Raw genomic sequence first — 288,358 nt, forward strand, 5'->3', positions numbered from 1 at the left:
CATCAGTGTGTCATCAGTGTTTGCTCCATGTGTGTTATCAGTGTGTCAGTTTTCATCATCAGTGTGTCATCTGTGTTTGGTCCTTGTGTGTTATCAGTGTGTCAGTTTTTATCATCAGTGTGTCATCAGTGCTTGGACCATGTGCGTTATCAGTGTGTCAGTTTTCATCATCAGTGTGTCATCAGTGCTTGGTCCATGTGCGTTATCAGTGTGTCAGTTTTTACTATCAGGGTGTCATCAGTGTGTCATCAGTGCTTGGTCCATGTGCGTTATCAGTGTGTCAGTTTTCATCATCAGTGTGTCATCAGTGTTTGCTCCATGTGTGTTATCAGTGTGTCAGTTTTTACTATCAGGGTGTCATCAGTGTTTGCTCCTTGTGTGTTATCAGTGTATCAGTTTTCATCATCAGTGTGTCATCAGTGTTTGCTCCTTGTGTGTTATCAGTGTGTCAGTTTTTACTATCAGTGTGTCATCAGTGTTTGGTCCATGTGTGTTATCAGTGTGTCAGTTTTCATCATCAGTGTGTCAGTTTTCATCATCAGTGTGTCATCAGTGTTTGCTCCATGTGTGTTATCAGTGTGTCAGTTTTTACTATCAGGGTGTCATCAGTGTTTGCTCCTTGTGTGTTATCAGTGTATCAGTTTTCATCATCAGTGTGTCATCAGTGTTTGCTCCTTGTGTGTTATCAGTGTGTCAGTTTTTACTATCAGTGTGTCATCAGTGTTTGGTCCATGTGCGTTATCAGTGTGTCAGTTTTCATCATCAGTGTGTCATCAGTGTTTGCTCCATGTGTGTTATCAGTGTGTCAGTTTTCATCATCAGTGTGTCATCATTGTTTGCTCCTTGTGTGTTATCAGTGTGTCAGTTTTTACTATCAGGGTGTCATCAGTGTTTGCTCCTTGTGTGTTATCAGTGTATCAGTTTTCATCATCAGTGTGTCATCAGTGTTTGCTCCTTGTGTGTTATCAGTGTGTCAGTTTTTACGATCAGTGTGTCATCAGTGTTTGGTCCATGTGTGTTATCAGTGTGTCAGTTTTCATCATCAGTGTGTCAGTTTTCATCATCAGTGTGTCATCATTGTTTGCTCCTTGTGTGTTATCAGTGTGTCAGTTTTTACTATCAGGGTGTCATCAGTGTTTGCTCCTTGTGTGTTATCAGTGTATCAGTTTTCATCATCAGTGTGTCATCAGTGTTTGCTCCTTGTGTGTTATCAGTGTGTCAGTTTTTACTACCAGTGTGTCATCAGTGTTTGCTCCTTGTGTGTTATCAGTGTGTCAGTTTTCATCATCAGTGTGTCATCAGTGTTTGCTCCATGTGTGTTATCAGTGTGTCAGTTTTCATCATCAGTGTGTCATCTGTGTTTGGTCCATGTGCGTTATCAGTGTGTCAGTTTTCATCATCAGTGTGTCATCAGTGTGTGGTCCTTGTGTGTTATCAGTGTGTCAGTTTTCATCATCAGTGTGTCATCAGTGTTTGCTCCATGTGTGTTATCAGTGTGTCAGTTTTCATCATCAGTGTGTCATCAGTGCTTGGTCCATGTGCGTTATCAGTGTGTCAGTTTTCATCATCAGTGTGTCATCAGTGTGTGGTCCTTGTGTGTTATCAGTGTGTCAGTTTTCATCATCAGTGTGTGGTCCTTGTGTGTTATCAGTGTGTCAGTTTTCATCATCAGTGTGTCATCAGTGTGTGGTCCTTGTGTGTTATCAGTGTGTCAGTTTTCATCATCAGTGTGTCATCAGTGTGTGGTCCTTGTGTGTTATCAGTGTGTCAGTTTTTACCAGCAGTGTGTCATCAGTGCTTGGTCCATGTGCGTTATCAGTGTGTCAGTTTTCATCATCAGTGTGTCATCAGTGCTTGGTCCATGTGCGTTATCAGTGTGTCAGTTTTCATCATCAGTGTGTCATCAGTGTTTGGTCCATGTGTGTTATCAGTGTGTCAGTTTTCATCATCAGTGTGTCATCAGTGCTTGGTCCATGTGCGTTATCAGTGTGTCAGTTTTCATCATCAGTGTGTCATCAGTGTTTGGTCCATGTGTGTTATCAGTGTGTCAGTTTTTATCATGAGTGTGTCATCAGTGTTTGCTCCATGTGTGTTATCAGTGTGTCAGTTTTCATCATCAGTGTGTCATCATTGTTTGCTCCTTGTGTGTTATCAGTGTGTCAGTTTTTACTATCAGTGTGTCATCAGTGTTTGGTCCATGTGTGTTATCAGTGTGTCAGTTTTTACTATCAGGGTGTCATCAGTGTTTGCTCCTTGTGTGTTATCAGTGTATCAGTTTTCATCATCAGTGTGTCATCAGTGTTTGCTCCTTGTGTGTTATCAGTGTGTCAGTTTTTACTACCAGTGTGTCATCAGTGTTTGCTCCTTGTGTGTTATCAGTGTGTCAGTTTTCATCATCAGTGTGTCATCAGTGTTTGCTCCATGTGTGTTATCAGTGTGTCAGTTTTCATCATCAGTGTGTCATCTGTGTTTGGTCCTTGTGTGTTATCAGTGTGTCAGTTTTTATCATCAGTGTGTCATCAGTGCTTGGTCCATGTGCGTTATCAGTGTGTCAGTTTTCATCATCAGTGTGTCATCAGTGCTTGGTCCATGTGCGTTATCAGTGTGTCAGTTTTCATCATCAGTGTGTCATCAGTGTTTGGTCCTTGTGTGTTATCAGTGTGTCAGTTTTTACCAGCAGTGTGTCATCAGTGCTTGGTCCATGTGCGTTATCAGTGTGTCAGTTTTCATCATCAGTGTGTCATCAGTGTTTGCTCCATGTGTGTTATCAGTGTGTCAGTTTTCATCATCAGTGTGTCATCAGTGTTTGCTCCATGTGTGTTATCAGTGTGTCAGTTTTTACTATCAGGGTGTCATCAGTGTTTGCTCCTTGTGTGTTATCAGTGTATCAGTTTTCATCATCAGTGTGTCATCAGTGTTTGCTCCTTGTGTGTTATCAGTGTATCAGTTTTTACTATCAGTGTGTCATCAGTGTTTGGTCCATGTGTGTTATCAGTGTGTCAGTTTTCATCATCAGTGTGTCAGTTTTCATCATCAGTGTGTCATCAGTGTTTGCTCCATGTGTGTTATCAGTGTGTCAGTTTTCATCATCAGTGTGTCATCATTGTTTGCTCCTTGTGTGTTATCAGTGTGTCAGTTTTTACTATCAGTGTGTCATCAGTGTTTGGTCCATGTGTGTTATCAGTGTGTCAGTTTTTACTACCAGTGTGTCATCAGTGTTTGCTCCTTGTGTGTTATCAGTGTGTCAGTTTTCATCATCAGTGTGTCATCAGTGTTTGCTCCATGTGTGTTATCAGTGTGTCAGTTTTCATCATCAGTGTGTCATCTGTGTTTGGTCCTTGTGTGTTATCAGTGTGTCAGTTTTTATCATCAGTGTGTCATCAGTGCTTGGTCCATGTGCGTTATCAGTGTGTCAGTTTTCATCATCAGTGTGTCATCAGTGTTTGGTCCTTGTGTGTTATCAGTGTGTCAGTTTTTACCAGCAGTGTGTCATCAGTGCTTGGTCCATGTGCGTTATCAGTGTGTCAGTTTTCATCATCAGTGTGTCATCAGTGTTTGCTCCATGTGTGTTATCAGTGTGTCAGTTTTCATCATCAGTGTGTCATCAGTGTTTGCTCCATGTGTGTTATCAGTGTGTCAGTTTTTACTATCAGGGTGTCATCAGTGTTTGCTCCTTGTGTGTTATCAGTGTATCAGTTTTCATCATCAGTGTGTCATCAGTGTTTGCTCCTTGTGTGTTATCAGTGTATCAGTTTTTACTATCAGTGTGTCATCAGTGTTTGGTCCATGTGTGTTATCAGTGTGTCAGTTTTCATCATCAGTGTGTCAGTTTTCATCATCAGTGTGTCATCAGTGTTTGCTCCATGTGTGTTATCAGTGTGTCAGTTTTTACTATCAGGGTGTCATCAGTGTTTGCTCCTTGTGTGTTATCAGTGTATCAGTTTTCATCATCAGTGTGTCATCAGTGTTTGCTCCTTGTGTGTTATCAGTGTGTCAGTTTTTACTATCAGTGTGTCATCAGTGTTTGCTCCATGTGTGTTATCAGTGTGTCAGTTTTTACTATCAGGGTGTCATCAGTGTTTGCTCCTTGTGTGTTATCAGTGTATCAGTTTTCATCATCAGTGTGTCATCAGTGTTTGCTCCTTGTGTGTTATCAGTGTATCAGTTTTTACTATCAGTGTGTCATCAGTGTTTGGTCCATGTGTGTTATCAGTGTGTCAGTTTTCATCATCAGTGTGTCAGTTTTCATCATCAGTGTGTCATCAGTGTTTGCTCCATGTGTGTTATCAGTGTGTCAGTTTTTACTATCAGGGTGTCATCAGTGTTTGCTCCTTGTGTGTTATCAGTGTATCAGTTTTCATCATCAGTGTGTCATCAGTGTTTGCTCCTTGTGTGTTATCAGTGTGTCAGTTTTTACTATCAGTGTGTCATCAGTGTTTGGTCCATGTGCGTTATCAGTGTGTCAGTTTTCATCATCAGTGTGTCATCAGTGTTTGCTCCATGTGTGTTATCAGTGTGTCAGTTTTCATCATCAGTGTGTCATCATTGTTTGCTCCTTGTGTGTTATCAGTGTGTCAGTTTTTACTATCAGGGTGTCATCAGTGTTTGCTCCTTGTGTGTTATCAGTGTATCAGTTTTCATCATCAGTGTGTCATCAGTGTTTGCTCCTTGTGTGTTATCAGTGTGTCAGTTTTTACTATCAGTGTGTCATCAGTGTTTGGTCCATGTGTGTTATCAGTGTGTCAGTTTTTACTATCAGGGTGTCATCAGTGTTTGCTCCTTGTGTGTTATCAGTGTATCAGTTTTCATCATCAGTGTGTCATCAGTGTTTGCTCCTTGTGTGTTATCAGTGTGTCAGTTTTTACTATCAGTGTGTCATCAGTGTTTGGTCCATGTGTGTTATCAGTGTGTCAGTTTTCATCATCAGTGTGTCAGTTTTCATCATCAGTGTGTCATCATTGTTTGCTCCTTGTGTGTTATCAGTGTGTCAGTTTTTACTATCAGGGTGTCATCAGTGTTTGCTCCTTGTGTGTTATCAGTGTATCAGTTTTCATCATCAGTGTGTCATCAGTGTTTGCTCCTTGTGTGTTATCAGTGTGTCAGTTTTTACTACCAGTGTGTCATCAGTGTTTGCTCCTTGTGTGTTATCAGTGTGTCAGTTTTCATCATCAGTGTGTCATCAGTGTTTGCTCCATGTGTGTTATCAGTGTGTCAGTTTTCATCATCAGTGTGTCATCTGTGTTTGGTCCTTGTGTGTTATCAGTGTGTCAGTTTTTATCATCAGTGTGTCATCAGTGCTTGGTCCATGTGCGTTATCAGTGTGTCAGTTTTCATCATCAGTGTGTCATCAGTGCTTGGTCCATGTGCGTTATCAGTGTGTCAGTTTTCATCATCAGTGTGTCATCAGTGTTTGCTCCATGTGTGTTATCAGTGTGTCAGTTTTTACTATCAGGGTGTCATCAGTGTTTGCTCCTTGTGTGTTATCAGTGTATCAGTTTTCATCATCAGTGTGTCATCAGTGCTTGGTCCATGTGCGTTATCAGTGTGTCAGTTTTCATCATCAGTGTGTCATCAGTGCTTGGTCCATGTGCGTTATCAGTGTGTCAGTTTTCATCATCAGTGTGTCATCAGTGTTTGCTCCATGTGTGTTATCAGTGTGTCAGTTTTCATCATCAGTGTGTCATCTGTGTTTGGTCCTTGTGTGTTATCAGTGTGTCAGTTTTTATCATCAGTGTGTCATCAGTGCTTGGTCCATGTGCGTTATCAGTGTGTCAGTTTTCATCATCAGTGTGTCATCAGTGCTTGGTCCATGTGCGTTATCAGTGTGTCAGTTTTCATCATCAGTGTGTCATCAGTGTTTGCTCCATGTGTGTTATCAGTGTGTCAGTTTTTACTATCAGGGTGTCATCAGTGTTTGCTCCTTGTGTGTTATCAGTGTATCAGTTTTCATCATCAGTGTGTCATCAGTGTTTGCTCCTTGTGTGTTATCAGTGTGTCAGTTTTTACTATCAGTGTGTCATCAGTGTTTGGTCCATGTGTGTTATCAGTGTGTCAGTTTTCATCATCAGTGTGTCAGTTTTCATCATCAGTGTGTCATCAGTGTTTGCTCCATGTGTGTTATCAGTGTGTCAGTTTTTACTATCAGGGTGTCATCAGTGTTTGCTCCTTGTGTGTTATCAGTGTATCAGTTTTCATCATCAGTGTGTCATCAGTGTTTGCTCCTTGTGTGTTATCAGTGTGTCAGTTTTTACTATCAGTGTGTCATCAGTGTTTGGTCCATGTGCGTTATCAGTGTGTCAGTTTTCATCATCAGTGTGTCATCAGTGTTTGCTCCATGTGTGTTATCAGTGTGTCAGTTTTCATCATCAGTGTGTCATCATTGTTTGCTCCTTGTGTGTTATCAGTGTGTCAGTTTTTACTATCAGGGTGTCATCAGTGTTTGCTCCTTGTGTGTTATCAGTGTATCAGTTTTCATCATCAGTGTGTCATCAGTGTTTGCTCCTTGTGTGTTATCAGTGTGTCAGTTTTTACTATCAGTGTGTAATCAGTGTTTGGTCCATGTGTGTTATCAGTGTGTCAGTTTTCATCATCAGTGTGTCAGTTTTCATCATCAGTGTGTCATCATTGTTTGCTCCTTGTGTGTTATCAGTGTGTCAGTTTTTACTATCAGGGTGTCATCAGTGTTTGCTCCTTGTGTGTTATCAGTGTATCAGTTTTCATCATCAGTGTGTCATCAGTGTTTGCTCCTTGTGTGTTATCAGTGTGTCAGTTTTTACTACCAGTGTGTCATCAGTGTTTGCTCCTTGTGTGTTATCAGTGTGTCAGTTTTCATCATCAGTGTGTCATCAGTGTTTGCTCCATGTGTGTTATCAGTGTGTCAGTTTTCATCATCAGTGTGTCATCTGTGTTTGGTCCTTGTGTGTTATCAGTGTGTCAGTTTTTATCATCAGTGTGTCATCAGTGCTTGGTCCATGTGCGTTATCAGTGTGTCAGTTTTCATCATCAGTGTGTCATCAGTGCTTGGTCCATGTGCGTTATCAGTGTGTCAGTTTTCATCATCAGTGTGTCATCAGTGTTTGGTCCTTGTGTGTTATCAGTGTGTCAGTTTTTACCAGCAGTGTGTCATCAGTGCTTGGTCCATGTGCGTTATCAGTGTGTCAGTTTTCATCATCAGTGTGTCATCATTGTTTGCTCCTTGTGTGTTATCAGTGTGTCAGTTTTTACTATCAGGGTGTCATCAGTGTTTGCTCCTTGTGTGTTATCAGTGTATCAGTTTTCATCATCAGTGTGTCATCAGTGTTTGCTCCTTGTGTGTTATCAGTGTGTCAGTTTTTACTATCAGTGTGTCATCAGTGTTTGGTCCATGTGTGTTATCAGTGTGTCAGTTTTTACTACCAGTGTGTCATCAGTGTTTTCTCCTTGTGTGTTATCAGTGTGTCAGTTTTCATCATCAGTGTGTCATCAGTGTTTGCCCCATGTGTGTTATCAGTGTGTCAGTTTTTACTATCAGTGTGTCATCAGTGTTTGCTCCATATGTGTTATCAGTGTGTCAGTTTTTATCATGAGTGTGTCATCAGTGCTTGGTCCATGTGTGTTATCAGTGTGTCAGTTTTTATCATCAGTGTGTCATCAGTGTTTGGTCCATGTGTGTTATCAGTGTGTCAGTTTTTACTATCAGTGTGTCATCAGTGTTTGGTCCATGTGTGTTATCAGTGTGTCAGTTTTTACTATCAGTATGTCATCAGCGTTTGCTCCTTGTGTGTTATCAGTGTGTCAGTTTTTACTATCAGTGTGTCATCAGTGTTTGGTCCATGTGTGTTATCAGTGTGTCAGTTTTTACTATCAGTGTGTCATCAGTGTTTGGTCCATGTGTGTTATCAGTGTGTCAGTTTTTACTATCAGTATGTCATCAGCGTTTGCTCCTTGTGTGTTATCAGTGTGTCAGTTTTCATCATCAGTGTGTCATCAGTGTTTGCTCCTTGTGTGTTATCAGTGTGTCAGTTTTCATCATCAGTGTGTCATCAGTGTTTGCTCCTTGTGTGTTATCAGTGTATCAGTTTTCATCATCAGTGTGTCATCAGTGTTTGCTCCTTGTGTGTTATCAGTGTGTCAGTTTTTACTATCAGTGTGTCATCAGTGTTTGGTCCATGTGTGTTATCAGTGTGTCAGTTTTTACTACCAGTGTGTCATCAGTGTTTGCTCCTTGTGTGTTATCAGTGTATCAGTTTTCATCATCAGTGTGTCATCAGTGTTTGCTCCATGTGTGTTATCAGTGTGTCAGTTTTTACTATCAGTGTGTCATCAGTGTTTGGTCCATGTGTGTTATCAGTGTGTCAGTTTTTACTATCAGTATGTCATCAGCGTTTGCTCCTTGTGTGTTATCAGTGTGTCAGTTTTCATCATCAGTGTGTCATCAGTGTTTGCTCCTTGTGTGTTATCAGTGTGTCAGTTTTCATCATCAGTGTGTCATCAGTGTTTGCTCCTTGTGTGTTATCAGTGTATCAGTTTTCATCATCAGTGTGTCATCAGTGTTTGCTCCTTGTGTGTTATCAGTGTGTCAGTTTTTACTATCAGTGTGTCATCAGTGTTTGGTCCATGTGTGTTATCAGTGTGTCAGTTTTTACTACCAGTGTGTCATCAGTGTTTGCTCCTTGTGTGTTATCAGTGTATCAGTTTTCATCATCAGTGTGTCATCAGTGTTTGCTCCATGTGTGTTATCAGTGTGTCAGTTTTTACTATCAGTGTGTCATCAGTGTTTGGTCCATGTGTGTTATCAGTGTGTCAGTTTTTACTACCAGTGTGTCATCAGTGTTTGCTCCTTGTGTGTTATCAGTGTATCAGTTTTCATCATCAGTGTGTCATCAGTGTTTGCTCCATGTGTGTTATCAGTGTGTCAGTTTTTATCATCAGTGTGTCATCAGTTCTTGGTCCATGTGTGTTATCAGTGTGTCAGTTTTTATCATCAGTGTGTCATCAGTGTTTGGTCCATGTGTGTTATCAGTGTGTCAGTTTTTATCATCAGTGTGTCATCAGTGCTTGGTCCATGTGTGTTATCAGTGTGTCAGTTTTTATCATCAGTGTGTCATCAGTGTTTGCTCCATGTGTGTTATCAGTGTGTCAGTTTTTATCATGAGTGTGTCATCAGTGCTTGGTCCATGTGTGTTATCAGTGTGTCAGTTTTTATCATCAGTGTGTCATCTGTGTTTGGTCCATGTGTGTTATCAGTGTGTCAGTTTTTATCATCAGTGTGTCATCAGTGTTTGGTCCATGTGTGTTATCAGTGTGTCAGTTTTTACTATCAGTGTGTCATCAGTGTTTGGTCCGTGTGTTATCAGTGTATCAGTTTTCATCATCAGTGTGTCATCAGTGTTTGCTCCATGTGTGTTATCAGTGTGTCAGTTTTTACTATCAGTGTGTCATCAGTGTTTGCTCCATGTGTGTTATCAGTGTGTCAGTTTTTATCATGAGTGTGTCATCAGTGCTTGGTCCATGTGTGTTATCAGTGTGTCAGTTTTTATCATCAGTGTGTCATCAGTGTTTGGTCCATGTGTGTTATCAGTGTGTCAGTTATTACTATCAGTGTGTCATCAGCGTTTGCTCCTTGTGTGTTATCAGTGTATCAGTTTTCATCATCAGTGTGTCATCAGTGTTTGCTCCTTGTGTGTTATCAGTGTATCAGTTTTCATCATCAGTGTGTCATCAGTGCTTGGTCCATGTGTGTTATCAGTGTGTCAGTTTTTATCATCAGTGTGTCATCAGTGTTTGGTCCATGTGTGTTATCAGTGTGTCAGTTTTTACTATCAGTGTGTCATCAGTGTTTGGTCCATGTGTGTTATCAGTGTGTCAGTTTTTATCATCAGTGTGTCATCAGTGTTTGGTCCATGTGTGTTATCAGTGTGTCAGTTTTTAGTATCAGTGTGTCATCAGTGTTTGCTCCTTGTGTGTTATCAGTGTATCAGTTTTCATCATCAGTGTGTCATCAGTGTTTACTCCTTGTGTGTTATCAGTGTATCAGTTTTCATCATCAGTGTGTCATCAGTGCTTGGTCCATGTGTGTTATCAGTGTGTCAGTTTTTACTATCAGTGTGTCATCAGTGTTTGGTCCATGAGTGTTATCAGTGCGTCCGTTTTTACCATCAATGTGTCATCTGTGTTTGGTCCATGTGTGTTATCAGTGTGTCAGTTTTTACTATCAGTGTGTCATCAGTGTTTGGTCCATGAGTGTTATCAGTGCGTCCGTTTTTACCATCAGTGTGTCACTATTTTCACAGATGGATAAAGAATAGTGATGAGTGAACGTGCTCGGATAAGGTGTTATCTGAGCATGCCCGGGTGCTAACTGAGTGTCTTCAACGTGCTTGAATAATATGTTAGATCCTCGAGGCTGCATGTCTCTCAGCTGATCGACAGCTGCAACACATGCAGGAATTGCCTAACAAACAGGCAATCCCTGCATGTGTTCCAGCTGTCAAAGAGCCACGAGACATGCAGCCGCAGGGACACGAACATATTATTCGAGCACACCGATGATCGTTAACCATGATTAAGGCTCTCATGAGCTGAAACACATAGGTCTTCATTCACGCTAGCTGGAGCCGCTTATGTTTTATACTGAGGTTTCTACAATAAATTCTGGATTTAATTCTACGCACATGCTACCACGCTGGATTTCTTTCTGACCCTTTCTACATAGCTGGATCCCGGGCTTCTCCGTGCGTGTTCTCAGCAGGATCGATGCTGCAACTTTGTGGTGAGCTGACTCTCCTTTCCCTTCTCCGAAATTGATAGATTATAATGGGTACTTGTTGTATCTCAAAAAAAAAAGGAAACAATACATATGCCTGACTGTGGCCTTAGTAATGCCAAAATGACTTCACCATAGATACGAATGGTAACCTGATAGTAACCAGAAGTTAATTTATTAAAACAGCGCACTGGCACTTCAACATGATGCTGATGCAGGTCACTACTTTGATAGGAGCTTATGGATCCTTGCTCTAAAATCCTCCATCTTATAGGCTGCAGGTTGTTGCTTGTCAGCAGCTTACAACACGCCAGATATGTTTAACCCTTTTACAACCTTGGACAAATCCATACTTCCAGGTCGCCTGATACTTAACAACCTTGTACATATGGATACATCATATCTTTAATGCAGCACCACTACTGCAATCGAGGTGATCGTATTGAAATTCCACTGCCATCTTACCACAGGCTACATGCAGTCATCGTCACGGGGGATGGTGATGACCTACGCAACTATGATTGCTGTGATTGGCTGTTCAAATCTGAACAGCCAATCACAGTGTTTCTTAGTGTTTCAGGCAATCAGATGATTCTAAGGATGATCATGAGAAAAGCCAGGAATCAGCTCAGAACTACATGGAAGGACCTGGTCAATGACTTCAAGGGAGGTAGAACCACAATCTCAAACATTACCATTAATAACACACTATGCCGTCATGGATTAAAATCCTACAAGGCACACAAGGCCTCCCTGCTCATGCCAGCAAATGTCCAGGCCCTTTTCAAGTTCAGCAATGACCATCTGGATGATCCAGAGGAGGCATGGGAGAAGGGCATGTGGTCAGATGAGAGCAAAATAGAACTTTCTGGTATCAACTCCATTTGCCATGATTGGAGGAAGAAGGAGGATGAGTTCAACCCCAAGAACACATTCCCTACCATGAAGCATGGTGGGGAAAAAAAAAATCATACTTTGGGGGTGCTTTTTTGCAAAGGGGACAGGATGACTGCACTGTATTAAAGGAAGGGAGGATGGATAGTCATGTATCGCAAGATTTTGGCCAACATTCTCCTTCCTTCAGTAAGAGCATTGAAAATGGGTCATGGTTGGATCTTCCAGCGTGAGAATGACCCAAAACACACAGCCAAGGCAACTATGGAGTGGCTCCGTAAGAAGCATTTCAAGGTCCTCGAGTGGCCCTGCCAGTCTCCACACCTGAATAGAACATCTTTGGAGGATCTGAAGATCGTTATTGCCCACTGACATCCCCGAAACCTGAAAGATCTGGACAAGAAGAACTGTATGGAGGAGTGGGCCAAAATCTGCACTGCTGCAGTGTGTGTTAACTTGGTCAAGAACTGCAGGAAACATCTGACCTCTGTAATTGCAAACAAAGGTTTCTGTACCAAATATTAAGTTCTGTTTTTATATTGTATCAAATACTTATTTCATTCAATACAATGCAAACTTATCATGTAAACATTTTCTGGATTTTTTTTTAAGATTCTGTCTCTCACAGTTGAAGTGTACCTACGATAAAAATCACACACCTCTCCATTCTTTGTAGGTGGGAAAACTTGCAAAATTGTCAGTGTATCAAATACTCATTTTCCCCAATGCACCTATACTGCAATTAATTTTACTTGCATTTTTATGTTTGTGGCTTTTGTTCTAAATTGTAGAATGCACTATTTATGGCATTCTTCACTTTGTACCATTTTTCTCCCATAGATTTGTATCGTTTGTTTTCCCTCTGTTACAAAAAATTATTTATGTACAGTAAATTGTGTTTTCAGTGGCATTTTTGCTGTGTAAAATCTTGTAATCAAATGATTTATTAATCATATGACGTATAATGTTAAAAGTGTAATCATAGAATCATAGAATCGTAGAGTTGGAAAGGACCTCCTGGGCCATCTGTTCCAAGCCCCTGCTCAAAGCAGGATTCGCTAAATCATCCCAGACAGATGTCTGTCCAGCCTCTGTTTGAAGACTTCCATTGAAGGAGAACTCACCACTTCTCGTGGCAGCTTGTTCCACTCATTGATCACTCTAACTGTCAAAAAGTTTTTTCTAATATCTAATCTGTGTCTCCTCCCATTCAGTTTCATCCCATAATAAAAAATTGCAAATGAAAATGAAGCTAGTAAAATTCATTAATACAAAAAAAGGAAAACAATAAAAACCTGATAAATAAATACAAAGAAAAACACAAAAAAAGCAAAGTGTTACGTGTAAAGTTGCAATCTGTTTTACATAATATTATATTGTGAAGAATGGCTTGTTTTAATTCCAGTTACAGTTTGGAGACGGTACATAAGAGCACATGCTGTTTCTTTTCCTATAGAGTACAAAATAACTATCGCATCAAGAAAACCTAAAACCACACGGTAGGCATCTACAAAGTCTATTGGATTTTGTAATTTATTATTTATGTCGCTAGCATTTTAATTTTTGTTCTTGATCCCCATCACAATCCAAGAGAGAGAATATAAAAACAAGGTTTCGACTCAGCTAAACTTTATTTCAAAAATACTTAAAAAAGGAAAAGTGATAACAGTAAAGAAAAACAGATTATAACATCCACTCTATCCTTTAGGGAAAACATTTTTAAAGCACCACTCCAGCATTTTTTAAGCCCTAGAGTGGTATAACTAATCTAGTCTCTTTGACCCTAGTATTCGGCTTACCAGACGACTTCTCCTGCTCTTCCCAGTGCTGCTCAGATCAAGATCTGCCATCTTATGATCACAACTTCTGACTGACCTGAAGTCAAACACAACAGTCACCAGCTCGCAATGTAAGTCTCTAAGCACCTTGTTCTGGCTCTCATAGACTTAGACTGGGTTGTGACTTCAGGATCACCTAAAGAACACTGGAGCGATCCAGTCTCCCATCCAGCCACCAGCTACCACTGACCTGCATGCTGGACCAGAGTCCCATGACTCGATCCGCTCATTTCTAGTCAAAACATTCCCGGATACAGTGGGACAGCCTACTGACTGTCCTTCACGGTCACCACCCCGCAGACATCTCCTTCCGCCAGGGTAGAAAGAAGTGGCAAATGGGTGTTGCTTGTGGTGTGGCTAGGAGCATAGTCAAAATTTTCTGTAGTGCACTGCCGCATGATTTCTCCAGATTTATGTTCTTTTAAAGTTGGCAAGTATGGGACATCAGTTGAACTCTATACTGCAATACTATGGCATTGCAATATATAGTATTATCAATCAAACAAGGAGGCTGAAAAATAGACTCAAAAGTAAAAAAAAAAATGTAAAAAGATAATAAAACAAAATTTAAAATCAACCCTCCCACGTAAAAAAAAATACACTGCTCAAAAAAATAAAGGGAGCACTTAAACAACAAAATATAACTCCAAGTAAATCAAACTGTAAAATCAAACTGTCCACTTAGGAAGCAACACTGATTGACAATCAATTTCACATGCTGTTGTGCAAATGGAATAGACAACAGATGGAAATTATTGGCAATTATCAAGACACACTCTATAAAGGAGTGGTTCTGCAGGTGGGGACCACAGACCACATCTCAGTACCAATGCTTTCTGGCTGATGTTTTGTTCACTTTTGAATGCTGGTTGTGCTTTCACACTCGTGGTAGCATGAGACGGACTGTACAACCCACACAAGTAGCTCAGGTAGTGCAGCTCATCCAGAATGGCACATCAATGTGAGCTGTGGCAAGAAGGTTTGCTGTGTCTGTCAGCATAGTGTCCAGAGGCTGGAGGCGCTACCAGGAGATAGGCCAGTACACCAGGAGATGTGGAGGGGGCCATATGAGGGCAAAAACCCAGCACCAGGACCGCTACCTCTGCCTTTGTGCAAGGAGGAACATTAGGAGCACCTCCAGCAGGCCACAAATGTGCATGTGTCTGCACAAACAGTTAGAAACCGACTACATGTGGATAGTCCGAGTGCCCGACGTCCACAGATAGGGGTTGTGCTCACAGACCAACACAATGCAGGACGCTTGGCATTTGCCACAGAACACCAGGATTGGCAAATTCACCACTGGCACCCTGTACTCTTCACAGATGAAAGGAGGTTCACACTGAGCACATGTGACAGACGTGACAGAGTCTGGAGACGCGGTGGAGAGCTATCTTCTGCCTGCAACATCACTGAGCATGACCGGTTTGGCAGTGGGTTAGTAATGGTGTGGGGTGGCATTTCTTTGGAGGGCAGCACAGCCCTCCATGTGCTTGCCAGAGGTAGCCTGACTGCCATTAGGTACTGAGATGAGATCCTCAGACCCCTTGTGAGACCACATGCTGATGCGGTTTGCCCTGGGTTCCTCCTTATGCAGGAAAATGCCAGACCTCATGTGGCTGGAGTGTGTCAGCAGTTCCTGCAAGATGAAGGCATTGAAGTTATGGACTGGCCCGCCCGTTCCCCAGACCTGAATCTGATTGAACACATCTGGGACATCATGTCTCGCTCCATCCACCGTCACATTGCACCACAGATTGTCCAGGAGTTGGCGGATGCTTTAGTTCAGGTCTGGGAGGAGATCCCTCATGACAATATCCACAGATTCATCAGGATCACGCCCAGGTGTCATAGGGAGGTCAAACAGGCACGTGAAGGACACACACACTACTGAACATCATTTCCTTGTCATGAGGCATTTCCACTGAAGTTGGATCAGCGTGTAATTTGATTTTCCACTTTGATTTTGAGCATCTTTCCAAATCCAGACCTCCATGGGATTTTAATTTTGATTTACATTGATCATTTTTATGTTTTCTTGTTCTCAATGCATGCCACTATGTAATGAATAAAGATTTGCAGCTGTGATATTTCATTCAATAATATCTACGATGTGGAATCTTAGTGTTCCCTTTATTTTTTTGAGCAGTGTATACATACAGCTCTGGCAAAAATTAAGAGACCACTTCCAAATGTTCAGCTTGTCTGATTTTTCTCTTTAGGCCGGAGTCACACTGGCGAGGAATACGGGAGAGTGAGAGGAGCTAAAAGCACGCATTAGACACGGACAAATGATTCTCTATGGGGTCACTCGCACCAGCCGTATATTTCTCCTCAGTATCCTACGCTCCGTGCCAATCGCAGCATGCTGCGATTGTCAGCTTACTACGCCCGTAGCACGCCAATGCAAGTCTATGGGTGCGCAAAAAATACGCATTACACACGGAACACACGTGTGACCTGCGAGCAATACGCAGGTCTTTTGGCTGGTGAACAGGAAATGGGCCAATCCATCATCAGGAAGCCTAGACATGCAAATGAGCTCAAAAAGCGCTCCAGACATCCAGGAAGTCAGCCTCCACGGAGTACAGCAGCAGCATGGCGTCCACATATATTAATGTAGAGATGCTAATTGTGCTGGTGCAGGAGCGTCCAGAAATATGGGACCCACGCGACGCAAACTATGCGAACCGCACAAGAAAGGAGGCGTCATGGAGGCGCATCTGTCGCCAGATGTACCATGACTTTGGTGACAGACCACGTGATGAGCAGCATAAAATTCGTAAGTGCAACCATAAAAATATAATTAACGTTAGCGCGCACTATAAAATGAATCTACAATCAGCCCCCCCCCTTCCTGTGCATGTACTTTTATTAGCCTCATGAGGCCGTTACATTAGGATGTGACACATGGCTTCACACAGCCATAATTAGGGGTTAGGCCACAAGCTCCTCATCCTCCTAGCCACTAAAATTAGTTTCAGGGGAGCTAATGAGACCCTGGGTATCGGCACAATTACATATGCCACCATGGGTAGAACGCACACCCATAAGGCCCCATGCCTAGACCACTGTTTGAAAATGTGACCTCTCAAATATCTGATTTTGACAATCTTTCCTGTCACATTGCAGTGGAAGATGTGATGAAACGGTGGAGAAGCATCCGGGACCAGTACCGCCGGGAACGCCAGCAGCGGTCCAGGAGTGGGGATGCTGGCCATGTCAAGCGCAAATATATCTACTATGACCGGCTGAACTTCCTCGCCCCAATTCTGGCTCTGAGACCGTAAGTACATACCTCACACCACATGACACAAAAACATTACACAAATACTTTACAGGGACAAAAATATTGATGTATTTTTGCCTCTGTTCTATTTCATAACAGAACTCAATCCAACCTTACGGATCGAGGAACGGCCTCAGAGGCAGAGCCCATTATAGATCCTGTAGGGGATGAGGTGGCTGGCCCATCTTCTCCCCCTACAAGAAGGATGGCTGAAGAGGAGGCATCACCAGAACACACAATGGCTGCCCTACACAACACACCACCAGGACGGTCTGCAGCTGCAACCTCACCCATCCTGGAAGAGATGGGCAACTTGAGCAGCAGCCCAACTGCCCAGATCAGGCCCTCCCCACAGGCTGCTCTAGCATCACGGCGAATAAGAAGAAGGCGCCAGGTCACCATTCAAGAGAGCAGGACCAATGTGGACACTGGGGTGCTGAATTACTTGTCCAGAGTCACTACAGATGATGGTAAGGAGGCCTAGGCACGTAGCCTCACCCTTTATCTCCGTGCTCTTACCCGTGAGGTCAGGCTCCGTATTAGGGGGTGTATTCAGATCCTGCTTGATGCAAGCACCCCCCCAATACCCCATATGAGGTGTTTGAATTTCTGGAGAGGTGGCAGCTCTCACCAAGAAATTTAATGCGCATGAGACCATCCACACAGATGCTTGCTCAAGCAGGGTCTGAGCAGCCCCTAATACGTGGGCCAACACCTCAACCCCTTCCTCCCCCTACCCATCCTTCTATTCCGCAGCCCCAAATGTCTTCATCAAGCCAACCCCACCAATATGGCCACTTGTACCCACCCAGTGTTGGAGACTGGTCCCAACCTGGTTGGGGACGATCTGGCTATCTTGGTGGGTATGAGCCACGGGCCTACCAGAGCCAACAAGAAGCCCCTCACCATCATCATTATTACTCTGGCCAGTATCACCAACAGGCCCAGGAGGCTGGACAACAACAGCATCATGGGCAACAGTATGGCCCCACACAGGGCGATGTTGGCCACAATGTCCAGCAGCACCCACAGGCTGTTCCTCCCCGTTCCCCTTCCCCTACATATGAGGATTTATGAATCAAAAGTTTGGAGATGTCCAGTAACAGGTAACTGGTGCTTCTAATCTAGACAAAAAAACAGGTGTTCTCCTTCACCAACATTTAGAACATAATTTAACACTCACATTTTTAAACAATGTTTTCCAAACATATGAAACAATCCATCATGACAGGCAACGCTACCTCACGCCTTTCACACAGATATTACATGTGTGTATAAAAGAGAAGATTTAAATGCGCTATACTGTTACCTGAAAGGATGAAAATACACTAATCACTTGCTAATGCATAGGAAAGGCGTGCTTGCCTTTAGTTAAGTAGTCAACTTTGTTATTAGCATTCTCTAGTAAACCAATTTGAGGCGACCAGCATTCACAATATCACGCTCTCTCTATGTCTTAACAAGTGAGTTTTGTATTTTCATCCTTTCCAGTATAGCATGCTTAAATATTGTCTGTTCTACAGACAGGTAATATCTGTGTGAAAGATGTGAGGTAGCCTTGCCTGTCATGATGGAAGCTTTCTATGATTGGAAAACATTATGAGGAAATGTGAGTGTTATCTTATTGACTTTATTTAGGTGATGGAGCTCACCCTTTGTTGCCTAATCAAGGTTAATGTAGGCATGCAGCAATGTTGTTATTGCATAATGTTTGTTGCAGTTTTTTTCTGTAATGTTAATGTTACACCAAGTTAAAGAAGGCCCAAAGGGTCATTTTGGCCATTGCCAAATTTGTGTTATGGCAAAATTATGTTTGCCTTTAAGCAAAACCCAAAAAAATCTGTGTGATTTCTCACTATCCCTCACAACATACTAACAGACACCAACCAATGCAAAGAAACACTCATAGAATCATAAAAAGGCTTGAGTAATATATATTTAGACACACTTTGAAAAAAAAAAATTATAACATAGACACAGCATTCTCTTGCCAAGAAGTTGCCCCCTCAGGTGAGATAAAGTAATTCGTGAATATATCACGCACTTTGAGGCCAGAGAGCGGTCTACGTTGAGGGATGATAGGTGGTCTCACCCTGCGCACATTGTCCGGCCTACGCACAACACCATCAGAGGAGGAACAATCATGTATCCTGGTGAAGTTATGCAGAAGAACACAGGCTTTCACAACTTCATTCACATTTTGCTCACTCAACTGAATGGCAGACTGGAGTACCCGCCATTTGGCACAAAGAATCCCAAAGGAACACTCCACCAGTCACCTAGCACGTGATAGGCGCAAGTTAAAAATTCTGCGCCTGTGGTCAAGGTTGCGCCGGGGATATGGCCTCATGACATTACGTGATAACTGAAAGGCCTCATTTGCCACAAGGACATAAGGGACTGATTGTTCGGGGGAGCCTGGTAGCTGGCGTGGTGGTGGTAGATCCAACTGGTTGGTGCGTAGCCGCCGACCCATTATGGAAGTATTGAAGACTCTAGAGTCTCCCGTCCTTCCATAGGCCCCAATGTCAACAATTATAAACTTGTATTGAGGGTCTACCAGAGCCAACAATACAACAGAAAAGTATTGCTTATAATTGAAGAATTGGGAGCCTGAGTTCGGCGGCTTACGCACCCTGATATGTTTGCCATCCAGGGCCCCAATACAATTTGGAAACTGGCAGTACTCCTCAAAGTCCCTTGAAATCCTTAACCAGTCTTCCATCCTGGGCTCGGGTAGGACCACCTGATGGAGTCTTGTCCAGATTTCTGCACATGTAGACCTCACTATGCCTGAAATGGTTGACTTTCCAATGAGAAACTCATGGTGGAGGGCGGCATAAGACAGGCCAGTGGACAGGAAGCTGTAGAACAACAGAAATAGTACAGGTTAGAATGGGTAAAGTAAAAAAAAATCAGTTACATGCCGACCAAACTTGGTAGGGAATGAGAGAGAACAACACACACATATTTGGTGGCACAATGACTAAGTGATATGCAGTACATATTAGATGTAACATTCTGCTGTGTCAGGTGAAACATATTTTGAGTAAGATGAGGGTATTAAACTTTGTCCAAGAAGGCCAAAAAACATAAATTAACACACACATTATGAACATAGAGAATGTGGTCGTGGAGTACATACCGTATTGTGAGTAGAAGTCGCTCCTCTGCAGATATGGCTTTGCGCATCATAGTGTCCTGAAAGGTGATCCCAGGGCGCACTGTCTCCAAGAGGCGATCAAATGTGGAAATGCTCATTTGACAGTACTGGTAAAATTTGTCCGGATGCTCCCGCAGAGACGAATAGAGGCGGTGAAAATGACCTCTTGCGAGTCGTTGCCTCAAAAGTGGATGTACCCACATGCGTCTCCTCCTCCGCGGATCCACTATCACAGGATATGGTTGGCCAAAGCGCTGTGACAAAAGCCAGGTAAAGAGAACCTGCTCGGTTGTATTGAATGTCAGACCCTCGGCCATGCTGCACAAAGAACACCAACACACCTCGTGAAAGCAAGGTGAGAAATGTACAGAATGTAGGCAGCCACCTGTTTCTGAGTGTCTAAATAGGGTGCAGGCTAATGATTTAAATTGTTTGCAGGCCTCAAAACCGTTAAATGTCCATTTTGCAAGGCTGCGAGAAAATCTCGCCATACGGATTGAATACGGATTACATACGGATACACACATGCGCAAAATACGCGACCTCACCTTGCTTACGGATGACCTACGGACCACTATTTAGTGGTCATTGATCCATATTACGCATGTAAAATACTGACCGTATTTTGCGCAGGTTAGTGTGACTCCAGCCTTAGGCTGGAGTCACACACAACGATAAAAAAATCCGTCCGATTTTGACGGACTGAAATCACACAAAGGGGAAGAGTCTTGAGGAGATCATTTGCATATTCCCAGTGCCTTCTGGGATAAGTGAAGAGTCTATCGGCGCGCAAATTTTGGCTCATCTTTCATCGTTTTTAAGAAATCTCAAGATGGAAGAGGCCAGGAGCCATTTGGTGAGCTGCATTTCTTGCTACATGTTCACAGATTTACCAGTGGAAAAGCCAAACTTCACATGCCACAAATGCAAGCTTGTGTCCCTGTTGGAGGAAAAGTTGCAAAATCTCGAAGAGAGGTTAGCTACGTTGAAGATCATTAAGGAAGGTGAAGAGTTCTTAGACAGAGCAGAATTATCTCTTCATGTTACAGAAAGAGAAGAAATTCGAAGTGCACCTGAAGAAACAGAGGAATGGAGACATGTGACCCAGAGAAGCAGGAGGATCAGGAGGCAGTCAGCACCCATACTGCTCAGGAACCAGTACCAGGCTCTCACGCAGGAAAACGATGAAGAAATACATCAGGATAAGACTTTGCCAACAAACAACAACCTTGTACGCCTTCAGAGTCCTCCTGGATGGAGAAAGAAAAATGTTGTGAAAAAGAAACGGAGAGTGGTGGTCATGGGGGATTCCCTGTTGAGAGGAACAGAGGCCGCTATCTGCAGGCCGGATATAACTTCAAGAGAAATGTGCTGTCTTCCAGGTGCAAAAATTAAAGATGTGTCTGACAGGATATCAGGACTCTTCAGACCTACAGATGACTACCCATTCCTGCTACTACATGTGGGGACAAATGACACCGCAAGAAACGACCTGGAAACCATCTGCAGAGACTTTGAAGACTTAGGCAAGAAAGTGAAAGAACTGGGAGCGCAGGTGGTCTTCTCTTCCATCCTCCCAGTGGATGGCCATGGAACAAGGAGGTGGAATAAGATTCTGCAGGTGAACAACTGGCTACGTCGATGGTGCCGTCAGCAACGATTTGGATTTCTGGATCACGGAGTGAACTACTTATACGATGGACTACTTGCTAGAGATGGGGTGCACCTTACGAAGACTGGAAAGCATGTATTTGGAAGTCGCCTTGCTACACTTGTAAGGAGAGCTTTAAACTAGAACAACATGGGAAGGGAAGCAAAAGACCAGAAAAAGCCATACACCTGACAAATGGTATTGAGAACTCTGCTATTAGAAGTGGAAAGGAAGAACAAAGACGAAAGAATCTAATTAATAAAAATATTGGAGAAAGAGAAACCAATCACAAACTAAAATGTTTCTATACTAATGCACAAAGCATGGGCAACAAACAAGGAGAATTGGAACTACTAACACAGGAAAAGAAATATGATGTCATTGGAATCACTGAAACTTGGTGGGACAATACACATGATTGGAATACAAGACTAGAAGGATACAACTTATTTGCAAGAAACAGACTTGATAAACGAGGAGGGGGTGTCGCATTGTATGTTAGAAACAAGTATATCTGCACAGAGATTGAAGCTTCAGAGACTGGGAGTTCTGTGGAAACTGTTTGGGTAAGAATACAAGGACATAACAATGGAAAGGACACCATTGTAGGCATTTACTACAGGCCGCCTGTGCAAGCTGAAGATATGGATGAACTCTTTATGCATCAAATGGCCAAGTTCTCCAAAAAATATGACATAGTTATCATGGGAGATTTCAACTATCCAGACATTTGTTGGGAATCTCTCTCAGGCAAAACTAACAGGTCAAGGAAATTCTTATCCTCTCTTGCTGACAACTTTATCTTCCAAAAGGTAAGGGAGAAAACAAGGGGAACTGCTACCTTGGATCTAATCCTTATAAACAGGGAGGAAATGGTTGAGGAGGTAAAAGTGGCTGGGACCCTAGGAGGTAGCGACCATGCTATTTTAGAATTTTGGATAACTAGAGGCGGAAGACCTGTGAAGACTCAGACGTCAAGGTTAGATTTCAGAAAGGCAGATTTTAAGGGATTCAGAAAGAGAATTGGAGGGATCCAATGGCTGGATATCCTAAAAGACAAAAATGTCCAGGAGGGATGGGAAATCTTGAAAAATGAAATTCTCAAAGCACAGTTGTTAACAATTCCGAAAAGAGGGAAGAATAGGAAGCATTTAAGGAAACCAGGATGGATGAACACAGAACTTAAGCACATGCTAAAAAGGAAGAAAAAAATGTTTATAAAATGGAAAGAGGGAGGCATATCTAAAGAAGAATATAATGCTGTCTGCAGAACCTGCAGGGCACAAATCAGATTATCTAAAGCTGAAAATGAATTGAGGCTTGCAAGAGATGTCAAAAGCAATAATAAAGGATTTTGGGGATATGTCAAAAGTAAAAGAAAAGTAAAAGATGCTATAGGATTTTTACAGGATGAAAATGATGAAATGGTAAGACAGGATGTTGAGAAGGCTGAACTTTTAAATTCCTATTTTGCATCTGTTTTCTCTCAGAAAGGAAATGTAACATCAACTGTTCTTCACTGTCCTATTAAGGGAATAGAAGAATCCAGGATATCTATAAACAGAAAGATAGTGAGGAAACACTTAGCTAACCTAAATGAATTCAAGTCTCCAGGTCCAGATGAATTACACCCCAGAGTACTGAAGGAGATAGCAGAAGAAATTTTTGAACCCCTCTCCATAATCTTTGAAAATTCTTGGAGAACAGGAGAAGTGCCAGAAGACTGGAGAAGAGCAAATGTTGTTCCTATCTTCAAAAAGGGGAAGAAGGTGGACCCAGGCAACTATAGGCCGGTGAGTCTGACTTCTATACCAGGAAAGATCTTTGAACAAATTATTAAACAACATGTATGTCAATACCTGGATAAGAATGAAGTGATTAAACAGAGTCAGCATGGGTTTGTAACTAATAAGTCATGTCAGACTAACTTAATTTCCTTCTATGACGGTATCACTGATTGGGTGGATCAAGGAAATGCTGTAGATATAGTATATCTTGACTTCAGCAAAGCATTTGACAAAGTCTCTCATACAATTCTTATTGAAAAAATGACTAAGTATGGAATGGACAAGGCAACTGTTAGGTGGATTCATAACTGGCTTAGTGATCGGACCCAAAGAGTGGTCGTAAATGGCTGCACATCCAGTTGGAAGAATGTCTCAAGTGGGGTACCACAGGGCTCTGTCCTGGGCCCTGTATTGTTCAACATCTTTATCAATGATTTAGATGAAGGAATTGAGGGTAAACTGATTAAATTTGCTGATGACACAAAGCTAGGAGGGATAGCTAATACTAGAGAAGAGAGAGAGAGGATTCAAAAAGATTTAAATAAACTGGAGAAGTGGGCAGCAACTAACAGAATGGTTTTTAACAGGGAGAAATGCAAAGTACTACATCTGGGCAATAAAAATGAAAAAAGCATATATAGAATGGGAGGAATAGGGCTAAGTGACAGCACATGTGAAAAAGACTTGGGTATACTAATAGATCACAGACTGAATATGAGTCAACAGTGTGATGCAGCAGCAAAAAAGGCAAATGCAATTCTAGGATGTATTAACAGAAGCATACAGTCTAGATCACGTGAAGTCATTATTTCCCTCTACTCCTCTTTGGTCAGACCTCATCTGGAATATTGTGTCCAGTTTTGGGCACCACATTTTAAAAAAGACATCAACAAACTGGAGCAAGTTCAGAAAAGAGCGACCAGAATGGTGACCGGTCTGCAAATCCTGTCTTATGAGGAAAGGTTGCAGGATTTGGGAATGTTTAGTTTGCAAAAGAGAAGACTGAGAGGAGACTTAATAGCTGTCTACAAATATCTAAAGGGCTGTCACATTGTAGAAGGATCAACTTTATTCTCATTTGCACAAGGAAAGACTAGAAGCAATGGGATGAAACTGAATGGGAGGAGACACAGATTAGATATTAGAAAAAACTTTTTGACAGTTAGAGTGATCAATGAGTGGAACAGGCTGCCACGAGAAGTGGTGAGTTCTCCTTCAATGGAAGTCTTCAAACAGAGGCTGGACAGACATCTGACTGGGATGATTTAGCGAATCCTGCTTTGAGCAGGGGGTTGGACCAGATGGCCCAGGAGGTCCCTTCCAACTCTACGATTCTATGACCAGTGATCCATCTGTCATCCGAATTTTCTGCGATGATGCGATTTTATTTGCATCTAAGCATCCGTTTGACATCCGTCTGCCGATATTTTCTCGCAGGCTTGCAAAACAGACATATAATGGCGTTCAATGACATTTTAAAACCAAAAGGAAAGAATAGCTATATACACACACACACATATATATATATATATATATATATATATATATATATATATATATATATATATATATATATATACACACACACACACACACATATACACACACATACATGTCATTGAGACACACACCTATATATATTTATAATTCATACAGTTCTTCATTGTAGAATAGCCGCTAATTCAATTGCCGGCTTTAGTAAAATCATTCCCCAACCCGACATGAAATGACACATGGTTTACAGACATAAAAAAAAACATAAAATGAAATGGTTTACTATGTCCCTGACTAATAATTAGATGAGGGTTTGTGTGCAAAATTTGGGACGTCTAGGTGTTATTTTAAGGGGTTAATTCGTTGTAAAAAAATGCGTGGGCTCCTGCGGTAAAATCGCAACCAGAGAGGTAAAGCAGGTGAGGGCAGATTTTTTTAGCCTTGAGAGGGACCATTGTTTTCACCCCCCCCAGGCTACAAAAATCTGCCCCCAGACACCCCAGATAAGGCACATCTATTAGATGTGCCTATTCTGGCACTTAACCTCTCTATTCCCATTGCCCTGTAGCAGTGGCAAATGGGTTAATAACAAAGGGTTAATGTCACCATTCGACTGTAAGGTGACATTAAGCCGATTAATAATGGAGAGGTGTCAATAAGACACCGATCCATTATTAACCCTAGACTATGAAAGTGTTAAAAAACCACACACAGACATTAATTAGAAAGTATTTTAATGAAAGAAAGACAACTACCGTATATACTCGAGTATAAGTCGATCCGAGTATAAGTCGACCCCCCTAATTTTGCCACAAAAAACTGGGAGAACTTATTGACTCGAGTATAAGTCTACGGTGGGAAATGCTCCATAGATTATTCCCCCATATGGTGTCCTCAGAAGAAGCTAAATAGATTATTCCCCCATATGCTGCCCCCACAAGAAGCTCCATAGATTGTTCCCTCATATGCTGCCCCCACAAGAAGCTTCATAGATTGTTCCCTCATATGCTGCCCCCATTCTGCTGCTGCATGTAAAAATAAAAAAAATGACATACTCACCTGTCCGTCGCTGGGTGTCAGATACTCACCTGTCCTGCGTCCATGGCTGCTCACCGCTATCTGCCACGTCATCAGTCAGTGACGTTCAGACTGCAGGGGGCGCGGCGCGCACTAACCACGTCACCGCACCCTCTGCTGTCTGAAGTCACTGACCGATGACAGACAGCAGCAAGCAGCCATGGACGCAGGACAGGTGAGTATCACTATACTTACCCGTCCTGACGCTGTGTCTTGAGCCCCCAGCTTCTCCGCGCTCTCTCTTCCTGCCTTCAGCGGTCAGGTGGTACCGCTCATTAAAACTCATGAATATGCGCATATTCATGAGTTTTAATGAGCGGCACCACGTGACCGCTGAAGGCAGGAAGAGAGAGCGCAGAGAAGCTGGGGGCTCAAGACACAGCGTCAGGACGGGTAAGTATGACCTGACACATCCGCCCCCTCCGACCCCCTTTGTATATGACTCGAATATAAGACGAGAGGGGGACTTTCAGCCCAATTTTTTGGGCTGAAAATCTCGACTTATATTCGAGTATATACGGTAGGTTTTGACAAATTTTTATTCCTCTGGTAATCCAAAATAAAACCATGACCTGCAACAAAAATAACATAAAAAAGCACTGAGGCCTGTTTCACACTTGCTTTTTTTTGCAGCGCGTTTTTCCCGCAAAAAAACGCATTGAAAAAACGCATACAAAAGCATACAACTGCTGCGTTTTTTTCAAGCATTTTTATGAGCATGCATGAAAAAAACGCAGCGTTTTTATGTGTTTGTATGCGTTTTTAGTGCGTTTTTACCGCGTTTGCGTTTTTTTCCAACATTAGGTGGCCCCTCACACTAACCCAAACCATGACTTTACTAACCCTAACCCTGACCCTAACCCTAACCCTGACCCTAACCCTGACCCTAACCCTGACCCTTAACCAAACCATACTTAACCCTAACCCTGACCCTAACCCTAACCTTGACCCTAACCCTAACCCTGACCCTAACCCTTAACCAAACCATACTTAACCCTAACCCTGACCCTAACCCTAACCCTGACCCTAACCTTAAACCCCCTTAACTAACCCTAACTCTAACCCAAACCCCTAAATTCCATGGTTAACAAAAAAAAACGCATGTGCAAAAAAACGCATACATAAGCATGCCAATTCGCACATATGCGCACCCATAGACTTATATTGGGTGTCTTGCTGTAAAAAAACGCATTGCGCGCGCATGCGTTTTTTTGAGGCAAATCGGACGCACAAAAAATGCAACAGGTTGCATTTTGTGCGCCCGAGCGCATACCGCAAAAAAACGCATGCGCGGTAAAACGCGTACAAACGCATGTGTATGCGCACATAAGCGCATCCCATGCAAAGTATAGGAAAAAAAAACGCATGCGCTATTTAGCGCTAAATTACCGCGAAAAAAAACGCAAATGTGAAACCAGCCTGACTGGGTGGATCTGGGAAATGCTGTAGATATACTATATCTTGACTTCAGCAAAGCATTTGACAAAGTATCTCACACAATCCTTATTGAAAACATGACTAAGGCTGTGTGCCCACTATGCGTTTTGTTAAGCGTTTCCGCAGCGTTTGAGCCGGATCAGACGCTGCAGAAACGCTTAAAAGATGCATCAAATTAATTAGCATGCGTTTTTGGCTTTTTGTGCCAATGCATGCGTTTTTAACCGCTCAGGAATCGCTTAGCGGCTAAAAACGCAGCATGCTCATTAATTCCCGCATTGCTGAGCATTTTTAGCCATCCCCAATGATCCCAGAAATCGCGTGTCAAAAAACACGTCAAAAACGCGTCAAAAATAGCGCGGAAAAAGACGCGCGTTTTCTGGGAAGGGGATCCTTTTCCTGAGCGTTTAAAAACGCTAGCGTGGGCACATAGCCTAAGTATGGAATGGACAAGGCAACTGTTAGGTGGATTCATAACAGGTTTAATGATCGGACCCAAAGAATAGTCGCAAATGGCTGCACATCCAGTTGGAAGAATCTCAAGTGGGGTACCACAGGGTTCTGTCTTGGGCCCTGTATTGTTCAACATCTTTATCAATGATTTAGATGAAGGAATTGAGGGTAAACTGATTAAATTTGCTGATGACACAAAGCTAGGAGAGATAGCTAATACTATTGAAGTACGAGAGAGGATTCAAAAAGATATAAGTAAACTGGAGCTGTGGGCAGCAACTAACAGAATGGTTTTTAACAGGGAAAAATGCAAAGTACTACACCTGGGCAATAAAAATGAAAAAAGCATATATAGAATGGGAGGAATAGAGCTAAGCAACAGCACATGTGAAAAAGACTTGGGTATACTAATAGATCACAGACCGAACATGAGCCAACAATGTGATGCAGCAGCAAAAAAGCCAAATACAATTCTAGGATGTATTAACAGAAGCATACAGTCTAGATCACGTGAAGTCATTATTGCCCTCTACTCCTCTTTGGTCAGACTTCATCTGGAATACTGTGTCCAGTATTGGGGACTACATTTAAAAAAAGACATCAACAAGCTGGAGCAAGTTGAGAGAAGAGCGGCCAGAATGGTGTCTGGTCTGCAAACAATGTCCTATGAGGTATGGTTGCAGGATTTGGGAATGTTTAGTTTGCAAAAGAGAAGACTGAGAGGAGACTTAATAGCTGTCTACAAATATCTCAAGGGTTGTCACACTGTAGAAGGATCATCTTTATTCTCATTTGCACAAGGAAAGACTAGAAGCAATGGAATGAAACTGAATGGGAGGAGACACAGAATAGATATTAGAAAAAATTTCTTGACAGTTAGGGTCATCAATGTGTGGAACAGAAAGCCACGAGAGGTGGCGAGTTCTCCTTCAATAGAAGTCTTCAAACAGAGGGTGTACAGACATCTGTCTGGGATGATTTAGTGAATCTTGCTTTGAGTCAGGGGGTTGGACCAGATGGCCCAGGATGTCCCTTCCAACTCTACGATTCTACTTATATATGATTATTAGATTGCCCCTCAGTCATCTTTTTTCTAGACTAAATAATCCTAATTTTGCTAATCTCTCTGGGTATTGTAGTTCCCCCATCCCCTTTATTAGTTTAGTTGCCCTCCTTTGTGCTTGTCTAGTTCCATTATATCCTTCCTGAGCACTGGTGCCCAAAACTGTAAACAGTACTCCATGTGTGGTCTAACCAGGGATTTGTACAGAGGCAGTATAATGCTCTCATCATGTGTATCCAGACCTCTTTTAATGCACCCCATGATCCTGTTTGCATTTGCAGCTGCTGCCTGGCTGCTCCAGGCAAGTTTATCATTAACTAGGATCCCCTAGTCCTTCTCCACGTCAGATTTACCCAGTGGTTTCCCATTCAGTGTATAATGGTGATATTTGATTCCTTCTTCCAATGTGTATAACCTTAGATTTATCATTTTAAACTGCATCTGCCACCTTTCTGCCCAAATTTCCAATTTATCCAGATCATATATCATACATATAGAATATAGGATATATAAGAAAACAAGTCTAACTGCAATCATTTTCTGGGAGAAATACTTCAGTTTCTGTAACAGTTTCAATGGTGCCAACACTTTTGGCAATGACTGTAGGTGCAATGCTGCGTTATATTTTGGCAGTATAAACACAAACACTAAATATACAATAAGCTATGTTTCGTGTAGATCTGGACACCTTACTCATAATCCCAGGGTCTACTCCACAATACCACAATATGTATTTCCTGTGGGCTTCTTCAGGGGTAGAACTCTGGAAAATTTATCTGGATGATGACGTCAAGGCTTTTCTAAGAAAACAAAAAAAAAAAATCCTAAAAGTCAAACTCAACTCTTTAGTGAGCCTTGCAATATAACTTGTGATGAAAGCCAAACCAGTTTCAATTTGCAGACACAATGTTTCAGTAGTTTGCCCCTCATCAGTGAAAAGTATGAGATATGATTTGGCTAGGTGAAAAGCTCTGGACTGGGGTCAAAAGGGTAACATTTCTCCTTGTGTAGAGTGACAAGTAGAGATGAGCAAATTTGTCAATACTAGATGTGTGCCCAATGCTATCGCATCGGGAGGGCAGTAACATCATCATGGGGGCAGCTTAGTAGCGCTGGGGGTGGTGGCCCACCCACTTCCGTGCAGTCACAACCGACAGGAAAGATGGTGTTTGCGGCCTGTGCTGGACATGGTGTGTGGCGCCACCAGAGGTTGCCCGCACCCAATCTACAGCACATGCCTCAAGCTGCGGTCTTTCCTGCCAGCTGTGACTGCACGGAGGTGGGTGGGCAGGCAGCGGCAGGATCCGGCGCATGTAGTCAGGCAGTGGGTCCTGGCGGGGGTCCGGCGGCGGCATGGCTCTCATTACCCCCCCTCATTTCACCCTCTTGTTACACCCCTCTCACAGCCGGCAGGAAAGACGGTGTTTTGCAGCCTGTGCTGGAGATGGTGTTTGGCGCCACCAATGGGTGGCCGCACCCAATCTCCAGCACAGGCCTCAAGCTGCTGTCTTTCCTGCCGGCTGACTGCAAGGAGGGTGGGCAGGCAGCTGCGGGATCCGGCGCGTGTTGTCAGGCGGTGGGTCCTGGCAGGGGTCCGGCGGAGGCATCCCTCTCATTACTCCCCCCTCATTACACCCTCTCATTACAACCCCTTCATTACACCCCTCTCGTTATACCCCCTCGTTACACCCCTTTCACAGCCTCGTGATCTGAGCGGCAGCTGGGATCCCAGCGGCGGTTGGGATTGCAGAAGTGGCCTGGATCCGAGCGGCAGCTGGAATCCCAGCGGTGTTCGGGATCGCAGTGGTGGCCTGGATCCAAGCGGCATCACTTGGGTGTTCCAAAATGGCAGTCGGCGTACTTCCGGTGCAGCGCGGTGGATTGTGGGATTCGGGGACATCCAGAAGTAAGTGGATGACGGACAATTTAAGTCAAAATATATATATATATATATATATATATATATAGACGTGAAAATCCCTACACTTCATATAACCTTTCAAAACCTTCCTTAGGCCCAATGCAGATTAACTAAGCCCAGATAATTTTGTTTAAACAAACAATATAAGGAAAATTCTACGTTTCCGGCTTAATTCATTATATAGAGATGTGTTTGACTGATTGAAGAGATATTCGTGGAATATTAACTATATATTGCTTGCATATAATCCAATGCAATGTGTATTTCCCTTAAACAGCAAACAGAGGAAATGCTAGGTTCTAAGCAATAAATACAGCTCTAACAGGTAAAAAAAATGTAGAAGTGCAAGAAAGGTTCAGAACTCACGTACTAATAAATACATTTTCAAGAAGACAGCTGGAGACAACACATTGTAGATAAATCAAATTAACTTTTAATGCACCCCTGCCATAAACTATATGGTCCTACGTAATTTACAAGCGGAAATCCCTCACAATAAAAATGTACTTTAAATATTAGCTGGAGACAGTGCTACATCTCTGTTACAGATCAGAGAGATAATAAAATCCTAACACATGTAATAATAAAAACCCAGAGTATTCATTTACACTTCCTCCAGGCAATAATCACTATACATTGAGGACTGCTTTGCTGATCTTGTGTAATGCAATCAACAGTAGAAGCAAAGTAGAAATGATGTCTCAGTAAGGAGAATGTCAACATGATATATACAGTCCATTAGTGGGAACATTTTGTAGCATTTTCCCAATGGAGTAACAGTAAAGGCATCTCAAAACAGATCTATTCCCCCCCATCATACCTTACTGAAACTGGAGCTCATGTACTATGTAACCTTATGGACCTATGACAGGGGTGGGCAAATAATTTTCCAAAGGGACCACATGAGAGACCATGACTGTTGTGGAGGACAGAACCAATAGTATGAAATTAATTCTTCTCAATATTAATATTAACATATTTATATGAACATCCTAAATAGGCACTGTAAGCGGTTTATACCTTGTGAGAAATAGGAAAACCCAAGGTGGCTATACAAAGAAGTAAGAGGGGCAATTAATAGTAAAAATAAAGCATTTAAACTACTAAAGCAGGATGGCACCGTTGAAGCTCTAAAAAACTATAAAGGAGAAAAATTCTTTATCTATAAAAATAATTAAAGCTGCCAAAAAGGAAACAGAGAAGCATATTGCTAAGGAGAGTAAGACTAATCCCAAGCTGTTCCTCAACTATATCAATAGTAAAAGAATCATAAGTGAAAGCGTAGGCCCACTTAAAAATTGTGAGGAAAGAATGGTTGTAGATGATGAGAAAAAAGCTAATATATTAAACACCTTCTTCTCCACGGTATTCATGGTGGAAAATGAAATGCCGAGAGACAAAGAAAACCCTATATTAAGGTTCACCAGTCTAACCCAATTAGAGGTGCAAATCCGGCTATATAAGATTAAAATAGATAAATCTTCGGGTCCAGATAGCATACACCCACGAGTACTAAGAGAACTAAGTAATGTAATAGACAAAGCATTATTTCTTATACCGGGTGAGTCATAAAGGACGGACGTTTTTAAACTAATCATAAAATCGTTAAATATTTATTAAATATAAATGTATTCACAGATTTGGTTACGTATACTAATAGCATTTGACAAATTCAAGTGTGGAAAACAACATCTGCCATGTGGTGGCCATTATCAGTGATGCATTTCCAAAGGCGTTCTTGGAAGTTGGCATCAACACGTTCCAACACAACTCTGTCGATTTGGGCAACTTCCACTCGAATAGCTTCCTTCAGTTCTTGTAATGATCAAGGCTTAAGCTTGTATACACGTGATTTGAGGTGACCCCATAAGTAATAATCGCACATGGACAGGTCTGGGGACCTAGGAGGCCAATTAATATCGCCAAACCTGGAAATGATGCGACCTGGGAAGAGAGGGCGAAGAACGTTCATTGTTCCTCCGGCTGTGTGGGCCGTTGCCCCATCTTATTGAAACCACACACTAGAGATGGGGATATGTTGCCGTCGTAACTCAGGAACAAAGAAGTTATTTATCATGGCGATATAACGTTGTGAGTTCACGGTAACAGTATTGCCATCATCGCCTTCGAAAAAGTACGGACCGATCACGCCATATTTGCCCATAGCGCACCACACCGTTACCTTAGGGCTGTGCAGCGGTCGTTCATGTAATTCTTTCGGATTTTCATAGGCCCAATAACGGCAGTTCTGCTGATTAACCATGCCATTGACATGGAAATGAGCTTCATCACTCATGAATAAAATAAGGTTGTCGTTTTGCTCAAAAATTGCTTCCATCTCATGTGCGAACTTCAGTCGCGCTGCGTAATCCCCGCGCTCCAACTGTTGCACAATGGCCAATTTGTAGGGGTGGAAATGCAGGTCTAAATGCAAAATACGCCTTACTGTACGATTACTGAGGGCAAGTTCTAAAGAATGTTTCCGAGCAGATCGCCTCGGACTACGCAGCATGGCTTGCCTGACGCGTTCCACATTTTCAGGGGTACGTGCCGTTCGTGGAGCCCCCGGTGGTCGTTTGTTCATTAGTGTACCTCGTGTACGGAGTGCTTCAACCCAACGTAGGATAGTGTTACGAGCGGGAACAGCTTGATTTCTGTGAATATTGAAATGACGCCGAAACTCACGCTGAACGGCTGTGATACACTCATTATTCTTGACAAAACTGTCGTACGCAAAAACGCGATGTTCTATCGTCCACGGCACCATAGCTTAAACTGAAACTAAAATAAAAACAATGCTTTCACCTCACAAACATAACCCCGCCTCCCGCACATCTCTACCTCCACCTGGTGGTGAGTTATAGCCACTTCAAATACATCCGTCCTTTATATTTAACGATTTTATGATTAGTTTAAAAACGTCCGTCCTTTATGACTCACCCGGTATTTAGAGACTCTATAGCGACGGGGTCTGTTCCACAGGACTGGCGCATAGCAAATGTGGTACCAATATTCAAAAAGGTTCTCTAAAAGTGAACCTGGAAATTATAGGCCAGTAAGTCTAACCTCTATTGTTGGTAAAATATATGAAGGGTTTCTGGGGGATGTTATTCTGGATTATCTCAATGAGAATAACTGTTTAACTCCATATCAGCATGGGTTTATGAGGAATGGCTCCTGTCCATCCAATCTAATCAGTTTTTATGAAGAGGTAAGCTATAGTCTGGACCAAGGTGAGTCACTGGGCGCGGTATATCTTGATTTTTCCAACGCGTTTGATACTGTGCCACACAAGAGGTTGGTACACAAAATGAGAATGCTGGGTCTGGGGGAAAATGTGTGTAAATGGGTAACTGGCTTAGTGATAGAAAGCAGAGGGTGGTTATAAAAGGTATATTCTCTCACTGGGTCGCTGTGACCAGTGGGGTACCGCAGGGGTCGGTGTTGGGATCTATTCTCTTCAACATATTTATTAACGATCTGGTAGAAGGTTTACACAGTAAAATATCAATATTTGCAGATGATACAAAACTATGTAAAGCAGTCAATACAAGAGAAGATAGTATTCTGCTACAGATGGATCTGGATACATTGGAAACTTGGGCTGAAAGGTGGCAGATGCGGTTTAACAATGATAAATGTAAGGTTATACACATGGGAAGAAGGAATCAATATCACCATAAGGGGAGAGACACACTGGCGAATTTTTCGTCCGAGAATCGGATCGTAAAACTTGCCCTGGCCGGCACCTCTCCTAACCCGAGCATGACAGCGTAATGGATTATTATGCAGCTGTCAAGTTCAGGTCAGGAGAGGTGCCAGCCAGGGCAAGTTTTACAATCCGATTCTCGGACGAAAAAATCGTCAGTGTGTCTCTGCCCTTACACACTGAATGGGAAACCACTGGGTAAATCTGACATGGAGGACTTGAGGATCCTAGGTAATGAAACTTACCTGGAGCAGCCAGTGCTAGGCTGCCAAGGCAAACAGGATCATGGGGTGCATTAAGAGGTCTGGATACACATGATGAATTATACTGCCTCTGTACAAATCCCTGGTTAGACCGCACATGGAGTACTGTGTACAGTTTTGGGCACCGGTGCCCAGGAAGGATATAATGGAACTGGAGGGAGTACAAAGGAGGGCAACAAAATTAATAAAAAGGGGATGGGGGAACTACAATACCCAGAGAGATTAATAGAATTAGGATTATTTAGTCTAGAAAAAAAGACAACTGAGGGGCGATCTAATAACCATGTGTAAGTATATAAGGGAACAATACAAATCTCTCAGGATCTGTTTATACCAAGGAATGTGTCGGTCACAAGGGGGAATTCTCTGGGTCTGGAGGAGAGAAGGTTTTTCCATCAACATAGAAGAGGATTCTTTACTGTTAGGGCAGTGAGAATCTGGAATTCCTTGCTGAAGGAAGTGGTGATGGTGAACTCAGTTGAGGGGTCAGAGCTTTCACAAAATGAATTTGCAAGAGAAAATATGAACCAATTCACCGTATTCTCTTGCTATTATCATAAAATCATCAACTTTTATTTAGTAAATATTTAAAATTAAAACAAATCAAAATAACATTGCATTATACCAAAACCAAGTGATGATCACCATAGGAAGGTGCCTATCCCTACACTGGCCTGTTTGTCCCTACCTGACAGCAGAGGTTGGAGCCCTAGGACCTGCGCAATGGCCCCCCAACTCCTCGACGGCTCTCCCTATAGTGGCAGGGATGTGAAAATGGTGTTAAATTGGTAGGTGAGAAAGTAAGGTGGTCTCGTTATGGTTTGGAAAAAATATAAGTTTTTTTTTAATGTCTGAAAATCTATCTATAATCTCTTATTCAGACATATATCTTGTGATGTCATAAATATGTCTTCTCTTATTCTTGTCTATGTAAAATTGATGATTTCTTGAAGGCTGAAAATACAGTTAGGTTCATATATATTTGGACAGAGACAACATTTTTCTAATTTTGGTTCTAGACACTACCACAATGAATTTTAAGCAAAACAATTCAGATGCAGTTTAAGTTCAGACTTTCAGCTTTCATTTGAGGGTATCCATATTAAAATTGGATGAAGGGTTTAGGAATTTCAGCTCCTTAACATGTGCCACCCTATTTTTAAAGGCACCAAAAGTAATTGGACAATTGACTCCAAGGCTATTTCATGGATAGGTGTGGGCAATACCTTCATTATGTCATTCTCAATTAAGCAGATAAAAGGCATGGAGTTGATTTGAGGTGTGGTGCTTGCATTTGGATGGTTTTGCTGTGAAGGAAACATGCCGTCAAAGGAGCTCTCCATGCAGGTGAAACAAGCCATCCTTAGCTGCAAAAACAAAAAAAAACCCATCCGAGAAATTGCTACATTAGGAGTGGCAAAATCTACAGTTTGGTACATCCTGAGAAAGAAAGCAAGCACTGGTGAACTCATCAATGCAAAAAGACCTGGGCACCCACGAAAGACAACAGTGGTGGATGATCACAGAATAATCTCCATGGTGAAGAGAAACCCCTTCACAACAGCCAACCAAGTGAACAACACTCTCCAGGAGGTAGGCGTATCAATATCCAAATCTACCATAAAGAGAAGACTGCATGAAAGTAAATACAGAGGGTTCACTGCATGATGCAAGCCACTCATAAGCAGCAAGAATCAAAAGGCTAGACTGGACTTTGCTAAAAAAACACCTAAAAAAAGCCAGAAAAGTTCTGGAAGAACATTCTTTGGACAGATGAAACCAAGATCAACCTCTACCAGATTGATGGAAAGAGAAAAGTATGGAGAAGAAGTGGTACTGCTCATGATCCAATGCATACCACATCATCTGTAAAACATGGTGGAGGCAGTGTGATGGCTTGGGCATGCATGGCTGCCAGTGGCACTGGGTCACTAGTGTTTATTGATGATGTGACACAGGACAGAAGAAGCCGAATGAATTCTGAGGTATTCAGAGCCATACTGTGTGCTCAGATCCAGCCAAATGCAGCCAAACTGATTGGTCGTCGTTTCATACTACAGATGGACAATGACCCAAAACATAAAGCCAAAGCAACCCAGGAGTTTATTAAAGCAAAGAAGTGGAATATTCTTGAATGGCCAAGACAGTCACCTGATCTCCAACCCAATTGAGCATGCATTTCACTTGTTAAAGACTAAACTTCAGACAGAAAGGCCCTCAAACAAACAGCAACTGAAAACCACCGCAGTGAAGGCCTGGCAGAGCATCAAAAAGGAGGAAACACAGCGTCTGGTGATGTCCATGAGTTCAAGACTTCAGGCAGTCATTGCCAACAAAGGGTTTTCAACCAAGTACTAGAAATGAACATTTTATTTACAATTATTTAATCTGTCCAATTACTTTTGGTCCCTTTAAAAAACAGGGTAGCACATGTTAAGGAGCTGAAACTCCTAAACCCTTAATCCAATTTTAATGTGGATACCCTCAAATGAAAGCTGAAAGTCTGAACTTCAACTGCATCTGAATTGTTTTATTTAAAATTCATTGTGGTAATGTCTAGAACCAAAATTAGAAAAATGTTCTCTGTCCAAATATATATGGACCTAACTGTATATCCAAGTTCCTTTCTTAGTCTGAGATATACCTTGTGATGTCTTAATTATTTCTTCTTATTGTCATCTAGTTGAGACTAATTATTTTTGTGAGTGATATACCCCCTGGGACCATAAATTAGGGGTTAAATCACTCTAGATTGGCTTCATAGATGTATCTCAAGATTTGTAGATGTGTAAAATAGTAAGATAGAATGTAGAAAAGACTATGTATTTATGATCTCTTATAGCTCTAAATAGGTCCACGGTATTTAGTGTGAATTTTTGTTCTATGATACTTCTATCACACTAAAAAGTTGTTTTTTACCAATCAAAATATAAAGGGGATGGGGGAACTACAATACCCAGAGAGATTAATAGAATTAGGATTATTTAGTCTAGAAAAAAAAGACAACTGAGGGGCGATCTAATAACCATGTATAAGTATATAAAGGAACAATACAAATCTCTCAGGATCTGTTTATACCAAGGAATGTGACGGTCACAAGGGGGCATTCTCTGCGTCTGGAGGAGAGAAGGTTTTTCCACCAACATTGAAGAGGATTCTTCACCGTTAAGGCAGTGAGAATCTGGAATTCCTTACCTGAGGTGGTGATGGTGAACTCATTCGAGGGGTTCAAGAGAGGCCTGGATGTTATGAATTGGTCACCGAGGAGGAGAGCGCAATAGGCTATGCCACCAGAACACCAGAGAGGTTGGTCGCTCAGCGGATTGCAGACCTCTGATTTTAACAACACAACTAGCAGTAGCCGTGGAGCATTCCTACGTTGCCCTAGACGCTTCGTCACAGCCGGAGGACTAACTAAGCCTAAAGACAGAAAGGTGAAATCTAAACTGCCCCGGAGCAGATCCCTAAAGGAATAGACAGCCCCCAAACATATATTGTTGGTGAGATAAGATGAAGCACAAACACAGACAGAAAATAGATTGAGCAAATGATGGGGCCCACACTGACTAGATAGGACAGGACAGAAAAGGCACTGTCTGCAATCCGCAAAAACCCTAACAATGCCAACACGACCAATGTACAAAAATACCGAGGTTTGCACAAACTTCGCCCCCACTATATCAGCACTCAGGTGTGAACTGGCGGCTAGCAACAGGCTAATACAGCAGGGGACTGAGCAAACAAACACAAGATACAAAAATACAGGGCAGGAGCCAGCAGCCCCTGGGGGAGCAAGCTGACCCCTGACAGCAAGGCAAAATCAGATGCAAAGGGTTTAGCAAATGACACTTAGCTGAAAAATGCAGGATCAGGCAGGAGACAGAAATCCTCAATAAGCAAAGAAAGGAGTATCACCGGCAGCCACTGAGAGAAGTCTGCTCGCTTATGTAGTCCCAGTCACTACCCCCACTCCTCCAATTATCTTCTGCAGCTGTTGGGTTAACATAATGTTGACCAGTTCCACCACCAGCAGTATCCACCAGAGGGAGCCTTACCTCAAAGTCGGATTAAGAGAGTTCACAACACCTGGATGTCTTCCTTGAGTGTAACAATATTGTATCTTGCATTTATTATGTTCTTTAGAAGGACATAGATCTGGGGATTTATTCTGACGGAATATAGGCTGAACTGGATGGACAAATGTATTTTTTCGCCCTAACTATGTTACTATGTAATCCATCATTTGCCTTATCCGCTGAAGTCTGGGCATGTTGCATTATCTCAACGATTTTTTATTTGTTGGAAGGAAGGGATTTGACGATTGCAGTAAGTTACTGGATACATTTTCAAATTTGATGAATTATTTCAGCGTTCCGTTAGCTGAAGAGAAAACAGTCCACCCATGTCATAGTTTCAATTTTTTGGGTATCACAATTGATACAGTTTCAATGGAGTTTCGCTTACAGACTCAAAAGTTGCTGAAGATAGTTGGCTTGATAAAATTATCCATGTTAGTCAAGAAGGTTTTACTAAAAGACTCCAAGTCTTTAATAGGAATGTTAGTATTTGCAGCTCGGGTAATGCCGATGGGCAGAATGTTTGCTATGAGACTATTTTTCAACAAAAGGTTTAGTGTCCCTATACTCTAAATATTCACCTTACTAAGCCTCTGAAGGAGGCCTTGAGAATTTGGCATGAGTTTTTATCTAACTTTAACGGTCATTCTCTGTGGCAGATTTCACTTAAGCAGAGGCACTAGGCCTTTTTACTGATGCAGTGGATAGTAAAGGTTTTGGAACTTTTGGGAACGGTCACTGGTGGGCAGAATTTTGGGAACAATCTTGGATCGATGCTGGATTAACAAGGAATTTAGTGCTACTTGAATTGTTTCCAGTTGTAGTTTCTTTAGTGATTTGGGGAGATTTCTTTAAAAATAAGAGAATTATTTTAAATATTGATAATAAAGGTGTTTATGCTGTAAATTGTTTGTCATCAAAGAGTATAGCAGTAGTAAATCTATTAAGGTTTTGGTTGTGTTGCTTCAAAGCAAACATATGGTTAAAAGCTAGGCATTTGCCCAGATCACGCAATTTAATTGCCAATTCTCTTTCATGTTGTCAGAAGGACAGTTTCTGGACTTTGGCTCCGACGGTGGACAAGAAAGGTTTAGATTACCCCAAGCATCTATTGAATTTAATATGGAACTAGAGTCCCGGCATCTTCAACAATCAGTAGCAGCCAAGACATGGGAGAGTTATTGTAGCGATTGGAATTGATGGAGCCAGTTTGGCAAGGATAGTAATATCTTGTGCAATAATCATGACCCAGATGTTGCCCTCTCCTTTTTGGGTAGTCTTTAATAAAAATCTATTGGTAAGTTACATTTCAAGGTGATTAGCCAGAATTTCGGGTTTTTTTTTTTTTTTTTTTTTTAGAAATATTGCAATGTGAGACCAATTGTTAGCTGGTTTCAAGAGATAAGGTTACTTAGGACAACAGAAGGCCAGTCGGTTTTTAATTTTTTAAACATTTGATTGAGTCTTGCCCAGCGGTTTGTTCGCCATCATAGGAAAGTCACCTTTTTAAGGCTGTATTCCACAGCCTTTTTTTTGCAGCCCTTAGTGTGGTTTACGGCAACTAATAAATCTTCTGTTGCCATTTTGGAATATTCTAATGTGTTCAGGTTTGAATCAGTTCATATTCATCTTAAAAGATAAGCTTTCGAGAGGTTCATGCATTAGAGTTAAGTTTTGCCCGATATTTTTAAGCAAAGCAATTTATGAGGCTTAGGCTGTTGTCTTAAAGGTCATTCTTCATTCACTCGGATTTTTCACCACTCACGGAGGTTCCAGTTTTCTTCAGTCTTATGTAGATCTTTACATTTTCTCGGTTTGGGCGCTTTAAAAATTTCATCCCATTCATTTCATATTGGGGCAGCAACAGAGGCCACCAGCTTAGGTCTGGATGATTCAGTCATAAAAAGATTGGTTAGATGGTCATCTGATATTCAAAATTTATATAAGGCCTGACCTAATTGTTTAGTAATTTATGTTTTTAAAAAAGTTCGGAAGTTGGTAGTTTTGATAGTCAGCCATTCTTTTGTCTTCTGGGCCCATAAGAGAGCTGCTTCCAGATCTTACGGCATCAATTTGTTGTTTAATGAGGATCAGGTCGCTTTGTTTTGGATAGGAGTTAGATGTTTGAGATGGAGCCAATTACAAAATCGAATTCTTAAACAAGCCGGCTTTGTTGGTGCCGGATGTTCTAGTTATTCATCTGGGAGGTATGTCAGAAACTCAAGTCTGTTGGAGGTTTATCGTAAAGACATGTTGACCTGGAGGGTTTTTCTTCTGGATTATACAGATCTGATTTAGTTCATCTATCAGATATTGGGACTAGATATTTTTAAATACAGAATTTGGTGGAGAAGGTTTTGGGAGGCCTAACCAGCTGAAGCCAATTTCTACTTGTGGGTGGTGGCCCAGCTAATGCTGGGTGGGCATTTTGGTTTTTAGAAGTTTTAATATGTTATTTACTGGTACTGAATGTTAATGAAGTAATTAATAATATTCTATGGTAACCCAAAATAAACACTGTGGCCTTTTACTGCCAAATTCTGCATTGTGTGCTAGTCATTATTCCATTGGTTTGGTGGGTTGGCATCTACGTTCAAGTTTTTCTCCCTAAGTATAATTCTTTTTATTGCAAAAATTGTTTTGATTGTAACAAACCTCATGTATTTTAAAGTACAGAGGTCAAAAGTTGTTGGTGTCTGACCAAGGGAATATCCTCAAAGGATGAATACTTACATCAACAATTTGTAGAAAGATTTTAATAACAAATATCTTTCAAGTAAACCACGGTGCAAAGAAACACGCACTTAAAAACGCTTCCAGTCATATCCATAAAATAACACCATAAAATATCAGAAATATATAAAAAAAAGTATGTATAAAAATACAGTTTACAGCACATACAAAACCACCAAAAAGCAAACATCTGCAAATCCTATCTTTACAAAAACACAAAACAATTTAGGATTATATACAACTAGAAGGTGCATTGGCATGGGGGCTCAGATTTTAGGCCCTCAGCTTTAATAAACACAGTAACTTGATTCATGCTGGATAACAGTGTAACTGCCATAAATTAAATAAGATAGTTCACATTTTCGCTGGAAATGCCCCTTGAGGGCATATATTAATCTAAAGTGTCTTAAACGCTCTCTTTAATAGTTCAATATCTTTTCTTTTATTTGAGCTAGCTCTTCGACATTCATAGGCTTCATGCTGTACAGGTATATAGCTATCCAGTAGTCCCAAGCCCTGCCCAGCAGGACTCGTGAGCAGTCTTGTCCAAGATGGTTTCAACTTTCCATTGTATCCAATGAAGGCAATGCTACCTATAGAAAACACAAGTATTATAGGTTATAAATGGTATACTTTGCAAAAAAAAAAAAAAAGTCCCATGATATGTATTTCTTATGTTGTCTTGAGGAATGCAAAGCTCCCCAGTCTCCTGCTTGTCTGGAGATGGTACACATGACTGTGGTTGCTGGCCCAAAAGGTGCACTCTCCAATGTTGCTAGAAGACCGCTTTGCTCCTGCAGTATCAGAAGAGGCAGGGAGACCAAGTGTGCCGGAAGAATAGGCTGGATCCAACCAGTTTCAATGTCTATAGCAAAAAGCTTATAAGAGCTATGCCAATTGCCTAGGCCATCAGCCACTGCTGATACGTAACTGGCCACCACTGCAGTCTAGGAAGCAAGCAGTAAATTATAGCATTAAAAATCCTATTATTCTTGAGGATGTTGTTTTAAAATGTAAAGTGTTTCTAAGAACAAACTACTTTGCAATCTACAAGGACAATTCTCAAGTTCTTGAAAGGGTAAAACTGCAAAGTATCTTGTTGCACTACTTAAAGGGAATCGGTCAGCAGGTTTTGCTATATAATATGAGACCACCATAATATAGGAGCAGAGTCACTGATAGCAGAGAACACATATACCCTGATTGGTAGAGGTGGGATAAAATTACGTTAGTCTATCAGAACCCTTGAGGCTGCATAGCTTCGGTATCTTTTCTTCCTGTTCCTTAGTCACCTACACCCACCCCAAATACTTCAAGCCAATTCTAAATTAAGCCTAAGTTTCATTACCTAAGATTGGCTTTCAGAAATGCAACATTATGGATGCACAGATGGCAAGTCTCACTATTCTAAACACTAGTAAAGTTAAAAAAAAAAATAAAATAAAAGGGATGGACAATGCACAATGACAAAAACTTGCTTTATGTTCTCTGCAGCCACTCAATGGCCTCATTGATGAAATCTGCATGTACAGCAATTAACTGCTGAGGTCAGTGATTGGCTGCAGTGGTTGTATGAATATTAGATCACTGCAGTGAACCACTGGGGCAGTGGGCAATTTTTTTTTACCCAAATGTTGTAAACTCTTTGGTAACCCAACAACGTATAGATCTTAATATTGCTTTAAGTTAACTTTTAAGTGGGATATTAAATCATGTAAAATCTACCATACATACCAGGGCTGTGGAGTCGGAGCCCATTTTGGTGGAGTCGGAGTCATGGAAATTGAAGAGTTGGAGGTTTGACTTACCGACTCCACAGCCCTGGTACATACATGTCTACTGCATGCTCGATAGCCATCTGATGATTCTGGTCATTGCAATGCACATGCACGCTTATAGGAAACGACTTCTCAAAAGATGCAACCACACAGCATTTTCATCTGCACTTACCTTTGTTCTGAAGAAATGCTGGTTTGGCTGTTCCGAGAGTGTATAACTGTTGTGCAATGTTACCATAATCCACTATATAGCCACGTGATGCAATGGCAACTATTGATCTAATTAAGAAAATATCAAATTTAAATATAAAGACCATAATATTCACACAAAGTTTACCAAGTTAACCCTTTAAAGACCTAGCTATTTTTTCTTTCTTTCCTCCCTTTCCATGAGGGCTTGTTTTATGCCCAACGAGTTGTAAATATGTGAGTAAAATGGTTGATGTCCTTCATAATTTACCGAAAAATGGGAAACAAATTCTAAGTGGGATGAAAATCCAAGAAGCAGTGGTGTCATTGTGTGATTTTGTTTAAATACGGTATTTATTTTGCAGTAAAATGACAATGACAACAAGTCTCCAAATCAGTACTATTGTAATTCTCCCACTGTTGTACAAGGTGCTCAAAACCACATTCAAAAAGTTTATTAACCCAAAGTGGAAGGAAAAAAAAATGAACGTGTGCGAGTGTTTCGTTTTAACTTTTTTCTTCACATACAGTTGTAGCCAAAAGTATTGACACCCTTGCAATTCTGTCAGATAATACTCAGTTTCTTCCTGAAAATGATTGCAAACACAAATTCTTTGGTATTATTATCTTCATTTAATTTGTGTTAAATGAAAAAATACAAGAGAGAATGAAGCAAAAAGCAAAACATTGATCATTTCACACAAAACTCCAAAAATGGGCCAGACAGAAGTACTGGCACCCTCAGCCTAATACTTGGTTGCACAACCTTTAGCCAAAATAACTGCGACCAACCGCTTCCGGTAACCATCAATGAGTTTCTTACAATGCTCTGCTGGAATTTTAGACCATTCTTCTTTGGCAAACTGCTCCAGGTCCCTGATATTAGAAGGGTGCCTTCTCCAAACTGCCATTTTTAGATCTCTCCACAGGTGTTCTATGGGATTCAGGTCTGGACTCATTGCTGGCCACCTTAGAAGTCTCCAGTGCTTTCTCTCAAACCATTTTCTAGTGCTTTTGGAAGTTTTTTTTGGGTCATTGTCCTGCTGGAAGACCCATGACCTCTGAGGGAGACCCAGCTTTCTCACACTGGGCCCTACATTATGCTGCAAAGTTTGTTGGTAGTCTTTAGACTTCATAATGCCATGCACACGGTCAAGCAGTCCAGTGCCTGAAGCAGCAAAGCAACCCCAAAACATCAGGGAACCTCCGCCATGTTTGACTGTAGGGACCGTGTTCTTTTCTATGAATGCCTCTTTTTTTCTCCTGTAAACTCTATGTTGATGCTTTTGCCCAAAAAGCTCTACTTTTGTCTCATCTGACCAGAGAACATTCTTCCAAAACGTTTTAGGCTTTTTCAGGTAAGTTTTGGCAAACTCCAGCCTGGCTTTTTTATGTCTCGGGGTAAGAAGTGGGGTCTTCCTGGGTCTCCTACCATACAGTCCCTTTTCATTCAGACACAGACGGATAGTACGGGTTGACACTGTTGCACCCGCAGACTGCAGGGCAGCTTGAACTTGTTTGGATGTTAGTCGAGGTTCTTTATCCAACATCCGCACAATCTTGCGTTGAAATCTCTTGTCAATTTTTCTTTTCCGTCCACATCTAGGGAGGTTAGCCACAGTGCCATGGGCTTTAAACTTCTTGATGACACTGCGCATGGTAGACACAGGAACATTCAGGTCTTTGGAGATGGACTTATAGCCTTGAGATTGCTCATGCTTCCTCACAATTTGGTTTCTCAAGTCCTCAGACAGTTCTTTGGTCTGCTTTCTTTTCTCCATGCTCAATGTGGTACACACAAGGACACAGGACAGAGGTTGAGTCAACTTTAATCCATGTCAACTGGCTGCAAGTGTGATTTAGTTATTGCCAACACCTGTTAGGTGCCACTGGTAAGTTACAGGTGCTGTTAATTACACAAATTAGAGAAGCATCACATGATTTTTCCAACAGCACCGATCTTAGACTGGACATCAGTGTTTCAGGCAATTTCATTGCCCAAAACACTGAAAATGCTGTGATTGGCTGTTCAATTCTGAACAGCCAATAACAGCGACCGGAGTTGCGGGAGACTTCACCCATCCCGGGCCAAATACTCCATGTGCCCTGCAGTGAGAAACAGCTGGCACCTTGATGCGATCACCATGCGATTAGTCACGTGATCGCACAAATTACATATATACTGCATTGGTCAGGGATTGCAGGGGCTGTCCAGGACTAAGGTTTTTTGGCTCAGTAACTACCTGCCTTTCTATGCGGCACCAGCTCAAAGCGGTCACTGACCGCTCCCGACTGAGCATCAGCTGCTCCATATGAACGGAGCAGCTCTTCTTCTTGACTGCTCTGTCGACAAGGTATGACTGCAGTCTTGCCGATTGACAGCCCGCTTCCCACAGTCAGGCAGCAGGGAGCCAGCTGTCAATCAGCATAACATTGGTATTCATGCCCAGTCAACTGAACACACTGGAAAGAAGTTGCTGTGTCAACGTGACATCAAAGATTCGCCAGCAGAAGAGGTTTGTGACTGCTCTAGTGCCAGCAACAGCAAAACAGGCAGATAGTTACCAACTACCTCCTATTAGTTCTTAGGCCCATAGAAAAAAAAAAAAACTACTCCTGGATAACCCTTTATGTTAAACTCTCAGATACATTTGGAGGCTAATAAAAACAGACAAAAATAAAAAAAAAAAAACACAACAAAGGGTAACCCCAATTTTGTGTTTCACTTTTTCTAATCTCTCCGCTAAAATTCTGTGGCATCATGCACTATACTTCGTGTAATAACATAATAACAGCATTACGCGCCTCTATGACTCTAACACAATCATATGATGGAAATACTGAGCCCTGTTCTTCACATGGTTTGAGCATTTTCACTTTATATAGACAGATGCTTAACAAAAATAAGGGAATGAAGGAACTGTAAAAGCAGTGCTCTTGGTTACCCTACATTAGACAGCAAGTTTCCAAGAAAGTAAGCATTAGACTAGAAGAAATACATATATACCTTTTGGGCATTTTATTTTCCAAGTAATTTTCCAGTCCCTCAAAATCTTCTTGTGGAAAGTACAAGTCTTCTTTTACTGCTCCAGTGCAAGCATCAATGACAACAACGAATAAACCAACTTTTTGGAAGGAATACTTGGTGCCATTAACCTGAAAAACACATGAAGGCCACAATTAGATTGCCAACCATAATAGGAATGAAATCCCTTTTCACTCACATCCTCTCATGCAAACCTAAGATGACATTTCTTCTAATAAAGACCCTTTAACTTAATCTTAACGCTGACCTTTCTAGACTCTTCAGAGAGATTAAATTCACTGACTGCTGCAGGAGCCTAACATCGAGAAATCCCTGGACAGAATGACAGCCAAACATTAAAGTCAATAAACAGCAGGTCAACTAATATTTTACTTTCTACGCTTACAGGACAATGTTCTTTTCAGTGCAGAACGCTACCATTTTTTTACTACCATCCATTCTCAAAATTATATTTATTTTATAATCTCTAGGAACAGTCTAAGACAACAGTGAAAACATAACGGCAAACTTTTTAAAAGATGGGCAATAACTGGGTGATCACTGGAGGTCCGACCCCTGGGACTACCACCGATCCAGACAATGAGTGGAGCAGAGGTCGAGCAAGGGCACCTCAGCTGTATATTCTATGGGACTGCCAGAAATAACCAAGCACCTTTCTCCGCTTGGTCTGACAGTCCCATAGACCATAAGATGGAGTGGCAGTCAAGTGTGCAAACCTCCGATATATTCAAGAAGGTGGTCTACATGGCCCCTTTCTCAAGATCGTTGAACCCTAGGGATCAGCACCTCTGGATAGGTGATCATTTATTACTCCTTATTTTTGGAATACCCCCTTCTTTAAAAGTAGTTTTACAGCTCCAAAATATACATAGATCTGCTAAAATACTAAATTAGAAAACATACTAAAATTTAATTAGTCCAGGAGCTTCCATTGTCAGATAGCTGCCCTTTCCCAGTCCTGTACTAAATCACTTTAGAGGGCTTCCTGTCTCAATCCATAGCCAGAGCGGTAAGTGAAAGCAGCAGGCCGACTGATTGTTCAATAGCTAAGCCAGCCTCCTTTGTTTATGTGTCAGCCGAAAGAAGGGGGTGGCATAGCAAAGAGAATAAGCAGTAAGCCAGCCCCTTTCACATACCAACACAGGAAACCCTGTCCTGTGCACACGAGTATAGGAGTGGAAGTGAAGATTTCCTAGGTATCCAAATTATGGGGTAACCTACTTGACTAACAGTAAGCTCTGTAACCTACAAATCGAAGCATTTATGTAGGTTCTTTGGATGGAAAAACGTATTCAGGCTTCGTGTGGGTTATAAGTGTTTTGGGTTCTGCTGAGGCTTCTAACAATTATTTGCCATAATAAAAGTTTGTTCTCCTTCAACAGATATGGGCAGATGTGAACAGAGCCTAAAGGGAAGCGGTCAAAGTAAACAATCTGTCCAACCTATAGGCAGGAAGAGGTGAGAAGATTTAGAAAATCTTTTCACAGTGACCTATAAATGACTTCAAATAGGTTTAGAAGTCCAGTGACTGGTTGTACTGACTGTCAATCATGAGAGGAGACCACCCACTGGACTCAGACCCAGAGTGTGCAGCACCTAGAACATTGGTAGCTTTACAATTAACAGCACGTCCAACACTACATGTTAGAAAGAGCAAAAGGTTTAACCAGACAGGATCGTTACTTAGTCGAGGATGGGGAGAAAAATGTACTTTAATAGAATTTCTAAAAGATTATTATAGTAGTATGGCATTTTTCCTGATTATATCCATGAATCTGCTACAGAAAGCCACACAGCAAGTATACTCCTTTTAGAGAGGGAAAGAAATACCGGCCATTTTACTTCAGAATGGTTCATTTAATAGCCTACGTGGATTCCTACCGAAATAAAAGACATAGCAGCTCCTTGTTGGATTTCTTCCTTACTAAGTGACTGAATTTCCACAGGGAGGTAGACGTTATGAGGATCACTGGTAAAGACAACCTGCAATCAGAACATGAAATATACCAAAATCAATCATAAAATTCCTATCTTATACAGAGAAATACAAACCGATCACTAATTGAAGTTCACTAATAAAGTGAACAAATATATATTTTAGTTTTTTTTTTTGCAAAGTAGCTCCCTTTAGGAGGAAGAAATGGCAAATTGGATAAAGGGTAGCTACCTCCAGCACTAAATAATCAGCATGCTCTACCACCAGGGAGCACTGACTGGTCTAGAAGTCTACATATGCCAGCATGTGGCCTCCACAAACCATACTCTCCTAGATTTTATTTAATATTTTTACTTAAAAGGGGGGGTTATCCTACAAACCAAACACAGTTTAAAAATCAATAGATATTGGAATAGTAAGTTTTACAATTGGATACATGCATTACCATTATATTCATTTTTAAATATAATTATTTATATTCTTGGGCTGAGACTCTTATTTGATTTATTACGCTTGCTTATATCATATTCCTTTACAGGTCTCGTCATCGCTGTCTCCATTGAGGCTCACAATGTAATTTCCCTATCAGCAGGTCTTTAGAGTGTGGTTGGAAACCAGAGAACCCAAAGAAAATCCACACAAACACAGGAATAACACACTCCTTTCACATGTTGCTCTTGGTGAGATTTGAACCTAGGACCACAGTGCTACAAAGCAACGGTTATGTGCCTCTGCTATGTGCTGTTTAATGGCTGTGACCATGCAGGAGCACGGATCTGCACATTCCTCCCCTGGCCAGGAGTTGTGGTAACTAAAGAGTACACTGAAAGAATCAGCTGCAATCCCATGCTGTCCTGTCTGTAAAGTAAATAATTTCCCTGCCTGTTTTATCACAGGAGCAACTGTTTCTGCCACATCTTCAGCCTTCTGAGCACATCATAATTCAGAACACAAGTTCAGCAGCAGTCAGAGCTCTTCCTTCCATCATTGATATGATTTATGCTGATCTCAGGGGACTAGAGACATGGCAGAAACGCTCACTCATTTGATAAAACAGGTAGGTAAAATGCTTTGTTTTATTTCCCAGAAAGCAGCCACTGCTATGTTGTCTGTATAATCAGACCATGTTCCTGCACGGTCAGACACAGCCATTACACAGTACACAGCAGGGACATATTTATAAGATTCTCTCAGCACAGGAACATTTTTCTTTAACCACATCTAATTATGGAACTGATTAATACTCCAAATATCTATTAAAATGCATTTTGTTCATGGGAAAACTCCTTTAAATGTAACTGCCATTAGTCTAGCTATATACTGGTTGAACAGTAGGCCAATTACATAACCAGCAGCTTCAGAGCAGACCTAGGGATTCAATACACTTAGCAGATCGGATCCCTCAAACATCTACAAAAAAAAAAAAAATGTCACGTTCTAGTTGAGAAGACTCTGTGCTTTCTTTGAGACCAGAGAAGGATTTTGCTAGAAACTTAACATTTTGGACTGTTGGGGCCTACCTTTTGCACAAGGATAGTTACCATTTACTTTTAATATTTCCAAGACATGCATTTCTTGGAAAACATCTGGAGGTCAACCTTGTGAATTTGAAGGCTGCAGCAGAACATTTTAATGAGGTTTTTTAGTGGGTTATTGGACAAGCATTACTGAGAAACTCTGCTCATAAAACACAAAACGTGGGGTGCAGCTATTTCACTAGTGAACCCATTCATTCTTGTGAAATTAGTGAATGATGCCCATTCTTCTGTAGCACAGTAGACAGACATTTCTGCCCTAGACTGCTGAATATAGCTTTTGGTCTTTTTTTTTTTTTTTCTCTTACCTTCATGCTTTCGTTAAGCGAATTAAAGCTTTCCGGTCGGTGAGCTTTCAGTTGGGCTTCATGCACATGGCCTTGTACAGTACCAAAATAGGACATCCATAGGTGCATTTCCCATTCCTGCAACTTCATAAAGCTCCAACTGAATGTGAACTTACCAACTTGAAAAGGCTGTACAGTAGGCAAGATAACAGATTATATATATAGGCTTGTGGGAAAAGATCCAGTATAATTTGTATTTTATTCATTGAACTCTCTGCTCATTCCAGGCTTAGCAGTCAAGAGGGTGGTCATAATCCGTGAAGAACAATCTTCCCTCCCCACTAGCCATCAGTCACTGATAAGGTCCACCTTCTTGACTGCTAAGCTCAGAATGAGCAGGGTTTTCAATTAATTAAATACAAGTTGTAGTGAAGCTTTTCCCAAAAAAACCTATATATTAATCTGCCCAGCTTCTCCTGCTCCTCAAATGGCATATTTAAATTGACAGGTCCCCAATAGAGAGCGTTTTTTTTTTTCTGCTGCAGTCAATGTACTTCAGACAGAAAGAAAATAAATTGTGACAAGAGCAATCACATAACATTATCAAAGTATTCATCGCCAGAAACCTTGTATAGGGAAAATATCTCTATATGCTCTCATACGTCAAAGTTTCTTCAACTACAAAATATAAACATTATACATGGTTCTAATAGGACTCGCTACTTAATAATTAATCTACATGCAAAACACGCGTCATGACGTTTCCTCTAGAGGACCTCCTACCAATACCACGGTGTGTATATGCACCTTACATTTTCTCTTGCCCTCTCTGTATATGGTCCATTTTATGTCTCCTATACTTAAACACTGTATAAAGTATCTAAAAGCGGCTTCTCACTCACCTAGTCAGATATTGTAAATCATTTTATGGTTTCTAATCATGCATCAATATAAAATATGGATTTAATTGGTCCTGCACCTTTATCTGTATATTTAATTGGTCCTGCAAATTTTGGGATGCATATTGCTCAAATGGATTTTCCCAATGCAGCCTTGGTTAATTTTTTGGGGGGGCAAATATAAAGCAGTACAAGCAGGTATATTTCCACTCACCGGCTTATACATGTGCCCATATTGAGAATTCTAGAACAGTCTGTCAAAGTCAAGCTGACCATATATTGGCGTTCCAGCGATTAAAATTATATATTGAAAAGGTCATCCAGAAAAACGGATAGAGGAAGGAGGAGGCCCTCTGCTGTGGCAGAACAGTGTCTCAATGCGGCCTAGTTTATTTCAGTATCAAAGCCAGCCACTATTCCCATCTGTCCCATATTAGATTGCAGTTTTTCCACTAGAAATCATCAGTACCTGAGATGCTCCACAGTTGGTGCAAGCTGCAGCCGATTTAGCCGGCATTGGTTTGGTTGCTGAAGGTGCTTTGGCATATTTGGGGTATGCTTTGGACATGCAGTTACTAGTAGCTTTGGATCGAAATGTGGCATTGATCATAACCCTTTCACAACCCTGAGAAGAGCAATAGCTGTGGCCGTCACGATTGTGTTTTGCTTGGAGAAAGAGGAAAAGCAATCTAAAGAAGATAAAAAAAAAACACTATTAAAATTGTAGTTATTAAAACATATCTAAGTGGACCTCAGATAAATGAAGACTCCCATTTTAGAATTAACCTTTTAAAGTATTATTTAGGCAAATCGTACACTTTACGCGTCAGCCATACCCATTAGATAGCAGTCCGAGCACTCAGGAAGATCATGATAGATACACCATGTGTTAGGCTAGGTTCATAATGCATTAAAGCAGCCCGTTCAACGCATAGTGTTGACGGGCTGCGTTATCGCTATAGCATAACGCGGTCGTGTTATGCTATACCAATAGCGCAGATGCTTCATATGCGCTAGCGGGGACGGACACTTGGACGCTGCAGACCCCGTCCGAGGGTCCATCACTGAATGACGACACATCGCAACGCATGCAGATTATGGCATGTGTTGGTGATGCGCCCGATAATGGAAATAAATGGCAGCGTTAACGGACTGCGTTACATCGCGTTATGCCGCGGTATAACGCAATCCGTTAAACAGACTGCCTTAACGCAGCGTGACCCCAGCCTTAGCCCTGCTTTAATGTCTACATTCCTAAAGCCACACTCCAAGAAAAACAGACGTGCAGGGTCTGAGACATTCAAAAGGAAAGTTCCCTTAAGTTTCGAGGCAGAGTAATATGGTGCCTCCAGGGATATCAAGCCCACACAAATGCACCTTGGGGGACCAACCTGAAGGAAGTTTCCATACTCCAACTGCTCTGCATTTAATACAGGCAAGCCATACTGAACTAACAAAGTAATGGCTCTTAAAATCAATCTCAATATGAAAACCATCTGTCGTGATGTAGCGTAGAACAGTTTGTTGGAATAAGTTTAGTGCAGCCAAGAAAGCCCAGACAAGAGAAGAGTTAAGAGATTTGGGTTCAATACCGCTCACTACATACTAACTGTAGCCTTGCTAAGCTTTGTATGAGGCAGAAGTGGAGGATTTAAAAAAAAACAAAAAAAAAAAAAAAACACATGTTCTTAAATATTTAGAAACTCCTCAAACAAAAAGCTCCAGTAATGAAGGGGTTAAAAACAGGTTCTCTTTATCCAGTGCTCCAGCATGCTTTAAAGAAGCAGTCCTATTAAAATGTTCATTTTCTTAATATATTGCAGTCACCAAATTATACAGCACTGTGTGCTTACAATTGCTCATTGTGCCCTTCTATCCAGCTAATTCTTGTTTTCCATGACATCACCGGACTAGTCGAATCCTTCTAAGCTTTATGTAGAAACAGGTCTGTTTTCCCTGTATGACTAATTAGTCAATGCAAAAGTCAATGGCATGGTAGAAAAGTGGAGCAGCGAGATCAGGAGTTGGGGGGGGGGGGGGGGGGGACTGTAGAAACAGGAAGTCCTTGCATTTATCATACAGCAGAGAAAAGAGAAGAATCAGATGGGTAGAAAGGAAAAATGAGCAATTGTAAGTACACATGTGCTTTACAATATGACTGCAATATATTAAGTGGTTAACAACTTTGATGGGAGGAGGGCTTCTTAAAGAAACTTACCCAGTGCTGTTATCAAAAAAGAATTTCCCCTCTGTCCGCCTCTTCTGCAGTTCTTCTATGGAGGACACAGGCTGGTATTCTTCTACAGGGAAAGTTTGGCTCTTGACAATTTGTGACATCACCTGAAAGCTTGTATCCGGTGGATAGCAAAGGCCAACTCTAAACCAGTCCCCTCTGCAAAGAAAAAAGTTACATATTAAAAAGGACCTCATTATGAATTACAGTATTAAATACACAATTGAGCATATAACGCAAACATCTAAATTAATGATTTAGCTGGGGCTGAAAATCAAGAAGGTACGTATTATTCCTATGGAATGCTTCCTGAAAGCCAAGCATCATAACGCAATGTCAGAGCCTGATCTCACAAATCTTGCGAGTTCATGCATATGAATTACAGGAAAGTAAGGCTGGGGTCACACTGCGTTAAGGCAGTCCGTTAGATGGACTGCGTTACACCGCGGCATAACGCGGTGTAACACATTCCATTAACACTGCCATTTACCCCCATTATCGGGCGCCAACGCATGCCATAATCGGCATGTGCTAGCAATGTGCAGTCATTCAGTGACAGACTCTCGGACGCGGGCTGCAGCGTCCGAGGGTCCATCACCCCTAGTGCAGATGAAGCATCTGCGCTAGCGGTATAGCATAACGAGATCGCGTTATGCTATAGAGTTAACGCAGCCAGTCAACGCTATGCGTTGAACGGGCTGCTATAACACAGTATGAACCTGGCCTAATGGAACAATTCTAAATAAATGTTTTTAGAAGATGCTTAACAAAGCCGAAATTATGGATGCCATGTCCCCAGGTGCCTACAAAGTTTTTAATCATGCAACATAAAATCAAAAGCCAGAAAGAACTATGGAGAAGTAATCAGCCTACTTGTCAAAGTTAATAAGGTAGAGATGAATAGTCTGTGGAGCCTGTGCATTCCAATGAATGGTGTATCCCTTTTCCAACATCACCACCGGCTGATATTGCTGGTAAGGAGCTTTCTGGTTGATTCCTCGTAGGGTCATGGGATTGGAAGGATACTCATCTCTCACAATGGACATGGTGAGATTTTGGGGATTTCGCGCTTGAACATAGACCTTGTTGGGAAATATATAAAGAAATGAAGTGTTACAAAACTTAAGGGGAGATATTCCTCAAAACTGGTGTATTGAACAAAACACACACTTTCGGTTGAACCACAGGCATCGTAAATCAGAGATCTTCCGTTATTGTAAACGTATAGGTTTATTCAAACACTGCAGCATTTAGGAGAAATCACACTTTAAAATGGCAGCTGAGGACAAGATGGCAAGTTACAATGAATCCGGTGAGGACCTGTCTCATGGACTAGTCACTAATTGCACTGTTCACGACTGATGATGCTTACATGTCTGCAATGTTTCAGTGAAAATCTACTTTAAAATTTAATTCTGATACGCTACATTAACAGAACCAGTCTGCAATTCATGCTGCTAGTGGTTCGAGCACCATGAAATCATTTGCAAGGTTTCGATTATCCAGGGATCACTGGAATAAAATGCGCATGCCAAGAAACATCACTACATTTATTGCAAGATCCAATTTATAGAATGACAATATGAGTTGTAAGACCAAAGAGCAATGGATAATTTTCAGAAGAAACTTTTTTGAACTTACTACACATTCCAATAAAAAAAAAAAGCAAAGAGGGAGGTCTCCATATTGGAACCCACAGTTTTGTTGTCATTGTTAAAAATATTAATGGCAGGATGTGTATTCCTGCTTATTGTGACAGGGCCATTTTTTTTTTTTTTTTTATTGTGGAAAGGCAGCTTTCTCAGATAACAATTCTATTTTAGGAGGACCATATGCCCATATGGACAGGTGGTGGTCTCCATGAAACAACCCCTTTATTTTACTAGAACAAAAGCTAGACCTTTAGTTGTATTCACAAAAGTGGTAGAACATGGTTATTTTATACAAAAATAGAGATATTGAAGAGTATAAATGAACTAACCTGAGCATATTTTCCACTGCAGATGACCCCATTCCATTCTGTAACATTCCCACATTTAGGATGTCTGACCAAGAAGTTGTCCATTCTTGCGACATAAGTATCATTATAATTTGTTACAGATCCATCCACGTCATGGAAGATAGAGTTTTTGTCTCCGTCCATATCACCAGCTTCAAACCATGGCCCAGACTGACCAAAGAACGCTCTCAACGAAACCTAGAAGGTAGTAAAAAATAAAATTAATTTTTCTCAATTACGCCAGACGAATTGTTCCTTTGTTCAGTAGGTCCAGGGACATGTGCCATTGTTTCATGAAAGGGAGATGAAGAAATCCAGCTTCAAGGAATAAAATTTAAACTTCTTTATTTCTAATCTATTAAAATGAAGAGACAAGGCTGCTGGGACATTTCCTCCGGCACGTCCGGCAGTGTGAGTGCCTGGATTATAACTGGATGCGTTTCAAACATGTTATGTGTTCTTAAACGCAGTTGAACAGCTGCAAGACATGCAGCGACGGCGATTCGAACATGGTATTCAAGCACACCGAAGATACTCTACTAGCAAACAAGCATGCTCAGATAACACCTCATCCGAGCACACTCGCTCATCACTAGTAATTATTTTTCCCCCATCACCCATGACAGCAACTGAGAGACTATAACAGACTGTTGGAGGGAGCAACCCTGTAAGATCTTACATCTGTAGAAAGATCCCAAGAATGTCCTAGTTCAACGGCTATTGCTTTAGGAAGGTAGATTGTGAAAGTTTTAGATATTCATTCAAATCAAGATATCTTATTGATTTAGTGCGCAAAAAAAAAAAAGCGCCAAAGAGTAAAAAAGGAATTTTTACTGGCTACAACTTTTTTTTTCCAGAGAGGGTCTATGTTTATATACTTCACTTCTATATATGGTCGATTTGTTGGTTGTCTATCTGCTGTCCAGAGTATCTATCAGCTGAATCACCCTTCTGATAAAACTTTGTAAAACTCAGCTTGGACAAAATCAAACCAATCATCCACCCTCCATCTCACTAAAACACCTATCCACTATAGTAAGGGACGTTACACTTTCCCCATCTCGCATGTGTGCTGTGTGGGTGTAACCCTTGAATATGTTCTGTTTTTCACACCACTCGTCTAAGTTCATACCACCTCGCCTGGCCTTCAACTCAAAAATATATTCAGAAATCAATTTTTTTCTCAATCCCGAATAAAAAAAATAAAAAAAACGGACGCAAATGCCCTCATCTCCCAACTTGACTACTGAAATAACCTACTGTTGCCTTTAAACACTCCCGTCCCTCCACTCCACTCTGAACTCTGCTGCCAAATGAATCCCTCTCTTGCTACTCCTCTGACTACCATTGCCAATCCATTCACTGATTTCAGATTCCCCAGCGAATCCAGTTTCAACTACTAACAATGAATTACAGGTGGTCCATAAATCAGTCATATGTCTCGGAACTAATGTCTGGTACCTTCTGGCACAATCGCCAGAACCCTATACATTCCTCACCCAATCACCTTCAAGATTTTTACTGCACATTCCCCATCCTCTAGAATTCAGCGCCTCAGCACATCAGATTGTAGATCTTTCCTGAAGAGACGAGTTTTCAGGTTGTGTCTGAAGGTTTCAATTGTGGGTGACAACCGGCAATAAACTCCCTGCCACTGAAGCTGTTCCTCTCCCCTTATGCATCAGCCTGTCACGGTTAGGCCGGGGTCCCATTAGCATATCGCATCCGATGATTCTCTCATGCGATATGCTATGACCCTCCTCTCTTGTGAGCATGAGCCGAGTGTCCGTGCTCTGTGATCCGATGCTCTTGCAACAGAGAATCGCAGCAGAGCTGTGGAGCAGACGGAGAAAGTAATTTCTCCATCTCCTACACTGCCGGCATCAGCAGGAATCACACTGCACTCGGGTGATATAAGTGCAATGCGATGTTTCACATGCACACAGACTTATATGGGTGCATGCAGTCGCAGCACGCCGACATTTCCGCATGCTGATTCGGCATGCGAAAACAATTGCATATGTGAGCCGCACCATAGAGAAACATTGGGGCGAGTACAATCCTATTTATCGAACTGCACTCGTCCGATTGCATCGCACATGTGAATGAGCCCTTATATGCATTTTGTATGTAAATCCTCTTCATATGTACAGCACCTTAGGATCAATGGTACTTTAACAATCAAATAGTTTTAATATTTCACTTTTTAGGAGATCAATTCAACTTCTTGAAAAGCAGAACAGCCAACAGTATTACAATAGGTTTCTGAGCCTAAGTGAACTCACATGTTATTAACCTTCACAGGGTTTAATATAGGAAAGCTGGCCCAGATGGGTAGCAAAATATACAAAGGAAGCAATGCTATAAATCAAAAGATGTGGCCTGCTCTACCACAGATTTCTAGTTTAAAATATGGAGACTCAAGAAATAATTGTTCATCCTCTCCAGTATTGAAGTCCAATAATTAAGCACAGAAGTAGAACATATGCAATTGACACATAGCATACGCACTACATAATTAAGGAAAAATGGTTAGAAACTTTGTGCGGTAAACAAAAAAAATTATACATCATTCTGCAGCTGCTGTTAGGCTAGGTTCGCACTAGACGGTTATTTGGAATTTTGTTCCGCAGCAAAACCTGATCTTTTTTCAGGAATGAAGTTGTGGCAAAAATGCAGGTTTTGCTAAGACTTTTTCCACAGTTTGTCATGCTACATTTGTCTCTTGTGCATGCTGATAAAAGTTTAGTGCAAAAAGAAAAAAAAAAAAAAAGGATTTTGTGCTCTGCAGCATTTTTTTTTTTTTTTTGACAGAGCATGTCACTTTTATCGTTTTTTTTCACCCACTGACTTGATAGAATGGTGAAGAAATGCTGCAAAAACGCAGGCTGACTTTTTTTTTGCAGCGTATGTGCTGCAGAGACGTCAAGGACAGCAGGATGTGATTTCACGCTCAGCTCTGCTACAGCTGGAAGTCAGGGCCATTCAGCAGAGACCCTGAGCAGCGGACTCGAACCCCATTCACTTGAATGGGCGGCCCCGACAATATAGTGTTTGCCAGGCTGGCATGTGCATGACAGTGCGACAAACACTGCTTCTGCCAGTCAGAGAGAGCCGTGGTTTCCAGGCTGTCAAAAGACAACGTGAGCACTAAACTGTCATCAGAAGTATAAAGTTGACCTCCGGTCACTGGTGTCAGCTGATGGGACTACCGCTCCCATCATCTGACACGTGCTGCAGCTAAAAACAGTGAGCAGGAGCGGCTGATCGGAGAATTCATCAGCCGCTCCTGTGCTATAAATAAACCCCCCACCCACATTTTTGACATCCAGCTTGGCTAAAGCAGATAGCTGGGGGTAGGTATCCTCAGGCTGGGAATAGCAGCATGCAGCCGCCCAGAAAAGGCACATCTACTCTGGCGCTTTGCCTGGCTCTTCCCACTTGCCCTGTAACGGTGGCGAGTGGGGTTCATATTTGTGGGGTTGATGTCACCTTTTTATTGTCAGGTGACATCAAGTCCACGGATTAGTAATGGAGAGGCGTCTACATCCATTACTAATCTTATAGTTGTATGGTAAATAAAAGACAACCAGAATAAAAGATATTAGTTAAAATAAAACAGTTTTACTTTATTTAAAAATAACAAAGTTATACTCAAATGCCTAATTCCACTGAAGACCTCGTCTTTTGTAATAAAAGACAAGTAAAAAAAAAAACACTGGTGAATGAGCTGCTGTGAGCGCAGCCTCAGTGACTAGCGGTGATGTCAGCGAGGTTACCTCGTGTCACTGAGGTTGTGTTCCCAGCAGGGCTGAACTGTGGTGACCTCGGTGAGATCCCCACTAGCACCGTGAGAAATTTGCACGGTGCAGACACGAGTTCATTGGGAGAATTTCACTATGGTGAACTCGTCTCTGCACCATGCGACTTTCTCACAGTTCAGCCCGGCTGGGAATGCAACCTCAGTAATCTCACCGATAGTCACTGAGGCTGCACTCACAACAGCTCATTCACCAGTGGTTCTCAGCCTGAATGGTTGCATCTTGGCACCATCCAGGTTGAAAATGGTTTATCCCCCAGACATGGATTACGGCGTGGGATAGAAAGACAGATGAGGGATATGGTTGTTTATTTTAAAACTCTTGCAGGAGACAAGGGCGTCGATGGAATGGGCAACGTCATAACTATGGTATAATTAAGATTAAAGCAGTCTGTCTTTCAATTAAAGGACTTTAGTGTGTGTGTGTGTGTGTGTGTGTGTGTGTGTGTTTTTATACAATACGACCATGGGGTTACTAATGGGGGCATCTTATTGACACCTCTCCATTACTAACCTTGGAGCTTTGTGTCACCTTTATATTGTCAGGTGACATCAACCCCTCCCCCCCCAACTATCACCCCACTTGCCACCACTATAAGGCAAGTGGGAAGGGCAAGGCCAAGTATCAGAATTGGCACATCTTATAGGTGCTCCTTTTTCTGAGAGCTGATGTTTTAGCCTGGGGGGGTGGGGGCAGTATCCATGGTCCCTTACTAGGTTATTAATATCAGCCCACAGCTGTCTGTATAGCCTTTGCTGGTTATTAATTATAGGGGAACTCTGTCTTTTTTTAGGGTCCCCCATTTAAATAGCCAGTAAAGGCTAAGCTCCATGGGTATTATCCTCTTTCCAGGCTATAAACATCTACCCCCTGCCGTCGGCTTTCCCTCTGCTAGTTAAGAAAATTACGAGGGAGCCCACGCCATTTTTTTTTTTTTTTTTTTCAGAAAAATAATCTTTTAATAATTAAATACATATACAGTAAGCTGCACACACTGTACTAATTATATTTGTCACTGACATATATATCTATTCACTGTGATTTTACTGTACGCGGCAGATGAATTGCCAGCTTTTCAAAGGATCTACAGGCATGGTTCTAGAGGAAGTAGTTTTTTTTTCCCCTGGGGGCACTTAAATTTATTAGTGTGCACAAAGACACAAGTTAGCCCCAAAAACGCATAAAAAAAGAGCACCAAAACAAGCATTTTTGCTGCAGCTTCTTTCCTGCCAAGAAATGAAGCTTTGCAGCAAAAAAAAAAGCAGCAAAAAAAAAAAAAAAAGCAGCAAAAACGCCCAGTGTGAACATACCCCAAGTGCACCTTCTCAACTACTTGTTTTCCATCATCTGCACCCTTATTTGGCCCCATAAAGCGAGAGCTGTAAAAGTTGAGGGGGTGCAGACATAGGGAGACAAGTAGGTGGGGTTTATGCAATAGCGCACCGAATGCATGTATTTAATTTTAAGCAGACTCCCTTTAAGCCCCACCATAAACAGACTAAGGTCAGCCAATATCAAGGAGTTAGGCTGACATGGTCAAAACTAAGAATGCTATAATGTTTGAAAAGCATTGGGTTTTTTATTGTGCATTGTATCCTTAGGTTTTAATTGTACCAAAAAACTATCGATTTTATTTACTGAAGGTCACAAATCTTATTTAACGCACTTACATAGCGCCATTAATTCCACAGCGCACTACAGACAACATTATGACAGTTCCCATCGGGGCTCACAATCTAAATTCCTTATCAGTATATCTTAGGAGTGTGGGAGGAAACCCACACAAACACAGGGAGTATATACAAACTTGTAGACATTGTCCTAGTCTGGATTTAAACCCAGAACAGCAGTGCTGCAGAGCAACAGTGCTAACCACTGAGCCACCGTGCTGCCATCCAAATGTCTTGCAACATTTTCCTTGTCAGTTGTCTGTTTTGATGTTCTCCGAGAAAGCCACCAACAATCAGCTAAAGGAGCACTTCTGTGTAGGTGTGGGAGAGACGGCATTATTTGCCATGGTACAAATGAGGACAACAAAGCTAATCCTTGTGGGGCTTTGCTGAAGACCCCAGCAAATCTGTGAAATTACTGCTATAGATCACGTAGTAATCATGTGTCAGATTATACACATATGTAAAACAGATTTCATATTGAAATGTCAAAAGTAACAAAGTATCGATCGAAAAGATACAACTAAAGCAAATCTTCCATGCTAAAGGGTTAAGAGCGCCGTACAATTCTAAAGCATCCTGTTGGCTGTAATGACATCATTCCCATGTGAGCAGAGCTGGGGGAAGCTTCATATCTGCAGAATACCTTTGTATATGCAGGGATCATAGCCAGGTCCTCCAGAGTGAAGAGAAAGGTCTGGCTACGAGAAAGGAGAACTGAACAGCATCCAAAAGTCTAAAAGAGGACACAAATAAAATATAACTGTTCTAAAGCAGTAGAAAGTATCTGGTAGACCTGTGAAGGATCCCTCAGACAGACATTAAATACTCCCCTAGAAGAGAAGTCAGCTTCTATCCCCTGTAGGTTTGAAACATTTGCACTTCTGGAAAGAATTACCAACCCGAGAACTGGGCCTGTTACTGTACCTGGCTGCATCTAAAAGCTTCTTTTATGCCAGCGATCCCTGGCTCGGTGAAGCAGGAGCACCAATTCCTGGATTCTCCTAATAGCTGCCATTAATTATATAATAATAAATAATCTTTATTTTTATATAGCGCTAATATACTCCGCAGCGCTTTACAGTTTGCACACATTATCATCACTGTCCCCGATGGGGCTCACAATCTAAATTCCCTATATTAGTATGTCTTTAGAATTTGGGAGGAAACCGGAGTACCGGGAGGAAACCCACGCAAACACGGGGAGAAGATACAAACTCCTTGCAGATATTGTCCTTGGTGGGATTCGAACCCAGGACCCCAGCGCTGTAAGGCTGCAGCGCTAACCACTATAGAAAAGGCAATATCTTATCTTCTTCATAGACACCTTGGTTGTGGAGTTTGTCATTTTAGAAATGTAGCTGGCAAAAAAAAAAAGCTTCTATTAAGATTTGCTACATCAACTTATTTAGCAGTTTTGCCATGAAAAATATACCACCTGCCACTGAACTGTCAGCAACCATGAGAAACAAGCTCACCCCTACCAATCCATAGGGCATTCATAAAAAGATGCTACCCAAACAGAAAAGGTAGAGGTGAGCATGTAAACTGGCTCTCAGAGGCTGACAATCCTGACTGTGATCTGCTTAGGCCTCTTTCACACATCCGTCTATCCCCATCAGTCAAAATCTGCCGTTTTGCAAAAAAAACGGATCTGCCATTTTTCTTGGCGGATCCATTTTTCTTCCCATTGACTTGCATTATTGGCGGATCTTGATGGATGGTCATCCGTAGGATCCGTTTTTTCACGGATCCGCCAAAATTTTGGCGTCCGCTGATATGACTGGATGGACAATGAAACGTTTTTTTTGCTGGCCGGATCCGAATTTACCCGGAAGAATTGCCTTTACAGGAAATTTAACCCTAAATCCCATTCTGGCGGCTGAGAATCTCTCCCTCTCCTGGGCACGGGTTCCTTTAAATTTCACCATTCGACGGATCCGTCTATAAAACGGTCCGGTACCACACGATGGTATTATCACTGTCACGGATCCGTGACCCGCCATTTTCGCGGATTGCAACTGATCTAAAAGACGGATGTGTGAAACAGGCCTTATCAACAAGAAAAACTGTCTAATATTGGTTCTGATTCATTAAGACTGGTGCTGTGCACGCCAATATCAACTAAGGCATCGCTGGAGAAAGATGTGCCCAATTCATTAACAGGGAAGTGGTCACCATCACCAGCAGTAGTGTAGCTGCCAGGGGGCAGAGGGTGCAGTTGCTCCGGGCCCACTGCTCACAGGGGCCCAGCCGGAGCTACAATATTCTTCATTATATCAGAGTGCGCAGTCCGCCGATATAGTTAAACTCTGGTAGAGCAGAGAGACACGATCTCCCTGCACTGCAGCAGGCAATGGCCGGTGAGAGGCAGAGGAGCATATACCCCCTGGGACGCTGGGTCCCGGCACTGTACTTGTGATGGCTGCCTCCAGTATACTGCAGACATGCCTACATTGCACGCTGTGTGACAGTGTCTGCTGCAGAGCAGTCAGGACGCACGGCGCTGCTTCTTCCGTCCGGAGAGGAGCAGGACAGGACACAGTGGTGCTGTAAGTAACAGCTCAGACTTCTGCCTGCGCCGTCCGCAGGTGTCTGCACTGTGCAGTGAGGAAGTGGCAGGACGCGGCTCCCTCCTGATGAGACCCGGCCAGATTCTTGTGCTGTATTGTAATATTAAAATATCTGACCTCGACATTAAAATATTGCAAAACGGTCTGGATAAGATGTCTGAATGGGCAAACACTTGGCAGATAAGCTTTAATGTAGGTACATGTAGAGTAATGCACCTAGGACAGAGTAATCCTATTACTCCATATACAGTTGCTAATGCACAAAATTAGAATATCAAAAAGTTAATGTTTTAAAACAGTATCCCTGTGCTTGATTCGCCAGCAAACTCGCCTGACCTTAACTCCATAGAGAATTTATAGGGTATTGTCAAGAGGAAGATGAGAGACACCAGACCCAACAATGTAGAGGTGCTGAAGGCTGCTATCAAAGCAACCTGAGCTTCCATAACACCTCAGCAGTGCCACAGGCTAATCGCCTTGGTGCCATGCTGCACTGATGCAAAAGGAGCCCCGACCAAGTACTGAGTGCATTTACCGAACATACGTTTCAGTAGGACATCATTTCGGATTTTAAAATAATTTTTCAAGCTGGTGTTATAAAGTATTCCAATTTACTGAGATAATGACTTTTGGGTATTCATTGGCTGTAAGCCATAATCCTCAACATTAACAGAAATAAACACGGGAAATAGATCACTGTTTACAATGACTCTATATAATATACGAGTTTCACTTTTTGTATAGAAGAACTGAAAAATTAACTTTGAGGATATTCTAATTTTGTGAGAAGCACCTGTACATTAAATACTGTACTCGGGACTACAGAACAGGAGAGGTACTTGGGTATTCTGGTTACAAGTAAGCTGAGCAGCAGTACTCAATGTCAAGCAGCAGCCGCAAAAGCAAACAAGATTTTAGGGTGTGTATTTAAAAAATAAAATCCTGTGATCCCAACGTATTGTTACATGTTTATAAAATCACTTGTGAGGCCACATCTACAATATGGGATCCAGTTTTGGGCTCCACATTTTAAAAAAGGATATTCTGAAGTTAGAGTCAGTTCAAAAGGCGGAATAACTCGATTACTACAAGAGATGGAAGGCCTCTCATATGAGGAGAGGTTGGAAATATTGGGCTTGTTTAGCTTATAAATGTCTCTGAGAGGTCTTTATTTCCCATGCATAAATATATATGTTGTCAATACAAAAGAACTGGCACTAGACTTATTGCTTCTAAAAAGCCATAAGGTACACTCATTATGGGTGGATAAAAGAAAATTTCAGCAGCTAAATGGGAAAGGTTTTTTTTACAGTTAGAGTAGTCAGAATGTGGAAAAACCCTACCACAAGAGGTAGTAATGGCAGACACTAAAACAGCTTTTTAAAAAAGGGCTGTATTAAAAATCAGTACAAATAATATTGTCGGTTATAGTTGATTTCGTAAAAAAAAAAAAAATGTATAATTGGTGGAGAAAGGTATAACTTGATGGATCTAGGTCTTTTCTCAACCTATGTAACTATGTATGAATATCAGGACTAGGACTGCCTATTAACACAAGATTTCACAACAGGATATACTAAAATAGATTTTCATAAATCTGAAAACCCCATGGGGGGGGGGTAAGTCCACCGATACATACTGCTCACGGATTGATCACATCCATATATATATGTTTGACTCTGAAAAGCTACAGTGTTTCAGAGAAGAAACAAGCTTTTAACAGCCTCCGGTGGCTTCTCCCGCCCACTTACAGTGACTGACAAGCTTCTGCCTATATGCACACGAAGGCAGAGGCTTGCCAGTCACTGTCAGCGGATGGGAAGACGCTACCGCAGACATGCATGTACTACTACTGCACAGTGCAACTCGGTCCCAGGCGGCTATTAAAAGTATGTTTTTCTCTGAAATGTTGCAGCAATGGCGGTGATCACTGTTTGGGTAGCATTTATCAGCCGACAGGTTCCTTTTAAATAAAAGCCATAATTACCGTATATACTCGAGTATAAGCCGAGATTTTAAGCCCATTCTTTAAGGCTGAAAGTGCCCCTCTCGGCTTATACGCGGGGGGGGGGGGGGTCGGGTGTCAGATCATATTTACCCCCTCCTGGTGCGGTCTCTGCAGTCCCTGCTTCTCCCAAGGTCTCCGGCACCTGTGTTCAGCGGTCACGTGGTACCGCTCATTAAAGTCATGAATATGCACATATTCATGACTTTAATGAGCAGTACCATGTGACCGCTGAAGGAAGAGCTGCCAGAGACAGTGGGAGAAGCAGGGGCTGTAGAGACTGCGCCAGGAGGGGGTAAGTATATGCGATATTCACCTGTCCCCCGTTCCACGGCCACGCGCCGCTCTGTCCTCTGGCTGACGTTCAGGTCAGAGGGCGCGATGACATGGTTAGTGCGTGCCCTCTGCCTGAGCAGTCACCGACAGAAGACCTGGAAGACAGAGCGGCACGTGTCGGTGGAACGGGGACAGGTGAATATCTCAGGTACCAGGGCCTAAGCCAGCGGCAACACCGACACCTGTCCCCCATAGCGCGTCGGTGTCCCCGCCTGCTCAGGACACCGGCACCTGGCCCTCAGCAACGAGAGGGGAGTATGTCTTTTTTTTATTATTTGCAGCAGCAGCATGTGGGGCATAATCTATGGAGCAGCATATGGGGCATAATCTAGGGAGCATCTTATGGAGCCATAACCTTTATGGAGCAGCATGTGTGGCATATTCTATGGAGCATCTTATGGGGCCATTATTAACCTTTGTGCAGCATTATATGGGGTGTATTTTGTATGGAGCATCTTATGGGGCCATCATGAACTGTATGGAGCATTATATGGGGCTCCTAATTCAATATGGATATTCAAAAAACATTTAACCTACTGATGTCTCAATTAATTTTACTTTCATTGCGCACATCTGCGTTCCCATAGACTGTAATGTGTTTTTTGCACATTTTTTTGAGACAGGTCGGACGGACCAAAGATGCAACAGGTAGCGTCCGGCGCGCTTGGCCGCACACTACAAAAAAACACATGTGCACGTAAAAGGCGTACGAACGCATGCAAATGCTAGACCACGCGCACCCATGTTAAAGATAGGGGAAAAGGACGCATACGCATGTATGCACAAAAACGCAGTGCAAAAAACGCTAATGTGAAACCAGCCTTACCCTTTAAAGAACATCTACAAAGTGACGCCTTGTAGAAAATAAACTTACATTTGCTCCAAACTTAAGGAATGAAACATTATTCCTCGGAGTGAGTTGCCAAGGATTCTTCATCAGGAAGCCAATTGCACTTGTGTATCGGTCAGATGTTGGCACAAAGTTTTTAAAAGTACTCTTTTTAAGACGAACGGGCCCATCATAAATCTGAAAGCCCCTGATTGGGAAAGTTCTGAAAGACAAACAAAATAAATAAAATTCAGTTTCAGATGATGTTCCGTCCATTTGGATGCTAAAAGAGGTGTCGGAGAAAAAGGTTAATATTGTACCGATAATCATGAATTAAAATTGTTGCCTTGTAAAGGACCATTCTTTAAGTGTTTATGGACCAGGACAAGTTATTTTAGTGCCTCATTTTTTTCCTTCCCTTGTTTCAAGAGTAATAACATTTTATTTTTCCATCAACATAGCAATATTAGGACTTGTCAGTGTAGTTTTTTTTTAGCAATGCCATGTTGGGGTACATTACATTTTAAAGCACTTTTTATTATGATTTTTCAAGTAAGTGCAATGACAAAAAGGAAAAATATACACACACACATACAGTGTAGCTCTGGTATTTAAATGTAAATTAGGATTTACACTGTACAATATGATGTTATCTTTTGATCAATCTTTTTGGACACAACAATGGCAAGACTCACGGCTGTACTAGGTCAGAAGGGTGCTTCTACTCAATACTGAGCAAAGGGTCTGAATAATTATGACCATGTGATTTCAGTTATTTTTTTAATAAATTTGCAAAAATTTCTACATGTTTTTTTTCAGTCAAGATGGCGTGCGTGTACATTAATGAGAAAAAAAAAGGAACTTTTTTTTTAATTTACCAAATGGCTGCAATGAAACAAAGAGTGAAAAATTTAAAGGGGTCTGAATACTTTGTGTACCCACAGTAGGTAGACCATATGACTGATGCTCAGGCCTTAATAGGGGTGAACGCTAGAACACCAAAACTAAAATAAAATTCCAAACTCCGATGTCAGCTCTTGACACAGTTTTAAGTGTACACTAAAGATGCACTTTAGACTGGCCCATCACCTTACCTCACTTACGTAATTCTTCCTGTTTCGCATAATTTATAGCATACTGTGGATTTTCAAACCCACAAAATGTTAATTTTGTTAAATAGCCACAAATGTTTCAGCCTATACGACCAATGGATTGATCTGATAAATGACCTTTAGTCCAGGGTCACCAGGTCTACACTTTTTAATTCAGCATAGTGAATAATCTCTGGGGCATGAGAGATCACTTATGAAAGATAGGGCTTGTACCATAAGAACTTCTTAGTGTTAATGATGCAAATTGCTTCTTCAGAGAGGAAGTGGACATGAACTTTAGTGCCAGCTATTGGAAGTAATGACCTTCAAAGTCAATATCAACCCTTTAATTAGCCTTGCTATATGAAATTATAAAAGCAGAAACAGAATTTCAGTTTGCAGATATGTGTTTCAGAGTATTGCCCCTCATCAGTGCAAAACATGATATCCGATTTGGCTGCATGAAAGGCCTATGACAGGGGTCTAAGTGTTAATGAAGAATTCTAGATTTCTCTCAGAATATCATTTATTCCCATACACACAAAGGTGCTGGTAAAGGAAAACATGAACAAAATATTAATTTTTAAACTAAAAGTGCAGAAAGAAGAAGGATAGACAGCTTGAAAAAAAAAAAATACCAGTGTCTTCATTTTCATTTACAAACTCTAATAGTTACAGTATAAACTGAATTTGTCCACAGACTTGCCTTTCCTGTTAACCACTGCACTAATATTTCATTTTATAACCTTTATTTCTGATAACTGCTTTACATCTGTGCGGCATGGAGTCATCGGGCACCTGCAAACAGATATTCCAGCCCGCGCTGACTGGACTACATTTTACAGAGCTTTTGCATTCTTAGGTTTTGTCTAAAAAAAAAAAAAAAAAAAAAACACACAACAACAACATAGCATTTGTGAGGTCACTCCATAAATTCTCAAATCTGACTGAAGTCTGGGGATTGGACTGGTGACTTCATGACATCAATCTTGTTAGTCTGGAGCCAGGATGTTGCCAGGTTGCTGGTGCGCTTGGGGTCGTGGTCCTGCTGAAACACCCAATTCAAGGGAATTTCTTCAGCGTAAGGCAACCTGACCTCTTCCAGTATTTTGATTTAAACGGGTGCCTATGGTGCCTGGTATGCAATCAAGGAGCTCAACTCCATAGTAGGAGAAACATCCCCAAACCATTATGCTTGCACCTCCATGTTTTACAGTCTTCACAGTGTACTGTGGCTTGAATACAGTATTCATAGGTCGCCTCAAACTGTCCTTTAGCCCCAATAAGAACAATCTTGTTTTCATCTGTCCATAGAATGTTCCACCACTTCTGTTTAGGCCAATGTGTTCTGAAGATCTTTGATCTCCTTGGAGCCGATTGGATGCTTCCTTGCAATTCTTGTAATTCTATGATCATGCAGACGGTGTTTCGGGTTTTGTTTGGCAATTTAAAGAATTGGAAATTAATTATTTTCTGCACTTTATGAGTTCTCCCCTCCCAAATCAACGGGCCAAAACCAGCAGGTAGAAAATTTGACACCAATTTCTTCATAAAATGAATGACTTCATTAATTGAACTCCACACTGCTATTAAATAGAACACCCCCCTTTTCATTAAATGAGTCAATGACATCTATTTCTGTTAGGCCTAGTTCACATTGCATTAGGGGCATCCGTTAAACGGATATGCCAACGCAGATGTAATTTTTGACATCTTTTGTGTCCTAGCGCTACAGTATGCACTAATGCATGGTAGAATTTCGCTGCCATGCATGTCTATGCACAGTGAACGTGTTCGTTCGCTGTGTGCTAGACCAGATGCACCCGAAAACGCTGCAGACCGCGTTCGAGGGTGCGTCATAAAGTAACACATCATCGCTAACGCATGCCGGTTTCAGCATGAGTTAGCATTATTGTAGTAGAAAAAGACAGCAGGATGGCACTCACCGTTCTCTTGAAATGATTCACTTTATTACATATTAATAAAGCATAGGCAATGGCACGGGAAAAATGCAAAAAGACAGGACCTGTTGAAGTGCATTGTGCACGAAACGGCTGTCGTCCATCTTTTTGCATTTCTCCAGTGCCATTGCCTATGTTTTATTAATATGTAATAAAGTGAATCATTTCAAGAGAACGGTGAGTGCCATCCTGCTGTCTTTTTCTACTATGATATTTCATGTTTTTTTCTTCACATGGATAGAGCACCCGTTCAGCAAGGGTTACAGGTGTCACACTGATAGCAGTTATAAGTGGCTTTGTGGGTATTTCTTTCTCCGGGACAGTGCCGGATGTTTCTTTTTTCTTTGACTGACTATTGTTACCATTATTGTGGCCAATGGATGCGTTAACGCATCCGTTACATAGCGTTAGTGCTGCTATGTAACGGATGTGCTCAACGCATGGCCCCTAACGCAATGTGAACTACCCCTTATTTGCCCATTACTCAACTATACAAGAATTTCCCCCCCACCCAGGTTGTATGATCTTTTCTGCCAAAAACAGTAATTAAACACATTAGTGATGTTATGTGCAAAATAATAGCAGTCTAACTGCCAGTTGAAAATACATACCATGTTTGGATTGTAATACCCGTGCCTGAGCAGGGACCTCTTAACCTGAGCCAATTGCCTTCTATATGCCTTAGCTCAGGTCACAAGACATGCCGGTCAGGTCAGGGACTGCATACATGGTCCACATTTTACAGATGTGCGTACTAGCCACAACATTCCTGTATTGCACATTTTTTAAACAGTTTCCGGAAGAACTCAGAAATTAGAGAGCATTGTATTAATTCACACCAGAAGACAAATATATACATGGAAAGCATTCAGACCATAATTTATGACGTCTACTTTTAACCATTGTCTTCATTCATTTTTAATACCGTGCTTATTCTAAATATGTTCACAACCCACCACCCCCAACACACATCTAAGATAGCTATGGGAAAGCAGTTCCCATGAATGCCAAGCCACAGTATAACTCACACTCAGAAATATGGATCCAATTTCTGTATGGTCTTTCCATATGAAGCACTATCCACCCTGTTAATTATTAACACCTATTAGATCATTAAATTGACAGAACTTTAAAAAAAGTGATTTTTATTTTACAGTAAATGCATGTCATTTATAATGTACTATTATACATATACACACTTTATGTACAGTGCTTGTGTACATATTAATGAGTCTATATATGAATATTTAGGTTTCTCTGTATATTTATTAGTATGAACATGTCAATACCCAAGTCACAGAATGTATAAATCAAATGTGCAGAGTTTAATCATACCTGTTTCTAGGAAGTGTGCGATTTCTACCATAGACTCCTCCAGTCCCCCAATATTTGTTTTGGCCCCCTTGAGATCCATAATTTCTACTCTCCCCTATAAACAGAGATTCAGAAACTTCCTGGCTGGAGCCTTCATCTTTTAGAAAGCTTCCATCACTGTGGAGAAGGAAAGGATCATTAGGTGAATGGCAAGAGAAGCAGCCAGCCATGCACAAATGCCACCTATAAGCACCTATAGCAATATACCTGGATAGAGGGGAAATCATTTTATTTAAGAAGACAGTGGGGAGCTGCAAACAGACAATTTTACATAATATGATGAATTAGAAAAAAAAAAATTACCAAGAGAGAACTATTAATGCCACCGGAAGTAACATCATTAAAAAGGGAGATGCGTCAGTACATGGGTGATGCATACTAGAATGGCATGAGGTCCACCTTACATCCCGCTCTTCATAGTGTTTGATCCAATAATGGAATCGGCTATTCTTATTATGTATAGTTTTGTCCACTTTTAGAACAAACATTGCGAGTTAAAGTTTATGGTATATTATGATAAAATGTATAATTGGTGGAGAAAGGTTGAAAAGACTTAAGTCCATAAATTTCAACATATAACTATACCTTCACCAATTTATAACTAATTTTTTTAGAGACTTTCCCAGAATAGGTATATACACCAGTATTGCTATTAATAAGTGGTGATTGTATTATGCATTTCCAGTGTACGGACATCTTTTTTATTATCTATTATGTGATCTATATGTATATTATTGCCCTGCTAAAATACTTTCTGGATTGGACTTTCCTAGGCATTGGAGCGCACTTGCTTTATATAGCTATGATAGAATGCATACAATTTGGTTTTTTGTTGGAACACATGTGGCTCTGGCTTAGGATGTATCTGGAACACATGGGAGCAATGGTTCATCGCGTGTGTAGTAGGCGATGTGGGCTTCATGATATGCACCCTTAGTCTCGAGAGGTGTACACTTGATATGTCGCCGAGGGCAAACTAACAGTGTGAGTGCGCTTTTGACCACCCACTTCCTCCCCAATGAAGTTTAGTACACGCTGGGCACCAATCTATTGAGCGCACATACTTTCCATAGTGTAACACTTTCAGAATTATCAAAGCAGAAGTAGGTGTTCCTTTGGGCAGTACAAGTCTCCCGATGCCAAACCTGAGATGACAGGAGCTCTTTGCACAATAGTGCACTTTATACCCGTTTGGGGCTATAGGCGATTGAGCCCACTTTTTAATCTCCTGATGAATCCTGCACTGTAATGGGGGGAAACGCGTTGAGCTCTGAGACCTAGGTACTTCCATCTTAAATTGTGGCAAGTGCTTTAGGTAGATCTACTGTTGGTACAAAGTATGCATTTATGGTTATTTTATTGGTAGGGCAGTTTACAGGGATTCCTATTAGGGATATAGTCTTCGGTGAGTGGGGGCATCATATCGAATCTTAGGGTGCCAATCTCCACGATAAGGCTGGGGTTCCTCAGCCCTGCGCCTCCTTTGGCTTATATTCCTTCCATGCTTATATTTATCTGTGACTACACTCATGCCCTTTTTCCAAAATGATGTTTTGGTACATACAGCAAGGGTTACTTCCTTTTACAATAAAGCGCTTTCTTTAGTGCGACGTCTTTTTCAACTATTGTTATGGAGGAAAGTCATCCGTGTGCCCAATTTACGCAGTACATATCGATGCATGTAATGTACTGTGAGAGTATTAATATACTCGCCTACTGCTGCATTCTCCGGTGTCCAGCGCCGTTCTTCTGCTCATCACAGACGTCACATTGCGCTCCACATGATCGGGATGTGACTTTTACAGTGAAACAATAAGGAGCATCAATAGGCTTTCATTGCAAAATAGACTCAAGCATAGAATGAGGTCTAGTCAGAATTGGATTAACGTCACAGAAGAACGGCGCTGGACACCGGAGAATGCAGTGGTAGGCGAGTATATTACTTACATGTACACACACATTTACTACATAAAAGTTAGTGGGAGGGCTTCCTTAACTAATAGAACCTAAATAGGACCTATGAAATTAAAATAAACCCACGTCTACACGAACATATTGTTACTAAGAGGAAAAAAAAAAAATGTGCCAACTGGTGCCTAGTACCTCCAAGTCAGCAGCATGAGAATTCATGTAGATGGGAAGTCACTATGTAAATACTTGGCTGCTGGTAGAAAGTGTAAAGACTCCCTGTATGTGATCTCCTTATTACAGAACTGGAAACCATTTAGACAAATTCTGTTTGTTGTAGTAGTAGTCTGGGAACGATGCCAACCAATGAAGTCAGGAAATCAGCAGCATAACTTCCTATAACATGCGCAACTCATACCCGAATCACTGCAAAAAGCAGAGAGCGGCAAATGGGGGAATTTAAGCACAAACACCATCATTTTATATGCATGCCAGTCATTTGTACAAGGAGCATTTTTCTGCTAAAAATAGCATTAAACGGGATGTCTAATGTTAGGGAAAAAGGACGGTCTATATCTTGCCTATCAGCCATGTCTGGTATTGCAGCTTCCACCCATTCAAATGAGGTTGAGAAGGAGAACGCCGCAGATTAATTGATGGCCATTATTTATTGGGTGAACTCCCAATGACCGGATAACAATTGGTCAAAACCATGGAAAAAAAAAAAATTAAGACAATGGGCCATATATTAATATCACCACTTCAGGGGACATGCAACCCATATCCACCATTAGTCGCTTGTTCTTCCATAAGAACCTTGTATCAATTTTCATGCCATGTCGTCCATAAGAGCACCATCAATAGTAGTTTATTGCACCTGCACTGGTATTTTTGGGTTCTGCCTAAAAAATCTTTTTTTTTTTTTTTTTTTATACGGTGTGAGGCAGTGAGGGGGTTCATACACGAGGGTCACTATATATCACCCAGGATGCGGACGGAGTCCTATAAGACCCACTGGAGGGCCTTGTATTCACAGCAGGACGTCTGTGAGTCACAAGACAAAGTCAAAGTAAGTGTGGACCTGCTCAAGCTATTTGGCCAAGACAATGTTCGGGAAAACCCAGTAAGGGCTTTTATTTTTGAAGCGGACAACAGGATGGGAGTGGGGAAGTCCGCTTCATCCAAGCCAGGTCTTACAAGTGGCCCATGGGCACAGATTTCTGTTAAAAACCCTGCAGTATAGAGTTGGGTGTGTCACTGTTTGTTTGCAAGTGGCAGAGCAGTTGGCTCTGCAGCATCCAGCCTGTGTGAGGCAACACAGAGCAGCGAACACCTGGCACCTAGCAGTGTGATACAGTGGTGCAGTCACCCTCGGCAACCGGTCTCATGTACACTGTTGTGACACGTCCCGCTGCAATCCGAAGGATAAAGTGTGCTGTGCACTTTGTGAGTTTTTGGACATTAAAACACATTTGCTGTAAACGTTCCTGTGGTCCCTGCCTGTCTGTCACACCGCACCAACCCCACTGCATTACAACTGTCATTGTTGGTATAAATGTGTACAAACAGATAGATGTTAAAATTCCAAGTTTACTCTGCTCTGCAACAGGACAACCCCAAACATACAACTGATGTAATTGAGGATCATCTTCAGTATAAAAAAACATGGGAGTCCTGGGAGTCATTTTATTGCCCCCACAAAGACTTGATCTCATTGAGTGTCTGGGATTACATGGAGAGACAAGTAGAAAAACTGTAGGGGAACAAAAGTGCACAAGACTAATCAGGTGATGCCCTTTTAGCTGCAAACTAAAGTAAAATGAAGGTGTTCACCTGAGCAGGTTGTGTGCAGACACGACTCCAATGAACACCTGAAGATGATAGCTGCTGATGCCTCATGGCTGGGGTATGATAGCATCTAAATTGGCCATCTATCCTAGAGGATAACAATTTTGGGCTGCTATAATAAAGAATCTTTATGACCAAGATGAGTTGAATGGTTTTTATTTCCACAACGAGTTTCAACGCTGGACTAGCTTCTTTTTCAAGTTAAAAAAAACAACAACAACAACAACAACAACTCATCTTGGCCCTAACAATCATTTATTACACTAGCGCAGCCCGATATCATGTTATAGTCCAAATTGGCCCTGGGCCAAAGAAGATCTGTGTTTAGTTGTCCAAGATGTTTGGAACAACCTCACTGCCGAGTTCTTTCAAATACTTGGCTTTCAAAACAGCATTAAAGAATCAATTCCCCAAGCTACACTTGTACCAAATATTGATTTCTTTTAAATTTCTCGCTTGTTCAGTAAAAAATAGAAGTGTTAATAGTTTTTCAATTAACAAAATGCAAAGTTAAAGCTTTCTTCCTTTGCAGCATTTTGCACGGTACTTACCTTGCAAAAGTGAGGCCAATACCATTGTCAGAGAACCTGCAAAATAATGATAAATCTATAAATAGGTACCAAGAGATAAGGAAACAAATATTTCCTTCCAGCAATGTTTAATGTATGTTTTGTGGCTTTGTTTATTTTATCTGAACCTCCAGTGGTTTTAGGCAGGACCATAATACATTGTGAATTGTGTGGAAAAGGGGAACATGTATGAACGGCTATGAACCAAAAATTTTTGTTCCAAAATAAAAAAAAAAAGCAAAGCCTAAAATGTATGCGGCAAACTGGAAACTGGTCCAACACAAGAAAAAAAGGGAACAGTACAGAAATTAAATCTAATTTTTTTTCAGCTCTCCAATTATAGTTATGTGGAAAATCATATATCAAAGTGGTGACCCTGTGTAATCAGGACTGTGGAGTTGGTAAGCCAAACCTCAGACTCTGCAATTTCCATGACACCGACTTCGACCCCCTCATACAAAGGCTGTGGAGTCTGTAAGCCAAACCTCCGACTTCGACTCCTCAATTTCCATGACACCGACTCCACCAAAATGGGCTCTGACTCCGACTCCACAGCCCTGTGTGTAATGCCAATTACCAAACTAGGGGTTTTCATTTAGGGGTGCAGGGGCCGTGCTGCCAATTTACTAAACTCAATTGTAACCACGGATTCCTGACAGGGACTCATGGCTTCGTGTAAACCGGTCTGAACACAATGGTGAAGGGACTACAGAATAAGTAGTCATACATACCCTGAATTTGTTATGATGATGTCCCCTCCTCTTACCCAAGCACCGTGGTCATTATTCTTAAAAGAAACAAGGCCGTCAATAAGAGCAGCAACTCTTGGTTTTAGAGGATCAGCATCAACATGGGGTCGAAATCTGCATAAGGGACAGAAAGACCAGGTCAATTAGTGTTGCTTGTTAAAAGAAATATTTTAAGAAACACCGTAAACAAATTTCAACCTGAAAACGCCTACAGAGGGGAAATAATCATTGGATCTCTTGCGGATTTTGTAGGACATGAACAGTCTATAATTTTAAGGTTAGGATAATTTTAACATTGAGAGATACAATATCACAAATAAAATCCACAAAACATTGTATAAATTAAATAAATGTATTTGATCCCTCTGGCAAACAAGACTTAATACTTGGTGGCAAAACCCTTGGTGGCAAGCACAGCAGTCAGACATTTTTTGTAGAACCTTCTCCTCCATGCCATCAAGTTCACAGGTATAGGTTTTGGATTTTTCCGCTTAGCCTATGGCTGGTTTACTATTTGATATTCCCATTTACATGCATTGTATCCCCTTGTATGTGTCCAATCTAGCTTGATATGTGGTTCACTTGTGATAGACATTATAATTGGGAACCTGTATAGCACTAAACTTTTGGCTAGTTTACCGTTTGGCATTCATATGACATGCACTTTCATCTCTTTACATACGCCCTTTTAGGAATTTAGCTAGATTTGTGTGATACCTGGGATAAATCTTGTATTTTGGAACCTGTATAGCACTATGCACTTTTTATAGACCATGAATTATAAGCTATTTAGCATGATGCACTTTACTCAATATATCGTGGTTCATGGATATAAATTGACACATTAGCCTATTAATACTTCAACCTACTTGGATTTATTTAGTGATTTATAGGTTTTGTATTAATCGTGTGCAATTTATTAATACTCTCTTGTGTACATATACTGCTTATATATTCCTCCTTTATTGCATGGAGCACTCTCTGCCATGTTTTGAATGATTTTTGTATCTATTTTAGATTGTATCTAATAAAATTAATTAATTTATTTTGTGTTGTGTTGAGCTTCCCCTTCTTGGATTTCCATTGTGCTTTTTGGATGTTGACAATTACATTGGTCTTTTCTTTTTGGGTTTCCAAACATTCAGGGGTTCGCCCATCACTATTCATTTTTCTATATTTTAACAGATAGAAATTATGACATGATCCCTCTCAGTCGCAGATATATTCAGGGCCATGAGTCTGCCCAGACGCAGTCGGACAAGGCTTATTTCAAATTACAGATTTCTAATTACGCTACTCTGAATTAGACTAGAATTCTAGAATGCATTTGGCCACTCATCACTCCTGCAATAATATCATCATCATCATCATCATCTAATCAAGCTGTTTTTCCCTCTTCCCACAGGTATGCATTGAATGTCCCCAGCTTCCGACTGTTTTGTGAATTGCATTTACTATCCCTGGTATGCTTTGAATGTCTCCAGCTTTTCCCAGCTCCTGACCGTTTTGTGAATTGCATTTACTATCCCTGGTATGCACTGCTTATCCTACTTTTGTATCCATAATGTACTCCATTCCTCTTCTGTCTTCCATGCCCATCTCCGAGTGGGGAGTCCCACCCCCCCTTTTTCTCACCTTTGGTTAACTCTGAACATGTGCTCTGGCCACACACGCCCACATCCCCTCTCACAGCGGATACCTCTCCGTCGCAGATATATTCAGGGCCATGCATCGGCCCAGGCTTATTTCAAATTCCATATTTCAAATTTCTAATTACACTACTCTGAATTAGACTAGAATTGGACTGGAATTTGATTGTAAAGTAACGGAATAGATAACCACAACAATGTTTTGGTTTCTTCTTTCACCCCCATATTTCTCTATTTTATCCGATCTCCCGTAATCCACCGACCAAGTAAGGACCTAGCCATTTCCCCCTCACCTTCTCCTCAGAACTGTTCCTCACATACAATCCTTTTTTCTCCAGACACACACGGCCACATCATGTCCTATCCTGCTCCCACCTTCTAACGCTCTGTCTGTTACTCCTCTTTGCTGGCAACATATCCCCAAATCCTGGCCCTCCTCAACACATTCCCACACTCAATTCTAACACCCTGCCACGATCCTCTACACGTTTTCGCAATGATGATAACCTCATACCCATTCATCCAGCCCCCACTCCTCCGGTCCCCCTACCTGAAGCACTATGGAACGCACGCTCAGTCTGCAATAAACGGTCGTTCATCCATGACCTCTTCATCACCAACAAACTTTACTTCCTTGGCATCACTGAAACCTGGCTCACCCTCTGAGTCAGCCTCTCCAGCTGTACTCTTATGGCAGATTCCATCTTTCTCACACCCCTCTCCCCAGCAACAAACGTGGTGGAGGAGTTGGCTTGCTCCTCTGCAATACCTACTCCTTTACCCAGATTCCTCTACCACCCTCCTCTACTCTTCCCTCATTTGAGGTGCACTCCGTCCGCATCTGCTCCCCTTCCAACCTCCAGCTGGCTGTCATCTACCACCCCCCCCAGAACTATCCATCTCCCCCTTTCTCGATCACTTCACCACCTGGCTGCTTCATTTCCTTTCTGCTGACATCCCCTCTATCATGGCTGACTTCAACATCCCCACTGATGCTTCCACCCCAGCTGCCTCCAAACTTATCGCTCACTGCCTCTTTTGGCCTCAATGGTCCTCCACGGCCACTCACAAAGATGGTCACACGCTGGACCTTATCTTCACCCGCCTCTGCTCCCTTACTAATCTCACTAACTCACCCCTCCCCCTGTCTGACCACAACCTACTGACATTCTCTTCCTTCTCCTCTCCTAGTGCGCAACCCCCACTCCACAAACTCAATCACCCTTGCAGAAATCTCAAACACCTCAATTTACAATCGCTCCGAGTCCCTCCTCCCTCTTACAGACATAGCTTCACTTCATGATAGATGCTGCTGCCACTTTTTATAACACCACAGTAACAGCAGCACTTTCGGCCACCCCCCCTCACACATAGCACAACTCGTACAATCAACAGGCAGCCCTGGATGACCAGCCTGACCAAAGAACTGAGACAGACTTCCAGGGTTGCTGAGCAGAGATGGAAGAAATCCCGCTCTGCCGAGCACTTAACCGCATACAAGCACTCCCTCACCAGTCCACACTCACTGCCGCAAAGCAAACTTCTCATGTCTCATATCCTCCGTCTCAACCCTAAACAGCTCAACACTTTCAATTCTCTACTCCGTCCCCCAGCACCTCCTCACTCATCTCATTACCGCTGAAGCCTTTGCCTCCTACTTTAAAGGAAAAGATTGATACGATCAGAGAAAGCTTTGGCCCACAGCCCCCAATGCCCCTCTTGGCTGCTCAGCCCTGTTCCTCAAAAACCAACTTCTCCACCATGACAGAAGATCAGCTCTCCACCCTCCTTTCAATATCACACTTCACCACTTGCATGCTTGACCCGCTCCCGTCCCACCTCATCCCTAACCTCGCCACAGTCTTCATCCCTACTCTAACACACCTCTTCAACCTCTCACTTAAAAATGGTGTGTTCCGCTCATCCTTCAAAACATGCCTCGATCACACCCATCCTTAAAAAGACCTCCCTTGACCCATCCTCTGTCTAGCTATGGCCCAATATCTCTTCTCCCTTATGCCTCAAAACTGCTGGAACAGCATGTCCATCTTGAACTGTCCTCCCACCTCTCCTCCTGCTCCCTCTTTGACTGGTTACAATCTGGCTTCCGACTGCACCACTCAATTGAAACTGCCCTAACTAAAGTCACCAACGACCTACTAACCGCCAAGAACAAGCAACACTACTCTGTCCTTCTCCTGGACCTGTCTTCTGCCTTCAACACTGTGGACCATTCCCTCCTGCTCCAGATTCTCTCACCTCTGGGCATCACAGGCTTGGCCGAATCCTGGATCTCATAATATCTAACAGACCGAACATTCAGTGTCTCCCTCTCCCACACCACCTCCTCACCTCACCCCCTCTGTCGGTGTTCCTCAAGGCTTAGTTCTAGGACCCCTACTCTTCTCCATATACACCTTCGGCCTGGGTCAGCTCATAGAATCTTACGGTTTGCAGTATCATCTCTATGCCGATGACACACATCTACTTATCTGGACCTGACCTCACCTCCTTACTGACCAAAATGCCACAATGTCTGTCCGCTACTTCAGCTTTCTTCTCTGCTCACTTTAGTCTACCCCTCCACCAGACCTATCCATCAATGTCAATGGCTGCTCACCATCCCCAGTCCCGCATGCTCGGTGCCTCGGGGTGATCCTAGACTCTGCCCTCTCTTTCAACCCACATATCCAAACCCTAGCCTCCTCCCGCAGTCTCAAACTCACCCCCGCTAGATCAGCACTCTGGTGTGAACTGGAAGCAAAGCAAAAGATACTAATATAACAGGGGACTTAAACTGACACAAGCTGTGACATATGGAGCGGGGCCCAGCGCGGCCCCCAGCAGGGAGTACGCTGAACCGTTGCAACAAAGCAGAAAGCAAAAAAAGGCACAACGATTAGATGCAAAGAATTAGCAAAATAATCACTTAACTGAACCATGCAGATCAGGCAGGAACCATGCAAATCAGGCAGGAGACAAAAGAACTCCAAATGCACAAGGAGGAAATCACCAGCAACCACTATGGGAAGCGTGTTCACTTATATGCTCCCAGCCAGTAATCCCAGATTCCCAAGCACCATCGGCAGGTGGCAAACTTCCATCAACCTGGCCAGCTCCACTACTCCCAATAACCACCAGAGGGACTTGCGGCTCAGAAGTCCGAGCAAGGGAATTCACAACACTACTCCAATCCATCCTACATTCTGCTGCCCGACTAATCCACCTGTCTCCCCGTTATTCCCCAGCCTCTCCCCTATGCCAAGACCTTTATTGGCTTCCTATCGTCCAGAGGCTCCAGATCAAAACCCTAACTATGACATACAAAGCCATCCACAACCTGTCTCCTCCATACATCTGTGACATGGTCTCCTGGTACTTACCCAAACGCAACCTTCGATCCTCTCAAGATCTCCTTCTCCACTCATCTCCTCTTCCCACAACCGCATACAAGACTTCTCCCGTGCTTCCCCTATACTCTGGAATTCTCTACCCCAACACAGACTCTCATCTACCATGGAAACCTTCAAAGAGAACCTGAAGACCCACCTCTTCCGACTAGCCTATAACCTGCAGGGATCCTCAGTCTACTGAACCGCCGCACGACCAGCTCTACCCTCTCCTAGTGTATCCACACTCATCCCCTGTAGACTGAGCCCTTGCGGGCAGGGTCCTCTCCTTCTGTGCTTATGTGTGTCTTATATTGCTCATGTTTATAGTACTTGTCTATATTTATTATAATAATAATGATTTTGTGTCACTTTCTAGTATAGAAGTATTACAGGTTCTCCTCTTGCACTTGTTAGTAGAGTCTTCCTCAGACTGACCAGCTCTCCCGTCCTCTACTGACAGAGGAGCATATGACCAGACTGGTCCATCAGCATCCACAGATTGAAGAACTTCCTTCTTACGTGCAAGGAGTTTTCGATTGGCAAAGGCTGACAGGTCTGGGTACATGCTCCTCCATCGGTGGTCATTTTAATAAACCTTGAAGCCAGAAGAGGTTGCCTTGTCATGGAGGTAGGCCCACAAAGTTATAAGTGTAGCAATTTTGCATTAACAAAATTAAAAAAATCTCACTGCCAAAAATACTGATGTGTCTTTGTGCTTTTTAGCTTGTGCACTGCAGTCCCAGTGGACCAGCGATTTCATATTGCTAGACGGGGCTGACAACTGTCTGTTGCAGTGCTGTTTGGCTCACAGGATTGACTGACAAGTTGCATTGCATTAAAGCTCATGTTTTCAGCCATTGCTGGTAAGCATGAATATATTTTTCTTCACTGCCAGCAAGCAAAGACAAAGAAAAATCATTGTCTAATGAAACCCACTGGAACTTTTTTTTCCTCTTTCAGCATTTACATAAAAACCTCATTGAGCTTCTTCCTCGAATTTGCAGTCAGGAATCTTTATTCTAATCACACTAGTCAAAACACAGCCATCAGATGGAAAAATAAAACTATCTGTATAAACATACAAATTCATCACCTGTCAGGATGGGAGCACACGGTGAAGAAAGAGCTGCTGACTACACTGTCAGCACGAACATAGGGCGGAAAGATCAGGAAGGTAAACTTTGCCAAAGGCTACCGAGTGCTAGGACAAGGCTCCCAAAAGAAAAAAAAAATGCCTATAATAAACATGCCACCACCCTGACGACTGAGAGATGGAAAGACTTTGAAGTAGGAACCATATAAAAGGAGATTAAATTATATTCACACTGCGGGAAAGTAAAAAGACTTGTGTATAAAAGGGCGCTGGATCTTCTCATGGATTATACAGTCCAACATATGAGTGCCACATTCATCCAAAGGGTTACATAATGTACACAACATGGAGAACACAAAGGAAGTGCATGTTGCTACACTTCGACTCATTGATGGGACCTCATCATTTCTGCCCCGAGATCAAAGGACAGCCGAGCTATTCTTCATAAAGCCAGAACACGAATGTATAATATTCCAAAAATCTGTTTAATCTTTGTGGCATGGTATGGAACTCAAAGGGCATATTATTCCGCTCTGCACATTCCTTCTGAGCCTGGTTTCACCATTACAACTTGGAATAGAAACAATGATTAAGCGTGTAAAGCATGGAATGGATATCAACTGGAAGGAAATAAGAAAAGGACTAATATTTTTCACGAAAAATGGGAAACCATATGCTGACATGTACTGTATATACTGACAACACATCTAATGCTTTGGGTCATCATTTACAGCGCTTTCACAATTGTATATTGTGACCAGTTTTGCATCCTATTAGGTAGTATACGATTGCTGTGTGCACGAGCAAGCAACCAAGGCATACATAAAACAGACCCATAGACACCCATTCACCAATGGAGACAATTTTGGAAATAAGTATTCAAAGTTTTCTGTAGCTATATGGAAGGAGGCTAAAGAATGTGTGTATATACACATACACCATGTTCCAAATTATTATGCAAATTGTTTTTAAGTGTCATAGCATTTTTTTTTTTGTTTTAATGAAACCCATTGATGCTATTGTGTCTCAGGGTTCTTTGGAACACTGAAATCAATCTCAGATACCTGTGATTAGTTTGCCATGTGAGCCCAATAAAAGGAAAAATGGATGTTCCACTCTATCGAGCAGGCCACAGCTTTCAAGTAACATGGGAAAGAAAAAGGATCTCTCTGCTTCCGAAAAGAATCAAATAGTGCAATGCCTAAATTTTCAAACAGTTGTTTACTGATGAGTGTCGAGCAACCCTGTGGATGGTCCAGATGGATGGAGTAGTGGATGGTTGGTGGATGGCCACCATGTCTCAAAAAGGCTGCGACGTCAGCAAGGAGGTGGCGGAGTCATGTTTTTGGCCGGAATCATAGGGAAACAGCTGGCAGGGCCCTTTAAGGTTCCTGAAGGTGTGAAAATGACCTCTGCAAAGTATATCGAGTTTCTGACTGACAACTTTCTACCATGGTATAAAAAGCAGAAACGTGCCCTCAGGAGCAAAATCATCTTCATGCATGACAATGCACCATCTCATGCTGCAAAGAATACCTGAGTCATTGGCTGCCATGGGCATAAAAGGAGATAAACTCATGGTGTGGCCACCATCTTCCCCTGACCTCAACCCTATAGAGAACCTCAGGAGTATCATCAAGCAAGAGATCTATGAGGGTGGGAGGCAGTTCACATCAAAACAGCAGCGCTGGGAGGCTATTCTGACTTCATGCAAAGAAATACAAGCAGAAACTCTCCAAAAACGCACAAGTTCAATGGATGCAAGAATTGTGAAGGTGATATCAAAGAAGGGCTCCTATGTTAACATGTAACTTGGCCTGTTAGGATATTTTGGAGTTAAATAGCTTTTTTGTTCAGTGAATGTGACCTAATGCTGCAAATTCCACAAATGAGCAGTTTCAGTTCTTTAAAACATATCAAATATTTAGAAATTCTACTTTGCTTAATAATTTGGAACATTTTATTTTGAGTTTTTATTCATTTCGGAGACTATACTGTTATCATTGGGAGGTTTCTTCAATAAAATTCGATGTATACTCAACCGGGGGATGACTTTTATTAGACTTAGTCATTTGCACCGACCACTTAGGAAAATCAGAGAAAAATATCACTTGCATCATAATTTGGAACATGGTGTACATATCTACTATCTTACATTAGATGGATAGATATTATATACAGTGGGTATGGAAAGTATTGAGACCCCTTTAAACTTTTTACTCTGTTTCATTGCAGCCATTTGGCAAATTCAAAAACGTTCTTTTTTTTCTCATTAATTACACTCTGCACCCCATCTTGATTGCAAGAATTTCTACATTTGTTTCTTTTTCAAATATATTAAAAAAGAAAAACTGAAATATCACATAGTCATAAGTATTCAGACCCTTTGCTCAGACACTCATATTTAATTCACATGCTGTCCATTTCCTGGTGATCCTCCTTGACATGGTTCTACTCCTTCACTGGAGTCTAGCTGTGTTTAATTAAACTGATAGGACTGGATTTGTAAAGTCACCTGTCTATATAAGACCTCACAGCTCACAGTACATGTCAGACGAAATGAGAATCAGGAGGTCAAAGGAACTGGCCAAGGACCTCAGAGATAGAATTGTGGCAAGGCGCAGATCTGGCCAAGGTTACAAAAGAATTTCTGCAGTACCCAAGGTTCCTAAGAGCACAATGACCTTCACAATCCTTAAATGGAAGAAGTTTGGGACCACCAGAAGTCATCCTAGACTTGGCCGTCCAGCCAAATTGAGCAATCGTGGGAGAGAAGCCTTGGAAAGAGAGGTAAAAGAAGAACCCCAAGATCACTGTGGCTGAGCTCCAAAGGTGCAATAGGGAGATGGGAGAAAGTTCCATAAAGTCAACCATCAATGCAGCCCTCCACCAGTTGGGCCTTTACGGCAAAGTGGCCCGACAGAAGCCTCTCCTCAGTGCAAAACATGAAAGCCCGCATAGAGTTTGCGTAAAAAAAAAAAAAAACACACATGAAAGACTCCCAGACTATGAGAAATAACATTCTCTAGTCTGATGAGACGAAGATAGAACTTTTTAGTGATAATTCTAAGCGGTATGTGTGTTGGAAACAAAGCACTGCTCATCACCTGCCTAATACAATCCCAACAGTGAAACATGGTGGTGGCAGCATCATGCTATGGAGGTGTTTTTCAGCTGCAGGGACAGGATGACTGGTTGCAATTGAAGGAAACATGAATGTGGCCAAGTACAGAGATATCCTGGATGAAAACCTCTTTCAGAGTGTACTTGACCTCAGACTTGGCCAAAGGGTCACTTTCCAATAAGACAACGACCCTAAGCACACAGCTAAAACAACAAAGGAGTGGCAACAACTCTGACCATGACTTGACTGGCCCAGCCAGAGGCCTGACCTAAACCCATTTGAGCATCTCTGGAGAGACCTGAAAATGGCTGTCCAGTGTCCACCAACGTTCACCATCCAACCTGACGGAACTGGAGAGGATCTGAAAGGAATATTGGCAGAGGATCCCCAAATCCAGGTGTGAAAAACTTGTTGCATCATTCCCAAGAAGACTCATGGCTGTACTAGCTAAAAAGGGTGCTTCTACTCAATACTGAGGAAAGGATCTGAATATATATGACCTTTCAGTTTCTAAATACATTTGCAAAAATTTCTACATTTGTTTTTCAGTCAAGATGGGGTGCAGAGCGTACATCAATGAGAAAAAAATTCAACTTTTTTGAATATACCAAATGCAATTAAACTAAGAGTGATACATTTTAAAGGGGTCTGAATACTTTCCGTACCCACTGTATATATATGACCAGTATTAGAAGATAAAACATTACCTGGCATTATTGTCCAAACACAGATATTCCCTTGGGTCTTCAACACTTGCGTTTGTAGTTTTTACACCCTTATCAATAAACAGGCCTGCCTAAGATAGAAAAAAAATATATATCTTAACGTAAAAATAAAGTAAATAAAAGGCTCATTCTTTCTATGCTAGATTGGACTAGTTCCATTATAAATTATCTATGTTAAATAGAATAAAACATAACAGACATTCAGGAGATGCGCCTTACACCATTAAAATATTGAAAGGAGTGATATTTTTATAAACATTAAGGGCAAACCTTTTAGACTCAAAGCCAATAACGACTGGTTGCATATTGCTCTCTGCCAATAGAGGCTGTCGATAGCCACCCAAAAAAAGCTCAGGGAAGCCAACAGGACACAAAGCTTAAAAGGGGTTTTTCAACAAAAAAGTACAGTGGCATGTAAAAGTTTGGGCACCTTTGGTCAAATCGCTTAGTTACTTACCGATAACGGTGTTTCTCGGAACCCATGACTGCACCACGGAGAGTGGGTCCGCCCATCAAGGACAGGAACCTACAGATAAAAAGGCGGCACCTCTCCTCCGACCCCAGTTGGTTACAGAGCATCAGAGGGTCTCCCGGGTAGTTAACAACAAAAGTATATACATAACATTATAATATTGCATATTATGGAGAAGCACTGTGTCTAAACGAAAACACTACACACATTAAACCGTGCTCACCGCACACGTGAAGGGGGGGGGATAAGCGGGTGCTGTCATGGGTTCCGAGAAACACAGTTATCGGTGAGTAACTAAGCTATTCTCTCTCAACCATGACAGCACCACGGAGAGAATTTCAGAGATTGGTAGCTTAGGGAGGGACCACCGCCTGAAGGACCCTTCTCCCGAAGGTCAGGTCAGACGTAGAGGCTAGATCTAAACAATAGTGTCTGAAAAAGGTGGAAGGTGTTGACTAGGTGGCCGCCTTACAGATCTGTTCTATCGATACCTCTGATCTTTCTGCCCATGAGGTCGCCATTGCCCTTGTAGAGTGAGCTTTTAAACCCTCCGGGATAGCATTCCCGCTGGATGAATACGCCAGGGCAATCGCATCACTTATCCACCTTGCTAGGGTTCTCTTGGATGACTTGAGTCCCTTCCGAGGTCCCTGGAAACACACAAAGAAAGACCCTTCCTTCCTACATCCCTTGGTGGCCTCCAAGTACTGAACTAGGCACCTCTTCACATCTAGGATGTGAAATCTCTCCTCTCCCCTATTCCTAGGATTTGGGCAGAAGGAAGGAAGGACTACTTCTTGGGACCTATGAAAGTGTGTCGCCACCTTAGGTAGATATGCCGAACGGCGGTATCGCTGACAGAGCTTGAATATCGCTCACTCTGCGAGCGGATGTTAGGGCCACTAGCAGTACAGTCTTTATTGACAGGGTTTTTAGGGGTGCTGACTGGATGGGCTTGATTGGGGGCCCTGTTAGTGCAGACAATACTAGGTTTAGATCCCATGATGGTAATTTCTGAGTAATTATTGGTCTAGACCTGGCTGCGGCCCTAATAAACCGTGCTACCCAGGGGTTGCCTGCCACATCCTGGTTATACAGGGCACCTAGGGCCGCTATCTGTACCTTCAATGTGTGCAGAAATTTGAGAATTTTGTCAATCTGAACTCCATCCTGAACCCTTGCCCCGGAGCTGGACAGAAATTTCCTCCAAGTTCTCCCATAGGCTCTGGTTGTGATCGGTTTCCTACTTTTTTGTAGCGTAGCAACCAGGTTTTCGGAGAACCCCCTCCGCAGTGCCCTTTCAAATTCCATGCTGTTAAATGAAGGTTCCCTGCCTGAGGGTGTAACACAGGTCTTTGGGACAGCAGGTCCAGGAGATCTGGTAGGACCCAAGGGTCGGTTATTGACAGTATTCTCAGCCAGGAGAACCAGGTTCTTTTGGGCCAAAAGGGGGCTATTAGTATCATTCTTGCTTTGTCTTCTCTGACTTTCCTTATGACTGCCAGGATGAGAATGGACAGCGGAAAAGCATACATTAGGCCCTGTGTCCATGGAAGCATAAAACGCATCCAGGGTCCAGGGATTTCCCCTGGGGTCTAGGTAACAGAATGCTTCTACTTTGTTTTAGTGGTTGGCAACCAGATCCATGTCCGGGGTTCCCCACATTTTTACAATCTGCCAAAAAATGGACCGTTTTAGAACCCATTCTCCCTGTCGTAACTGGGTGCGACTCAGAAAGTCTGCTCTCTGGTTTTCTGTTCCCCGTATATATAGGGCAGCGAGGGATAGCAGGTTTGTCTCGGCTAGGGTGAAGATTTCGGAGGATGTGTTCATTAGTGTTCGGGACCTGGTTCCCCCCTGCTGATTTATGTAGGCCACAGTCACCCGATTGTCCGAAAACATGCAGACGTGATGACCCAGTAGTACAGGTAGGAAGTGTGTTAGGGCATAACCTACTGCCAATAGTTCCTTTTGGCTTGAGGAGGCTTCTAGTTCCTGACCTCCCCATTCCCCTTGAGTCACCCTGTTGCCCATATGTGTCCCCCATCCCTTGGGACTGGCATCCGTGATAATTATGTGTGTGATTTTTATTACCCAGGGAATCCATTTGGATAGGTTGTCTGTTTCTCCACCAAGCTAGGGAATGAATAGTTTTGGAGTCTAGTGTAACGTGACCTTCCAAGTGACCTCCTAATGCTAACTGGTTGGCTAATATGTCCCATTGGAGATCTCTCATATGTAGCTGAGCCCACTGGACCGCTGGCAGGCAGGCGGAGAGGGACCCTAGTAGTGACTTCGATTTCTTAGCGTCATGGAAGGGTTCTGAATCGCTCTTGCTACCATCTGAGCAATCCTCTCTTTTTTGCGGTCTGGAAGGTAACACTCCTGGGTGTTGAGTCCAGTGTTAGTCCTAGGAACTCCTGAACTTTGCTGGGCTCCAACCTCGATTTTTTTAGGTTTAGAAGCCAGCCGAGGTTCTGTAGGGTGTCCATCACTCTGCCCCTCCTGTTCCTTGCATCTTTGGGCCGAGTTGCTTGCTATTAAAAAGTCATCAAAGTATGGGATTATTAAAATATCTTGTTCTCTTAGGTGAGCCATCATTTCTGCTACTAGTTTCGTGAAAACTCGCGGGGCTACATAAATTCCTAATGGCATGGCCCTGTACTGAAACAGCCTTATTTCGCCTCCTATGGAGACCGCCAGTCTGAGGTATTTTTGGGTATTTACGCATCGCTTAGATCTAATACTGTCATGAAGCAATGTGGGAAGAGAATTTTGGTGGTTGACTTGATTGACTCCATTTTGAATTTTTGGTTTTTGACGTAATCGTTTAGCCTCTTTAGATTTATAATCGTCCGGAAGGTACCGTCCGGTTTGGTCACTAGAAAAAGAGGGGAGTAGAACCCTCTGCCTCTCTCCTGCGGGGGAACTTCCTGGAGGACTCTTTTGCTCAACAAGCTTAGGACCTCTTTTTCGAGAGCTTTTTGTTCTCTTTTTGAAGATCTTAGTGGGGTCACCACATATTTTTGAGGTGGGAGAGAGAAAGTCTATCCTTAGGCCTGATCCTCTCAGATTTAATAACCAAGGGTTGTTCGATATTTTCCTTCAGGCTGGGAGAAAAAAAGCTTATCCTTCCTCCCACCCTGGGCAAACAGTCACATGGAGAGTTTTTTGTCTCGGGACGAGTTACTGAAGAACCCCCTGTCCCTCCTTCTGTCGTCCCATTTCTGTTCTCTCGGGTGTCTTCTCTGAAAAAACTTTGTTTCGAAAGGATCTTTTAAAACCCAGGTTTGGGAATCCCTTATTTTTATCCCCTGCCTTTTGGAGGATGTCATCCAGCGTCTCTCCGAATTGGAATTTCCCTTCACAGGGGATGGAGCATAGCTTCACCTTAGTCTGTAAGTCCCCTGGCCAACATTTGAGCCACAGCGTTCTTCAGGCTGTGTTTGACAGGGCTGCTGCTTTGGATGACAACCTTACTGAATCAGCTGGTGAGTCAGCTAAGAAGGCCGCCGCTCCCCTTATTACTGGAATGGATTCCAGGATCTTCTCCCTGGGTGTACCTTCCCTTAACGGTTTCTCTAGTTGATCCACCCATACCATGAGGGCTCTGGAGGTACATGTTGCCGCTATCGCTGACCTAAGATTTCCCCCAGCTGATTCCCAAGTGCCCTTGAGGAAAGTATCGGCCTTTATATCTAAGGGGTCTTTTAGAGTACCCATATCCTCAAAGAGGAGTGCAAATTTTTTTGAGGCCTTGGCGACCACCACGTCTAGTTTCGGGGCTTTGTCCCAAGACGTGGATGTCTCCTCGTCAAATGGATATTTTCTCTTAAGGGACGGGACCGTGGAGTTCTTCCTATCCGGTCTTTCCCATTTTTTTTTTTTTTTTTTTTTATCAGGCCCTGTGGAGTGGCTACTGGACCGGCCCTTGCGCCTGTCCTTATCGTTTTGCCGGTGATGGTGGTGTTGCCTGTACTGCTGCTGCTTAAGCTGCTACTCTGGCTGCTCCTCGTGCTGGTCGCTGTCCTCCATACTTACAGGATGCTTCCAGCAAGGAGTAATTGCAGCGTTCGCTTTTTAAATTTCCCGGCCGTGATGTCACTTCCTCTCCCAGCCTGCACCGCTCTGTGCCCCAGGGAGCGCGCAGTGCGCATGCGCCGACCACGGGGACCCAGAAGTTGTCTCCTCCATTTCCGGGGCAGCGCCATATTGGTACACCTCTGTACCGCGGCACTGCCCAAGCGTGTGCCGGCCTCCCTCAGCCCCAGCCTCCTTTCCGGAGCGGCGGCTCGGTCCTCTCCCCCCCGCTCACCCTGTGAAGCCCATCAACCACAGCGGTGGCAGCTTCAGGAACCGACCCCGCCGCGACAGGGGCCTCCCTGCTGCCAGCATTACGGATGGGACAGCCCTGAACTCTTCTTCAAGGTAAGCTGCTGCTGCTGGTTCCACGGGTCACCCGTCAAGGACAGGAACCCAACTGGGGGCCGAGGAGATGTGCCACCTTTTTATCTGTAGGTTCCTGTCCTTGATGAGTGGACCCCCTCTCTCCATGGTGCTGTCATGGGTGAGAGAGAATGTACTGTTATTGTGAACAGTTAAGCAAGTTGAAGATTTAACTATCTAGAAAAAAGGCCTAAAGTAAAAGATGACGCTTCCTTTGTATTTTTGGTAAAAAAAATAAATAAAACAAACATTAAATACCGTAAGTAATTTTCAGCTTTTACATTTAAAAGTTACAAAAAAGAAAATGAGCCGATGCCAAAGTTTTGGCACCCTGTAGTACCTAGTAGCACCCCATTTTGAAAGTATCACCGCTTTTAAACACTATTCATAGCCAGCCAAGAGTCTTTCAATTCTTGTTGGAGGCAGTTTCATCCATTCTTCCTTGGAAAGTTGCTCCTGTTCTGAGAGATTCCGGAGTTGTCTTGCTTGCATGCACTGCTATTTTGAGATCTAGCCACAGATTTTCAATGATCAGCGAACAGTGAGGGTCATTGTAAAACCTTCAGCTTGCACCTTTTGAGGCAATCTATGGTGGATTTTGATGTGTGTTTAGGATCATTATCCATTAGTAAAAACCATGCTCTTTTCAACTTAAGCTTTTTTACAATGGTGTTATATTTGCATCAAGAAATTGTTACAGTTTCATTGAATCCATTCTTCCCTTTATCCATGAAATGTTCCCCATACCACAACACAATCCCAAAGCATGATTGATCCACCCCATGCTTTTTTTTTTTTTTTTAAATTCGTTTATTAAACCATAGACAGGGTATAATACAATGTACAAACTGGTAATGACAAGAAATATCATATAAAGCATTAATGTCAAACAGTATGTATACCAGTTGTTTACAGAATAAAACAATGTCAATTACCTCACATTAGTCTGCATGGTATTATTCAAACAATAAAGCCTATTAACCTCTAAACCATTACTATAACTACAAAACAACAACTACTTGCAGCTTGTGTCCACATAATTAGCTCTTTAACCTGCGATATCTCCATCCTACAACGTGAGATGAGAGGAATTCCACCTCTCCCATATCTTCTCAAATTTACCCGGGCATCCCGTTTTGGTACAGCGTACGTTCGTATGGTATAATCGAATTTACCAATTCAATCCAGGCCCTAAGAGAGGTATCCGAACCCCCCCATCCACCGCAGTCCCAATACCTTCCGTGCCATAAACAAAGAAAATCCCCATATAGTGTCCCCATGTCTCATCATCCCACACCCCAAACAGACAAACCAATGGCTCAAGGGGAATAGGAATTTGTACTAGGGAGGTTAATAATGATGTCACCTCTTTCCAATAATGTGCTATAGTTGGACACTGCCATATCATGTGGATAAAATCTGCATCTAATGTATGACATCTCAGACATTCCGAAGACTGGAATCGGCCCATCCTAAAAAGTCGAGTCGGGGTCAAATATGATTGGTTAATAATGTAAAGTTGTATCATTTTGTTGTTAATGGACAGAGACACCCTAGTTGGTGACTCCAGGATTTCCTCCCACTCCTCTCCCTGTGTATCAGGGATGAGCCTTTCCAATTTCCCCCTAATCAAACACATGGCAGACTCCGCCCTCACCGACAGCATGTATGTGTACAGAGAGGAGACAAGACCCTGGGGACCCTGTGACTTAAGAATACCTATCAAGGGTAGAGACAAGATAGCATTATTCACACCCACATATCTCATGTGCGATTGAAAGGCCGATCTCCGTTGCAAATATCGGAAGAATTGCGACCTCGGGATATCGCATTTAGCTTGTAATTGTTCAAAGGATATTAGTGTACCGCGGTCACATAGATCCCCTATCGTAGAGACATTTCACTGAGACCAGAATTCGGTAGACGGGAGGACAAGCAGTGTCGGAAAATTATTATTCCATAAGGGCATCTCAGCTATGATATCGCTAAATCCAACAACCCTCTTAATCTGTCTCCACACTAATCTTGCCAGACGAAGCATTGGTAACAAACGTGGGACATTTACGCCGAAAACCCCAGTGGGCAATCAGCACGTGCGGCATGAAGCAAATGGCCTTCAGAGTTAGGGAGATGACCACAGGGAATCCATTTATTTATTGCTCTAGCCTGTCCAGCCAGATAGTACAGAAAAAAATCCGGTAGTGCTGCCCCCCCCCCCCTTTTTTGGCCTTTGTAGGGTGGACAGCTTGAGTTTTGGCCTGGTACTCCCCCATATGAAAAACGTAATTCTGGGAATTCAAACTGGTAAAGACAGACTTAGGCACCACCACTGCAATATGCTGGAGAAAGTAGCTAATCTTAGGGAGTAGTATCATTTTAATTAAGTTAATGCGTCTGGCTACAGACAGCGGGAGTTTACTCCAGATTGCAAATTTGACTTTAACCATCTCCAGCAATGGATATATTAAGTTGCAGATCAAACGTGCTGCATTGAGAAATACGAACACCCAGATATTTAAAGTGTGATACAATAGGCAGCAAGGAGAGAGTCTCAAGTCGTGGCATCGGGGTATTGGAAAGAGGCATCAGAGCAGATTTCTCCCAATTTATATACAGGCCGGAATACTTACTGAATTTGTTTATAGTGGCAATCACTCCCGCCAGGGTCTCCTCCGCCCTATCCATAAATATTACCATGTCATCAGCATATAGGCCTATAGTATCCACCCGATCAGCTATCTCTATGCCCATAATATTAGGGGACGTTCTCATGTGAATTGCCAGTGCCTCTATTGCAAGGGCAAAGAGGGCCGGGGAAAGGGGACACCCATGACGAGTCCCCCTGTGCAGAGAAAAGGACTCAGATATGGAACCATTTACAATGACGCGGGCTTTAGGTTTCATATATAATGTATTAACCCATCTCCAAAGTCATATCTCCGCAAGCATGCATGGAGGAAGGGCCACTCAAGGGAATCGAAGGCCTTGGCTGCATCCAACGATGCCAATGCCCACTTATTGTCCGGCATCAGGGAACTATATTGGACCACCGATTGGACCCGTCTAATATTAATGGAGGTGCTTTTACCAGGCATAAAGCCAGTCTGGTCAGGTGTATGAGTTCCAAAATAATTGAGTTCGGCCTGGTAGCCAAGATTTTCGTAAAAATTTTATAATCCACATTTACTAAAGATATGGGGCGATAAGATCCACAATCTAAAGGGTCTTTCCCCTCCTTCTTAAGTACTATTATGTTAGCTTCATAAAAGGACTCCGGCATGACCCCTCCCCTCCAAATCCCCCGGAACACAGACAACAAAAGCGGCGCCAGAATCTCCTAGTATTTCCTGTACAGCTCGATAGGAAACCCATCCGGCCCAGGGGCCTTCTCAGAGGCCATATCCCTCATGGCATCTTTTATTTCTTCCAAAGTGAATTCAACGTCCATAAAGGCCCGCTGGGTAGTACTCAATGTGGGAAACATTATATCTGATAGTCTAGACAGTCCTGGCTATCAGTCATTTTTTGAGCCGTACAGTCAACTATAATTATCATGAAAGCAACCCACTATATATTCGGTTGAGGATACCAATGTACCGTCTGAGCTGCGGATCTGTAATATTGTGTTAGTTGTATTGTGCTGACACACCAGATAAGCGAGAAATTTACAGGATTGGTTCCCTAGTTCAAAGTAGGACTGGCGAGTAAAGAATAATTTACGTTTGGACTTAGAGTCTATTTGTTGAGTATATAATTTTTGGGCAGTCAACCACTCCATTCTGTTACTACTAGTTTGATCAGATATGTAAGCAGCCTCAGAATCTTTCAATCGTTGCTCTATTTCGTCATCCTCCCCCGAAGTCACCCGTTTGATGTAGGAGATCGTAGAAGATATGCAACCCCTCAAGTACGCCTTAAGGGTGTCCCAAAATAAGTTAACATTCCGGGGTTCGGGGTGGGAGGAGACAAAACCATGTAATTGGTCAATTGTTCTGTCAGGTGATTTTACCAATTTCAGCCAGAAAGGGTTTAATTTCCATGCCATCCTACCACTTGGTGGGCCATATTTAAATTTAAGAATGATTGGACTATGATCTGAAATCCCTCTACTACCATGCTCAATGTTATCTACCCACATTGCAAGGCCGCTAGCTCCAAAAATGTAATCTATGCAAGATAAGGAACGCTTAGGCCTCTTTCACACATCAGGTTTTCGCCGTCAGGCGCGATCCGGCGCTTTTGACAGAAACCGGATCCGGCGAAATGCAATGCCGGATCCGGTTTCCCCCCCATTGACTTGCATTTGCGCCGGATCGCGCCGGATGGCCATGCGTTTCATCCGGTTATCGCCGGATCCGGCAATGTGTCGCGATCCGGCGTCTGGAAAAAACGTCTACTGTAACGTTTTTTGTCTCCGGCGAAAAAGCCGGACACGCCGGATCCGGCGCGTCCGGCTTTTTCACACAATGAAAGCCTATGAGCGCCGCAATGCGTCGGATCCGGCGAAAGCCGGATCCGGTGGCCGGATCCGGTTTTTTTGGTCTGAGCATGCTCAGTAGCTCTGCCCACAGGAGATATATAAAAGCAAGACAATGGGACCCTCAGCCACACCCAACATGCCACCCAAGACAGCAACCAGGCGCAGGAGAAGGCAGCAGACATCTGCAGCAGCAGCACCATCAGCAACACCCCAAATGGAGCAGCAACGGGAGGGGAGTCCAGAAGCAGATGAGAGACGGTAATTATCAAATCCCCCATTCCTCCAAACTAGGGCCATGGAATATCAAGATATTCATTGGCCCTTTGTTTCTCTTTATTCAACAGCCGCCAAAGAGATGCAGCAGCAGCAGCAGAAATGGCATCACTGGCAGCAGCAATACCCACAGCCATGGAGTCTGGCCATCAACAGGACAGCACATCTTCTGGGAGCCCTCCCTCGCATCGTCAGCGTTTGACGGTAAGTTTTTATTTCCAAAATCCATCATCTCTGTAATATATGTCTATTCATTGCCTTTTATTTCAAAACAGGAATCACAAGATGAAGAGGAGCTCCCAGAAGAAGAAGGAAGGGGTGGACAGACGCTTGGAGTGGGCTCACAATTCGTAAGTTTTTTGCATCAAACGCAGAAACACAACATCACACTACACACAACACATAGAAAACAATGTTCTGCAGACCACACACAGCAAACAAATGCCTACATCCAAAGACATAACATTTTTTGTTTCCTTCTCTAGTCTTCCCAATCTGGTGCTCGGCCAAGAGGTCCTCGCAGTGCCTCCCAGGGTCGTCGGCGACAGCAACGCGGCGGTCACCAGCGTGTAAGTATAAATATTTTTGCTTTGTTTTTTTGCACTTTTTATTTCATTTCTTTTGTGGAGGCTAATTATGTTATTTTTGTCTTTTTCTTTAACAGCCTTCACAGCGTGCTCCCGACTCTGACGGTGAGGATGGAGGGATTGATGTGGACCGCCTCATCGATCTCGTCAGAGAAAGGGAGCCGCTCTGGAATATGGCTGACCGCCGCCACGCTGACCTGATCATTACCCGACGACTCTGGGAGGAAATCTGTTCTCTCCTTGTGGGCCGCTGGGAGGACCTCGAAGCTCGGGACCAGATTAAAGAGCGTAAGTATATACAGTAACGGTTGCTTGATGTAAACCAGTGTTTCCCGAACTCCAGTCCTCGTGGTCCCCACGGATCATGTGTTCAGGATTTCTATTTACTATTGAAATCCTGAAAACATGACCCCTGGGGACCATGAGGACTGGAGTTTGTGAAACACTGATGTTGTATACTAACCACTCCTTTCTCGTTTCAGGGAAGAGAATTGTGAATCGGTGGCGGTCTGTGAGGGATCGTTTCAAGAAGGAGTTCAATAAAGAGATGCGGGCCCCGAGTGGATCTGGAGGACGCAGGAGCAAGTACAAGTACGCACAAGCCCTGTCGTTCCTCCGGGAAACAATGCTCACCAGAAGGTAAATATTACACACCACATGTGAAAAAGATGTAACTTTTTTTTTTTCAGCCAGGGCCATACCATGTCAGTATTTTAATTGTTTTTTTTTCTCTTTATTCCACAGCACGGTGAGCAGCACTCGGGAGCCTGCACGATTGGACCCTTCTGAGGCGATCCCTGAGGAGACCGGCACCGAGGGACACTTCGACCGCCCCGGTACATCTGCACCTTCCCTGCCTTCCCACACATTCGACCCATCTGTCCCATCCACCAGCACAGGAGCATCGTGGCCGCCTACATTACATGAAGCTGCTGGTGAGGAGATCGCTTTCCCTTTACCCCACCCTTCTGCCCCTGCCGCCTCTAGTACACCTGCGGGTACTGGGCGGCAGCGGCAGAGGGGTCAGGAAAAGAGTTATGCGCAAGAGTTATTGCATCTGAATGCATCTTTCCAGAACTGTCTCAAAGTCTTGTCAGAGCAAATCTCCGCAGGCTTTCAGCAGATCAACTCCAGCATTCTGGAGGTGAAGACACTTCTGCAAACCATGCATTCAGAAGCAAGATCTTCGCCAAACCACACCTTTTTCAGGTCTGTTGTGGAGCGCATGGAAACGCTCTCTCCTGCCCAGCAGATGCATGTAATGCATTCGTGCCACGGTGCTCTACAGCAGGTTACCTCCCAACCTCCACCTCCCACCACTGTAGTTCCTCCACCTGCACCCCCTCCAGCCACTTTCCATCCTCCCCCTCCTACTACATACCAGCAACCTGCCCAGTACCAGCAACCTCCCCAGTACCAGCAACCTCCCCAGTACCAGTCATCTCCCCACTTCCAGCAACCTGCCCCGTACCAAACTCCTTCCCCGTACCAAACTCCTTCCCCATACAACTTTCCATCAACATCATCTGCTCAACCCTCCACTCCACCACCCACCACCTCTTCTGCCTCCCACATGTCCACCCATTCTGTAGTTTTTTCCACACCTTCACCTCTAACTGTTCCTTCCCCACCACGATCCCAGTCCTCTCTCCACACACCCAGTGTCGAAGTGTCCCGCAGCCCCTCCAGCAGTATTTCCACCCCACAATACACAGATTTGTAATGTGTGTTTTTTAATAAAAATGCCCATTGGGTTTAAAACCTTTATTAAAAAAGTTTTTTGCACTTTAAAAACATTTTACAAAAAAAAAAATAAATTTTAAATAAAAAAGTTAAATTATCGTTTCACAATGGTTGTCTGTCTTTTCTTTCTGCGGCGAACTATGTTTAAAAAAAAGGTTAAATACAGGGTATTTCAAAGGTAAAAAGGTATTCAAAACCAGGTATAACTGTGGGTAAATTTTAGCTTTTTGCCACAGTTGTGTTCCTGGTTGTGTTTGAAGCAAAGTATTTCACCTAAAAAGTTGTGTTTATTGTTGGTGATTTCCTAACAATGTACACAACTTTTGTTAAAAGGTGAAATACTTTGCATAAAACACAACCAGGTACACACCTGTGGCCTAAAGCTAAAAATAGTAGACCATGACAAGATAGCCAACTTTGGTTGGCAAAGGTATATACTGTTGGTCCAGAAGGTACACAAGTTTGGTTAGGGCACAAATCTTTCACACTCTGTCATCCTGCCAGTGTACTCTGCCTTGAGGGGCCACAAGGGTCAATTTTAAAAACCGGATCCGGCGTAATCCGTCGAAAAAACGGATAGAAAAACGGATGAACCGGATGAGACGGATCCGGTTTTGTCTGTCAAGAACAAGACGGATCCGGCAGAAAACCGGATCCGGCACATCAGGTTTTACAAAACATTTGCCGGATCCGGCATTCCGGCACGACGCCGGATCGCGCCTGACGCCGAAAACCTGATGTGTGAAAGTAGCCTAAGTGGATGAATAGCAAGTATACTCGCTCATCTCGTGGTGACGCATTCTCCATAGGTCTAGGCATCCACTACCTTCCATAAACTGACAATTGGGATGTACAGTTGTGGCCAAAAGTATTGACACCCCTGCAATTTTGTCAGATAATACTAAGTTTCTTCCTGAAAATGATTGCAAACACAAATTCTTTGGTATTATCTTCATTTAATTTGTCTTAAATGAAAAAACACAAAAAGAATTGTCCTAAAGCCAAATTGGATATAATTCCACACCAAACAAAAAAAGAGGGTGGACAAAAGTATTGGCACTGTTCGAAAAATCATGTGATACTTCTCTAATTTGTGTAAGTAACAGCACCTGTACCTGTGGCACCTAACAGGTGTTGGCAATAACTAAATCACACTTGCAGCCAGTTGACATGGATTAAAGTTGACTCAACCTCTGTCCTGTGTCCTTGTGTGTACCACATTGTTCTTTGAGCATGGAGAAAAGAAAGAAGACCAGTCTGAGAACTTGAGAAACCAAATTGTGAGGAAGAATGAGCAATCTCAAGGTTACAACTCCATCTCCAAAGACCAGAATGTTCCTGTGTCTACCGTGCGCAGTGTCATCAAGAAGTTTAAAGCCCATGGCACTGTGGCTAAGCTCCCTAGATGTGGACGGAAAAGAAAAATTGACAAGAGATTTCAACGCAAGATTGTGCAGATGTTGGATAAAGAACCTCGACTAACATCCAAACAAGTTCAAGCTGCCCTGCAGTCCGAGGGTACAACAGTGTCAACCCGTACTATCCATCGGAGTCTGAATGAAAAGGGACTGTATGGTAGGAGACCCAGGAAGACCCCACTTCTTACCCCGAGACATAAAAAAGCCAGGCTGGAGTTTGCCAAAACTTACCTGAAAAAGCCTAAAACGTTTTGGAAGAATGTTCTCTGGTCAGATGAGACAAAAGTAGAGCTTTTGGGGCAAAGGCATCAACATAGAGTTTACAGGAGAAAAAGGCATTCAAAGAAAAAAAAAAAAAAACAGTCCCTACAGTCAAACATGGAGGAGGTTCCCTGATGTTTTGGGGTTGCTTTGCTGCCTCTGGCACTGGACTGCCTGACAGTGTGCATGGCATTAAGAAGACTGAAGACTACCAACAAATTTTGCAGCATAATGTAGGGCCCAATGTGAGAAAGCTGGGTCTCCCTCAGCGGTCATGGGTCTTCCAGCAGGACAATGACCCAAAACACACTTCAAAAAGCACTAGAAAATGGTTTGAGAGAAAGCACTGGAGACTTCTAAGGTGGCCAGCAATGAGTCCAGACCTGAATCCCATAGAACACCTGTGGAGAGATCTAAAAATGGCAGTTTGGAGAAGGCACCCATCAAATATCAGGGACCTGGAGCAGTTTGCCAAAGAAGAATGGTCTAAAATTCCAGCAGAGCATTGTAAGAAACTCATTGATGGTTACCGGAAGCGGTTGGTCGCAGTTATTTTGGCTAAAGGTTGTGCAACCAAGTATTAGGCTGAGGGTGCCAATAATTTTGTCTGGCCCATTTTTGGAGTTGTGTGAAATGATCAATGTTTTGCTTCATTCTCTTTTGTGTTTTTTCATTTAAGACAAATTAAATTAAGATAATAATACCAAAGAATTTGTGATTGCAATCATTTTCAGGAAGAAACAGAGTATTATCTGACAAAATTGCAGGGGTGTCAATACTTTTGGCCACAACTGTAGCTGCTGCCGGGGTCCCACTTTGTATCCCATCATCCAGTCTCAGCCTGTCTAGGCTACTATTCATAACCAAATTAAAGTCCCCCATACAAATGACATCTGCATAGTTCAGAGCAAAACTCAATGCCTTCTGGAGAATTGACGTACCAGCTGGAGGGGGATTATAAACGCATAAAATAACATTTCCTAGCGTTGATCAATGCATACACAAATACGAAACGCCCCTCAGTCTCTCCGGGCCTCCCGAACCTCCCATCTAACGTCCTTGTGTATCAGTAGTGAGACTCCCCTGGAATAGCTAGTGTGAAATGCATGTATAGACCACTGAACCCACGGTTTTTGTACGCTCCGAGCTGTATCTCTGGTCAGGTGCGTTTCGACCAGAGCCACAATGTGAGAGTGATAGTGCCTGATTTGTGAAAATACTTTAACCTTTTTCCAGGGGGTTTTGATACCCCTCACATTCCATGTCATGCATATTAATTCAGAACCCATCTCCACTTATCTGGGCATGTTGCGCATCAGTGTAGAACTTAGGGATATCACATAAATAGGACTTCCATTGGCTGCAACTTTTACCTAAGTAACATTTAAAAGCTAAAACTAAAGCTTTTGAAAAAAAGGAAACAGAACATAAATCTAATAACATAGGAGCAATGTCCCGTGCCCCTATTGAAAAATAAACAAGGGGATATCATCACTGAACACAGTGTCCGGTATTGTAGATATCTGGGTGCTCTCCAGGAGAGCTCCTATTAAGCCTGTAATTAAGGGATCCAGATGAAAGTGGACATACTAGGATTCCTTTGCAGGAGATCCTCTAAGGGACCGCAGCCACTCTGTAGCTTCCACTGGGTCCGTGAAAAACACGGCGGAACCCCCGTGGACAATCCGAAGTCGAGCCGGAAAAATCATGGAATATACAATGTTCCTTTCCCTGAGCCGCTTCTTGATGTCAATAAATTGTGCACGTTGCTTCTGGAGTTCCATGGAGAAATCCGTGAAGATTGAGATCACAGCATTGTTGAACTTGATGGGACTCTTGTCGTGCAAGGCGTAGGATGGTGTCTCTGTCTTTACAACTGAGGAGATGTGCCAGGAAGGGTCTAGGTGGACCTCCCGGGGGCAGAGGCTTTGTGGGGACTCTGTGGGCTCTCTCAACAGCGGACACCAAGGAGAATTCGTCTCCCAGAGAGGCCTCAAGCCAGCCCTCTAGGAATTGCTCAGGGTGCTGACCTTCAGAGCGCTCAGGTGGGCCGATGACACAGATGTTATTCCGGCGCATTCTGTTTCCTAGGTTGTCTGCCTTTTGCCTCCAGGCGTTCATAGATCCCGCTACCTTGGTTAACTAAGCCTCCATAGGCGTAATGGTGTCTTCCATCTGGGACACTCTTGCCTCCACCTCCATGATGCGTCCCCTCATGGCCTGCATATCCTGACGGAGTCTCCCCACCTCAGTGTAGACATCCTCTATTTTCTCCGTCAGAAATGTCCTAGTGATGGAGATAGCCTGCATCAACTGTTCAGATGCCTGCTTAAGAGTCATTTCTTCCTGTTCAGTCTCCTCTCCACCCCCTGAGGGATGATTTTTACGCTGAGATTGTGAGGAGGTATTCCTTAGAGAACGTGCACGCTCAGAAGGGGTTGGGTCTGACAAATTCCTTTAATTTTTCTGCTGCCGTCGATCCTTTAGATCGATTCATGGTTAAGAGCAGTGTGATAAAACACTCCAGGATCGGCTTTGCTGGGGTCAAAGGTCACGTGCGTTCAGCATGAAACTCAGGCGCAGAGCTGGGATTCGGGTGTAACTGACCCTGGGTCAGGTTTATTAACGGTGAAAGCAATGCAAAAGGAAATAAAACATAAAACAAATCCTTGCCTGTCCGGCACTAACTAAACAATGGACAACCTAACTACCAACTGGCGGGCTTCTCCCGTCCAGCCAAACCACAGTTGCAGTGGGCACTGCTTTCACTCACGTGTGTCTCTCACACAGACAGGCTCTCTGTGTTCCCAGGCTGAGACACTCACACAACCACCTGGCATCCTTTTATATCCACCTCCCATTATTCATTAGCAAGCAGGTGCGATACTGACCAGACTAGGCCACATAGGAAAGGAATCTGGGCGAGACATACCTGCCCTCATCCACTATTCCCACATGATTCTCACATATCCCCCCCCATATCCCCCCCCTCTGCTCAGACCACTCCGGTCGAGCAATGACACCCGCCAAACAGTGCACTCGGGACAGGGCATCTGCATTTCCCATCTGTACCCCTGGGCGGTGCTCCACCGTAAAAGTGTAGGCCTGCAGGGCAAGGAACCACTGGGTCACCCGGCTATTCCGTTCCTTGATCAAGTGCATCCACGAGAGGGGCATGGTCAGTGATCAGCCTGAACTTTCGGCCCACCAGGTAATATTTGAGGGCCTCTAGAGCCCACTTAATGGCGAGGCACTCTTTTTCTACGACCGCATACCTTTGCTCGTGTTTATTCAGCTTCCTGCTGGGAAAGAGTACTGGGTGTTCCACTCCGTCCCTCACTTGTGACAGTACGGCCCCGATACCGGTATCAGAAGCATCCGTTTGTACCACAAACTCGCTGCGGAAGTCCGGAGTCACCAGTACGGGCTGAGAGCAAAGTGCCCGTTTTAGGCTATGGAAGGCTTCTTCAGCCGCTAAACTCCATTTAATCATGACGGAGTCTTTCCCTTTTGTAAGATCCGTCAGGGGGGTAGCGATGGCTGCAAAATTGGGTATGAACCGGCGATAATAGCCGGCGATCCCCAGGAAGGCTTACACCTGCTTCTTGTTGACAGGTTGTGGCCAGTCCTGAACCGCCTGAATCTTATCAACCTGGGGTTTAACAACACCCCTCCCAATTACATACCCCAAATACCGGGCTTCTTCTAGCCCGATGTGACATTTCTTGGGGTTCGCGGTTAGACCTGCCTCCCACAGGTTGTCAATCACAGCTTGTACTTTCTGGAGATGAGTCTCCCAGTCCAAGCTGTAAATGACAATGTCGTCCAAATAGGCAGAAGCGTACTGCCCATGTGGCCTCAGGACTCGATCCATCAGTCTCTGGAAGGTCGCCGGTGCTCCGTGCAGTCCAAACGGCATATACACATACTGAAATAGACCTTCTGGGGTAGCAAATGCCGTCTTTTCTCTGGCAGCCTCCGCCAGAGGGATCTGCCAATACCCCTTTGTTAGGTCTAGGGTCGTAATATACCGGGCTTTTCCTAACCGATCTATTAACTCGTCGACCCGGGGCATAGGGTAGGCATCAAATTTTGAGACCGCATTCAGTTTCCTGAAGTCATTGCAGAACCGGATTGTGCCGTCCGGTTTAGGAATTAACACAATCGGGCTGGACCAAGCACTGTGCGATTCCTCAATGACTCCTAACTCTAACATTGCCTTCACTTCTCGGGAAACGGCTTCACGGCGCGCTTCCGGGATTCGGTAGGGCTTTACGTGAACTGTGACACCAGGTTCCGTTACGATGTCATGTTTCATTAGCGTAGTCTGCCCAGGTTTTTCTGAGAAAAACTTTTGGTTGTGAAGTAGAAACTGCCTGACCTCAGTCTTTTGCCGCTCCGAGAGAGTCTCTGCAACCCGTACCTCCGGTACGGTATGCGAGCAGACGGGACGGGCCAGCTCCGCTGACAAGGCAGACCGATCTTTCCAGGGTTTTACCAGATTTACATGATAAATCAGTTCAGGTTTCCGTTTACCTACCTGGTATACTTTGTAGTTTACTTCACCAACTCTTTCCTTAATCTCAAAGGGGCCCTGCCACTTTGCCAGGAACTTACTGTCCACCGTGGGGACCAGGATCAACACCCTATCTCCGGGTGCAAACGTACGGATCTTGGCGCCCCTATCAGATTCTTTTTTGGGCTCCCTGAGCCTGTATCATGTGTTCTTTGACGATAGGCATAACAGCTGCAATACGGTCCTGCATTTGTGTGACGTGATCTATCACTGTTTTAAACGGAGTGACCTGACCCTCCCAGGTTTCTTTTGCAACGTCTAACAGTCCGCGAGGACGTCGGGCGTACAATAACTCGAAAGGCGAGAATCCCGTGGAAGACTGGGGTACTTCCCTGATGGCAAAAAGCAAATACGGAAGTAAATAGTCCCAGTTCTTCCCATCCTTGTCTATCGCCTTTCTCAGCATCTGCTTCAGAGTTTTACTGAACCGTTCGACCAACCCGTCTGTTTGAGGGCGATACACGGATGTGCGTAACGGTTCGATTTGTAACAATCGGCAGAGCTCCTTCATTACCCTGGATATAAAGGGGGTCCCATGGTCGGTGAGTATCTGTTTTGGTATACCGACCCGACTAAACACATGCACCAGTTCCTTGGCAATCGTCTTGGTGGCCGTGTTACGCAAAGGGATGGCCTCCGGGTAACGAGTGGCATAATCCAAGATGACCAGGATATGTTGGTGTCCACGTGCAGACCGTGGAAGGGGCCCAACTAAATCCATCCCAATCCTCTCAAACGGGACTTCAATAATAGGTAGGGGTACCAAAGGGCTACAGAACCGGGGCTTAGGTGCAGAGGCTTGGCAGTCAGGACAAGACTCACAATATACACGAATATCATGATGCATGCCTGGCCAAACAAAACAGTGTAATATCCTTTCCGTGGTTTTCTGGACTCCCAGGTGACCTCCCATCACATGTCCGTGGGCCAGGTCCAGCACCTGCCGCCGGTAGGGTTTTGGCACGACTAATAGTTGCACCGCATCTTCCCCCTTTTTCTCTATCTGATAGAGTAAATCATTCTCCAGAACCATGTAAGGATATGCCAGCCTAGAGCCAGGTTCTAGGGGTACCCCATTTATCACTTTTACATTTGTCCTAGCCTGAGAAAGGGTAGGATCCTTCATTTGCTCGCTTTGGAAGTCATCTTTCTGAACTTCTAAATCCGGCAAACGGGGAGGTGGACGGCTGTCAGCCTCCTCCTCTTCCCCGGTCTCCTCCGTATCACCCGCCATGACCAAAAACGGGAACTGCAGGTCATTTCCCGCAGACTCTTCCCCCGAGTCTTCCGGGGAGACCTCTTCCAGGGGTTCGGGACCCACATGCGCCCTGGGAGAAGAATCATGTACACTATTACCCGAGGGCATCAACTGATTCTCCCACAATTGTCAGAAGTGGGGAAAATCCCGGCCCAGGATAACATCATGCAATAACGCCGGGACGAGTCCCACTTTATGTTGCACAGACCCATAGGAAGTAGTAATGCATATGACCGTGGTGAGGTACGAACAGGTGTCTCCATGCACACACGTTACAGAAAATTTGTCTGATGGTCCAGTCGGGGCTGACACCAGACTGGCCTTCACCAGAGTCACCACACTTCCCGAGTCTAACAATGCCACCACATTTTTGCCATCAACAGTTAAATCACACAAGTGTTTTTCCACATCCTTTTGACCGGCATTCACACTCACTACCCGTGCAACCATAGACATGCAGTTTTTAGAGTCTGTGACGTCGCACTGCATGGGTTCAGTAGTGACCGGACAGTTCGCAGCAATATGTCCCATCTCTTGGCAGCGGAAACACCTAATGGGCCCCTTGCTTAGACCATAGTTCATTACTCTCGGCCTCGCAGTGCGGGCAGTCCCGTTTTCCTCCCCCACTGTCTTAGGGATTTTTCCATCTCCCCTACTCCCTGGAACTGGAACAGTCTTACCGGTTCCACGTGGAGAACGAGGTGGGGTAGCGTCGTCTCGGAGTCCTTCCGCCACAGAGTAACGTTCAACCAGATGCACCAGTTGATCTGCCGTCGTAGGATTTCCATGGCTTACCCACTTCCTCAGGGCTGGCGGTAGAGCTCTCAGGTACTTGTCCATGACGACTCTCTGGATTATCTCTGGCGCTGTCAGCACCTCGGGTTGTAGCCACTTCTTCGTCACGTGGATCAGGTCGAACATCTGTGACCGCGGTGGTTTATCCGGCTGATAAGTCCATTGATGCACTCTCTGTGCACGGACAGCGGTCGTCACTCCCAGCTGGGCCAAGATCTCGGCTTTCAGTTTGTCAAAGTCCTGCGCAGCTTCAGGCTCTAAGTCATAATAAGCCTTTTGGGCCTCACCGGAAAGAAACGGGGCAATCAGGCCAGCCCATCGTGCCTTCGGCCATTTTTCTCGCACCGCCGTCCGTTCAAACGTGGTCAGGTATGCCTCATCATCTTCGGTCGTCATCTTCTGCCAGTACCGACTCACGTGAATCACTCTCGACTCGGCTTCCAGGTTAACCTCATGTAGGCTTGCCAGGCGCTGCGCCACCTGCTGGAGAAGCAAACGATCGGTAGCTGTCATGTCCACCATCTCCTTCAGCTGGGCCATCATCACCCGATTAGCTTCTTGCTGGACGGCGGTGGACTGTACCAGCGCTTTCACAACGTCCTCCATGCTCATGCTTGCAACGTGATGCCCGCATTCTCCACCACAATGTGATAAAACACTCCAGGATCGGCTTTGCTGGGGTCAAAGGTCACGTGCGTTCAGCATGAAACTCAGGCGCAGAGCTGGGATTCGGGTGTAACTGACCCTGGGTCAGGTTTATTAACGGTGAAAGCAATGCAAAAGGAAATAAAACATAAAACAAATCCTTGCCTGTCCGGCACTAACTAAACAATGGACAACCTAACTACCAACTGGCGGGCTTCTCCCGTCCAGCCAAACCACAGTTGCAGTGGGCACTGCTTTCACTCACGTGTGTCTCTCACACAGACAGGCTCTCTGTGTTCCCAGGCTGAGACACTCACACAACCACCTGGCATCCTTTTATATCCACCTCCCATTATTCATTAGCAAGCAGGTGCGATACTGACCAGACTAGGCCACATAGGAAAGGAATCTGGGCGAGATATACCTGCCCTCATTCACTATTCCCACATGATTCTCACAGCAGTGAAATACACCGGTGTAGCTGGAAATGTACAGTCCAGAGATCTTTCCGCTGCAGTTATATACACAGCAAGGACCAGGTTTATTAATTGTGGCCTAGGAGCAGTATCCGTGCAGATGGAGACACTTTATCACTGAGGCTCTTATGGCAGGGGGAAGGGGAAGAGAAATCCACCCGCAGAGACAGCAGCAATGGGAGGGGGAGCAGGTTCTCCCACAATAATGTCACCAACGGCCAGCGAGTCAGTTAATACGAGGGAGGGAGTAGTACAGGGCCCATCTTTCAGGGCACTCACCGCACATCCCTCGGATTCTGTAGGATACAGGTCGCTGCCCTGCGACGATGTAGCGTTGGAAGCTGGACACCGCGCTCCCTCTGATAGAGTTCGCGTCCAAGATGGCCACTGCCTCGTGTGGGCCCTGCCGTCCACCCCAGCTTTCCAAGTCTCCTGCTCACCGAAGCCGTCCTGCGCTCTCCCGCGGAGCCCCCGGGGGATCCCGGTAACCAGGGACACCAAGCGCTGTCAGGTATACAGCGATACACAGGCGGTATGTACAGGATAGATGAAGGATGGACAGGAGCTCTTGCAGCGCGCGTCTGTCCTCCTTCACTACATGAAGAGGAGGATGAATGAACTCATGGAGATCAACATCCGACACTGCGGAGACACCATCACGTGTTTCTCAACGCAGTGATTCTAGAGCACTGCCCCCATCCCTTATGGGAAATATGCAAAACATGCAAAACAGAAGCCGCGGAGACACCATCACGTGTTTCTCAACGCAAGCAATGACCAGCCAGGTCATTGCTTGCGTTGAGAAAGGGATGGGGGCAGTGCTCTAGAATCACTGCGTTGAGAAACACGTGATGGTGTCTCCGCAGTGTCGGATGTTGATCTCCATGAGTTCATTCATCCTCCTCTTCATAGTCTTTTTACTAGGCATTGCTCCTACCAGCCAGTTTCCTACTCCACACTGATGAGGGGCAATACCCCGAAACAGCTGTATGTGGATGGATACCATGTTTTGGCATAGGTGGTTTCCTTCATTGGAGACTGCCCTTCCCATGGTTGTTCCTTCCCGGACAAAGACCTGGCTGGTCATTGCTTGCGTTGAGAAACACGTGATGGTGTCTCCGCGGCTTCTGTTTTGCATGTTTTGCATATTTCCCATAAGGGATGGGGGCAGTGCTCTAGAATCACTGCGTTGAGAAACACGTGATGGTGTCTCCGCAGTGTTGGATGTTGATCTCCATGAGTTCATTCATCCTCCTCTTCATAGTCTTTTTACTAGGCATTGCTCCTACCAGCCAGTTTCCTACTCCACACTGATGAGGGGCAATACCCCGAAACAGCTGTATGTGGATGGATACCATGTTTTGGCATAGGTGGTTTCCTTCATTGGAGACTGCCCTTCCCATGGTTGTTCCTTCCCGGACAAAGACCTGGCTGGTCATTGCTTGCGTTGAGAAACACGTGATGGTGTCTCCGCGGCTTCTGTTTTGCTCCTTCACTACATAGCCACGCCACTGATCCACCCCATGCTTAATGGCTGATGAGATGTTTTTTCCTGAAATTGTGCCCTTTTTTCTCCACACATAGCTTTGATCATTGTGGCCAAAGAGCTCTATTTTAACATCGGTCCACAGGACTTGTTTTTAAAATGCATCTGGCATGTTTAGATCTTCTTTTGCATACTTCTATGGTGAGGACACAGGAGTGGTTTTCTTCAGATGATTCTTCCATGAAGTCCTTAATTTCTGCAGGTGTCTGAGCAGTAGAACAAAGTACCACAACTCCAGAGTCTGCTAATTTTTTCTAGAGGTCTTTTGAAGTCCATCGGGAGTTCTGATTCGCCTCTCTAGCAATCCTACGATCAGCTCTTAGGCTATATGCACACGTTGCGGATTCTGCTACGGATCGGCAGCGGATTTGGCCTTGCGGATCAGCAGCAGATTCTCCTGCGGTGTACAGTACCATTATATTCAATGTAAAATAAAAAAGGCTGTGTACATGCTGCGGAAAAATCCGCACCAAAACTCAGCGGTTTTGAATCCGCAGCATGTCAATTCTTTGTGCGGATTCCGCAGCGTTTTTACACCTCTTCCATTATAGGAATCTGCAGGTGTAAAAACGCGTTTGAAATCCGCAGAAAGTCTGCAGAAAAATTGCCCTAAATCCACAGGTAAAAAAACGCAGGTCATTTTACCTGCGGATTTAGGAAAATCCGCGCGGAAAAATCCGCAGCAGAATTCTCAACGTGTGCACATACCCTTAGGGTGAGTGCACACAGCGTGGATTCAGCTGCGGAGTTTTCCGTGCGGATTTGCAGGTAAAACCACAGGTAAAGTGACTTGCGGTTTATCTGCGGATTTGCCTGCGGTTTTCCCCTGCGGTTTGACACCTGGACAATGGAACAGGTGTCAAACCGCTGTGGAATCCGAAGAATTGACATGCTGAGGAATTAAAACCGCAGCAAATCCGTGTGGAAAAATCCGCAGCAACTGCGGTTTTGAAGTCCCATTGCTTTGCATTGTAATGTACAATGCCTGCGGAACTGCTGCGGATCCGCAGGGCCAAATCCGCTGCGGATCCGCAGCAGAATCCGCAACGTGTGCACATACCCTTACTGAATTTTTTAGTCTTTGAGACCTTATCTTTACCTCCACTGTTCCTGTTAACTGCCATTTCTTAATTACATTTCGAACTGAGGAAAGGGCAACTTGAAAACGCTTTGCTATCTTCTTATAGCCTTCTCCTGCTTTGTGGGCCTCCACGGTTTCATTTTCAGAGTGCTGGGCAGCTGCTTAGAAGAATTCATGGCTGCTGTTTTTTTTTTTTTAACCACACAAGGTTAGAGGAGGTTGGGTTTTTATAAAGCTTGGAAATTTGCATCACCTGGCCTTTTCTAACGATGATAGTGAACAAACCATAACCCAAGAACAGGCTAATTAAAGGTCTGAAGCCTTGGTCAAAGTTATTTGAGCAAATCAAATCTCCAAGAGTGCCCAAACTTTCTGCATCAGCTCATTTTCCTTCATGTAATTTTTAAAATATAAAAAAAAAAATAATAATATATTGTTTTTGCCTAAAATACAAAGGAAATGTGTTCTCTATAACTTTAGGTCTTTTAGAGATCATTTCATCTTCAACTTGCTTAACAGTTTACAACAACCGTAATTTTGACCAGGGATGCCCAAACTTTACATGCCACTCTACACTTTGAATAATTTCCACAAAAAAAAAAAAAGTTCCTGTACTGGAAATAATCTTATAAATGTGCCCCTGCCATGTACGACTGTAAGAACACGGTCTCATCATACCACATCTCCTGGGCAAGAGATGAAGAGACAGGAAAGCAGGGGATCACAGCTACTGCTTTCGGTGAGGTGAAATGAGATTTAAAACAGGCAGAGAACAGAAACAATCTGCAATCCTATGTCTGTACACCCTCATTTACTCCCCTGGCCAGAAGATTTATGATCAGACCATGTTCCAGCACGATCAGACAGAGCCATTACACAGTACATACCAGGGGCACAATTACGGCTGTGTGTGATCATGCAGAATTCTGGTCGGCACACATCACATCTCCTGGTAAGGCCTGTGTCACATTTCCGTTTGTTTCCATCAGTCAAAATCCGCCGTTTTGCAAAAAAAAAACGGATCCGACATTTTTTTGGGCGGATCCGTTTTTTTCCCCATTGACTTGCATTAGCGGTGGATTTTGACGGATGGTCATCCGTTGGATCCGTTTTTTGACAGTTCTGCCAAAATTTTGGCGTCCGCTGACTTGAGTGGACGGACAATGAAAGGGTTTTTGTCTGCACGGATCCGCATTTTTACACTGATATTTAGCCCTAAATCCCGTTCTGGCGGCAGAAAAAATTATTTCCTTTAAATTTCCGACTTCAGCGGATCAGCCAAAACAGTCCGGTGGCATACGTTGGTGTCACAACGGAAACAGATCCGTCTTTTGCATTTTTCACGGATTGCAACTGACCAAAAAAAAAAACCGAAGTGTGAAAGAGGCCTAAGGAGAGAAAACAAGAGTACACAAGACACCATGGGATCGCAGCAGATTCTGCCCTGCCTGTTATATCACGAGTAGTTGGTCCATGATCAGTTGGACATTGTCTAGCTCAAGGTGTATGAGAAGACAACCTGGTAAAACCTAATTTCTTGAAAGCAAACAACTACAGGAGACACAGCTAATTTGGTTTGCCAGGTTCAACATGAGATGCTAGTTACCTTGAAGTTAGAATGGACTCTGTTATTGTAAAATATACCAAGAGGCGTGAGCTCCGATTTGGTATCTGGATAGAGCCCATGGGATTCTCCAGTTGAAGACTTGTGAAACACATACCAGATCCCTGCGTCCTAAAAATGAAGAAGAGCATTATAGCTGGAGACTCACCACACAATATATAGCCCATTTCTAATAAATGTGGCCAAACCTCCACTGCGAAGAACAAACTGATCGCCTCACTGTGCAATTTGCTATGGAACCACACATGAGCAGTCATTTTTACCAGCATTCAGCCCCATTTGTTCTGAATACTGAGAAATTATACATGGTGGACGCATAACCCCAAAGTATTCTATCGAATAATGTGTGTGTGTGTGACAAAAGTCTTACATTTGGAAGTATTCCATATACGGTATCTAAGGAAGTAAATATATGAAAAGGAGGCTAAAGTATAGCCGGGCCACAAAGGAATGGGCGCATAGCAAGAAGTCACTTGGATGCAGCTGATCTGCAACGCCACAGGGAACAAGGGCAGTGCTGTGTCCTGGGACTTCACCAAGCCACTCTCCATGACTGGAGAAGGTCTCAGTTTCGAGAAAAAGATTTTACACCCTGGAACTACGGCAGGTCAACCTACCTTCCAAAACACACGCAGAGAACTTAAATGCACATCTTATAGCCATTACAGAACTGGACAACTTAGAAATAAACTTTGGAAATCTGAATTTTTTTTTTCACCTATGTTAGAAAACAAGCATGGTTACAAATTGAGCATCACTAGTAATTGGAAGACTTGCCTGAGAACCAGCCGCGGCATTACTTATCAGATTATTGTTCGGATTTGCAATCCAGAAAGTTGATACTGCCCTAAAGAGGTAAAGCAATAAAAGTAGGTAACAAAATACAACAAACAGAACATAAGATACACTATTAAAAAAAAGCTTTACATTGTAAGATCAAGGCATTATAATTACGGTACATAAACGCAACATTATAACATATTTGTAAACAAGTTAGAAACGTCCCCTCTGCTCTCCACCAGATAATAAAGTGACCTTAAAAGGGTTGCTCACTTGTAAGACAACCCAGCTCCTTCTTGATCAAAATGTTTGGCCCCAATAAAATAAAGCTTATACTCCCCTCCCGTGCCGGCGCCGTTCTCGCAGTTTCGGCACTCACTCCCTTAGGGCTCCCGTGCGGTTGTTGTGACACGTGACCCCGGTGCCCAATCAGCGCTGGTGTCAGATGACACCAGCACAGGAGGGGAGTACAAGTTTTATTTTATGGAGGTCAAGTGTGGGGTATGAGAAGAAGTTGTCCAAGTAGTAGAAAAGTTCTTTAAGCTTGCGTTCTACCCCCGGCATTTCAGTTTCTCCATTGCTTTATAGCAAGAATGGGGCCTTCGACCGTGTCAAATTTTCCTATTGCTTTATTTTTGATTTGTTAGTTTGGGTACATTGTAAAGTAGTGGACTTGAATGACAGCCTCTCATTATTTTCGGTCATCCAAGTCCAATACTTTACAATCAACCCAATAAAGAAGGTGTCCAAGATTTTTGCTTTTGAAGCGCAAGAAACTTGTACAGTTAATTTTGGTTGGAATTACATTTTACAATGGATGCAATTAAATGTCTTATTAGAATTGTAGACAAGTCACTTATAAATCATAACGATCTATTGTGGTTTTCCGATGGGTCTAAAATAACTATTGTCCATCTGATATTTTAGTAAGTGGCACAGAAAAAATAAAGGTCAAGTTGGCAAACTTGGTACACCGCCACTAACTGTTAAATGATGGAAAACACACGATTCATACAAAGTCACGCTTCACATACATGAGCTGCAGTGCTAAGGTTTCGAGCATTACAGTATGGTGCCAAATCCATCTTTTAAGCATTTCCTCGAATTCCAAAGTGTCACAAGGAGACATGAAAATAGATGGGTTCACTGCCAAATACTTACATGCAGTCCGTGGCTGGATTAGGGACGTAGTTTCCATATACTTTATCCCTCATAGCTGTGCACACACTATTATTTCGGTCTGTGGGTAATAAAGTGCCTGGCTTGGTTACAAGACCAAGGTTGTGAAACAGAGTGTTCCTTTGTTCTATACCATCCTCCAGAAAGAAACAATGTCCCAGTGTGTCATAGCCAATTGTGTCCGTTATCTGTTCAAAATATGGTTGTAGATTAATGTCAGCTGCGAATCCAAGGAGTAGTCAATTGTAACGTTAATAACAAACATTCACCTCCCACTTGTCCAATTGGCCGGTTACCAGTATAAAGGACAGATACAGAAAAAATATCAGAAGATTAAATGGCTTAAATCAAGTTTTTCCTACATTTTGACACTGTTCTTTATTCAGGTCACAATCTGTATTGTAGCGTGGCCACTGGGGTTATTTTGCACGCCTACTTCTTGTTCTTTACAGCAGTGTCATTATCATCAGAGGCAGGATTGTAATGACAGGTAACATCTCTATGCACAGCTGATCACATGGGATCCACAATTCTCAATAGGCAGTGTCACAGCTGACCCTGCTTTGCATGGGCTTAGTATAGCCCTTGTGGTCTATGTGAATATTAAAAGATTTTATTTTAACTATAAAATAGATTGTTGCAATATGGAAAAAAAAAAAAAAATTCTCAAAAATATAAAACCATACAAGCGACAGGCTATCTCATATGTATGTTGGGGTTTCAAACTGCAGAATCCTTAGTCTCTAAAAGAGATCAGAGTCTTACCAACTCTCCCTTGCCGTAAACATGTGCAAAGGCAAGCCATGTTGTAATCTTAGCACTCATTCACAACATCACATACATTGGACAAGTGCCATCTAATTTTTTTTTTTTCCACTCTGAAATCAGATGCCACCTGTGCAGTCAGATTTACACAACCGCAAACTAAAGAAGATAGAGAACAAAATTTCTCCAGCTTAATACGGATCAGAGTAGGCCATAGACAGACAGAACCACTCTGTCACGAGTTTACCACAACAGGAGCAGCCAGAAAACCGCATCTGATTTCTCCTACTCCTGCATTGATAATAAGCGCTTAACCTTCATATTAAACGGTGCAGGTTTCTTTCAGCAGTGCAGGGGTTAATCTGCTCAGGTGAGATCTCATGGACGCTTTCCTGCATTAAGGCCCTCAGCTGTTCACTGTAAGCCATCTCCTATATAATCTGGGCCCTGGCTAGCACTCATTGTCTCATTGTAGCTTATGCTGCATGGCTGGAGGTTGTTTGAGAAGACAATTGATGGATTTATCTGTGACTTGCTAGGTTTTGGGTTTGTGCCAATTCCCCTTCTCCTGCTTTGATTTTACCCCATCCACCACTCCTCAGTGTATAACTGTTTGTGTGAGTATATTTGTATGATTGGCATTTTCCTTTACCCATTTGTATTATCTTGTTAGTCTGGTTGGTGTATTACGGTATACTACTTCCTTGGCAGGGGGAGAAGTACAAACTGAATTACAGACTGTGAATTCAGGAGCTAAGGCAAGGTACGTGGCCCCGGCGTCTTCACCATCAGAAGTAATCCAGGAAAACAGGGTGAGCTAGGGTGCCCCTAGTATTAGGGACAGGGAATAAGCCCTTGGTCCCGGGACACCCGACAGAGCTGTGACACAATCTTTTTGATGTTGGTGACAAAAGCATTTAATTCCCTATTCTAAAGTGTGTTTTAGATGCGGTTGACACAAAACCATTATGTTGTCAATCGACAAATGTTTTGGGGTTTTTTTGCAGCTCAGTTTAGATTATAGAAAGAATTGCCATTTATACTGAAATTAGGACCGAAATCTATACAGCCAGAATTATACAGTAGAGCTATAGACATTTCTCTAAGCTTCAGAGGTGAAATCTCCCGACATTCTATAATATCCAAGTGTCTTCACAATGGCTTCTAATGGTTTAGTTTCTATAAAAATGTGATGTAGGAAAACCTAATTGTTGCTCCCCTCCCCCTGCCAAATCCTAAACTAACAGCCCAAATTACAAAACTAGGTATAACCCTTTGAATGCCAAGCAGTTTGTCTTCCAGGTCTGCATATGTTCCAAGAAGTTACTGGATGGTTTGGCAGGGGAATGCCTGATATTTATCTTCGTAAAGCTTTTGCAATCGTCTCATAACTTGGCAAGTGCTAGTTATGAAAAATAACTTGAGTAAATAATTCAGTGTTTACTGGGAAGTTAGGCCGGGTTCTTAAAGTTCTTTACATGGAAAAGCAGTTTTATTCCTTTTTACCCATTTTTGGGGAAAATCTAATGAACACCAAATATGGCTAATTCATGTGGAGGTCTGCAAATTTCCACCATCTTGCCAGCAAAATCCACCCAATTAGCATTAACCCCTTAACGACCACCAATACACCTTTTAACGGTGGCATTTAAGGGTACTTATACCTCAGCGCCACTTTTTAAAGGTGCTGAGGAATAAGCCTATTGTACCTCCCAGCATCAGAAAAATATGATTCGGGTTGGTTTTTACTGTCCCCAGTGTTGAAATCGCCGTTATTCCTTGACCGCAAAAAAAAAAAAAAAAAACCACCACAGATTTCCCATTTATTTCTCTCTCCTATGATCTGATCTAGCACAGAGAAGATAGAAATAGGATCCCCTTGAGCGAAACAGGTCGGTCAAATTCATAAGTCGCCGACTTTCGCTAAAGTCAGGTTTCATGAAACGAAACCCGACCATAGCGTGAGGTCGGCCACGAGGTCAGCGACCAGAGCGCCAAAGTCGCGTTTCAAATGATGCTTCCAGCGCCCTTTTTCAGCCAATGATGGAGGACGCAGACTGTGGGCAACGCGATGACATGGGCATCGGTCACCACCATCTTTGAGAAGGGCATGCAAGTGATTGGCTTGCTTTGTGTGGCGTCACAGGGGCTATAAAAGGGCGTGCACGCCGACCGCCATCTTACTTCTGCCGATCTTAGCATTAGGGAGAGGTTGCTGCTGCCGATTCTGAATAAGGGAGAGCGTTAGGCAGGGAAGAAGATACCAAAAAAACTGCTTCTGCTGTTAGCGATTTCCACTGTACAACATAACAGTTTGTGTGCAGTGACAGGGGAGGCTATATTTTTTGTGCATCAGCTCTGTTGGTTATTAGGCTGCCTTATAAGGCTCCCTGATAGCTGCATTGCTGTTTGCACACTGCTGTGCAAACTGTTTTTTAAAAGCAAAAATACTTTTCTTCCTGTTTTCTGCAGTTATCAAACGTTCATTTTTCCACACTTTTGTGTGCAGCAGTCCTGCTTATTAGGCTGCCTGCTGCCATACTTGGACTGAGAGCATCATTGTCAGCCTCCTAAAATCTCTAGGGAGCTTCCAATTCTCCCCAATACTATATACACACACCTTGTGCATGGTCATACACCTGCCTATTTCAGCATGTTCATTTGAGGTGCAATCTACAGTGGGCCTGAGAATAGTTCAGCCTCCTAAAATCTCTAGGGAGCTTCCAATTCTCCCCAAAACTATATACACCTTGTACCTTGTTTTACAGTACCATATAGCTAGTGGTATTTTGGGTACATTTTTCCAAAAATGAGGAAGTATGGTGGAAGAGGCCGTGGAAGTGGGCGGGGGTTGCCAGCTGGTACTGATGGTGGTGGGGGTGGTGGTGCATCTGCTGGTAGTGGCAAAAGCACAATAGCACCTAAGGCAGGAGGTGTTGAGGCTGCGTTAAAGTCTGGCTCAACAAGGCCTCGAAGGCTCCCTTTTCTGGGAGTAGGTAAACCGCTTTTAAAGCCGGAGCTTCAGGAACAAGTTTTGGCTTACATTGCTGACACAGCCTCCAGCTCTATCGCCTCCTCTTCTGAAGTCTCAAAAAATAAAAGCACTGAGTCGTCAGTGGAGGCTCCAGGTGCATCAAGGAACACCTTTCCTTGTGTCCTTCACCCCTACCAAAAATGAAGGATGCGGCAGGCCACACTACAGATTACTCCATGGAGCTCTTTTCACATACCATGCCTGGGTTATCAAGTCAAATCGTGAATTCCCCAGTCCAAGATGAATCTGACATGGAGTGCACTGATGCACAGCCACTGCTAGATTTTTCTGCTGGTACATTCAGAGCACTACAATGTCCTCCCAGTGTACTGAGCCAGAATCTGACCCTGATGAAACTCAGGTGCCCCTTCCCGCATACTATACCACCTTATACGGTGACACAGAGGAAGGTGCACATGAAATTGAAGAGGAGGTGATGGATGACCAGATTGGCATCCATTGGGGGAAGAGGGTGCTGCTGCCAATAGCTCAGAAGAGGAGGATCAGCAGCAGTCATCGACATCGCAACAGCTGTTATCTGGCAGGCCCGTAGCAGTCCAAAAATGGTTTACAAAAACCCAAAGAGTTGCAGGACAGCTTGGCCAGACGGTCAAATTAGCACAGCGTGCAAGGCCTCAAAATGTCTTCCATAGTAGGAAGAGTGCAGTATGGCACTTTTTTGAACAAAATCCTAATGATCAGGCAAAGGTTATCTGTAAGAAGTGCGCAAAGACCTTTAGCCGAGGGAAAAATCTGAGAAATTTGGATACCAGTTGCATGCTTAGACATTTAACCAGCATGCACTTGCAAGCGTGGACAGACTACCAAACCTCACGTACCACATGTGCACCTGCTCCGAATGAAAGTAGTCTGCAATGCTACATCGCTTCTCCCACTGTAAGCCCACCGGTTAGCTCACCACCAGCAGCAAATGTTGAGGTGTCGTCGCAAGGCCAAAGCAGTCAGGGAATCACAATGTTATTGATACGAAAGACAATCTAGGCCATTAGCAAGACCACCAACACCATCACCAACCCTCTCTCAGTTCGCCATGTCCACCGCTAGTTCCACCATATGCAGCTCTCAAGTCCAGCTCACCCTACCAGAGACTCTCAGTAGGACAAGAAAGTACTCATCCTCTCATCCGCGTACACAGTGTTTGAACGCCCACATTGCCAAACTAATCACGTTAGAGATGATGCCCTACCGGTTGGTTGAAAGCGAAGCTTTCCACGAGCTCATGGCCTACGCAGTACCACGCCATGACCTACCCAGTCGGCACTTTTCTCGAAAAGCCATCCCAGCCCTCCACGTGCATGTGAAAGACCGCATTGTCCATGCACTCAAGCAATCAGTGAGTGGAAAGGTGCACCTCAAAACAGATGCATGGTCCAGTAGGCATGGCCAGGGCCGTTACGTGTCCATCACTGCGCACTGGGTTAATGTGGTGGATGCAGGGTCCACAGGGGACAGCGGCAGTGAGACAGTGCTGCTCGTCCACAGAGCGCAGTCGCACGAGCACTCCATCCGCAGCTGCCAGTGTTGCACACGAGGTGTCCCACTATCGAACAGCTAGTGGTAAGCATCAGCAGGCTGTGTTGAAGATGATGTGTTAGGGCGACAGACACACCGCGGAGGTACTGGCCAACTACTTGCAGCGACAAACTGAGTCATGGCTGGCCAGTCTACATCTTGAGGCAGGCAAGGTAGTTAGTGATAACGGCTGGAATTTTGTGGCAGCCATAGCCCTTTCAAAACTCCGACACATACCTTGCCTGGCTCACACCTTGAACCTGGTGGTGTAGTGCTTCCCCAATAATTTTCCGGAGTTAACACCCCTGCTCCATAGGGTGCGAAGACTGTGCTCGCACATCCGCCGGTCGCCCGTACACTCCAGGAGAGAACACCGTGAGCACAACTCAAGATGGTGCTAAGGTTAGGCTCCCAAACCATTAAAGCAACAAATATAAACCTAGCACTAGTGAGTGCTAGGTTTATATTTGTTGCCCGTACACTCCAGTCGTACGCAGAAGCTGCAGTGATTGCTCCACCTTCCCATGCACCGCCTAATTATCGACGTTGCAACAAGGTGGAACTCCACCCTGCACATGGTTCAGAGGCTGTGCGAACAGAGGCAGGCTGTAATGCATATGTGGGCGGATACACGGGCAGGCAGTTTGAAGGCAGACATGGAGTTGTCTGGTGTGCAGTGGTCGAAGCTGAAAGACCTCTAAAGTCCTTCAGTGTTTTGAGGAATGCACATGGCTGGTAAGCGCAGACGACGCCATCATAAGCATCCCACTTATGCATCTGCTCATGCAAACTTTGACGCACATTAAAGAGTAGGCATCTGCAGCCGAGGAGGAAGAGGAGGAGGGAAGCCTTGATGACAGTCAGCTATTGTCTGCTCAGGGAACTCTCCTGGACGAGGTGGAGGAAGAAGAGGAAGAGGAGGAGGAGGATGGGGATGATTATTTAGGGGAGGATGCTTCTCAGGGGGCAAGAAAAAAGGTTGGTGTGGCAAGGTCAGGTACAGGGTTTGTGTGTGACTGGAGGGATGTTGATTTGCCAGAAAGTGCTCCTCCACCCAGCACTCGTAGTGCATCATTGACACCTGGAACATTGGCCCACATGTGTGATTATGCCTTGCAGATCCTAAAAGGGACCCCCGCATTGCCAAAATGATGATCGATGACGACTACTGGTTGGCCAGCATCCTGGATCCACGCTATAAAAGGCAAATTCCAAAACATCATGCCACAGGAGAACCTAGAGCGAATACTGGCTAACAAACAAGCAACGTTGGTAAACCGTTTGAGGCATTCCCAGCACACAGCGGAGGTGATGGTTCTCCCACGAGCCGTAGGGGGCAACATGGAAGAGGTGTTCGTGGTGCACACAGCCGAAGTGGCGTTGGACACAGGGGCTTCATGACCATGTTGTGGACTGATTTTTCAAGTACCGCTCACACGACTGGTAATACTGCATTGATTGAAAGTGACAGGAGACAGCAGTTGTCAACTATGGTTACAAACTACTTCTCCTCCCATATCGATGTTCTCCCTCACAGGTCATTCCCCTTTGACTATTGGGCCTGTAAACTGGACACCTGGCCTGAATTGGCACAATATGCCTTACAGGAGCTCGCTTGCCCTGCTGCTAGTGTGCTATCCGAAAGAGTCTTCAATGCTGCTGGATCAGTCCTGACAGAAAAAAGGACCCGTCTGTCGACCCAAAATGTTGATGAACTAACCTTCATTAAAATGAACCATGCATGGGTTTCAAAGGATTTTGTCCCACCTTCCCCTGCTGGCAAGTAGGTTGCCCAAAAAATGGATCGCTTTTGTCCTCCTCTTCCTCGAACTTTTCCAATTCCTCCATTTTCAGCTGCTGAATGTCCAACATCAACATGTCATTTTTTCAACCTCCCTAACTGGGCTGCCTCCCCCCAGGGCTAGGGTCACCACCTGGCGCACGCACCCGTGCGAGTGCCGTTGCCCTGGACAGGTGGGTGGGCCCACTCTTGGGCGACGGCACTGGCACAGGGTCCCTCATAGTACAATCAAGTGTCTGACGGTGGTGGTGCACACCCGCCGTCAGACACACCGGCGTACTATGAGGGGCCCTGTGCCAGTACCGCCGCCCACGAGTGGGCCCCCCTGCTTGCTCAGGGCCCCAGCACTTGCAATACTTACCTCTCCCTGCTCCACCGCTGTGTAGTCTGGCCTGTTAAATACTTCACTGGGACTGCCAATACAAATTTGGTGAAATAATAGATGATGGTTAAGACGTAGCTATGCCCTGTACTGCTGGGCTCTATCTTCAGATGATCAATGGCTTCCATTTGCTATGGATGTCGACTCAAAATGAGATGCAGTGGTGGTTTATCATCAGCTTTCTCGGTTTTCCGACTCACAGACGTGTGACATTCCTGCACACATTTTTAAATGTGTCCTCTCATGCCAATCCAATAGAATCACCTACAGCCTGTGGCTTCTGTCTTTTGCACTCCAAAGTTACCTGACAGATCATGATAGGCAGTGAGGACAATGTCTACATCTCTCCCTGTGATCACAATTTGATGGACATGAGTAACGGTGATGGGATCCACGGTACTGCGATACAGCAAACCTTTCTTCACAAGAACTGTTTTCGATGTCTCCACAAAGTAATTGAGGGTCAGCATCACCTCTGAGAATTCTCCCGGGAGTTTTTCCCGTGATTAGTAATTCCAAAATTTCTGCAGTCACTCGACTTTCCGTCTGTACTTGTATCAATCTCGTTTCCTCTTGCGGAGAGTCTGGACTGTCTTACTGAGACTGAAATATATATGAAGATTGAAAAATACCCTAACAGTGTATACTGGTGTACGCTTCGAACGAATACATTACCCTTTTTCTACTTTTTAGATTCCTGTCTAATCCGTACTGAGGCTGTGAGTGTCTTTGTCGGACTCCGGAAATATACACGCATATTTTTAATGTTTAAACTATGCTGTTATGAATGAGTCACCGGAGGAGGAATAAACAAAAATGCAAGCTAAGCCCAGAAAACCAGAGAGGTTGGTAGCTAGCGGATTGCAGACCCCTGATCCTATTGACAACAACTAACAGTAGCCGTGGAGCATTCCTACGGTGGTCCTAGACGCCTCTTCACAGCCGGAGAACTAAATAAGCCTAAAGAAAGAAAAGGGGAAATCTAAACTGCTCCAGAGCAGACCCCAAAGCAATAGACAGCCCCCAACATGTATTGTCGGTGAAAACAGATGAAAAACACAAACACAGACAAAGACAGGCAGAGCAAACAATGGGGCCCAACTAACTAGATAGGAAAGGACAGAAAAGATGCTGGTTGCAATCCGCAAAAACCCTACCAAAAATGTCCCAACACGTCTGATAGGAAAAACCGGCCCTGAAGTCACTAGACTTCAAAATCCCTATATCAGCACTCCGATATATTCTGAAGACAGAGCAAAAGAGATTTAACCGATTAGGGACAAAAATGGAAATTCAGCAGAGCCCCAGCCGGGGCTGGCAGAACACAAAACTAAGCAAATCAGACAAAATCTCATGGAATAATAACAGAGCAAAACTTAGCTTTAGAAGACAGGAACTGAACTGGAGGCCAGAGCTCAGAGCAGAGAAATCACCAGCAACCCTACAGGGAGTCGGCTGCCTTATATCCACTCAGAGACTCCGGATGTCCAATCGCAATCCACCTGTTCAGGTGACAGGTTTCTCCCATCCAAATCAGTTTCACTACCTCCTTTCACCAGCAGAGGGAGTTCATCGGACATCAAAGGAGAACGAGAAAATGAGCTCACACTATGCTATATATACCTGCTATCCAGTGATACTGTACCCTTTCTCAACTTTCTACAACCACGTTGAATCCATACTGGGCCTCAGACCATCTGAGTCTGCCTCCTAATTAGAGATGAGCGGTGTTCGAGTCGACCTGTTCGCCAAGTTCAAATTTGAGCTGTTTTGGGCGGTGTTCGAGCCGTTCGTCGAACTCGAACACTTTGCTTAAAATTCGGCTGTTAAAGGTTTCGTTCGAGAACGGTTCGTTCACCAAAAGCATAGCTTAATTTTCACATTAATAATGGTTTTAAATGTTAATAGATAGTTTCATGGCATAGTAGCGGAGTATGGTAGCCAGCGGTGTAGTGCACCTGTCAAGGAGCTACACCGTGTGATTCTAATAATTTACCGCATCTTGTCCAGAAAATCCTTTTGGGCCTTGTAGCACTGTCTGCTACTCAGCAGAGGAGCCCACCCGTGAACCTAGCTATGCCGCCTGTTTATGAAAGAACCAGTTTTTGACTGCATTTAGCCCAGTTAATACTTTGGGCCTAGTAACTGTGTCTGCTACTCAGCAGAGGAGTCCACCCGTGAACCAAGCTATGCCACCTGTTTATGTAAGAACTGTGTGCTACTCAGCAGAGGAGCCCAGCTGTTAAGCAAGCTACAGCGCCTGTGGTTTGGACAATTAATTTTTTCACATTAATTCGGTTGACCTGCACTTACTGGGAAATCCTCTTTCGCGGGGAAGAATTGGAATCCCAGATCACCATCACTAACGGGGTTCAGCGGATTATCCGTACCTGTAAGCGACACACACTGGTCCTTTCAGTGTAGCGCGCATGCAGCCCCGGACATGTAAGGGCATGACAAACCTGTTATTGCTCGATCTCGCGTGCCAGAGCCTTGCGTGTCCCTCTAGTAAGCTGCAAACACATAAGCCGCGGAGACACCATCACATGTTTCTCAACGCAAGCAATGACTAGCCAGGTCTTTCACCGGGAAGGAACAACCACGGGAACGGCAGTCTCCAATGAAGGAAACCACCTATGCCAAAACATGGTATCCATCCACAGACAGCTGTTTCGGGGTATTGCCCCTCAGTGTGAAGTAGGAAACTGGCTAGTAGGAGCAATGCCTAGTAAAAGACCATGAAAAAGAGAGGATGATTGACCTCATGGAGATCAACATCCGACACTGCGGAGACACCATCACGTGTTTCTCAATGCAGTGATTCTAGAGCACTGCCCCCATCCCTTATGGGAAATATGTAAAACATGCAAACACATGAGCCGCGGAGTCATTGCTTGCGTTGAGAAACATGTGATGGTGTCTCCGCGGCTTATGTGTTTGCATGTTTTACATATTTCCCATAAGGGATGGGGGCAGTGCTCTAGAATCACTGCGTTGAGAAACACGTGATGGTGTCTCCGCAGTGTTGGATGTTGATCTCCATAAGGTCAATCATCCTCTCTTTTTCATGGTCTTTTACTAGGCATTGCTCCTACTAGCCAGTTTCCTACTCCACACTGATGAGGGGCAATACCCCGAAACAGCTGTCTGTGGATGGATACCATGTTTTGGCATAGGTGGTTTCCTTCATTGGAGACTGCCGTTCCCGTGGTTGTTCCTTCCCGGTGAAAGACCTGGCTAGTCATTGCTTGCGTTGAGAAACATGTGATGGTGTCTCAGCGGCTTATGTGTTTGCATTTTTTACATATTTCCCATAAGGGATGGGGGCAGTGCTCTAGAATCACTGCGTTGAGAAACACGTGATGGTGTCTCCGCAGTGTCGGATGTTGATCTCCATGAGGTCAATCATCCTCTCTTTTTCATCCTCTAGTAAGCTGGACGCGGACCGCGGGGTCATGCCGGAGTCTCATTCGTTAACAGAATTAAGCTGACAAATCGCTAGCACAACTAAAAACAGCCATGCACCACCACCCAGAGATCGACAAAGCTTGCAATCTGTCCATCTTTTCTGTAGCTGGCATGGTTGAGGTTGCCCGTGTGGAGTCCAATTAAGCCACAGGCTCCACTCCTGGTGGTGCCCTTCTGGACATTCCTTTAAGGTTCAGCTTTGCCACCATACTGCCCCCAGAAACCAAACACTTTGCCTTCATGGACGCTGTTCAGAGGGTCGTGGGAATAACGCCGCTCGATCGGCAGTTGGCATAATTTATGGTGGGAAGTCCAACGGTGTATGATAGTCTTCGATTTTAGATTTTTATTTTAGATTTTTAGTCCAGCCTTTCTTGACTTTATAAGGGCATGACATGCCTATATCTGTGTCTCCTCCTCCTTTCTATATGTAGTTGCCTTTTTCCAAATGTTATTTCTGTCTTCTGAGCATTGTGTCTGCTTTGGGACACCTTTTAAGGTGTTTTGTATTTGTTTTCTATGTGTTTGTATGCGTTTGTGCTTGCCTGCCATTGTTTTCAATGGGGCTCGGCGGTGTTCGACGAACATTCAACGATCTTGCCTACTGTTCGACGAACTGAACTGAACTCTAGCGGGGTGGCTCAACACTACTCCTGATATATAGACGTACATTTTTAATGTTTAAACTATGCTATATATACCTGGTATCTGGTGATACTGTACCCTTTCTGCCAGGAAGTCCTCCTCCATCCACCACTCTAAGTGTATCATTGACACCTGGAACATTGGCCCACATGTGTGATTATTTTTTGCGGATCTTTTTATATTGTGGTGTGATCCATCCTGAGCGTGTGAGAGTCTGTGGGTTAGTCCTGCAATTTATATGTAGATTTAAAAATTACCCCAACACTGTATACAGCTCTACGCTTGTGATACATTACCCATTTACTGCTTTTTTATATTCTGGTCTAATCCAAACTGACCAAGTGAGTCTGTTTCTGACTGTGGAAATAAATACTGAGATTGACAATGACCCCTGTGTACAGCTGAACGCTTCAGATTCATTACCGTTTTACGGCTTTTTTATATTGTGTTGTAATCCATACTGAGCCTGAGAGCGTCTGTGTCTGCCTCCTGAAATATATACAGAGATTTAGAATGCTTAAACTATACTATATATACCTGGTATCTGATGATACTGTACCCTTTTTCTACTTTTTATATTCTTGTCTAATCCATACTGAGCCTGTGAGCGTCTGTGTGACTCATGAAATATATAGGGAAATTGACAATTATCCTTTGACTGTATAGAGCTGTACGCTTCTGATACAGTACCATATATCTAATGTTATTTTGGGTACATTTTCTCCAAAATTTGGAAGTATGGTGGAAGAGGCCACGGGCGTGGGGGGGGGGCCAGCTGGTACTGATGGTGGTGGTGCATCTGCTGGTAGTGGCAAAAGCACAATAGCAGCTAAGGCAGGAGGTGTTGAACCTGCGTCATGGTCTGGCTCCGGAACGCCTGGAAGGCTACCTTTTCTGGGAGTAGGTTAACCGCTTTTAAAGCCGGAGCATCAGGAACTGGTTTTGGCTTACATTGCCGAAACAGACTCCAGCTAATATGCCCTCCTCTTCTGAAGTGTCAAAAAATGCAAGCACTGAGTCGTCAAGTGCTGGCTCCTGGTCAGGAAGAACCCCTTTCCTTGTGTCCCTCACCCCCACCAAAAGTGAATGATGCAGCAGGCCACACTTCACATTAGTCCAGGTAGCTCTTTCTCACATACCATGCCTGGGTTATCAAGTTAAATCGTGAATTCCCCAGTCCAAGATGAATCTGACATCAAGTGTGGGTGGCCAGCCAGGGCAGTTGGGTTAATCGGTACCGGGCCGGTGTCTCAGAGGGATGTGTCACGGTGGTGGTGACCCGGTCCGTGGGCCTGGACGTCCATGCAAAGGGGTGAATAACGTTTATAGGTGAATGATACGTGACTCCACCTGTGGTTTCTGATCAGATTGACCAGTGCTGCAGTGTCGCTTCTCTGGGACAGATGTTGTGGTGCAGCTAAGATGTAGAAGCCCTCCACAGGTAGGGCTGTAGTCGCAGGGCAGATGAAAGAGTTGGTAGATGGTGTGCAGTGCAGGATGTAGCAGAGCCGTGCGCCTGGCGCAGGAGAGAGATGACAGACACAGTCGTGCAGTTCCTTTACCTGTACTTGGTAAGTGCCGTACAGGACCCAGAGTACAGATGGAGAAGGAGAAGGAGTTGGTCAGCCAGGAAGCAAATTAGGAATTCTCTCTCTGCAGCTAGGTAGAGTGGCCTCCGTTCTAGCACTTATCTGAGGTACTCGCAGTACTGAGTTAACTGAAGTTCCCCCTGTTGACTCTCTTTTGAAACTTTCTAGTATGGCAGGCAGCCGTAGCCTTTTCCTTCTGGCTCATACAAGTCGCTGCTGGGGCCTCCGAGCCTTAGTTGGGAACAGAGCATTTACAGCTGCTATTTCCTCCGGTTTCTGCTGCAGGACCGTCAGTGTCCCTACAAACTCGGAGACCGGAATCCGGACCATGCGCTCCAGCTGGCAGTGAGCCTTAACTCTGCTCATCCTCCAGCTCCCCTTCTCACATCCACACACTTTCCCTTCCCTTCACAGACTGCCCTAACTTCCCTGCTCCCGACCACAGAGAGCAGCTCCTCAGCAGTCAGGTTCAGAGCTCTCCCTGCTGGCCTGGAGTGGGAACTGTGTTGTGTGTTGGTTTAACTGCTAGAGAGATCCTTCATTGCTCCCAAGCATGACATCACACTCCCTAGGAGGAAGGTAATGCCACTGTGGCGACCGTACTTCTGGGGGCGCCACAAGTGCACTGATGCCCAGCCACTGCTAGATGATTCTGCTGGTACATTGACACAGACCACTACATTACCTTCGCACTCTACACAGCCAGAATCTGACCCTCATGAAACTCAGGTTCCCTTTCCTTCCCACATACTAAACAACCTTCACAAGGTGACAAAGAGGAAGATGCAGATGAAAGTGCAGGTTCCTTGAGCAGGTGGGGGGGCATACTCATGGGCGACGGCACTGGCACAGGGCCCCTCATAGTACGCAAAAGTGTCTCTGCCGGTGGGAAGGCCCACCCGCCATCAGACACACCGCCCCCACATCGCTGTACTATGAGGGGCCCTGTGCCAGTGTCGTCGCCAACGAGTGGGCCCCCCCTGCTTGCTCAGGATCACAGCACTTGTAAAGTTGAAATACTTACCTCTCCCTGCTCCACCGCCGTGAAGTCTTCCGCGTTTCCTGACAGTGACATTCTGGTCAGAGAGTGTGACGACATCACATCTGTTCGCCCTCTGCCTAAACAGTCCAAGTGCAGAGAGATGGAAGATGGGGACGACGAAGAGTCCAGACTAGTACAGGGACTCCCTAGCGAGGAGACTTATTTAATTGTTTTAAAGGTTGGGAGCAATTTTTGGGGAGCACTATACTCTGGAGAATGATATATGGGGCCCACCATACACTGGAGCATTCCAAAGGTGGACAACACACACTGAAGCAGCAATTACAGGGCCCATTATACACTGGAACATTAGAAATGGGGCCCATTATATATGGAGCATTATTTGGGTCCATAAGACGGGGGAGATTCATCCATGGGGACCAACATATACTGTAGCATTATGTGGAGCTCATCATATACTGTATGGAACATTATATGGGACCAATGATTCTGTATGGAGAAATATATGGGCCTCATTACTCTGTATAGCGCACTATGCGGCGGCCGTAATACTGTATGGAGTAATATACTGTCAGTTTTTGGAGCTATTGGAGAATTTAAAATGGATGTCAGTTATGTGATATAAGAAGTGAAGTATTTTTCATTGTACTATGCCGCTATTTCTCTGCCGTATCAGAGGATCATGAATTGTGGCATGTGTTAAAGGAGCCCATTAACACTCTTTGGCCCCGGGCCCACAAAAATCTGGAGCCAGCCCTACCCCCCCCCCAACAACTTCAGCCAAATAACCCCGTTTTCAATGCCTAACTATCATTATAAAGTAAATTAGGGTTGACAAGCTTAAATAATAATAATTGATATTTTTGGCATTAAAATGGGCACTGTAGGTGTGTTTCCTGTCCTCCACTCACTGCCAACTTTTCTTCCCCATTGACTTGCATTGGGTTTCGTGTTTCAGTCGGCCTTCGACTTTTCATGATAATTGGCCGATTTCGTTCGACCCGACTTTTCCGAAAGTCGGGATTCATGAAACCCGACTCGACCCGAAAAATGGCAAAGTCACTCATCTCTACCCCCGATGTCCCCCGCCATCTTCTGGGAAGAAAGTAACGGGTGCATGCGCAGTGCACCCACCGAGATCTGCCAGCCGGCACTCGGCAACAATAGGAGACTTCTCCTATTGGTTCGTTTTGATCACTGTGAGACCCCATCACAGTGATCACAAGGAAAAGAAAAAAAAAAAAAAAAAAAAAATAATAATATAGAAAAAGTAAATCAAACCCCCCTTCATCACCCCCTTAGTTAGGCAAAAAATATATTTCCATTTTTCCATTAGGGTTATAGTTGTGGTGTGGGGGTTACGGTTAGGGTTGGGATTAGGGTCAGGGGTAGGGCTGTGTTAGGGTTGGAGTTTAGAATTGGAGGGTTTTCCGCTGTTTAGTTACATCACGGGCTATCCAAACACAACATGGCACCCGCTATTGATTCCTGCCAATCTATGATTCTATGATTCAATTTTGCGTTCAAAAAGTCAAATGACGCTCCCTCCCTTCTGAGCCCTGCCATGAACCCAAAGAAGGTATCAGTGTACTCAGGAGAAATTGTACAACACATTTTGTGGTGCATTTTCTCCTTTTACCCTTGTGAAAAGAAAAAAAAAAAAAAAAAAGTTTGGGTCTAAAGTACACTTTTTGTGAAAAAAGTAAAATGTTCATTTTTTTCCCTTCCACATTGCTTTAGTCCTCGTGAAGCACCTGAAGGGTTAATAAACTTATTGAATGTGGTTTTGCGCACCTTGAGGGGTGCAGTTTTTAGAATAGCATCACTTTTGGGCATTTCCTGTCTGTCATATTATTGACCCACCAAACTCACTTCAAATGTGAGGTGGTCCCTAAAAAAAAAATGGTTTTGTAAATTTTGTTGAAAAAAAGATGAGAAATCACTAGTCAACTTTTAACCCTTATAACGTTCTAACAAAAAAAACAAAATTATGTTTCATAAACTGGACTGACGTAAAATAGACATGTGAGAAATGTTACTTATTAACTATTTTGTGTGATATGACTGATTTAAGAGCACAAAAATTAAAAGTTTGGAAATTGCCAAATTCCAGAGCTATAACTTCATAAAGAGACATTGATCAGAATTGTAAAAATTGGCTTGGTCATTAAGTACAAAATCGCCTCTGTCACTAAGGGGTTAACAAATGGGGTCAGATTTAGCCTTCAGAGTAGCAAAAGCAGCAAGATATCTCTTTTATTATCCCCTTATTGACTCCTTCATTGGCTTTAGAATGAGCTCTTGGCAAGTAGCTAATAAATACAAACTTCAGTTTGATAGAAGCATGGACAGTGATGGCGTAGGAATGAGATGGGTATCCCAACTAAGCCAATGGATACATCAGACGCAAATTCCTAAAGGTATACATACCAACAAGCCATTTGTCGCGTGGACGGTGACACATCTAGAAAAGCTATGGTGAATAGATAGTCCTTTCACATAGGTGCCCGGATCATGGCCTCCCACTTCATCGACGTCCCCACACAGGTGGAAGTGTACAGGGTAACTGCCCATTACTTGCTGACCCATATGCTTCAGTTCAACATTGGACAGATGAACAGAGGTGAAGTTCTGTAAAATCTACCAAGACAGAGCATGTTACTACAATTTTATGGAGAGCTTGTTGGCTTCAAGATAAGTCATTTACACAACTGTACTTTTCCTGAATAACCATCAATTCCAACAAATCACCACAATAGTGCTTCTAAAGGAGTTGTTCACTACTAGGATAACTCCTTGATCTAAAATGTTTGTCCCAGATAAAAAAAAAAAAAAAAAAAAAAAAAAAAAAAGGCTTACTCCCATGACAGCACCGTTCCAGGCATGTCGGTACTCATGGTCCCAGGACTCTCATGCGATTTTTAACACGTGAGCCTGGCGCCCAATCAGGGCTAGCATCAATGTTCCCACCTGCGCACGAATTGAACATGAAGTGGTCAAGGCTGCAGCTAATCTCTGATCTAGAATTTGACTACCCTGTTAATTTCAATTTTGTCAGCCTGTGAGAACAGGCCTAAATCAGTTACAGCTACCCAGTACCTGCTGTCATACAGCTAGGAGAAATCGGCCTGTAACTTATGTACACATGTTTTATGCAAGTACTGGTCCAATCTCAAGCTTTCTACACGTTTTTAAGTGCCAACTGTTCTTGTATCTGACTACATTTCATTAGTTATATCATACTGATCGGAGTTATAGCCATTTATCGAGATCTTTAAAGCAGGTCTGTCAGATTTCACAGTACAAACTGCATACATTATTAATTAGGGTAGTTCTTAAACATGATGAGGATGGTGTACTTTGAAAATCAATGTCAGAATGAACGTATAATCCTGATATTAAAGTGTTTGAGGGGTCCATATATAGAATGAAATGGCTCATGGGTGCAAGTGCACTCAGTCTCTACCCACCCAGTAAGGTGCTGACGGAACTGCCGAGTTTTCCCCAAGAAGAAGCTGGCGTTTCTCCTGAAGCAGCTTCAGTGGCGATTTTGCTCAATACTCTTAAGTATATATAGAGCGGGTGGCTTCCAAATGAAGCTGCCCAAAGAATATACATGTTACATTTAATTGCTTCAAGGCTTTTAAGCCTTAAAGCAATTAAGAGAAGTCACAAGATGGAACATGTGCCCAGCATTTGTTTTGGACATTTCTGTGCACAATGCTAATTTTTATTTTTTTGCGGCGCTTAATCCAGGCGGTATCCGCATACCTGTTTTACCATACTTTAAAAAGGAACCTGTCCCCTCAGTTTTGCAATCAAACTGACATGGAATAAGAAATAAGTCATTCTTTAGCATATCCTGGTCTAATCAAAGTGCAATATCTCTGCAATCTGTTTTCAAAACAGTCCACCTAACACGCAAGTTAGGAGAAAGGAGTCCACCTTGTCTCACGCTAATGAAAAGCCCAGCATGTCCATAACCGTCTGATTACAAAGGCCGATCACTTGCTTGTTGACCGATCGGTGGTGGTTTAATAGTCTGTCTACAAAGGCCATCTACTCCTATTACAGATCGTTCAGTGTGCAATGATCACTCATTGTGCTCGGTGATGTGATGATATTTTGTGCAGTACCAATTATTGTACCCGACGAGCAAGTTCAGCTAGTTCACTGGCAGTCTGTTCAGACTGCAAGATTGTGAACCAAGTGTGCCTAGGAATGCTAGTTTATGCTAATTCTACAATATAAATGGACCCAAACACACCCAACTAGCAACTTGACTGATGCTCAGCTTTGATTTGCCAACAGGATTTTGTGCATGCAATGTGATCAGTCTTTTACAGGACCTGCACAAAGTAACCACCCTGTACCCCAACATACCTTAATGTGCCCTCCAAAGGTATCAAAGTTGAAGAATTTGCATTGGTTGTTTCCATAACATGTCTCTTCCATTTCGCCTTGGATGACAATGTTCCTTGTAAGGACCCCCACTTCAGCCCGCATGTCCAAGCCTTCTGTGATTTCTCCCATATGGAAATACATGGGCCTCTCTGAATAAAATGTAAAATTTGCAGATAATTATAAATAAAATTTAATAGGAAATAACTGCTGTATAGTAAAACTTTACGTGCCCATATCTGTATGGCTTCCTAGCAATAGACTACCACCATTTGTAGCCTAAAGCCAATTAAGTCACCCATATGTTCTCTTGAGTCTTACATAGCTGCTTGGGAGAAATGAGATTGTGGCCATGGCCATTAAGAATTACAGAAAATAGCATATATAAAGTTAGTTTAATACACAGCAACACCATAAGGGTAAACTCTAACAAGTAACATTTCAGTAGGTGTTGGATCAGATCCAATTTACACATACCAACTTTTTCAACTGGAAAGCGACCTGTTGCAGCATTTCAATTTCTATTTAGAATTTCATACCTCTAAATGTAGAAGGGTTAAAATTACTGAAAAACATCTGCACATGGATTTTCAGGAAAAAAAAAAAAACTTGTGAATTTGCAGTGGATTTTACAACCACATATGCCCTTTCCCCTACACTGCTATACTGTGAAAATAGAACTTGAAAAGGAAAATATGGTCGCCACAACAGTGACAAGTTTTCCTTTGACATGGACAATGCAGTCAAGTGAGTACAAAGAGACAAGCAAGTGATATCTACCCAAATAAGCTAATTGTTTTTCAGATCTAAACCCCCTAAACCACTTTATGGTACATCCACACAAGTACGGTACATAGATTTTCAGGATGGAAGTCGGCTGCGTATTACAGAACCAGTTTGTGGATGCCTCTTTCTACAGTATTAAAATATACAGATTTTTGCTTTAAGGAAAAAAAAAAAAAAAAAAAAAAAAAAAAAATATGATATTACTAGCTGAATTAATGCACAAGTACACTCAGTATATTGGGTACGTCAATGGGCCCAATTTACATGTTTGGCATGTACAGAGCTTTTTTGGCACATAAGGCTAGTTTCACATTAGCGTTTTTGTGCGCAGCGCATCGTGCGCATCCGAACCCATGTTTAACATGGCGTACGCATGGACTTGTGTTTGCGTGCGTTTGTCTGCGTCATCGTGCGCATGCGTTTTCCAGGTGTGCGTCTAGACACGCCGGATGCAACATGTTGCATTTTTGGGTCCGCCCAAAGGCGTAAAAAAAGCATACGTACACTTGCGCACGGAATGCGTCAAAACAACGCATTACAGTCTATGGAAACGCAGGTATGCGCATGGACATGCGTACACATGCATTTTAAGAGTAAACATGTCTAGACACTGGTTTAAACCACCCCCTTCCCATGACACGCCCACTGGTGTCCCATTGGTGGAGTCTGTTTCAAGGATTTTTCAAGGATTTTCCTCCCGTAAAATGTGACACCTAGAAAACGCATGAGCAAAAAAAAAAAAAGCGAAAACACATGCAAAAACGCATGTGCGTTTTTACTTGCGCACAATGCGCTGCGCACAAAGACGCAAATGTGAAATTAGCCTAAGCAGTACATCAGGCTTAAATGGAAGCCAAATCTTTAGTGGCAATTTTCATCTCAAACTTGGGTTCATCTGATGGCTAACCAAATGACAAACAAAATTGCAGTGAACATGATTAGCCAAAATGACATTTCAGCCTGCAAATCACTCCAAAAAGCCAGCCAATAGTTGTCTCTTCTCCCCAACTTGCTGTCCAATGTCTGTTGCCAAATGTAATCAGTTTTTAGCAACAGAGATTCCAAGAAGAATTGCAGGATATGGTGGTCCTTCTACTCCTGCTCTCATGTCTGTCAAACTGCAGCCAGGAATGCAAGAGAAGCCAGCTGGCTTTCTGTTCGGAGCAGGAATGCAGTTAATAGAATGAGAATCCAGCTCCTAAAATGGGGGCAGAATGTCAATGAAGTGGAATCAGATCAAAGACTGGATGACAAATTACAGAGCAGAATAAGGATATAGCAGACTGGCATTTGCATCATAAGCCGTTTTAACTTGTTGTGGGGTATGACAGAATCAAGACCAAGCTTACACACAAGACAAATTGCGACATCAATTATAAAAAAAAAAAAAAAAAAAAAAAGAGAAAAAATCATGTTAATGATATCCACATGATTATAAAAAAGATCACTATTCAGTACAAAGTACCATACACAAACATAAATGCACGTCTTGGCCACTATCACTGAGGTTATTAGAGGTTATCTGAGGAAAGGTCTGCCACGCTGAATGCACAAATCATCAAGATCCGCTGCTGACAGCTTCCTTTATAATTACTGATCAATGAAGTCCCAGATGTGTTCCATGAGAGACAAGTCCAGAAATGTTGCAGGCCATGGTAGCATGTTTAGGTGAAAAACACGTGGCTTGGTGTTGTCATGTCGAAAACCAGCTCCAGGAACATACTGGAGAAGTGGCTGTACCACTGGTTCCACAATCAATGAGGCCGCGTTATTAGAATAACAGAAATACCGACTGCAGGTATCCAGCTACCATATATTATGCACCTCCCATACACACACACCTCAATCCTGGGAGTACCAGTGTGATATTTCCTCAAAGGCTTCTTCATGGCGTTGCCCACGTGGTCTCCAGACCAATCTTCGGTTATCATTGTGTCCAAAATAAAATTGGGACTCATAGCTCAATATAGACCTCCATTGCAGCCTACAATGCCATCTTGCTTTGTACCATGATAGCCTTTGAGAGCAGACGTACTTTTTGGCCCTGCGGATTTTTCCACGCAGAATGGAAGAAATCCACAGGTCAAATGACCTGCATTTTTCCTGCGGATTTCTTCCGTTTTTCATGCGGTTTTCTTGCAGTTTTTGTGCGGTTTTCCATCGCGGTTTTCCCCCTGCGGATTTGGTGACAGGGGAGATGGAAAACCGCACAAAAGAAGTAACATGCTGTGGATTTTGTACCGTGGGAGAACCGCGCGGAAAAATCCACAGCGTCTGCACAGCGGGGTTTTTTTTTTACATTGATTTTAAGGCTACTGTACATCACAATGCGGATATGCAACGTTTCTGCGCGGTAAAATCCGCTGCGGAACCGCTGCAAATCTGCATTGTGTGCACACAGCCTTAAAATGGTTTGCATTTTCTGGAACGTATATTGTGGAGTTGGGCGAAAGGACATACGCCGTGAATCAATTATTAGCATCAACCACCTACCTTTCACTTTAATCTGAAATTTGTTACACTCTGGACAAGGAAGGAGTGTAAATTCTTCAGTTTGATACATTGAATAGTCTGTGCTTGCAACAACTATCTGATCGCCTGGCTGCCAACTGTGCACATCATCCATGAGGTCTAGCACAATTCCGTCAACAGCTTCAACACTAAATCCAGAAAAGGCTTTACCTTGAGAAAAAAAAAAAAAAAAAAACACCATGAGAAAAAAAAATTAACAAGATAGAATCTTAGCCTTCTGTTCACTCAAACTAGTATACTACCACAAATATATTACAGAGTATTATGGTTCTGCCCAGTTTCTTCTCTGAAAACTCTCCAAAAAGACTCCATATGCACATACCCTAAGAGTGGTTCATTTACCATCTCGCCCATGACGATAGCCATCCCTGGAATTGATGTAGATCTTCAACTCTTCACTCTTGTAGCAAAAGCAAGCACTTTATGACAGTCAGTGAATAGACCAATAAGAACAGGCCCTCCCTTAATTTTGCAACAATTTTAAAGTCTGAGACCAATGAGAAGGAACCGTAATTTTCTCAATTACGCCATCCTCCAGACTGGTGGTGAAAGAAGGGTATGCTGAAAGGGACTGGGCTGCACTGACCATGCTTGCAGATGTAACTTAACAAAAAGCCATCTTCAAAAGATTAGATTTTAAGAGCTAGAGCCAAGGAGCTCAAGGGGGTTGGAAATCAAGGCTGCTAGTATCAAGTCTAAATCCCAAGGAGAGAAATCAGTTCTTGGAAGGTGCCCAAGTGTCTTTTTTTTTTTCTTTCTTTTTAATAGAAGCACAAATTAACCCCTTCATGACCCAGCCTATTTTGACCTTAATGACCTGGCCATTTTTTGCAATTCTGTCCCTTTATGAGGTAATAACTCTGGAACGCTTCAACGCATCCTAGCGATTCTGAGATTGTTTTTTCGTGACATATTGGGCTTCATGTTAATGGTAAATTTAGGTCGATAATTTTTGCGTTTTTGTGAAAAAATCAGAAATTTGGCAAAAATTTTGAAAATTTCGCAATTTTCAAATTTTGAATTTTTATTCTGTTAAACTAGAGAGTTATGTGACACAAAATAGTTACTAAATAACATTTCCCACATGTCTACTTTACATCAGCACAATTTTGGAAGCAAAATATTTTTTTGTTAGGAAGTTATAAGGGTTAAAAGTTGACCAGCGATTTCTCATTTTTACAACAAAATTTACAAAACCATTTTTTTTAGGGACCACCTCACATTTGAAGTCACTTTGAGGGGTCTATATGGCAGAAAATACCCAAAAGTGACACCATTCTAAAAACTGCACCCCTCAAGCTACTCAAAACCACATTCAAGAAGATTATTAACCCTTCAGGTGTTTCACAACAGCTAAGGCAATGTGGAAGGAAAAAATGGACATTTTAATTTTTCCAACACAAATTTCCTTTCAGCATCAATTTTTTCATTTTCACATGGGCAACAGGATAAAATGGATCCTAAAATTTGTTGGGCAATTTCCCCTGAGTACACCGATACCTCATATGTGGTTATAAACCACTGTTTGGGCGTACGGCAGGGCTCAGAAGGGAAGGAGCACCATTTGACTTTTTGAATGGAAAATATGCTGGAATATTTAGCGGTTGCCATGTCGCGTTTGGAGAGTCGCTGTGTGCCTAAACACTGGAGCTCCCCCACAAGTGACCCCATTTTGGAAACTAGACCCCCCAAGGAACTTATCTAGATGCATAGTGATCACTTTGAACCCCCAGGTGCTTCTCAAATTGATCTGTAAAAAAAAAAAAAAAAAAGTACTTTTTTTTTTTCACAAAAATTATCTTTTAGCCTCAGTTTTTTCATTTTCACATGGGCAACAGGATAAAATGGATCCTAAAATTTGTTGGGCAATTTCTCCTGAGCACACCAATACCTCATATGTGGTCATAAACCACTGTTTGGGTGCAGGGCAGGGCCCGGAAGGGAAGGAGCGCCATTTGACTTTTTGAATGGAAAATTAGCTCCAATCGTTATCGGACACCATGTCGCGTTTGGAGAGCCCCTGTGTGCCTAAACATTGGAGCTCCCCCACAAGTGACACCATTTTGGTAACTAGACCCCTTAAGGAACTTATCTAGATGTGTAGTGAGCACTTTGAACCCCCAAGTGCCTCACAAAAGTTTATAACAGAGCAGTGAAAATAAAAAATCATTTTTTTTTTCCCTCAAAAATGATTTTTTAGCACGCTATTTTTTATTTTCACAAGGGTAACAGGAGAAATTGGACCACAAAAGTTGTTGTCCAGATTGTCCTGAGTACGCTGGTACCCCATATGTGGGGGGGGGCACTGTTTGGGTGCACGGCAGGGCGCAGAAGGGAATGAGCGCCATTTGACTTTTTGAAATGAAAATTGGCTCCAGTCGTTAGCGGACACCATGTCGTGTTTGGAGATCCCTTGTGTGCCTAAACTTTGGAGCTCCCCCACAAATGACCCCATTTTGGAAACTAGACCCCCTAAGGAACTTATCTAGATGCATAGTGAGCACTTTGAACCCCCAGGTGATTCACAGAAGTTTATAATGCAGAGCAGTGAAAATAAAAAATCTTTTTTTCCTAAAAAAAATTTTTTTAGTCTGCAATTTTTTATTTTCACAAGGGTACCAGGATAAATTGGACCCCAAAAGTTGTTTTCCAGTTTGTCCTGAGTACGCTGGTACCCCATATGTGGGGGGAGACCACTGTTTGGGCACACGTCGGGGCTCGGAAGGGAAGTAGTGACATTTTGAAATGCTGACTTTGATGGAATAGTCTGCGGGCATCATGTTACATTTGCTGAGCCCCTGTGTGCCTAAACAGTAGAAACCCCCCACAAGGGACCCCATTTTGGAAACAAGACCCCCCAAGGAACTTATCTAGATGTGTGGTGAGCACCTTGAACCCCCAAGTGCTTCACAGAAGATTGTAACGCAGAGCCGTGAAAATAAAAAATCATTTTTTTCCCTCAAAAAAAATTATTTTTAGCCCGCAATTTTTTTTTTCACAAGGGTAACAGGATAAATTGGACCCCAAAAGTTGTTGTCTAGTTTGTCCTGAGTACGCTGATACCCCATATGTGGGGGATGACCACTGTATGGGCACACGTCAGGGCTCGGAAGGGAAGTAGTGACGTTTTGGTATGCTGACTTTGATGGAATGGTCTGCGGGCATCATGTTACATTTGCAGAGCCCTTGATGTTCCTAAACTGTGGAAACCCCCCACAAGTGACCCCATTTTGGAAACTAGACCCCATAAGGAACTTGCCTAGATGTGTGGTGAGCACCTTGAACCCCGAAGTGCTTCACAGAAGATTGTAACGCAGAGACGTGAAAATAAAAAATCATTTTTTTTCCCTCAAAAAATGAATTTTTAGCACACAATTTTTTATTTTCACAAGGGTCACAGGAGAAATTGGACCCCAAAAGTTGTTGTCCAGTTTGTCCTGAGCACGCTGGTACCCCATATGTGGGGGGAAACCACTGTTTGGGCACACGTTGGGTCTCAGCAGGGAAGTAGTGACATTTTGAAATGCTGACTTTGATGGAATTGTCTGCGGGCGTCATGTTACATTTGCTGAGCCCCTGTGTGCCTAAACAGTAGAAACCTCCCACAAGTGACCCCATTTTGGAAACTAGACCCCCCAGGGAACTTATCTAGATGTGTGGTGAGCACCTTGAACCCCCAAGTGCTTCACAGAAGTTTATAACGCAGAGCCGTGAAAATAAAAAATCATTTTTTTCCCTCAAAAAAAAATGATTTTTAGCCCGCAATTTTTTTTTTCACAAGGGTAACAGGATAAATTGGACCCCAAAAGTTGTTGTCCAGTTTGTCCTGAGTACGCCGATACCCCATATGTGTGGGGGAACCATTGTTTGGGCTCGGAATGGAAGTAGTGACGTTTTGAAATGCAGACTTTGATGGAATAGTCTGCAGTCGTCATTACGTTTGCAGAGCCCCTGATGTGCCTAAACAGTGGAAACCCCCCGCAAGTGACCCCATTTTGGAAACTAGACCTTCCATAGGAACTTATGTAGATGTATGGTGAGCACTTTCAACCCCCAAGTGCGTCACAGAAGTTTATAATGCAGAGACATGAAAAAAACATTTTTTTTCCACAAAAATAATTTTCTAGCCCCCAATTTTTTATTTTCCCAAGGGTAACAGGAGAAATTAGACCCCAAAAGTTGTTGTGCAATTTTTCCTGAGTACGCTGATACCCCATATGTGGGGGTAAACCACTGTTTGGGCACACGTCGGGCCTTGGAAGGGAGTGAGCACCATTTGACTTTTTGAACGCAAAATTGGCTGGAATCAAAGGTTGCACCATGTCGCGTTTGGAGACCCCCTGATGTGGCTAAACAGTGGAAACCCCTCAATTCTAACTCCAACCCTAACCACAACCCTAACCCCAACACATCCCTAACCCTAATCCCAACACACCCCTAACCCCAACACTAACCATAACACTAACCAGAAGCCTAACCCTAATTCTAACCCTATCCCTCTTTTCAACCCCAACCCTCTTTTCAACCCCAACCCTCTTTTCAACCCCAACCCTCTTTTCAACCCCAACCCTCTTTTCAACCCCAACCCTCTTTTCAACCCCAACCCTCTTTTCAACCCCAACCCTCTTTTCAACCCCAACCCTCTTTTCAACCCCAACCCTCTTTTCAACCCCAACCCTCTTTTCAACCCCAACCCTCTTTTCAACCCCAACCCTCTTTTCAACCCCAACCCTCTTTCCAACCCTAACCCTCTTTCCAACCCTAACCCTCTTTCCAACCCTAACCCTCTTTCCAACCCTAACCCTCTTTCCAACCCTAACCCTAACCTTAACCCCCTTTCCAACCCTAACCCTAACCCTCTTTCCAACCCTAACCCTGATGGAAAAATAAAAATATTTTCTTTATTTTATTAGTTCTGCCTACCTATGGGGGTGATAATCGGGGGGTTCATTTACTTTTTATTTCATTTTGATCACTCAGAGTGATCAAAATGAAATAATGGAATCTGCAGCCAGCAGATTCGGGCGGGCGCACTGCGCATGCGCCCGCCATTTTCTAAGATGGCGGCGCCCATGAACCGGACCCGCCGGACACCGGGAGCGACGGGGAGACTTGGAAGGTGCCGGGGGCGGTGAGAGTGGGTGAGGGGGGGATCGGAAGTTGGCGGGGAGCGAAGGGAATGGGAGGGGGGGCAGATGATGACAGCGGCGGCAGATCACCGCTGTCATTCAGTGGCAGGGGGGGCCAAATCGGTGTCTCCAGCCATGTCCGATGCTACTGCAGCATCGGCCATGGCTGGATTGTAATATTTCATCAATTTTCATTGATGAAATATTACTATCGCTCTGATTGGCTGTTAAAAGTGAAACAGCCAATCAGAGCGATCGTAGCCACGTGGGGGCGAAGCCACGCCCCCTGTGGTGAATTACAAAGCCCCCTGTATCTGCGGGTCAGGTGACCTTTCATTGACCCCGGTCACCCGACCCGCAGGGGGGCTTTGAATTCATGACACAGGGCATGCGTCATAGGTCGGATTGGCACCGACTTTCATGACACATAGGCTGTGTCACAGGTCGGGAAGGGGTTAAACTTCTAATTATGCGACATACTGCCAACTTGTTAAAAAAAGGAGGAGATTAGAGCAGAGGCCTCAACGGAGACTTCTCTAGACCTACCAACAATTTCTATTTAGGACTCAGAGGTCTGTATTTCTGCGTATGAGTGCCTTCACAGAGAGCACTCACACCTATCATATTGAACAGGGCACAATGCAGCGCTACAGACTATACAGACTAAGACATTATCCGAGCCAAACCAGGGTCCTTTGTTCTTATTACAGGAGGACATTTCTGCAACTCTTGAAAAAGACCCTTGGAGCCTGAGAAATTTCACAATTCTTCACGGTTAGCGCTATGCTAGAAGGGGTGAAATGAGACTTAATAGATCATTTGTAGAAAAGTAAGCAGTGCACCTTTGTTTGACTCATTATCACCCAAAAAATAAACTTTTCCTTCCTTGCTTGGCAGAACAGGTACTAACTTTTCTGAATGAGGGTGAAGACTTCAGACTCAATTTATTCATGTTCTATAAGGCTACGTTCACACGTAGTGGAACTCTCGCAGAAGTTACTGCAAGAATACCAGAATTCCATTCCGCGGGAAAAACGCATTTTAAATTCCTGCAATTTTCCCGCGGAAAAACTAGCGATTTGCAAGCGTAATTAGCTTGCAGAATGCTAGCGCTTTCCAAGCGATCTGTAGCATCGCTTGGAGAACAGATTGACAGGTTGGCCACACTCGTCAAACACAGTGTTTGACGAGTGTGACCAACTTTTTAGTACTGATGCCGCCTCTGTAGCATCAGTAGTAAAAGATAGAATGTAAAAAATAAAAAAATATTGTTATTCTCACCTTACGGCGTTCCGCGCAGCCTTCCCGCCTCTCTCCACGCTCCCGGCATCTTCCGGTCCCAGTAATCCTTTGCGTGAATGACCGCGAGACGTCGCACTTCTGTGAGACCGCCACGTCATCGCAGTCATTCTCGCAAAGGATTACTGGGACCGGAAGATGCCGGGAGCGTGGAGAGAGGCGGGACGCCGGAAGGTGAGAATACCACCATGGTTACTTACCGGTAGCCGGTTTTTCCGGAACCCATGACAGCACCACCTGAGAGAGGGATCCGCCCCGCCAGGACAGGAACCTACCGAGACATAAGGGGCGGCACCTCTCCCCCGCTCCAGTTGGGTTACAGAGCATTGAGAGGACTTCCCGGTTAGTTACATGTTTAATCCAACACCACAACACTCAAAAAACACCCTACTAATTGTGCACACCCATATGGTGAAAAGGGGGGGAATATACGGGTGCTGTCATGGGTTCCGGAAAAACCGGCTACCGGTAAGTAACCATGGTGGTTTTCCCTTCACCCATGACAGCACCACCTGAGAGATTTTTGGAGATTCGAAACACCTTAGGGAGGGACCACCGCTTGCAGCACCCTTCTACCAAAGGTTAAGTCAGCAGAGGAGGATAGATTCAACCTATAGTGCTTAAAGAAGGTTGAAGGTGAGGCCCAGGTGGCGGCCTTACAAATCTGTTCGATCGATACCTCTGCTTTTTCGGCCCAGGAGGTCGCCACGGCTCTGGTGGAATGAGCCTTGATGCCGTCAGGAATCGGGATACCACTAGCTGTGTAGGCTATACTAATGGCCTCCCTAATCCATCTAGCAATAGTCACTTTTGAAACCCCATAGCCTTTCCTGGCACCCTGAAAAGCTACGAATAGGGACTGGGACCTCCTCCACTGGCTAGTCATAGATATGTATTCTACAAGAGCTCTCTTAACATCTAGATTATGGAACTTTTCCTCCCCCAGATTTTTTGGGTTCTCGCAGAAAGATGGAAGGACAATTTCCTGACCCCGATGGAAATCTGATGCTACTTTGGGCAAATAAGCGGGGTCTGTTCTTAACACTACCCTATCCTGAAAGACTTGCGTATAAGGTGGATTTACTGAGAGAGCCTGTAAATCGCTTATCCTGCGGGCTGACGTGAGGGCCACTAACAGGATTGTTTTTAGGGTCAGAAACTTTAGGGGTAGCTGATGTAATGGCTCATACGGATCTTTTGTAAGGGCCTCTAGCACTAGGTTTAAATCCCAGGGGGCTATCCGGGGTATTGGGATAGGCCTAGCTCTATGGCAGGATTTAATAAATCTGGCTACCCATCTATTTGATGCCAATTTGCAGTTGTAGAGCACCCCTAGTGCAGACACCTGAACTTTAAGTGTGTTCACTGCTAACCCCATCTGCAACCCCGATTGTAAGAACTCCAGGATGGCATTAATCGGGGGATCTTTCCTTAACGGCCTACCTAAGAACTGCAGGAACTTATTCCATGTTCTGCCGTAGATGTTAGTCGTCACTGGTTTCCTACTCTCTTTAGCAGGGTGGCCACCAACCCGGTGGAGAACCCTCTATCCGTTAAAAGCGACCTTTCAAATTCCACGCCGTCAGATGGAATCCTTTGACCTGAGCGTGGAATATTGGACCTTGAGCTAGTAGGTCCGGGATTTCTGGTAGAACCTATGGATCGGAGAGGGACATCCTTCGTAGTAGCGCAAACCAGGGCCTTTTTGGCCAAATGGAGCTATTAGAATCACCCTGGCCTGATCGTTTCTGATTTTCCTGACAACTGTTGGGATCAGAGCCACTGGGGGGAACGCATAAGCTAGTCTGAAGTTCCACTGGATGTGCAACGAATCCACTGCCCATGGATTTTCTCTTGGGTTTAAAGAGCAGAACCTTTCTGTTTGCCTGTTGTGTTTGTTGGCAAAGAGGTCTATCACCGGTTTCCCCCAAAGCTGAGTTATTTTCTGAAAAATGGACCGGTTTAGCGCCCATTCCCCCTGCTTCAGGGTATTGCGACTCAAGAAGTCTGCCTCTATGTTTTCTGCCCCTTTTATATGTAGGGCCGTCAAGGAGTGTAGGTGTTCTTCTGCTCTGCTCAGAATGTCTGTTGCCGCTTCCATTAAGGAGTGTGATCTTGTCCCTCCTTGGTGGTTGATGTATGCCACTACTACCTTGTTGTCTGACATGATGCGTACGTTTCGACCCTGGAGTAGCGGAATGAAGTGACTTAGGGCCTTGCTCACTGCCCACAGTTCTCTCAGGTTGGAGGATGCTTCCCTTTCTTGACGCGTCCAGGAACCCTGACCTATGATGCCCGTTAGGTGTGCCCCCCACCCCGAGGAGCTTGCATCTGTTAAGATTATATCTGACGCCTGTCTGTCCCACGGTATTCCCAAGGTCAGATTTTTCTTTTCCAGCCACCAATTGAGAGAGTCTCTGGTTTTTAAGGAAAGCTCCAGCTTTCCTTCTAAACGCCCTCTTAGCGATCTTTGTGCTGTTAGTATCTCCCACTGGAGTTGCCGGGTGTGAAACTGAGCCCACCTGACCGCCGGAATACAGGATGTTAGGGTACCTAGCAGGGACATTGCTCTTCTTAAGGTCATACGTGGTTGGTTTTGGCCCGTGAAGGTCAGATTCTGCACCTTTTCTATTTTGGACTCTGGGAGCAGACACTGTTGCTTTTCTGAGTCTAGTACGAATCCTAGGAAGGTCTGTTTTAGGGGTTGCAATTTTGATTTTTTGAAATTGACTATCCACCCTAATTCCTGCAAGGTGTTGATCACCAGGGTCAACTGCTCTGTACAGTGGTCCTCTGAGCTGCCTACTATGAGAAAATCGTCCAGGTATGGTATTATGACCGTGTCGTGAATCCGGAGAAAGGCAGTCACTTCCGCTATGACTTTGGTGAAAACTCTCGGGGCTATAGATATGCCAAACGGAAGAGCCCTGAACTGAAAGTGCCTTAGCGTGCCTTGAATATAAAGTGCTACCCTCAAGTATTTCTGGAAATCTGGGTGGATAGGGATGTGATAATACGCATCCTTTAAATCGACCACGGCCATGAAGCAATCTTGGTGTAGCAGCTTCACCGCCGTAGTTACTGATTCCATCTTGAAGGTCGAGTTCCTTATCCATAGATTGAGCCGTTTGAGATTTATGATTGTCCTGAAGGTTTGATCGGGTTTTTTCATCAGAAAAAGGGGTGAATAAAACCCCTTCCCTTCCTGTAGGCGTGGTACCTCGGAGAGTATCCGCTTGTCTATCAGGCTCAGGATCTCTGTTTCTAAGGCCACCTGCTCTTCGCTCACCTTCCTGATGGGTGTGATGACGACTATGGATTTTGGATGACGGATGAAGGGAATTTTCAGGCCTTCTGTTAGGATGGTTAGGATCCAGGCGTTGGAGGAGATCTTCTCCCAGGTTTGGAAAAAGAGTGCCAATCTCCCCCCTACTGGAACACTGGCGTCACTGTGGCGACTTTCTTGAGGTGGAGGTGCCTCCACCAAACATAAATCCCGATTCTTTTTTTCTTTTATCCTCCCATCTTCTCCTGTCAGCGGGAGGGCGCCCCCTATTGAATCTTCCCCTCCGAAAGGGCTGTCTCCTCTGATCCATAGGAAATCTGGGGAAGCCTTTTTTCTTATCGCCTGCTTTCTCCAGTATATCGTCCAAGTTCTTGCCGAACAAGAATCGACCGTTGCAGGGGAGAGAACATAATTTGACCTTGGACTGAAGGTCACCCGGACAGCCCTTAAGCCATAACGTGCGTCTAGCAGCATTTGATAGTGACGCTGCCCTGGCTGTCATCCGCATAGAGTCCACCGAGGTATCGGCCAAAAAAGCTGCTGCCCCGTGCAAGAGATACATCTCCGATAAGATTTTCTCTCTTGGGACCCTTGAAGCCAGCTTTTCTTCTAACTGCTGCAGCCAGATCACGAGGGAGCGTGCCGTACAAGTACTCGCTATTGCCGGCTTTAGTCCTCCTGCTGTCGCTTCCCATGCGTGCCTTAAATATGAGTCCGCCTTTTTGTCTAGTGGGTCTCTAAGAACCCCTGCGTCTTCCAGGGGCAGGGCCGACCTTTTGGAGGATCTGTACACCGCTGCATCTATTTTGGGGATTTTGTCCCATATCTCTGCATCCTTATGCTCGAAGGGATATCGTCTTTTGGAAGTGGTCGTTTACCGGAAAGGTCCGTTTTTTCCTCTCCTGAAGCCCCCTAAACATAACATCCTCTAGGGTTTTAGCCGCCTTTTCTTCCTGTAGGCCCATTGTAGCTCTGATGGCCTTTAGGAGGGCGTCTGTCTTCTACAGGGAAACATGGTTTACCCCCCATGTCGCTGTCTGAGGAGGATGATTTTTCCGCCTGAGATGACATTGACGCGGAATCCGAGGGGGAACTAGGGGGATCCTTCCTGGTTTTTTTTCCCTTTTTTCAATAGGGACTTAATCGAGCCTTCCATTTCTGACCTTAGGGCAGATATCAGATTGGCTGCGAAACTAGGCGCTTCCTCCGCCATAGTCCGCTGAATGCACGTAGTGCAGAGATCTTTTTGCCAATCTCTTGCTAGGGGAGATTTACATATAGCACAATCCCTATTGTTCTTCTTGCTTCCCTAGGCCTTTCCTACAGGGTGAAGCATACAACAGAAGCCCTATTAACATAAATGCTAACATTCACGAAGATCACTCACCACCCGAAATCAAGGGTACCGAACTCGGAGGCTGCGTCGGGGCACGTGACCTGCGTTCTTTGGATCTTGCTGAATCTCCCGACCTGCGGCTGGGGCGACTGCTGCTGGAATGGCTTCCATGCTTTCTGCCAGAGGGCTGAGAGGGAGGCAGGGATGCTGAACGTTCCTGCTCTGACTCCATGTTGCACCGCCGTCTGCTGCCGCCTTCCTCTTTAAATACCGCGCCTCCGCTCCGGTGAGCGTCTCTCCCCTCCCCCCTGCGACCGCCGCTTCAGAAAGCCGGCCGGCGTCGCACCGGCGCCATTACACCGTCACCCTTCTCTGACGTCAGCTGGCGCACCCAGCATGCAATGCGCCGCTGACGTCAGCGGCCGGAAGAAGCCAGCGTTTCTCCCCTGCCATGGGGATCGAGATGCGGCGTGCGCGAGGGGAGGGCGGCGTGGTGGGGGCTCCCTGCAGACCCCGGGGATCCCGACGCCCGCACGAACCCGGAACCCCGGAGGGCCCGGGGACTGCGCATCCAGCACCCGACGGCCGGCGCTGCAGGTGAGACACCTGTTCTTCCTGCGCCGGGACGGGGCTGGGTCCATTTTCTGCCCATGACAGGCACCGCCGACCGTGGGGTTCCTTCCAGGACAGGAACCCAACTGGAGCGGGGGAGAGGTGCCGCCCCTTATGTCTCGGTAGGTTCCTGTCCTGGCGGGGCGGATCCCTCTCTCAGGTGGTGCTGTCATGGGTGAAGGGAAAAACAATATTTTTTACTTTAATTCTATTTTTTACAGGGATATGGTGCCCAGAGCCTGGAGGACAGTCTCCTCTCCTCCGGACCGTGGGTACCATCCGCAAATGTTCTGCTTACTTTTCGCATGGTGGGCACAGCCACAAGCGGAAAGTAAGCAGAACAATGCATTCCTATGTGGGCGGAATCGCTACGATTCCGCTAAATTAATGAGCATGCTGCGTTTTTACCGCGAATCGATTCCGCCGCGAAAAAAATGCAGCATTAGCACAGTATTGCGGAATCCCATAGGATTGCATGGGATGCTTATTTTTCTCGGCAAAATCGCGTTTAAAACCGCCGCGAAAAAAACGCAACGTGTGAATGCAGCCTAAAAGAAAAAAAATCTAATTTTTTTTAAATATTATATAAACACACTTTTTTTTTAAACTGGAAGAGGCCAAAGAAATTTTTTCTCAAGAGATAAAACCCACAGCGCAAATTGCCTCCTTTAGGATAATTTCCTAGAAACCTGAATCATTTGTTCTTGTCCTTTACGATGCCACAGGGACACATTTATTTTGTCTGCACCTAGTGAGGACCCCCTTTTGTTCTGTCAGACGCTCTTTCAAATAAATCAGAGGGGAGACCTGAATAAGTAGTCACCGGAACAAAGAATACTGCAGAATTTCCCCTCAGGGGCCACATCCTTTTTTCCAGGTATTTCAGCAAAGGGCTCGTCTGGAAGAATAAGACAGACAGCCACGCAAGCAGTATAGCTAACAGAATCAGAGGCATAGAGAAAAAAAAAATAAAAAAAAAAAAAAATATATAAATTTTTTATTAAATCACTAGCTACAGACAACTCCAGCAGGAACCTGATCCCTTATGGTAGTATGCACATGAGGTCCTTTAGAGGCCAGCTGTATTTTTTCCCTGAAACATGTTCTGTGGAGTCATTTTTGGTAATTATTCTATTTGCACCAGTTTTAAATGTTCTTTATGGAATTTCTCTGTATTTAAAGGTTTGCAGAATCCCGAACGTATTGAAAATCAGCTATGGACAATTACCATTCAGCCTCACTGAAACTATATTAAAAGGCCCACATAAGGAAAAAAAAACAAAAAACAAAAAAAAAAAAAAAACACATTTTGGTGAGGTTTATTGAATTTTCTAGCTTTGTCAATAGCCTTCTGCTTAACATTTAGTAATTCAATAAGTGGCTGTACATTTTGATATTATGGGTGTCTTCTAGTAATCCCTCTAATATTTTGATATAACAGAGGGAAGGACGAATACCAGTTAAAGTTTTTCCCCTGTTCCTGTCAGTGCCTCGTGCTCCAAATACGTTTTAGAACTCTGTGAAATGGTGAGGAAGGAGAGACCATGGCTTAAGAGGGCAATCTGCCAGCAGGATTTCCCACTATAAATTAATACAGAGCTGCATGTAGCATATCACCGATTTCCACTACCCCATTGATGTTCTAGCTGGGCTCTCTCCAGGCCACAGCACAGGATAGGTGATAAGTTGCGGATTGGTGGGTGCCCAATCGCTGGTACCAGCACCGATAGACAAATAGTCTGACAGAACTCTTCTACCCATTATAATATGGTGCGGAATATTGGCCGCTGTTTCCTTCATTCTTTAGGGCTTCCGGTAAAAGCCAAGCGCATAGCTTGGCAGTGCTATAGAACGGGAATGGCATGCAGGTTGCCCATGTGCATTGCCGCACTATACTAACGCAGATAAAAGTGCTCAGTCCTGCCGATCGGGGCGAGTCAGAGCGGTCAGACCCCCAAACAAGTTCTCCTGTACAATGTGTTTCCACTGAACACCCCCTTTCAAGCTAATACAATGCATGCGTAGTATTTGTGGCACAAAAAGGTGTCGAAGAGGGCCTTCTAGCGACACTTAAAAGTAAATTGACAGAAAACTATAGGGACAATATTTACCATCTTTCCATTCACTGTATGCCTTCACGGCAAACCTCTGTCCATCCAATGTGGTGAAAACTTTCACCGCTTCAGCTTTTCCTCGAGTATTATGGTTCTCATAGTCTCTAGTGCTTTCACTGCATGAGGTGTTACTGCCACTAACAACACTCACCAGTGCCCAGGCTTGTCTGTAAAAAAGGAAAAGTCCATTACAAGCATCAGCGATATGCATTTATAAAAGGGGAAAGGCCATTATATACACGTCATCTGACTAGTCTTGGGTTATCCGTCATCACATCCTCTTTTTGTGCTATTGCTGTTTAGTGTTAGGACTCGTAAGCGTGGGGATACGTGACGAGGATTATGAGCTCACGTATTTTGGCCAAAATATCAACTAATACCTCACATTTATGTGTTTTTTGCAATTTATTTTTCAGGGTGCAGCTAGGCCCATTTGGTCTTGTAAACTGTGGTGTGTGTTCACATGGCATGCATTTTGATAGCGCTGGGCAGCCCGCCTGATCTAATAGAAGGGTATAACTAATAGGCTGGTAACCTGGATGCTGTGCATTGCCATAGTGTGAACAGCGCCGCATACAAGTCTTGATTGTGCATTAAATACCAAGCAACCGCCCCCTCCATGGATTGGTAGGATGTGAGCGGTTGTCCCATCGGTATTCTTGCACCTGTGCTACTGCCATCTTAGCTATATGGGTCCACTGCATCCTGATGGTGCATTTGTTTGGAGGTCTGGGCAGGTAAGTATCTCTGCCTTTTTTTGCTGTATTTTTGGAGGATTTTCAAGTCCTTTTTTGTGCTATTGTGGTTTAGTGTTCTCTGTCATCACTGAAACTAAGCAAGGACCTAGATATAACGAAAAGCAGAAAACACCAGATGTCATTCCCCGTGCCTTCAGGCAAGCTAAAATTCCAGGTGGAAGTGATCCATTAGGGATTTCTGGAGCCAACTCTAAAAAGTTGTCACTTGCTTTAGTTAGCCATTGGCAAAATTGTTATTGGTCAGGCAGCTATTCCTTCTAACCCGTTTATACACATGCATGCTCAGTTAGGTTGCGCATGCACATTCGCAATGGGAAGAATGAGGCAAGTTGTTGCTGCCAGAAACGGTTATGTAAAAAAAAAAAAAAAAAAAAAAAAAAACCACACACACACACACACACACACACACACACACACACACACACACACACACTAAAAGGGTATGTGCACACGTTGTGGATTTGCCACTGAAGTTTTCCTAGTGATTTACAGTACAATGTAAATCTATGGAAAAAAACAAAACAAAACAAAAAAAAAAAAAAAAAAAAAAAAACCACACTGTACATGCTGCGGAAAAATCCACGCGGAAACGCAGCGGTTTATTTTCCTCCACCATGTCAATTCTTTGCGCGGATTCTGCAGTGTTTTTACACCCATTCCATTATAGGAAGCCGCAGGTGTAAACGCATGTGAAATCCACAGGAAGTCTGCGCGGATTCTGCTAAAAATAGATTCCGCGCGGAAAATTCCGCACACGAATCCGCATGGTGTGCACATACCCTTAATATGCAGCTATGGGGTTAATTTGCAGGTTAATAGCATTCTAAACTCGTGCCCGCTGCACTGAAAAGCCCGGTTACTGGGAGGAAATTTTCTTTATTCCTCCTGAGAGTCCTCAGCTTTCAGTCAGAGGCGAGGCCAATGTGGCTCCAGTCACAGCTCAGTACATGGTGAACAGAGTTTTGGGACATGAACGGTTCCATTCAAAGGATTGATATATTGAAATCCAGCATGTCCAATTACTCCCAGATATCGACCTTCGGGGGGGGAGACCACACAGATACTAAAAAGTAAAGCCATGATGCAATGAACAAGATAAAAATAAAAATATCTCTTTTCCATATACATTTAACTGCATTATAGAAGGCTTTCTAAAAGGTCGTAGCATACCATTACCTATATGCCAAGCTTTTTACTTGATTACTACCAAGAAGACGCTGAATAGTTAGGCGAGTTTCGGGAAGCAGCTTTTTATCTGCAGAGTCACCCACCGCCATGGCAACTATCCGACCCGGTGGTAGACTACTGAGGAGATCCTGCAGCCTCTTGCTTTCAGTTTCATTTATGAAGGTGTCAAATCTTTCCACCACCAATACTTGAGCCGTCTCTTGGTCCACAACTCTCACGTTCAGACCTCTAGAAAAAAGCAGCTCAAAGTTGTGTGGTCCAGCTGGGAGTCCGGATGGCGCAAGAGATTTTGTCAAAAGGGTCCAAGATAACTTTTGAGATCCATGTAATTCCAGTGTTCCACCAGGTGACACCCCAATGAACTTCTTCCCAAATACCGGCACGCTGCTTTCCTCGTCATCTGATCGGCCATATAGGATAACGTGTGCTTTGGATTTGTAGCTGCATTTCTCTGCTCCAATATGAAGCGTTCCACCATCCTTTATAAGGATAAAACGAGTCCTCAGAGTGATATTTTTTGAACCATTTGCATCATCTTCAAAGACTAGTTTGCCTGAAAAAACAGGAAATACTTGTGACCTGTGTAAAATGTGATGAAGAATCAAATCCCTGTTATGACACCTAATTTTAAAAGGGGTTGTCCAGTTTTGGCACAAAACTCGGCAGTCACTATGACTGCAGACTTGTGAATCCTCACATCACGCGTACCGTGCACGGTTAGGATTCTTCTGTGCCAGCAGTGAGACCGGGTCATGATGTGACCAAAAGTATGCAATTTGCATACTCACAGCCACAATCTAACTAGACGTGCAGTCTTGCTTAATACAATACTTTACCGAGGATATGCACATCTAGTTGGAAAGTGGCTGGAAGTATGCAGATCAGTCTCACAGCCAGCACAGGAGAATCCAAACAGTGCGAGTTGTGCACAATTTGGCAATTCACAAGTCTGCAGTCAGAGTGAACGCAAATGTGTGTGGAAACCCTTTTAAAGTAAAAAAAAAAAAAAATGAAAACACCCCACACAAAACAACTGGCAGTTCAAATTTCGCGTGGCTATGTCCACACACACAATTACAACTTAAGCCCTGACTAGTCAAGGCCATCGTGTAGGGTCAAAGATCTGTGACAATGGAAGTGTTAACACAGCTGTCAGTTTATTCATATATTTCCAGGAGGAATAGCAAAATGGCAAGATACAGGTTTCACTGTTGCACCATTGTAATTTTATGTAGAAACATACACACAAGAAAAAAAAAAAAAAAAACAGACATGTTCGGAAAGTTAAAAACATCCCCATAGAAGATACGGGATACCCACTCAGACGGGACCACCAGATCTACCTCTAAGACAGTCTCCATCTTTCGATAATAAACATTAAATTAGAAAATATCTACCTAAAAGTTTGACTACTTAAGTATGTAATTGGCAATCAAGAATGACGCAGACAAGTAATAGTGTACAGACCTCCGTCCTGTATGGTTATCGAGTGCACGGTGGCGTCAGACTGCAAACGCAAAAGGTCGCCTTTCCTTATGACAACTTTTTTATTTGGGTCATGGCCAGGATTCCAGTTACTGAGAAAGTAGTTCTGATCAGGACAATTTTCTGCAAGTAAAAAAAAAAAATATAAAAAAACAAAAAAAAAAGTAGTAAAAATGTGTACAAACATTACCAGTTTAAAGAGACTCCCTTTAGGATGTGCACAAGGCAAAAGCAACACTATACCATTCTGGGCCATAAAGGGCGAATCGGCACACAGAAGCCCAATGTGGAATTATTAGCGGGCTTCCCTACTATAAACCAATATCCCTGTAAAATTTTAAAGCACAAGGCTTGCAAAAAGCGAATTGTGCAGTGAAACCAACTGGATGATCTAATTACACAAGAGCGAATGTGGGAGCATGAATCATGAAGAACACACCGCTGGTGTGGCTTTAATTATATAGCTTCCAAAATTGGCTGTAAAACAGCACGCTGGCAATCCTTATCGTGTCTTAAACACAGGGACCTGGCCTTATGCACAGTTGGGTTATGGTTACATGGAGGTTTTTTTCCCCAGGAGCTCAAAAACCCACAAGTTGTCAAAGAGAAATTGCTGTAAGAAACTCTTAGTTACAGGAGCTTTTTTCCTGAAGGGCTTCCTGACAAGGTTTTGGAAGAGCTTCCTTTATTATCTTGAAATAGTCTTTACAGCCTTTTGATTGGACAGTGCTTAATTTGGAGCAGGTTCACATAATATAGTGATGGGCAACCACTACAATGCTCGAGTGCTCGTTGCTCAGGTCGAGCAAACTGGAATGCTCGGGTGCTCGACCGGAGCAACAAGCCCAATGTAAGACTATGGGAAACTCAAGCATTTTTCCGGTGCCCCCTCTCCCGGCGGTCTTTAGAGAGACTAGAAATTGCGGAAATCGATGGGAACAATGCTCACATGATATGGGAACATCATGGGGAAGACCCCTGGAAGCATTTCTGACTCCCAGGTCACTGCTGTGAACAATGTTGTCAGAGTCTTACAGACTCACAATAAAACATACAAAAACGAAAATCAAAATGGATTTTCCTGGGAAATATGGTAAGCAACATCCTTTCCAGGGTTAACAGAAATGTTGAAGTCCAAGAGTGGAGCATATTCAACCACATATTGTATTAAACACAATTTGTTAGCCCCTTACTAAATGATGGACCCATCCCTGAGTTCAAATAAAATTAAATATATCTGAAAGAAACATAGAACTCAAATTAGCAAACAAAAAATATCTTTATTCAATAGAAAAAAGACATACATCACATAGAAATTTAAAAAGGTGGGAAACCCAAATGAGGACACCACACCCCCACATACCTGCTAATAAGAGGTTGCACAGGCTAAAGGAACCCCACCAATTGCTTTCCAATAACAAATTGTGGTAACAAACAGACACCAAGACCCCAAAGTACAGTATCCGGAAAATCGCCGGTCCTATGTAAACAGTACCCAAGTGCAAGATCAACTTTACCTCCTGTGGGTGGTGGTGTCCTCATTTAGGTTTCCCACCTTTTAAATTTCATTGTGTTGTATGTGTGGCGCCCCTGAGGCTCAGTCGCCACAGAGGTACTGCACCTCCTCCTGAGGTGTGGTATCCCACCATTCAGGTAAGGTGGAGACTCCTGACCACGCTCCAACACCTGCACCCCCACACCACAAAGTAAAGTAGCAAAGCACCTTCAGCGGCTCCCTGCTTGGAGTGTAGCAAAGCACCCATTGGTGGCTCCCTGCTTGGAACATGAAACGTGCTGGGAGGTGGGTGGAGTTAGATTACATTACAAAGAGCGGGAAGAGTTTAGGATGAGAGATCAGTTTGTTAGAGAATTGGAGAGAAGAAGATCCCTGGAGAGAGGAATAGATGGAAGTGCTGCAGCAGATCCCAGTGACCTGGGTCTGCTGGCACGTGAAAGGAAGAGAGCAGCATAGACTGAAAGCCTGATTCCCCATAGAAAGAAAGATTAGTACGGAACGTGAGGAGTAAAAGGGAACAGAGGACGTGGGTTAGAAGAGAATCCTTCCTAGAAGTTCCAAGCGCAAGGCCGGGGCCCGGTCCCCGAGGTTGTATGGATACTAATGGTCCTGCAGCAGACACGGAGGAATAGGAGTAGTGACCACTTTATTCCCACACAAGACTTGGGGGCACAACAGCAACTGGATAGTGAGCCGGGACTTAGTAGCAAGAAGTCCCCTAAGCAGGCTACAGCTGTCTGCCGTACAAGTAGAGTTCATAGGAACATCGGACAGGAGGAACTCTAGTGTAACTCAGTACTAGGAGTACTTCATTTAAAGGCGCTATAAGCTTTGGAACTACATGCCCCGATGTCCTCCACTTATTCCCTGCGCCATCCCGCCTAGCACAGCCACCACCTCTGCGCCTGACACTACACCATCTAAGTGTCACTTCACCTACACTGCCCTGGGACTCCAGCCCTGCCTGTGGAGGGCTATAACATCACTGCTGCACCACACCATCTGTCCCAGAGGATCTGTCTGCAGCGTCGGCTTACATCTTCATTGCCGAACACCACAGGTGGCGTCACGAATCACTTATAAACTTTTATCACTATAAGCACACTGCAACAACCCCCTTTTACAATGGGCACCCAGGGCCACAGGCCGGGTCACAGCTGCCGTGACATCTCCCATTGGAGCTCATCGGGCCCGGTACCGAGTACCTCACAGCCCCATATGTCTTTTTTCTATTGAATAAAGATTGTTGTTTTTTTGCTAATTTGAGTTCTATGTTTCTTTCGGATATATCCTTTCCAGGGTAAAGACTTGTATATAAGGCAAACTAAATATCCAAAAACAAAAGTGCGCCTCCACACCTTGGGCTATGTTCCACGTAGCATTTTTGAACTTTAGCATTTCTTTCAACCAAGACAAATGCATTCACTAGGAATGTGGTGTGCAACACATCATTAGACACATTCTGTTTCATTTATGAAGGAGGGACTCTGAAAGTCACAAAGCTTATTTTTATAGGGCCATCAGGCGGACTTTACTATTCTTAAAGGGCCAGTAATCCGCCCTCACTATTCTTAGAGAGCCATCAGCCAGCTATGCTTTGTTGTTCCCATTATTAAACAATGGGTCTCCTATACTGTTATTGCATATGCAGCGAGTGGCAGGGCTGCACAAAGTTAGGACGCAACCCAAAACCTTTTTGACGAGACGTACTAGACGGCCTCCTGAAAACAAATGTTCCTATTATGGGCACATAGGCGGCATACCTGTGTTTTTTCTTTGTATTTTTGCATTCTGTGCAAGCTGGGGTGTGGAAACTGAATATTAGGCTTCCCCTGACTGGTGTCCATTGATTGGGCCCAGTCCTTTTGTCTGCCCTTATTCACACATTGAGGACAATTTTGACACATGGGTCAGTGGTGTCAGCCACAGATCTGCTAGGCTCTTTCAGAGCGGTCCACAACTCTTCAGCATTGTACGTTTTGTCACCTAAGCAGATTAGCTTCAGTATAGCCTGCTGCCGCTTGGCTGAGGCAGTGCTTCCACCTTGTGACTGATGTGTTCATTTCGAAGATGGAGGCTGAAGAGGAGGATGCGGTGCAGTAGACTGAGGGCAACCCTGATTGACGTAGGGCCCGCAATCCTTGGCGTCGGGAGAAGGTGTTCCATTCCAAGGTCCGACTGGGTCCCGGCTTCCACTATGTTAAACCAGTGTGCCATCAGCAAGATGTACCGTCCCTGCTCAGAAGCACGTGTGTGGTTAGGTGGAGTTTCCAAGTAACTGCATTGTTGAGGGCACAGCTATTGTTGTGGGACACGTGCTTGTACAATGCTAGGACGGCACACCAGGAGAAACAGTGGCGGCAGGGGACCAAATACTGAGGTACGACCACCGCCATCAGGTTGCAGAAAGTTTCCATTTGCACAAGCCTAAAAGGCAACATTTCAAGCACAAGTCGCAAAATGTGTGAATTGAGTAGTGTGGCCTGTGTATTTGCGCTTGCGTTCCATGGACTAGGGTATGGACAACTGAATGCTGCTCTGGAACAAGGACGTGCTCAATGATGGTGCTAGTTGAGTGTGTGCAATGACAGGAGCAGGGCAGGAAGCATCTTCGCATGCACAATAGACAGGGTATTGGCTTGCACGCACAACAGCGGAAGAAGCAGTGGTGTCACCCGAAGACATTGTTCCTGGACCGTGGGGTTCAGCCCACGAAGTTGGGTGCTTTGCTGCCATGTGACCATGCTGGTGGAGGACCGGTTGGTAGTTTTGCTATGCCTACTGATGCTGGCCTGGCAGGTGGTTCAAATGGCCGCTTTGGGGTTATCGGCAGAGTCTTTAAAAAAATAACCAGACGTGGGAAAACCTAAGGCCGGGGTCACACTAACCGACGCAAAATACGGTCAGTATTTTACATGCATAATACGGATGAATAACCCCTAAACAGTGCTCCGTATGTCATCCGTAATCAAGGTGTGGTCGCGTATTTTGCGCATGTAAGCATCCGTATGGCGAGATTTTCTCGCAGGCTTGCAAAATGGACATATGACAGGGTTTCTAACAGAAACCAAAGAATAGATATAGACACATAGAATGCATATATATATGTATTCTATGTGTCTATATCTATTCTTTTGTTTCTTTATTAAAACTGTTAGTGTGAGTTTACTGTATAGCGCACTGAATTGCCGGCTTTTGTAAAGGACACCGGGTGCGTATTTCTCGCAAGTCACATGTGTGGTCCGTGTGTAATCCGTATTTTTTGCGCACCCATAGACTTGCATTGGCGTACTACGGCCGTAGTACTCTGACAATCGCAGCATGCTGCGATTGGCACGGAGCGTAGAATACGGATGAGAAATATACGGCTGGTGCGAGGGACCCCATAGAGAACCATTGGTCCGTGTCTAATGCGTGCTTTTAACGCCTCTCACTCGGCCGTATTCCTTGTCAGTGTGACCCCGGCCTAACAGTTGAACCGGCAACATCTGTCATATTGGTGTTACGGGGAACAGTTGCCTGCCTTCTGTCTGCGACCACCACACTGCTTTTTGCCATTTGGGTTGCTATGCCTCCCTCCCCCTGTGTGCTGCTGTCCTTGCGCTGCATGTGCTCCTGCCAGTTTGGGTCAGTTACTGTATCATCCACCACCTCATCTTCAACTTCTGCACCCTGGTCCTCCTCCTGACTTTCTGGAAATAGTGTCTCATCATCGTCAACCTTCTTGTGACATTTTCCCACCTACGCGTGACCATGGCTGCTAAAATATTCGGGGATCGCTACATGTGATCTCCTCTTGCCAAGCTTCAAGTGGACCGGGCGAGAGGCTCGAATCTATAAATGAAAGACTGAACAGCTCTTTGGAGTGTCCAAGTGTGGGATCATTATCCGCTATCCAATCAACAACCTTTTGACCCTGCTCTGGGTTCAAGAGTGATGTGCTTCGGTCCCCTAGTAATTGGGACAGGATGGTCGGGCGAGAAGATTTGGGTGTTTGTTGTGACACAATTCCAGCTTGCCTACGGCCTCAGCCTCTACATGCGCCGTCATGTCCAGTTCCTCGTACCTTGCCACGCACCTTGCCCATTTTAAATGGAGGACAATATTTTCCATGTTCACTACAAATAGCTGAATTTGGAGCGAACTTATATGTGTTTCATGTGACAGACAAACCACAGTTTGAAACAGCTGGCCTGTAGGTAACCATTTTGTTTTCATCAAACTGGTGTCAATTACTTGGGTAAGGTGTCTCCTTGTGGAGAGTGACATACCAGCTCTGGCTTGTCAACGTAAGGAGGCTTATTCGCCGTGCAATGCTCCTCTGGGAAATTTAATATGCAAATTGCCTCTTCAAAGAGAAAGAGGACTTTTACTCTATAGCGCCACCTGTGGAAAGTAGAAATCCTACAAATCTCAAATCAACCCTTTATCGAGTCTTGCAATATGGCTTAGGATTAAAGCCAAATTAGAATCTCAATTTGCAGACACTGTTTTGGGCTATTGGCCCTCATCAGTGCAAAGTATCAGAACTGATTTGGCTAGGTGAGAGGCTCTGGACTGGGGTCTAAGGGGTAAGGTTTCTCCTTGTGGAGAGTGACATAAAATCTCCGGCTTGTCAAGGTGAGGCGGCTTATTCGCAGTGCAATGCTCCTCTGGGAAATTTAATATGCAAATCTGCAGATCCGCAAGCGATGTACAGTACAATGTTAATCAATGGGTTTTAGAAACCGCAGTGCACATGCTGCGGATTTTTCTGTGGTTGTAAATCCGCAGCATGTCAATTCTTTCTGCGGATTCCGCTGTGGTTTGACACCTGTTCCATTGTCCAGGTGTCAAACCGTAGGTTAAAACCGCTGGCAAATCCGCAGGTCACTTTACCTGCAAATCCACGCAGAAAAATCTGCAGTGGAATTCGCACTGTGTGAACTCACCTTTAGATCCCAGTCTAGAGCCTCTCATCAAGCCAAATCAGTTCTCATACTTTGAACTGAAACACTGTTTGCAAATTGAGATTCTGATTTGGCTTTAATCCCAAGTCATATTGCAAGACTCGTTAAAGGGTTGATTGTGACTTGTAGGATCACTACTTCCAACAGATGGCGCTATAGAGTTCAAGCCCTCTCTCTGAAGAGGCAATTTGCATATTAACTTAGGTAAGACACTGCAAAAAAATTTTAATGAAGGCCTGAAATGGTACAATTTTGAGCACACTGATATGTGATCCATGTGACAGACAAACCACAGTTGAGCTGGATTTTTTAGCTCTGTAATATCGAAAGAATCTGGCTGTATTCTGCAATGCCTACAAGCAAATGTGTGGCAGAAAAACGGTGGCCAGGAATAATTTTTTATTTTATCTTAATCCTGATTATTTGCTTTAAAAGCTACCTGGGGTTATGTCTAGAAAGATTTGTAATAGACAGCAGCAAACAGAACTGGAATGGACCCTCTTGCTATAAGCACTGCAGTCTGCCACATACACTGCTTGCCTAGCAGTGATATCTGTGCAGCTTTAATAGTCTTCAGAAGGACTGTTAGATGAGATGGATATGTGTATTTATGGTATAGCTACAGTAAGTACGAAGCAAATAAATCTCTCCCTCTCAGCAGCAACTTTCCCTACAATGCCTGATTCCGGAGCATTCTGAGACGAGCAGGGCGGCACCAGGTCTAATATAGACCTGATGACACTGTGCGTCCAGCCAGTCACTAATGCCACAACCAAGATGGCTGCGGCATTACAGTGTGTGGCAAACAATACCTGCATGTTCATTGGCTCTCTAAAGAGCGCCAAACTTGCAGGGTGGGCACCCGAGCTCCCGCCGAGCAACCCTGGAAATACTCGGTGAGTTGCAAGCATCTCGAGCAGTGAAATGCTCAGACGAGCACTGAGTAGTGGCATGCATGCTCGCTAATCACTAATATAATATACATACACAGATACTGCTGCAAGTGGCTCTGCAATACCTAATATACAAAAACTTAAAAAATAGGTATTAGACCTACCGGTAATGATGTTTCCAGGAGTCCATCCTGACAGCACTATGGAGGACGTCGTCCTCCTCCTTACAGGGACAGGAAAGCACACGAGAGGTTAAAAGGCCATGTCCCACCCCCTTTCCCTCAGTGATTTGACAAGTACCACAAGGTGGATGATGCTAGTAACGGTTTAATGAAACAATCATATTACAGCATATGACATAACATAATACAACATAGTATAACATAACAGGGAGGGAACTACCCGTGCTGTCAGGATGGACTCCTGGAAACATCATTACCGGTAGGTCTAATACCTATTTTCCAGGACGTCCACCTGACAGCACTATGGAGAGTACCAAAGCACCTCCTCAGGGTGGGATTACTGCTTGGAGAACTTTTCTCCCGAATGCGGTTTGTTGGCCAGCTAACACATCTAGTTTGTAGTGTTTGCAGAATGTATTAAGACTAGCCCAGGTTGCCGCTCGACAAATTTGATCAACTGACGCCCCCGCCCGCTCGGCCCATGAGGCCGATACCGCCCTTGTAGAGTGGGCTTTTAAGGAATCAGGCGGGCTGGCGCCTTCAGCCTGGTAAGCGTCCGAGATTACTGAGGTAATCCAACGCGCTATGGACGCCTTAGAGGCCTTCTTCCCTTTATTCCTACCACCAAAGAGAACGAACAGGTTCGGGTCGATACGCCAACTATTGGTGGCCTCTAGGTATTCTATAACTGCACGCCTCACGTCTAGCGAGTGGAGCCGCCGCTCCTTCTCATTTCGGGAATTATCGCAGAAAGAGGGTAACACTACCTCCTGGTTCAGATTTCTTGTAGAGGCTACCTTCGGGGTAAATGCCGGGTCTAACCTTAGGATTATACTATCCTCTCTTATCTGGAGGTATGGATCCTTAGTGGATAGGGCCTGGATCTCCCCTATTCTTTTGGCCGTGGTAATGGCTACTAGAAAGGCCGTTTTACGAGTGAGAGCAGGGATGGCTATCTTCTCACTAAGGGCGAAAGTGTCCGAGCAGAGGAACCGAAGTACCAGGCCCAGGTCCCATGGCGGGGTGAGCTGCCTAATCGTGGGGCGCAGGCGCTGTGTGGCTTTTATAAACCTTATCACCCAGGGATGTGCAGCTAACTGATAATCATAGAAGGCGCTCAAAGCTGAAACCTGGACTTTTAGAGTACTGGGCTTGAGGCCTTTATTAAAACCTGCCTGCAGGAACCCTAGTATGTTAGGGAGATCCGGGGTACCTGCCACGAGCCCGGACCTGCCACCCTCCAAACAGAATCTCTTCCATATCTTCCGATAAATTGCCGACGTCACTGGCTTCCTGCTGGCCTGTAGGGTGGATATGACCTGCTCCGACAATTCTTTTGCCTTCAGGATGTCCCTCTCAGGATCCAAGCCGATAGATGGAGTCTTGCTGGGTCCGGGTGGTGGATCGGGCCCTGGTGGATGATGTTCTCCCACAAGGGCAGCTCGACTGGATCTTCTACTGCCATGGCTCCCAGAAGGGAAAACCAGCTTCTCCTCGGCCAGTATGGCACTATCAATATCACTCTTGCGTGGTCCTCGCGTATCTTTCTGAGCACTGCCGGTATGAGGGCCAGTGGTGGGAACGCATAAGAGAGGGATTCTCCCCAAGTCTGACTCAGGGCGTCTACGCCCTCTGGATGGTCCATCGGATTTAGGGAGTAGAATCTGGGAACCTTCGAGTTCTTGCGGCTTGCGAAGAGATCTATACTGGGGTTCCCCCAGCGCTGACAAAGCTGGTTGAAGATCTCCATGTTCAATTCCCACTCTGTCGGGTGGATCTGTTGTCTGCTCAGGTAGTCCGCCACTTCGTTTTGGGAACCCTCTAGATGTACCGCGGTCACGGATCGAACTGTCCGTTCTGCCCACGTGAATATCTTTTCCGCCAGTGCCTGTAGTGGTTGATGCCTGGTTCCTCCTTGGTGTTTCAGGAATGCCACTGTCGTTGTATTGTCGGATAAAATGCGAACATGACGACTCTTTAGTACCGACCGGTTTCTCCGCAACGCTTCCCAGACCGCGAAGAGTTCCTTGAAATTGGAGGATCTGGCCTTGATGCTTGCTGGCCACTTCCCCTGGAAGATCTTCCCTTCTATGTGGGCTCCCCATCCCCACGCACTTGCGTCTGTGGTGACTACCACGTATGGAGAGGTTGTCCAATGCACGCCCACCTGAAGGTTCCTGGCCTGTAACCACCAGCGAAGGGACTCCTTTACTCGTCCTGAGAGTCTTAGGGGTTTGTCTAGCGACGCCTGACTCCTGTCCCACCTCGCGAGAATTTCTCTTTGTAACAACCGCGAGTGGAATTGGGCCCAACGGACACACTGGATGCAGGCCGTCATGAGGCCCAGGACCTCCATTGCTTCCCTTATGGAGCATTGACGCTTCAACAGACCTCTGGTTCTGGCCTGAATGGACTTCTGCTTCTGCTCGGGTAGCCAGGATATTCTGTCGGCTGAGTCTAGGAGGACTCCCAGGAATACCTTTCTGGTGTTTGGTGTGAGGTCCGACTTCTCCCAGTTGATCACCCAGCCCAGGAACTCCATCACAGTAGTTGTTCGGATCCTGTCTCGGATGAGCGCTTCTTTGGATCTTGCCACCAGTAAGAAGTCGTCCAGGTACGGCACAATCACAATACCCTGATCTCTCAGGTAGGCCACCACCTCTACCACCAGCTTTGTAAAGATCCTGGGAGCTGAGGCCAGCCCGAATGGAAGACCCTGGAACTGGAAATGGCAGGTCCGGGCTAGTGAACTGATCGCGAACCTTAGTAGGCTTTGGGATGAGGGATGAATAGGAACCTGATAATATGCCTTTTTTAGGTCTAGGGTGCACATAACTGCGTCCCTGTCTATCAGAGGAATTGCGGATCGGATTGATTCCATCCGGAACCTCCTGTATCTGACCCAAGCATTTAGTGGCTTCAGGTTTATGATGGTGCGGGCCTCGCCGGATTTCTTTGTAATTGCAAACAGGGAAGAGTAGTGACCTTTTCCTCTTTCTGATGGTGAAACTGGTATTATGACCCCTGAGTCTAACATGTCCTGAAGATCCGACCACATTGCGGAGTCCTCCTGGACGACAGTGGGGGCAATATATCTGTCGGGGGGAGGAGAATAGAGCTCTATCCTGTAACCTTCGCTGATGGTTCTGAGGACCCACTGATTGTTGGTGACTCGCGACCAGTTTGCTGCAAAGTGGCGAAGTCTCCCCCCAATGCCTATGGCGTCATTGTCTCCTCGACCTAGATGTCGATGCAAATGGGGGACCTCTGTTCTTCCCACTTTGGCTGAAGGAGCCTCTGTAGGAGCTTCTATTAGACCTCGCCCGGCCCCTAAACTCTGACTGTCCTCTGAAGAAGGAGCCTCTCCGAAAGGACTGGGACCGCCTGGGCTTTTCTTCCGGAAATCCCTTATTCTTATCAGACACCAGCTCAAGGATATTATCCAGGGCTGGACCAAACACCCTCAGACCCGAGAAAGGGATGGCACATAACCCTTCTAAGGCCAAGTTATCCCCCGACCAGGATCTAAGCCAGACTGCTCTCCGGGCCGCATTAGAGAGGGAGCTGTTTCTGGCCGCAAACCTAACTGATTCCGCCGACGTATCCGACAGGAACGCCGTGGCTGATTTCAAAAGAGGAAGAGATGCTAGTATCTCTGACCTCGGGGTCTTGTTGGTTAGGTTTTCCTCCAACTGCCCCAACCACAGGAACATAGACCTGGCCACCGAGGTGGCTGCTATGTTGGCTCTAATCAGGGCCGCCGACGTCTCCCATGTTCTTTTTAACAAGACGTCCGCCTTTCTATCCATTGGGTCTCGAAGACCGGATGAGTCCTCGGCTGGGATAGCCGATTTCTTCGTAACCTTGGCAACCGGGACGTCGATCTTAGGGACTTCTTCCCACGCCCGAGTTTCCTCGGGATCGAAGGGCAGTCTATTTTTAAAGCTTCGGGAGAGTGTCAACCGACGCTCTGCTTCCTTCCACTCCTCCTGGATCATTGCTTTGATGTGCTCGCTCACAGGGAACACCACCTGTTTGCGGGACACCAGTCCTCCAAACATTAAGTCCTGTCTGGACTGTGGCTTAGGGACTTCTTCCATCTGCATGGTATTTCTGACCGCGTGTACCAGCTCGTCCGTATCCTCCAGTCTGAATAGGTACTTTCTGTTCTGTTCCTGACTATCCCCCAGGATCTCGCCTTCTTCCTCCTGATCTGAGTTCCGGAAATCGGATTCCTCGCTAGGGCTCGCCTCTGATACTGGGACTGGTTCCCACCTCGGACGCTTGCGACCTGGCCCAGGGCTGGGGGATCGACGCCGGGACGTAGAAGCCTGAATCTCTTCCCTTATCAGCGACCTCATTTCGGAAAGCAGAGATGGCTGTTCCTCGCCTATGACTCTGGAGGTACAGGGACCGCATAGGGTCTTGCTATAGGTGTCTGGCAGCTTTACTCTGCACACCGGACATCTGACTGATTTGACGGTGGCTTTCGCCGGGTCCTTCCCCGAGGGGGACTCAGCCGGGGTTCCCTTTCCCTGATAATATAAGGGGCACCTCATCAGATCTGGGCTGTGGGGACGGGTGGGGAGGGTGGTCTGCGCTATGCGCACTTACCCCTCCACCAGATGCAGTGTTGCCTTCCATTCCCTGGCGTCCGATGCAGTCACACAGCCTGGAACCACCTGTGACGACTCTGGAGAACGCTTTGGTCCAGGAGCGCGCGCGCCCTGGATTTGAAACCGACGTCTGACGTCACCGGATGTGACGCTGGTAAGCCGCGCCTCCACTTCCTGCCGGGCATCTGCGCGCGACCGCGCTCGGCGCGTGCAGGGAGCCGTTCCTGCTATGGTGCTCCGGCCTCCACTGCCCAGCGTCGGCGACGTCCTGCGGGTACTCGGCCCGCCGCCCCACTTCTGTCGGTGCCCGCATGGCCAGCCGCCTGCGGGGAGCCGACCCGTCCTGGAGCCGAGAGCCCCCCCACCGGGAGGAACGGCTCCCTCCAGGAGCGCCGTCCTGCTCCTGGCCTTTGGAGCCGAGGGACTCCCCACCGGGAAGTTTCGGCCCCGGGACCTCTTGACAGGGGAAGGATTGGACCGGCCGCACGATCCCCTGGGTCCCTCCGGTAAGCTCTCGCGTGTCCCTCCGTGCAGGGACAGGAAAAACACTGAGGGAAAGGGGGTGGGACATGGCCTTTTAACCTCTCGTGTGCTTTCCTGTCCCTGTAAGGAGGAGGAGGACGTCCTCCATAGTGCTGTCAGGTGGACGTCCTGGAAAAAGTGTCTGAAAAGTAGAAATTAAAATCCTATCTAACCTTTAAAAACTATGCTGAACAGGAAAACCTCAATAGTATTAAGTATGAAGATGTTTTTTCCTCTAGGCACATTGGCCATCAATAAAATATCATAGCTAATAAACTTATGATCGCTGGGGTATAGAGGGGAGGCCGTACACAGGACCTGAAAGCCACTACAGATTTAGCACTATTGAGGTTCCTTCTGAGATACAAGTCATAAGAATAATCATTTCATAGATACCAAACTGGGAACAGTAGTTTGTGTGACAGTACTTGCAGTTTCATGCTATGGAGCAGGTGTGTGAACACCACACTTACCATCCGGGGAATATTTAGAGGAGATTCCTAAAACAATAGCAAGGATAATGAAAAAAGTCAGACTGGAAATAGCAAAGCATATTAGTGTGTTTTTGTGTCTTCTCCTGCGAAGAACTTGTGCATGATTGTTTTGTCCATCTCCTATAAACCCAAATGTTGAATGTCCTTCAGGCCCAGAGGAATTAAATTTGGCTGTGGCTTGAGTCTTTGGAGGAGGCGGTGGACGCAAGGGAACAATTCTGCCAGGCACGTAGCCCGGTGATCGCATGCTGCTGCCATTCTGAGGTTGGAGGAAGAGGCGTGATCCTCCCCTGTAGTCAGGAGACTGCATGATTAGGAGATGGCAAGCTTTCCCTGAAACAAACAAAAGAAGTCAGTCATTATGATGTCCATTCATCAGATCACAACATTTGCTTAAGGCCGGGATCACACTGGCGATTTAAACGGCCGAGTTTTGCATGGTAATACACGGCGCTGCCGCCGGGACTCAGGAGCGGGGCGTGCAGCTCCATGTATTGCTATGCGGACGCATGCCCCGCTCCTGAGTCCCGGCGGCAGCGCCGTGTATTACCATGCGAAACTCGGCCGTTTAAATCGCCAGTGTGACTCTGGCCTCACTGTTTCCTACAGGCTTTGTTTTTTTAACATATACTACATAGAATATGCAAGATGCATCTGGATGCCTTTAGAAACAGTTGTAAGTGGCTACAGAAAATGGAGTTTTAGTTAATTGATGGGTCATCTAGTAACCATTTAGGAGGGTGGGAAATAAATTAAGGTGACTAGACACAAGATAAGGAAAATGTGGAGCATTCAGCGGATAGCCATCACCACCTCTCTAATGGATTTACACATGCACACTTGGATTGGTTGCAAACATTATCAGAGAGACTAAAAAAAAAAAAAAAGCAGCTATATAACATGCTAGAGCAGCCTTAGATTTTTCGTTTGGCACATTTCAATAAATTTAAAAAGGGTCCTCTCTCCCCCAATACTGCCCCCTTCCCACTCTTATGAATGGGGGAAACCACATCAACCCCTGCCCTTCCATTCCAATGCGGTTTGTGCGGTCCACTGTTCCCAACTTCTTGCACTTCAGCCAGTTATTCGGCAGCACCAATGGTGCCAGTAATGTCCTATGTGACGAGGCATAGGGGAGCAGCTGAGATCAGCGATTAGGTTTTTATAATTTGTTTTTTTTTTTTTAATCCATTCAACAATGAAGAAGCTGCCAAATTGAATCTTGAAACATCCCATTGACTTGTGAATGGAAAAAGCCGAAAGAATTGCAAGTTCACTTCTTTTAACTCCTTAGCATCTTGGCAAACCTGAATCAGTTAAAAGATGCCCACAAGACTAAACTTATGAACAAGTCACTTTTCCATAGAAATGCACATTTTTGTTAAAGAAGTGTGCTAAGAAAAATCTTCCAGAAAAACAAGAAGTGTGCACATACCCCTAGCATGGAGTGGCTGAGTGCACACTCAACCACTGCTCGATTCACTTCCGAAGAGGCTGCTGAGTGTGGTGCTCCACTTTTTCCAGCAATCACACAGCAGGAATAGAGCACTGGTCGGGTGTCACTTACTGGGGATAGAAGTGCCCCGTTTTGTTGAGCAGTGTGGGTGCCAGGGGTTGGAGTCTAACCGTTGGACGTCAACCGATCAGCAAGTTCGAGCCACTGGCCAGTACTGTATTGGCAGCACAGCTGTTAACAGTAAGGTAAGGTTAGAGGCAATAAGGCCTAGTCAGTATAATTAAAGACTTTCCCTTTGCCGGCTGCAGATAAGTGTAGCCAGCTGAAAAACAAGCTTGGCATACACTTATTAATCATGTGTACATGAAATTTACTCATTTTCTGCACAGTTAAAAATGTGTTTGATTTCCATACATATAAACCATACGCACAAAGCCCTAACATACAACATAAAGAATATGACCTGTCATAAACCTGAGAAAGCCAAGTCACTTCTATCTGCTCCAGATTCCCCTTACCAATTAAGAAACATGGCAGGGAAATGCTTATATCCAGCAATTCCTAGAGAAAATTGTATACAGGGGGAAAAAAAAAAAAAAAAAAAAAAAGTTGGGTGATATACAAAAAATGTCAATTGAGGGATGTACAGATCTGCTCCAAAAAAATAAATATACACACACTACTCAAAAAAAATAAAGATACCACATCCTAGACAACAATGAATTAAATATTCCAGTTGCAAATCTTTATTACATAGTGAAATGTGTTGAGAACAATAAAACATAAAAGTGATCAATGTAGATCAAAAGGAATATCCCATGGAGGTCTGGATTTGGAATAATACTCAAAAATCAAAGTGGAAAATCAAATTAAAAGCTGCTGATCCAACTTCAGTGGAAATGCCTCAAGACAAGGAAATGATGCTCAGTTATGCACGATGCCTCCACATGCCTGTATGACCTCCCTACAAACACCTGGGCATGCTCGTGATAAGGCGACGAATGTTCTCCCAGACCTGATTTAAAGCATCAGTCAACTCCTGGACAGCCTATGGTGCAACAGGACGTTGGTGGATGGAATCAGACATTATGTCCCAGTTGTGCTTGATTGGATTCAGGTCTGAGAAATGGGCAGGACAGTTCATAGCATCAATACTTTCAATTAACAGCAAGTGATCTTCTAGCTAGAAGACTCTATCTATACCAGCAAGCTAGAAAAATACCAAAAATAAAACTAATCTACTTTATTCAAAATTGAATTAAAAAGGACTTAGTCCATTCATAAAAATGTACATGTACAAAAAGACAAACACTTACAAAAACCGCTCAATCTGACGCGGTAAGACCAAATTTTCAAGCACCCTATCGGTATACCCTTGGTGTCTTTATCCAACTCTCCATAGACACCCCCTCGGAGTATCCGCTTCGTGTGAATTTGTTTCAAAAAAACACTCTCATGGTGCTAGAAAAATGTCTTTCACAGATCTATTGTACTTTATGTGCCACTTCTGTGTAGCATACATAATCATTTGGATGGCATTTTTCTTATGTAGGCATAACGCTGTACTTAGTACTCCCCTGATGATCTGTGTGGTGAAACGCGTAGGGAGAAGGGAGCGTCACATGGAGGAACCCATGAATGTATAGATTCGGGTGAGATCTTTCCATGATATACCAAATGACATAAAAAATCTGTAAAGGTGGTGAATTGTATGATCAAAAAAGGGGAATGCCTTGATTCACACCTTGGTTATATATAATTACAGATTGTCTATCATGCCATTTCTTATTTTTAGGTGGTTATTTGAATAAGGCTGTTAATATGATATTTGTTCAAGATCATTGTTAGTGATGATTATGTATGCTACACAGAAGTGGCACATAAAGTACAATAGATCTGTGAAAGACATTTTTCTAGCACCATGAGAGTGTTTTTTTGAAACAAATTCACACGAAGCGGATACTCCGAGGGGGTGTCTATGGAGAGTTGGATAAAGACACCAAGGGTATACCGATAGGGTGCTTGAAAATTTGGTCTTACCGCGTCAGATTGAGCGGTTTTTGTAAGTGTTTGTCTTTTTGTACATGTACATTTTTATGAATGGACTAAGTCCTTTTTAATTCAATTTTGAATAAAGTAGATTAGTTTTATTTTTGGTATTTTTCTAGCTTGCTGGTATAGACATCAATACTTTCATCATGCAGGTACTGCTGACACACACTCCAGCCACATGAGGCCTAGTGGTGTCATGCATCAGAAGGAACCCAGGGCCCAACGGCAGTCAGGAATTATCACAGCTGACACCCGGCACTATGTAAGGTGGCGGTCACGGACCGCCCTCTGCACATTAACCCCTGGCACATTGCGACCAAACATGATCGCAGTGTACCAGGGGATTAGGGAAGAATTGTGAAGGGAGGGGGCTCCCTGCGTGCTTCCCTGAGACCCTCGGAGCAGCGCGATGTGCGGCTCCGAGGGCCTCCTCTGCAGGCCCCCGGATCCAATATGGCTGCGGGGGCTTTCAGGGAGGTGGCTTCCTCAATGCCTGCTGAGAGCAGGCAGTGAGGAATCCTGTGCAGTGCCTGTCAGATCGCTGATCTGACAGAGTGAAGTGCAAACTGTCAGATCAGCGACCTGACACTTTATTATATTGCCCCACACTGGGACAATATAAAAAACACACATTTAGTATCACCGTGTCCGTAACGACCCGCCCTATAAAACTGTCCCACCACTAGGCAAAAAACAATGCTTTAATCATACCGCCAAACAAAAAGTGCAATAACACGCGATCAAAAATTATGTACCGTATATAAACAAACATGGTACTGCTGAAAATGTCATCTTGTCCCGCAAAATACAAACTGCCATACAGAGTCATCAGCAAAAAAAAAATAAATTATAGCTCGCAGAATAAAGCGATGCAAAAATAATTTTTTTATATAAAATTGTTTTTATTGCATAAAAGCACCAAAACATAAAAAAAGACAAAAGAGGTATCGCTGTAACCGCACTGACCCGAAGAATAAAGCCGCTTTATCAATTTTACCACACGCAGAACGGTGTAAACGCACCCCTCAAAAGAAGTTCATGAAATGCTGGATTTTGTTCCTTCTGCATCCCAAAAATGGGAATAAAAAGCAATCAAAAGATGTCATGTGCCCAAAAATGGTACCAAGAAAAAAAAGTCAACTCATCCTGCAAAAAATAAGACCTCACATGACTCGGTGGGTCAAAATATAGAAAAATTATAGCTCTCAATATGTGGTGATGCAAAAACTATTTTTACAATAAAAAGTCTTTTAGCATGTGACAGCTGCCAAACATAAAAACTGCCATAAATAGTAAATCAAACCCCCGTTATCACCCCCTTAGTTAGGGAAAAAATAAAATTTAAAAAAAAAAAAAAAAAAAGGTATTTCAATTTTCCCATTAGGGTTAGGTTTAGGGCCAAGATTAGGGTTAGGAGTGTGTTGGGGGTTAGGGTTGGAGTTAGAATTGGGGAGTTTCCACTGTTTAGGCACATCAGGGGCTCTCCAAACGCAACATGGCTTCTGATCTCAATTCCAGCCAATTCTGCGTTGAAAAAAGTCAAATGGTGCTCCTTCCCTTCCAAGCTCTGCCATGCACCCAAACAGTGTTTTACCCCCACATATAGGGTATCAGCATACTCAGGAGAAATTGGACCCCAAAAGTTGTTTTGCAATTTGTCCTGTTACCCTTGGGAAAATAAAAAAAAAAATTGTGGGCAAAAAAATATATATTTTTTTTTTTTCACACAAATATGATTTTTATATTTTTATTGCTCTACGTTATAAACTTCTGTGAAGCACTTGGGGGGTTCAAAGTGCTCACCACACGTCTAGACAAGTTCCTTGGGGGGGGGGGGGTCTAGTTTTCAAAATAGGGTCAGTTGTGGGGGTTTCCACTGTTTAGGCACATCAGGGGCTCTCCAAGTGCGACAACCGCAGATCATTCCATCAAAGTCTGCATTCTAAAACATCACTTCCTCCCTTCCAAGCCCCGACGTGTGCCTATATAATAGTTTTCTCCAACATATGGGGTATCAGCGTACTTTGGACAAATTGGACGACAACTTTTGGGGTCCAGTTTCTCCTGTTACCCTTGAGAAAATAAAAATTGGGGATTAAAAGATCATGTTTGTGGAAAAAACAAATATGACTTTTACATTTTTATGGCTCTACATTATAAACTTCTGTGAAGCACTTGGGGGGGGGGGGGGTTCAAAGTGCTCACCACACATCTAGATAAGTTCCTTGGGGAGGGGCGGGTCTAGTTTCCAAAATGGTGTCATTTGTGGGTGGTTTCCACTGTTTAGGCACATCAGGGGCTTTCCAAACGCGACATGGCATCCGATCTCAATTCCAGCCAAAAAAGTCAAATGGCGCTGCTTCCCTTCCGAACTCTGCCGTGCACCTAAATAGTCGTTTACCCCTACATATGGGGTATGAGCGTACTCAGGACAAATTGAACAATAACGTTTTGGGTCCTGTTACCCTTGGGAAAAAAACTGGGGATGAAAAGATCATTTTTGTGGAAAAAAAATTTTTTATTTGTACGGCTGTACGTTATAAACTTCTGTGACGCCCTTGAGGGTTCACAGTTCTTACCACATATCTAGATAAGTTCCTTGGGGGGGGGTCTAGTTTCCAAAATGGGGTCACTTGTGGGGGGTTTCCACTGTTTAGGCACATCAGGGTCTCTCCAAATGTGACATGGCGTCCGATCTGAATTCCAGCCAATTTTGCGAGGAAAAAAGTCAAACGGCGCTTCTTCCCTTCTGAGTTCTGCCATGCGCCTAAACAGTGGCTCCCCCCATATCAGGTATCAGTGTACTCAGGACAAATTGCACAATAACTTTTGCAGTCTAATTTCTCCTGTTACCCTTAGTAAAAAAAAAAAAAAAAAAAAAAAATAATATTCAAAAAAGCACATGAAGGGTTAATAAACTTCTTGAATGTGGTTTTGAGCACCTTGAGGGGTGCAGTTTTTAGAATGGTGTCACTTTTGGGGATTTTCTATCATATAGACCCCTCAAAGTGGCTTCAAATGTGATGTGGTCCCTAAAAATAAAATGGTGTTGTAAAAATGAGAAATCGCTGGTCAACTTTTAACCCTTATAACTTCCTAAAAAAATAAATAAATAAAATTTTTGGTTCCAAAATTGTGCTGATGTAAAGTAAACATGCGGGAAATGTTAGTTTTTTGTGTGCCATATCTGTGATTTAAGGGCATAAAAATGCATAGTTGGAAAATTGAGAAATTTTCGCCAAATTTCTGTTTTTTTTCCCCACAAATAAAATGCAAGTTATATGAATTAAGTTTTATCACTAACATGAAGTACAATCTATCACGAGAAAACAAAGTCAGAATCACCGGGATCCATGGAAGCGTTCCAGTGTTATTTCCTCTTAAAGGGACAGTGGTCAGAATTGTAAAAATTGGCCCGATCATGAACGTGCAAACCACCCTTGGTGGTAAAGGGGTTGAACATGTTTTTGAGCACGCTGAAGACACTCGGTTAGCACTCAGGCAAGCTCAGATGACACGTTAGCCGAGCACATTCATCACTACCCCAACAGTTAACAAAAATTTACAACACAAAAGTGACAAAAAGTTCCAATTCTGGCCTAAGAACATCAACTCTTATGAATGGGCAAATTATCTAGTCCTTAAGGCTGTGTGCACACGCTGCGGATTTTGCTGCGGTTCCGCAGCGGTTTTGGCCGCTGCGGACCCGCAGCAGTTTCTGCTGCGGTGTACAGTACAATGATTCCCTATGGGAATCAAAAACCGCAGTGCAGACGGTGCGGAATTTTCCGAGCGGATTATCTGCGGTTTTCAATCCGCAGAAAGAATTGACATGTCAATTCTTTCTGCGGATTCTCCTGCGGTTTGCCATCTCCTCCATTGAGGAGATGAAAAACCGCAGGGCAAAACCGCAGAGCAATCCGCAGGTAAAACCGCAGGTCTTTTGACCTGCGGTTTCACCTGCGGATTGTACAAAATCCGCGCGGATGAATCCGCACCTTTTCCGCAGCGTGTGCACACAGCCTAAGGCCTCTATCACACATCCATGTCTCCGGTATGTGTGGTGACAGTCTTCTCATGCACCGGAGACATGAACACACAGACCCATTCAAATGAATGGGTCTGTGCACATGTCAGTGTGTTTCCATGGACCGTGTCCGTGGGCAAAACACACCGACATGTCAGGTTTTTTTTTTTACCGTCAGCACAGACGGCAAAACGTCCAGCACACGTGCACACATTGATGTCCTCCGTGTGACACGCATCAGCACCGGGAAAGAAATGTTACAGTAAGAACTGTTCCCCAGCGGCAGGTGCTGAAGACAGCGCTCATCATTCTCCCCTGCTCTGCTGACGATCGGCGTGAGCAGAGGAGAATGAAAAGAGTTATATTAAAGTCCGAACAGCAGCAGGTTGGGGCTTTTTGGATTCTTACTCCTGTCATCCGACACCTGCTGCCACCAATAACAGTGACAGTATGTGTGTATGATCTGGGTATTCCACAGCCGCCAGCTGCGATCTAACAGAATAAGCGAGTTGAAAAACCAAATGTGGGTTCCCCCCTTTCTTCAACTAACCAGGCAAAACTGAGCTGGGGGCTGCAATCCTCAGCAAGGATGGTTATCAAGAATAGAGGGGTCCCCACATTATTTAGCCATGGATATAGGCCCCTCAGCCTAAAAACAGCAGCCCACAGGTGCTCAGAAAAGGCGCATTTATTAGATGCGCTTTTTTGGTGCTTTGCCCGGCTCCTCCCACTTGCCCTGTAGCAGTGGCAACTTGGGGAATTTGTGGGGTTGATGTCACCTTTGTATTGTTAAGTGACATCAAGCCCACGGCTTAGTAATGGAGAGGTGTCTATAAGACCTCTCCATTACTAATCCTATAGTTATATGTTAAATAAAGACACAGCCAAAATAAAGTCGTTTATTTGAAAAAAATGACACTGACTCCTTTATTAATCTTAAACTATACTTACTGCATCACCTAATTCCACTGAAGCCCTCAATCTCCTGTAATAAAAATAAGAAAAAAAAACAATATATCAAATCTGTCTGTCGTTGTGTCCCACGCCATAATCCATGTCTGGGGGCTAAATAGTTTTCAACCTAGACGCGGCCAAGATGGGACCGTCCCAGCTGAAACCACTGGTGAATGAGCTGCCGAGAGCGAGTGGCTGTGTGGTACTGATGCAGCACACGGTTGCCACACGTATTACACACAGACATGGATATCTCCGGTCCCGGAAATAAACGGACTTGTGAAAAAGGCCTTAAAAATTGTTAAGTGCCCAGTCAGAGCTGGCGTTACCGTCTCCGCCTTCGTATGGATAGAACATGAAGAGGAAGTCAGATCAGCTGCAGACCTGGCTTCCTCTTCATGTTTATTCCGTACAAAGGCATGGACAATAATGCCAGCACTGATTGGGTGACGGGCACCACACCAGAGTTCCAGGACCACGAATGCCAACACAGATGGAATGGCACCAGCACAGGTTTTCTTATTTTATCGGGGCCAAACATTTAGTTCAAGAAGGGGTTTTCCTAGTACTGGACAACTTCTTTAAGGGCTTGCACTCAGTGTAAATAAAATCAGCCCATTGTTGTTCCTGAAAAAGGACAAGTGTCATGCGACTACAATACAATTTTTCTCACCTAGCATCCATATGACATGCGTATGCAATGAATTTTTAAAATCAGCTTTTACATAAAGAATGACTGACTGATTCTCATTTAAAGATAGATTGATGTGAGCAGTAATGCGAGTAAGGTAACCAGGGTTCAACGGCTATGAACTCCGGTGACCTTACTCACATCAGCGTTAGACACTGCAGGAGTGTAATCACACTCCTATCTGTGTTACAACCTGTGTGTCCCAACTGGCTTGCTGAGAGGTCAAATCATGCCACTGCTCAAACCACCCAGATGTAGCAGAGCTGGATTTCTTCATGGGACAGCATCACATAGGGATCATCTGCAGATAGGTGAGGAATATGGGGTTTTATTATTTTTACATGGCTATGGGAGTTTTCATTACAATAACTGACTTTACTTGGTCTGTGTGTCTTTATTACATTTGACTCCGGTGTTAGTAATGGGGGTGTCTTATAGATGCCTCTCCATTTCTAACCCCTGGGCTTGATGTCAGCAAACATCAACCCTAATACTATTACCCCCATTTACCACCACACCAGGGCAAGTGGGAAGAGCGGAGGCCAAACTCCAGAACTGGCGCATTTAAATTATGCACCATTTCTGGGGCGGCTGAGAGCTGATGGTCTTCATTTGAGAGGGGGCCCAATATCCATGGCCCCTTCCTAGGCTCTTAACATCAGCCCACAGCAGGCTGCCTAGCCTTTCCTGGTTATTAATTATAGGCGGATCCTGAATTTTTTGAGGGGAAGAGGGGGTGAAGTCACCCCTTGTTAGTTAACTACCCAGTAAGGGCTAATTAGACTGCTGTGAGCTGATAATAGCCTGGTAAGCTCCATATTCATTACCCCCATCTCAGACTATAAGGGTACGTGCACACACTGCGGATTATGCTGCGGACTGATCCGCGCGGATTTTGCAAAATCTGCAGATTAGCCTGCGGTTTTGCATCTCCACAATGGAGGAGATGGCAAACCGCAGCAAATCCGCGTGGAAAATTCCACAGCGTCTGCACAGCTTTTTTTTTCCATAGGGTATAAAAGGTACTGTACAACACAGCAGAAACTGCTGCGGATCCGCAGGGCCAAATACGCTGCGGATCCGCGGCAGAATCCGCAGCGTGTGCACACACCCCCTAAACATCAGTCCCCCTTTGGCTTTCCCTCAGCTGGTTAAGAAAAATTAAGAAAAATTTGGGGTACCCCACTCCATCTTTTAACATGTATCTAGTTCATTAAACTACACACGCACTGCATTAGTTATGTGTCAGACATCTTTCAATGTACATATCTATTCTGATAGGGAACCCAATATTTTATCACCCACGTACTGTAAATTCACAGAGTGACCTATGAGATGGGTGCAATAAAAAAAAAAAAAAAAAAAAAAAAAACCCTGCAGTCACTTTGTTTCACCAGGTTACTCATTCTGCTGTGATCTTTGCTGTGGTAAAACACAAGCTATGAGATTTCACAACTGATGTGAGGAAACTTTAGGTTTCATAAATTCCTGTAACCCTGCATGTTTCCATATTCAGCACTGTACCATTGGGAGAGAAACTTGACACTAGTTCCTGACAAACTAGTATTACACAAGACCAAATTACTATTAGGCTATGTGCACACGTTGAGTAAGGTTTCTGCACCATTTCTGCATCTATTGGCAGGAAAAACGCGCATTAGTTGTGAGGTCAATGCTGAAAGACGCTAGCAGAAAGGCACGCGCGGCGATTCCACATATGTGTTCAATGAACCATGCGGAATGGAATCACCGCATCCTATACATAAATATCAGTCTATCTTGCGGAGACTGAGTCTCCGCAAGATAAATAGACATGCTGCGGTCTAGAAAGACGCGCCGCATGTGCGTATACGCAGGTCTGCCACCTGTGTGTTTGAACGCATAGTGGAGATGTGATTTCATAAAATCCCCTCCACTATGCTGTAACATCTGGACGCTGCAGCTGTACACAGCATCCAATCCACAGTGTTTCCAGACCGTGGAAACATACCCTTACTGAGAAGTCAGCTTTTGAATTGATAAGCAAATGAGGCTGAAGTCTGTCACTCCAGCTCTATTCTCTACCCAGCGCCACTCCTTCCTGCATGACATTTCTATGAATCCATTTCACTTGACTAACCTGCAGCATAAAAAAATTTTTAAAAAAAATAAAAAAATAAGTCACTGAAAACTCATAGTAGGAACTTAACCTTAAAAAAAATTCCAAAGCTAATCCCAAAATAGGTAACCGGATGGCTGAAAAACCAACAAGTCGGTCCAATCTGTCAAACCAAAAGGCTATGGGCACATAATAGAGCAGGAACGCCAAGAATCCTCCTCAAAAACTTAGGAGTTTTCACTCAGTTTCTACTCCAAAAAGTGTGTGCACATAGCCAAAGGACAGATGATCTATTCACTGCAGTGAACATAAATATGGTTCCTAACGAAGCAAGGCATCAATGTGGACCTGTAATAGCAAGATGGATACTGTCAGATGCAACAAAAGCAGTGCTTGCTCATCTATATTAGGGCTTAGTCATCACTACATTAGAGCTCCAGATATCCTATGGTATTTTGCCATTCTCCACTGTAACCGGAGTGACGCTGTACTACAGTTAGATCATCCATCTTACTAATACAAGTCCACATTAGAATCTTGCTTCAACTGTACATGTTCACTTCAGTGTGTGGGATTTCATCACTTGTCTTTGATCTGACAGGTGGGCTAGGTTGTAGGTTTCTAGCAGTCTGGTCACTAATTTTGGTATAGGTATAGACATGGAGTCTTATTGTAATTATATAAGAGATTCATTTTAAATACTTCTCACACTGTGCAGTCTAGAATATATTTACTAGAAAAGGGAGTTCAGTTAAAAATGTAGTGCCAATACCGAGTTACACAAAGAGCTATGTTAGCCATGATGGAGTAATCCAGTGCAGATGGAGACAGTTCAGCGTTTGCTCATTGTCTCATTCTACCAAGCCCTCTCCCTGATTAGCCATAAAATGACATATGTAATAAGCCAGCCATTACACGTCCGAGTGCCATGCCCTTGCACATGCCTTGCTTAGTGTTGGTCACTACTGTTCTGCGATGATGCAGAGAATTTTTATGTTCTGAGTTCACATCATTTCCACCATGCGGCAGGTCCCACTACAAATCAAGACCAAGTGGAATCCTGAAAAGCGAAGAAATCTCAGGTGGATAACAATAAGTGTATTTCGTATAAATGCCAAGCGCCATCATGGTGCAGATTTTAATTACATCTGTATTTTGGAGTTCCTGGTCCGTGTTACAAACAGAAATGAATTTCATGAGGAAAACGGATGCAGAAGGATCTCTTTAAAGCCACATTCACATTTAGTATTTGGTTAGATTTTTACCTCAGTATCTGCAAATTGTCTCTTCAGACAGGAAAAGGACTAGAACTCTAGTGCCACCTACAGGAAGTAGCAATCCTAACAGTCAATGTCGACCCTTTAATGAGCCTTGTCACATGACTCAAGATAAAAGCCAGAATCTCATTTTGCAGACACTGTTTCAGGTGTACTGCCCCTCGTCAGTGCAAAGTGTGAGATCTGGTTTGGCTGTGCGAGAGGCGTCTGACGAGGATCCAGTATCTGTAAGCCAAAATCAGGAGAGGAACAGTCAGGGAAAGTATAATAATTACAAAAGTGGTGTTTCTAACACCCACTCCTGGTTCCACTCCTGAGGTATAAAAAAAAAAATTCAACTTGTGCATGTGGCCTAAATTGTAGTTGGGTTGGTCTTTCCAGTTTTGGCTCCATTTTTTACTGCACGCTACACTTTATTACACAGTTGCCAAAGCCGCTGCAGAGGTGACGTGCACCCGAGAGAGATTACAGAGCTGCTGCGCTCGAACAATGACAGCACAGTTTCGCCCTTAAAGACACTTTTTACGTCAAGAGCGCTAGTGATACTACTAATTAGCAACACTGACACAGATACTAGGAAACCAGTTCTACAATGGTAATTGGAGGTTTCCAGCAAATATCTGGCTTTAGCATGTCTGCTATGGTTACTTTAGGGACCAGCATGGAGCGCATAGTCCCCTCCTGGCTGCTATTGGGGACACAAGGATTTGGAAACTTGCATGTCAGTCCTTTGTTCTCCTGAGCAATGAAAGGGCTCCTGGCACTGGCTTCCCTGTTGTCCCACAAACAAAGTATATTTTAATCAACAGATCTTAGAACAAAAAATAAAATGTCCCTGTGCTGAGATAATCGTATAAATGTGCCCCTGCTGTGTAGTGGGTAATGGCTGACTGTGCCGGGACATGGTCTGATCATACCACAGCTCCTGTCATAATTGGGAGATCAAACATTTCACATTTTAACCTCACCGAAAGAATCTGCTGCGATCCCATTCTGTAATGTCTGTATATTCTCTTTTGGTTCCTCCCCTGCCCAGGAGCTGTGGTATGACTAGACCATGTCCCTGTACAGTCAGACATTACCCACTACACAGCAGGGGCACATTTATAAGATTCTCTAAGCACAGGAATTTTTTTTTTTTTTTTTATAAACACATGTTAAAAATTATAAAAATATATATATATATATATATATATATATATATATATATATATATATATATATATATATATATATACACACACATACACACACACACACACACATATATACAGTCCTATGTTAAAGTTTGGGCACCCCTACTAATGTTAACCTTTTTTCTTTATAACAATTTTGGTTTTTGCAACAGCTATTTCAGTTTCATATATATCTAATAACTGATGGACTCAGTTATATTTCTGGATTCAAATGAGGTTTATTGTACTAACAGAAAATGTACAATCTGCATTTAAACAAAATTTGACCGGTGCAAAAGTATGGGCACCCTTATCATTTTCTTGATTTTAACACTCCTAACTACTTTTTACTGACTTCCTGAAGCGCTAAATTGGTTTTGTAACCTCATTGAGCTTTGAACTTCATAGCCAGGTGTATCAAATCATGAGAAAAGGTATTTAAGGTGGCCACTTGCAAGTAGTTCTCCTATGAAGAGTGGCATCATGGGCTCCTCAAAACAACTCTCAAGTGATCTGAAAACAAAGATTATTCAACATAGCTTTTCAGGGGAAGGATACAAAAAGTTGTCTCAGATTTAACCTGTCAGATTCCACTGTGAGGAACATAGTAAGAAAATGGAAGAACACAGGTACAGTTCTTGTTAAGCCCAGAAGTGGCAGGCCAAGAAAAATATCAGAAAGGCAGAGAAGAAGAATGGTGAGAAGTGAGAACAGTCAAGGACAATCCACAGACCACCTCCAAAGACCTGCAGCATCATCTTGCTGCAGATGGTGTCACTGTGCATCGGTCAACAATGCAGCGCACTTTGCACAAGGAGAAGCTGTATGGGAGAGTGACGCGAAAGAAGCCGTTTCTGCAAGCACGCCACAAACAGAGTCACCTGAGGTATGCAAAAGCACATTTGGACAAGCCAGTTACATTTTGGAAGAAGGTCCTGTGGACTGATGAAACAAAGATTGAGTTGTTTGGTCATACAAAAAGGCGTTATGCATGGAGGCTAAAAAACACAGCATTCCAAGAAAAACACTTGCTACCCACAGTAAAATTTGGTGGAGGTTCCATCATGCTTTGGGGCTGTGTGGCCAATGCCGGCACCGGGAATCTTGTTAAAGTTGAGGGTCGCATGGATTCAACTCAGTATCAGCAGATTCTTGACAATAATGTGCAAGAATCAGTGACGAAGTTGAAGTTACGCAGGGGATGGATATTTCAGCAAGACAATGTTCCAAAACACCGCTCCAAATCTACTCAGGCATTCATGCAGAGAAACAATTACAATGTTCCGGAATGGCCATCCCAGTCCCCAGACCTGAATATCATTGAACATCTGTGGGATGATTTGAAGCGGGCTGTCCATGATCGGCGACCATCAAACTTAACTGAACTGGAATTGTTTTGTAAACAGGAATGGTCACAAATACCTTCATCCAGGAACTCATTAATAGCTACAGGAAGCGACTAGAGGCTGTTATTTTTGCAAAAGGAGGATCTACGAAATATTAATGTCACTTTTATGTTGAGGTGCCCATACTTTTGCACCGGTCAAATTTTGTTTAAATGCAGATTGCACATTTTCTGTTAGTACAATAAACCTCATTTGAATCCAGAAATATAACGGAGTCCATCAGTTATTAGATATATGAAACTGAAATAGCTGACTACTATATATAATACTTTTTTTTTATACATACACGTTATTCATGGGATAATCCTTAAAGCGTAACCAATGTTTTAAATTTCTCATAAATCAATATTAAACATGAAAAATGAGCAACCTTGTAATACCGTATATCTTATCAGAAAAATTTGCTTCTGTGCCAAACTTTTTTTTTTAGATGTTATCAAGCTTCTCAGTTCTGAGGTAAAATCTGCATTCAGTGCAGACAGACTTTCCCATTACAGATAGGAGATGGCAGCCGCTATAGTACAGGTCTATCTAACTAGGAGGAGGATGGGGAGCTCTGTCTCTAGTTCCTCCCTCCTACATTGAATCATATCACTAAGGCTGCTTTTACACTTGCCGTGTTTTCTGAGGTCATATTGCCGTGATTTTCATGGTATTCCGCAAAAACGGGCAGCAAAAGACCTTCCCAAAAATCGCCGTTTTTCCCCTGTTATAACAAATAGCAGGGACAAAATGGCAATCTGCAAATATAACTTAACATTGCATTTCAATGGTACAGCAAAAACATTGCAGTCGTGTCTGTAAGGCTACTTTCAAGGCTTTTTTTAGCGCAGCGCTTCGTGCGCAGTAGAAATGCATGCAAAAACGTATCATGCGTTTTGCATGCGTTTTTAGGCGCATGGGTTTTAACCAGTTTCTAGCCATGTTAACTCTTAAAATGCATGTGTTTTTTAATGCAGGCGTGCGCATGTCCATAGACTAATGCGTTATTTTGTCGTATTCGGTGTGCATACGGTTTTTTGGGTTTTTTTTTTTTTTTTTTTTTTTTACACGCCGTTGGACAGACCTAAAAATGAAACAGGTTGCATCTGGCGTGGCTAGGCGCACAACTTAAAACACGCACGAGTCTCTCGCATCAACACCCGGCACTGATGCTGGCACTCGGACTGGAGCTGCATGCATTTTTATGCAGCTGCGGCTCTGTGTCTCAGTGCTGGTGGTAGCGCCGTGCGTTGATGCGAGAGACTCATGAGAGTTTCTCGCATCACACACAGTAGTGCGATGCCTGATCCTGGCCTTAGACTGGGGCTTCTATGTAAATCTCTGAAATATGCGATTCAGATGGAACCTCCAGGAGAAGATTCCATATAATGGAGGCCCTGTGGACGTAGTCTGACCTGTGATCCAGTGGTGTCAGTCTTTTTAGGATTGCAGAGAAGTGCTGTCAGCCACCTTTAAAAAGAAGGACACCGCTGAACAGAGGCCAAAGTAACTCTGCTGCCTCATAATAGTGAATGGATCCATCGGGGGTTACATCTCATGCCACTTGGAGAATTAGATGGAAACCCCAAAGTAAGTGCTCAGTGTAGAGTGCCGGATAAAAGGGATCCTAAATGTTATGTAAGAGTTTACAATAAAAGCTTCACCGCAATCCACAAGAAAAAGTAAGCCCTCACTCAGGTTCGTCATCTGTCAGTGGAAATATAGGTGGCTTCCACGTTACTGGTAGCACAAAGGCTCTGGAAAAGCTAAGTGGCTGCTCAACCCTCAAAAGAAATTTAGCAAATTCTGCATTTCCAAATGCCCCCCCCTCCCTACTGAGCCCCACAGTGTGCGTAAACCACCTCATTAGCCTATGTCTCAGCCCCTGATGATGCCGCTAGCGTGGGGAAACACGTTGGGGGGACGATGGTGCTAAAATTTGTTACCCTACTCTACCAATATGTATTAGCATCCCGGGTGCTATACCCTTCCTAATACAAAATAGCAGGAATACTGCATAACATAACTGCAGACTTCTGAGACAGATTAGGGACAAAACATTTTATACCCTTTGTATATTCCTTGTAATTTCCTAACAAAGCAAAAAAAAAAAAAAAAAGTGCTGGTGTCAAGTAGACAAGTGAGAAATGTTATTTATTAACAATTTTGGGTGACATATCTCTCTGATTTAAGAGCATAAGAATTCTAAGTTTGAAAATTGCAATGTTTTTAAAATTTTAGCCAAATTTCCGTTTGTTTTTTTCACAAACAAGTAAGATCTGGCAAAGAAAATTATTTTCCCCCTATCATGAAGTACAATATGTCATGGGACAAAAAAAAAAAAAAAAAAAAAAAGTTTCAGAATCACCGGGATCCATAAACAAACGCTAACATTCACTGCAGTTCTGGTTAAAATCTCCAATAAATGTGGTAGATATTATGATTAGTGCAAGTAAACCCTAGTTGCTTCTGCCCATGACTGATCCCATGCACATAATACTTATAAGTAATCTTGGGTGAAAGTCTACAGTTATGGATTGGTGTCACGTTTGGCTCTCCAATAGTAGTTGCAGCATCCAGCACACATCGCAAGATCCTTCATACCAACTGCAGAGATTTCACACCCCTGTTCTCAGATCATAACAGATTGGTTACGGCTTCACAGGACACCTTTCCCACCTACAAATATTCCTATTAATGGTTATTTTTATGGAAAATATGAAACCCCTTCCTGTGTACAATACCCTATGTCACATAGGGAAATAATGAAGATTCATGGTTTAATTCCAAACGATGGTCCACGGGTGCTTCCTGTTGGCACTAGTAGCATGAGGTTTTGTTTTTTATCCTCAATATGGAAACTGCAACACCAAGAAGGAACAATTGTGGAATTATGGAAACACATGATCGTTAGACATGTTAATGAAGAAAAAAAAAAAAAAAAAAAAAAAAAGTGTTCAGCTGACTTTACTGTAATATGTATGTAGGCCTGTATATCAGATATGCAGCAACAGGGTCTGTAATATCAGAAATCATTGTAGTCTTGAAGAGGCAATCCCACCCAAGGCAGTTATTGCCAATTGATAAGATACACCACTTGCGGTATATGGGAGCATGTCCTTATATAATTCCTATAGACAGCAATAAAGAGGTCCACTTTAAAGTGTATGGAAGACACAGCAGCATGGAATTGGCAAAATGGGGAAGGGAGTCACGCTCTTGATAAGAGCACCTGTTGAGATGCCATAAAACGCCTAAAATGGGAAAACTCCTTCAAAAAGGGGCTAGCACTGGAACTTCACTATACATTTGTCATGTCTAGTCATTTGCCTTCTCTATCAACACCAATGATCTGGTTAGCCATCATCAAACATGGCACTACTCACTATAGACAAGTCTGAACCACGACTTCACAGCGCAGGAAAACCAGAGGAGGTATGGAGTGGACACAGCGTACCCTCATCATGGATGTAGGAGGACTGGAATCAGTCTCAGCAGAGGAGACAAATGAAGGGCACCAGAGTCTCACTGCAGAGGTGACAGGTTGTTGTAAGAAGCAAATTAAGACAAGCTCTCACTTCGTTGTCCAACATGAAATAATGTTCCAACCTTCACTATTTGGAGCAGGGCTGTGGAGTCTGAGTCGTGGAGTAGGAGTCGGTGCTCATTTTGGTGGAGTCGAAGTCGGAATCGGAGTCAGTATAAAATGGACCGACTCCTAAAATATATAATAAATTGGGTACAGTAATTCAATGCAGGATGTGCTGAATATTTTTTCATAGGAGTTTGGGAAAGTTATGAAATGTCCTATAAATGGCTGTTATATTCCTGATCTAAGGCTACATTCACACACAGCGTTTTTCATGTGTTTTTTGAGGATACGTTTTTCAGCTGCAAAAGTTGATCATCTTTTTAAAAAAACTGCATCACCTGAAAGGTTTTTGAGCTCATAGATAATGTTCTCAATAGCAAAAGCAGATTAGAAATCTGCTCTATCCATCCATTTATCCATATCTGTCTATCCATATCGTATCTGTACCAAAAAGAATGAAAACCGGGTAGTACACCAATATATATTCTGTTCTATCTAGATATCTTGATTATTGGATCATAAAAATGATTAAATGTCTGAGGTTCACATTGTACTACAATAAATTTTTCACTTAAATATAAGCAATATGTGTGGGAGTCGGAGTCGGAGTCGTGGAGTCGGAGTCGGTGTAAGGGAAATTGAGGAGTCGGAGTTGCAGGTTTGGCTTACCGACTCCACAGCCCTGATTTGGAGAGTTTTTTTACCTCAGTATCTGTAAGCCAAAACCAGGAGTGGGTGATAAATCCAGAAGTGGTGACGCGTTTCTGTTATACTTTTCCTCTGATTGTTCCTCTCCTGGTTTTGGTTTACAGATACTGAGGTAAAATACTCACCAAATCCTGAAGGTGTGAACATGGCCTATCACTGATTTTAAGGCCACATTCACACGTTCAGTATTTGGTCAGTTTTTTACCTCAGTATCTGTAAGCAAATACCAGGAGTGGGTGATAAATCCAGAAGTGGTGACGTGTTTCTATTATACTTTTCCTCAGATTGTTCCTCTCCTGGTTTTGGCTTATAAATACTGAGGTAAAATACTCACCAAATACTGAACATGTCAACGTGGACTTAAGCAGTAACCAAAGACAAAAAAACAAATTATGCGTTTCGGCTCATAGGCAAGCCTTTTCCAAACATACATCATCCTTAAAGAAGAGATCTGCCATCACAATTGTGGCAAGGATAGTGTTACTGTGCAGTATGGTGACAGCACCTAACCCCGGACACAGTTGGCTGCACCAATCAATCTTCATCCTCCTATATGGCCACTGACTGGTGATGGATGCCCAACACCTGGAACACTTTTCAAAGTTTAGGAAAGCAATTCTAGGGACATAATATGTCTACAAAATAGTTCTCTTTACAGTTGCTTTAGATAGTTATATGTCTGGTCTTGTAGAAAGTCCAAACATTCACATTCCTTCCTCAGCACAATTACAGAGGCCTTTGTGTATTTGCTGGCTTCATGTCACCTGTATAGTGCGCATTTATATTGATTTTTACCCCCCTCAGTCTGTTGAACTGAAAATATAATAGCTTGCATTCGTGAGGAGGGGGCTGCCATTCATCTGCTCTTGACAGAACAGTCCCATCCCCCAGCTGAAGTCTACATCCTACAATTAGTAATGTCTATGCTCATATTCCCAGGGATGTGGAGAGCCCAGTTCATGCTCTATTTTTAAGTGCTACTCTGCGCATATATTGATCACGTGCTTTCCTTCATTAGAAGGAACACTTGTTTTCCCAGCCCATGCATAGTGACTCATTACTTATTTAGGGTTATTTTTCCAAAAATCAATGTGAAAATGATGGCTCAGCAGTCATTTCTTGAAATTAACAGGAAATTAGACATGATTTGACCTCTTCCTTTATATTTTTCCATAAGCAGATATAGGCTGCAAAGCAAACATCAATGGAGATCAGAGTGTAATTTAGAGTGATGCCCCACAGAGAGGTCACCTAGATCCCAGGATCTTTTCTGCACGTTATACAGCAGGACATCAAGGTACAGGATGACCCACCACTGCTCATCCCAGACATACCTAGCAGTAAATGGGCGAGTCTTCATTGAGAAGTGTGTTTTCAGGGTTATACGCCTCATCTTTTGATATCATATTGGTGGGGTCCACCCGATTAGCTGTCATCCGCTCCAGCAGTGATTGGATGTAAAAAAAATGGAGCCAGATCAGAACAGCTCCATCCAGTACAGTAGTCAGTCATACAGCTCATCTATTGAAGTGAAAGGGAGCAGCACACTGTACAAAGATTGCTTCATGCAATATTTGCAACTCCAGCTAGATGAAAAGATCCAATAGTGGGGTGCTGGGTGTCAGACCTCACCAATCTGATGACTTCTAGGTCATCATTACTTAAGTAGTTTAAAACACCTTTAAAAGGGAATCTGTCATCTCATATTTGCCCTATGAGAGGAGGCCACCACCATCAGGGACTTGATTTTCTTATCTTTCAGGTTACGTCGGGTCGCTTATCTACAGCATTACGAGTTAGATCATACTCACCCAGAGTTGTGTCAGGGTCTGATGGGTGTCGCAGTCTGGTCCGGCACCTCCCATCCTCTAGCGATGACGTCCTCCTCCTTACTTCTGCCGCGGCTCCTGCGCAGGCGTACTATATCTGCCCTGTTGAGGGCAGACTAAAGTACTGCAGTGCGCAGGCGCCGGACCTCTGACCTTTCCCAGCGCCTGCGCACAGCAGTACTCTGCTCTGCCCTCAGCACAGCAGATATAGTACACCTGCACAGGAGCCGCGGCAGAAGTAAGGAGGAGGAAGTCATCGCTAGAAGATGGGAATCGCCGGACCAGACCATACCCCGGGTGAATATAATCTAACTCGTTTTTCTTATCTTTCAGGTTACATCGAGGGCTTATCTACAGCATTACAGAATGCTGTAGGTGGCCACATCTCATATCGGAAAAATGAGATGACAGATTCCCTTTAAGCATGCAAATAAAACAGACATTGGGTTTATTTATGAACCCAACTATAAAGCCATCGTCTTTACCCATAACCAACTAAAATATATATCTCCGTGTTACACTGAAAATAAAACCTACCCTGAATATATTCCCCATTATGATTTTTCAGGATTTTTGGAGTATGCTAGAAATACAAGCCCTAATCCAAAAATAAGCACTAGTTACACACAAAAAAAAAAAAAAAAATAATAATATATATATATATATATATATATATATATATATATATATATATATATATATATATATATATACACGAAAAGTGAATAGCATACAGCAGGACCCTTCATCAAGGAAGCCAGAAACCCTCAAAAGATCCAACAATAAAGTAATAAGGGTTGGACTGTCATACACAGATCAGGTAGTACCACTGGCATTACTTTGCTTCAGAGCCCAAGCGTTGTGGCTGCTTCTGGTCACCACAGGGAGCCAACCGCTGCACTTGGCTGCAGAGGAACACAAGGAGACTGACAGATGTAGATTTGTGTGTAAGCAAGTCTACCATTGGCACGAAGTTCCCAATGTTAAAACTACATTTTGAGGTCTAAGCTGGTCTGATGAGTGATTCTTTCGGGAGTGTCTGCATCTATCCTGCTGCACTCTATTTACTTTTTACATTGACCATAACAAAAATTAAGCCAGCAGAGTGGTATTTTTGTATACAAAGTATCACGTAACTACAGTATAGGTAATGTATTTATCAGTAAGCCGTCCTTTCCTCAACCTTCACTCTACCAAAATGCTTGTGCATGCCCTAATCATCTCCCACCACGACTACTGCAACATCCTCCTCTGTGGCCTACTTTCTAACACTCTCATACCCCTCCAGTCCATCCTTAACTCTGCTGCCCGACTAGTCAGTCTCTCTCCTCGCTACACTCCTGTTTCTTCTCTTAGCAAATCCCTTCACTGGCTCCCAATTTCCCAGCGTATTCAGTTTAAACTACATACACTGACCTACAAAGCCATCCATAACCTTTCTACTCCGTATATTTCCGAACTAATTTCTCAATATCTTCCCTCAATCTCTGGTCCTCCAAAGACCTCCTACTCTCCTATACGCTTATTCGCTCTCACCCAATCGCCTCCAGGATTTCTCCCGAATATCTCCCATCCTATGGAATTCTGTGCACCAACACATCCGGTTATCCACCACATTTGAATCCTTCAAACAGAGCCTGAAAACCCATGTCTAACAAAAAAAAAAAAACCAAAAAAAAAAAACCACACACCTTACAACCTGTAACGACCACCTCAACACCATCAGAGCTACTGCAACCCCCGACCTGTTTCCTTCCCCATAATTCTGTAGCATGTAAGCCCGTAAGGGCAGGGTCATCTTCCCTCTGCACCAGTCTGTGATTGTTAGTTCGTTTACTGTAAGTGATGTTAATCTTGTTTGGGCTTCTGGGCCAGGTCTATGGGAACCTGACAGATGAGCGGGTCTGCCCACATACACCTAGCGGTAGGGTAGTTCATGTTGTAATTTGTAAAATGGGGCCCATTTGCCTCACACCTGCTATGTGGATGTTGCTACACCTCCAATGGTAATACCTGCAAGGACAGAGAAGCGTCGCAAACCTGCAGCTAAATGGACTCCCTATATGCCGTGTTTTGTACCTGTATGCCGGTAAGGGGCTGCATTTAAGTTTTCCTGTGGAGTGAACTAGACCAGCAGACTTGTAAATAGAAACGGTTCCTGTGATACCTCCTCCCGCACCCAAGTGAGTAGAATCGCCACACTATATAGTTTCTTTTATGTAGTTTCAGAATTCTTTCCACCAATTAGATGATATAGCACAATTCAAACTTCGTACCGTCTTTACAGTCCTACTTTCCATGTAACGCTCTTAGTGGACCATATTAATGTACATTACAGGAATTGAGCTTTAGTGTAGACTTGTGGGAAGAGTTAGCATGAGGATAAGGGGAGGCACAAGTCGGGAATGCGCTCTGTGGTTGTAATCAACACCGGCACTGGCCTTCCACGCAGCAGCTCAAATTTGAGCATTTTCCATTAGCTTGTCTTTCCACAAGGGTCTCATTCTGGGCCTGGGTCAGGGCAGCAGGAGCAGCTTTTATTTCTAGCTTGTCAATCTAATAACCTGCTGAGGGACAGCAAAGTCAGAGGGGAACACTTCCTTCATAGCACAGTTTCCTGATCTGATGGTTTTATCACATCTCCTACCACAAATGCTGGGCCTCAGGAGACACCCCATTTATACAGTCGCCAGAGACAGTGTGTACAACCAGCTGTTAGGATGATGGCCGCAGACAATTACATGTAGCAGGTCTAATGCCTTACATATTGGCAGAGCACTGTGTCTAATAAGTCTCACTTGTTTTCAGGAAAACAATATGGTCATGTCACAAGAGGTACATGGTACGGCGGAAATACTCACAAGTAAATGTACACCACATGCTGCTTCACAGGTAGTCCCCAGGAGCCCCACTCAACTAGTCACGTGCAGGATTGCTTACATCAAGTGATTTATACAAGGAAAGTATATCGCAAGTGAAAAAGTGCTTCTCTAAACTGATGGGCAAGCATCGACCGCCATTTATTCTTCATCTACAGGAGTCCAGATGGCACTTGCATCAGTGGGAGAGGTCTAATGGGTATGGCTTCTCCTTGTAGAGTGACATGCCAGTATGTGGAGACTTGGCAAAAAAGCTTGATGACTGGTTCGCTATAAATAACCTACACAGTGTCAGGTTGGCACCATTATACTGATTAAAATTATACCTGGGTTAGGGCAGTTTCACACGTCCAGATAATTCCGGTACCGGAGCTATCCGTGTCCTATCCATATGTCCGTGTGTGCTGTCCGTATGCTGTCCGTGTTTTGGAAAAATTAGTTTCAATGTTAACCCTTTGACTTTTAAAAACACACACGGATCGCACACGGACAGCATCCGTGTGCGGTACGTGTTTACACGGACCCGTTGACTTGTATGGGTCTGTGTGATCCGTGCTGTTGCACAAAAACAGACATGTCAGCGTGTTTTGCACACGGACACACGGTCCGTGAAAACACGCTGCCATCTGCATAGACACATTCATTAGAAAGTGTCTACGTGTGTCAGTGTCTCTGGTATGTGAGAAAACTGTCACTACACGTACCGGAGCCACTGACGTGTGAAACTGCCCTTAAAGAAATCCGTCTTGTGGTTGTAGTCTCAGTTCATGAGATTCTTGTGCTCCAGGGAGGGGGAATCTTTTTTTGATGCTCTGGCCTCAGTCATCCTTGTGGGCTTAAATGGCAAGTTACCAGGGACGTTTTGTTGGGGGGGAGAAAAAAAAAAAAATTGGCTGTCACATGCGCAGTAGCATATTGGCAAGCTATAGATGCTATTGCGCAGGCGCCTTTTTGCTGGAGTTACATTTTTTGAGGGGTTTGTAGAGACCACAATATTAACCGCACAAATGCAGTATTTGTAATAGGAGGCAGGTCACTGAAGGTTCAGGGACCTGTCATTTGAGCCCACATGGTTTATGATAACAGCGCATCACATGAAGACACCCCAAAGGCCGCTTCGAAGCACAAGAATCTCATTAATTTGTGCTTTCAGTTTTCAGTTAAACAACCACAAGCCAGATGACTTCACCCCAGGCATCATTTTAATTACCATAACATCGCTAACATAACAATGCATGTAGTTTACTTAGTAAAATCCTGATAACAGACTCACTTTAAATGCCTTGCATGCTCCTCTTGGAAACTAAATATGAAAAGGAAGAGGACTTGAACTCTTACCCCCTAGCTCTCAGCCTCTCACCCAGTTAAATAAGATCTCATACTTTGTACTGATGAGGGGACAATACCCCAGAACACCATGTCTACAAATTGAGATTCCAATTTGGCTTTTATCCCAAGTCATATTTCAAGGCTTGCTAAGGGTATGTGCCCACGGTCAGGAATTGCTGCGGTTTTGACGCTGTGTATTTATGCAGCATCAAACCTACAGTGGCCAGATGATACAGCAAATTGGAAGGGCTTTCTGGAAATCCACGTCTACTGGGCGATTATGTGCGCCTGTGGATTACCCCGCGGACACCGACATCGACATGTAAATTTCTCTTGAGGAGACACCAGTCTCCGCAACAAATGTAATCAGTAGAATGTGTTCAATGCGGTAAATCCGCATGGTTCAGGGATCACAGCAGATCTACCTGCGTTTAATAAGACAGAACGAACATACACTGTGTCCAAAGTGCTGCTACTTCCGGATTATGGGCACAGCCTCAGGGATTGATAATGACTTGCAAGATTGCTCCTTCCAGTAGGTGGCGCTAGAGTTCGAGTCCTCTTCCTCTCTAAAGAGGCAATTTGAATAGTATGAGAGGCAAAACAGTCACTAATGGAGTTAGGCATCAGAGCAAGCAATGGTCGGGTGCACCTGGGAGGCTATGTGTGCTGCGGATCTGCAGCAGTTCTGCAGACAGTGTACAGTAGCATGTCAATCTATGTGATTTACTATCTGCTGTGCACATGCTGCAGATTTTTAACTTCGGAAAAGCTGCGGTTTTGAATCCGCAGAAAGAAATGACATGTCACTTCTTTTCTGTGGATTCTGCTGCGGTTTACCATCTCCTCCATTATAGAGGTGATAAACCGCAGGTCATTTTACCTGCGGTTTTTCCGCAGATACAAATCCGCAGACCAATCTGCAGCGTGTGCACATAACTTCTCAGGCTATAACTACCTCCCCACGTTTAGCCTGTATACAAATTGGTATGTGCACACGGTGCAGATTCTGGTGCAGTTCTGCCGCAGATTTGGCCCTGCAGAACTGCAAGTGATGTAAAACAAAAAACGCTGTGCACATGCTGCAGATTAAAAACTGCAGCATGTCACTTCTTTTGTGCAGTTCTGCAGCAGTTTTTCATCTGCTCCATTATATCTGCAGGTGAAAACTACAGGGGAAATCCTGCGCGGATTTAGTAAAATCCGCAGGTCAGAAGACCTGCGGATTACCCTGCGGTTTATCATCTCTACAATGGAGCAGATGGTAAACCGCAGCAGAATCTGCAGAGAGAAATGACATGTCCGTTCTTTCTGCGGATTGAAAACCGCAGCAAAACTGCGCGGAAAAATCTGCACTGCGGTTTTCGTTTTCCATAGGTTATAATGCTACTGTACACCGCAGCAGATCCGCAGCGTGCGCACATAGCCGGCTGCTGAGATCAGTGGTATCGGCAAACAATCTGATGTGTATATTGGCCTCCAGACACAGAAGGATCCAGCCCAAGGAATTTCCAATACTTTTTTCTTGTCGGATTCTGCCAAGTGATTCCACCAGGAGCCCTCTCAGAAAACAGGAGTGCTAGGCCAAGACGATCTGTCACAATTATACAGGGTGGGGGTGGAGGACGGTGTCGAATAGAAAGCCATCTATGGGGACCATGGGACACACACACACTTCAAGTTCACCTTCTCTGGTCAGTGACATGACAAAAGCCCTGTAATTCTGGAAGTTAGTTACGGTATGTCCCAAGATCACAAGTGTGGTCTTATGTACAGCATCTACAATTTAGAAGAAATTAAAACTCCAGAGAAAAAAGTCACAGGTATAATCAGGTATACTGATAGGACCCATCTAACACATCCAGGGGCCAATACTCCATGCATTGTAATTCTACCAGTTGGAAGCTGGACTTCCAGCAGAATCTCGCATGTGACCTGAGTATTATTTCCCACCTCTCTGCCAAAACACACTAGCTACTAAAGAGTACATTTTACAGCCATCACTTTTCATTGCACTTCCCTCATTTCCACAGGATATTGCTCATAGCAGTTCTGCAGGCTTGAAAGTAAACTATACATACCCTGAACTGCAAATCTAGCAGCAATTAACCAGAAAAACAAACGCATCTAAGATGCAATAGCACCAAACTATAATAACCACCAATAGCGGCCCGTGAAGACCACAGTCCATACGCCTGGACTTCCCTTTCTAGAAGATAAAATGGACGTCTCCACATCTGCACACTAGTTGTCCTTGTATTCATTGGCGGACACAGACAGAAAACAGCCCTTGTGCAAAAACAGTATATATGGGCCCTTCGCAGTCCTCATCATGCACAATTCCACCTGTTTTGGAGATGGAAATAGGCCCCCTTACCTCTTGAGCCCCCTATGCAGCTGCACCAACAATAGGTCTGCCCCTGCTTGTATTACATGGAGAACCAACCATTCATTGGAATGGCCGCCTTGTACTAGGACATTTTCTGGCTGGCTGTGATTGCAACTGGCAAACACCAGGTTGTTACCACATCCGAGATCAGCATGATGTAGGAGCAGAGACCCTGATTACAGCAATGTATCACTTACTGGGCTGCTTGCTGTCATTTTGATAAAAATCACTATTTTATATTACAGATTTAGCAGTTCCCCAAATACGGAGCCCTTTATATACCCACCCACACTGTGTGACAGCTTTCTACCCATATATAGTGGCACAGAAAGGTGTCCATCAGTGGTGGGGTTAGCTACATGACAGCAGCTTTACCAGTTCTCCAGTGATAATCTCCTGCTAATAAAATCTGCTTTATCAACAGTACAGCAAGTGATACATCATTGACCCTACATTATACAGATTACATTGCAAATTTCCTTTAAAGTCAATAGGGTGAAAGGACCTACACTGAAAGGTTTCAAGAGCATCAGAAAACAGATCTGCTAGCTTCCAAAATGTCTTGGAGTCAGTGGTGGAGCCTGTAGACAAGCGTTACACATTTGAGTGGCTGTAATTCCATAGGGCAGCATACATCAGATTATATTATCTGGTGTACACATCATGTTTGCCAGAAAACAAATGGTCTGCATACAAGACAAGGCAGACACTGGTTACCAGCTCCAGTAGTGACTGGGTGCACACAGTGTATGGAGTGGAATTGTTTAGTGGCCAATGCCAGGAATGGAGTTGATCGACGGTATCCGCAGCTGGAAACAGGTCATTTTTGAAGGTGCCAGACGCACCCCCCTCTCTGCCATGGGGATAAAGGGCGTTCAGTGACACTGCAGCAGGAGCATTCGGTGTACCATTAAATGGAAGGCAAAAACCACAATGTGACCAGAGCCTGTGATCTATAAAGAAGCACTCAAATTTATTCCCCCTAATTTTGTCAGTGTAATGCAAGTGCGGTAATCTATTCACCGATCGCCATTTTCCCACATCGCTCCTCTCTTCTAGACCACGTGAGTGCTAGTTTTCAATGCCAGCTCACACAAGGATCGGGTGGGGTGGTGCCACTTCCTCAGTGTAAGCCTATGGAGCCCCTGAAAGGGCCTTCAGGCCCACAAACCCCTGTGTGGTGAGGAGAGTCTGATTGAGGCCATGTGACCTAGAAGAGGACTAATGAAAGGGGTAGAGCGCACTACATTGATAATCTTTGTGCAACACGGGTGCTACGTAAAGCAGTTAAACATGAAGACTGTGGCAAAAAGTAAAAAAAAAAAAAAAAAAAAAAGATACTTAATGTGCACACCAGAATCCTAGAAAGCCATATCAATGTTCATTAGAAAACATTAAAAATACCTAAAAGGAAACCCTCTCGGCCATCACCATCTGAGGTATACAGTACATAAAACTTGGCACTCAAATGGATGAATACAGTGATGTGTTAATATACAGTCAGTCGTACAAAATCCAGACGTTTTGGTCTTGATTGACCTTCATCAGTGTACTGACCGCTATGGTTGGTAAGTAGATAATAAGGGAGAACAGAGCACGTCATCCCCAAGAGCTTAATATTCCATGTTTGGTAAATCACTCTCATAAGAAAGGATACCTTATATTAATAATGGTGCTATTCATGCACCAGAGTATGTCTTGCGAGGTGCAGTCGTTAGCAAGTGAATGGACTGCTCAGGTCTAACGCGGTGTCCACCGCTAGTTGCCAGCCTGCGTTAGACGGACTCCGCGTTAGACCTGAGAAGTCTCTTCACTTTTTTGCTGTTTGCTAATAAACATTGATATGTTTTTCTAGGATTCTGGTGTGCACATTATTAAGTAGTTTCTTTTTTCCTCTTTTTGACAACCTAGAAATGGACTGAAGTGTTGCCAGAAACCGTGGAAGATGGTGAACAGCAATCCACTTACAATACATAATTGAGATAACAGATTATATATACGGTATATCTTATCTGTTGGGAATCGTTCTTTAGTAAGGTACGGGATAATGGAGGATATCAGGCATGACTCCTTGTACAGAACGTGCCTCAATAACCCATAAATTACAGAGTCATTTCCTGAGGTTGAAAGTCTTACTCACCGGTTAACGGTATTTTTCGGAGTCCATGACAGCACCACCTGAGAGAGGGGATCCGCCCTTTAGGAACAGGAAACCTACAGATACAAAAAGGGTGGCACCTCTCCCACGCATCAGTTGGATTACAGAGCACAAGAGGACTTCCAAGGTTAATGCATGATTTATGTACAGTATTCTTTACAATTATAAACTTTTATCACCAGTGAGCATACAAGAAATAGACGTGCACACCCCAATTAAATTTAAGGGAGAGAATATACGGGTGCTGTCATGGACTCCGAAAAATACCGTTAACCGGTGAGTAACTAAGACTTTATTCGGTCGTCCATGACAGCACCACCTGAGAGAATTACAGAGAGTAATCACTACTTTAGGGGGGGGGGGGGGGGGGACTACAGCCTGCAAAACCCTGATACCGAAGGAGAGGTCTGCAGAAGCACCCAAGTCTAGCCTATAATGACTATAAAAAGTGCTCGGAGAGGACCAAGTGGCCGCTTTACAAATCTGGTCGATGGAGACTTCCGATCTCTCGGCCCACAAGGTCGCCATGGCTCTGGTGGAATGCGCCTTCAATTTCTCCGGAGCTACTCTACCTTTTGAGGTATAAGCTAACGAGATTGCTTCTCTAATCCATCTGGCTAGAGTACTTTTGGACACCCCAAGACCTTTCCTAGGGCCTTGGTAGGAGACAAAGAGGGCATTGTCCTTCTTCCAGGGATCGGTAGCCGCTAGATACTCTAAGAGGCATCTCCTAACATCTAAAGTGTGTAGCTTCTCCTCCTTCTCATTAGTTGTCTTAGGGAGGAAGGATGGGTGGACTATTTCCTGTGACCTATGAAAGCTGGAGGCTACTTTTGGTAAATACACTGGGTCAGGTCTAAGTATTACCCTATCCTCTTTTACCTGAAGAAAAGGTGGGCGCCTAGACAATGCCTGAATGTCGCTTACCCTACGGGCTGACGTTATGGCTATCAGGAAAGCTATCTTGAGGGACAGGCTCCTAATAGAGGCTGACGAGATGGGCTCAAATGGCACTTCTGTCATATCTGTGAGGACTAGGTTTAAATCCCATGGTGTGAGTATTCTTTACTATTGGTCTGGACCTACTTGCTGCTTTGATAAACCTATTGACCCAGTAATTAGCTGCGATGTTGCAGCTAAAGAGGGCCCTTAAGGCAGATACCTGTACTTTAAGGGTACTGGTGGAGAGACCCAGGTCCAGCCCTTTTTGTAAAAATTCCAAGATCTGGCCTATAGGGACGGAATCGTCATTATTTATATTTGAGCTTTGGAGGAATCTTTTCCAAATTCTGACGTAAATCTTAGTTGTCACCACTTTCCTACTTTTTAGTAGTGTCAATTAGGTCTGGGGAGAAACCTTTACCCTTTAGGAGTGACCGCTCAAATTCCACGCCGTGAGATGTAGGCCAGCCACCTGAGGGTGGAAGACCGGGCCCTGGGACAGAAGGTCCGGGATGTCCGGGAGAACCCAAGGATCGTCTATCGACATGATCCTGAGGTTCGAGAACCATGCTCTTCTGGGCCAGAACGGGGCAATGACTATGACTCTTGCCTTGTCCTTCCTGATCTTCCTCAACACCAGAGGAAGTAGAGATAGGGGAGGAAAGGCATAGGCTAGCCTGAAGTCCCATTTTATCAGTAGCGCATCTACTGCCAGAGGAATCTCCCTGGGGTTTAGGGAGCAAAACTGTCTCGTTTTTGAGTTCTCTTTGGTGGCGAATAGATCCACCTCTGGTTGACCCCATCTCTGTACGAGCTGAACAAAAATGGAGGTGTTTAAGGTCCACTCTCCCAGTTTTAACAGATTGCGGCTTAGGAAATCTGCCGCGACGTTTTCTTTCCCTCTTATGTGAAGAGCCGTGAGAGATAAAAAATGCCGCTCCGCTAGCTGGAACAACTGTCCTGCCACATTCATCAGAGTTTTGGATCGAGTTCCGCCTTGGTGATTGATATAGGCCACGGCCACTCGATTGTCCGAGAGAACTCGTACGTGATGGCCCTGTAGATACATAAGGAGCTCTTTAGCTGCGTGTGCTACCGCTGTCAATTCTTTTAAATTAGAAGACATTTGTATTTGATCCCGTTCCCATAGGCCCTGGACCAGAACTCCCTCCATATGCGCCCCCCAACCGGAAGGACTTGCATCCGTGGTGACCACGCGGGTAATGTTATACTCCCAAGGGACCCCTCTAGACAAGTTATTTCTTTCTAGCCACCATTCCAGGGACTCTATTGTGTTTCTGGATAAGGTCAGTCGACCTTCTAAGTTATCTCCAAGAATCCTTGATACCACAAAACTTCGCCCTGTAGAGTTCTCGTATAAACTTGGGCCCACTGGACCACGGGAATGCAGGACGAGAGGGAACCCAACAGGGACATGGCTTTCCTGAGGGACATGGAGGGGTTGTTGAAAGCGTTCAGGACCCGGCCATGTAGGTGCAGCAGCTTCTCTGGGGGCAGACGGCATTCCTGTTTTTTAGAATCTAGGGTTAGGCCTAAAAATTGTTGAATTTTTAATGGCTGCAAACGGGATTTTTTGATATTAAGTAACCATCCCAACCGCTGTAGAGCCGCCGTTGTTTTCTGTAACTGTTCTAAACATTGCTCGGCTGAACTGCCTATTATAAGGAGGTCATCTAGATAGGGAACAACTAGAATATTTAATTCGCGCAGATGGGCCATCACTTTGGTGAATACTCGGGGTGCAACTGCCACCCCGAAGGGTAAGGCCGCGTACTGGAAGTGCTGGATTGACCCCTCCAACTGAACCGCCAGTCTAAGGAAAGGTTGGTGAGCTAGACATATGGGTATATTGTAGCACGCGTCTTTCAGATCTAGGACCACCATGAAGCAGTTTTGAAACAGCATTTTTATTGCGGTGTTAATTGTTTCCATTTTAAATGGTCGAACGACCAGAAATTTATTGAGGGCTTTGAGATTAAATATAGCCCTAAATGAGTCGTCCGGTTTACGGACCAAGAACAGGGGGGAATAGAAGCCTTTCCCCCTCTGGAACTCTCGTCAGGACTTTTTTGTCCAGTAGCTCGAGGACCTCGGTTTCCAGGGCAGCTTGTTCTAGCGGGGAAGATTTGAGCGGAGTTACCTTGAACCGGTCTTGGGGAACGCAGGAGAACGCTAGGTGCAGTCCTGTAGCTATTACCCCCCCGTATCCAGCTGCTATTTGAGATTCTGGCCCAGGCCGGGTAGAAGGCAGATAATCTTCCTCCTACCGGAGCCACTAGTCATTGGGGCGGTTTCTTATTATCCCGTGATGGACCTTCTTGGCGCCCCCCTCCTCCGAACATGAAGCCCGTACCTCTGGTTTTCTTGTTGTCCCATCTGTTCTGATCTCTGGCCTGCCTCCTGCGGGAATACCCTTTCCTAGAAAAGGGACGTCTCCAGGATATATTCGGCAGACTTTGAAATTTCTTTTTCTCGTCCCCGGCTTTCTCTAACAGTTCGTCTAGGACGGGGCCGAACAAGTATTCACCCTCACAGGGGATAGAACAGAGACGGGACCTGGCTTGGATATCTCCCGGCCAGCATTTCAACCAGAGGGCTCTTCGGGCCGAATTAGACAAGCTTGCAGACCTGGCCACCATTCTTACAGAGTCTGCCGAGGCATCTGCCAGAAAGGCAGCAGCATTTTGGATAATTGGAAGAGACTTACGGATGGAAGCTCGCGAGGTCCCATCCTTTAGCTGGGAGTCCAATTGATCCAGCCAGACCATCATGGATCTGGCTGCGCACGTGGCTGCTATTGCTGGCCTTAGGGCGCCTGCTGACATCTCCCAAGTGCCCCTTAAAAAGGAATCTGCCTTTTTATCTAGGGGGTCTTTAAGGGAGGCCATATCGTCGAAGGGTATAGATGACTTTTTGGAGGCCTTAGCTACCGCGGCATCCAGCTTGGGGGCCTTATCCCATCGACTTACTATTGGGTCCTCAAAGGGGTACCTCCGCTTGAAAGCAGGCGGCATAGAACCCCTTTTTTTCGTTTTTTTCCACTCCCTGTCTATCAGGTTCTGGACTTTTTCGTTTAACGGAAAGGTCCTCTGCTTTCTGGGGTCTAGACCCCCGAACATAATGTCCTGAGCAGACAGTTCTGTCTTTTTTTCTTCTACCCCCATGGTTGACCTTATGGTTTTAATTAATTTATCCATATGGTCCAAGGGAAAACAGAACCGGCTGGAATCTTCTTCGGAGGAAGAAGAGGAGGCCGAGGACTCTGAGGAGATATCTTCCCTCCTAGGGCCGACTGAAGAGTCTGAGCCTGAAACAGTAGCCCGTCCTCTTTTTGAAGAATCTTCTTTTGATAGGGCTTTTATTTCCATCCTGATTAATTGCCTCAGGTCCGTAGCGAAGCTTGGAGCTTCTTCCGCTACCTGCATAAATAGGGAAGAGTGTAAGAGTCTGAAACTCCACTCACGTTCTACCCCTCATCTCCGTCCCTACCGTCTGTCTCACGCAAGACTGACAATCTCTTAGGGTGACCATCTGGTAAGGGGCAACTACGGAGGGCACATTCCTTGTGCTTCTGTTTCCCTGTGGCCTTCTTCCCCTGAGAATCAAAAAAATATAAAGGGACACTGCATCAGGGTACATTCTCGCAGATCTCTTACCCTTGCAGATGAGGATAGGTACCGGATCACGGGGGGCTGCAGGAGGATCCTTTGGCCTAGAGGAGCTACTGTGGCTCTGTCCACTTCCTTCCGCCTCTTAGGCTGGTCACTGGGGTGCTTTGCCACGGGCTGCACCTCTTGTGGGTCCATGGGGGCTTCTGTTGTGTCCATCGCTGGACCTCCAGAAGCACCTCAGCAGCAATGCCTTCTGCATTAAGAAGGCTTCCCCTCGGGATCAGCAGGCACTGCGTCCGGTGTTCGGGCCCCCCATTGGACGGCTCTGCGATCCTCCCCCTCCCCTTCAGGCCCGCCAGGCGGCGGGCGCGCATCGGCGCGTGTCCTCCACAACCGGAAGTCGACCGGCATCCGACTTCCGGTTTCGGCGCTAGGCCCCGCCCCCTCCGCCGCGTCACTTCCGCCGCGCGCGGGGACGCGCGGCAAGGGGCTAGCACCGCGCCGCCGGCTCGGAACCGTCGCTCCCTTGTGGGACACCGCCGGCCGCGCCCGCCCGAACGGACCGCTCCGGGGAAGGAGACACAGGGGGACCCCACTTACCTCACCGGTCCCATGGAGAAGGCATCCGCCGGACCCTGTCTCCGCCTGCTCTTACCACTGCCGTGGAAATCCTACCCGGACCCACCGTGGCGCATCCAGGGCTCCCAGCGAGACCGAGGTAGGAGAACCCCCCGCTACCTGAGCCGGTCCGCTGGCCTGGGTCTTCAGTTATCCATGACGGACGATCTGTAGGGAGTTCTGTCCTTGTTAGGAACAGGAAACCAACTGATGCGTGGGAGAGGTGCCACCCTTTTTTGTATCTGTAGGTTTCCTGTTCCTAAAGGGCGGATCCCCTCTCTCAGGTGGTGCTGTCATGGACGACCGAATAAAATTTAATTAATTATTAAAGGGAAATGGCAATGGTTTCCTCTTAGGAGAAGGTGACATGCATTCTTGTACTGTCCTACAGCTTTATTTTTAGGCGTGCGTCTTGTGTAAAGTTTACTCGTACAAAAAGTTAGTACACATTGTCCCTAGAGATTGGGACAAGTACATAACTAATTAGCGGAAATGATATTTATGCTATAATTGATATTAAAGAGGCTGCAAAGGGTAAATTGTGCTGAAATGAAAGCTGCAAAATTATATTATATATTTTATATTACACACATATGCGCCTCACAAAATTAGAATATCATCAAAGTGTGAATTTATTGCAGTTCTTCAATACAAAAAGTGAAACTCATTATATAGAGGAATTACAAACAGAGTGATCTATTTCACGTGGTTATTTCTGTTAATGTTGATGATTATGGCTTACAGCCAATGAAAACCCAAAAGTCATTATCTCAGTAAATTAGAATACTTTATAACACCAGCTTGATAAATGATTTTAAAATCTGAAATGTTGGCCTACTGAAATGTATGTTCAGGAAATGCACTCAATACTTGGTCGGGGCTACTTTTACATCAGTTACTGCATCAATGTGGTGTGGCATGGAGGTTCAATTTTTGTATTGAAGAACTGAAATAGAATATCTTCAAAAAAGTGAATTTAATTATGTGAGGTGCGTGTGAATGTGCGTGGCCACAGGAGGCATGGTCCCTTCCTCAGGAAGCCAGCAGCAGCAAAAGTGGGGCAATGCTGCAGTCCTAGGGTACGATGCTGCGGGTCCAGTGTCGGCGGTGAAGCAGAGCATGGAGCATGGTCCATTCCTCAGGATGCCGGCGGCAGAAATGTGGTGACGCTGCGACCTGGTGTCCATGGCCAGCAGAACCGAGTGCATCACTGGTTTCTTGGCAGCCATCTTCCTGAGGCCGCAAGTGCGCAGATTGAGATCTCAGTGTCTCAGCTTCACGAAAATGGCCACCGGGATCTCAATTTGCGCATGCACGGCCTCCGGCAGCCATTTTTCCTGAAGCCGAGGGCCGCAGAGATCTCAATCTGCGCACGCACCACCTCTTTAGGAAGATGGACCCAGGGAAACCGGTGATGCACTCTGCTTTGGTCACCGTGGACACCGGGCTGCGGCGTCGCCATGTTTCTGCTGCCGGAATCCTGAGGAAGGGACCCTGCTCAGGTGCACTCCACAATGCTGACACCAAGCCTCAGTATCGCCACACCTCTGCCGCCGGTTCCCCTGCCACAACCCCCGGTAAGCCTGCATTCGGACTATAAGACGCACCGACCATTTTCCTCCCACATTTTTTGGGAAAAAGTGCATCTTCATATACCGTATCATACATACCTACCTACATAGTTAGCACATCAGTAAGGCGTCGTTCAGACAGACGATAAAAGGGGCATCATGACACTAGATGGGCCACACAGGGCCTGTTAGGAAAGCAGGCATGGCCCATTTTAGTAACCACAACAAATGATGTCACAATTAAGGAGCACTTTCTTAAACCTCTGTTCCTCCATTATTCCTCCTGGCTAGTTATCATTCAGTAAGAGATTGGGTGTAGGTGATGTGACCCTACACAGGCGGCATCATCCATTCAGTGCCAGACTGTAGGGACAGACCACTGACCTTCAGAATGGCTGCCAATTTATGCATACATTTCTTAGAAGGAATGACCAGGACAGCATATCAGTTCTGTATTCTAGCTACTTTCTTGGGAACAAGCCACAGCCAAGAAAAAATGAAAAAAAAATGATATATATATTTTCAGTTTTCTTCTACTGCATAGCTAAAGTTAAAATAAAAACCCTCTGATTCACCAGGCAAGATTTTTATTTTTTTTTGACAGATTGTGAACTCCCAGGGTCAGTCTTGTTAGACGTTAGAGACAGAAGACGACATGCAGGCATGGCTGACATTAAAGTTAGTTATGCCTTGTTTAATGAAACTACACAAAGCGACTGGACCACGAGTCATGAGTTGTAATGGTTTCCTTGAGGACTGGCATAGAGCCAGTACTGACAGAGCATCTAAAGCAATTTTCTAATTTACTATATAGCCTCATCTACATACTGGAGGGGCAGAAGTGCCCCAACATTCCGTGGAGACGGGATGTGCCACGAACAATAATGCTAACTGTTTGGTTCAGATTTATGATCCTTCGTCCCCACAAACCTTGTACATTCAGGATTTCATCTCCTGACCTCCTTCCACCATAGTAGTATGCCCTTATTATGGGAGCTGACTATACACGAGATGTACATTCGGCACACCGTTCTCTAATGACCCTTTCAACTAAGGAGTATAAAGGCTAAGGTCCGTCTGGTCCTTGGTATCAGAGGACTACAAGAAATGCTACGAAATTTGCCTGGATCAACTTCTTCATTCCCTGTTGTTAAAATAACACATTCGGCAAGTATTAATAAAGTCGCAACACCAATACCAAAGTTATCAAACGCGTTTCAGACTGCCACCTTCAGCTAGACATTACATCCGTATAGTTTCCCCATGTCTGGGTGTCCATTAGCCAGGTCTCGGTCCTTCTCAGCCCTTATTCATTTACGTCACTTGGCTTATGGTAAGGTTTTAATACTAGAGGTTAGGACCGTCTCGAATAGAGGTCACCTTGACGTGGTGGGATGGCTTGTTTGATAAAAATTATGTTAACCAAGTACCCCATATTATTTTAGCACGCTATTTACTTTAATGAGTTTGGTCTTAGGTTTTGTGTGTTTGGTGGCCAGTGTGAACACGAGCCTACACACAAACTTACGTTTCAGTTAGTTAACTGTTTCACAGTTAGTCATTACAGATACATGTCTGAAACGCGTTTCCTAGATATCTTTGATATTAGAGTTGCAACTCAATACTTCTCTAATAAATATGGCATTTTTAACTGAAGACCGTGACACTAACCCTCTTCCTCCCTGGCTTTACCTGTGCATGCTCACAGGGGTGAACCAAGGTACAGTACACCTCGTATACCCGGGTAAAACAGGTCATAGAGTAGACTCCACCAAAAAGTAACGTCAAACGGCAGTGTACACACTACTTTAACAACATGTTTTGGAGGTTAAATTCCATCAGATTTAGTATATAGTATACAGGGGGTATATCTAGAGAAGACACCCCCCAAGATTTAACTGCCAGATTAAGAAAAAAAAAAAAATACTGATTACAGCAAATTGTAGTATCTTTGTGCTCCAGTAACCGTGACGTTCTCTTCAGGTTTGGAGAACATTTTAATAATTGTGAAGAAACGTACATCTGCAAGTCATTTTGGGTAAAACATTCTGCACCGGGCCATCTGAGCAATACTTGTGGTGAAGAACAAGGAGCCGGGCTGCCAAGAACCAACAGGACCGGATCCATCTGAGCTGTGAGAGGTACTAATGAATGAAGGGGAACATATAGAGAATGGATTACACACGTACGGCCGAAAGGATCAGCGGACCCATCCTGGATCCCCCTCCAACCTTTACATAGGAGGTAGAGCACGTGCCCCGTTTCTCCTCACTGAGCCCATGGCACAGATGAAAGCTAAACACTGTACGCAGCCATTTTATTCGGTGCCATGGACCTCTCCGTTGAGCTGAGCACCCGCCCAGATCTAGCACATCAGCTATGGAGAGGCTCGGGCTGGGACACCCTTTAAGTTCTACAAGGGCAGTACAGAAGCATCTTGTCACATTCACACTGATTACAGAACAGTCGCCAAAAGTATTTATTGCCCATGAAGAGAACAGTTTCAACTCCATTCTACACCATTATGAAGAGCAGCCTCACATACCGAAATTTGGTACCAAGTCACACTGGAAGATCTCATCACCATGGCAACTATCCCACACCCAGAGCATAGCCTTCCAGAGGTCCCCAAGAGGGTGAGCGTCCTGTCAGTGACAAGGTAACCGCTTCTGAGGGCCACCGATCACTAGGACGGCCGCAGACACAGTGTGGCACCTTGTTGGGCAGGACGCAGACCTCCGCGATTACTTATTGCATGACTAAGAAATATATGTCACTTTATAGGCAGGACACTTTGGTTTCTGGTGACAACCAAGGGTTAAATGTCCCACAGCTCCCTGTGCAGCATATACATGGAGAGAAGCTTGGTGACAGCACCATGACACATTACACCCCCATGATAAAGGCTGGGAACAGAAGGCAGATCAGGGTGCACCAGTGTCACAGGACAGAACCCTGTACATGTAGAATGTGCTACACCCTCAGGCAAGGGATCCACTCCTAGTGCCCAAAGTAGTCCTTGGACAGACTGCTCTTAAAGGGACAGCAACTTCAGTAACAAGGCTCCAGTTTCTATTGTTCCCCCTTATTATCTACTCCTGACAAGAGCAGAACCCGCCCCCACCGCTATCTTTGCCACACACAAGATGAAGGCAGCTCTCACACAAAGACAATCACTTGACAGTCAGCCAACCACAGCACAGAATCACATTCCAGCAGCCAATCACATCACAACTTCTAAAGTCAAACTTCCCAGCAACATATAAAAGCTAAGCGCTGATTGGCCACTTGGGACAAATGCTTCACTTTGTGTACACACGAGGCTGGTGGCTTCTGTCCCCACAGCAGGCAGTGCCACGGTGCTTACCGGGTCTCACATGTGCAGAGCGCCGAGTCCTGCCCTCCCGTCCATGGCACAGGCCACTTCTCCGCTCACGGCACCGGTTGCTGTGTAGGTGGAAGAAGTTTTCCGGGCAGAAATGACGTCTCCGCACAACTCTCCGCCCCGACCTGCCGGCGGCTCCGCACAACAAAAGCGCAGCAGGGGATATGAGTGTATTGTGCAATGCCGGCTGTAACCAGTATCGTGAGGGACGGGCGGCGCACTACGGGAAATCACATCCTCTCTCTGCCCGAGAGTGCGGACCGCCAGCCCCGCTACCATATATATGTGTGCGGGCGGACTGAGGGCGGAGTCACCGGCAGTGCGCCCCCTGCTGGAGGCCGACAGCCTGGCATATGTGCGCACAGCGCTACCTGCTCTGCACTGTGGGGCTGTCCTGCACCTCCACATGGGTCACATCTCATGTGGACCCCCAGAGCAGACACTCTGGGGTCTACTTCATATGCTGTGTCCCTGAGCTCATCGCCACCGAGAAGTGACTCTGATGCGGCACCACCACAGTGGTATATATATATATATATATATACCGTCTCCTCAGCTGTCACATGCATGAGATCTAAGGCCACAGATGGTCCTCCTGGCATACTGTCCCATGCCCCCTGACATTGGGCACTGAGCAGTCCACTTACCAAGGCAGCCATACAGAATGTACTGTGTATGTGCCCTATACTTACTACGCCACAATGGAAAGAATAACCCTAGAGGTAAACGCGAAGGGTTAAAGATCGTAAATTACTTATTGCCGAGAGTCCCACTCCTGGGACCCTCAGTGATCCTGGGAGCAGGGGTCCGAAACACAGAGACTGGACTCTGCAGATCTCTGTATGGAATGGGGTGCACGCTCAACCTCATTGGTTGTGGAACTGCTGGAAAGCTGAGCACAGTCTTCAACTTTTTGTGGTGGTCCCACCTGTTTTTTCAAGTACTTTGCATCTAGCCATGAAAGAACTTTAGAATTAGTTTAAAGAGAATTTCTTACCAGATTTTTTCTCTATTCCATCTGGGAGCAGTGTGATGTAGGGGCAGAGGCCCTGGTTCCAGCAATGTGTCACTTACTGGACTGCTTTTTACAGTTTTGATAAAGTCACAGTTTTATCTGCTGCAGATCTAGCAGTTATCTGAATGGAGAGCTCTGCATAGCCCCACCACACTATTCATTGGCAGCTTTCTGTGCACACTGTGTGTAGGCAGAAAGATATCAATCAGTGATTGGGGCAGGATTATACAGAGTTCCAGAATATGGAGGACTACATGATATCAGGTTTACTAAGCCTATAGTGATAATCTCCTGCTGATAAAACATTGATTTTACCTAAACTACAGCAAGCAGCCCAGTAAGAGACAAATCTCTGTCAGTACATTATGCTGCTCTCACATTAGGTGGCAAAAACCTGCCGCCAGATTCCCTTTTAGCCAGTGGTGCAAAACATTTTTTGGTTCAAGGGCCACATTGCCATACTGAACCAATCCCAAGGGCCACAAGCGATTTAAAAGGGTACTTATATTAATGCATCACCAGAATCAAGTACTGAGTATTTGAGGCAGATTTGGAACATTTCTTCTTCAAGAGAATCAGCACATACTAAACTAAAATGACTTATTGGAGCTGAAATGCCAAATCCTCGTCATAATCTCAAATCTCTAAATTTTTAGGTTTTTTAAGTTTTACCTTAGCCATGAAGCACGTTATGAAATGCTACATGTATACAAGATCAGAACCAGATCATGAATACAGCGCCAGAATCACCATCAGTACATGAATGCAGTACCACCGTCAGTACATGAATGCAATATCAAAACCACCATTAGTACATGAATGCAGCTCCAGAACCACTGTCAGTACATGAATGCAGCTCCAGAACCACTGTCAGTACATGAATGTAGCTCCAGAACCACAGTCAGTACATGAATGTAGCTCCAGAACCACAGTCAGTACATGAATGCAGCTCCAGAACCACAGTCAGTACATGAATGCAGCTCCAGAACCACTGTCAGTACATGAATGTAGCTCCAGAACCACAGTCAGTACATGAATGTAGCTCCAGAACCACAGTCAGTACATGAATGCAGCTCCAGAACCACAGTCAGTACATGAATGTAGCTCTAGAACCACAGTCAGTACATGAATGCAGGTCCAGAACCACAGTCAGTACATGAATGCAGCTCCAGAACCACAGTCAGTACATGAATGCAGCTCCAGAAGCACAGTCAGTACATGAATGCAGCTCCAGAACCACTGTCAGTACATGAATGCAGCTCCAGAACCACAGTCAGTACATGAATGCAGCTCCAGAACCACAGTCAGTACATGAATGCAGCTCCAGAACCACAGTCAGTACATGAATGCAGCTCCAGAACCACTGTCAGTACATGAATGCAGCTCCAGAACCACAGTCAGTACATGAATACAGCATCAGAACCAACATCAGTACATGAATGCAGCGTTGGAACTACCATCAGTGCATTGATACAGCACCAAGCTTAGTACAGTGATCAATTGCAATGTCAGGTTAGCCCCATACACAATTGTATCGCATGAATCTACAACTCCCAGTGTGTCCTTAACAATGTTAACTCCCAGGATCTACTTATCAATCATCATCAGCGGATCATACAGAAACAACAGTACTGATGAGACATAGCATCACAAACATTTACATCTACGTACCTTAAAGGTGACATCTTCGCTGATTGATGTCGTTCCCATCCCTTTTTGTCTCCTTGTACAGATGCCATGATGAGATTTCATGACCAGAGCTCATCTCTCCAGAATTCCCTTTTCCGTCTTCAGCATCACTTCCCAACAAGGTGCACTTAAAAATAAATGTATCATTACAATAGTCCCATAAAAAAAAATCTCCCATGTAGTGCCCCTGAATAAATAATTGCCCCTCGTTGTGCTTCCTGCACAAAATAGAACCACACACACACACTGGTCCAAAATATACCCTCAAAATGTCCCTTTCCATATCTCTCCCACACTACCTCTGCATAAAATCCCTTCTATATGGCTATTTCTCTGTGGAGACACGCAGGTCAGTGGGCGCTCTGGTCCGCTTGCCCGGCTGTCTTAAGAAAGACTGCATGGACCAGGTATCATCCCACTGAACTCCCACACCCCTTAGTCATTGGCATTATACTACTCAGACAACACAGGGTGAAGGTAAAACAGTGTAGCAATACTTTATTGAACCACCAAGAGACAATAACATATATAACAGTCCCAGCAAATACCCAAAATGGTGCAAATTGCAGTCTCACTCTTCCACTGACTCGCTGGGATTAGAGCAGCTGCGTCTTCAGGGCTTCCAGGGCGAATACTCCCACCAGTGGCGCCCTGATTTTGGCAGACACCCACAGAGAGGAGGTAACAACAAGCTTAATAAGCTAACAGTCCATTGAGGAACGTGGCCAGGTGAGCACAGGATCCCAACCTGGCTTCTCTGAACATCTCCATGCTGCCATGTGACCAAAGGGTCTCAATCTGGTTTCTCCGAAAGTCTCCATGGGGCCAGGTGACTGGAGGGTCCCAACCTGGCTTCTCTGAGCGTATATATTGGTCCAGGTGACCGGAGGGTCCCAACTTGGCTTCCCCAAATGTCTCCATGGTTTCAGTGATGGTCAGTGGAGCAGATCTGAATTCTTCCAGCTAGGGCCATGGTGTTTAAGCTGGCATCCTGTATAATTTCAAATCTGTAATCCTCTTGATGGAGCCATGGTATCTTGGCTGTTGTTTTGTACAGTCTCCTTGCACAACATTAAAGATCCCTTTTTATACAGACATCTGTAGTTCAGGCCATCATCCACCGGTCTGGGGGAAGGTGGGCTGAGATTAACTCTCATTATTTAATCAATCTGAACACTTTGTCCTCCACTGTTTTGCGGAACAACAAACTACATGGACTTATGTACAATGGGTAAGCAACATATTAGCAAACATCGATTGTGCAATGACCCTGCATCACTATCCTCCAAAGAAAGCAGAGAATAACCTGTAGGAGCTTATATAAGAGGTAAACAGCAGCCATTTAACAATTCACAAACATCAAATCAAGAGTCAACGTTCAGAAACATATGAACAATAGTCTATTTTTCTTGATCTACTGAAAATATACGTCTGGCATTATTAAGATTAAATGCGGTGTCGTCACCCCCCCCCCCCCCCCCTATCCTCTGGCCCCTTTCACAATCCCCCATTACCCCATAATGTTCCCTTGAAGTAACATCAACCTGCCCCTCATCTAAAATGGTATCGCATTTAAATGGGTCCTCTACACAGCAATTACCAGTGCCAGCTGTCTTCGCCGCTTCTGGGACGCCTGCACCAGGAGCAGCGTGATGAGTTAAGCAGCGTGCCAACTCCTTCACACCTCTGCAAATTGGGCCCCATCTGACGTGGGCTCTTCTTTCCCAGTCCCGGTGCCCAATATAGAAATAAGGAAGTGGCGCCACCGTGACAGCGTCGAGGATCACTTTTGGGCCGCATGTTGTGCAGGTCTGCTTTAAGAGGTAGTGGACAAAATTGTATTCAGTCTTGACAATGCTGTGTGACCTGAGCACCAAAGCAGCTACACATGTATCTCTACTAGCTTTCTACAATGTATCAGTCTGGAGCCAGCAGATCAGTGCCTCCACAGTCACTTCTCAGATTAGAGGAGGGTTTTTTTTTTAATAGAAGATATAAGGCAACAGTATCAATATATGCAATGTACACATCTGCTGTATGCTGATGTTCAGAAGGCCTAAAAACCCTCAGGTCATTACAGTGCTGTGAGCTAAATATACGGGAGGAGATGTGGATATCTGGAGTTCATCAATCATGGAACGTAAGGCTGTGTGCACACGCTGCGGATTAGGTGCGGATTCAAAAGACCTGCGGTTTTACCTGCGGATTGCTCTGCGGTTTTGCCCTGCGGTTTTTCATCTCCTCAATGGAGGAGATGGCAAACCGCAGGGGAATCCGCAGAAAGAATTGACATGTCAATTCTTTCTGCGGATTGAAAACCGCAGATAATCCGCGCGGAAAATTCCGCACCGTCTGCATTGCGGTTTTTGATTCCCATAGGGAATCATGGTACTGTACACCGCAGCAAAAACTGCTGCGGGTCCGCAGCGGCCAAAACCGCTGCGGAACCGCAGCAAAATCCGCAGCGTGTGCACACAGCCTAATACTGTCCTCAATGCCATAAATGACAACAGTAAATCCATCCCATGATGTATGCTGCGCTTCTGAGCATATGGCAGTACATTGATATGGACGGAAGCCGGAACGGTGCCTGTGCTTTGCTTTGTGTCTAGTTTGACTCCCATTACAATTTTTGATTCTCGGGTGTGCTTTGTTCTCATTTTTTTATGTTTTGATTTCTTTTTATGACAAATACATTAATATTTCCAGAAATGAGAAATAAATATAAGCAAATTGCCATTGATGTGTATCTTTTTCCATCCCAACATACACTTGTATGCTAGATCTCATTCTTTTTAATATCATTTACTAGTCAACTACTTCTAGTGTTGTGTGTCAGGGCCGATATTGGAGTTGTCATTCAGAGACATTTGTGGTTTCCTATTGTCACAAGTACACCCACTGTGGTTCTCGCCCACAATCTAACCATCTGCCATGGTGAAAAACTCCTGCACATTGGGCTTTATAGTTTTTTCTGTCCAGGTTAGGCTTGGTTTACTCCTAAATCAGGGCATCTGTTACAAGCTCTGGCATGGTACAGGAGGAAAAAGAGCATCCAGCTGCGCTTATTCTTTGTTACAATGATAGACACCCTAATGGGAGCAAAACAGACTTCATCCATGACTTACCAACAAACGACCATGCCTCTGTGATTTTTTGTAGACCAAAAAACAGAGACATGTGAACTGTGCCAAACAGTATAACGCATATGTGTTCAATCTGTGAAAGATACTGATATACAGTATTTCCATACCATATCCAAAATGCCCTCAAGTACTTGTAAAATTATAGTTCTATATAAAACACAGTGCGAACAAACAGATGGAAGCTTAGTCTTTGCCATTACCAACACAAGAGGCTGTTCTCTTGGGACAATGAGCATCATGTGCCTATTGTGTCCCTCACATTGCAATTACAGTGTAAGCTTCTGGGTTTTTTTTCTTTGTCTCATTAGTTATTATTATTATTATTATTATTATTATTATTATTTATTGTTATAGCGCCATTTATTCCATGGAGCTTTACATGTAAGGAGGAGTATACATAAAAACAAGTACAATAATCTTAAACAATGCAAGTCATAACTGGTACAGGAGGAGAGAGGACCCTGCCCGCGAGGGCTCACAATCTTCAAGGGATGGTTGTTCTCTATCATAAAGCTCTGTGGAAAACGTTGGAGCACTATAAAGATTATTCTTGATCTCCTGTTTAGACAAATCGTTTTAAAGTTAGAATATTAATTGACAAATGGAAGCTAGTAAATTAGAAATGTGATTTATGCCAGTTTATTTTTAGGCCAGAATCCTTCTTAGGCCAGGGTGAGACTTGCGAGAAAATCGAACGAGTCTCGCACGTCAATACGCCGGCACATGTATTTCTATGCAGCCGCACGCTCCTCTCCCGAGTGCCGGCGGCAGTGCCGGGTATTGACGTGCGAGTCTTGTACGAGTTTCTCGCAAGTGTGACCCTGGCCTAAAGCCTTCCTTCAGACATCTGTTTGTCACAGATAGAACATTACCCTTTATAGGTTACAGTGCTACTCAAGTCCAGTTTTTGGGGTCCATGAAATTCACAGACAGCACACGGACGCCATCCTTGTGCTATTTGTGTGCTGACCGTTGTTTGCAAATTTTTACATATGAGAAAATAACTGGTTTTAAAATTTACACGCTGAGCAAACACTGACAGATCTGATCCAGGACACTGGTGAAAATTAGTCTGTTTCTTTCACATACACTGTGTGCGCAATATTAGACAAGATGGATTTTTGATGATTAATGTTATTATTAAACAACTACAGAGGAGGGTAAAAGTGAGGTTTTATTGGGCTAATTACCACAATGAGTTTTGGATTCTGCAGATTTTCTGCATAATTTCTGCACCTATTACCAGACATGCTTGTCTATAAGTCAAGTTTTTCATTTTTTTTTGTGCTGAAAACGCCCCCCTTGGTTATACACAAGTCAATTATCCCAGAGGGCTGATGGGGGGAGAGGGAGCGCAGAGCAGCGGGTAACAGGAGGCAGGAGCCGGCTGCTGCGGCTGTAACTGTGCCCGCTGCTAAAGAGAAATGAATATTAATTTCTCTTATAGCACGCACAGTGACACCCTCAGCTGCCGACTTCCAGAAGACAGCCCACTCACCTTCCTGCGTGCCCTCGCTGCATCTCGTTGGTTCCGGTGCCAGCAGCATTTCCGGCCGAGCGAATATGAATATGCACGCCTCTCCACTCCCATAGGTGTAGAGTGAATATTCATTACCTTAATGAGCGGGGCCACGTGATTGCTCAGCAGGAAGAGCTGCTGGCACCGGAACAAGAATTAGTTGTCTCGGCTTATACTCGAGTATATACGGTAAGTAGGTTGGGTTACTTGGGTTTTCTCTTTGCATATTTTGAGTGCTTTTTTGCATGCATTTTTATTGGGTTTTTAGTGCTGCTGTTTTTGTCTCTTGAGCTTTTGGTGTGTTTTTGACACTGCACATTTTCATCTTACAATTCTAGCCAAGAGAAATTGACATGTTGAGGATATCACACATGCACCTCAGGCTAGTGCACAGTGGGTATGATATTTCTATAAATCCCATCCACTTTGCTGGAACTGTAAGACACAGCATTTTTGACAAAGCAAAATCCTCAGCGTCAAAAACTCATCAAAAGCTCATCGTGGGTTCACAGACATAAAAGAATTTGTATGTGTTCAGAATTACGCAACTAAATGAAAAACGTAAATTTTACATCTCAGTTGATTATTTTCATCTGTTACAGTGAGAATAAATGCCAAACAACTCAATGAACCAATAAAAATATCGGTGAACAATGTAGCCCCCTTGTTTTTTTAATAATAATTTTATTTCTATAGCGCCAACATATTCGCCGCAGCACTTTACATTTTAGAGGGGACTTGTACAAACAATAAAAGATATTACAGAATAACAATAATCACATAAACAACAGATACCAAGAGGAGTGAGGGCCCTGCTCGCAAGCTTACAATATATGAGGAAATAGGGAAGACACAAAAGGTGGGTGGTAACAATTGCTTTCATTGTTCTCACCAGCCATAATATAAAAAATCAGGTGTTCATGTAATGCTGCATGAACTAGAATATGTAAAAGTACAGACACAGAGGGCTACTAAATGCATAAAGCGTGTGAGAATATGATATGATGAACCTGTTTATGATGAAAATTTTTAATGGGCAACACAGGGATCGTTAAATGTGTTGAGGTAGTAGGCCAGTCTGAAGAAATACATTTTTAGGGCACAATTAAAACTGTGGTATTGGGGATTAATCGAATTATCCTGGGTAGTGCATTCCAAAGAATTGTTGCAGCACATGAGAAGTCTTGGAGACGGGTATGGGAGGTTCTGATTATTGAGGATGTTAACCTCAGGTGATTAGCAGAACGGAGGGCACGGGTCGGGTGGTAGACTATGACGATAGAGGAGATGTAGGGTGGTGCTGATCCATGGAGTGCTTTGTGGGTAAGAGTGATACTTTTATATTGAATTCTGGAGTGGATGGGTAACCAGTACAAGGACTGGCACAAGGCAGAGGCATCGGTGTAACGGTAGGTGAGGAATACAATCCTAGCTGCAGCATTCAAGACAGGTTGGAGAGGGGAGAGTTACTTTAAGAGGGAGACCGATTAATAGAGAGTTACAATAGTCCAGATGAGAATGAATAAGAGAAACAGTAAGAGTTTTTGCAGAGTCCAAAGTAAGAAAAAGTCGAATTCTAGAAATATTTTTGAGGTTCAGATAACAAGAGCAAGCCAGTTATCGGATGTAGGGAGTGAATGAAAGCTCTGAATCACGTATGACCCCAAGACAGCAGGCATGTTGCTGGGGAGTAATGGTAAAACCACACCCGAAAATGGCAATGTCGGGCATAGGTAGGTTTATCAGAGGGAGGAAACACAAAGAGTTCAGTTTTTGACAGGTTCAGTTTTAGATAGAGGGAGGACATGATGTTGGAGACAACAATAAGACAATCACTAGCGTTTTGTAATAATGCAGGTGTGATATCAACAGTGGAGGTGTATGGGTGTCATAAGCATAGAGATGATACTGGATACCAAATCTACTGATTGTTTGTCCAATAGGGGCAGTATACAAGGAGAAGGAGGTGGCTAGGACTGTTCCTTGAGGAACCCCAACAGTAAGGGGAAGATGAGAGGAGGAGGAGCCAGCAAAAGATACAGTGAAGGAGTGGTCAGAGAGATAGGAGGAAAACCAGGAGATAACGGTGTCCTTGATGCCGATGGAGCGGAGCATAGTGAGGAGGAGCTGATGATCCACAGTGTTGAATGCTGCAGAGAGATCCAGGAGAATTAGCATGGAGTAGTGACCATTAGATTTAGCTGTTAGTAAATCATTAGAGACTTTAGGGAGGGTAGTTTCAGTAGAGTGTAAAGAGCGGAAACCGGATTAAAGAGGGTCAAGAAGAGAGTTATCTGAGAGCAGATTAGAGTGGACCAAGCGTTCCATGAGTTTAGATATGAAGGGAAGATTAGAGACATGTCTATAGTTCGCAGCACAGTTTTGTTCAAGGTTCTGGTTTTTTAAGTAATGGATGTATAATGGCATGCTTAAATGAGGAGGGAAACATACCGGAAGAGAGAGAGAGGTTTAATATTTTTGTTAGGTGAGTGGTTACAGCAGGGGAAAGGGACTGGAGGAGATGTGATGGAATAGGGTCACTGGTGCAATTAATAGGGTGTGAAGATGCAAGGAACCTGATCACTTCTTCTTCTGTGACTGTTTCAAAGTCAGAGAGTGAGCTTGATGCAGTGGGGGAAGGAGGACAGTGACACAGGTGTCCTAAGGTGAGCTCAGTATGGCCAGAAACCTCCCATGGAGCAGAAGGGCATGAAGGGATTGGGAGAAAATTTCCTGTCAGTTTTTTAATCTGTTGATCAACTTTTTGGGCAGCACCAACTACAGCCTCCCAGACAATGTTCAGAGAGGCGTACTGTTTTACTTCAAAATTAATCTCTTGTTTAAAGGGGTTGTCCACAACTCCAACAATCCCTTCTCAATTTGTATGTTTGCCCTCAGTAAAATATCAACAGTTGTACACACTTCTGGTGCCAGTGTCATTTCAGTGGTTCCTTCCGAAGCTGCTGTTCTCTCACGTTCTCGCTATGTGATATGTCTGAAGGCAGAGAGAGTGAAGTAGCCTCTGATTTGCTGCAGACATCGCGTGACGTAACAATATCATGCGTGCCTTGGGTGAGGTAGTGCCAACACCACAGGAACTGCGCACCAAAGGTGAGTATAAGTGATGTTATTTTACTTGGGGCAAACAACACTTTGAGACAGTTTTGAAAAGATGCATTCAGATGCAAGAATTCTGGCGCATAGCTCCTTTCCTGACCCCTCTGCCGCTGCCGCCCAGTACCCGCAGGTGTACTAGAGGTGGCAGCTGCAGAAGGGTGGGGTAAAGGGAAAGCGATCTGCTCACCAGCAGATTCATGGAATGGAGTTGGCCATGATGCTCCAGCGCTGGTGGATGGGATGGAGGGATCACTTGTGAGGGCAGGCTGTGAAGGTGCAGATGGGCGAGGGCAGTCGAAGTGTCCCTCGGTGGCGGTCTTGTGAAAGATTGCCCAAGAAGGGTCCAACTGTGCAGGCTCCCGAGTGCTGCTCACGGTGCTGATGAAGAAAGAGAGAAAAAACAAAATTAATATATTGCTATTGCATGTCCCTGGCTGGAAAAAAAAATTAGTTATACATGTTACATTTTTTTTTACAAGGGGTTTTTAATATTTACCTTCTGGTCACCATTGTTGTCCGGAGGAACGACAGGGCGTGCGCATACTTGTACTTGCTCCTGAGTCCTACAGAGCCACTCGGGGCCTGCATTTCTTTGTTGAACTCCTTCTTGAAGCGATCCCTGATAGACCGCCATCGCTTCACAATTCTCTCCCCTGAAAAGAGAAAGCACAAATTGGTTATTATACAACATCAGGGTTTCCCAAATTCAACTCCTCAAGTCCCCCACGGGTCATGTTTACAGGATTCCAATAGTGTTGCACAGTTGATATAATCACAGATGCCTTGATGACACTTCCACCATCTGCGCAATACAAATGAAATACTGAAAACAGAACCCAAATAGGGTCCACGAGGACTGAAGTTTGGGAAACACTGGTTTACATGCAGCCACATTATGGAAATGTGTATACTTACGGTTTTGAATCTTGGCCCGAGCATTGAGGTCCTCCCAGTTGGCCACAAGTTGGGCACAGATTTCCTCCCACATCTTCCGTGTCACTATGAGATCGGCATGTCGGCGGTCCCTCATGTTCCACAGCGGCTCCCTTTCTTGGACCAGATCAATGAGGAGGTCAATGTCCAGCCCCCCCTCCTCACCGTCCGAGTCAGGAGCAAGCTGCGAATCCTGTTAAAGGGAAAAAAAAAATGTTACCTTCAAAACTAGACAAAAAAAACCCTTCAAAAAACATTCTACCAAAAAGACAAAAAAATTTTTTTTTACAAATAAGTATCAAAAAAAGGGTGCAAAATTAAATAAAAAAAAAAATAGAAAAAAGGCCAATAAAATTTGTAACAAATCATTTGGAAAAAAAAAAGCCCCCCCCCCCAAAAAAAAAAAAAATTTTTTAAAAATGCCAAAACTATTTAAACCAAAAATTTTGAATAAATTGAAAAAAAAAAAGGGGGGAAATAATAAGGCAAAATTTTTTTTAGAAATAATTAAAATAAAGATGAAGAAAAAAAAAAAGGTACTTACACGAGGACGACCGCCGTGTTGCACATGCTGACTGCCCTGGGAGGCACTTGGAGGACCTCTTGAATGGCCAAAAGATTCCGAAGACTATAATAAAAAACATAAAACAAAATACATTTGTGCTTGGATGTAGGCATATGTGCTGTGTGCTGTGTGATATCTGCAGTCATCTATTTTTATTTGTTGTCTGCAGTGTGGTGTCTGTACTAGTTTTATATGTTTTGAGTGTACTGTGATGTTGTGTTTCTGTGATGTATGCAAGAAACTTACGAATTGCGAACCCACTCCAGGTATCCTCCACCCCTTCTTTCTTCTTCTGGGAGCACCTCTTCAGCCACCTCTTCATCTTCAAAATCCTTTCAAGAAAAAAATTAAAAAAAATTAAAAAATATATCAATCTATATAAATATATATATATTCATCTTATCATGTCAGGTCTGTCTGTCACAAAAATCACACGTAGGTGCTTGGTTGGGTTCCGCTAGGGCGCGACAAATCAGTGGCAGACGCAGTCCGGAGTTCTAAAGACGCACGCCACCACTAACGTCGGTTGATCAGCGGCGCTAGAAAAACATACAATAACAAAACAAAAAAGGAATATAGTCACCATCCAACAGCCCCCAGACTCTGTCCCTACTCTCACCACGCGCCCAGCATCTTACGGTCACAGTATATGCTTTGCTCAAAACGCTGATGATGTCACTCTCGCCCAACGTCATGAGCAGTCTTTGGCGCAAAGCATTACTTGGAACAGAAGATGCAAGGAGTGTGTAGAGAACAGAAAGAGTCCGGAGGCCATCAGATAGTGAGTATAAAATTTTTAAAAAAATGTTTAGATCCTATCTTTAACTATTGAAGCTGAATCTACTTTACCAAAAAATATAAAAAAAATTATAACATTTTTTACCTGTAAGCGCTGTCGATGCAAGGGAGGGCTCCCAGAAGAAGAAATTTTCACTACTGCTGGCGGCGTGTGATGATGGTGGCCAGCGTCTGATGCTGGTGGCGTCTGCTGCTGTGCAGTGTCTGGTGCTGGGAGCGTCTCGTGCTGCTGCCCGGCGTCTGCTGCTGGCGGCATTGACTGATGCTGGGCGGCGTGTTCTTCAGCTGCGCGGCGTCTGCTACAGGCAGCATGCACTTGAGCTGCGCGGCGTCTGCTGCTGGCGGCATGCACTTGAGCTACGCGGCGTCTGCTGCTGGCAGCGTTAGATCCTGCTGCCGTCTACAACTGTTGCTGGCAGCATCTGCTGCTGCTTGCGGCCTCCGCTGCTGGCTGGCTGATGCCTTGATGGCCTTTGGGATGCTTCCTTGGCAGGCTCCATGGTACTGGCTGAGGGTGAGGGCCCCACTGACATAATTTATGTTTCCTGGGGGTTGGGCAACTTCTGAGCATGCTCAGACGTAAAAACCGGATCCGGCCACCGGATCCTTCTTTTGCCGGATCCGGCGCATAGCGGCGTCCATAGACTTCAATTGTAGCAAAAAAACGGAATCGCCAGATCCGGCGTTTCCGGCTTTTTTGCTGGAGACAAAAAACGTTACTGTTGCCGTTTTTTCCAGACGCCGGAATGGAACGTTTCGCCGGTTCCGGCAAAAACCGGACAAAACGCAAGGCCATGCGGCACGATCCGGCGCTAATACAAGTCAAGGGTAAAAAACGGATCCGGCTTCAGATTTAGCCGGATCCGTTTTTTGAAGAAAAAAAAAGCTGGATCGCGCCTGACGGGAAAAAACTGATGTGTGAAAGTACCCTTAGCTGCTATGTGCTTCCAGTTGTACAACCAGCTTTCTCCAGGAATTCCAGAAATCTCCACTAGATGGTGGTGTAATGCTTATTATTTTATATACCGAAATATTATTTAAGGAATCCAAACCAAACAAGGAAGCTTAGGCCAAAGGAGTAAAAATAAATTGTCTTTATTAACTCAATAAATCTAAAATAGTGCAGTAAAAAATAGAGATACAGATACAAAGAGATACTGCCTACCAGAGTAGTACACAAATGCCTAGTACAAATTAATATCTTCATGCAATAAGGTTAAATACCACAGATTGTCAAAGGAGTAATCAAAATTACGCGACCCTATTTACAGGGTTCAAAAACAGCCACCGAGTAAAACTATTTCAAGAAAATGTTGTCCTAAATCCATGTGGCTGAGTATATAGAGATATACATAGATAATCAAAATCTGCCTGACAGTATGAAAAAAATAAGTAATTCAAGTAACACAATAAACTCTACTTGCTATAGATATATAAGCTATAGATAGGAGCTACTAAAAATGTAAATGAATAAATGCATCGCAATACATAGGCTGCATAAAATGCAAAGTGCTGGACAACAGAGTGTCACAAACGACTACATAAATATTAACAGCTACTAGATATGCATCTACACGTATATATAACATTGCACAAATGAAAAAGTAAGAGTGCTTAGTGCTAGCAGATGGAGTGTCGTAAGAAGACTACACCAATACCATCAGTGACCATTTACATATAGTCTTGCAACACAAGTATCTCATATACAGGTATAAATAGCAGCATCAATATCACAGCAGGTTGGAGCAGCAGAGGAATAGATAAATGATAAAGCAAGGGTGTACGACCTGGTAGGGCAGTACAGATCCCTGACGAGCGTTTCGCATGTAGCTTCTTCCTGGGGGGGTTCCTGTATGTTTAGATACACGAATGATGCTTTTATAGTCTCATTAAACAGTGGTGGCAGCGGTTTAAACTTGGCGCTTCCACCGACAAGACGGGCATGACGTCACCGCCGGTCGGCGTCACGTATCGATGATCCACATTTACATCCAGCGCGTCAGGATAAGGGGGTGGAGTCACCGGCAACTCAGACGCTTCTCCACGGAGACACATACCTGGAAATCAGGGGAAGCGCACACCGCGGGTGAGTGCAGGGGCCGGCAAGCATGTGATTCCCAAATAGGAGTGCACCATATGTGATACAAACCTATCAAGCACTATAGGTGCGTGGTAAAGTCAGGAATGTCCAAAACCTATATGTGTATAGAGTGTTGCTCAGGGAGGTAAGAGCAATAAGAATAAGTATATGTAGCAAAGCCTAAATCAAAAGAAATATAGTGCACTACAAAGTAAGAAGTCAGAAATCTAGCCAAAAAAAAAATGGATTGACCAAAAACACTCAGTTATATCAAAATCAACTGTGCGCAAAAAAGTGCTATATACATAAATGCCTAAACAAAAAAAAAGGGCCACACAGGCGTTATAAAGCACTCATAATTATAGGGATATAATATTATGAATATTGGCATTATTCATATAGTGGTGGCATAAGCCACACACACTTATGAGGCGCATAATAAAAATAAAAAGGGCACACATTTATGAGAAACAAAGTAATGGTGAGCGTGCCCACATCTGTAAGGCGCATAGTGGTAGTGTAACGCACAACTGCTTATGAGGCGCTATCTGATGGCATAAATACCATCGTCCTAATGAAATACATATCAGTGTTGTGGGCTATCCATACTCTGAAGACGCATAATAAAAATATAAAGCACACATTAATGGAGAGCGAAGTATCAGTAAACGTGCCCACATCTATGAAGTGCCTAGTGGTATGTCTCTTCTTAGTCAGCTGCTATGAGCTTCTAGTTGTACATCCAGCTTTCTCCAAGAATTCCAGAAACTTCCACTAGATGGTGGTGTAATGGCTATAATTTTATATACCGGTATATTATTTATTAAGAAAATGTCCTCCCATTATGTCAGGAGGTGGGTAATTAATTCTCTCAAAGGGCCAAATGAGCCGAACTAACCAGCTGAACTTAATTCTGCTCATTGTTATTGTTTTATATTACATTAAAATTGACTGCTAATACAAAGGACTTATTGTAACACGTAGCAGCTAATTAAAACCATATAAAGTACTGCATTTTATAAAGTTTATAAATCATACTATGGTCGTTATTCACCTCTTGTACCTTTATAAACTTATCCCAGCACAATATGATGTCCCAACAGTCCCCACACACAGTATGAGGTCCCCACACAGCCGCTCAAACAGTATGATGCCCCCTCACACAGTATGTCACTACAGAGCACTCCATGCAGTACGATGTCCCCACTCAGCCCCCCTACATAGTATAATGTATTACAAAAACCCCTACATAGTGTGCTGTCCCAACAAAATCAATCACACATTATATCACCACAGAGCCCTCCCTAGGCAGTATCATGTCCCCACATAGACCCCTTACACTGTATGATGTCACCCACAGTCCCCCTACACAGTATAATATTTCCATACAGCCCCCTTACATGTTATTATATCCCCACAAAGCCTCCAACACAGTATAATGTCCCCAAACTGTCCCCTTACATAGTACTGTATCCCAACACAGACCCCGACACAGAACGATGTCCCCACACAGCCCCCTTGCACAGTATTATCTGTTACGACTGAAAGGGGAAAGAAGTGTGAATGCCTGCCCAAATGCGATCCCATGGCCATTAATAAAAAAAAAGAAAGGTATCCAGCAACAGATCCATCGGTGAAACATTATTTAAAAACAAAAATCTTTAATATATAACATGGTTAAAATTATGGTATAAAACCATTAGTTTAGAAAAAAGGCAAGTAACCCAGGAAACTCATGGCCTTAGGCGATGTGCACATGGTGCGGATTCTGCTGCGGATCCACAGCGTTTCTGGCCCTGCGAGTCCGCAGCAGTTTCTGCTGCGTTGTACAGTACCATTGTTTCCAATGGTAAAACCAAAACCGCTGTGTACATGCTGCAAATTTTTCCACGCAGATTTGCTGCGGGTTACAATCCGCAGCATGTCAATTGTTTGTGCGGAATCCGCTGCGGCTTCACATCTCCTCCATTGTAGAGGTGTGAAACCGCAGCCTAAATCGCAGGTCTTTTTGACCTGCGGTTTTTCCAAAATCCGCGCAGAAAAATCCGCACCACCGAAAACTACGTGTGCACATAGCCTTACGCATTTCAAACCGATTGGTTCTTAATCATAGAGCAGAGTGTTCCCATACTCAAAGTATCCCTAAAGTAAATAAATAAGCTCCTATTAATAGTATTATTGTCATGATCCAAGGTGGATCTGACAAGTAAATGGACAAAGTGAACTTTTTTTCCTTTGGCTTGGTGCCAAAGTGGTGTGATTGCCCCGGGTGGCCATTAGAATTATTATACGTGGTGTCATTTGTTCTAAGTTGCCCCGGTGGTGGTGAGTGGTATTACACTTTAGTTTTAATGTGCGTGTATTACAAATCAGGTGTGAGGCTCTATAAAAGAGTTTCAGGTGTGTTTGATGATCGTTGGTGATATTGATAGTTCGTCATTTGGGAAGCAAGCCTGGGTGATGAAGGAGCTGAATGAGAGTCCTGGGCAGCCCAGCCAGAGGGGTTGAGTCAGCTATGGTGTCTGCAGCGAGTGCTGGCATGGATTGGTGGAGTTCAACGTTGGTGTCTGCAAGAAGGGCTGGCATGGCATGGTGGAGTCGCAGTTTATGGTGTCAGCAGGAAGTGCTTGCATGGCTTGGTGGAGTGGCGACTATGGTGAGAGTCGCACTCAGCCTGCTGGACTTGGTTGCTAAAAGCTGGACTCAAGCATGCTGGACTTATTGGCAGAAAAGTTGGACTCACGCATGCTGGACTTTTTGGCAGAGGCTGGACTCATCTTTGGGACTCTGTTTACTGGGCAGCTACAACTGGTGGTGGACTCTGCTCCAAGGCTTTAGGGTGATGGATCCGGTTATGGTGATGGATCCGGTTGGAGAAGATGCACGCAGGTGGTGGGCTCTGCTGCTAGGAGCGTACGCAACAGAGCAAAGCTAAGTGGTGTTTCCCCTGTATTGTCATCTTTCCTTGTGTGTGTTTAGTGCAGTGGTGGGATTAGTTTCCGCACTGACCAATTCCCTAGTGAGGGTTTAGGTGCAGGGCGAGTCAGGGTTTGAGGTACGCGTGTGTCGCCCGATGCGGAACCGGCATAGGGAACATTAGGAGTGCAGGGACACTGGCTCAGGGGAGTACAGGAGGTCTCCACGTCCCTATTCCCTATTGCAGGGCCCACCATTGTTATTGTTACCCAGGTTTCCCCTTTATTATTTAAATTCGCCTTACTGGAGGCGGGGTTTCCAGACTACTGTATATATAACGTGTATTACCTAAATTCTCCAGTTGGAGGCGGTGTATCCAGCTGCACGTCTTATTATTTAAATTCGCCCCACTGGAGGCGGTGTATCCAGGGTCAATTATGTTCCAATACAGACCCCTTACACAGTATGATATCGCCACACTATCCCCTACACAGTATAATGTTCCCATAAAGCCCCTTACATGTTATAATGTCCCCACAAAGCCTCCTAACACAGTGTAATGTCCTCAAACTGCCCTCTTACATAGTATTATATCCCCACACAGACCCTGACACAGAATGATGTCCCCACACAGCCCCCGTACACAGTATTATTTGTTATGAGTGAAAGGAGAAATAAGTGTGAACATATGCTTGAACGCGATCCGATGGTCTGCGTTCACTGGCACATGTGCGAAACACCGTATGCACAGCAAAGTAGCGACAACAACCAAGCACAATATGATATCTCAGCAGCAGCTCACACAGAGTATGACAACCCCCAGAGTCCTCCTGCACACAGTATGATAACTCCAGTGTACCCCATACAGTATAATGCCCTCGCAGCTCCACAAACACAGTATGATGCTCCCCATCAATCTCCCACACACACAGTATGATGCTCTCCACAGTGACCTAAGAATATCTTGTGACCTAAAGGTCCTTGCAGATCCATAAAGAAGGTGGCCGCATTTAGAGTTAATTTTTTTTACTTAAATATATGTATTTGGGATAAAAATCATTTTTTGCAGTTGGGTTTTATTAGAACTGTTGCAGTGTTTTGATTTTACAGGCTTTTTTGTTTCCCTGCACTTTTAACATTAATATAGTAGGTGGCCATAAATCAGCTAAAAGGAGCTAAAAAAAAGGAAGGAACGGAGATTTAATGAGCATCCTCCATATAGCATAATGAATCCCAAAGTCCTCCATATAGTATAATGAATCCCATAGTCCTCAATATAATATGCTGCACAGCCCATAGTCATCCAGGTAGTATAATGCACAGCCCATATTCATCCATGTTAGTATAATATGTAAGGATAGTGGTGGAACCACTGTGCCGTGATCCAAGTAGATCCTTGAGGGGCATGACTACACAAACACCTGACATTTTTCCAGAACCCTGATGGTGGGGTTAGACTTGGTTCCAGATGGATGCCAGGTGCTATTCCAGGACAGACCTATGATGCATGGCGGCTGACCCCCAAAGGGGAACTTAGATGGAATGGCCAAGACTAATGGACTTGGCAAGTACAGGCAGGAATACTGGGAGACACGGCTGATGTACACAGGTACAGCTGTTATACAGACTGGCACAGCACATGTGTGATGGTCAACGTGTGACTGGACACACCGCCTCCAGCAGGGCGAATTTCTATGGCACACGTGGCCCTGGATACACCGCCTCCAGCAGGGCGAATTTAAATAATATAACGTGCAGCCGGATACACCGCCTCCAGCAGGCGAATTTCAGAATTACACGTATAACTGGATACACCGCCTCCAGCAGGGAAACACCAGGGAAAGTTACAAAACAGGGGTAACACCACTTAGCTTTGCTCTGTTGCTCTTGCTCCCAGCAACAGAGTCCACCACCAGAATTCAGCTTCCACCAGAAGCTACTACACCAGAGTTCTGCCTGAGCTGCAAGGAACTCCTCTCAGAAGTTCCTTCCTCCACCAGACTTGGTTGGAAATGAGCAATATCACCAACCATGAGTGAGAGAACAAGACACACCTATATAGTTAAACCAGAGCAATCACACCTGTTAGTGATAATCACGTGCACTAAACTAAAGTAAGCAGAGTGCAATGACCCTACCGGTCACCGGGGCAAAACTAGAACTGAAATCACCACAGTGCAATGACCCTAATGGCCACCGGGGGCAAAACTACCTTAAAGCCAAAGGTTTGAAGGAAAAAAAAGGTTACTAGTGCATTTATCTGTCATACTCCAACCTGGATCATGACAACATGCAGACAGGTACGGCTGGTATACAGACTGGCACGGCAGGTGCAAGCAGGGATAGCTAGTATACACACTGGTAAGGAAGGTGCTTACAGGTGCAGCTGGTATACAGACAGGGATGGCTGTTGCAGGCAGGAATGACTGGTATACAGACTGACACAGCAGGTGCAGGCAGATACGGCTGGTTTACAGACTGGCACGGCAAGTCCAGGCAGGTACGGCAGGTATACAGACTGACACAGCTGGTGCAGGCAGGTACGGCTGGTATACAGACTGGCACTGCAGGTGCAGGCAGGAACAGCTGGTATACAGACTGGCAAGGCTGGTGCAGGCAGGTACAGCTGGTATTCAGCCTGGGGACACTTTAGGATGGCACGTGCTGTCCATTTAAACAGGTGGGAGGTTGCACACCCTAAGCACATTGCCTGGAGATTTGCGAGCCATGTGCATCCGGGGGGGAGAAACTGTAGGTTGGGTGTCGTGGTTGTGAGTGAGTCGACGTCCATTCCGGGGGGGGGGGGGGAGAAACGTTCAGGGACGCTGTCGCTACAGTATACACAGCCCATGTCCTTCATATCATATAATGCACAGCCCATGAATCTCCATATAGTATAATGTACAGCTCCACCATAAAGTATAATGCACAACCCATAGTCATCCATAATGTATAATGCAACCCCATAGTTAATCATAAAGTATAATGTACCCCAAAGTCATCTGTAAAGTATGATGCATCCCGTAATTATCCATGAACTGTAATGCACCCCATAGTCATCCATAAAGTATAATGCACCCCATAGTCATCTATAAAGTATTATGCACCCCCATAGTCATCTATAAAGTATAATGCACCCCCATAGTCATCCATAAAGTGTAATGCACCCCCATAGTTAACCATAAAGTATAATGCACCCCAAAGTCATCTGTAAAGTATAATGCATCCCCATAGTCATCCATAAAGTATAATGAATGCACACCCATAGCCATCCATAAAGTATAATGCACCCTAAAGTAAAGTATAATGCATCCCATAATCTTCAAGTACTATAATGCACCTCCATAGTCATCCATAAAGTATAGTGCACCTCATAGTCATCTATAAAGTTTAATGCACCCGAAAGTCATCCATAAGGTATAATGCACCCCATAGTTATCCATAAAGTATAATGCACACCATAGTCATCTGTGATAAAACACTCCGGGATCACCTTTGCTGGGGTCAAAGGCCACGTGGGTTTAGCATGAAACTCAGATGCACAGCCGGGATTTGGTCATAACTGACGCTGGGTCAGGTTTATTTCAGGAGAAAACAAAACATACAGGAAATAAAACATAAATCAAATCCTTGCCTGTCCGGCACTAACTAAACAGGGTCCGTACTAACTACCAACTGAAGGGCTTCTCTCAGCCAGCCAAACCAGAGTTACCGTAAGCACAGCTTTCACTCACAAGTGTCTCTCACACAGACATGCTCTCTGTGTTCCCCAGGCTGAGCAACTAACACACCCCCCTGGCATCCTTTTATATCTGCTTCCCATTACCCATTAGTCACCAGGTGAGATACTGACCAGACTAGGCCACATAGAAAAGGTATCTGGGCGAGATATACCTTCCCTCATCCACTATTCCCCCATGATTATCACACATCCATAAAGTATAATGCACCCAATACGTATCCAAAAAGTATGATGTACCCATAGTCATCCATAAAGTATAATGCACAGTCCATAGTCATCCACAAAGTACAATACACCCCATAGCCATCCATAAAGTATAATACACCCACAGTCATCCGTAAAGTATAATGCACCGTCCATAGTCATCCTTAAAGCATAATGCACAGTCCATATTCATGCATTCATAACGTATAATGCATCCTCATAGTCATCCATAAAGTATAAGGCACCCCCATAGCCATCCATAAAGTATAATGCACAACCATAGTCATCCATAAATTGGAATGAACAGCCCATAGACATCCATTAATTATAATGCACCCCATAGTCATCCATAAAATATAATGCACCCCATAGTCATCCATAAAGTACAGGGTGGGCCATTTATATGGATACACCTAAATAAAATGTGAGTTGTTGGTGATATCAACTTCCTGTTTGTGTCACATTAGTATATGGGATGGGGGAAACATTCAAGATGGGTGGTGACCATGGCAGCCATTTTGAAGTTGGCCACTTTGGATTCCTCATTTTTTTTTTTTCAATGGGAAGAGGGTCATGTGACACATCAAACTAATTGAGAATTTCATAAGAAAAACAATGGTGTGCTTGGTTTTAACATAATTTTATTGTTTCATGAGTTATTTACAAGTTTATGGCCACTTATAAAATGTGTTCAAAGTGCTGCCCATTGTGTTGGATTGTCAATGCAACCCTCTTCTCCTACTCTTGAAACACTGATAGCAACACCGCAGAAGAAATGCTAGCACAGGCTTCCAGTATCCGTTGTTTCAGATGCTGCACATCTCATATCTTCACCGCAAAGACAATTGCCTTCAGATTACCCCAAAGATAAAAGTTTAAGGGGGTCAGATTGGGAGACCTTGGTGGCCATTCAACTGGCCCACGACGACCAATCCACATCCAGGAAACTGTTCATGTAGGAATGCTCGGACCTGGCACCCATAACGTGGTGATGCACCATCTTGCTGGAAAAACACTGGGAACGTGCCATCTTCAGTGCATAAAGAGGGCAACACATCATCAATATCTGAAATTGCTAAATGATGATGTGTTGCCCTCTTTATGCAAAGTAGTGGAAGTTATGTGCCTGCTATCTCATGTGTGAAATTGTAACTCAGGAACTGTTACGTAAAGAATTAATACTTAAGTTAAGACAAAATGTTGGTCTCTCAAGTTGTCTTTTGGCTCTGGCCAGCTGAGAACAGCAGCATCATGCGGTGTACACGAACACACAGCCAACACTACCAAAGTTCACACACCCAGCCAGGACCACGTCTTCCATGTAGCATGCCAGGGTATCAAGAGTCAGTCCCTCGAGCACAATTACCACCCCGCCCTGCATTACACTAGGCATAGTCGGCAGGATCAAATCTTGCCAACAGAAGATCCAAGTGATGTGAGGAAGGCACAGGCTACGTCAAAGAAAACAACAGTAGCGTGGTCAAAAATGGTGTTGAGCTTGAAACTTAAAATGACAGACGATGGCACATCTCTAAAAGGAGATTCCACCTGTTGTGGGCAGCAACAGAGCAAAATGGCACGAAAATTTGTCCAGCCCTCGAAAGGCTACACCTACTGAAGGGAGTGCCACGTCGGGAAAGACCAGCCCATGCTATGGAATGTCCATCACCAGTGAACTAATTGGAGGGAAAAGGTCTGCCAATCGCAATACTACAGCAAGAAATATGCGGAGATCTGAAAGAAATGAGAATGGCTGCCATAAGAGATAACACCCTGTCTAAAGCACAGCTGTACAACAGGCAACTTAGGGATAAGCAGGTTGGCGCCATTTTGTGAGGAGAAGTTGGAGAGAATGACGGAGCTGCCCTGTGGCGTGTCAGCCAGGAGAAGAGAAGGACGAAGTGGATGGCAGCGGCTGATGGCATTGATGTTGGAGGAGGTAAGACCGAGTGGCTTGGCGGAGAAGGTCACCTAGTTCCCTGAACCCGTGTCCCAGTTGGAAGCTGAGGCCTACACCCTGGCTTGGTCACTGGCCAGCGGATGGGCTGAGCGACTGAAAACTCTCCAACCCCGGGTGCTGGTGGGGAATCAATTGACCCCACTGAAGGCTGTGGATCCAGTACACGTTCCGAATCCACAGCAGACCCTGAGACCCAGGGAGACCCCGGGTGCTGGTGGGGATTTAATTGACCCCACTGAAGGCTGTGGACCCAGTACATGTCACAAATCCACAGTAGACCCCGAAACCCAGAGAAACCCCATAGGTCCTGTATGCTGAGGAGCTCGAGGACTCATGGGAGCTAAGCCCTGAATCGATGTGAGATGGAGTATCAGACCAATCTGCTATAAAAGAGGAGAGAAGAATAGAAGTGTTGAGATGATATAGCACAATGCAAAGTATAACCAAATAGAAAATACAAGTGCCAATATAATATTTATGTGCAAACAGCAAAATAGGATATCATATAAAGTGCAAATACATCTGTGCAGCAGGCGATAAATATATGGCCACAAATAAAGTGCAAATGCAAAACAATGGTGAAGTGAATTTAAACAATTAAAGTGAATATATATAAAAAAAGAAAATAGAGGCAAGAAAAAAGCGCATGAAGGTATTTAGCAGTGCAGGCACGGTGCTATACCTCTATTGCTGCTGTAGTCCCCGGGCTGTGCCAGCCCCGACGCGCGTTTCGGCGTACCTTCATCAGGCTTATTTTTTATTTGATATTTATCTAATAAACTTTAATTATTGGACATATTTTCAGTTTCTTTCGCTGTTTAATGTTTTTTTTAATGTATATACTGTATACGTGAGTGGGTACTGGTGACCATAATAGTGTGGGGCAGGATTATATTCTATGGGGGGCTGCATTATACTATGAGGGTCCTGAATTATATTCTTTGGGGGGTCGGCATTATACCCTATGAGGGGGCTACATTCTTCCCTATGAAGGGGCTGCATTATATCCTATGAGGGGGCTGCATTATACCCTATGGGGGTCTGCATTATACCCCATAAGGGGCTGCATTATATTCTATGGGGGGCTGCATTATACAATGAGGGGACTACATTATGTTCTATGGGGGGCTGCATTATACCCTATTGGGGCTGCATTATACAATGAGGGGACTACATTATGTTCTATGGGGGGCTGCATTATACCCTATGGGGGCTGCATTATACTCTATAGGGGGCTGCATTATACCCAATGGGGGCTGCATTATGCTCTATGAAGGGGGCTGCATTATACTCTGAGGGAGCTACATTTTATTATATTATATTGGGTGGGGCTGCATTATACCCTATGCGGGGGCTACATTATTTTCTGAGGGGGGGCTACCCCAACCCCTGCTATATCATTAAGATGTGTACTACTTTATATTATACCCTGATATTAGCGTGTTTTACCACACAATTGGTGGTCTTGTATTTATTTCTATGTAGCTACGTAGTGGACCCCAAGAATGATTTTCTCTGGTGGGCCCAAGGTGCTCCAGTCCGACGCTGCCTGCATGAACACATAGCCCACACTACCAAAGCCCACACACCCATCCAGGACCGCGTCTTCCATGTAGCGTGCCGGGGTGCCAGGAGTCAGTCCCTTGCCCACAACTACTGCGCTGCGCCACTTTACACACCAACCTGCATCTACTCTGTGGATACAACCCATGGGGCCTCTGAAGTAAAGAAGATTTCTTTATGGGGTTGAAAGGGTGAACATTAGTGAGGCCTACCATTTGGTTTGGCTTATGTGAACACATAACACAGAGGAGTTTAGCACTGTTGTGTTTCAGTGTTGGAGTCCTGGGCTTAAATCCCACAAAGGAAAACATCAGCAAGGAGTTTGTATGTTCTCCCTGCGTTTCTGTGGCATTCCTATTTGTATTCTGGTTTCACCCCACATTCCAAAGACAAACTGATGGGGAATTTAGAGTTTGAGCCCCAGTGGGGATAGTGATGAGATGATGTCTGTATAGTTATTTTAATGGTATTTTGTAAATTAAAAATGTAATATAAACTTTTGGAACTCAACTTTCTATTTTAGAAATTCTGCCACTTTCATGACAGGTCTCCTGAGTGTTATAAACCATACTTAAGGTCATACAGGCAGTTAACCTTGCTTCTTTCCTTCCACAAGGCATCCTGAGAAAATAACTCTGTAGTTGTGGTATTCTGTTGACACATTGTAGATAAGGAGTATGGGAGGTGGTCAGCATGCTCTGTGTTGTTGCAAGAGGAAGAAAGCAGAAGAGAGGAAAAAACAATTCAGGAAAATAGAGAAAGGTATTTATCTTTAAGTACAGGAAGCAAGATTTTTGTTTCAGGGTTATTAAATCATTACAAGTAGTTTGGCATCATCAAATTTTGGGATTAATTGCATAATACAGTTTTCCTAAACCATCGAATGACAATCCCAAAAGTAGGACATTTTTTCTAGTTTTTATGCTTTCACACTGATAGATTGTCATTATGAGTCACTGTAATTGTTAAAATATGAGCGATAATCTGTTTATTGTTATGTACTTTACTGTAGATTATGAAGACCATCTGGGTTACTATGGACTTGACTTTGGGCTCATCCCAGGAGTGGAGTCTAAGCGATTTCCTGGTATTTACCTGGCTTTAACCTGTATAACTGGAATTGGACTTAATGGTAGGAAATCCCAAGGTCATTAGAGTGGTGCATGTTAGCAATATCTGATGTAAAACTGAGCTGAAGAAACCAGGAAGGACATGGTTGTGAGTTGCCAGGAATAAGACTTATAATAAGTTATATTATAAATTATAATATCTTATAATAAGATAGTCAGATAGGCATAGGTCACAGCAATCAGCGCCCATTCTCATCAACCAGGCAAACTGAGCAGGAGAGGACACAGACAGAAGAGGGTCCCTTTACGAGAACAATATATGTGCCCTATACAGTCTAATAGCTCATCATGATGCATAAGTCCACTTGCTTTAGAAGTGGATGAGGGCACCTTTCCTCTAGGGCTCCTGTGCGGGATGTCCATCCTGGGACTTGCAAAATTTTATCATATTGCAGACAGGTAGATGGACAGGAAAGGTAGCAGATTGACAAACATGGTAAAAAAAACAAGTTGGGTCAATGCCAAGCATACTGAACATAACACCATGCTGTCAATGAATAAGTCCAAAATCATAATGCCCAGGCACTCATCGTGGTGGCATTGGCTTCTCATACATCAGTTACATGTGGTATTTGCAGGTACGCAGGATGCAGTGACAAGTCGCGAGACAAATTGGTGCTTTATAAAATAACGTTTATAAGACTAGAGGGAACTTTCCTCAGTCACGGCCTGATCACCAACAGGGGTAACATGGGTTGCCCTCACAGGGGCTCTAGACAAGCGAACACAAATAGGTAGAACACGACTACTTCCGGCAATAGCCAGTCACTATAGGGCCACGGTATGGCCAACTACGGGTCCTTAATTGTAACGTCAACTTAGCTGTCCAGACGTCCCTCGCCGTTCGGGTTGGTGGTCTTTCGGTGTAGTAGTTGCTGGTCCCAGTTGCTGAGGCATTAATGGAGTCTTCGCGCCCTCCGGTGCGCTGGTGACACTGGAGTCCCACAGGCCCCGGCGGAGTCCTTGGATGGGTGGGCCGCAGGCCCTTGACTGGGGCAAGCGGTAGCGATGGGTGGTGGCGAATGACAGGCCACCTGCACAGCTAGCGGCTGCGACGGGGAGTCAGCGGTCAGCAGAGGCCCGGCCCCTGCTGCGGACCGGAGCGGGACAGTGGTGGCCGCCGACGGCATGGTACTTGCCGCGGCCACGGGCGAGAGTGGGGTGGCTGCGGGTGGTGGGAAACAGGCCGCAGTCGCAGGCTGAGGGGAGGCGGCAGCGGCCGCGGGTGACCGATGGTAGGCTACAGCCGCGGGCTGAGAAGAGGCGGCAGCGGCCGCGGGTTGAACCGAGGCCGCAGTGGCCACGGGCTGGAGCGGGGCAGCAAGTCTCGGCCGGTCGCCTTGGCACCGTCCCTCTGGAGTCCTCGGTGAGCGTCCTCTCTGGCACTGGTGGGTCACTCTAGCTTCCAGTCGATCCCACGCTCTCCTGCAGTCTCTGTCCCGGTCTGCTGACTCATCATCTGGGGAATTCCCCGCCTCCTTTATACTGGTCCCTCCCCCAGCCCATCTGTCTGTCAGAACGGTCCGTCCCCGAATTCTGTCCCCCGGGGACAGTTTCCCCCGGAACCCAGATGACGGCTCCTTTGGTTCCGGCCCGGACACTCGACGGGGGCCGTTCCTCTCACATACACATGCAGGCCACACATGCTAGAAAGACAGCACTGGAGATCCTAGCAGTAGATCCATGTCGGTGAATAAGACGCCAAACAGTAGAGAGTGGCGTTAAGTGAGATGTTGGACATAGGGGAAGAGACAGGGATGCCGGGAAGTGACAAAGGTTAACAGGCCTTGGTCTAAGTTGTATCAAATCTGAAAGCATCTAATACCCCTTGCTAAATAAAGTAGCCAAACGGTGACAACCAATATGCTACACATCTAGGTGTGACTTTTGCAGAAATAGACTAAACATACCTATATGTCTGTAACTCAAACAAACATAAAGGTCACACTTTGCTATTGCTTTAACTTTTAGGTAGGAATTTCCTTTAAGAAGAAATTGTGATATGTGTTTATTAGACAGTCAATGTCTATGTCTTTTGTGACTATGACAACTTTTATATTCCAACTAACCGAAAATGAAAATCAAGCAACTTTGCAATAAGTTTGAAGTTATAACTCCTATGGTTTTGTTTGTAGAGCTCCTTACAGCTCTTTGTGTCTCCATGGTAACAGACAACAAACTTCACTGATCAGTGATTCTGTAGTCACACTACCTTTAGTCTGAATTCTACGCTCACTGACCTTTGATAGGTTAGCAAGAAGTAAAGGAAGGCTGAAAGAAAATAGAACTGCAAGATCAGACTACATGGGAATTATTTAACTCCTTCACTACATATAACATACATTTATGTCATATATTGTGTCCCTGCCTTTGATGCGGGCTGCAACGCCAAACCTGTATCTTTCCCCCCCGCATGATGGCTGATTTATCAGCCATCATGTGCCTTTAACAGCTGTAGGTGACACTGGCATGTAACACGCGCTGGCAAAGGGACGTATCATTTTCATGCTTTCATCAGTGCATAGACTGATGAAAGCGTGTCATGATGCATGCCCCTGCCAGTGCGCTTTAAATGCCGCTGTTACTCATGGCTGTTAAAGACACATGATGGCTGATTTAATCAGCCATCATGTGGGGGAAAGATCTGTGTCGTGATCGCAGGGCGCCAATGGGTTGTGATAACACCTGGGGGTCTGTCTTTTTTAAATCTTTTTTTTTATTTGTCCTTGATATATTGCTTATCCAGATGTTTTAAACAGATTGATGAAAAACATTTGCTTTTGGCACATCTTTTGCTCTAAAAAGTCATAAAAAAGGTTAACGATAAAAGCAATAAGCATTTTTGTTTTTGCTGCAAATTCACTACTCACGTGCACTACACTGTAAGTGTAGCACTTTGATGATATCAGGCAAGAGAGTATTTTGACCATATCAGCATTTTCAGACAGATTTTCCAACTCTAAACTGTATAAACTTGAACGCTTATTGGATGAAGTCATTGCAATAACTAAGAACCACAAGGTTCGAAATGCGTCTGCCCATACAAGCTAAGCCCTTGGGGGCTGGTGACATATATGCTGCATGCTATAATGCTGTTATTTTAAAGAATTTACATCAATAAGCTACGGATTTTTTGGGACAATAGGAGAAATATCTTATTTCTTGATAAAAAAAAAAGATTTAACTGCCGCTGAAAAGTAAAAAAAATGTCAAGCCTTATAAAGTAAAGAGATGAAGAATTCTTGCCATTGGTAAGATAGTGAGGTGTGATCACAGAATCATCAAAAGTTTTGTTGTAAATAGTCAACAGGGTCACAAAAAACATGTAGAGAAACAAAGACGAACATTAGCTGCCAAGGATTTGAGAAGAATCAAACATGCAGCGACCAGGAGCCCATTATCATCCAGTGCTGTCATATCCCAGAACTGCAACTTCCCTTTAGGAGTACAAGGTGTTTAGTGCTCAGAGACCTGGCCAAGGTGTTCAGTTATCAGAGACGTGGTCAAGGTAAGGGAGGCTGAAACCTGACCATCAGTGAACAAGACACAGAAGTTGAAAGGTTAAATCAGGGCCAAGAAATATCTGAAGTCAGATTTTTTCAAAAGTTTTATGGACTGATGAGATGAAAGACTCTTCACTGACCAGATGGATGGGCCTGTGGTTGGATCAGCAACGAACAAAAACTTCCACTTTGACTCAAAAGTCAGAAAGGATGAGGTGGGGTACTGCTATGGGCTGCTATTATTAAAGACTAGATGGTGGCCCGATTCTAACACATCAGGTATTCTAGAATATGTATGTACTGTATGTACACACGCGGCTCCGCTCCGTACACCTCGTACACAAGCGACTCTGCTCCATACACCTCGTACACACACGGCTCCGCTCCGTACATCTCGTACACACACGGCTCCGCTCTGTACACCTCATATACACACGGCTCCGCTCTGCACACCTTGTACACATGCGGCTCCGCTCCGTACACCTCGTACACACACGGCTCTGCTCTGTACACACACAGCTCTGCTACATCCCCCCTGTAAACCCCCCCTGACCCCACACATAAACTTCCCTCATCAAGCACCATGACGACCACCAGTACAGCAGAGTCCTGCAAACACCGAGGCTTCTGATCATGTGACCCCTGACTTCTCCCTGTTGTGAGTTCATTTTTCCCTTCACCGTTGAGGTCTGATGAACTCCCTCCTCTGGTGAAGGAAGGTAGTGAGGCAGATTACCAAACACCTGGGCAGCTAGATGATGACTGGGTGGCTGGAATTGAGGACTGGATATAAGGCAGCCGACGCCCTTCTGCCTTGCTGGTGATCCTGCTGGATTCTTGGAGACCAGTGTGATTCCTGCGTCTCAAAGCTAAGTTTTTCTGCTCTGCTTTGTACACTTCAGTTTTGTTTTTGTTTTGCCTTGTTTTTTGGGAGTTCTGCCATCCCCGGCCGGGGGTGAGCTGAATTCCATTTTTGTTTCTGATCTGTTGATCTTTTGCTCTGTCTTCAGAATATACCTGAGTGCTGATTTAGTCTTTTGAAGCCTAGCGACTTCAGGGCCTTTTTTTCCTATCAGTCGGTTGGCACATTTTGGATAGGGTTTTTGCGGATGGCAGACAGCAGCTTTCCTATCCTGTCCTATTTAGTTAGCTTGGGCCCCATCATTTGTTCAACCTATCTTTCTATCTGTGTTAGTGTTTTCATCTTGCTTCACCGTCATTATATGTTGGGGGCTGCCTTTTGCTTTGGGGTCTGCTCTGGGGCAGTTTAGTTTTTCCCCTTTCTGTCTTTAGGCTATGTAGTCCTCTGGCTGTGATCGAGGGGTCTAGGGCACCGTAGGAACCCCCCACGGCTACTGCTAGTTGTTGTGGATAGGTTCAGGGGTCTGCAATCCGATAGCTGCCAACCTCTCTGTTTTTTTCTGGACTTAGCTAGTATTTTGTTTTTTTCCTCCTTCGGTGACTCATCATAACATCTCCCCTCCTGTGACCTCATCACAGGTCCTGTGCCAGAAGAAAACAGCCAGCAATGACTCATTGCTGGCTGCGGTGGGTCTCTGGGAGGGCGAGGATGGGGTCGGTGCATGGGGGGGGCGTGGCAGCGGGTATACCAGACAGCGTGAGTGGGCCCCCCGTCTCGCCAGGGACCCGGCACTTGCCTGGGTGCTGACGCCGACCCTGCCTCTGGTGCAGACGCGGCCAAAGCTCCCTGCTCTGCCGAGTGTCCTCCGCCAGGTCAGTGCTGTGTGCCCGGTCCTCAGTCCGCTGCAGCCGGTGTGGGGGAAGGAGGGCGGCCTCATCTAATTCTGTCTGTTTGTAACGGAAATCCCACGTCACTGATTGGTCTCGCCCGGATGGCTGCGACCAATCAAAGCCGCGGGATTTATGTTACAGACAGAGGGGATTAGACGATTATATAGTAGATGAGCTAGTTGATTGCATAATTTGCCTAATTTTGAACACCACCTTGCGCACTGTTTGAGTCTTCAGAATCTATGGGGGGGTTGTGGAGGCACCAAAGCAATACTCATGGTCCTTCTTGCCAATTCACAGACTTGTGGTTCAAGTGTGGAGAGCCACCAAAAAGATTTTTCATTTTAAAGACCCAGTAGTTGAGTCCCCTTATGGCATAACAGTGCTCTTCCCAAATTTCTACATTCCCAAGATGCTCAGTTTTGGTTGAACGTAGGGGTCAAGACACTGGCACAGGTATATATCCGTGTTGTTTTTTCCTTTGATCAATGGCAACAGCTTTATTAAGTCCCCAAACACGCTTTCTTTAGGTATCTGCAACTTAGGCATGACTAGGTTGCAGATACCTAAAGAAAATTTACATTTTTCATTTAGTTGCATAATGTTGCTTGTTGCCTGGAGTCTATATTTACAAAAAATCTGCTGTTAAAAAACGTCATAGGCCAGGCTGAAAAATTTAGTATACGCAACAGAAAAAAATTAAATACTGTTCCTCTAGTCTAGGACATCTACAGTTCCATTGTGAGGATATAGCAATGAGGGTGCTGCAAAGTGATAATTTCGACAGATTTCATATATAACGAAAAACAGCATTTAACAACTTCACCCCGAAGCCTGTTTTCACCTTCCTGGCCAAGTCATATTACAATTTTGATCAGTATCACTATGAGGTAATCACTCTAGAATGCTTCAATGTATCCCAGTGATTATGAGATTGTCTTTTCTTGACACATTGCACTTTATGTTAGTAGTAAATATAGATTTACATTTTTTGCGCTTATTTGTGAAAATCAGAATTTTGGTGAAAATTTAGAAACTTTTGTAATTTTGAAACTTTAAATTTCTATATCATTAAACTAGTTAGTTATGCTGTAAAAAATATTATATGAAAATTATTTCCCATGTGTCTACCATGAATTTTTTAACCCCTTACCGACATCACGTGATCAGGGGTCAACGGTGTGTCGGCATGACAACCCGATGTCTCCTGGAGACCTCTATGGTTGACAGTGTCGGATTGATGTGAGCGCCACCCAGTGGTTGGCGCTCATAGCAAGTCAGTAATTCAGCTGCACAGAGGCGATCTGCTTGCCGCCTCTATGTAGCTGAGCCGATCGTGTTGTGCCAGTTTCTAGTCTGCTATGGAGGCTATTGAAGCATGTCAAAAGTAAAGAAGAAATGTGTTTAAAAATATAAAAAAATAAAAAATATATAAAAGTTCAAATCACCCCCCTATCGCCCCATCAAAATAGAACAAAATCAAACATACACACATTTGGTATCGCCGCATTCAGAATCACCCATTCTATCAAAAAAAAAAAAAAGGATTAACCTGATCGCTAAACTGCGTACCGAGAAAAAAGTCAAAACAACAGAATTATGTTTGTTTGGTCGCCATGACATTGCATTAAAATGCAATAACAGGCTATCAAAAGATCATATCTGCACCAAAATGGTACCAATAAAAACATCAGCTCGACATGCAAATAATAAGCCCTCAACCGACCCGAAATCATGAAAAACGGAGACGCTACGGGTATCGGAAAGTGGCACAATTTTATTTTTAAGCAAAGTTTGGAATTTTTTTTCACCTCTTAGATAAAAAAGGGTTAAACATTTTTTGTTAGGAAGTTAGAAGGGTTAAAAGGTTATCAGCAATTTTTAATTTTTTGTAATTTTTCCAGCAAAATTCAAAAAATTTGTTTTTTTATGGGCCACATCACAATTGAAGTGACTTTGAGGGACCTATATGACAGAACAAAAACAAAAGTGACACCATTTTAAAAAACTGCATCGCTGAAAGTGCTCAAAACCACATTCAAGAAGTTTTTTAACCTTTTAGGTGCTTCACAGGAATCAAAGCAATGCGGAAGCCAAAAATAAACATTTACATCTTTCCCACAAAAATGTTCATTTAGCCCCAAATTTAACATTTTTACAAGGGTAACAGGAGGAAATAAACCTTACAATTCATTGCGCAGTTTTGCCTGAGTATGTCGATACCCCATATATGAAGGTATACTACTGTTTGCATGCACGGTGGGGCTTTGAAGGGAAAGCACGCCATTTCACTTTTGGAGTGCAAAATTGGCTAGCATAGATAGTGGACACCATGTCACATTTGGAAAGCACTTGGTGTGCCTAAATAGTGGAACCCCAACCCAAGTCCACTTTTGATCATGCCGGCGCTTGGAGTGAGCCTGCACGATCATCACGTCATACATGTATGGTGGTTTGCAAGAAGGCACCTCCTGAAGCACCACACATATACGGTGGATGTCGTGAAGAGGGCAAAATAATAAAAATTTAATATATACCAAGAAAGGTTGTATGCAATGGTGTAACTACCACGGTCTCAGCGGTTGCCGCTGCGACAGGGCCCAGTGGGTCAAGGGTTCGCCGACGCCAGCAGAAACTTCAACTTCCCATCCAGTTGAAGTGTATTGCGGTGCACGGGTCAATCAAAGGCCAGCAGGTGATGTTGAAGTGCACATGATGGGGCGCATGTCAATGACATCACACACTCCCGTTGCACACTGAAGTCAGATGCCGGCTTGACAAGAAGAGGCGCGTGGTGGGGGAGTGAAGAAAAGGTGAGTATTTTTTAGAAATCAGTGGCTATACTAATACATGGATGACTATGGGTGTACATCAGGGGTCTCAAACTCACTTTACCCAGGGGCCGCTGGAGGTAGAATCTGGGTGAGGCTGGGCCGCATCAGGTTTTCCACAAGAAAAGCTCTTGCAAAAACATTCCACTGTTATAAAATGTCTTTATTTTTTCATCTTATTTTGTGTTAAAAAATAAATTAACAAAATCATAACAAAAAAATAAATTAATCAGTAATAAATAAATAAAATGAAAATGATAATACAGCAGATATAGAAGACTAAAGAAACCACATATAGTTGCTGACTAGAGAAATGTAATTATTATTTTTCAGATTCAGATGTCTGTATTAACAGTTCTTTAACATTTAACTTTCTGAACATGAATGGAACATTGAACGGGGTAATGGCGCAAGTTCACAATAAGGTCGGCTGATATCCCGCCTCCGAGAGCAATATACCGCACCGCCCCACCGCTCATTCTGAACCCGGCGCACGAGTCTGTGGCGCGGTCCGTTCCGGTCCCTGCTCGGCTGCTCCTGCTGCATGTATTGTGAGTGTGACTCATACGCCTTGCCTGCTGACAGCAGGCTGCTGTGACTGTCTAGCCATCATCATACTCACCTCCTCCTGCTGCAGCTCCGATGGTCCAGCGCTGACATCTTCTTCCTGTATGAGCGCACAGTCACACGTCACGTGGTACCGCTCATTAAGCTCATGAATATGGGCGCCACGCCTATGAGAGTGGAGTGGCGTCCATATTCATGACCTTAATGAGACTCGGCCTTGTTTCTCCCATGTGTGATCCCGGCCGAGGTGAGGGCCGCAAACTATTGTCCCGAGGGCCCATGAGGTGAGGGCCGCAAACTATTGTCCTAAGGGCCGCAGTTAGCCCGTGGGCCGTGAGTTTGAGACCCCTGGTGTACATTATACTTTGTGGATGACTATGGGGTGCATTATACTTTATGGATGACTATGGGGTGTATTATACTTTATGGATGACTATGGGGTTGCATTATACTTTATAGATGACTATAGGGTATATTATACTTTATTGATGACTATGGTGTGCATTATACTTGATGAATGACTATGGGGTGCATTATAGTTTATGGATGAATATGGGGTGCATGTGCATTATACTTTATGGATGACTATGGGGTACATTATACTTTATGGATGACTTTGGGGTGCATTATACTTTATGGATGACTATCGGGCTGCATTATACTTTATAGATGACTATAAGGTATATTATACTTTATTGATGACTATGGTGTGCATTATACTTGATGAATGACTATGGGGTGCATTATAGTTTATGGATGACTATGGGGGTGCTTTATAGTTGACTATGGGCTATGTATTATATTATATGAAGGATATGGGCTGTTTATTATACTAATATGAATAACTATGGACTGTACAGTATATTATATGGAAGACTATGGGATGCATTATACTTTAAATAGAGGAATATGGGGGGTGCATTACACTTCTTCTATGGAGCCCCATGACTTCTGTGCACACCCCTGGTGAGTATAATGGTTTATTTTCTTCTATACATTAAAGAACAGCAGCAGAATGAGGAGCATGTACCACAGTGGGAGATATATATACCAGGATGAGGCCCAGGATAAGGGACACATAGTAGAATGGGCAATATCTAATATATAAAGCTCAAAGTGTGTATGTATGTATGTATGTATGTGTGTGTGTATGTATGTGTGTGTGCGTGTGTGTCCGGGATAGGCATCCGCACCGTCGCAGCTACAGCCACAAAATTTGGCACAGTCACACGTCTGGACCCCGAGAGCGTCTAAAGCTATGTTGTGAGGCGAAATTTTAACCCCGCGCGTTCCAATTCACCAAACAATTTTGCCCCTGTCTACATAATGGGGAAAAAGTGTGTGCGCGTCAAGCCCCGCCCATCATTATGATGTCATAATGCCCCTATCTACATAATGGGGAAACAGTGTGTGTGTATCAAGCCCCACCCCTCATTATGATGTCACGGGACTATGGGATGGAGGATATGTATGATGGGTATATGGGCATAGGACTATGAGATGAAGGATGTGTGATGGGTATATGGGCACTCGACTATGGGATGGCGAATATGTATGATGGGTATATGGGCATGGGACTATGGGATGGAGGATGTGTGATGGGTATATGGGCATGGGACTATGGGATGGAGGATGTGTGATGGGTATATGGGCACTCGACTATGGGATGGAGGATATGTATGATGGGTATATGGGCACGGGCCTATGGGATGGAGGATGTGTGATGGGTATATGGGCACGGGACTATGGGATGGAGGATATGTATGATGGGTATATGGGCACGGGCTTATGGGATGGTGGGTATGTATGATGGGTATATGGGCATGGGACTATGGAATGGAGGATGTATGATGGGTATATGGGCACTCGACTATGGGATGGCGAATATGTATGATGGGTATATGGGCATGGGACTATGGGTTGGAGGATGTATGATGGGTATATGGGCATGGGACTATGGGATGGAGGATATGTATGACGGGTATATGGGCATGGGACTATGGGATGGAGGATAATTATAATTTGTTATAACTAACCACAGTTTGTTACAATACCCGGGCAGCGCCAGGCTCTTCAGCTAGTACTGTATATACTAGGATGGGACCAGAATGAGGGACATATATACTATGATGAGAGGCATGTATACCAGGATAAGGGACATATATACTAGGATGAGGGGCATATATACCAGGATGAGGGGCATACAGTGGGGAAAAAAAGTATTTAGTCAGTCAGCAATAGTGCAAGTTCCACCACTTAAAAAGATGAGAGGCGTCTGTAATTTACATCATAGGTAGATCTCAACTATGGGAGACAAACTGAGAAAAAAAAATCCAGAAAATCACATTGTCTGTTTTTTTTTCATTTTATTTGCATATTATGGTGGAAAATAAGTATTTGGTCAGAAACAAAATTTCATCTCAATACTTTGTGATATATCCTTTGTTGGCAATGACAGAGGTCAAACATTTTCTGTAAGTCTTCACAAGGTTGCCACACACTGTTGTTGGTATGTTGGCCCATTCCTCCATGCAGATCTCCTCTAGAGCAGTGATGTTTTTGGCTTTTCGCTTGGCAACACGGACTTTCAACTCCCTCCAAAGGTTTTCTATAGGGTTGAGATCTGGAGACTGGCTAGGCCACTCCAGGACCTTGAAATGCTTCTTACGAAGCCACTCCTTCGTTGCCCTGGCGGTGTGCTTTGGATCATTGTCATGTTGAAAGACCCAGCCACGTTTCATCTTCAATGCCCTTGCTGATGGAAGGAGGTTTGCACTCAAAATCTCACGATACATGGCCCCATTCATTCTTTCATGTACCCGGATCAGTCGTCCTGGCCCCTTTGCAGAGAAACAGCCCCAAAGCATGATGTTTCCACCACCATGCTTTACAGTAGGTATGGTGTTTGATGGATGCAACTCAGTATTCTTTTTCCTCCAAACACGACAAGTTGTGTTTCTACCAAACAGTTCCAGTTTGGTTTCATCAGACCATAGGACATTCTCCCAAAACTCCTCTGGATCATCCAAATGCTCTCTAGCAAACTTCAGACGGGCCCAGACATGTACAGGCTTAAGCAGTGGGACACGTCTGGCACTGCAGGATCTGAGTCCATGGTGGCGTAGTGTGTTACTTATGGTAGGCCTTGTTACATTGGTCCCAGCTCTCTGCAGTTCATTCACTAGGTCCCCCCGCGTGGTTCTGGGATTTTTGCTCACCGTTCTTGTGATCATTCTGACCCCACGGGGTGGGCTTTTGCGTGGAGCACCAGGTCGAGGGAGATTATCAGTGGTCTTGTATGTCTTCCATTTTCTAATTATTGCTCCCACAGTTGATTTCTTCACTCCAAGCTGGTTGGCTATTGCAGATTCAGTCTTCCCAGCCTGGTGCAGGGCTACAATTTTGTTTCTGGTGTCCTTTGACAGCTCTTTGGTCTTCACCATAGTGGAGTTTGGAGTCAGACTGTTTGAGGGTGTGCACAGGTGTCTTTTTATACTGATAACAAGTTTAAACAGGTGCCATTACTACAGGTAATGAGTGGAGGAAAGAGGAGACTCTTAAAGAAGAAGTTACAGGTCTGTGAGAGCCAGAAATCTTGATTGCTTGTTTCTGACCAAATACTTATTTTCCACCATAATATGCAAATAAAATGAAAACAAAACAGACAATGTGATTTTCTGGATTTTTTTTTCTCAGTTTGTCTCCCATAGTTGAGGTCTACCTATGATGTAAATTACAGACGCCTCTCATCTTTTTAAGTGGTGGAACTTGCACTATTGCTGACTGACTAAATACTTTTTTTCCCCACTGTATATACTAGGATGGAGGAGCATATATATGTAAAAAATATTCAGGATAGGGGAGGGGCCCTGAAACAAATCTTGCACTGCGGCCCATTAGACTCTAGTTCCGCCATTGGTGGTATGAATCTCAAGTCTGAAGTTATTGACATAAGTAGCATCCAATGATAAAAATATGCATATTATGTCAAGGAATCTGCTAGTGTGGATAATTTCCTCATTTCTTGCATATGAACCTGTAGATCTGCCTAGAAGTTGCAACATTTATTGTAGCTGAGAGTGTCATGCATTGCATGCATGATAGAATGAATATTCAATAGTGCAAAGTTTGATAACAGATTGCCATATAAAGACTCAAGGCCCGATTCATTAAAGCTTTTATGCTAGAATTTTGGCACAGAACTTTGGCACAATGCAAGACATTTTCACCCACAAAGTGGATGGAGCTGGGGTTTGGGCAGGGCATGACCGGCGGCAGCAATACTTACGCCATAAATATTACTCCAGATTCCGATTGGAGTAAGATTTGTGGCAAAGTGCACACTAAGGTGCACGCCACTGGTCAGACCCTCCTGATTCAATAAAAGTCATGCTCCTCTTAATTAATCCAGAGCGTCTGACTCCAGCACAGGGTCTCATCAAGACCCATGTGAAAATCACCGGTCTTGGCGAATCAAAGCCTCAATGTATGTGAAAGAACCAGAGACTTCTGCAGACACTTAAATGGAACCTGTAATATCCTCAAATACTAATAACATGTAGATATTTGGCTAAGCTGCAGGTTAATAGCGTTAAAATACTGTCCTGCCACATTACTGAAAGTTTGGCTACCAGGAGGACCTTATAGCACAGATAGCCACCAGTTTTCGGTCATAGAGGCATACCCGGAGCTGCTACTGTCATCGATCACAGGAGCATTCTTACAGCCACTGCGCACTGTGTAACTGAGCTGTGACTGAACTCGCTCTAGGCAAGCCTTTATAACTGAAAGCCAATGGTTCTTGGCAGGGTTAAAGTCCATTGTTTCCTTATAGTCGCACCTTCATAAGGTGGCAGAACAGCATTTTAACCCTATCAATCTGTAGACTAACCCTATATTTGTAGGGTAATAGTGTTTTGGGACATGACATGTTCCCTTTAAAAGCCCACCACACTTTACATAGATGTCTGCTGAATGAGGGTTCGGCCAATCATTCAGCTGGCAGCTATCGAAGCCAGCTCTCCCATTAACCGGAGCACTTGTTTGGCACTCATGTGTTCACTGTTAGAGAGCCTTCACCAGAAATGTCACGCCGAGAGACAGTACGATCATCAATCTGAAATCGAACATGCAGGATCAATATTCCCCCAAAAATAAATTGTCTAAAGCTCCTATACACATTAGATTGTCAGATGGACCCATTGATATGAGAAGGATCGGCCAACATTAGCCTAATGTGTATGGAGGGCCAAAGGCCCAATTCATTATTGCATTTACCGTTTGTAAAGTTTTTAGTGTTTAGTGCCTTTTTTGTTTGCACTATATTCATCCTTTCATTTGTGGCCCTTAGAAGTGTATTCTTCATGTATGTGTTTGGCTTTTTTTGTTCACCACTGTAAACGGAGCTTAAGGTTTATAGATGTTTTCAAAAAGTTCCAAAATATGTTGTAAATGTACTGCAGTCCTACCCTGGAGGGTTTTTATGTACCCCAGATATTTTGGTGCAATTTTTGCGAAACATGCAACTTTTTGCTCTAAAATGTCTCATAAAAAGGTTGACAAAATTGAAGACTTTTAAACTTTGTGCCAAATTTATAAAACACGTCACTATGTCGACAAACTTGGCTCGCTCTTTGTATACTTTCATTTGATGTAGAATCCCTGTCCCTACAAACGTGCTTTAGAGCACCTCTGCAAAACACTGTCCTACTGGCAAGGCATGTGAGTGGTCTTCTGTCATCAAAGAACACAGGGACCTGTTGAAGCACCAGTTGGTGAGAAACAGCTGTTGTCCTGCAAGAATTCCATTCACTCTTGCAAACCCTATGTTTTAATTTTCCAATAAAAAAGAAACATTTTAAAAGATGGTGAGTGCGGTTTTTCTTCTGCTTTTTCCTGCTATCCTGTTCATGCTATTTTATATACACCCGTGTTGCTGCAAGGTCTGGTTCCCTGCTTATCACATGCATTAAAGGGAGTATCTGTGAATGGTACCAGCGCACATCTTTGCTGCTTATAGTCTACAGATACCTGGTGGGACAAACACATGAATGGCAGCTATCATGAACATGTCATGTTAGTATGGTTTGACGGCAGGATATCAGCACCACTCAGTTTCCAATATGGAAGTAATGTGAAACTGCAGGCGTGGTCTTTCTGACTCAGCTGGTATAAAACATTAACCAGCAAGCCCTTAGAGAAAGCCGTATCCCGGCGAAACATGTGTCAGGGACACATGTCCCAATTATGTGTCTAATGTAGAATCATGATTGAATCTGTATGTAACAGATCACGATAAAGGAATATAATACATGTGTACCATAGAACACAGCAAACTGCAAATATACTAACAGTTTGCCTGTACAATCCTGCTGTTTAATGATTTATACTGGTGTGGCGGCTGTGTCAGTGAGACCGCACCTGCAGTTACCATTACAACACGCGATCACTCACGCTAGCTGGGTATATTTAGATGCGGCTGGCTCTGTGGAATGAAGAGCGGTGTCTTTGACATTAGAGCAGTTGTGTAGCCACATTACACTGCATTGACAGTAAGTATATAGGCTGTCATAGGGGCAACGAATCTAACTGCGCCGTCACGGCGTAGTAAACCGCGGATGTACAGTACCGACATGGGTCTGTCCCATGGCTGGGGGTATCTGTGCACCATCTGGTAAGCTCCTTCCTTCATGACTTTGCGCGTCACATGACGCAATAAATGATAACGTCACGGATTTAGGTTACTGTCATCGGCATTGCTGCCTGACTACACACTGGCTGGCCACCCTTTAGGATAATTTTTCAGAAGTTATGTGGTTATTTTTAGGTATTTGTGCCAGCCTCTCAACATGTCGGCATATTTTACAAGCCATTTTGGATAATGTTCGGTATAGGTGTACTTATTCTCCCCTTGCCTGCCTTTCCTGTCATATATTTATATATGCTGTTTGTGCCCGCACTTAATAAAGATTTTGATATATTTTTATACTATTTGGATCCGTTTGCTCCTTTTTCTCCTCATTTTTTGTCTATGCTTATGGAGCGGAACCTATTATTACTATGGCGGTTTATTTTCAGGGATTACCGCATTGTGCTTTGCTGAAAGTATTGGGCCTTTGTCTATTTTACATATTTAGACGTAGCGAGCACAGTGGCGTGAACAGCGGCATATTTGACACTAGGACAGTGGTGTAGCTACATTGCACTGCATTAATTAGATCTGCCTTATGTTGAATATGGGGACCAAATAACCTGACTTATAGTTTACAAGGGACAATAGTCAGGGGTCCCATCTCAATTTGCATTTCTACATGGACACTAATCAGGATTTAGTGGATCACACTTGTAATAACCACTAACACTTCTATAACGGTGATCCAACATACATCCTTAAATGGATGTATGTGAATTTAAACGTTTTAAATTAATATAAGAATAAAAGTTAAATTAATTACACATCCTTTCCCCTTTTTTCCGTTCCTTACCCTCCCTATTAATATACAGTTTACCGGTGGTATACACCAATGTGTAATTAAGTCCAATGAGATTTGAAAATATGTATAGTTCGTCATTAAAAATCATTGGCATGGAACATGTTAGCAGGTCCAATTGTGGCGGTGACTGGCAAAGGACTCTGCGCACTAGGGAAGCCTATTGGATACTTCATTTGAATGCACACATACCTATGGGCTAGAACTACCGTTCAGATTTTATGTATTTCTATTAATATTGTCACGGATTGACTGGCCCAGTGTGACACAAACCACAAATTGGTCGGTCACTAAATGGCAAAACAAAAAACACACCAGGGGACACCAGGGAAACTTTAACAACGGTGGGCCTCGAGATAGGGAATGGGGAAAATGGACACCTCCTGCACTCACCTGAGGAAGTGCCCTGATCTTACTAACGTCACTATACAGGTTCTCTCAACCTGTCGCCGAGCAGGATACCTAAGCCCTCGCTTGCCCTGCTCCTATCCCTAATAAGAGAATAGGCAAGTGAAGACACTGGTCCCACTGCTGCACTAAGACAACACATGGTAAGGTAAGACAGACACCACAGGGAATAGGAAACACAAAACAACACTGTATCGCCAACAGTCAGCTGATGCATCAGGTGACCTTTTAAAGGATGGTGGCAGTGGTCACTGTCATGATCCAGGATGGGGTTGTCTTTGGCCCGTCCTGGTCAGACAGGGGTTAATGGTTTCTACCTCTCTCTGGCAGAGGGCAGCTATTTAATGCTCACTTGACCTAGGTCCGGTGTCAGTTATACTCCTGCCCTCGGCTGAGTTAGTTGACCTCGTGCGTACGTGTGCCTTGTGCCTGATAACTTGCTTGCTTGTTTGGTTTTGTCCCAGTTCTGTCCCTGTTACAAGTTCTGCCTGTCCCTCTTGTACTGCGCTACCTCTCTGTGTATGACCCTCTGCCTGTGACTTGACTATTCTCTGCTCGTCCCTCTGGTCCCGCACAGCCCTCTCCGTGTACGAACTCTCGCTTGTCTGACCTGTGTTTTCCTCTCCTCTACTACAGTTTCCCTGCAGTAGGTACATTATATCATCTGCAGCAGTAGGACGCTAAGCCCCGCCCCCTTCAGTCACATGATCGTAGGTCCTGGGACTCCTTACTATTTTCTGTGCCGCAGGTCCTGTCTGCTTGAACCATCACTATAGTATTGGACCCCATGCTCTCCCATAGTATGGGTAAGTCACCCTGCTCTGCGTGGCAGTTTGCCGATGCTGACAGGGTCCTGACATTAGAGTCCTGACATTATAACTAACTGTTACCATATTTTTTTCTCTGCTCTCTGCTCCCCTTCTCCTGTGTTATGGATCCTATGCACGCTCTTTCTGAGCAGGTAAAGCACCTGACTCAGATGTCTCAGAAACTCCAGGGGGAACAACTAGCCCTGGCTCAGTCTCAGCAGCTGATCACTGACACTGTGCAGGGGGTTTTATCATCGGGGGCTCGGGATGTTACATTAATTTCCCCTGAGTCTCCGGTTAAGTTACTGGATACCTTTTCTGGAGATAAAAAGGAATTCAAAGCTTTCAAGGAGGGCTGTAAGCTTTTTTTTTCATTGAGACCAAACTCTTCTGGGGATGAAAGTCAGAGAGTGGGGGTCATGATGTCTCTGTTAAGGGGAGCCCCCCAGGCTTGGACTTTCTCCCTTCCGACCACTGCCCCTGAGCGTATGACTGTGGATGCATTTTTTGAGGTCCTGGGGCATATTTATGATGAGCCTGATCGGATGCGTATGGCTGAGGACATGGTGATGAGTGTGTGCCAGGGGAAGCACTCAGCCGAGTGGTTTTGCTCAGAGTTCAGACGCTGGGCTGCTGAGGTCTGCTGGAATGATGCCGCCCTCCGGGGTTTGTTCCGTAGAGGCCTGTCTGAACATCTGAAAGATGCCTTGGATCTCCACCCGCCGCCTGATTCCCTGGAGGAGGCTATGACACAAGCCGTCCGAGTGGATCGCAGGCTACGGGCGAGGGGAATGATGCAGATTGAGACCCCGTTATTCTCCCAAGGAAGGGGAGCCAGTCCTACATTGGAAACCATGGAGATGGGAACCATAGACCTCAAAGAGAAAGAAAGGAGACAACGGCGCTTGGGAAAATGCTGTTTTCACTGTGGCGATTTTGGACATTGGAAAAAGGATTGCCCCTCCTGTCCACTGACCAACAAGGGACTGAGCCCGGGTGATTGTCGTGGAGGTCACCCAGGCTCTCAGGTACCTTTTTCTCCATTTTCAAAAATGTTGTTGCAAGTGGAACTTTGTTGTGGGAGTGTCTCCACATACACTTCTGCCTTCGTGGATTGCGGATCGTCGTTGAACTTTATTGACTCTGACTTGGTGTTCAGGTGTAAGTTAGGGACAGTTAGGCTGGAGACTCCTGTCCATGTTGTTGCCATTGACAAAACACCACTGGCTAAGAATGATGCCATATTTCTTACAGAGGAGTTTCTCCTTAAAGTGAGTTCCTTGCACCAGGAACGTATTTCATGCTTTGTTATGGACAACCTGCCTGCGGCACTGGTGTTGGGGTTCCCCTGGTTACAATTACATAATCCTGTGATTAATTGGGAATCTCAGGACATTGTTAAATGGGTTCCCTATTGTTCTGAAAAATGTCTTGCTACTGTGTCTGTGTCGTCATTGGTCTGGAAGGTATCCCGGAGTACCTAAAAGACTATACGGACGTTTTCTCCGAAAGAGAGGGTGAAGTTTTACCACCACACCGCCCATTTGATTGTGCCATAGACCTGGTTCCAGGTGCTAAATTGCCCAAGGCCCGCTTGTATAACCTTTCGGGTCCCGTGCAGGCTGCTATGAAGGAATACACTTCCGAGAGTCTCCGTAAGGGACACATCCGTCCTTCTGTCTCTCCTGTGGCGGCAGGGTTCTTTTTCGTAAAGAAAAAAGATGGTGGTGTGAGGATTCCCAAGGGTGAACCCACTGGACCGCGGCAAGCGAACCTCCCCTGGGCGAGCGGACCAGGTGGACCACCCCCTATACAGGGAGCATTTGGGACAGGCCCAGGGGAAACTACTCACCACGGCAGCTGGTACCCGAGGACGGAGGTGCACAGTAGAGGGTGCAGCGGGCAGGCGGAAGGATGAGCTGGACTGGAACCGGCAGGACTGGAGGCCAGGAACGGAGGCTGAAGGATACAGGCAGGCAAGGCTGGAACGGCAAGACACGGGTCAGACGCAGGGCACAGGCTGAACACGGAGACGAGATGGCGGGCACTGGGAGGAACACAAGGAACGGTTAGACAGGGAGGACGAGGAAAGGGTAAGAGCAGCAGGGAAAAAGGCAGGCAGGCTGGAGCCAGAGTCACAGAGAGAGGAAGTGACGATCAGGCGGTGAGCTGGAGGAAGAGGCTGCCTCTTATAGAGGCAGGAGTCTCCGGGTCAGGTCAGCAGGGTCAGGAGGGCGGGGAGAAGGCCTGGCTAGGCCTGTAGTGGGACCTGGAGCGCAGGGTGCGCATGCGCCCCGGGCCGAATGCCGGGACAGAGCGCGGGGTGGAGGACAGGCGTGCAGGTGAGCGCGCGCCCGCCACGGGAGCACGCCGGAGGCGGCGGGCGCACCCAGCGCGGGGAGAGGCGCCAGCAGGAGCCGAGGACGCGGCGGGAGCGGCGAGCGTGGAGCCGGCGGTAAGCGTGACAGTACCCCCCCTTTTACGCCCCCTCTTCCCACGGCCGGAAAGAAACTTAGCTAAAATCTGGGGAGCTTGAATGTTCTCCCGGGGTTCCCAGGATCTCTCCTCAGGGCCAAAACCTTTCCAGTCAATTAAAAAGAAAGTTTTACCTCTAGATCGTTTCATAGCAAGAATTTCCTTAACCTCAAAGACATCCTGTGCGGAAACGGGCGCGGGAGCGCTGCCAGTAGAAGCATGAAACTGGTTGAGTATGACCGGTTTTAAGAGGGAAACGTGAAACGAATTAGGAATCCGCAGTGAAGCGGGGAGTTTTAGCTTGTAGGCAACGTCATTGATACGGGCTAGAACCTCAAAGGGACCGATGTAGCGGGGACCCAGTTTGTAGGAGGGAATTTTGAGACGAACAAATTTTGAGGATAGCCAAACTTTATCCCCAGGGTGGTACAGCGGAGAATCTAGGCGTTTCTTATCGGCGTGCTTCTTGAACCCGTCTCGTGCTCGCTTAAGTGCGGTTTTGGTCTCCTGCCAGACCCTGGAGAACTCTTTGGTCAGAAGATCGGCCGCCGGCACACCCGAGGTCGGGAGTACCGGCAGAGGTATACCAGGATGTTGACCGTAGACCGTAAAGAAAGGCGACTTGGCGGAGGATTCGCTGGTATGGTTGTTGAAAGCGAATTCGGCCCAAGGAAGCAAGTTGGACCAATTGTCTTGATGGCCGTTGGAAAAATGTCGGAGGTATGCTACGAGGATCTGGTTCGTGCGTTCCGCTTGACCGTTGGACTGAGGGTGATAAGCGGAGGAAAAGTCCAACGTTACCTCCATCAGCTTACATAGAGCCCTCCAGAAACGCGAGGTAAACTGAACCCCTCTGTCCGAGACAATGTGCTTGGGGAAGCCATGAATCCGGAAGACATGAGATATAAAAATTCTCGCCAGGTCAGGAGCGGAAGGAAGACCGGGCAGAGGGATGAAGTGGGCCATCTTGGAGAAGCGGTCCACGACCACCAGAATGACCGTGTGACCTGAGGAACGCGGTAGATCCGTAATAAAATCCATCGCGATATGCTGCCACGGAGCCGAGGGAACCGGAAGTGGATGCAGAAAACCGGAGGGTGGCTGACGTGGGACCTTGTTCTTGGCACACGATGGGCAGGAGAGGATGAAACTTCGGACATCTTGAGACAAAGAAGGCCACCAATAAAAACGAGAGATGAGGGAGAATGTCTTCTTGAGGCCGGCATGACCCGCTAACTTGGTAGCATGACCCCAATGTAGAACTCGCCTCCTGTCATCATCTTGGACAAAAGTCTTGCCGGGGGGCACGGAAGTCAGGTTAACAGGCGCGACTACGATGAGCTTGCTTGGCTCCACAATGTGTGAAAGCTCCTCCTCGTTGTCGGTGACCAGAAAGGATCGAGACAGGGCATCCGCTTTGAGATTCTTTTCACCCGGACGGAAATGGAGCTCAAAGTCGAACCGGTTAAAGAATAATGACCATCGGGCCTGCCAGGGATTAAGCCTTTGTGCTGATTGAATGTAGGCTAGATTCTTGTGGTCGGTGAAGATGTGGAGTGGGTGTACCGCTCCTTCCAGAAGATGCCGCCACTCTTCCAAGGCTAACTTAATGGCAAGCAGCTCTCTGTCCCCGATGGTATAGTTTCTCTCCGCAGGGGAGAAAGTCTTGGAGAAGAAGCCGCAGGACACCAAGCGACCGGAAGGAGATCTCTGGGAGAGAACCGCACCGGCTCCGGTGGCAGAAGCGTCTACCTCTAGGGTGAATGGTTTGTTCGCCTCTGGACGATGTAGCACCGGGGCTGTGGCAAAGGCTTGCCTCAAGGTTCGGAAGGCGTTCTCGGCCTCAGGAGGCCAGTGGTGAGGATCGGCTCCCTTTCGGATCAGAGCAGAGATGGGAGCAGTCAGAGAGGAAAAGTGCGGAATAAACTGCCGGTAATAGTTGGCGAAACCCAGGAACCGTTGGATAGCCTTAATTCCCTGAGGACGCGGCCAGTTGAGTACCGCAGACACTTTTCCCGGATCCATGCGCAAGCCAGAATCGGAAATGATATAACCCAAGAACGGCAGAGACGACTGTTCGAAGGCGCATTTTTCCAGCTTGGCGTAGAGACGATGTGTTCTCAACCGAAGTAAAACTTGACGCACGTCTTTTCGATGTGTGGACAAATCAGGAGAAAACACCAGAATGTCGTCCAAGTAAACCACCACGCAGGAGTAAAGAAGATCTCGGAAAATATCATTGACAAATTCTTGGAACACTGCTGGGGCATTGCATAGGCCGAAGGGCATGACGAGGTATTCATAATGGCCGTCACGAGTGTTGAAGGCGGTCTTCCATTCGTCACCGGAGCGGATCCGGACCAGATTGTAGGCCCCTCGAAGATCCAATTTAGTGAAGATCCGTGCACCCCGTAGACGGTCAAATAACTCCGGGATGAGGGGCAGAGGATATTTATTCTTGATGGTGATAACGTTGAGCCCTCTATAATCAATACAGGGACGCAGGGACCCGTCCTTCTTCTTGACAAAAAAGAACCCAGCGCCTGCAGGAGAGGAAGACTTACGAATAAAGCCTTTGGCCAAGTTTTCCTGAACGTATTCGGACATGGCCTGGGTCTCGGAGGGAGACAGCGGGTAGATGCGACCACGAGGCGGCGTAGAACCGGGGAGCAGATCGATGGGGCAGTCATATGGACGATGCGGAGGCAGGACCTCTGCTTCCTTCTTGTCGAAGACATCCAAAAAGGCCCAGTAGGCGGAGGGTAATTCGGTAGACATTGACATAGGACGTGGAAATTTCGGCAGCTGAACAGGGAGTAAGCACTTATCTTGACAAAGTCGACCCCATCGCAGAACGTCACCAGAGCGCCAATCCAGGATAGGCTCGTGGGTCCTTAGCCAGGGAAGTCCCAGAAGGATGGCATGGGACAAAGAAGGTAGCACATAGAATACTATCTTCTCCCGGTGTAAGGCTCCGACCTGAAGCTCCACCTCTTCGGTAACCTGAGTAACGGACTCCCGCAGGGGTTGACCGTCGACCGAAGCAATCTGCCGAGGGGTCTCCAGGGATCTGACAGGAATTCCAAGTCTCCTAACCGCCTCAAGTTGGATGAAGTTACCGGCCGCCCCAGAATCTATATAGGCCCATTCTGAAAAACGTTTAGAATCCAGGTGCAAAAGGACAGATAGGGTCAAGGGTAGAGAGGAGTCAAAATTACCTAGGAAGACCTCTCTTACCTGTCCTAGGCGGAGGCGTTTCCCGGACGAGTGGGGCAGGCACGAAGGAAGTGGGACGCACTCCCACAGTAGAAACAGAGCCCCTGTTCGACCCTCTCTCTCCGACGCTCCTCCACCGGTTTGAGGCGATCCACTTGCATGGGTTCCGGTAGCGGGAGCGTGGAGGCTGGAGTCGAGCGGGCTCGAGGTGGACCCCGAGCGGCCGGAGGAGCGCGGAGAGGTCTCCTGTCCCTAGCGAGCTCTCGGGAACGTTCTTGAAAGCGGAGGTCGATGCGGGTGGCCAAAGAGATTAAATCCTCCAAGGAGGTGGGGGTATCCCGCCCCGCCAGCTCGTCCTTGATCCGCCCCGAAAGGCCCCGCCAAAAGGCTCCCACCAAGGCCTCATTGTTCCAACCCAACTCTGAGGACAGGGTGCGAAACCGAATGGCGTACTGACCTACTGAAAGCGTGCCCTGATGCAGATTGAATAGTGCCTCGGTAGCGGAGGCAAGGCGACCGGGTTCATCAAACACCTTACGAAAGGTGTCTAGAAAAAAGGAGAGTTGAGTGACCACGGGATCGTCTTTCTCCCAGAGGGGGTTAACCCACGCTAGAGCCTCTCCTTCTAAGTGGGACACAATGAAGGCCACCTTGGCACGGTCAGTGGGGTACTGATGTGGCAGCAACTCAAAATGTAACTAGCATTGATTTAAAAACCCTCTACACATCTTGGGGTCGCCACTATAACGCGGGGGTTTAGCCAGCCGAGGGGAGGGGAGCGGAACCGCAGGCTGTGCCGGGGCTGCAGCCGCGGTCTGGAGGGCCAGCAGGCGGTTGTCCACCGAGGCCATGTAGTTCAGGATATGAGCCTGAGTGTCGCGCTGCTGGGCTAGCTCCTGTTGGAGGCCGGCGATCTGGGTGGTACTCCCTGGATCCGAGGCCTGTAGTGACGAGAGACGAGACTCCATGGATTTGAGGAACGACATGATCCTCGCTTGATTTTCCCGCAGGAACAGAAGTTCCTTTTGGGTCGGGGTAGAAGTACCAGCGGGGTCCATGGCCTGATCGTTCTGTGAGGATTCCCAAGGGTGAACCCACTGGACCGCGGCAAGCGAACCTCCCCTGGGCGAGCGGACCAGGTGGACCACCCCCTATACAGGGAGCGTTTGGGACAGGTCCAGGGGAAACTACTCACCACGGCAGCTGGTACCCGAGGACGGAGGTGCACAGTAGAGGGTGCAGCGGGCAGGCGGAAGGATGAGCTGGACTGGAACCGGCAGGACTGGAGGCCAGGAACGGAGGCTGAAGGATACAGGCAGGCAAGGCTGGAACGGCAAGACACGGGTCAGATGCAGGGCACAGGCTGAACACGGAGACGAGATGGCGGGCACTGGGAGGAACACAAGGAACGGTTAGACAGGGAGGACGAGGAAAGGGTAAGAGCAGCAGGGAAAAAGGCAGGCAGGCTGGAGCCAGAGTCACAGAGAGAGGAAGTGACGATCAGGCGGTGAGCTGGAGGAAGAGGCTGCCTCTTATAGAGGCAGGAGTCTCCGGGTCAGGTCAGCAGGGTCAGGAGGGCGGGGAGAAGGCCTGGCTAGGCCTGTAGTGGGACCTGGAGCGCAGGGTGCGCATGCGCCCCGGGCCGAATGCCGGGACAGAGCGCGGGGTGGAGGACAGGCGTGCAGGTGAGCGCGCGCCCGCCACGGGAGCACGCCGGAGGCGGCGGGCGCACCCAGCGCGGGGAGAGGCGCCAGCAGGAGCCGAGGACGCGGCGGGAGCGGCGAGCGTGGAGCCGGCGGTAAGCGTGACAGGTGGTTTGCGCCCATGCCTCGATTTTCAAGAGTTAAATAAGATATCTGTGAGAAATACGTATCCCCTCCCACTTATTCCTGATTAGTACAGCCAGTTGTCCGGAGCTAAGTGATTTTCGAAATTAGATCTACAGGGAGTGTATAACCTTATCCAAGTCCGGGAAGGAGATGAGTGAAAAACTGCTTTTCTCACTACTGAAGGGTTGTTTGAAAATTTGGTCATGCCTTTCAGTCTGACCAATGCTCCAGCGGTCTTCCAAAATTTCATCAATCACGTGTTCTCTGATTTTTTTGGACGGTTTATGGTTGTCTATTTGGATGACATACTGATCTACTCACCTGATAAACAGGCTCACATTGGTCATATTCGGGCAGTTCTCCAAAGGCTTTGGGAGAACTGTCTCTTTGCTAAACTAGAGAAATGTTTATTTTTTGTTCAGGAACTGTCTTTTCTGGGATTCATTGTGTCTGCTGAGGGTTATCGCATGGATCCTAATAAGGTGCAGGCCATTGTCGATTGGGTTCAACCTTGTGATTTGAAGGCTCTGCAGCGTTTCCTAGGATTTGCCAATTATTATCGCAAATTTATAAGGGGTTTCTCACAGGTGGTTAAACCCCTCACAGACATGACTCAAAAGGGGGTCGATATCAAGAATTGGTCAGCCGCAGCGATAGCCGCGTTTCAGTTTTTAAAAAAATGTTTCATGTCTGCTCCGGTTCTTATTCAACGGACCTGTCTGAACCATTTATTGTTGAGGTGGACGCCTCAGAGGTGGGGGTGGGGGGGGTATTGTCCCAGGGACCCGCCACTTTGACTAATTTGAGACCCTGCGCCTTTTTCTCGAAGAAATTCTCCCCTGCGGAGAGAAACTATGATGTTGGGAATCAAGAACTTCTGGCCGTGAAGTTGGCCTTTGAAGAATGGAGGCATTTTTTGGAGGGGGCTGTCCATCCTATAACCGTAATTACGGACCACAAGAACCTAGCTTACATTGAATCAGCTAAAAGGTTGACTCCTAGACAGGCTAGATGGTCACTTTTTTTTTCCCGATTCCACTTCTCTATCACATTTCGACCAGGATCCAAAATGTCAGAGCTGATGCCTTGTCAAGCAGTCTAGATCCTGTGTCCCCCCCCGAACCTCCATCCTCCATTCTTCAGCCCGGGGTGGTGGTGGCAGGTATTTCTAATATGTTGGAATGGGAGATTCAGGAAGCCCAGTCTCTTGCACCTCCGGCTAAGCCGGTGGATAAACTTTTCGTACCAGCTCAATTTCGTCTCAAGGTCCTCCGGGAGTTCCACGACTCAGTTCTGGGTTGACATCCAGGGATCTCGGCTACCCGGAAGGCCATCGCTAGAATATTCTGGTGTTCTTCTTTAGCCTCTGATGTTGGGGAATATGTGTCTGCGTGTGATGTTTGTGCCCGTGCGAAAACCCCCCATAACCGGCCGGCCGGGGAATTGGTACCACTGCAATTCCTGAGACCATGGACTCATTTGTCCATGGATTTCACCACCAACCTTCCCCCCTCCAAGGGTAATACCGTCGTTTGGGTTGTGGTGGACAGGTTTAGTAAGCAGGCACATTTTGTACCCTTGGTGGCTCTACCTCATGCGGAAACGTTGTCCAGATTGTTTGTTGAGCATGTGGTGCGGTTGCATGGGGTACCCTTGAATGTGGTGTCTGATAGAGGAGTACAATTTGTTTCCAGATTTTGGAGGGCATTTTGTAAGAGGCTGGGTATTGGTCTGTCCTTTTCATCCGCTTACCATCCAGAGACTAATGGACAGACTGAGCGGACCAATCAGTCTCTGGAGCAAATTCTGCGTTGCTTGACCTCAGCCCGACAGAATGATTGGTGTACTGCGTTACCTTTGGCCGAGTTTGCATTTAACAACCGCATTAACCAGTCTACGGGTACATCTCCCTTTTTCTGCAACTATGGGTTTCATCCACATTTTGGAGAGTTTTCCCGTTTGGACTCTGGGTGTCCTTTGGGCAGATGAGACTATCCAGCGGTTGGGTATGGTATGGCGGGAGGTCCAGAGTAACATTACGAAAGCCAAAGATAAATATAATTTTATTGCAGACAAAAAACGGTCCGTGGGGCCGGTGTTCCAGGTTGGGGATAAGGTATGGTTATCTACCAAGAATATAAGGCTGAAGGTCCCCTCTGTGAAGCTTGATCCTAAATTTATTGGTCCCTATGAAATTAATGAAGCGGTTAACCCAGTGGCTTTTCGGTTGCGTCTCGCGCCATCTCTATGGATCCCCAATGTTTTCCATAGGGCCCTTTTGAAACCTGTGGGGTCCTGTGGGGAGGGATCATAGTCTTCCCCGCCACCGGTTTTGGTAGACGGGCAGTCTGAGTACAAGGTGGAACGAATTGTTGACTCTAGGTTGGTCCGTCGTGCCCTTCAATATCTTGTACATTGGAAAGGCTACGGTCCTGAAGACCGGTCGTGGGTTCCTGCTCGATCGCTACATGCGGATCGGGTGGTCCGAGCCTTTCACGCCAAGTATCCTGAGAGACCCGGGGGTTCAGTGGCCCCCCCGTTGAGAGGACGGTACTGTCATGATCCATGATGGGGTTGTCTTTGGCCCGTCCTGGTCAGACAGGGGTTAATGGTTTCTGCCTCTCTCTGGCAGAGGGCGGCTATTTAATGCTCACTTGACCTAGGTCCGGTGTCAGTTATACTCCTGCCCTCGGCTGAGTTAGTTGACCTCGTGCGTACGTGTGCCTTGTGCCTGATAACTTGCTTGCTTGTTTGGTTTTGACCCGGTTCTGTCCCTGTTACAAGTTCTGCCTGTCCCTCTTGTACTGCACTACCTCTCTGTTGTGAGTTCATCTTCCCCTTCACCATTGAGGTCTGATGAACTCCCTCTTCTGGTGAAGGAAGGTAGTGAAGCTGATTACCAAGCACCTGAGGAGGATGATGATGACTGGGTGACTGGAATTGCTGACTGGATATAAGGCAGCCGACGCCCTTCTGCCTTGCTGGTGATTTCTCAGAGGGATTCTAGGAGACCAGTCTGATTCCTGCTCCTCAAAAGCTAAGTTTTCTGCTCTGCTTTTTGCATTTGTGTTTAGGTTTTGTTTTTCCTTGTTTTTCTGGATTTCTGCCATTCCCTGCTGGGGTGAGCTGAATTCCTTTTTGCTCTGTCTTCAGAAAATACCTTAGTACTGATATAGTCTTTTTGAAGCCTAGCGTCTTCAGGGCTTTTTTCCCTATCAGTCTGTTGGCTCTTGTTTTGATAGGGTTTTGGCGGATTGCAGACAGCAGCTTTTCTATCCTGTCCTATTTAGTTAGCTTGGGCCCCATCATTTGCTCAGCCTATCTTTCTATCTGTGTGAGTGTTTTTCATCTTGCTTCACGTCATTATATGTTGGGGGTTGCCTATTGCTTTGGGGTCTGCTCTGGGGCATTTTAGATTTCCCTTTCTGTCTTTTGGCTATTTAGTTCTCCGGCTGTGATCGAGGGGTCTAGGGCACCGTAGGAACCACCCACGGCTACTGCTAGTTGTTGTTGATAGGTTCAGGGGTCTGCAATCCGATAGCTGCCAACTTCTCTGGTTTTCTGGACGTAGCTAGTATTTCTGTTTTTGCCTCCTATGGTGACTCATTCATAACAGAATCACCAGCCATACCGCAGATCCTAGGGTACTCAATAGCAGGAAAGAATTGTTAAAAAAAAAAAAAAAAAGTGTGTATATTTTTTCCCTCTACATCTCTGAGGCCGTAGGGGGAATTTTTTTTTTCTCTAAATGGAGATAAAGCAATTGTCTGATCGTGTGGAGCAGCTCGCTGCGGAAGTGCGGGGAATTTCCGCCTACCTTGCTCATTCACATGCTGCTGAACCAAAGATCCCTACTCCTGATGTGTTTTTTGGGGATCGGTCTAAATTTTTTAATTTCAAAAATAATTGTAAATTATTTTTTGCCTTAAAGCCTAACTCGTCAGGGAGCTCCATGCAGCGGGTTAAAATTGTCATCTCTTTGCTGCATGGCGATCCCCAGGATTGGGCGTTTTCTTTGAAACCTGATGATCCTATTCTGACTAATGTGAATGCATTTTTTCAAGCCTTGGGGTTGTTGTATGACGAACCTAATGCTATTGATCAGGATGAAAAGACCCTGTTGGCATTGAGCCAGGGTCGAGATTCTGCAGAGTTGTACTGTCAAAAATTCTGAAAGTGGGTGGTCCTTACTACCTGGAATGATAATGCCTTGGCAGCTCTCTTTTGGAAGGGTTTGTCAGAAGCCGTAAAAGATACTATGGTGGGATTTCCTGTTCCCTCTGGTCTTGACGATTCTATGTCATTGGCCATTCAGGTTGATCGGCGTTTACGTGAACGCAGGACTGCACGAGAGGTGTTGCCACCTGTTGAACAAGTGTCTGAACCTATGCAATGTGATAGAGTTTTGTCCAGGGAGCAACGTCGGGAGTTCAGAAGGCGTATTAAGCTGGTTTTTTTGTGGAGATGCCTCGCATGTTGTTTGTCTGGCCTAAACGAGAGAAACGTTTTGCACACACGTTTTCTGTGGGTGGTGTTCAACCTAAGTTTCTTCTGGCAATTACTCTGATCTGCTCCCTGTCCACATTTTCCGCCAAGGCTTTTGTGGATTCGGGAGCAGCCCTGAACCTAATGGACTTGGATTTTGCTAAACGTTGTGGATTTCCGATGACACCTCTGCGGATGCCTATCCCTTTGAGGGGGATTGATGCTACTCCTTTGGCGAAAAATAAACCTCAGTTTTGGACCCAGGTGGTAATGCGAGTCTCGCCCCAGACCATCAAGAAAATTACAAATTTTTGGTGTTGCATAATTTGCATGATACCATTGTTCTGGGGTTTCCCTGGTTGCAAATTCATAATCCAGTTTTGGATTGGAAATCTGTGTCTGTGGTGAGTTGGGGTTGTCGGTGTGCCCTTGGTGAGGCTCCGTTTTTTTCCACCTCTCCTCAGTCGCATGATGTTCCTGACTATTTGGCGGACTTTTATGATGTATTTAGTGAGAATGAGTCTGCGTCTTTGCCTCCTCATAGGAGTTATGACTGTGCAATTGAACTGAGCCCGGGGTGTAAATTTCCCAAGGGTCGGCTCTTCAATTTATCTGTACCCGAGCACGAGGCTATGCGATCCTATGTTAAGGAGGCGTTGGAGAAGGGTCATATTAGACCATCCTCTTCACCCTTAGGTGCTGGTTTTTTTTTTTCGTGGCCAAAAAGGATGGTTCATTAAGGCCTTGTATTGATTATCGTGCCCTCAACAGAATTACTATTAAATATCAGTATCCGTTACCCCTGATTTCGGATCTATTCTCCAGAGTTAAAGGTGCTTGCTCGTTTACCAAGCTTGACCTCAGGGGGGCGTATAATCTTATCCGCATTAAGCATGGGGATGAATGGAAGACGGCGTTTAATACTCCGGAGGGACATTTTGAGTACCTGGTGATGCCTTTTGGGCTCACTAATGCCCCTTCTGTCTTCCAGTGCTTCATGAACGACATTTTCCGGGACTTTGTGGATACATTTTTGATTATCTATCTGGAAGATATTTTGATCTTCTCCAAGGATTGGGATTCTCATGTGGAACATGTACGGACTGTGTTCCGGATCTTGAGGGAGAATTCCCTGTATGTCAAAGGATCGAAATGCCTTTTTGGGGTACAGAGGATTTCATTTTTGGGATTTATTTTGTCTCCGTCAACTATTGAAATGGACCCGGCCAAGGTACAGGCCATTTATGATTGGGTTCAGCCCACTTCTTTGAAGGCCCTCCAGAAGTTTTTGGGTTTTGCTAATTTTTATCGGAAATTTATAGCAAAATTTTCTAGTATTGCCAAGCCATTGACTGATCTGACTAAGAAGGGTGCTGATGTGTTGAATTGGTCTCCGGAGGCCGTTTCTTCCTTTCAGGAGCTGAAGCGAAGATTCACTTCTGCCCCGGTTTTGCAGCAACCTGATGTCTCACTCCCGTTCCAGGTAGAGGTGAACGCTTCTGAGATTGGTGCAGGAGCTGTTTTGTCCCAAAAGGATCCTGTAACATCTAAAATGAATCCCTGTGCATTTTTTCCCGAAAGTTCTCTCCATCTGAACGTAACTATGATGTGGGGAATCGGGAACTGTTAGCCATGAAATGGGCATTTGAGGAGTGGAGACATTGGTTGGAGGGAGCTAAACATCAAGTCATGGTCCTCACTGACCACAAGAATTTGATTTACCTGGAGTCGGCCAAACGCTTGAACCCTAGACAGGCTAGGTGGGCCTTGTTTTTTACACGTTTTGATTTTGTGGTCTCTTTTCTTCCTGGCACTAAGAATGTCAAGGCTGACGCTCTCTCTAGGAGCTTCTTTGCTGATTCTCCTTTGGTGACCAAGTCTGCTACCATCTTAGGCGAAGGGGTAGTTCTTTCTGCCATCTCGCCCGATTTGAGACGTGCTCTGGAAGAGTTCCAGGAGGACAAACCTGAGCGTTGTCCCAGTGGAAAGTTGTATGTTTCTGACCAGTGGAACAAGAGAGTGATGTCTGAAGTTCATTGCTCTGCATTGGCTGGTCATCCAGGTATTTTTGGTACTAGAGATCTGGTGAGTCGGTCTTTTTGGTGGCCCGCCTTGTCTCGTGATGTCAGGAATTTTGTGCAGTCCTGTGGGACTTGCTCCCGGTCTAAACCTTGTTCTCGCTCTAGTGGGTTGTTGATGCCTTTGCCGGTCCCCAGGAGGCCATGGAACCATATTTCAATGGATTTCATCTCTGATATGCCTGTCTCTCAGAGAATGACTGTTATTTGGGTGATTTCTGATAGGTTCTCTAAGATGGTTCATCTTGTACCACTCCCTAAGTTGCCATCTTCCTCTGAGTTGGTGCCCCTGTTTTTGCAACAGGTGGTTCGCTTGCACGGGATTCCTGAGAACATTGTATCTGACAGAGGAGTTCAGTTTGTGTCTAGATTTTGGAGGACTTTCTGTTCCAAGCTGGAAATTCAGTTGTCCTTCTCCTCTGCTTTTCACCCTCAGACCAATGGGCAGACGGAGAGAACAAACCAGACCTTGGAGTCGTATTTGAGATGTTTTATTTCCACTGATCAGGATGATTGGGTTTCATTTTTGCACTTGGCCGAATTTGCTTTAAATAATAGAGCTAGTTCTGCCACTTTGATGTCACCTTTTTTTTGTAACTTTGGGTTTCATCCTCGATTTTCTTCAGGGCAGGTGGAGCCTTCTGCCTGCCCAGGTGTTGACACTGTGGTGGAGAGAATGCACCAGATCTGGGACCAAGTGGTGGATAAGTTATCTCTCTCCCAGGAAAAGGCCCAGCGGTTTTCCAACCGACATAGGACCATTGGTCCCCAGTTTAAGGTTGGTGATATGGTTTGGTTATCATCAAAAAATAACGCTATGAAGGTGGCTTGTCCTAAGTTTAAGCCTAGATTTATTGGACCTTACAAGATTTTGGAGATTATTAATCCGGTCTCTTTTCGTTTGGCTCTTCCTGTCACATTTAAAATCCATAATGTGTTTCATAAGTCCTTGTTGAAGAGGTTTGCTGAACCAGTTGTTCCTGGGGTGGCACCTCCGGACCCTGTATTGGTTGAGGGTAACATGGAATATGAGGTAGAGAAGATACTGGATTCCCGTCTGGCTAGACGGAGACTCCAGTATTTGGTTAAGTGGAAGGGTTATGGTCAGGAGGATAATTCCTGGGTCTCTGCCTCTGATATTCATGCCAAAAGATTGGTGCGTGCATTCATCGGGCTCACCCTGATCGCCCTGGTGGCGTGGATGAGGGTTCGGTGACCCCTCCTCAAGGGGGAGGTACTGTTGTGAGTTCATTTTCCCCTTCACCATTGAGGTCTGATGAACTCCCTCTTCTGGTGAAGGAAGGTAGTGAAGCTGATTACCAAGCACCTGAGGAGGATGATGATGACTGGGTGACTGGAATTGCTGACTGGATATAAGGCAGCCGACGCCCTTCTGCCTTGCTGGTGATTTCTCAGAGGGATTCTAGGAGACCAGTCTGATTCCTGCTCCTCAAAAGCTAAGTTTTCTGCTCTGCTTTTTGCATTTGTGTTTTGGTTTTGTTTTTCCTTGTTTTTCTGGATTTCTGCCATTCCCTGCTGGGGTGAGCTGAATTCCTTTTTGCTCTGTCTTCAGAAAATACCTTAGTACTGATATAGTCTTTTTGAAGCCTAGCGTCTTCAGGGCTTTTTTCCCTATCAGTCTGTTGGCTCTTGTTTTGATAGGGTTTTGGCGGATTGCAGACAGCAGCTTTTCTATCCTGTCCTATTTAGTTAGCTTGGGCCCCATCATTTGCTCAGCCTATCTTTCTATCTGTGTGAGTGTTTTTCATCTTGCTTCACCGTCATTATATGTTGGGGGCTGCCTATTGCTTTGGGGTCTGCTCTGGGGCACTTCAGATTTCCCTTTCTGTCTTTAGGCTATTTAGTTCTCCGGCTGTGATCGAGGGGTCTAGGGCACCATAGGAACCCCCCACGGCTACTGCTAGTTGTTGATGATAGGTTCAGGGGTCTGCAATCCGATAGCTGCCAACTTCTCTGGTTTTGTGGACTTAGCTAGTATTTCTGTTTTTGCCTCCTACGGTGACTCATTCATAACACCTCTCTGTGTATGACCCTCTGCCTGTGACTTGACTATTCTCTGATCGTCCCTCTGGTACCGCACGGCCCTCTCCGTGTACGAACTCTCGCTTGTCTGACCTGCGTTTTCCTCTCCTCTACTACAGTTTCCCTGCAGTAGGTACATTACATCATCTACAGCAGTAGGATGCTAAGCCCCGCCCCCTGCAGTCACATGAACGTAGGTCCTGGGACTCCTTACTATTTTCTACACAAACAAGAAGTATTCAGCTCACCCCTCTTCACTCCTGATCACACCTCCGACGCACGGAAACACCCTGACCCGGGTGTATAGTGCATACACAACATAAAGAAGGATTTTTCCAGCGTCTCCAGGAGATAAAATAATAATTGCTTTATTGAGAATATAAAATCTTCATACCATCAGGTAAAAACGACATAAAGAGGCGTATGGAGGGGAGCAATTTCCTACGCGTTTCACCCTGAAAGGGCTTAATCATGGAATGCCTTACTATTTTCTGTGCCGCAGGTCCTGTCTGCTTGAACCATCACTATAGTATTGGACCCCGCGCTCTCCCATAGTGTGGGTAAGTCACCCTGCTCTGCGTGGCAGTTTGCCGACGCTGACAGGGTCCTGACATTAGAGTCCTGACAGTCACCACCTGCATCAGCAAACTCAGCAGCAATGTAATTACATCAGCAGCCACCGGGGGAAAAAACTGACATTAACCCCTGATGGCCTGAAAGGAAAAAGTTTTAATATGAAAAGCCAAATCTGCCACAGATCCAAAAATGGATCGTGACAAATATATGTTTGTTATATTGTATAAATGTTTGCTTTGTTATAATGAACATTTAGTTCTTTTTTTCATTATTGCCCAGATATGTGTCTGCTCCATGAGTGAAGAAACAGGCTGGTCATTGCGTATATTCAGGAGCTGTCTTTCCATTTCTTATACCTATGATTAAGGCTATGCTTGTACGAAAAGCGTCAGGTTTCTTTCCCCCGTTCTCTTTTGGTTATTTGCATGTGCAATTTGTTTTTATGTATTTTTAATAACCCAATACATTTTTTACTTTTAAAGTTTTGGTGCTGGAATTTTCCTTAGTTGTTTGCCTCCATGTCAGGGATACTGGCCCCACGCATTCCATGCTTCAGATCTGGGATTTCTCATTTTCCTAGGTGAGCTGATAACAGAGCCCTGCTCTGTGTAGCACAGGCGATGATCGCAGCTTCTAGTCTCCCATGGAGACTATTGAAGCAAATGTAAAGTAAAAAAAAAATAAGGTTCAAGATACCCCCCCATTCGCAACATTCAAAATAAAACAAAAAAAATACACATATTTGGCATTGCCGTGTTCAGAATCACTTGATCTATCAATATATAAAAATAATTAATCCGATCGTACACGGCGTAATGCAAAAAAATGAAAACACCAGAATTACAGAGTAATACAGAATAACAGGTAACCAAAAGATCGTATCAACACGAAAATGGTATCAATAAAAACGTCAGCTTGGCATGCAAAAAATAAGCCCTCACGCAACCCCAAATCACGAAAAATGGAGACGCTGTGGGTCACGGTAAATGGCGACTTTTTTTTTAAAGTAGCTTAAATAAAAAAGAACCCAGATATGTTTGGTGTCTATGAACTCGTAATGACCTGTAGAATCATAATGACAGGTCAGTTTTAGCATTTAGTGAACATGGTAAAAAAAACAAATTGTGGAATTGCACTTTTTATTTGCAATTTCACTGCATTTTTATTTATTTTTTTCTCTCATTTTCCTCCAGTACACTATATGGCAAAACCAATGCTTTCAATAAACAAATTGTTTTATAAGTGTATATTCTGTGAATTATTCCTTAAAATTATACGCTTCTTATTGAAACGACTTAATTGGTGAAATAGTTTTCCACATAGACTGCACAGAGTTCTTGTCTACAAAATGGCTGCTTGTGGAAAAATATGTGACTAGACCTATCCATCAGTCTCCTATAATTGAAAACACTTTGCATCAAAGTATTTGATGGTCTCGGCTAACCCTGTCCTTTTGCTAAAATGAGTACAGACAGTACACTCTCTTGCTGGCTTATCGCTTCGTCACAGGGTGGACAGCAGTGTGAGCAGCCTCTTCTTACCTCAGCACACTGGTATCTACAGTATTAGATCAGAAAGACCAGATAGATGGCACTGTTAGCAGCATATTCCCTTATCTCAGCAACCCTGGTATCTCCAGTATTATATTAGGAAAACATGGTGGACAGCAGTGTGAGCAGCCTCTTCTTACCTCATCACTCCTGCTATCTCCAGTACTAGGCCAGGAAGACAGAGTTGTCAGCAGTGTGAGCAGCCTCTTCTTACCTCTGAACCCCTGGTATCTCCAGTATTAGAACAGAAAGACAGCAATGTGAGTGGCCTATTGTTACCTCAGCACCCACTCTATTTCTAGTGTTACATCAGAATATCCACAGGGAGTACAACTTCTTAGAGTATGTTCTCACGGTCAGTAAACGCTGTGGCTTGGACGTTGCATTACATCTGCAGCGTCCAGATGTTACAGCATAGTGGAGGGGATTTCATGAAATCCCATGCCTACTATGCCTGCACAAACGCCGGCAGATCACCTGCGGATATGGACATGTGGCACGTCTTTCCAGACCACAGCACGTCTATTTACTTTGCAGAGACGCGAGTCTCTGCAAGATAAATTTCACCCATCCAGTGTATTGGACGTGGTGATTCTGCACGGTTCAGTGATCACATGCGGAATCACCCTGCGATCAAAAGCCGGTAGCGCTTTGGACAGAGCAGACATGTGCTGCATCCAAAGCAATGCTGATTACTGACCGTGGGAACGTAGCGTCACATATAAAGAGGTGGTGGAGCTTCTATTGCCCATGCTCACAGGCATCTGTGCTAATTTTCTAGGACAAGTTTTTTCCAGTGAAACAAATCATGTGCTGTTTTAATTCTATAAATATTACCTCTTTGGACAAAACAATTGTGATTTGCTATTTATAAATAGGAATTTATTTATAACTTTAGTATTTTAGAATGTTCAATTCCCTTAGTTATTTCGATTTTTCTATTCCTGGTGAATCCCTTTAACATTTGGAATACTGCATGGCTCTTCAAGGTAGTAAAGTCAATTATAGGCTGACATACAATGGCACAGGTAGCGCAAAGTTTTGAAATTATTTCATGATGGTTCAAGCTATGAAGCTAAAATGTCTCAACAATAGAACTAAAGTGCTTGTGTATAATTGGTACCTGCCAGGCTGTGAAAGTGTTTTTGTCTTTTCTATTTAAAATGCATATTTTCTTGGGAATTTAAATTTTGCAGATGCTTCTGTGTAATGTTCAGTGGAGAGAAACGAGAAAAGCCTGGAGAAACACATAGCGTAAACATGTCATTCAAACTCGGCATATTCATTTTGTATATTTTCTCTGTCTGCCAGCTATTTTATAGTTTACACTGTGTTATTTTGCACTTAGAGGAAAAATTTACCGTAGTTCTTTTCACATAGGTATTTCACATATATGACAAATGAAAAGTGCCAACAGATTTTCACCCAACAAGAATAAAAGTCAGACATCCACCTCATCCTGTTTCAGTGATGTTATAAAAGCTATAATAAATAATAACTTAAAGCAGCAACTAAATTAAAATCCATGTTAGAATGGCTGTGTAATTTTGATATTAGAATGAGCATAGAGTATAGAATTCCTTCCACTATAAAGAATCTGTCACCAGGTTTTTGCTACCCATTCTGGAAGCATGTATACAGAAAAAATAGGAGCAAAAATGTCCAAATTACTAAAAAAGTTTAAATTTATTGAATACAATTATCACAATAATCATTACAAATGTCAAAAAGACAACAAAAAACAATTGAGATCAGGTAGAGATAAAGTGCTGTGTCCCTAGCATGGTGAGCAATCTTTACTTAAAGTGCATAGTGCAGTATATCAAGGGGTAAAAATTGGACTAAAAACAGTCATATTGCTAAGTAGCAAATGCAAATAGTGTCAATACACATATAAGAAGTCCAATAATCCCCTAATTGTAGTGATTGATGAAGCAAACGCGAAACGCGCGTCGGGGCAGTGCAGCGCGTGTCCTTCACAGTTTAACATGGGTAAGCACTACAATTAAGGGATTATTGGACTTCTTATATGTGTACTGACATTATATCCACAGTTGGCACATCATTGATAACACATCTGTCTTTACTTGATTCCTCAGCTTTCCCTACTTTGCTGACGCTTCTATACGGCAAGTACCCAGACCGGACCATATTAGACTGCTTCCCAGCTTCTTCCTGGCCTAACCTTGCCCTAACCCTTCCTTCTGCCTGTTTTGCGCCAGACTTGAAATCATCCGCCACCTGGTTTAGTTGCCGCTGGAAAAGTACCCGACCCGTCTGTGCTGCTCCCTCTCAAGCTACAGCATCCTTCTGTTCCTCACTCTGTCCAACTCCCGCCCTAAGAGAGTTCGCCCAGGCATTTTCTCTGGCCCAGTTTGAACTAACTTCCTTCTCACCTAACCTTAGCTCCTGGCAGCCCCTCCTACACTTAACCCTATCCTACTAAGAGCTCTATATATTAAAGTGCCCCCCTCTAGTGTCCAAAGGGTGCACTACACTTTCCCTATCTAAAACATAGCATTATACATTATACATAAAACACAACATATTTACACGAAATTGTAACATAACAGATTGGCAATACCATTGATTCTGGGTGGCAATACATGATGACATGTAGCAGTACCAATGGATTATTATAAAAACATTAAGTACACTAAAGGAGGCAGAGCAAGGAAATAGTATCATTCCACCCCCTTACACTGGTACCAAAAGTTAACAGGAACAATGTTCAGAAGCTGTCCAGGGTCAGACTAGGAGATACCAGAGAAACATCCAGGAACAGATTCCGAATGAAACTATGAGATACCAGAAAGAGTGACCAGGAATAAACCTGGTGGTGATAGGACCAGGGACATGGGCACCATGAAGTCAACCAAGAGCTGGCATGAGAAATAAGGACTCCAAGGGCATGACCATGCCATGCAGCAAGGGCCATGGACATCAGGAACAATTCAAGAAGCTGGAAACAGGAACACTGAAATTAGCAGAATAGCCAGGAGCTGAAAGGTGGTCAAGGATCACCACAAGGAGTATGGTCAAGTACTAGTCTTAAAATACAAGGGACATGTCAGAAACAAAGTTAGAGATAGAAAATAGCAAGGAGAGGAATTGTCTAATTGACAAAGATTCAATGTGTTTAAATCAGAGACTAAAGACAAAGTAACAGAGGTCAGACAGAAAAGATATTGCACTGTAAGCTGTTCACTAACTTTCAGGCAATGAATGAGAGAATTTGTTAGGTTTAAATACCAGACCGTGATGACCTTAACATTATTAGATGCCAGGAAAAGCTTCACATTGTTTAAGTACAAGAACCCATATCCAAGGAAGAGTTAAACGGGTTTTGCCACGACACACTACTGTTAAATGCTTCTAAAGAGGTATAAATGTTCACAAAAAATAATTAAAGTTGATAACTTGATTTAAAATATGTTTTTATATGTCTTATTGTTCACGTCATTCAGGAAAATTGTGGGAGGGATTATAAGAAAGAGCAGGTAACAGCAGGTCCCACTCCTTCATTGGCTCATTTGCTGCTTCACTGCCTCTACGTATAGTCACCTTCCCCACTGCTGTGGTCAAATAGTCCCATAAAGTTCTTTTAGCTTCAAGATTTTTTATTTTCACAAGAGTAAAGGCAGAAATGGACCATAAAGTTTTTTGTGCGATTTCTCCTGAGTAAGCTGATACCTCATATGTGAGGGAAAACTACTATCTGGGCACATTTGAATTTTTTAATTAAAAAATGGCTGGAATCAAGAGCAAACGCCTTGTCAAGTTTGGAGTGCCCCTGATTTGTCTAAACAGTGGAAAACCTCCACAAGTGACCCCATTTGGAAACTAGACCCCTCAAGGAATGTATCTAGATGTGTGTTAAGCACATTGAATGCCCAGGTGCTTCACAGAAGTTTATAATGTAGTCAGGAAAATGGAAAATCAAAATTTTCCCACAAAAATTGTGTTTTAGTCCCAATTTTTTTATTTTCACAAGGGTAACAGAAGAAAATTAACCCCAAGATTTGTTAATCAATTTCTCCTGAGATAGCCGATCACTACTGTGTAGGCGCATAGCAGGGCTCGGAAGGGAAGGAGCACCATTTGACTTTTTGAACTAAAAATAATGCTGGAATCGAGAGCGGACGCCATGTTGCAATTGGACAACCCCTGATATGCCTAATAAGTACAGTCATATGTTAAAGTTTGGGCACCCCTATTAATGTTAACCTTTTTTCTTAATAACAATTTTGGCTTTTGCAACAGCTATTTCAGTTTCATATATCTAATAACTGATGGACTTAGTTATATTTCTGGATTCAAATGAGGCTTATTGTACTAACAGAAAATGTGCAATCTGTATTTAAACAAAATTTGACCGGTGCAAAAGTATGGGCACCCTTATCATTTTCTTGATTTGAACACTCCTAACTACTTTTTACTGACTTCCTGAAGCACTAAATTGGTTTTGTAACCTCATTGAGCTTTGGACTTCATAGCCAGGTGTATCAAATCATGAGAAAAGGTATTTAAGGTGGCCACTTGCAAGTAGTTCTCCTATTTGATTCTCCTATGAAGAGTGGCATCATGGGCTCCTCAAAACAACTCTCAAATGATCTGAAAACAAAGATTATTCAACATAGCTTTTCAGGGGAAGGATACAAAAAGTTGTCTCAGAGATTTAACCTGTCAGTTTCCACTGTGAGGAACATAGTAAGGAAATGGAAGAACACAGGTACAGTTCTTGTTAAGCCCAGAAGTGGCAGGCCAAGAAAAATATCAGAAAGGCAGAGAAGAAGAATGATGAGAACAGTCAAGGACAATCCACAGACCACCTCCAAAGACCTGCAGCATCATCTTGCTGCAGATGGTGTCACTGTGCATCGGTCAACAATACAGCGCACTTTGCACAAGGAGAAGCTGTATGGGAGAGTGATGCGAAAGAAGCCGTTTCTGCAAGCACGCCACAAACAGAGTCGCCTGAGGTATGCAAAAGCACATTTGGACAAGCCAGTTACATTTTGGAAGAAGGTCCTGTGGACTGATGAAACAAAGATTGAGTTGTTTGGTCATACAAAAAGGCGTTATGCATGGAGGCTAAAAAACACAGCATTCCAAGAAAAACACTTGCTACCCACAGGAAAATTTGGTGGAGGTTCCATCATGCTTTGGGGCTGTGTGGCCAATGCCGGCACCGGGAATCTTGTTAAAGTTGAGGGTCGCATGGATTCAACTCAGTATCAGCAAATTCTTGACAATAATGTGCAAGAATCAGTGACGAAGTTGAAGTTACGCAGGGGATGGATATTTCAGCAAGACAATGATCCAAAACACTGCTCCAAATCTACTCAGGCATTCATGCAGAGGAACAATTACAATGTTCTGGAATGGCCATCCCAGTCCCCAGACCTGAATATCATTGAACATCTGTGGGATGATTTGAAGCGGGCTGTCCATGCTCGGCGACCATCAAACTTAACTGAACTGGAATTGCTTTGTAAACAGGAATGGTCACAAATACCTTCATCCAGGATCCAGGAACTCATTAATAGCTACAGGAAGCGACTAGAGGCTGTTATTTTTGCAAAAGGAGGATCTACGAAATATTAATGTCACTTTTATGTTGAGGTGCCCATACTTTTGCATCGGTCAAATTTTGTTTAAATGCAGATTGCACATTTTCTGTTAGTACAATAATCCTCATTTGAAACCAGAAATATAACGGAGTCCATCAGTTATTAGATATATGAAACGGAAATAGCTGTTGCAAAAACCATAATTGTTATAAAGAAAAAAGGTTAACATTAATAGGGGTGCCCAAACTTTAACATATGACTGTATAAACGCCTCACAAGTGACCCCATTTTGGAAACTAGACCGCTGAAGGAATTTATCTAATCAATCAATCAAATTTATTATCGCCAAGTACATATTACATATATACAAGGAATTCTTTGTGGCAAAGAGGCAACATAATATATAACAACAGATACAACAAGTAACATCTAACAAGACAGATACAGTATATAGTCTACACATGACGATTTAATTGTTGAACAGAGAGTGGATAGAAGCTGTTCATATGGCGGTTGGTGCTGCATTTGGGGACTCTGAATCGACGTCCTGAAGGGAGTAGTTGGAATGAGGAGTGTTGCGAGTTCATTTTCCCCTTCACTACTGAGGCCTGAGGAACTCCCTCTTCTGGTGAAGAAAGGTAGTGAGCCTGATTGTCAAACACCTGGGGCCAAAACTGAGGTTTATTTTTAGCCAAAGGAGTAGCATCAATCCCCCTCAAAGGGATAGGCGTCTGCAGAGGTGTCATCGGAAATCCACAACGTTTAGCAAAATCCAAGTCCATTAGGTTTAGAGCTGCTCCCGAATCCACAAAAGCCTTGGCGGAAAATGTGGACAGGGAGCAGATCAGAGTAATAGCCAGAAGAAACTTAGGTTGAACACCACCAACCCTTGAGGAAGGGTCACCGAACCCTCAACCACACCACCAGGGCGATCAGGGTGAGCCCGATGAAAGGCACGCACCAATCTTTTGGCATGAATATCAGAGGCAGAGACCCAGGAATTATCCTCCTGACCATAACCCTTCCACTTAACCAAATACTGGAGTCTCCGTCTAGCCAGACGGGAATCCAGTACTTTCTCTACCTCATATTCCATGTTACCTTCAACCAATACAGGGTCTGGAGGTGCAACCCCCGGAACAACAGGTTCAACAAACCTCTTCAACCTAAGTTTCTTCTGGCTATTACTCTGATCTGCTCCCTGTCCACATTTTCCGCCAAGGCTTTTGTGGATTCGGGAGCAGCTCTAAACCTAATGGACTTGGATTTTGCTAAACGTTGTGGATTTCCGATGACACCTCTGCAGACGCCTATCCCTTTGAGGGGGATTGATGCTACTCCTTTGGCTAAAAATAAACCTCAGTTTTGGCCCCAGGTGTTTGACAATCAGGCTCACTACCTTTCTTCACCAGAAGAGGGAGTTCCTCGGGCCTCAGTAGTGAAGGGGAAAATGAACTCACAACAGAGGAGTGTCCCGGGTGAGAGGGATCGGATGAAATTTTCAATGCGTGGGATCGAATACTCTTATCATAAAGATCCTGGATTTTAGGCAGTGGGGAACCTATAATTCTCTCTGCTGTTCTGAAAGTCCTTTGTAAGCGGAGTTTGTCATGCGCAGTGGCTCCCCCATACCAGACTATCAGAGAGGAACAAATCACAGATCTGATGACAGCATTAAAGAATAAGATCAGCAGATTCTTAGACAAACCATATCTTTTCAGCTGACGCAGGAAGAACATCCTCTGTTGTGCTTTTCTTATAACAGCATCCACGTTTTTCCCCCATTTAAGATCATGAGAGATGATAACACCAAGGAATTTGGTCTCTGTGACCCTAAGAACCACTTCGTCATGGATGTAGATTGGAAGTATCTCATGTTGATCTTTCCTAAAATCCACAACCATCTCAGCAGTTTTTTTAGTGTTTAGTACAAGATAATTGGCTTTACACCAGTCACATATTCTTTCCACCTCACTCCGATACAAGTCTTCAGCATTTCCCCTGATGAGACCAATCAGTGTCATATCATCGGCAAATTTCAAGATTTTTACTGAGTCTGCTGAAGAGATGCAATCATTCGTATAGAGAGAAAACAGTAACGGGGACAAAACACACCCCTGAGGTGCCCCGTTGTTTGTGACCAAGGTGTCCGAAGTGAATGGTCCAACTTTTACACTCTTTTTCCTGGCTGTCAGGAAGTTATAAATCCACAAGCATAAGTTGGGAGGGACTCCAAGAGCTACCATTTTCTTATGAAGTAAATTCGGATCAATGGTATTGAACGCTGAGCTAAAGTCCATGAAAAGAATCCGGACATATGAGTGCAGTTCATCTGTATGATCCAAAATGTACTTCAATGCCAGATTGACAGTGTCGTTTGCCGAACGATTCTCCTTATAGGCAAACTGAAGCGGGTCCCATAGCTTCTGCGTGAATTTTATCAGGTGGGACATCATAATTCTTTCGAAGACTTTCATAGCTACAGATGTGAGTGCTACTGGTCTATAGTCGTTCAACTCAGAGGATCCCACTTTCTTGGGGACAGGGATAATTGTGGAATTTTTCCAACACTGAGGTACAACGCACTCTTTCAGTGACACATTGTATATATTTGTCAGTATAGGGGCAAGCTGGGTAGCACATACTTTCAGACACATTGGAGATACACCATCAGGGCCAGGTGCCTTTTTGACCTTAAGTCCCTTCAGGATGCGTATCACCTCTGCCTCGGAGATCACTACTTGGGTGTTGCACAATGAATGATCTTTATATGAAGAGACTGAGGAGCTTAGAGATGAATAGCCACTGTGTGTAGAGCTTGCCTCAAATCTGCAGTAGAATTCATTTAACTCTGCTGCCAGACTTCTGCTGGGGTTCACTATAGTGGGGTGGCTTTTATAATTGGTGACCTCTCTTAATCCTCTCCATGCAGATCTAGTATCTTTTGATGAGAACCTTTCCTCCAGAATCTTTGCATACTCGTGTTTGGCTAACTTGATCTCTTTAGATAGCGAGTTCCTAAGTTTCTTGAATTCAGTAATATCGCCTGCTTTATAAGCCTCCTCTTTTCTCTTACGGATCAACCTGACTTTATTTGTAAACCACGGCTTGTTGTTTCCCCGAAAGTGGACAGATTTGGATGGAATAAACGTGTCTTCACAAAAACGGATATATGAGGACACTGCATCAACCCATTCATCCAGACCCGAGCATGTTTCCTGGAATACCTCCCAGTCCGTGCATTCAAAGCATGCTTGTAGTTGCAATTTTGCCTCCTCAGACCATGTCTTCTTTGTATAAACTGTAGGTTTGGATGTTTTCAACCTTTGCCTGTAGGCTGGAATTAAATGAATTAGACAATGATCTGAAAAGCCCACTGCTGCTCTCCTCACTGCCCTGTAGGCCCCTTTTATGACTGTATAGCAGTGATCAAGCGTATTGTTCTCTCTCGTGAAGCAGTTTATATGTTGAGTAAATTTGGGAAGATCCAGGTTGAGTTTTCCTTTGTTAAAGTCCCCCATTACGATCACAAATGCTTCTGGAGATCCTTTCTCCCATTCTGATATTTTGCAAGCTAATTCTCCAATAGCAGCTTTAACAGATGCTTGAGGGGGAATATATACTGCAACCAGAACCATAGATGAAAACTCTCTTGGAGAGTAAAAAGGTCTACAATTGAGTGCAAGGTACTCTAGATCTGGAGAGCAACCTTTTCCCAGTATGTTAACATCACAGCACCAGCTAGTGTTGATGTAGAGACATACCCCACCCCCCCTTTGTTTACCTGAAGCTACACAATCACGGTCAGCTCTGTAGATAACAAAACCAGGTAGATCCAGACTACAATCAGGGATGGTCTCATTCAACCAGGTCTCAGTAAAACAAAGAGCAGCTGAATTGGCCATATCAGATCTCATGTTACAAAGTAAGCTCAGATCCTCCATTTTGTTAGATAAGGAACGGACATTAGCCAAGTGGAGTGAAGGAAGAGCTGTTCTGAACCCTCTCCTCCGAAGGCGTGCCAGGACGCCTCCTCTCCTACCTCTCTTGCAGTACACCTCCACAGGTTTCACAGAAGTAATGGATTTTATGTACTCAATTGTTGAATTAGCAATCATGCTCCAAGAAGGGGAGTCCAAATAATATGTGGTGAGCAACTTGAACCCCCAAGTGCTTTACAAAAGTTTACAAAGTTGAGCCAAGAAAATGAATAATCATATTTTTCACACAAAAATGTTGTTTTAGTCCTATTTTTTTTTTACTTTTACAAGGGTAACAGGAGAAATTGCACCATTCAATTCAACGCCGTGTGACTTTTTGAATGCAAAATTGTCTGGAATCGTTAGTGGACGCCATGTCGCCATTGGAAAGCCCCTGATGTGGCCAAACAGTGGAAACTTCCCAAGAGTGACGTCATTTTGTAAACTAGACCCCTCAAGGATTTTATCTAGGCATGTGGTGAGCACCTTGAACAACATCACAGAAGTTTAGATCATTGAACTGTGAAAATTAAAAAATGAATTTTTCCATAAAAAATGTTGGTTTTGCCTTAAATTATTCATTTTCGAAAAAATTTCAGTCTCTTCCTCTGCTGAACTCCTCCTGGAACTCTCTACCCCTTCTTATATTCCCCCTCCCTGGGAATTCCCCCTCTAGAGTTCCTGTAACTCCGCCCCCCAAGACTCTGTGGTTTCGTAGCCTTAAGCTGATGTCAAGCTCTTTCCTCACTGCTCCCTGCTTCCATCTTGTGGCCAAACTACAGTACTACACCTTCTTCTGTTTCTGCTGTTCTTGGTCTCCCTCTAGTGGCCAAACCCAGTACTTCACCATCCTCTACTGTCACTAGCTGTTTCCCACATTCATATACAGCAGTCCACGTCACGTACATTGTACCTTTGCCTTCCCACTGTAGACGGGTCCATAGGTCAGTCCATTTCCCCTACACTGGCATCACATAAAATCTGCTCCTCTAGCATAGAGATGGCCTCACTGTCTGCCTGGCATCACTTGCTGCGTTAGCTAAGCCTTACTTTTATTTATTATGACATGCCCACTTGTCCGTCCTGCCCAGATCCCGAGACCACCTTACAGAGTACATCATGGAAAAAGACAAGATGTGTTCCCATGCTGCCAAGACCAGTAACTGTCTATCCAAAAATTGCTACTGTAAGATTTACTCACGGTATTAGTCTTTTCAGTGGGATGTTTCATCATAAATTAGCATATTTTATTCAACACAACATCACGAAACTTCCCATGTAATGAAAAACACAAGGACTGCGATCCTGGTAGGATATTTGAGGGTGAATTAATATAGTGCTGATCTCCAGGGCTTCAGGATTTGGGTCACTCACAGCTTGCACTGAATATGAGCTACATTGGAGGAACATATGCATATCACGTCTCTAGCAAGGTCCTATGAAGGCTGCACTATTGATCCGTATGAAAATATTCTATTGATCGGTATGAAAGTCAAACAAACATTTTTCATAAACAGACTTTCTGCCCTCTGGTTTTAGAACCACCATGGAAACAAGAAAAACCCTCACTGTAGCATTGATCCACTCCCGCCTGGATTACTGCAATGCTCTATTAATTGGCCTCCCCGTTACTCGACTATCCCCTCTCCAGTCCATACTTAATGCAGCAGCCAGGGTCATCTATCTGGCTAATCGTACCCGGACACATTCGCTCTTCGCCAGTCCTTACATTGGCTGCCCATTCATTATAGGATCCAATTCAAAGTACTTGTGCTCACCCACAAAGCTCTCCACAGTGCAGCACCCCCCTACATCTCCTCCCTCATTTCTGTCTATCGGCCTAACCAACCGCTGCGCTCTGCAAACGACTTTCGACTAACCTCTGCACTAATCTGTACCTCCCACTCCTGACTCCAAGACTTCTCCTGCGCTGCGCCAATCCTCTGGAATGCTCTACCCCAAGAAATTAGGACTATCCACAATTTGCACAGTTTTAGGCGCTCCCTCAAAACACATTTGTTCAGAGCGGCCTATCACGTTCACTAATCAAAATCATTCTATGTGTAAGTGTGCATGAGTAGCCCATTCACTATCTCCATCCATCCCTCACTCCCTCAAGATGGCTGGACCATTATTGTACAGTTGTGGCCAAAAGTATTGACACCCCTGCAATTCTGTCAGATAATACTCAGTTTCTTCCTGAAAATGATTGCAAACACAAATTCTTTGGTATTATCTTCATTTAATTTGTCTTAAATGAAAAAACACAAAAGAGAATGAAGAAAAAAGCAAAACATTGATCATATCACACAAAACTCCAAAAATGGGCCAGACAAAAGTATTGGCACCCTCAGCCTAATACTTGGTTGCACAACCTTTAGCCAAAATAACTGCGACCAACCGCTTCCGGTAACCATCAATGAGTTTCTTACAATGCTCTGCTGGAATTTTAGACCATTCTTCTTTGGCAAACTGCTCCAGGTCCCTGATATTTGAAGGGTACCTTCTCCAAACTGCCATTTTTAGATCTCTCCACAGGTGTTCTATGGGATTCAGGTCTGGACTCATTGCTGGCCTCCTTAGAAGTCTCTAGTGCTTTCTCTCAAACCATTTTCTAGTGCTTTTTGAAGTGTGTTTTGGGTCATTGTCCTGCTGGAAGACCCATGACCTCTGAGGGAGACCCAGCTTTCTCACACTGGGCCCTACATTATGCTGCAAAATTTGTTGGTAGTCTTCAGACTTCATAATGCCATGTACACGGTCAAGCAGTCCAGTGCCAGAGGCAGCAAAGCAACCCCAAATGATCAGGGAACCTCCGTCATGTTTGACTGTAGGGACCGTGTTCTTTTCTTTGAATGACTTTTTTTTTCTCCTGTAAACTCTATGTTGATGCCTTTGCCCAAAAAGCACTACTTTTGTCTCATCTGACCAGAGAACATTCTTCCAAGATGTTTTAGGCTTTTTCAGGTAAGTTTTGGCAAACTCCAGCCTGGCTTTTTTATATCTCGGGGTAAGAAGTGGGGTCTTCCTGGGTCTCCTACCATACAGTCCCTTTTCATTCAGACGCCGACGGTTAGTACGGATTGACACTGTTGTACCCTCGGACTGCAGGGCAGCTTGAACTTGTTTGGATGTTAGTCGAGGTTCTTTATCCAACATCCGCACAATCTTGCGTTGAAATCTCTTGTCAATTTTTCTTTTCCGTCCACATCTAGGGAGGTTAGCCACAGTGCCATGGGCTTTAATCTTCTTGATGACACTGCGCACGGTAGACACAGGAACATTCAGGTCTTTGGAGATGGACTTGTAGTCTTGAGATTGCTCATGCTTCCTCACAATTTGGTTTCTCAAGTCCTCAGACAGTTCTTTGGTCTTCTTTCTTTTCTCCATGTTCAATGTGGTACACACAAGGACACAGGACAGAGGTTGAGTCAACTTTAATCCATGTCAACTGGCTGCAAGTGTGATTTAGTTATTGCCAACACCTGTTAGGAGCCACAGGTAAATTACAGGTGCTGTTAACTACACAATTTAGAGAAGCATCACATGATTTTTCGAACAGTGCCAATACTTTTGTCCACCCTCTTTTTATGTTTGGTGTGGAATTATATCCAATTTGGCTTTAGGACAATTCTTTTTGTGTTTTTTCATTTAAGACAAATTAAATGAAGATAGTTATACCATAGAATTTGTGTTTGCAATCATTTTCAGGAAGAAACTTAGTATTATCTGACAGAATTGCAGGGGTGTCAATACTTTTGGCCACAACTGTAAATACACCATTGTAAATACACACCTGTACTTTGTATCTCCCCCACCTCATTGTAGATTGTAAGCTCTCACGAGCAGGGTCGTCTTATTTTGCTTTAATTATTGTATTGTTAAAGTTGCTACTTATGACTTGTGTTTTGAAACTGTTTAACTGTAAAGCGCTGCGGAATATGTTGGCGCTATATAAGATTATTATTATTATTAGAAATATATTTTTCTGCTAAATTATTATCATAGATATTAGGGGAATGGAATATATTATAGAACTGGTTTAAAAGTTATGAACTTTTACACTTTTTTATTGTTTATTTGTTTTTTACATGCAAAGCTAACCATTTCTTGCTGTAGAGTATCTGTAAGTCCTCTATCTAGCTGAACGATCTGCAAAAACGTTTGACTCCTGCTCAGCTCTAACAGCTCCCTCATCTCTTTCCACCCTCTCTCAATGTTAGGCCATGTTCACACGTTCAGTGTTTGGTCAGCATCAGTATGTGTAAGCCAAAACCAGTAGTGGAACAATCGGAGGAAAAGTATAATAGAAACACGTCACCACTTCTGGATTTATCACTCACTCCTGGTTTTGGCTTACAGATACTGATGTAAAATACTGAACAAATACTGAATGTGTGAACGTGGCCTTAGCGATAGCATCAGAGAGTGGGAGTAGGCGATACACAGATCTCCACAATGTGGACAGGGAAGAAAGCATGTACAGTGTTAGAAAGGGCAGGGAAAACAGGCTCTAGAAAAGAAGGAAAGCACATTAAAAGGAAATAAATGCATGATATGTGTGCCAATAAATAAGCTAATGAAGACAGTGTGTATACATACAGACCTCACATGCAATATATATTACTGAGAAGGACAGTTTTCACAAGAGAAAAATCTGACACTGGGATCAGGCTGCACATCCAGGGGTCTCAAAATAATTGAAGTAATGAAGAATTGGAGACTGAAGCCTAGTGCAATTTTATAAACTAAAAGTAACCACTATAATACGTAAAAGTGTTTTTTTCTATTCCAAAGGTATTCATGGCCTTTAAAAAATAGGGTCAAGCTGGCTCAGGTTTATTAAAAATAGATGGAAGATAGGCATAGTGGTTAAAAAAATATATACTCACCTGATATGACTCCCGCAGGGTCAGCAGCACCTCCTCTTCAATGGTGCTATCAGTCTTTATGAACTATCCTGTAATTATGGCATATCAATTGTGCACATGTGACTTTTCCAGGTGAGCATTTATTACTTTGTTATTTTATCAAACTGTCTGCTTTGAGTCATTTTTCTAAAATCCTGGCTAATTTATATCTAGTTAAAATAGTTACAATGTGTTCAAAATCCCGCGTATGATTAGTTATTTATACACTTACAATGTACAATTCATACATTCATGAGAAAATGTATTCTATGGTGTAAAAAAAAATCTGGTCCTTTAGAAGGTCTTAAAATTAGGTAAGCACGACCTCAGATGAAGAAGAATACGTTGCAAGATATACTGTTCTTTAATGCAGAAGCAATGTGTGAACAATTAAGTACACCCTTACTGCTTCTATTGGAATTAAGAGGGTAAAGCTGCATTTACACTACAAAATAAATGTGATCATGCGTTGTTAAAATGCTCATTTTACAATTGTGTGGCAATGTAAACAGGCTGCTGATCACCCAATGAACGAGCAAAATGCTCATTCATTGGGTGAACTGATCTTTTGCTCAATGCTCATTCTCGGCGGTGCATCATCCTGCGTAAACAGTACTCGCACTGACAAGAACCATGGCAGTCTATGTGAACTGAGTGATCTAATATAGCAGTGGCGTAACTACAAAGTTATGGGCCCCGGTATGAACTTTCAAATGGGCTTCCCCCCCATGCCAAAATATTTTCCACCGAAATTCACATTTTTCCTATTCATTTTGCACACTATAGCTTTGTTGCAATGTTGTATAGTCTGATTTCAGTGGCGTAACTATCCGGTGCCCAATCCTGGTATATATTTGTCACTCGTACTGCCGTTGTTCTGTAGTGTATAAAATAAAATAAACTATTATACTCATCAGGGGCTTACATAGAAGTCATGGGAATCCATATAAGAAGTATAATGCACCCCTTTAGGCCTCCATATAATATAATGCACCCCCATAGTCCTCTATATAGTATACTGCACAGTTCATAGTCATCCATGTAGTATAATCAAATGCACCTCCATAGTCATCCATAAAGTATAATGCACAGCTCATACTCCTCGATAAAGTATAATGCACCCCATAGTAATAAAATGCACCTCATAGTCCTCCTATAAAGTATTATGCACCCCATAGTCATATATAGTATAATGATCTGACTCCACATCCTGCCCCATCTGTCTCCACATCCTGCCCCATGATCCTGCCCCATCTGTCTCCACACCCTGCCCCATCTGTCTCCACATCCTGCCCCATGATGCTGCCCCATCTGTCTCCACATCCTGCCCTATGATCCTGCCCCATCTGTCTCCACATGCTGCCCCATCTGTCTCCACATCTTGCCCCATGATCCTTACCCATCTGTCTCCACATCCTACCCCATCTGTCTCCACATCCTGCCCCATGTGTCTCCACATCCTGCCCCTTGATCCTGCCCCATCTGTCTCCACATCCTGCCCCATCTGTCTCCACATCCTGCCCCATGTGTCTCCACATCCTGCCCCTTGATCCTGCCCCATCTGTCTCCACATCCTGCCCCATCTGTCTCCACATCCTGCCCCATGTGTCTCCACATCCTGACCCTTGATCCTGCCCCATCTGTCTCCACATTCTGCCCCATCTGTCTCCACATTCTGCCCCATCTGTCTCCACATCCTGCCCCATGTGTCTCCACATCCTGCCCCTTGATCCTGCCCCATGTGTCTCCACATCCTGCCCCTTGATCCTGCCCCATCTGTCTCCACATCCTGCCCCATGTGTCTCCACATCCTGCCCCTTGATCCTGCCCCATCTGTCTCCACATCCTGCCCCATGTGTCTCCACATCCTGCCCCATGTGTCTCCACATCCTGCCCCTTGATCCTGCCCCATCTGTCTCCACATTCTGCCCCATCTGTCTCCACATTCTGCCCCATCTGTCTCCACATTCTGCCCCATCTGTCTCCACATTCTGCCCCATCTGTCTCCACATCCTGCCCCATCTGTCTCCACATTCTGCCCCATCTGTCTCCACATTCTGCCCCATCTGTCTCCACATTCTGCCCCATCTGTCTCCACATTCTGCCCCATCTGTCTCCACATTCTGCCCCATCAGTCTCCATATTCTGCCCCATCAGTCTCCACATTCTGCCCCTTCTGTCTCCACATTCTGCCCCATCTGCCCCTTTCCCCCCACTTCATCATGTGCAGTCCCATACAATGCTGCACACATGGAGCAGCAGCCTCCACAGGAACAGCTCTGATCTCACTCCACACTCTCCTCTCACAGATTTACCACAAGCACCAAACAAAACTCCACCAAACCCTCCTGTAATCTCACTGCAACCTGAAACCTGCTGCTGGCTGATACCAGAGAACACGAGCTGCACACAACCAGGACGGAGCTGCTGCTCTGAGAGCTGAAGGACCTGTGGTGACGTCATCGTCATGTGATCAGGAGGCAGAGCTGATAAATGGTGAATGACCTATGATAATGACGTCACCACAGGTCCTTCAGGTCTTCCTTAGTTCTGGTGTCAGCTGCTGTGCTGAATTGTGTGCGCCCAGCAGGTCAGGTGGAGGGCAGGTCTGTCTGTTGCCGTGCTGGAAGAATCTCCTGCACAGCAACAGATTTTAACTTTTTGCTGGTGTTGGCGTGCCTCTGACCTGGCAGGCCCCTGACCCCCCTTGGCCCGGCCGCGGTGGCGACTACTGTGACCGTGGTAGTTACGCCCCTGTGGTATAGATCATTCCGTGGATGTAATTTACTTTGGTCTGCCTGTGTAAACAGTCATTTCAAAGACCGCGGATCAGTAAAAGTTTACCAATCAGCAGTTGCATTGTGCCAATGATTGGTCCATGTAACTGGACACTAAGTAGCAGCCAGGTGCTGCCAATCAAATTTCCTTGATTAATTGCTCATCAGCAAGTGTGGCCACCACTATATAACCAGACGTTTGGGCAGTTTGTTGGTCTGAAATATTCAGTTGTGTGTTAATACAATGCCAAAGAGTAAAGACATCATCATTGATCTTAAAGAATCTATTGTTGCTGCCCATCTAGAATGGGTGATAAGGCCATTTCCAAGTAATTAGTAGTCATTTGTTCAACAGTGAAAAAGATTATTCACATGTGGAAAAAATTCAAGACAGTTGATAATCTTCCCAGGGGTGGACGTCCTAGCAAATTTACTCCAATGTCAAAACATGGAATGCTCAGAGTAATTGCAAATAAAAAACAAGAATTACAGCTCAGAATCTAAAGGAGTCAGCATGTTAAATCTTCAAGTTCATGACAGTTTAGTTGGAAAAGGACTGAACAAGTATGGATTGTTTGTATGAGTTGCTAAGAGAATGCATCTTCTTTATAAAAAGAACATGACAGCATGGCTAAATTTTGCAAAGTTCCATCTGAGCAAACACAAGACTTCTGGAACAATGCTGTCATGACTCTGGACAGGATGGGTTCACCTCCATCCTGATCAGGTCAGAGTTAATTCTAGCTCGCCTCTCTTTGGTTCTGGGGCGGCTATTTAAAATTGTTTCCTGTATTTGGTGTCAGTAATACTTCTGTATACTCGGTTTGTGGTCGCTGACCCAGGTAACTCATCCGTAATCATTGTGCCTCTATTCATGTGAACTTTGCTGTGTATGACCCGTTTTGTCCCCTGACATTTGCCTCTGTATCCTGCGTTGTACTGCCCTGTCCTTCCTGGTTATCTGACCCCTTGGCTCATCTCGGTTTACTCTCTGTCTTTTCACTAGGTACCCGCTCTCGTCTGGCTTTTGACCCTCGGCTCTCCTTTGACTATGTTTACGTTCTGTGCCCTGTACTCCGCACTTTTACCTGCCTTCCCTGGCCACATGTGCAGTGACTTCCCCCCCTGTTATCATGTAACTGCCTAGTTCCAGGTCCTGTGCTCACTGCTTAGTCTCAGGTCCTTGAGCACTGCGTGCTTGGTTCCTCCACTCGTTCCCTTGACCCCCGATAGCGCTCCCTAGGCTGCACCAGTGACACCATCAGTGTCATTACAAATGTATTTTGGACAGACGAAACTGAAGCTGAGATTTTTGGCCATAATGCATTGCTCCATGTTTGGTGAAACCAAACACAGAATATCAGTACAAATAGCTTATACCAACGGTGTGGTATGAGTACACAGGCACAGTGGTGGAGGGGTGATAATTTGGGCTTGTTTTGCAGCCACAGAACCTGAGCACTTTGCAGTTATTAAGTCGACCATAAACAGACAAATTGCTATTTAATTTGATGTCCTAATTGTTCTATATTACTATACTGAGTTAAAATGTACCTGTTGGTAGGATTAAACCTTTCATATGGGCATGCAGGTCCTAGAAAGTTCAATAGAATAATACCTTGATATTTGCGATCTGATGTCTGTGTCCAGAGAAATCCACATTTTTCTTATATGCAAATGAGCTTTTAAGATCTATATTCAGGACACACCCCCATCTGTGGACGTCGGGCACTCAGACCATCCTCATGGAGTCTGTTTCTAACCGTTTGTGCAGACACATGTACATTTGCGGCCTGCTGGAGGTCATTTTGTTCCTCCTGTTCCTCCTTGCACAAAGGCTGAGGTAGCAGTCCTGCTGCTGGGTTGTTGTCCTCCTACGGCCCCCTCCACGTCTCCTGGTGTACTGGCCTGTCTCCTGTTAGTGCCTCCAGCCTCTGGACACTACACTGACAGACACAGCAAACCTTCTTGCCACAGCTCGCATTGATGTGCCATTCTGGATGAGCTGCACTACCTGAGCCACTTGTGTGGGTTGCCTGTTGTCTCCGCCTGCAGAACCACTCCTTTATTGAGGGTGTCTTGATAATTGCCAATAATTTCCATTTGTTGGCTATATTCCATTTGCACAACAGCATGTGAAATTGAATGTCAATCAGTGTTGCTTCCTAAGTGGACAGTTCGATTTCACAGAAGCTTGATTTACTTTGAGTTATATTCTGTTGTTTAAGTGTTCCCTTTATTTTTTTGAGCAGTGTATATATGAATTGGAATTAAATAAGTTTTGCTCTGGGACACATCCCTTTGGTTTTGGGACATAAAAAACAGACATACAGTGGTTTACTAAAGTATTCACCCTCTTGGCATTTTCTTGTTTTACTACTTTCTCACAACTTGGAATTTCACTGTTTTTTTCTGAGGGTTTGCATCAGTTCATAATCAAGAACATGCCTACAACTGTGAACATTTTTTTGTGAAGAACAATTTCAATTACAATGTTGTAAGGGTTCTCAAAGTCAAATCATACATATATATCCCTTAAAAATGGTACTTTATTGTTTAAAAAACCACAAATGTGGTATACACCAGAAAAAGCGTGACTAAAGATGAAAAACAAAAATTAAAGTGTTCAAACAAACAAGCCCATACTAAGGTGACACCTTGGAATCCCTCGTAAAGACTAAGCTGTATCCTGCCTGTCCGCGGAGGTTGGCACCCTAGGGGGGAACGTTGTGGCGCCCCCGCTCAACGATGGCTGTCCCTAGGGGCCCTGATAAGCCCTACCGCCACTAGTGGTCCCTTCTACCCGATGC

At 44.3% G+C, this 288,358-nt stretch overlaps 1 protein-coding gene across 2 annotated transcripts; it reads right to left on the bottom strand.

Moving 5' to 3' along the window:
* Positions 1–41,595: 41,595 nt before the first annotated feature.
* On the bottom strand, positions 41,596–206,572 carry CEMIP2 (cell migration inducing hyaluronidase 2). 2 transcript variants are annotated; one of them, XM_073543730.1, is made up of 24 exons: positions 206,302–206,572; positions 166,149–166,502; positions 152,980–153,120; positions 151,501–152,065; positions 149,564–149,733; positions 135,752–135,940; positions 132,455–132,624; positions 130,502–130,711; positions 113,834–114,039; positions 112,670–112,739; positions 111,875–112,003; positions 86,194–86,282; positions 76,211–76,342; positions 75,462–75,497; positions 71,116–71,271; positions 66,774–66,951; positions 55,477–55,692; positions 54,369–54,577; positions 53,481–53,654; positions 51,732–51,951; positions 48,487–48,588; positions 46,567–46,715; positions 43,543–43,649; positions 41,596–42,185 (listed from the first exon to the last, which is right to left on the bottom strand). In XM_073543730.1, exons 2-24 carry the CDS (start codon positions 166,477–166,479, stop codon positions 41,989–41,991), a joined length of 4,146 nt encoding a protein of 1,381 aa, XP_073399831.1. In that variant the 5' UTR covers positions 166,480–166,502; positions 206,302–206,572; the 3' UTR covers positions 41,596–41,988. The 2 variants fall into 2 exon arrangements, with proteins under 2 accessions (XP_073399831.1, XP_073399832.1); XM_073543731.1 differs by having other exon boundaries at positions 42,155–42,539.
* Positions 206,573–288,358: the final 81,786 nt, after the last annotated feature.

This window comes from Dendrobates tinctorius, unplaced genomic scaffold (assembly GCF_039654945.1).
Source record: "Dendrobates tinctorius isolate UK_male_01 unplaced genomic scaffold, ASM3965494v1 ptg000134l, whole genome shotgun sequence".
NCBI lineage: Eukaryota > Metazoa > Chordata > Amphibia > Anura > Dendrobatidae > Dendrobates > Dendrobates tinctorius.

What these genes read in the sequence shown, in the direction of transcription:
- CEMIP2 (XM_073543730.1), bottom strand. Translation starts at nt 166,479, where the DNA reads ATGCAGTCTCCTGACTACAGGGGAGGATCACGCCTCTTCCTCCAACCT. An exon ending in GTAAAAAGCTTGGCATATAG is followed by an intron (nt 149,734 to 151,500) that starts GTAATGGTATGC and finishes CCTTTTTTACAG; the next exon opens with ACAAGCCTGGGCACTGGTGA. An exon ending in CTGCTATGTCTTTTATTTCG is followed by an intron (nt 46,716 to 48,486) that starts GTAGGAATCCAC and finishes TGTGTTTTTCAG; the next exon opens with GTTAATGGCACCAAGTATTC.